Source organism: Rattus norvegicus, chromosome 6 (genome assembly GCF_021556685.1).
Source record: "Rattus norvegicus strain SHRSP/BbbUtx chromosome 6, alternate assembly SHRSP_T2T, whole genome shotgun sequence".
Lineage (NCBI taxonomy): Eukaryota > Metazoa > Chordata > Mammalia > Rodentia > Muridae > Rattus > Rattus norvegicus.
Genome location: NC_141539.1, coordinates 67,297,409 through 67,541,201, shown reverse-complemented (window position 1 = coordinate 67,541,201; position 243,793 = coordinate 67,297,409). Strand labels below are relative to the sequence as shown.

Here is a 243,793-nt window from a genome sequence, read left to right as displayed (position 1 = left end):
TTTAAGAGACAATCTTTAATTTTGTAGCACTCAATGTATTCCTCATAGTGTCTGTGTGAGAGCAGATTGGTTGTATCAGTGGATTATTTATGTTCTCCATATAAGAAATGAATAATAAGTTCACTAGAACATGCTTCTGAGTATATATCACTTTAATTTCAAGCATTAGAATAACCCTATCAAAACATTTCAAATAATTTTATTATGGAATACTGTAGTTTTGTAAAGAAATAACTCTAAAGCATCATTTCCCAATTTATTATGTTTTTGTTAAATGAAAAGTAAGAATTTCATAGATGAGGATAGCCAACACTGGGACTCAGAGGTGCCTTATTATCCAAAGAATTTTTAAAAGTCTTTAATATGCTAATTTACATTGGCCATCTCCACAAAACAGATATAGTTTGAGGCATGTATAAAATATATGACCAAGAAACTCTTACAAGAGGGTCTCTCTGTGGACCAATTAAGAAGAAATTTATGTGTGGTTCTTTAGAAACTCTGGACTAGACATACTTTTAGACCTAATTAAAGAACAAGTTACTGTGGAAAGGCAAACTTCAACTTTACTGTAAAATCATGTCATGAGCAAGTGCTTCAAAATGTTCCCCACAGAGCTGAACTGAGCACTGGAGAAAATTTTCCAGAAGACCAATTTAAAGAGAAGGTGATGACCTTAAAGATGCAAAGTGCATGTAGCATTATTTTATTATTCTTTGTTATAAATATTAGGAGGTTCCAGATTAGAAAAGGATGTTGGTCATAAATACATAATATCCATGATTTAAAACATACAGTGTGTGTGTGTGTGTTTGTGTTAGCAAAAACTCTAAATATCTTCCTTACATTTTTATTCCCAGAGGACTCATTAACTTTTGTGGTTGCTACTTGGAAAATGACATAGAAATATCAAAGCTAGTATTGGAGAAACACCTTTTAACTTACAAAGAAAGAAAATTTATTTAATTATTTATAGTTGTAATTTTCCATCTGGAAGGAAATTGGTGTAACCTAGAATATTTCCCCATCATCATCTAAGAACAGCTCATTTTCTTTCCTTCTGTGTGAACCCACTACCATCGACAAATCCTGTTCCTACCTACAGCCAACCGTTCCAGCTGTGCACTGGATTGTGTCAGTCAGACTCAAAGACCTAGCTCCACCGTTTCCTGCCTTCTTGTCTGTCACCAGTTTTCACTTCCCTTTACCAGTTCACACCAGAAAACAGGTTTGTGGCTGTTAATATTTCTTCCATACCAAGACAAACTTCTTGGGCTTTTTTCCTTCCCTTTATCTGCTGCCTCACTTTTTGTTCAGCTTGATCATGAAACTTTTAGGACTTGTTTTTTAATCTCCAACGCTCCCGTGGAACTTCTGTTGAACTTACTGAGACGGACACACGCTGTGAAATCATCAGAGAACAAGCTGAGCATTTCTCAGATCTCAGTGTCCACCCAGGTCAGCACCCTCTTCTTTGATAGTCTTACCTCACTCTTCAAACATAAAACTTTGTTTTCTCACTGACTCATGTTGATTCCCTCCACCTCACTTCATTCTCTGAATCCTGGTCCTTCCTGCCTCCTTTTCCTTTTAGTTCATTCTGCTCTCCTCTACCTCTCTTCATCTTTTTTTCTTCTCCTCACTTCCCCTTTTAGAGCCTCTGCTCTACTTCTTATTGTTATCACTTTCTTGGTCAGCTTTCTTAATCTCATAGTTTTAATATCATCAGTACATCTGCCAGGTAGAAATTTCCATCTTCTGCAAAGATCTATATGTTCAAAACTCCAGATTCATATATGCAACTGTTAAATACATCGTAACATGTCTAATAGGGAAGTAACATTCTGACGGCAAAGCTATCTTTCCAGTTGTTTATGTTATAACCTTGGACTGATTTATCTCATCCTCTTGCACCTATTCACACGCTATAGCCAATCCTATGGAGTATAAATGTAGAATATTTCCAGAATTTTACAGTTTTTTACCTCCTACTGTACTGACGCCACCACCATGGTCTTCCATACCAATTATTTGGTGAAAATAAATATTCTTAACCCTTTACATTCGATCACACAGCCAGTAACTAGGATTGCCCTTTTAAGAGGTAAATAAAAGCTTGTTTTTCTTCCTGTCCCTTCCGTTTGCCTCCTTGTCAGTCACATTAGAACTAAGTAATTTACAATGATATATGGAATCACCCCACACACTTACCTAATTTTATCTTCCAATCTGACTCCCTTCGTTTATTCTGACTCTGCCATAGAAAGATTCATTTTCTTCCAGAAATATGCTGAGTAGGCTTACTCTCTGGGTGTTTAGCCTTTTCTGTCCCCTCTAATTGGGCCACCCTCCTGTCATATGGCCACTCTTCAAATTCTGCTTTCTTCACGTGGAACATTTCCCCCACTTTGACAGTTTAGTACATATACTCAACCTACCGTGATTATATTTGGTCCCTATAGGCCTCTGCTACCCTTTTCTTTGCCTTGGAACCCTTTCTTCTTCCCACCCTACTTCCCCATTGACTATATCTTAGAGAAAATTGCACATATAACTCAGTCCAGCAACCATTAACAGTTATTACCTCTGTTGGAAGGAATAGAAGCTCATAGGTACCTCCTCAATCAATGATGAAAGCTGGAAGGCCTATTCTTTAGCCTAGTGAATAAGTATTCACGGTTGCAAAGGCAATGCCTTGTGTAGATAACAGTGTTTTATGACATCTATCCCTATCCTCTGGCCCTTATATTCTTACCTTCCTTTCTTCCGTAATGTCCCTGGGAATTTGATGGAGTAGTGCTGCTGATAGTGACACAGATCGTGTTTAAGGATAAGCATTCATCAGTCACAAATTATCACCACTTTAGCCAGGTAAGAGTCGCTACATTAACTACCATCCTCTGAAAGAAGGATTTTCTGTGCCTCAGTTTGGAAGCCACACTAATTCACTGATATATTTAGACAGTAACATGCTCATTTAAGGAAGTAACAGTAATGTATTGTTGTGAGTATAACAGTTCATGCACTCATAGAATGCACTAAAGAAATCTTAAAACATGCAGGGTTTTAAGGTGAATAACCTGTTTCCTACCCAGAAGGCTGGGAATGGGTGGCTAACAGCCTAGGTAACCCCTGTGCTATCTGGAAGCCCAGACGATACCTGGTTCCTCACAAGCTCCCTCAAACAGGACCAAAGGTGGGTAACAGTCTAAATGACTTCTGTATTACCTGTATAGCCAGCTGCTGCCCCCTTTATCCCCAGCCCAAGGCTTCCACAGGTAGGAGCTGGTTAATAGCCTAGATTACCTTTGTGCTATCTGGCCAGGATCTCCCCCACAGATGACCTCTGTGCTTTGTGTATGACTGAGACTACACTAGATCCTCCCCTAGACCCTTAAGGTAACACATGTAGCCTATCTTTAGAACCCATCTTCATGAAAGGAATGACATGCACTTTGAGAAGAATTTTGAGGTAATTTTGCCTCCTTGTGTTCATGGGTTTGTGTTACACCAGGAAGCTTGTGGTAGTTTGAATGTAACTGGCCCACATATGTCCATAAGAAGTGACACTATTAGGTGGTGTGGCCTTCTTGGAGGTGTGGCCTTGTTGGAGGAAGTGGAGGCAGGCTTTCAGGTCTCCTAGTGCTCAAGTTTCATCCAGTGTAGAGTCAAATTCTCTCCTGGCTGCCTTTGGATCAAGATGTAGAACTCTTGGCTCCTCCAGCACCAAGTCTGCTTGCACAATGCCATGCTTCCCACTATGATGATAATGGACTGAACCCCTGAAACAGTAAGTCAACCCCAGTTAAATGTTTGCCTTTATAAGAGTTGCCTCGGCCATTGTGTCTCTTCATAGTGATAGACTCCTAAGATAAATCTTTTTTCCAAATTGTACTGTTCTTAAATATGCCTAAATAAACTACCAGATGTCAAGCTTTAGAAGTTTCAAACAACACTGTCTACTCAGTCATTTTGAACTAGATTTTCTTCTTGCCACACATGGATCATTAATCTGCCAGCCATGATGTTTGCAGAGACCCTGTCTTAGCTAGGTTTTCCTTTGCTGTGAAAAGACACCATGGTAAAGGCAATTCTTATAAAGGCAAACATTTACTTGGGCCTGACTTATAACAAGAGTTCCACATCTTGATCTGAAGGTAAACAGAAGGAGACTCTTGCACTGGGTGAAGCTCAAACACTAGGAGCCCTTAAAAGCCCATTTCCACAGTGACACACTTCCTCCAACAAGACCACACCTATTCCAACAAGGCCACATCTCCTAATAGTGCCACTTCCCATGAACCAAGCATATGCAAATTACCACAGACCCTTGACTCGGGGTTATGCCATAGTCCCACAGTTATAGGTCAAGATTATAGGATCAGATGAATATTCTGTCCCAAGGGACAGGACTTACATTCAATCACAGAGCAGTTGGTTATGCCCCAAATAAATATGCCGTTGAGTATTTGTTATCTATTGTGTAACCATGTAACACACATGCTCTGTTAGAATTGGGCAAAATCATTGATGAGATTTTCCCTCTAGGAGCGTGCCTAGCATCTTCTGCAACCAAGGATGCTTGCCAGGAAGGTATTAATTTCTACTTCAGTGACATCTTGATTTCAAAGAGTATGTTGTAGCTTTAATAAGAGTATTTTACAATCTAGTTCTGATGGGCAAACAAGAGCTTTGTCAACAGTCTATATTCTTTTGGGGGCCTCTGAGAATTCTCTAGACATTACAGTATTTCCTTGCGCCTCCTTACCACACATTTTGCATTCACAATCTCTATATCCATTTCTTTTTTCTTTGTTTATACATGAAACCTTTTTTTATTATTATTTATAAGCTATTGCCATTTTTTTCTTCTTGGGATAGGGACCTGTGTGTATCCTACATGCACCTATCAGTGATTGACCCAGAGATTCTCAATTGCCACTTAGTGAATGAATGCATTAGTAGTCTTATAAATGCATATACCCGGGGGTTGGGGATTTAGCTCAGTGGTAGAGCGCTTGCCTAGGAAGCGCAAGGCCCTGGGTTCGGTCCCCAGCTCCGGAAAAAAAAAAGAATAAATGCATATACCCAATAATTTGGTTTTCTGAAACATGAGAAAATACTCTATTTACATGATAGATTTTGTAACTTTGAATTAGGATGTTGTGTTTCTATAAAATACATTACTTTTCTTCCTACTGAAGACATACTTTGCTTATTTGGTTATCTAAAGTATTTTCTGAATACTTCAAATAACATTTCTTTGATGTAAGGTTTCTGTGCTCATGTCCTCATATATATTAGTATGAGAAAATAATTTTCAGGTTAAATGCAGTTGTCCAAACTATCTAAAACACTTTCTTAGAAATTATGGTCGAAGGAAGATAGTACCAGTTTATATGTTGTATTAGTTAGGCTTCTTTAGAAGAGTAGAACTGAAAAAATTAATATGTATTGTCTTAGTAAGGGTTTCTATTGGTGTGTCTAGAAACCAGAGCCTTGGCAGATTTTATAAGGAAACACTTAATTGGGTCAGATATACAGTCAGATGTTTGGTCTATTATTGTCATGGTAGGAAGCATGGTAGCACTCAGGCAGACATGATACTGGAGAGGTAGCTGAGAGATTGACATCTGGATTGTCAGGTAATGGGAAGAGACAGTGAGCCACTAGACCTGGTTTGAGCTTCTGAATCCTCAAAGCCCAACCCCCAGTGACACATTTTATCCAACAAGGCTACACCTACTCTAATCTAACAATGCCACACCTCCCATAATGCCACTCCCTATGAGACCATGGGGGCCATTTTCATTCAAACCACCACAGCTGTGAAAGGATTGTATTAGATCAGCATATACAGTGTGGGGTGGCTAGTTCAATAATGGCTAGCTACACCCTAAAAGGCTGAGAGCACTAGCTGTTCAGTGCCCAATGCTGGATACTTTCAGCAGTCTCAGGCTGCTGTTGAAGGCCTGGAGGATTCCTAGAGAGCAGCTCATCCACATTATAAGGCCAAAGAAGAAGGTTGGGTTCTATGGTCAATGGAGGATGGAAGCCCTGATAGCCACATGGCAGATGAACTCACAAGAAGGGGGCAAAGCTGGCCTGTTTTCTTCTCAGATTTTCATGTCTGAGTCACTGCTGGCAGGTGATACCCATACTCGGGAGGGTTTTCCCCTTCAGCTAATCCTCTCAGGAAACAACCCCAAAACCTACCCAGAGGTATCTCTCTTAGCTGATTCTAGATCCTATCAAGATTAACCATTACATATGTATCAAAACTGGTGGATTTAAAAAAAAATAAGGTACAGCTCCCAAATGTTAAGAAAATTGAGAACTTGAAACATTTATTAAGGTGTTGACTATTTTATATAGAATAAAGATGTGTGAGTTTATCTTTAAAAAAATCTTTGAAACAATCTACCCCATCACTTCCTTTAAACTGTACAAGCCATGATAAGTGATATTGAAAATTTCTCCAATTTTTAATTTCAAACAAACTAATTTTACCTTTTCTAGTATTTTTAGTATACTTGTTAATTGAGCACATTGTGGATCTAATAAAATACCTGTGAATTCATATTTAGACCATTTACAACATTTCTGATAATCCCACTAAAAGAAGAGATAGCATAAAGACACTGTTTTCAAGGGCTACACTCTGGGCTGTGATTTTATCTGGAGATTCTGAATGAGTTATGAGAGACAAAATGAAACAACCATGAAAATCTTCCTTAGGTCAAGTTGAAGTCTAGTGCTTGCCACCCAATGCTCTCCTTTTATTCACTGCCAGGAGCAGTGAGCAGTTGCCCAGAATTGCATCAGAGAATGGAGAAAAGATCCCAGCTGGAATATACATGTAATCATTTAGTAGGTTGAGGCTAGAAGATCATAAATGAGCAAACTTGGCCACAAAGCAGTTCCTTGTTTTAAAGAAAAATGAACCCCAGGTTTGGAGAGATGGGTAAGTAATTAAGAGAACTGACTGCTTCTTCAGAAGACATAGGTTCAATTCCCAGTACCCACATGGCTGCTCACAACCACCTGTAACTCCAGTCCCAGGGGATGAGATGCTCTTTTCTTTCCTCCACAGGCAGCAGCATACATGTAGTACACAGCCAGAGATGTAGGAAAAATATCCATGCTCATAAAATGAAATAAAAGTTTAAGAAAGGTCACTGACAAGATTATTTAGTGGTAAAGGTTTTTACCTGATGATTTGTGTTTGATTCCTGGGACTTATAAGGTAGAAGGCAAGAAGCCAACTCCTGTGAGTTGTTCTCTAACCTCCACTCATATACTATAGCACTTGTCCCTACACATGTACACACAGGTATATAAACAAATAAAATATAATTAAAACATGTCTTGCCCCCACCCCCATGCCCCACCATCCAGGAGTGAGCTCGGCTTGTAGAGAGACTCTGTGTCCAAAGTTGTAATCTAATACATTTGTGTTGTTTTTAGGCCACTGAGACTGGTCCTTGTTCTGGCTGCTATACAAAATTTTGCAAAAAACAAAAAACAAAAAAACAAAAACAAAACAAAACAAAAAAAAACCCCACACAGAGCCTGGAGCAATATGTCTGTAACTCTCTCTGGTGAAAAACACATGTCAACCTAAATATGTAATTCAAATTCCAAGTGATTTTTGGAAGAAATAAAGACAGCACCAAAGTCTGTAAGGAAAACAGAAATTGAGTTCAGAGCTTAATGGAAAATTTGGGCAGTAGAAGGGGACTCAATAATGACAATGGAGGTATGAAGTAAGGGCCAGACACTTTTGCTGTCATCACATTAGTCCCAGAATTCATGGACATTTCTCAGAGGCAAAGCACATGTATCAATAATGATAAGACTGACTGTGGGACCAGGGAGCTGTGGGACAGGGGGAAGCAGGCCTGTAGCAGGAGTTGGGTCAAGGTGTCCAAACCCAGGAAATCTCATTCTGAGATTGGCAGGAATAGTCTCATTTCCCCTTGCCCTGGCCCAGGGCATGTATCCCTGTGTTCCCACTTTTACTCCACCAGAGGAATCACATAGCCTGATAGCTAGGTTAAACTTCCTCTCCCCTTATAAAGTCATGTGGACTAGCACATTCCTCCTTATTCAAATGAGGCAACTCCAGCACCCTGGACACGGTCAAATATGTACACACGTCCAGGTAGCCCCTACTCACCCACCCCAAAGGTTTAAATAGCCTTTGTTCTCCATCATTAAAATGAGCTGTCTCCCAAGATCATTGCCACCTCAGGTCTCTCAAGCCCCTGGCTGTTCCCACCTTATTCCCCAAGGTGATCAAGGCCAGTCAGTGTCCTACAATGAGGAAGTGGAGGCTGAATGACAACTGATGATCCTGTAACCAGGATGAAGGATCCAAACAAGAATTATTTTCTGCCATGGCTCTGGATTAAATCCATGATACCAGATTTGCTGGAAAAAATGCTCTACCACTGAGCTAAATCCCCGACTAGCCCTAAACGATGATTAATATGGTTTAGACAATCCCCAGAATGTTATGGAATAATTTATAGCCACTAATTTTTCTTCTCAGTTATACAATATCATTTCTGAATTTTGTTCACTTATTCTTTGATGTCATTTTTTTGAAAGAACTATCATATTTTGACAATTGTGTCTATTCATGTGGACTTCTAAAATGAAGGCCATGGCTATTTTCTTTTTAAAGTGTCTAGTCCATATTTAAAAATATTTATTTATTTATTTGTCTGTACTATACATGTATGTTGTATATTACCATGTACGTGCAGGCATACATGCACCTGTTCCTGAACAGAGGCCACAAAAGGGCATCCTGTGTCTTCCTCTATTATTCTCAATTTTTTGAGGCAAGTCTCTCCCTGAACCTGGGCTCTCATTTCTCATCCAAGTGGGAAACCAGCAAGCCTCAAGCTTCTTCCTGTCTTTGCCCACCTCAGAGCAGGGATTATGGATGTTTGCAATACTCCAAACCTGTTGTACGGATGGATGCTTGGATCTGATCTCTGGATCTCAAGATTGCGTAGCAAGTGCATTTAACTGATGGTTCATTTCTCCAGCTCCAGATACTCTGTTTTGATATAATCTTCTCCAGTTATAAATAGTACTTGGATGTTCTTGATGACTGTCACTCTATGATCTTATTTTAAGCTTGCATTTTCTTTGAGTAGTATAAGTTAGCCATGAACACACATGTATCACTTGGCCACTTTTACTACCTCAAAGAGTATCATAGGATCAGACTCTCCTTACGTCTTCTCTGAGGATATCCTGTGGTACCTTAAGAGCACATTTCATCATGGAGGATCACTAATTTATCTTTTAGTGTGGCTCTAACTAGCTTCCCACTCTGTGAGCACTGCTGGTAGTAGTTTGTTGACATCTATTTCCCCATCCCATTCTTAGATATACAATTTCTTTGATGTTTTTCTAATAGATCTTTGAATATTACATTGCTAAAAGCTATTATTTGTCAATTGCACTTGATTTGCAGCAGCTTATGTAGTGTCTACATGTAAGAGAATTACAGAAGCATTCTGGTTTCACTTCACATAGAAGCATGATACTGTTTGTGCTAATAAGACAACATATTAAGGACACTCAATCACATTTTTTGAGAGACAATCTTTTTTTCTCTTCCCCAAGCTACTCTCAATGGTCACAAGACCCAACTCCTAGACATTGAGTTTTATTAACTGCGACTGGGTGATTGAAGTATTTTTTATCTCATAAGAAGTCTTCAGTAATACACCATAGCAGAGGGTGCAACCTCAGAGACTATGATGCCATCTTTATTTCTTGTAAAAATCACTTGCCGTGTATTGGTTGAATTGCACATTTAGCTTAACATTTGTTTTAATCAGAGAGGGTAATAGATATATTGCTCCAGGCTGTTAATGGTTTTTCTTTGCAAAATGACTATATTCTTCATCCACTGCTCTGACTAGGAGAGAAGATAACATCCGCCTTATTCTATCTAGCTGACTGCCTGCGGGACAGAGATTTTTTTCATTTAGTTTTGCTGGTGCATTAGCATTTGTGACACGACAGAAGCTGGAACATTACAAATGCCTGTAATTGTTTGCATTGCTGTAGGGAATATAATGTTGTTAATATCTATTACTGAACTAAATGAATGAATTAAGTAGCCAGAAACAAATATGAGTGTCAAGCATGATTTAGTTGGCATATAGCTTCAGAACAGCTGCCAAATTTAATGTGGGGATGGGAGGAGGCAAACACCAGTGTTTGACACCCTTTCTTCCCCACTAGGTGGAGGTATTTCTTTACTTTAAAGCTGCATACAGCCAGAGTACTGCAGTGTGGTATAAGATAAAATAGATTCTGACTTTACCCTTTCTTTCTCTGTACCGGTCTGTTGTTGGTTTGTGGGTGCTTTTTTTCTTTTAGATTGGGTCATAAAAACTACGGGGTCAAATCAGTACGAGGCAAAGGCAGGGAAAGGTAAAGGATGAGCCAGTTGGAACATGTTGAGGGAGCGATGGAGGCTTTTTAGTTCTTCAGTTTGAGTAGTCACTGCCAAGACTTTGTATTCCTAGTTATACATGGTTGCCTCGGGCTTCTCTTCTTTGGCCATTCCTGATATGCATAAAAATACATATTTAGGGTGTTCTTTTTCTTTTTAAATTCAGATGTGTATTTATAACCTACAGCACCTTGCTGCAGCTTTCGTTTATTAGTCAGACATGATTCCATCAGTCAGGCATGATTACATCAACCATTTTATCCTCACAACAGTTCTGAAGGCAGACAGATTATTTATTAGCTGGTGTGTGGTTAGTTAGCTGAGATGGCGATTTTCTAAAATTTTTAATATTGCAGTTTAATAAATTTGGAGTACATAGTGATGAACATTATTACTAAAGCGTTTTGTTAGAAGCCCTTTTTTTCTGAGTATTCAACAGTGGCTTCTAGTTGCAGAACATCACCACACATCAATAACAATTCTTCTGAGTATTCAAAAATCTGTATTATATGCCACAGCATCTACAGAGTTCTTGATAGGGACAGAGTCTTATTTCAGACCAGTAATTTCTAATAAAATGATACTTAAGTTGGGAAGGGTGGCACATGCCTGTAATCAGAACACTTGGGATGATGAGTTAGAAAGATTTTGAGTTCTAGGTCAGCTTAGCTTGCAACTCTATTGCAATTAGCAGGGGTGGGCTAGGGTGGGGTCAACATACAGAGCAGGAACTAACAGAATCTCCAGGACAGGAGATGAAAATGGAGGTGCCTTTAATCACATACAAGGGGATTGGTATCTTCTGGAACTTAATCTGGTTTAATGACAAGAACAGATTGGAGAGTTCTTTTCTATCAACTCCTAGATTGTGGATTATGGCTTTCAGTTGTTTCAGATTGCTTCAAATCTAATGGCTGGGTCAGTAACCTGGCTCACTGGGTACAAATCGATCACTGTTAACCTAACCATCTGAGTTAGAGACCCAGAACCCATGATGGAAGGAGAGGCCTGATTCCTCAAAGTCATCAGATTGTGGGTATTAGCACATACTTCAATACCTACAGTAAAAGATTACTAAGCCACTCCAATGTCCCACTGACTGTGGAGTAATAGATATGGAGGAAATGAAGCTGAGAGTTTCCCAGTTTTGCTAACTTGTGAACTAAGCTTGTGAACTAAGCTTGGAAAACCTGAGTCACCCTCAGATAAGACCATCAGAACCTTATAGATTAGTTGATCACTGGCTCTTTCTCTCTTTCGGTCATCTTTAAAGTCAATAGCTGTTTGGCCTTCTCTATCTCCAGACTGTGGTCAGTGGTAAGGCATTCCACTGATATATTATTGGATGTATCTTGAGCCAAAGGGCTGGGTTTGATTCCTTCTTTCCCAGGAGGTTTCTGTGCTTCTTATGTAAGTTTGTTGACATGCCACGTTTCCTAGTTTATCTTGCTGTGTTGGCCACACATATGTATTAGCCCTATGTGTATATTACATATATATAACATATTTGTTAGCTCCATGTGTACTATATTTATGCGTTATTACATATCATCAAGAACCTAAAACAAAGGGAAACCCCTTTGTAATGAAGCCAAATGCAACCATCATTTTTCTCAGAAAGAAACAGGCAATAACTGGGAGCCATACAGTAGGTGCCAGGTAGTGCCATTTGTTAAAGGGCTAGACACTGAAGTCTATTCTCCTTACAGTGCTTCCTGCTGCTCCAGGCCACAGGATACCTATTCCAAGTTTCCCTGAGTTTCAGTCTTACCTCAGTCCTGCATTCCACTACCCAACCTTTCCATGATGTGCTTCAGGAAAATGTATAGGTATTAGTAGTTTGGTGTGTGCCTCCCAGAGTGTGAGAATCAGTAGGTCTGCTTCTCAAGGTTGTGTAGAAAGAGAAGGACAGTGTAGGGAGTGTCTTCTTTTCCCAGGGAGAAGGAACAGAGAAAGAACACTATTGGTAGGCACTGTGGAAGGCAGCTGGATGGGGTTGTTTTTAGGGAGATTCCATCAAAGTCAAATGGCCCCATCCTAAGAGTAGACACCCTATGGACAGTGTACTGAGGTATTGAGGAGAAAGCAGAACAGCTCTACAGGAGGACAGCCACAGCATCTAAGGGTTGCCAAGGAGAGTCTTTGTGTCAGCATACCAAAAGGAATGCAGTTTGAGTTCTGTTGAGTACTCCACAAAAGCTCTCTCCATCTGCTCAGTCTAGTAGGAACTAAAGCAAAGAGCCCACTGTACTAGTGCCTCTTTCCCCTCTTATCTTGTTCTACTCCCTGTCAGTGTGGCTGTCCTAGAAAGTAGAACAAAGGAAAGAAAGGGAAGAACTTTGTCTCATTCTTTTCTTTTGAAGGTTTCTGCCTGAGGGAGGAAAGAGGGATAAAATTGTACAAAAACTGAAACTTAGGGTTAAACATGGCCAGACACTTGATTGCCTACAACACTCAGAGAGACCTTTCTTTGATATGATATGAAATTGACTTGAAAGTAGATAGGACCTGCCCATAATTTTTCTATATGTCAGGCGTTAAGAGCAAACTATGAACTAATGAGAGGTAGCTCCCTTCTGCTTCCACCCTTTACTCCATGGGCTCTGATGTGTCTATGAGAATGGTTCTACTCAGAGGACCTACTCAGGTGGCAGTGGTTGTTGGGAAACTCCTGGGGCTGGTCTACGTCTCTGGTCAACAATGCCCTAGGAAAAATTCGGGGAAGTAGTGGATAATTACCATGACAACCATGTGTGTTGAGATGTATTCAGCTTCATCAGACTGCACACGTTCAGCAGTTCTTTGGGTATCAATGATACCTTAATAAAATGGGTTCAAAGAGCAAGCCAGCAAACAAAGCAGCCAATTCTGTGGGTTCTGAATCTTTCCTCCTAGGAGTTAAGAGCCAGAGTCTAGAGCTCTGTCATAGTCTGTGTTTATAATCCTCCTTATCTAGAGGTTGCAAAGAGAATAAACTCAGAGCATAGAAGTGAGTTCTTAAATGTTGCATAGATTGTTTTTTTTTCATTTGTCTAAAAAAAGGACTATAATATTTAGAAAGACAAAGGTATCACAAGCTTACCACAGATATTACCAAAGATATTATCATCTTATCAACTGTACCACAAGTGTGATCTCTAACTGCTCTGTGTCAAATGCCTAGTTTTTCGTCTGGTTAGAATGCAGGAAACTACGGAATAGCTTAAGAAATGCTCATGAGTTCTTTTCCTCTTGTTGCCTAAGTTTATCTTCCCTGGAGTTTCTTCTGGGTACAGTGACACATAGAGGCCATCTCCTGTTTTTGTAGCTTTCTCAGTGGTAGGAATTAGTTTTAAATTTAGCTATTTTTATGAAATTACAAAATTGTTCATAAACCTTCCAGACACAGCCCACATTTAAGCAATTAAAGGTAGCCAAAAAGAATTTTTGCTAGCTAATACTAATCAAATGACGTAGCTTGGACCCAAGTTAAAAGCAAAATATTCCTACCTAACATTAATCATCAATTCTAACTGATCATCTGTAGTATTGTCCTTACCACTTTGCACACATTAACCCCTGACACTTCGGTGAGACACATGTTGACATCTCTGTTTCTACCAATTTTTAGAAATTAAAAATAAAACGCAAAAAGGGTATTTGCCTAAGACTTTTCTTGTCTGAGTCATATGTAGAGGAAAGACGACTGTATCGCCTTTTTTTCTTTATGTAGTCTCCTTCCCCCAACTCTAGAGAACTTAAATAACATTTTTGAAACAGTATTAGTATCTCCTCTTTTGCTCATGTTTTTGAAAAACTTAGAGATTAAAAAAAATCTAGCACTGTAATTAAAATGTGAAAGCAAAAGCTACTTGTAGCGGAAAAACATCCCATTAATGTGATTTCCTTGTGGCGGATTGACAAGTTCAAAGCAGTAATGCAGGTTGCCATGGGCACCAGATTCTATTTGCTCTCCTGGTTCATTTTACTTAGCTACTAAAGGAGGTGGGTATCATCCATCCGGGACTCATAGAGCATTGTTAGAATAGATGTGTAATTTCTGTGGAATACCTTCTTTGTATATACATATCCAGATAATAGCTGCAAATAGTGTAAATGGTTGCTTTAGGGGTAGAGTTTTTGGAATTTCTTAGAAATATGGACGGCAGAAGGGTGCATGGTAGAGTGGATTTTCTCCCTTCTCAAATAGCTCATCCATCACAGGCTGTAAATGAATATTTGTCCAAAAGATAGGGGAATGGATGAATGGGTAACTCATTATAACGTGCCTGATGCCTGCATTAGATTCAGGTTTGTGAAGAGAGGAGCTAGGGTAGAAATTGCAACAAAGAAGTAGCAGGGAATGTCAGGAGGGAGAGGCAAGCTGATGTTCTGGAGTGCTTTATACATACATATATACATACACACATACACACATACACACATACACACATACATACATACATACATACATACATACATACATACATAACATACTAAACACGCGCGCGCGCGCGCGCGTGCGCGCGCGCACACACACACACACACACACACACACACACACACACACACACACACACACTGGTACCAAAGGAAACCTGTCCTTTTGCAGAGCTTGGGATCAGGAGAGAAAGCAAGGGGAAGGTTGTGGAAGAATGGTTCTTTTCCAGAGACCACCACAGAATACATAAGAAACAATCAATTCACAAAACCTCCCCGACAGTGTCCAGTGCCCACCCTCATCTAACTCTGTCCCCTAATTAGATGTCTGGTGCTTGGAGGAGGAAGTGAGATGGTGGGGGCAATTTCCTGTCTCTGGAGAGACAGGAATGGTTCCCTGACCCTGAATCAAAGGGTGAAGTTTTGTTTCATTTGTTTTAAGTTCCCAGGCCAGGCAACTTTCCTTTTGAATTATGTTCTTTCCTTTGCTGACAAATGACGCCTCCTGCCAATGCCTTCAAATCAGGAAGGGCTCCAGTTCCTTGGTGTGAAACAACTGTAGTTCACAATTTAAAATGACGGCTCCAGGATTGCAATAGAAATGGCAATATTTCACACTCACATCCCCTCCCACACTCCCTAATTCAATGTAGTCTAAGCAAATTCTGGTAGTGTCTTTTGTATTTGCCTGGTGCTTAAATAGGCAAAAAGGCAGGATATAGCAAATGTCTTCCAAATCTCCATTTATCACGAACACAAATTATAGCTTCAGGCTTCTTTGCTATAGGCAAATCAGCTGACAAATGTATGCATTGGCAACAAATCTTGTGAGGGACATGGTTTTGTCTGCTGCTACATATACATTTCTACCTGTCCTGGGAAGGAATATAAGTATGAACTGTAATTAATTGCCGTTAATGTTTCCTGACTTCTCATTCCATGCCCCCCAGTAGTCACCTAAGGCAGTCTTTGTTCCTGGAGGACTGATCAGGTGATTTGGCTGCCCTCCCCCCGCCCCCTGTTCAGGGCACCTCTATTTTGGCTTATCACTCTGAGTTTCAGAGTACTTTGTGCGTTGCCTCAATTTACCCATCCACTACCAGTGGCCAATTATCCTTCTTGTGCTTACAAGTAATTGTTTTGATGCTGATTTCTGATGCTCTGATGACCTAATTCATAACAAATCTGAAGAGACAATAGGAACAGAACACAACTCACTGAAAATTCCATTTCAAATTCTCCCATAACAGAGAAAACAAGAATATCATTGAAGCGTCACAGAGTGGGAGTTAGGAAGTAGGGAGTGGGGCTAGGCAAAAGGAGGCCTCAGGGTAACTTCTTTCAAAATCTGTTTTAAATTGCTTATCATTTAAGTTACTTAATGCCTTAGAATTTCCAAATCAGTCAGCATAATTTTCCCAAGGAGCAAAGACCTCAGTCATGGAGCGCCTTTGCTGTGCCCCACCTACTGCCACTGGTCTGTGCTGGTGCAGGTGGGCACTGGTATATATTTATTTCAAACAAACTTCTACTTATTGTTTATCTTACCCTTTAAAAAGTTTTGTTGGTCTAAGCATAAGTTACCAAGTAGTATTTGCCTTAGTAAACTCTCCGGAGGACACAGAAGTGTGAAGAAAAATGTCACCTTTCCAGTGTCCTTTTAAAAAAGATGTGCTAATAACTTGTTGGTTGTTCTTTCAGACTAACAAGTACATATCTCCATATAGATTATGATTTCTTATAAGCATTTAACTGTGCTTTAAAAATATTTTAAACAGTGTGCTCCATCTCTAATCACCACCTTACTATCAATTAGTTAACCTTTCACACACTTCAGTAAAGATAAACACTGCAGAAATGACTTGAAAGCTACATGCTAGAACTACTAAAATCACTCCAATTATTTATTTGGTTCTTAAAATGTATGGTAAAAATAGTTTATTCTTAGTAAAACCTGTAAAGTGTGCTTCAGTATCGGACAAGCTCTCTTGCCTTTGAAGAAAAGGAAGCAAGAACCTAGGAAAGTCCAATATCATTATCCCTGGTGTATTGTACATGACATCAAGGATCTTGAGTTCTATGCAGTATAAAGGAAACCTTATTATTTCTTCCTAGCCATGGCTACTATATTCTATAGTGAACTGTGACATAGGTCCCTGGAGATGTGTTCCATTCAAGGTTGGTTGCTTCTTTGAAACTGAAGAGATTATGTCTGTACTTGGAATTACCTGCTGATCAGTCTTTGTCTCTGCTACAGAAGTTCATCTGTAATTTTTTTTCATCACACATATTTGCTCTTTGGTGGCACAGAGACAAAATGCCACCACATTTTAGCCATCAGAGGCTATAACTATCCTGAGGGGAAAAAAAAAAAAGAGCCAAAAGATAACTGTGAGCAAGTTGGTTTGAATCTCCAACACAAAATATGATATAGAAAAACATGTCATTTTAAAATATACTAATTTATAGAAACAACAAAAAAGATTATATATTTTGTCCACAATATATTGTGAGATATATTTCTAATGTTTAGCCCTAAGTGCCTTCAAGTTCTAGTGGAAGATCCTGTTGGGAAAGATGAACTATTACCAAGTCTCAGATTATATCACACAAATTAATGTTTGTTCTGCTGCATTATCTCTTAGGTGCTTTAAAACATTTGCTTATTTTCTATTTTTTTTTTTTGGTTCTTTTTTTCGGAGCTGGGGACCGAACCCAGGGCCTTGCGCTTCCTAGGTAGGCGCTCTACCACTGAGCTAAATCCCCAGCCCCCTATTTTCTATTTTTAATAGTAAAGCACATTCATCTTGGGATGTTTGAATGAAAAATGAGAGACTGGAAATATGTTTTGGCAGATAACAGCACGTACTACTCTTGCAGTGGGCCCTGGTTTAATTCCCAGCATCCATATGGTGACTCACATTCATCTGTAACTCCAGTTCCAGCAAATCTGATGCCTTCTTCTGGGCTTTGGCAGGCAACAAATATTCATGTTGTACACATAAATACATGAAGACAAACACCTGTACCTATAAAAATAAACAAATCTTGAGAAAAGAAAAAAGTACAAGACAACTAAAATCCTCCTTAACCTTCTTAATAGTGTAGAGCTCCAAGGTTTGGTTGAGGGGAAAGTTTTCATTGTAGATATGAAGGAGAGTATAGCCAGAGGCATTTGGAAGAGTGGAGAGCACAGAGGGAAAGTAGCAAATTGAAACTGAACATTACCAACAGACAGGACTGGGGCATGAAGGGAGAGGGGAAAGAAAGGCCAGAGACAGGGGAAGGACACAGGGTTATATGGGGATGAAAAGCTCAGGGAAGGGATGCCCATGTGCTGAAAAAATTTAAGGTAGGGGCCGATGTGAGAAGACTTGAGAAGAGCCACAGGTAGTATTGTGATAATGAGTGAGCCTGAAAACCAGCAGGTAGTTTGGTATGATAATAGTCACTACAGGCAGCTCATTGTCCAGAGTTTATTTTGGGCTTGACATTAGGAGATAAGTTATTGCCAGTTGATCTGTTTCTTTCTAATGTGAGAAAGTGTACAGATGTTGGCACATATACCCTATATAAAGATCACATTGAGATATCATTTAGCCTTATAATTCTTTCAGTTAATCTGAACTTTCTTCCAAATTATTAAATTGATTTGAAAATACATTTTTAAGGTTGTCTACTAATTTCACTGTATTCCTTAGCAAAACCATTTCCCTGCCACTGGACATTTAGATATCTGTGGTTTCTTTTGCTTGGGTTTTCCAGCTGTGACATAGCTTAGTGTGGAAAGTTTGTTTTTGTATCTCATATTAAAATCCAGGCTGTTATTTGGAAAGCATATTGTGCAGGTGGCCTGTTGTAACCTGCATATTCATCTCCCAAAGTAAACAAACCGACAACACGGTGACCTCAGGCTCTACTGTTTAAAAATATTTGAAAGATTGTCAGAGAAAAAAATGTAAAATGTCCAAAATAAAGGTACTGCTTCTAGAGAAGCTACGTTTTTGTTTTGGCAAGAGGAAAACCATCCTTTTACACTCCCTTTGATGACTAGTTTTATTAAGTGACTTGAGGGCTCCAGCTTGACTTCACCATCACAGAAACCCTGTCCCCAGGGTTGTCCTTCAGTGATCCATTGCATCCACCCTCGACAGCCTAACCCACTGATACACCATTCTTTCACCACTGAGTTCAGATAAGCTCTTTTCCTTCATTACTGTCATCTTGTAATCAGCATGTAAATGCTTGACATCAGCATGTAAAGCATTTGCATGGTACCAGCAGATGTTGGTGGGGTCCATGAATTCTTCTCATCTCAAGCTGCACAAGTAGGGGTGAGATGAATTAGCCACCACGTTTCACAGTGAAACAGAGAATCCACAGCTGTTCTCTGGCAGACCTCTCATCTGAGGAGTCTGAATTGACAGCTTCCATAGTTGGGAGTATATACTGGGAAGCTTTCTAGAGTTCTCTGACCCAAGAAGGTGCTAATTAAAGTGCCACCTAAATGCTTCTAGTGACTCTGAGCTAGTTTTACACATGTTTTAAAGAGCTGACCTTGTACCCCATTGTGAATGCTCTGGGTAGTCAGCAAATAATAATAGATATTAAACTTCTCCTATACTCTACAGAAATGCAAATTGCTACCTTCAGGAGGAAGCATGTAGGCATATGAATTTTATATCAGCAAGGTTTGCCAATGAGTCATACCTGATGTTGTAAAAACTATTCAAGTAGCAAGGCTATTGCTGCAAAAGCAAACAACACGGGGAGTTCCCCTTCTCCTGAATTTTCAGTTCTGGAAGAGTACAAAACATCACCCATCATTCACATGTCTCCTGAAATACAATTATACACATTTCCCCCCAAAATCACCACAGGAAGGAAAATTAAACTCCTCAAAATAAGGATGGCTATTGCAATGCCAGAGAGTAAATTTGTAAGGTGGCAAGTTGTGTTAATATGTGGGCAAGTGCCAGACATTACACAGATGTGTATCATTTTTATCTGTAATTGTGATATTTGGTAACTGTCTAGCTGCCAGTGGATATGACTTAAGTACTGTAAAAATAACAGACACCAAACCTCTCAAGAAAATCAGGGAGTCGATAAGGTAAATCTGATTACCCAAGACACTAAGCAAAAGAAGAAAGAGCACACATGAGCAGATGAGCCTATGGCTGCAATTTATGAAACTAATGCTGTCATTATGATATATACTGCAATGAATATGTTATGATATACACCAGGAAAGGATGTACTGTTGAAATAACAGTCTGTCTGGGAGGAGGGAGAGGAAAAACATGGATGGGGTGAGAAAGAAAGAAGGGGAGAGAGAGAGATAGAGGTAAGGTGGGTAGGGGAGGGAGGAGGGGGGGGAGAGAGGGGGGGGGCGAGGGAGAGGGAGAGGGAGAGAGATGTCGTTTCCGTCTTCGTCCTGCAGAAAGGAGGGACACCACGACTTTCTTCTCAAAGCAGTTTATTCAGGAACCTTTCTTTCTGCATGCAAGCAGCAATCTCTCTTTTCTTCCCTTCCTCTCCCCAGCTCCCGCGCACACTCCCTTATATCCTCCCTCAAACCGCCTCCTCAGTCTAGGCTGCGTAATCTCAGTTCATAGGTCCACGTCACATGGCCTGGTCTTGCATCATGGTGCGCCTGCGCAGCTCTCACAATGGACGTGGCTAGTTTCAGGTGTGTGAGGAAGTCAGGTGCTAGTCATGAGACTTAGCTGCAGTCCCGGGCGCCATCTTGGGACTGCCGCCACACCCGCTCCCCACATCCATTGTGACTGTATAGCTCAGAATGGTTCCCTACAGAGAGAGAGAGAGAGAGAGAGAGAGAGAGAGAGAGAGAGAGAGAGAGAGAGAGAGAGAGAGAGACAGAGACAGAGACAGAGAGACAGAGAGACAGAGAGACAGAGAGACAGCGCAGAAGAGAAGAACAGGCCAGTGCCATGGTCCAGTGAAAGGAATATGGGATTAAAGCAAAAGACCCAGAGAAGCGGCGGCTGTAAATTCAAAAAGCTCTCTGACAGGGAAAGAGGCATCAGTGGGGTTTACAATTTAGCACCTACATACTGAGATAGTTTACAAAGACTTAAGGAAACTTGGAGATTTGATAGAGAAAAAAATTAACAAAACAAGATTCATCTGAGAAATGCAAAGTTACACGCATCTGGGGGAAATTATTTTGAAGATACCCAACTGGGGAAACAAAATGTGTAAAGCTTGGATCTGGAGTGAAAGCAGAGAGCAAATTCTGTCTGGATTGCAAGGTATTACAGCAGCTACAGAGGAAGGCAAGAATTCCCTCTTGGGGTTTCAAATGCAGAGCTGCCTCATTATGAGACACTGACAAAGGAATTCATGCACCTCTTTACAAATAGAATAAGGTCCTTATTACAAATCTGAATAAATGGGTCTCATCTGCACTGGAGAACACATTCTGGGGGAGGTAAATGTGCACATGCAGTGGCACCCGTGACTCTTCTATCATTTCTAATTGTACAAAATGACAAGAACTTGACATTAGCAAACTAATTTTCAGGTCTTGAAGAACCATTTAATGGTAGGATGTACTATGTACCTGACAATGTATAAAGCTCTTTACATATTTAAGTCATTAAATATTTGTAAGAAACTCTCATCTACATGACAGATGAGGAAACTAAATTGTGGATGGCTAAATGTCTTCCCCAAGGCCACACATTGAGTATGTGGTGATTTTGGGATTCAAACCTGTGTAAATGATTTTCTTACTTTGTTCCTCTTCGACACTGCCTTAACCCAGTTCTCTGTAAGTTGGCAGATTAACTTCTATGAATGAGATCGAAGAATTAATGACGTATTCCTAGCCTCTGCTGTTTATGCTAGCATGTCCTGCTTCAGAGAGCTAGTTTCCCTCCAAGGGGAAACTGAGGCCTCTTGGACATGGTATCCAGGTTATTTCTTGTGGCTCCTGTCCCTGAACATTTGTGGTACTTGGGCATTTGAGCATCAGTGGACTTAATAAACAGATGAGACTATGTAGAGCCTACAGAGATCTAATGATCCCCACAGGATTATAGCTGAGAACCAGAAATATAGTTAATTTTAGGAGATTGCTCAAGATAACTAGTCAATAATTTTTGAAAATTATTTCATGCATACATATATGTTATTTATAAAATGTTGGTTTCTCAATGCCATTTGGACATGGCAGAACTATACATCCATGGGTGCCCAGAAGCTATAGTTGCTCATTAAAGGATTCTTCAATATCAAGCCAGTCAATATTCTAGTATGGAGGAAGGAAGGACCTTATGAGCTTAATTGAGGAGTTATTGGCAGTTGATAGTTTCTTTGAAAGGGAGACTCAGTTTTCTTTAATGGTATGGCCTTTGGCAGGCTAACCATGCTCCAGGAGAGGGCCTCATACCCATGAACATATGGGTAGCACAAATTGAAGTCAGTAAGTAATTAAAAGAGTGGAAAGGCTGGAGACATAGTGCAACACTTAAGAGCACTTTTTACTCTTGTAGAGGACCCAGGTTTCCAGCATTCATATGGTGGTTTTCAACCATCTGCAATTCCAATTATATGAGATCTGATGTCTTCTTCTGAATTCCTTGGGCCCTAGACATGCATGTGGTGTACATACATGCACAGCAAAAATTGTGTGTATAAAATAAAAAAATAAAAAAGATTTATTTAATAAAAAAGAGGATTTGAAGTTGAGAGGGAGCTGGAAAGAGAGGGCTTGGATCAGGGTGGGAGTAGAGGAATGAATGTCATTGAATGTGGTTAAACATATTTGCATGTATGAAATGCTCAAAGAACTGTTAAATTAATGGTTTCTCTGGTGACACCTTTGCCTCTTCAGAATCTTACTGATAGGTGTCTCTACAGTTGTGTGTCGGAGTCATTCATAAGCTTAGGTTGATCCTAAGATGTCAGACTGTGCTGCTGTTTGTTTGTGTTTTATCTTTCCTAGCCCGAGATGCTCTCCATTAGAACTACTAATTTTATCACACAGCAAAAACAGACAGCATCTGGAAGCTCCTTGTCCAAGTCCAAGAGCAATGAACCATGAGTCTGTCTCCCAGCACTGGCAGCTTGGAGATTCCCAGGGTCTGACCTGGTGTCATGGTATTATCTCTCATCCCATTACTACCTTCTTATTCTTCTCACTTGCAAAACTATTTTACTGCTAAGTGCCAAATTATGTTTCCCTAAGGTTGAAGTGAAAGCCTCTGTTGGGATTTTTTTTTATTACTACAGAGCAGGAAAAATATCCTGGGATATGGTGGTTTTCTTTATTATGCCTAAGGAACCCAATGTATCAACCATTTCCTGATTCTGCCCATGTCCAATCTTATTTTGAGCATTTCTGAGCTATCATGGAGAAGGGAAAATGAAATCAAGCAAGAAAAGGGGCCAAGATTCCTTTGGCTGCACAGTATGTTTTGTGCCTTCTCGGAAGGGCTTGGGACGAATCCACTGGGAAGCTGATTCAAAGGGCATTGAGCTAACAGATCACCCAGTACTCCTTCACCACAGGGGCTGTGTAAGCATGCTCTTACTCTTTTGTAACTCTACAAAGAGCCAAGTCAAGCACTATACACTGAGAGTTTAAGATGAGAAATAAATTCACCCAGGAGCAGTTTTGGATAAAGCATAAACCAATGGAAGTCATTACTGCGGACTCAACTCTTTACACCCTAACATTTGCCTTAATTTATTCCAGTTATGTGGCAAACATTTCTTGGGGGACATTTGGGATAGGCGTTATGCTAGATTTTGAGGATTATAAATGATTAAGATATGGTTCCTCTGTTAATGAAGTCAGAACCTAATAGGGAAAAAAGAGGAGCACACGGTAATCTTGATATGCATTTCTGGATCTAGGAATCAAGCACTATCCTACCCATGAGGAAGGGAGAATGAATTGTATTTGGCTTTGGAGACATGTGCATTTAAGGCTGGCTTTGAAGGACAAGACAGTTTCTCAGTCTTTCATTAGTTTGGGATCCTGAATATAGCAAACAATTAATAAATGCTACTGTCTAATAATTCAGATAAAAGGAAAATAGGATTTCTCGAAGGCTGAGTCAGTTGTTGCCCCCCAGGTGTCTGGATTGATCAGACATAGTTTTAACATGGCATCATTTGACCCATATGAACATTCAGCATTCCTGAGACCATAATACAGATGATATATAGGAAGAAAACTTGACATATTACAAATGCCAACTTAGTTGTTGAAATTGTCATCTTTCCTATATTTTTTTCCTTATGAGGGTTTTATATTATTAGGCTTAGGGCCTTGACATCACATTTATAATATAGTAATACAACCCAAAGTACGTTCTGATGAATGACTAAAATTTATCACTGTGCCGACACTTAATTTGGGCCCAGTGAGAAGTCAACTTAGAGCTATAAGTTTTAGATTTTATAATGAAATTTTGATTAAACTGGACTTTTCCCCTGGTGCCATTTATTTATAGCACAGTAGTTAGAAAATAAATGGTGGGAACGCCACCACAAATTCTGAATAGTTATCACCAACTCTATATTTAATAGCAATGGTTACATTTCTTGCTGTATTTAATTTCTATTGTCAGGCATCCTAAGGCAAATAATAAATAGTTTAATGTTTGGAAAAAATAGCTACTCCCATTGACTATTCTTGTCTTAATCTAGATAGTGTCTAGATACCTGAATGGAAAAGGAACAAATTCTACCATCCATTGTTCTTTTCAAAAGGACCTGTGTTTGGATGACTTAACAGACTATCAAGTGACTTTGTCAGTTTCTATTTAAACTTAGCACTGGGTGGTAAGCTTTGGTTGTTTAACAGGAGGAAGTAGTGAGTTCTAATTTTCACCACCAGGTGGCAGGAGAGTACTGAAAGTATGAAATAGGCTCTAATGAAAAGGTGCCTGTGAAACATGTATTTATGAGAAGAAAAACATTCTGAAGCAAGAAATAAGAAAATTATAGAAGGAGTCAACTAAAATCTAGTAATCTTTGTGGCTCTGCATCACATTAATTTTAGCTTTTCTATAGTTGGTACATTTCTTGCAAATTTTGCCTTCAAACTAAATATGTAGTTTATAAAGCAGGGAAAAAAAAAGGAGGTGGGGGACAACAACTGTTAACGGAGGGAAATAATCCTGTATTTTATTTTCAAAGATAACATGGAATCTTAAGCATTTGGCGTTGGTTGTGTTTTCTCAGGTTGACTGGCTGGCTGGCAGGAAAGTAATTATTTCCAAGACTGTAAAAAAGTAGAGAAGAGATCCATCCAAATGCTTGTTTATGCTTGGGTATGTGTATAGTAGACTTATTTGAAGAGGTAAATATTTAAACCATTCCTCTAGTTTTGCTTCCTGACCCTTTTATCAGCAGAGAAAAATCAGGCAAATCTACTTTTCATCAAGTCTGACTCAAGATTTTATTTGGGAGACATTTCCTATTACATTCACCAGAGTCACGTACCTCTTCTTTCACAGGCACCAGAATCCTCTGGAGAAGTTGTGCAAACACAGGCAGGTGGGCCCCAGCATTAGACTTTCTGATTCCATAGGTTTGGAGGATGAGCTGAGATACAGACTTCAAGTAAACTCAAAGGTATGCTCAGACTGTGGGTGTGGGTACATCTTTTGAGAACCATTTATGCAGCTTATGTAACAATATTCAAAGGAAGTCTGCAGAGTGTTCCTTATATATTGCATTGGAGTTTGGGCTGGAAAAATATTGTCTGAAGCCTGGGCCTCGGAATGTTTTCTTTTTACAGCTTTGCAGTTGGATTTATTTACTAGAATTAGACACAACTATTGTCTTACAGCTTTGGGTACACTGGTTTTTCTTGTTGGCTCACACGTTTGTGAGCTCACTGTCACAGGTATGTCTTGAGCTGTTGCTCCTGTGATGGACTTTACTTCTCCATTGGGCTGGAGCAGTGTAAAGTATTCAACTCAGGAGCATCCGATTTTTCAACCACCAAAGAGAGACACACAGAGACCTTCGAATACACGTGCTTTTTAGGAAGTAATTCTTCAAAGAAATACCAGTCCTGGTATAAAATTAAGATCAGAGAATGAGTTGTTCTAAAATGAGTCAACCATGTGTATCAGGCATGGTTCTCCAGAGAGACAGAACCAACGGCATTCAGCTGAGATCCATGAAAGTCAATGGAAGTTTCAGCTTCTAAACTAAGAAGTGATGTTTAACGTTGAATATAAGGACAAGAAAAGGCTCACACCTCAGCTTCAGGCTTGTGTTCCCTTTCACACACAAGGACGGGAGATAAGGCTTCGGTTCCATTAAAAATTTCAACTCATTGTATGACAGCTGTATTAGGGAGGACAGCCAGCGTTGCTCAGTCCACTTATTTACATGTTAATTTCATTCCAAATCCATCCCTATAGATGCCTCCAGAATAATGTTTGCTCTAATTGCTGGGCACACACTCCCAACCAAGTTCATGAAACATCATACTATGTACATATCACCATCCGTTATATGGAAATTGACTCACTGTTTACATTATTTTACCATCTGCCTCAATGAGAGAAAGATTAGGCCAACACTGTTATTGGTGTAAATATCTGGCTTCTATTTTGGCCCCAAGTTTAGAGGTTAAACAGTAGCAGCATGAGCTCCTTCAGCCCGTAGGAGTAAGATGAAACTCACATTCATTTAAAATTCACTGAGAAAGACAACCAGGAAACCACACCACAAGGAAAAACAAAGACAGATTCTTGTTAGGATACAGTGTTTTAGATGAGGCTATTAAGGGTATTCATTTTCACATGGGTCCTACTGGTCATATGCGTTCCTTTATAAGCACTCTTCTAGAAATACAGCAAGTGTAAGCCTAAATGTGGAGATCCATTGAGGACAATATAAAATAATGACAACCACTTAAAGATACTGAATATTAAAGCTGGCTATTTACCCGTGTGGCATAATGACTGTAAGACTTTGTACGACATATGGTCTAGTTAGTTAACAAATTAACACAGCAAAGCAATATGGTGGGCCCTGTAGACACTGACACTCGTTCCCTAGTTCAAAGCAACTCACTCATCCAACAGAGGTTCTGAAGCATATGCAGTCTCTAAAATCCAGTTTGTACAATTCCAGTTTCTGGATGATCATTGTCTTTTCTCTACCTATGTGGACTTGCAGAAAACTTCACAGGGTTAGAGGAAGATACTAGATTTTTGTCTAGTGTTCTAACCCCCAGCTAAAGGGCACTAATAACAAGACTTCCTTCATAAAGTTCATGAAGAGAGTGTTTATGAAATGTCTGGAACCCTTCAGATAAAAACAGGATATTACATGTGTCAATAAACTCTTCTCAAGAGAAATTTTAAAAATAGATTCCAAAATGATTTTCAAGTGAGAAAGAGAAAAAAAATCCCACTTGACCTGAATAATTTGTTTGTGGTTACCCACATAGACAGCTGCTTGTAGGTCTTCTAGTTATGTGTCTGGTACTGTGTATAACTAGAGATGTTTAAAGACAAACAGGCAATAGCTGCAGAACACAGGCTATTAAAGGTGTACACCCCACCACCCACAGGCTTATCCTGGCTGGAGGACTTTGTCTCTTTGAGCCCTTCTCCACTGACTCCAGTTGCCCTCTCTCCCAGCTTGCCTTTTTGCTTTCTCATTTGGTGATGCCCTTGCTTTTAGCCAGTGCTCTCTGGGTTCTGGGGAAAGCACAGATCCTCATGTCAAATTGCCTGGGTTCAATTGCTGTCCTACCCCTTCCACTCATGGGTCTGTTTTCTCCTTCCTGGGTCTCTGAATGGGGAAAAAAGAAGAGAAAATACCTCAAAGACTATTTTTAAGGTTCATTAAAGTCAATTCTTGCTAGGTGTTTATGTTCAGCACATGTCAGCTATTGCTAGTAATTAAGTTTCAGCTCAGCATCATGTGGCTGTGACCCTATTCCCTGTCTTGTTCCAGGGTTCCCAAGCTGGTGAAAGCTCTTCCTCTCTTACAGACTCTGACCTTCTCTGTTGGGGAAGGATTCCAAGGTTAGGGAGTCTCTACTTCCTTAGGACTAGCATTGTTACCCTCAGTGACAGACATCAGCAAACTCTCTTTAGCAGGACTGGCAAGAAAACAGATCTTTTGTGTTTGTCCTCCGAGAACACACCTTTGACCATTTCTGAAATAATTTGGTTTCTGAAATCAGCCTTTCTCACTGGGACAGTTGAGGGTAGAGCATCTCACAGCTATGGTCCTCTTGCTTCTTTTTTTTTCTTAGCTCATTTTCCAGTCAAACCATCACTTGCTCAAGTTGGAATTCCTTTTTGCTGGTAACACTCACTCAGCTAAATTGGTTGGCATACTTAGCCTAAGGAAGAAGCTTCATGCATATGAGGTAAGGACTCTATCGCTGAAAGCTATACCCTCGTCTTTCAAAGCTAGATAGTTTTGCTGTCTTGCAGGGTAGAAGTCTGGAAAGTGAAGGCTAGAGACAACAAAGGCCTGAGAATTTATTTCTTGCTCACAGAGAACAGGGAAATAGGGGATTTCCTCCCTTGCAAGGTTTGAAGGACACATTTGAGTACTCTGATGAACTGGGGTTACTGGGCAGGTAATCTAAATCAAACAAATCATACACCGTGAACAGACAACACTTAAAAATGGTTTTCCCCTATGGAATAATGCATAGAAATCAGGTCTATGCTTAGATGAATCAACCTTAGTCTGTCCTTTAAAGATGTAAAGGAGGAGAGTAAATCTCTGGATTTGGAATACCTGTGCCATTTTACTGTAACTAGGGGTTGTTCTTTTGTTCCATGAATGAGCTGGAGACAGGACATTGCTTTCATATGAAATACAACAACATTGTAGATTGTGTTGCCTCTTCCTGCTGCTGAAAAGTCTTTTCATGTTCGAATTTCACAGTGTTTCCAATGCCAGTTTTTTCTCATTCAAAAGAAAAAGGGTCCCCTGTGGAAGTTTATGAAAGCTGACACATTTTCTTGTAAAATGTCCTTCTGAGATGACATGGTTTATTGTTAGGCACACATTTTTTGGACCTTTTAAAATGAGTATCATGAAATTAACGTAAGATGTTTTCAGAAAAATGAGTACTGTTGACTCAGTAGGGCAGAATGCCTTTCTCCTTTGTGGTTGTTACTCTTTCTAATTCCCTGCAAAAGACATTTTCAGATAATTAAAAAAGGTATTTTGGTCTGTGGAGCAAAAATACTTATCAAAAGAGGTTATATAACACATGCATGGCAGCCACTTGTCAAAGTTAAATATACCCATTCCTTTTCCCCCAAAGCCATTAGATCTATTACCACCTAATTGCTTGGAAAATTCATTTTCTTTTTCTCAAATCACAGCCTTAATTGAGGTCTGAAAGCTCACCAAGTGCCTCTTAAATCAGTAAACCCAACTTCTTCTTCTTTTTCCTTAAATTCTTTTATAATTTAACTTTCTGGTGTCTGAGACCTCCCCCAACCCCCTTTAAGACAATTGGGTGGTTGCTACTTATAGGAAAATCACTCTGAGAAATAAGAGAGCTGAGAATCATGTCTACTGTTTCTGATAATCCACCTGAGGTCAAGAGTTCACACTGATGTGAATATATATTAATGTGAACATATTTAATCATGCTGAAACCAAAGGATTTAAAAAAAAAACAACTTGAGTGGTATTTTATTCTAATGTCAGAACGAGAAACACAGATGTTAGTCTTCGTTTTGGCTGTGGAAATCTGCCCTCCATGTGGCCATCTGTGAGGGAGCAGTGTGTTTAAGACATGTAACCTTATTCTTTAAAAACCTGATTTTTTACAAAACAAGACATAATTTGCAACTTTGCTTTGTAGATGTATCAGGGTGCTTTTAAGAGTATATTACACGCAGAATATTAAAGCCAATGCTTGAAATCAGACAACTATATATATGAGAGAAATAAGAAAAAGAGGGAATTTTATTTTTACTTATTTTTATTTATAATGAATATTACTACAACCGCTCAAATTACGTTACTATTTCAAAAGTATGACTTTGGAAAGCTTTCAACTAAGGTGAAAAATGTACTAGTTCTCAAAATGATATTTAGATCTCTCCATTAAAATAACCTCAGAGTTAGTCTTTGGCCTGTCTCTTTATTGATTGAGTGTTACACTGTAGTACACATGTTATCATCCTTCAAGGGTACATTATTCAAACTTGATTCTGTATGGATCATTTTTAGAATATCTTTAATTCTTTCTTTAATAATCTCACACATATGCAATGTGTCTTGATCTTATGTACCCACAATACCTTTGAACCCCTCCATAAGATTTCTTTACACTTTAATATCCTATTTCTTTATTTAACCCATGAACCCAATTGGTGCCTACATACACATGGGTATGGGTCTAGCCAAAAAAACATGGACAACATACTATTAGCCACATCCAAAAGAATGAATTCCCCACCCCAGCAGCCATCAATCTGATTGAATTTTTGTTTTTTAAAGAAATTATATAAGGACAAGGTTTGAAGCAACTCCAAAATACTTCATGGGGCACAAGTCCTCTCTGGGATGGTGTTATATCTCTTTTCTCACCTTAGGACGCTTTAGGTGTAAATTGGGAGAGATGACTGGGTGATAATATGCATAATTCTCAGTTGCAATTTATAAAATTCTTAGAAACAAGGATTTTTATCCCATTATTCAGCTGAGGAACAGAAGCAAATGTTTAAAAGTTTAAGACCCTGTAGTAGATGCTTGAAACTGGTACCACATTCCCATTTCTCCTCACTGGTTTTATTTTCTCCTTCCAAGAAAACATCACTTTGGAGTAGTAAGCAATGCTGTGCTTGTGACATTTCGGTGACATCACTCCAAGTGTGTTGCATGTGCATATGCTTGTTTTAATATTCTGTTAGTGATGATGTAGTTTTGAAAGATGCTGAATGATGAACAAATATTTGTTTATGCATATCAAACTGATAGGAAAGCTGAACCATATTGGGTGCAACTGTTAGTAATAATGTTTTAACTCTCAGTACAATAAAATTCTCCTCAGTCAACAAGACAAGCAAATGCACTAGTAAGAAACAGGCAATGGGGGGAGGGTTGGGAGGGGAACACCCATAAGGAAGGGGAGGGGGGAGGGGGATGTTTGCCCGGATACCGGGAAAGGGAATAACACTCGAAATATATATAAGAAATACTCAAGTTAATAAAAAAAAAGTCCCAAAGGGGCTGGTGAGATGGCTCAGCGGTTAAGAGCACTGACTGCTCTTCCAGAGGTCCTGAGTTCAAATCCCAGCAACCACATCACAGCTCACAACCATCTGTAATGTGAACCGGTGCCCTTTTATGGTGACAATGACAGTGTACTCACATACATAAAATAAATAAATCTCTAAAAAATAAAAATAAATAAATAACCCCCTCCCCAAAAAAAGAAACAGGCCCCATTACTAACATTTAGACCTTACAAATTTAGAGGAATAATAGCAATGGGATGTGAGTATCTGATTCCAGTGCCAGACATTGAGAACAAAGGGCTGCAGAGTACTTGGGTCTTTAATTTTGGCGTATATCTTTGAAAAACAAGAGGTCCCAGAAACATACTGAACTTTGGTTTAGAATGTTATATATCCTGCTCACTAAGTTGGTTTGGGTTTGGAAAATAAGATGAATTGGGACATCATTTATTAGTTACTTATCATCTTGCTGTAACAAAATGTCACCCAAGAGCAACTTAAGGAAGGGTCTGTTTGTTTTGGTAAAGTTTGAGTGTACTTTCCATCCCTGTAGGGATGGCACATTTTCCTGGGATTTTGCTGTGTGTAGCATTCATTATGTGCCTCTCCAGAACCCTTAAGTCTTGGGCAAGTTAGGGTGATTTTTCTTTGATACCAGGATACCTTCTAACATTTTACACATAGATACATGTGTATCCTCACAACAACTCTGTGAGAATGGTGCTATTATTAAGCATATTTTTAAGAAAGGCTTGAATAGAGAGGTTGAAAGACTTTCCCATGGTTCCAAAACTAGAAGGTGAGAGAGTCAAGGTTTGAGATCAGGTTGTATGGTGTAGTGTCAGAGACCTTCTTGGGAGATTGTCTACACGTAGACTATCTCTTCATGTGTCTTGATTTGTAAGAAAGAGAGATAGGAAGATTGTTGGGGGTAAAAGAGTGGCTGGAGTAGCCTTACTCTCATAGTATATACCTGAAGTAAATAGTCAAGTAAACAACCAACTACTAGTTCTGAAGAGGAAGAGAAACTCTGGTCAGAAAGTGAGTACAGCTAATTGTTTATATATGGCTGACTGGTTAATTACCTCAATCTGAAATGGTAAGCATGAGACAACCTGTGGTGGGATTTACCTTTATCTTGATGTGTGAAAAGATTGTCACTGGAGAGAAGCTTACTAGAATATTTAGCATTTATAGTAAAGTTGGAAACAATGACACAATCTACAGAAAAGCAAAAATGACTCTTAGGGAGGATTCCAAGGAATCAGAGGGCAGGGTGGGGTCAACTGTACTGTGATTGTTCCCAGGTCTTGGTAGAGGAGGTCTGAAAGCCCATGTGACCCATGGAAATCTTAGCGATAGCATTGAGGAATATTCCTTGGTGGGAGTTCTCAAGCATACCATGGTAGGTTTCATTTATGTAATAATCACCATGGCAACCCAAAGAAACTAACAGACAAAATCCAACATTTAAAAGAAAAAAATTGTGGTTTGTTTTAGGGTGGGTGGATTTTGCTATGAACTATGTACAAGGACTGGGCAGTTCCATCAGGCTTATTAGGACTGTGGGAGACTCAGAAACTAGCACATGTTGAATCATGCTCTTTCTAGGCATTCCTCTTATTTGGGATGTTGTTTGGAAATGGGTCCTCAACTAAGAATAAAGACCTCAGTCTACCTGTGACATGTGTGAGTCATTAGTAACTCACACTCTTATGCTTTAGGGTGTTGTGGATTCTGATTTGTTCCCATAGTACAAGCCAGTCAGTATGCCAAAGAAGTTACAGACTTTCTGAGTTGTACTCAGGCCAAAGTTAGTTGTTTCAACACAGCACCTAGACATTCCATTGCATATTTGTTCACTTTTGGTTTGTAGCTGGGTTTCAGCTTCAGTAGAAGTAACTCTGCACATCTTTCATTAGGGTTTGCATGCAGTAGCAATGATGCTAGTCTGTAATGTACTGTGGTTGTGTTCTATTTTATGTTGCTTCTGTTTGATGTTTTCAGCTGGACAATCCTGGATGGACATCACGACCCTTCTAGCAAATTTCTGAAAAGCATGTTTATCCTAGATCCTAGATGGTTTGTATGTAGTCCCAGGTGATTCCAATGTATGGTCTGCAGTTTTAGCTTGAGTAATCATTCATTCCCCATGATTAGATATGGTCTGAACTTGCTGGATATTCTCTTAACATAAAGTATAAGTCTAGGATTCAAAGGGCCATTTGGCACCACGACGGTTGTAGAGAGCCACAATAATATTCGCCACCACAAGATGGCGCTGGCTTCCACTGCGCCCCATGTGGAAGGCCGAGATAGTTTCGCCATTACAAGATGGCGCTGGCCTCTGCCGCGCCAGCCGACTTCCTTTCAGGAAGTCAACTGTGTGCGCATGTGCAAGAGTGCCTTCGTGCCAGGTCTTTGCCCACTCTGGGGCGTGCCTAATGAGATCATGGGTAAGCGACCAATCAAATGTGGATGCGCCGCACTAGGGTGTATATAAGCCGCGCCATGCTGGCGCCCTGCCGCCCTCTCTATTATTAATAAATAATAAGCATTTTGGCTACAGAAGGATTCGTGTGTTCCCGCGTATTCTTGCTGGCGAGAGATCGCGCGGGACAGATGGTGAAATCATGGTGTGTCTTATGGAAGAACAGTGAACCATTGTTCTATCAAGTGATATTATTCAAACTACTCCAAACAAGTCTTCTGCATAGTCTAACATCTATTTGGAAGGTTAATTCATGATTGTGGGTGCCAATTAAATTACAATAAAACCTAGCCTATTTTGACTGTCAACCTCATCAAGAGAGTTTTTTTTCTTAAGAGAAAGGGGCTCCCATTGTAGCCATTCTATTGAAATAGTTAATGCTAAGCTGTAAGTGTTGTGCACACAGCTCATTTTGGGAAGTCACCCCTTGTTCCCTATTGTTTCTGTAGCATCACATAAAATTGACCTCAGTTCTCTGACTATTGGATTGGCTATTTCTTGTCATTTCCCTCCACCCTATGCACACACTGGTACAGGCTGTGGGATTTCATTTCTGCATCTCTCCACATCTGTGTTGATGACTGTCCCTCTGTGGTTGGGAACTTTTGATATTGTCTCGGTAGATACTTGGAGCTAGTGTTTGCTGCTGGGGGGAAAGTTTCTACAGTTGCTGCATTGCTTAGCTGAAGTGCTAGCTTGTCCACATTCAGGCTCAGTGGAGACCAAATGAAGGCAAGATCCCCTGCTTTGTGCAGCTTTTGTTGGCTTCCTTGCCCTTTGATACCTATAAACTGATTGAGAACAGCCTTATTGTAGGAAGCAGCCGTTGCTTTACTCTGCCCCCTCCCACCTTCTCTGAAGGCTTAAATAGATCATAAGCAGAAGTTAATTGGAGATAAAAGTTTATAGTTAAGCAAGCAGGTTGTAGCACAATATCCATATAATCTAAAGTAACTGGGGCACTCTCAGGGTCATTGAAATGTACAAAGGTATTCTTCCAATGCATTTTAAAACCTAGACAAATTGTGTGTCATATAAAATGCATTATAAAGGTTCCAATTGAGTCATTGGATTAAATGAGCCTTTCAATACCTTGCAGAGGAAAGAATAAGGTATTTGGTGTGATGGAGTAGTTCATGCCTGGCTACCTACTTACATGGCACAGTGTTCTTCTGGGGAGGCTTTACTTTAGAGAAATAAAAAGAAATAAACCAATGAACTCTGAACTCTGTGTAGATTTAAGTGTCCTTTTTAAAGAACAAGATTTTCAGGGTATTTATTTCTAACAAGGAAGATGATAAAGATCCCACGTCCCTTTGACATATTACTAAGTGCCACCTAACCTAGCGCTCCTGAATACAGTAGCCTCTCCCCATCCAAGCACTGGTCATTCACCCACTAACCAGTATCTGAATTCCCTCTTTTCTACTCAACAGAATGTAATAGAATTACATTCTATTAATGTACAATGAATGCAAGCTGGGGGCTAACCCCTGCCAGTGAGCTATACAGACAACACAGAGGATGCAACATGTGTATGTTTAATATTTTTATCTCAATCTATTTAAAAGAATCTGTCAATGTGAAACCATTTTTATAGTTGCTTACTAACATGAGTTCAAGCTGATCCTTAGATACTAACCTCATTTGTGCAACATCTCACTTTTCCCTCCATTGAGGATACCTCGTGAGAGAATGGTCTGAGCCTACCCTGCATGCCTGCAGTCCATCATCTCACTGGATAACTCTGCCTCTCCCTGATTTTCCATAATATCTTTAGTTCATTTTCCCACCCTAGAGGTAGCATCATCTTTAGGTATATTTGCTAATTCATCTGTATAGCTATGCCATGATTATTTCTCATAGAATTTAAAGTTTCCAAAATTAGATTTGATTTTGCTAACATGATATTCCTAGTTGGTGGTGATGACAAGTTAAAATAAGAGGAAAAAAAATCTCAAAGTGCTTTACATTGAGTGGAGATAATACCTAAATAGAGTTTATATCATATTACCATTTATGAAAGAACTTCTTCAAAATAATACCTATGCATGGATAGAATTAAATTTGTTAAAAATTGCTTAAATCTTGGAACTCTCCAAGTTTTTATTGAGCAACTAGTTTGTGTTTCACATTGATGTAGATCTTCCAGGTTGGGTTTTTTCATTCCGGTATCACTTGTGCAATCCCCATAATTTCTTGCTGGTCCTGGAAATGGGGAGGAGAGAAAACCACCTGGAGAGTTGTGTATGTGGAAGGTTGCTGTGGCAGAGTAGTGGTGGCTGCATAGCTCAGAGTAGCAGAATAAGCCACTTCAGCCAGGACCAAGCAGCTACTGCCAGAGAGGATGATCTTAAGACATCAGATAGCAGAGCATTAAGCAATGCAAAAGAAGGCTGGCCACAAATCCCACCATATGACAAATTTAACAGCAAATACCAGAAAATGCCCAGAAACAGGTGGTCTAGTGGCACATCTTGTCAGATCAAGAGACTCACCTTTCCTTGAACATGGGGCAAGTGTTGTGTGGATAAAACATTGTTAAAATTCAGTTAAAACCCACCACTTTTACTCTCTACTGCTGTGTCAACTGCCTTGAGCAAAAGCATCTGCCTGATAGCCAGTCATCTTAAGTACTCCATGGTTGCCTTGAGACGAGCATGGAGATGATTGAAGCTGCTTGCTCAGGTCCACACAGGACTGGACATTTGTCACCAGCTTTTCTGACATCACATACCTTGCTGCCTCCTAGGATTAACGGCAAGGCTTTGATTGGATGATCCAGCTCACAAGCCTTATTGATTTGGTTAGTCCACAATGAATGGCTATAATTGTCCAAATGGCTATGGTTGATTGAGACGCCCCATTTTGGCTTTATAATAAGGCTTCTCAGTGAAGGCCCACAGACAGACTCTTGTGTTTCCTCTTCTTGTCTTGCAATATCAGTTTGAACAATGACTTCTGGGCTAGTCTTTCCTAGCCTAGGGTGAGTTGCATGAGTTGAGCTGGAAACTGAAAAAGGAGCAGCAGAGGTTAGAGACAGCAGTGAGGCAGGCAAGCACAGTAGAGGTTTCTTGACAGTGAACCAGCACCCACCTTGGGCAGGCAGGGCTTGGCTGTGGTTCACTGATAAAGCTCCCCCTGCTGCTGAGGTGACCTTTTATCTCAGTTACGGTGTTCATTACTCACCAGCTTGGGAGTTTAAGATCACTTAAGTACCCCATCAATGGATCTGGTGGTCTGGAACTACCATTTTGCCTTCCTCTGGATGGAATATCTTGGAACTGTTACTTGATAGGTAGGAGTTTTGGTGGTCTTGGAGATGATTTAAGTGGCTGATGCTTGGCTTCTGATACCCAAGGAGACTGAGGCTGAGATGTGGAAAAGCTGGTAATGGCACAGGGGATCTGGGTCTTAGTCTCTGGTTCCCAGAACAAATCAATGACTAGACGCTAGACAGCCAAGGAAGTAGCTGAACTTATGTGGAGACTTTGGTCTGTGAATTAGCAGTGTCCATAGGCTGGAATCTACTGGAGGCAACAGTGTTGCACAGTACCATGGACTGACCACTAGTCCTATTCATCCAAGCCATTCATTCCTCCAGTGGGTGGGGATACCTGCGCTGATACACTCTGCTCCCAAGAACCCAATTTCTGAACAACCCTCATGGTGTCCTGGCTCCTGAATTATGTCTTGATAGAGGCCAGTACATAAAATCATCATGGACTGGCCACTGACAGTCGAATGAGGAACAGGGCAGGAAGAAAGGAAGATCAGAGAGCTGCTAAGAAGGCAGAGAGCTGCTAGAAGTATGTAAAGATTCTACAGCCATAGCACCCTGAACATGCTAGATCTCATCTGATCTGGGAAACCAAGCAGATTTGTACTTGGATGAGAGAAGGCTGTAACCAGAGAAGAAAACCTGCAAGTTCTTGTTACCAGAAAATTTGCAAAGAGCTTTAGATTTCACGGTCAAGGATTTTAGGGCCTGGGTGATTTCTTAACTGTGGCCACTGCCAAAGGCATAGGATATTGATATTTGAAGACTGAATAGGGTACTGTAACATTTGTAGGCCTAAGGGTCTTGACACCTGAGGTCCACATAAGGAACTGTGACTTTATCTGGTCAAGGACCCTGAAGCTGGCACAAGAGCTGTGACATTAAAGGGTGCCACTTGCACTGCTGCTTCTGCCTTCTGTTCAATGTCAGCTCACTGTCAGACACCAGAAGAGGTGGAAGCTTCTGGAGAGCAGCATTTGAGGAGGTCTAGTCTGCCCATCAGGCAAGCAGAGCAGAAGTGCCCGTAGCCAGCTGACTTGGTCACAGCTATGATTGTCATCCCAGCAAAAGCTTACGTTGAGAATGTAAATCTGAGGCCTCTTTCTCCTGCTTGGGAGGACACAGAAAACACAATTACATCTAGTTGTCCTTTTGGGGAAAAGAAAGGAGAGAAAGCTGGACATTTATTCAAAAAAAGACAGTATTCTCCAGAGAATTAGATTCATTTGTAAGAGAGGAGTGAACTCAGTTCTTATTACCCTCAGCAGGTGGGTGCTAATGAGGAAAATTAGATTGTTACAGGCAAAATAAAGAAGCTAATTTTTTCCTGTACATTTGTGTGATGTGGGAGAAGCCTAGAAAACCTCTCTTACATGTGTGCGTGTAAGAGAGGGGTGAGGGGTGGAGGTCTTACCCGAAAACAAAGAGGAAGTAGTGACAGGAAAGGAAAAAAAAAAAAACTGGAGCAAATGCTTGGGTGGTTCTGGCAAATAGTGACCATGACCTTGATACTAAACTGGCTCCCACTGCATGTGAATATTATTGTCTGTCAGAAATATGAGAATGGGAAAGGGGATCACCAAAACTGTAAGCAAAACATAAGGAACACACAGAAAAAAACCCTTCCAACACTGCTCCGAACATCATGAAAAACTATGCTGAAGAAATATTCTGGGATGTGCCATGAAATGTGCGTAAGTGACAAAAACTTTTAAAGTGCTTGCTGATGAGCTCAGACACAAGAGTCATGAGCACAGAACCAGACTGTTTTCAGTGCTTAGCACACAAAGGGGAGTAGTTAGGGGTGGGCTGGTAGAGGAAGGGGCCAAGCTGGAAGTGGGGCACAGAGGCCCCTATGCTTCAGTGGATGCAGAAACTTACATTTGAATGTAGTTCACTTTATTTTTCAGCTCCTCATTGGCTTCTCCTGATGGTAGCTTCATTTTCTAGACGCAATCCTAGGCATCCTGTGGGAAAGCAATTCCAGAACACCTAAGTTTGGAAACTGTCCTGTGCTATAGGTTGCTTGATGGTTTGTCTGGGAATGACTTCTGTAGGCTCATATGGTCTTTTGAGTTTTTGGTGGCCTATTCTTAGAAGATAGTTCTGATCTCACCTTTTGTTTTCTGAGAAAATTATCATAAAATCAGGAAACATGTATTACTTGCTTGCTCTTGAGTACATTCCAAGATCTACAATTTGCCATGAGGTTCCTGTCAGAACTGAGCTGTCCTTGAATTCCCAAAACTATGAGTTGGAAGAAACTTTCTCTGTGTAACTTTTTCTCTTTTTATGTATCTATAGTGATAAAAACTAGAGAGTAAATCTCATATCAAATGCCACATCACCCAATTCATGAAGAAATATAATATATGTACATTAAAACTAAAAAAATTCTATTGTAAAAAAATTGGGTCATTGATTACTCAACACAGCAGGTTTTGAGCCAGTGATCAATGGAGCACTTAAAAGAAACCTAAAAGTAGTGTTTTGTTTCTCCTGTTTTCAATGTGCCCCAATTCCTTGCCTGAGAGCTATAAATCCTTCGTGCCCCAGTCCTGTCTTGGAAATGCATGTTCTCAGCATTTTCTGACCTATTACATTCTTTTAGACTCACCCAATTCCTCCTATTTTGCAGATCAGGGAAGAATTTGTTATTCTGTTTGTCTTTGACGAACCTTCATAATATATATTTATGGTGATTGGGTTTTCACTGTTCTTTGAGTTCCTTAAGGGTAGAATACTTCATTAATTTATTTTTCTGTCACCTAAGGAAGTATCTAGCACATAGCAACAACTTATATGCTAGATAACTTGATCTCTACAAATAACAATGGTAGAGGAGTGAGAAATGAAATGGGAGGACAAGACCAGAAGTAAGAAGATGTAAGGCAAACCATTGTTGTTGTTAGAATTTGGGTTTGTGATAAGGTAGTAAGAATGGTGACAAAAGATTTATTGACCATCTAAGATCAAAAACTCAGGTGACAGCAGATGCTGGTGAGGGTGGGGAGAAAGAGGAAAACTCCACCATTGTTGGTGTGATTGCAAGCTGATACAACCATTCTGGAAATCAGTCTGGAGGTTCCTCAGAAAACTGGACATAGTACTACCTGAGAACCCAGCTATATCGCTCCTGGGCATATACCCAAAAGATACCCCAACATATAACAAGGACACATGCTCCACTATGTTCACAGCAGCCTTATTTATAATAGCCAGAAGCTGGAAAGAACCCAGATGTCCTTCAACAGAGGAATGGATACAGAAAATGTGGTACATCTATACAATGAAATACTATTCAACTATTAAAAACAATGACTTCATGAAATTCTTAGGCAACTGGATGGAACTCGAAAATATCTTTAGTGAGGTAATCCAATCACAAAAGAACTCACTAATATGTGGATATTAGCTTGGAATACATAAAATAAAATTCATAGACCATATGAAGCTCAAGAGGAAGGAAAACCAAAATGTGGATGCTTCAGTCCTTCTTAGAAGGGGGAACAAAATATTCACGGGAGAAAATATAGGCACAAAGAGTGGAGCAGAGACTGAAGGAAAGGCCATCCAGAGACTGCCCTGCGTGGGGATCCATCCCATATACAGTCACCAAACCCAGTCACTATTGCTGATGCCAAGAAGTGCTTACCTGATATGGAGCCTAATGTGGATGTCTCCTGAGAGGCTCTGCCAGAGCCCTACTGATACAGATGAGGATGCTTGCATCGAACCATCAGACTGAGCTCGGAGACCCCCAAATGGAGGAGTTAAGAGAAAGAACCGAAGGAACTGAAGGGGTTTGCAACCCCATAGGAAGAACAACAATATCAATCAACGAGACCTTACAGAGATCCCAGGGACTAAACTACCAACCAAAGAGTACACATGGGGCTACCCATGACTCCAGCTGCATATGTAGCAGAGGATGTCATTGTCTGGCATCAATAGGAGGAAAAGTCCTCGGTCCTGTGAAGGCTCGTTTTCCCAGTGTAGGGGAATGCCAGGGTGTTGAGGTGAGTGTGGGTGGGTGGGAGCGGGAACATCCTTATAGAAGTAGGGAAAGAGGGGTTGGGAGAGGGATAACTTTTGAAGTGTAAATACATAAAATATCCAATAAAATGTTACAAAAAACCGATTTGCTATTTGTCTTATGCGAGGTACTGGACAAGCAGCGATCCACCCTGTCTTACTCTCACACGCTGTTATTGGGCACATCATGGCAATAAGTGTTTAGTTACACTGTCCTTGCTAAGAGCTTGCTGGTTCCCTATTTGCTCCTTGAAGTTCCGTCTATGGATGTGACCCCCTTGTATAGAGTTGAGCTGATTGAGAAAGATCACTGGTTTCCAAGGCAGTCAATCACAGGTTGATGGTCTGTGATCTATAATGATCGGGCCTCAGATCTGTCCTGATTATTTCTAGAGGCAGTAATTCCATCTGACCCTTCCTCTTGGGCAGCTTAAAGATGAATGAAGTAGTTAGGGATGCAGTGAGCAGTGGAAGGCTGGGAAGAGAAATAGCCATAGGAAAGGTTAAGAAAGAGAGCAATAAAGCTATCAGTTAGCAGGAGTCATTAGAGAGGAGAAGGAACTTGGTGTACAGCATATTGGAACAACTGGAAAACAGGAACTAGAGAGAGAATATGTCATTGTGCTGACAGTCTCTAGGACAAATATAGCGCATGCTTATCTTTGAGTGGGTAAGTCTGAGTTGATGGACATCAGAACTTCATTATCAGGGTCCTGCCAATCTGGATGGGAACTGAGAAGGTTCCCTTTGCTTTCTGCAACTTCTTTCTCATCTGTTTATCTTTATTACAACCTATAAAACACTTTATAAGATTCTGAAATAATCAGAGCATCACCAAGTCTCTTGAACCTGAGTCAGCCAGTATGGTTCTGAGTTTTGCAGGTGAGACAACCGGAGCTCAGAGACAATAGGTTTTTTTCCTCAAGTTCAGAAAACTAGTAAGCAGGGAGTGTAACCAGAGCAGAATTCTAGATTTGCCCAACTCAGAGCTGATTTTTGAAGCTCACTCAACATAAAGCTTCCTCCATCTGGGATGAGAAGAACAGATTCAAGGAACACTGCAGAATTAGCATACATGGCGCTTGGTGACCTAGTAACTGCTTCATTTACATTTCATTGAACAAAAGGTCTCAGTGCTTTCTTTTTCTTTTCTCACTTTTTTTAAAAAAACAAACGTCCATTCGCACTGTAGGAAGGTGGCACAGAATCACAGATCCAAGGGTGGAATGCTGTTGGGTTTGGGTCGTTTTGTTCTTTTTGAAACTTTTCTGAAACACTTGCCTTTGTTGCAGTTCAATGGGGAGTTTTTGTTTTTTTCTTTTTTAAACTTTTGGTCTTCTCTCATGCATTACAGCTCCATCACAGTCCCTCGCTCCACCTCTGCTCTCCCCTAGATCAACTCCTCCTCTGTTTTCTTTATATATAAGAAGGAAACATATCAAGGCTGGATGAAGCAACTCAGTAGAGGAAAAAGGGTTCCAAGCACAGGCAGAAGAGTCAGAGACGCCTCTGTACTCACATTGTTGGAGTCCCACAAGAACACTAAGCTGCACAGCTATAAATACATGCAGAGGATGTAGCTGACCCTATACAAGGTGTGTATTTGTTGCTTCACTCTCTGTGAGCCCCTGTGAAACTTTCTTAGTTGATCCTGTGTGCTGTGTTCTCCTGGGTCCTCAAATCCTCTAGCTCCAATCCTTTCTCTCGTGCTGTGGGATTACCTGGGCCTGCCGAGTGTTTGGCTATGGATCTCTGCATCTCCTCCTATCAATTGCTGGATGCTACCCCTCTGATTATAACTGTGCTAGTCACCAATGTACCAGCATAGCAGAGTATCATTAGGAATCATTTTATTGACTTTTCTTTTTTTAATTGCATTTTTATTTACATTTTGAATGTTATCCCATTTCCCAGTTTCCCCTCCAGAAACCCACTATTCCCCCACACCTTCTACGGGGGTGCTCCCTCACCCACACACCAACTCCTTCCCACCTCCCTGCTCTGACATTCCCCTATACTGGGGCATCAAGCCTTGACACTATCAAGGTCCTCTCTTCAAATTGATGCCTGATAAGGCCACTCTCTGCTACATATGCAAATGAAGTCATAGGTCCATCCCGGTGGTTTAGTATGTGGGACCTCTAGGGGTCTGTTTGGTTGATACTGTGTTCTTCTTATGGGGTTGCAAACTCCTTCAGCTACTTTAGTCTTTTCTCTAACTCCACTCTTGGGGAACCTATTCTCAGTTCAATGATTGCCTGTGAGCATCCACCTCTGTATTTGTTACGGTCTGGCAGAGTCTCTCAGCAGACAGCTATATAAGACTCCCCTCAGCATGCACTTCTCGGCATCTGCAATAGTGTCTGGGTTTGGTGACTGTATATGGAATGGATCCCCATGTGAGGCAGTCTCTGGATGGCATTTCCTTCTCTGCTCCACAATTTGTCTCTGTATTTCCTCTTGTGAGTATGTTCCTTCTTCTAAGAAGTTATTAAGCATCCACACTTTGGTCTTTCTTCTTTTTAAGCTTCATGTGGTTTGTGAATCGTATATTGGGTATTCCGAGCTTTTGGTCTAATATCTGCTTATCAGTGAGTTCTTTTTTGATTGGGTTATCTCACTAAGGATGATATTTTCAAGTTCCATCCAATTGCCTAAAAATTTAATGAAGTCATAGTTTTTAATATCTGAGTAGTATTTCATTGTGTAAATGTACCACATTTTCTGTATCTATTCCTCTGTTGAAGGACATCTGGGTTCTTTCCAGCTTCTGGCTATTATAAATAAGGCTGCTATGAACATAATGGAACATGTGTCCTTGTTATATGTTAGAGCATATTTTGGTATATGCCCAGGAGCGATATAGCTGGGTCCTCAGGTAGTACTATGTCCAGTTTTCTGAGGAACTGCCTGGCTGATTTCCAGAGTGGTTGTACCAGCTTGCAATCCCACCAACAAGCAAGGAGTTTTCCTCTTTTTCCCAACCTCGGCAGCATCTGCTGTCACCTGAGTTTTTGATCTTAGCCATTCTGACTGATGTGAGGTGGAATCTCAGAGTTGTTTTCATTTGCATTTCCCTGATGACTAAGGATGTTGAACATTTCTTTAGGTGCTTCTCAGCCATTCGATACTCCTCAGTTTAGAATTCTTTGTTTAGCTCTGTACCCATTTTTAAAAAAGGGTTATTTGATTCTCTGGAGTCTAACTTCTTGAGTTCTTTGTACATATTGGATATATCCCCTCCTGTTCTCATCGACACCACTCCCAGTCAACCTGTAAAATCTGAAACACGGTATCTCCTGATAGGTGTTATTTTGAAGACAAGCTTTTCTGCTTACAATTAGTCTAGATGTTATGGAATTTTGGGAAAGGACCATAGACTCAATCCCGTTATTATTAAAATATTTATTGACTAGCTTCTAGCAGGGCAAACAATCTATGAGTCAAATTTGAAATTGCTACAAAGGAAGGGAATTGCCTTTAGCCAGGAAAACCACAAAAGAACTTTAATATCTATGCACATAAGCAAAACCAGGTCTAAATATGGGTGAAGCAAACTTCAAAGCTATTCCAGTCTTAGTTGCTCTTGTTTAAGAAATCACCCCCTCCCATCCTGTGACTGAAGCACTTACTCAGTGATTTCTTTTTTCATGAGCAAGAGAGACTGCTGGTGGACTGTGAGGTCTGTAAACATTACTTCTTATATTACTTCAGAAATCTATGACTAAGTGCTAGGAAGATGGATATAAATGCTGTGCTGTAGAACCCAGTTCTTAGGGTTAACATCATGCTGTCAGGATGTTTCTATAGAGGCACAAGAAGTGGGAAGGTACCAAAGTACAAGGTTAAGAAATCAGGTGGGAGACTATGCCGTCTGCTTTTAGTATAAGAAAACAAAGAGTCCCATAAAGAGAATAGCAAGGAGTTACCCACAATACCCTTCCCCCTACTCCAAGCAGCCCAACATAGATAATTTCTCATCCTCATAGAGGGGTAAGAGAATTAAGTCCAGGCTTCAGAATGAAACTGACATGGGGCCTAGTATGGTGAAACCTATTGCCGGGAAAAGTCTGCAAACTCAACCACCAGGCAATACTCTCAGATGGTGCTGCTGGAGCTGCATTGGGCAGTGTTGTCCAAGGCCTCTGCTACGTCTCCTTTGCCTCAGGTGCTAGAACAGAGAAAAGGATTACAGATGCTGGGGAACATGACATAAATGGTATAGTACAGGGCAGCACCTCAGAGCTCAGTGTTAGTCACACCTCTGTGAGAGCCATTAACGCACAGAAGCTGAAGTCTCTGTACTCAATCCAAACTTTGAGTCTCTAGATTGGTCCTTACACCAATCATGGAGACCTGTGTGTCAGTGTAAGGACCTCATTTCACCAGTTCTACCCAATCTTGAGTACCATGTTATTGTGTATGACTCTGTGCTGGGGGTAGGACAGGATATGAAGCACAAGACTACTGTGGAACCTAACTGTAGTGATTACTTGCTTTGTTGCTGTAATGAAATACCAGACAAAAACACCTCAAGGAGGGAAGGGTTTATTTTGGTTCATCTTTCTGGGGCACAGCCCATCATGGTAGGGAAGTCATGGTGGCCAGAACTTGAGGTGCCTTGTCTCATCTCATCTACAATCAAGAAGTAGAGGAAGATGGATATTTGTGCTCAGATCATGTTCTCCTTCTTCCTCTCTCTCTCTCTCTCTCTCTCTCTCTCTCTCTCTCTCTCTCTCTCCCTCTCTCCCTCTCTCCCTCTCTCCCTCTCTCCCTCCCCCTCTCTCTTCTTTCTTTCTTTCTTTCTTTCTTTCTTTTCTTCTTCCTTCCTTCCTTTCTTTTTCTTTTTGTCTTAAAAGATTTTTTTTGTCCAAATCTTTTGTAAAAACATTGGCCACTGTTTAACATACAGAGGCAACAAAATGCACCCTGTTTACATGCATCAACAAGTCAATAAATTATAATACACAAACAAGACGTATTCTGAACAAAGAGTACTACAGCAGCTCATGGTATAGTTCACCATAGCTCTACTGTTGATAGAGAACAGCTGCTATGAGAAACAGGGCAATCCACTTTCAGCCGATGTCAGATTCTCTGTGGTGAAACACGCTGAATACAGGTTGTATGAAGTCGTTAGCTGAAAGGGGGCCACCTTTAGAAATCACACTGTGCAAAGCACCATGATAGGTCAGAGCCAGAACTTGAGAAAACAATACCTTTGGTCAAAGACAGAGAGCCTTTAATTTTGTTTGTCTACTTTTGAAAACTAAGTATCATAATGATTCAAAGCATTTTATAGATTAAATATGATTAAAAACTTGACTGAAAATTAGAATGTCTTCCATGTGAAAGTTACACCTTCTATAAGCTAAGTTTTCTATGAAACAGGCTTAATTCTGTGAACAGACTGTGGTAATAAGGACTAGAAGATTTTCAACAGAAAGAAAAAGGAAAGGAAACCAACAATCAAAAGAGCTTTCTAAACTCCAAGACGAGATTCTGGAGATGGTATTTAATAAGAAGAAAAGTTAAGCACTATACTACAACACTTACCAGAGGCAGAAGAAGCCACCAGTACACCAGGTAAGGAAAACAACATTCACATGTTTACACAGAAAGTAAAATATGCATTCTAGGGTTGGGGATTTAGCTCAGTGATACAGCACTTGCCTAGCAAGCGCAAGGCCCTGGGTTTGGTCCCCAGCTCTGAAAAAAAAAGAAAAAAAATATGCATTCTAGCCTATCGTCCTGAATCCTGTGCTTGCTGTCCACGTGGTATGTGGACAAAGATACAGAAGGTGAATCTTTCTGCGACCTCAAGTCATGTGTTGCTAATTTGATCAAAGGAGAATGTTACTTGTGAGAATTTGATGTTTTGAATGATGCCACTGATAGTGAACTGATCTTACAACCTCAGTAAACCTAATCTAGATATTGTCCTTGACAGGTGTGCCCAGGGGCTTGTCTAAGAGCAAGTCTATATCCTATTAGGTTGAAAATTGTTATTGACCCTCATACTAATAGAATTTGCCCCTCCCCTTTTTGAGACGGAATCTCACTGTGTAGCCCAGGCTGTGCGTGAGCTTTGGATAGGCATAAGTTACCATATCTGGTCCTATCTTTTGATGATGGGCATTCTATCAGGATCAATATATACATTATCCTGCTATTTATTACATCTCCTGATGATTAGTGTGACTGTTTTTATAGACATGGTTATTTGTATGTCTTCTTTTGAGAAGTGTTTAGTTCTTCAGCTCGTTTTATAATTGAATTATTTGTTGTCTTAGTCAATTTTAAAAGTCAATTATATATTCTGGATTTTAATTCCCTGTTGGAGGAATAGTTTGTAACAATGTTCGCCAATTCTGAAGGTTGTCCCTTAAATCTGTTGACATTTCATATGCTGTAAGAAGCTTATTTGATAAAATCTTACTTGGCTGTTTTTTATATTTATTGACAATATAGGGATTTCATCAGAAAAATAATTGCCTAAGCTAATATCTTAATGTTTTCTTGTGATTTCAGGGTTGTAGGTTTTATATATGTTTTGATGTCTTTTCTTTTATTTATATACAGTGAGACACAGGACACATAGGTTTAGCTCGATTCTTCTGCACACACACACACACACACACACACACACACACGTATATATAAACATATATAGAATATATATGTGCAGAAGAATCAAAAGAATATCTATCTATCTATCATCTATCTATCTATCTATCTATCTATCTATCTATCTATCTATCTATCTATCTATCTATCACCTATTTATCTATATTCAATTGAGCTGAACCTCTGAGCTGGCTGGCCTGACTAACTCCCTGTTCAGTAAGAGAATCTGACTCAGTGGGAGGTGCTTTACTTCTAAGCACCACGTGGTGGCTCACAACCACTTGTAATTCTTTTTGTTTTAGATTCCAGAGCTGTGTGGTTCCCTATCTGAGTATTTGCTACAACAACCAATTCTATTATAATACTTTTGTTAATTGCAGAACATTTCAGACTTTTAGTCAAGGAAGTGATTTATGCTCAGATTTGAAATAATTTAGTTTGGATCAATTGTACTATTAAGAAAAGTTGATGGAGCAGTGTGCTTTACTTTTTTTTTTTTTTAACCATAATAACTTACTACCTAGGAATTCTTTATCTTTCTAAAACCTTGTTTTTTGTAACCCGTCATATCTAGAACTTATCTCTATATTCCTCCCTCACTTTGAGTACTAAAATTTATAGTCTTTAGCATGAAGGGTAATGCCTAAAAGTGATCTGTGATGGTTAATCTTGGTAATTGCATAATCATTTTATGCAATCTGGAATCAACTAAGAGACATGCCTCTAGGTGGGTCTATATGGTCATTTCTAGAAAGAATTTCCTAGGGAAAAGACCATTTCTTAGGGTGGGTGGGTAGCACATTCTGGTCCATGTATAAAGAAGTCACAGGGAAAAAGCAACTATGTTTCTTGGCTCCCTTTCCTTCTTGTTGGTCAATGCATCTATCATTGCTGCTGTTGTTGTAATCTTTTGCTGACAAGAGACTCCAGTGGAAACTCTTCTGCTAGCAATATTTAAGGAATCTGCCTGTTCCTTAGTTTCTCCTGTATGCATATGCTGTGGCTAGATTCTGCATCCCCCTACTGTATAAACCATTGTAGTAAATCTACACCTATGAATGTATTATGTGTATTCCTTGATTTTGTTCCCCTAGAAAACACTGCCTAATTTAAGGTCTAATCTCATAGACTGCCCTTTGGGCAGTTACTATAGCTGGGCACTGTGCTATGTGATTTACCACACTTATTTCCTTTCCAGTCATAACACTACCATATTAGAATTTCTGTTTTTAAGATAAAGATCCTGGAGTTTAGAGAGGAGGATAAATGAGCTGCCTATGATGGGTAGTATTAGAGTTTAATCTGAGGTCTCTTTGAGTCCCAATGATATGCTTTGAATTTTTCATTACTCTTTTTTTTAAAGACGAGTTTTAGGTTTTAGAGAAGTTTGTGTTCAAAGCATGAATGAACAGAGAGCAGAGTTGCTATATAACTCCTGCCTGGTGATCAACATCCTCCACCAGAGACTGTATCATTTGTTACAATTGATGAACCTACAATGGCATATCCTTATCACTGAAAGCCCAGAGTTTATATTAGCATTTGTAATGCAACATTGTTATGGCTTAAACGGGAAATATCTCAAGCAGCCTCATGCTGTGGATGCTTATTATCCAGCTGTTAGCTCTGTTTGGGAGAGCTGTGAAGCCTGTATTAGGTAGGGCCTGGTTGACAGAAGTAGGTTAGTAAGGGTGGGCCTTTTAGGTTGTACCCTATTACTGGCACAGCCACTCTACACTTTCTGGTCCATCATTATGCAGTTTCTTCTTGCTTCTGCCACTGTGGGCAGAGGTGGCTTGTAGGGGTCATGGGAGGGTGTGGACTGCAATCCTCTGAAGCCATGAGCCCACTCAACCTGTCCTTCTATAAAGTTCTCTGTCAAATATTTGGTATAACTTTAAGGGACTAGAGTGTGTCAGTTCACTTAAGAATGATGTGCCTCTGAGGACTGACTTCATTACAATTTATACAGTAAGCAAATTGTAGCATTCTGATTTCACAGGGACTTGCATTTTCCATCACTAGAAAACCACATCTAAGGTAAGCCGTTCCATTATTAAACTTCCTTGGCACCCTGGTTGTTAACTAAGAAACTGTGAAGGAATGTGAACATATGGGGATCTTGAGTGTTTTTGAAGGAACTTTCTTATGGGTTGTAACAGAATGTAGAGAATCACACCTGCCATGAGATATATGTGTCTAGTGACTCATGTCATCTAGATTCCAGCTCTCCACATAAGTTCTAAAAAACAATTATTCTGCAACTCGTTTTCTGAACTTTATGCAGATCATCCCCTTATTTTGCTCACATTTATAGCAATATGTAGCATCTGGGTTGTGGGGAGCCAGAATGATCTAAGACTTTCTCAGAAGCCCTTATGAAAGGACAAAGAAAACTTTATTTCTGTGTCATTGTTCAAGAGTGGACTTGGCAAGGCTGGTGTGGCATTAGAGACAGTGTGGGGACCTGACTCTTTTCTTCAGGTTGGTCATTAATCTGAAGGCATCTGAGTCTGAGCTATCTCATGTCTTCTTTGTCAACATTGTATGACTTAGTTCTCTGTAGACCTTTGCTGTCTCAATCCCTTCTCAGATAGTATAATATTATGCTGTACATCTTAATAAACTTGTTTGGTACGAGACAATGTATGTATAAGATGTTCTGACCCCAGCTTTTATCTTCACTAGCTTCTACCTTTATCTTTCTCATCTCCTGTTACCTCCCTTTCAGGATCCTTGTCACTAAAGAATGACCTGCTAGTCCATGTCACTGGGTTATCTGAAGACAAAGCCCAGGCTCTAGTGACATAGCCTTGTGAGAATTAGTGTCACCGTACTATCCAGATAGAATGGTTATACTTGAATGTCAACTTGACAAGACTCAGCATTACCTTGTGGACACACTGCTCTGGGCATTTTCAGAGAGAATTATCTGTGGGGATAAGATCCATCTTCAAAATGAGAGGCATTGACAGAAAGCTATCCAGTGAAAAACCAGCATGAGTGCATCTGCTTTACCTTCTTCAGAGGACATGTCTCTGTCTGTGCTACTGTCACCCTCTAGTGTCATCACACTCTGGGTGCTGCATTTCTCTGTAGACTAAGTTTCAGTGACTCTGCAAGGAATGATGTCCAAGCCTTCAGTGCCTGATAGGGACTATTGAGCCAAACAGCTTTCCAGATGAAGCAGGAGCTGGTTTTCTAGACTATCTAGCCTTGACTGTGCAGGTTTATTTAATAACCCCATAGATATACATGCCCCACATGATTCTGTTCCTCTCAAGAACTGTATTTTCCACACAAGAACAGCTCATTTCTAAGAAGTTTTCCTGGTGACTCCACAGAAGGCTAACCACCTTAGCTTTGTTAATTAACATAAACTTGAGTCTCAAAGGATGAACCTTTTGATTGGGTTTCAATTTTGGTGACTTACTCAGGCTTTAGATTTTATTACACATAAAGAGAGAGGGAGAGAGAGAAAGAGAGAGAAAGAGAGAGAAAGAGAGAGAGAGAGAGAGAGAGAGAGAGAGAGAGAGAGAGAGAGAGAGAGAACAAAACATCCTATGCTTTAACAGGGTTTACACGAGTCAGGGAAGATGACAGTCATCTGACAGATATATGAGACAGTGTGTGTGTGTGTGTGTGTGTGTGTGTGTGTGTGTGTTTCAAGTTTCAAGTTTGTTTTGTACTTAGTATCTGAAATGAAGATATCAGATATGTCAAAGTTACTTAACAGAAAAGAAACGTTAGAGAAAGAAAAATAGCAACTTATCAAAACATAATCCCTTTATTTTCCTCAAAATCCCCTTTGTCCCAACTTCACCTCTGCCCCTGGATTAGGTTGCTCATGACACTGTGACCAAGAGAATTTCACTATGACTTAACTCAATTGTGCATCTTATGTTACCCGGACAATCTCATTCCCTTTAGTCCCCATACCAGTGTCTGCCAAATTAAGTGTCACTTCCTATCGAGTATGGGGAGCGAACTGCTACCTTCAAAGGGACACTCTGAAAAGAACTCATTTTCTCACTCTTCCAGGTGGCAAACAATGGTGGCATTAAATTAACGAGCTCAGTGTCAGAACATAAGCAAAGGAATGAGGGCCCTTCATTAATAACTGGACTTAGTCCTGAGTCCATAGAGGCCTTGCCTCAGGCTCTTCTTTAATTATATGAATAGAAATTCAGAGTTCCTTTTTTAAAAGGACATCAGTAAAAATCAGATTCTTCTTTATCTCTTAGTTAACTTCAGCATGGTACTCTTAAGTGTATTAATGTCCCAATATTGTAAATCACTTCGAAATGTGTCTGTGTATTTATATGGACATTAATATATAGTGGAAAAGTATTCTGTACCCTGGAATTTATTTTCTAGTAAAAGTAGTTTTGATCCTGAGCAATGAAACGGGCAGTTGGAAATCAGTAGAGTATATTTTCTGAGCAGAGAAGTACAGATATCCTTAAACACACCTCCTTTGAAATGGAAAAATAGATATTTCCTTCTGTAGTGTGAAGTAGACTAGTAGTGACAAACGGTCTCTACCAAGTTTTGCCTCTTCTCAAAATGCAGGGTCAAATTAGACAGTAACGATGACGATCATGGAAATCATTATAATCTATTCACTGTTCTTGGCAAAGAAGGGCTCATTAGTAAACAAGGGAGATCCCAGGACTTCAAAGCTTTGCAAGGATAGCTCCCCATATCTGTTCTTAGTGCAGACATTAGTTGAGATAAAACACATTTTATGTAATAACTTCCTGGATTACGGATTTTTTGCAGGTATCTAATTTAAATAAAATAAATTGATTTAAGTAATTGATGCTACTTTGGATACTGTGGTAGTTTGCCTTTTTGTTGCTCTGATAAATACCATGATCAAAAGCAACTTGGGGAGACGTTGACTTATTTGGCACACAGGTTACTCTATATTATTTGGGGAAGCCAAAAATAGGAAATCAAGGCAGGAGCTTGAAACAGAACCTGTGGAAGAATAGACAGGAATATGCTTCGTATTACTGCCTTGTTTCCAGGCTTCCATTCATCTACCTTCCTTAGATAGCCTAGCTCTACCTGCCCAGGATTGGCATTGCCCACAATAAGCTGGATATCCTTATACAAATTAACAATTAAGGTAATACACTACAGATATGCCCATAGGCCAATTCCTCAGTTGAAGTTCTCTCTTTTGAAACTGACACCTAAGATTATCTGTCACAGTCAAAACACTCATCTGCAATTTGTAAAGATTTTTTGCTTGGTTAATATAGCTTCAGGTATTTTTCTTATTTTAGTGGGGATGAAACTTTTTTTTACTATATTTATGTATCAGTGAAAACATGTCAAAAATTGCATTAGAAATAGATTCTTTGGCAGCTAATTATGAGGTACATACCTGTAAATTTGTATCTTCTTAAAGACCCAGCTGTAGAGTGGAATGAGGGACCAGAGAGACAAGGAACACATATATTCTTTCTAGAGTATATTATTGTCATAATATTCTTCTCTTCTGCATTCTTGGAAATGTCCATATTTGGAATTCTTTCTTCATGACCATAAGAAACACAGGAAATGAGATATGGGGTGATTATTGCTAAAATAAACTTCTCTATCTTGGAGAAGAATAGAGAACATACTGACTTCTCTACTGTTACATGCATGTGAGTTTCAGATTGACTATTACCTGTGCAACAGAGTTGTGGTGATTAGAGAAAGAGTGAACAGTCAAAGCTTAGAGTGCAGTACTGTGCTTCATTTGGTAGGCCCAGACCAAACATAAAATAGAAAAGGAATCATGAAAAGAAGATTAGGATCTGGATTGGGGGAGTGTAGAAGAAAGAGTGAGAACATACAGTTCACACAAACCCAGTTGAATGGGAAATCTATTGTGAGACAATAGAGGCTTTTGCTAACCAATCCCATTGAGTTATCCTTGAATTTTTCACTGTTATAATAATAGGATGCTAGACAACCTCATGCATCAATCTACATGCACATACTATCATTTCCATGGAACAAATCCCTAGAAGAATTGCTGAGTTACAGAAAGTATTATCTTTAAGTCTTCTGATGTATTTCATTAAAGCATCACATAGAAAGGAAGTAATCAGGTGGAACCCACCGTCAAGGTATCAAAATAGGCTCTAGAAACAACACCATAAACTCTTGTCAGGTTGTCCTACAGATGGCAGTGACAGGAGGGACTCTACTATCTTCAATTTGTGCAAAAAAGAAAAGAATGAAGCAACATTTTCTAATCATGCTAATTTATAAACACTTCTAATCATCTGTGATGTTTTCTCTGTGAGATTTGGCAGTGAGTTCTAGTTATTTCTCAAATATTGGACTAGGCCCAGGCCTGGTAGCATATGCCAATAATCCTTGTGGTTAGGAGACAGAGGCAGGAGGATCATGAGTTTGAGGCCAGAAGTTTGGATTTTGGAGTGGGAGCTGGACTATGCTGGGCTCGGAGTGAGAAGCGAATGCTGAGCCAGTCTAACTAGATTAAAACATTTTTCTCTGATTTAGTCTGCATGTTCCATCTCGCTTAATGGAGTCTTCAAAGAGTATCTTAATTCCACGATCTGATCTCCTAATCACATGCTTGGCCAAGTCAGGCCCAGGAATATCCAAGAATACTACTTAGAATCTTCTACCCAGATTCAATGGCTTATTACTCTCCTATCTTATCACGTCTATATCCTGACTATCTTTCTATCTTTTAACCATTTTTCAGTTGCAATGCTCTAGGCTACATTGTGCCATTGTTGGTTCTCTCTCTCTCTCTCTCTCTCTCTCTCTCTCTCTCTCTCTCTCTCTCTCTCTCCTAGCTTCAAGCCTTATTCTTCTATAAACTTTCACTCTGATTGTAGAGTAGAATTTTAAAAATATGTGTCAGATTGTGCCATGTTCCTGTTACCACACAATGAAAGGACTAAACTATCTTCTGTTTCACATGATTATGTGATCTATGAAATCTGAGCCATCTTAGTCTAGTTCCAGGACAGCTAGAGCAATACAGTAAGACCCTGTTTCAAAAAACACAATGAATATTTAAATTTCTTGGGTTGAAGTGGTATAAATTATTGCATAACACTTTACTCCATAAAGATACACATCCATTGGGGCCTGTGAGATGGCTGTAAGGTTAAAACTACTTGGGGCTCTTGCAGAGGACCCTAGTTTAGATCTCAGCACTCACATCACATAGCTGGCATTAAAAAACAATTACACAATAGTGACATTGTTTTCATTATATCCCAGCCTAGTTTTTATACCTTGGTTTGTGATTCATTCTCATCGACAGCTCTTCTTTAAACTTCTCACTCATGCTCACCACTGTGTCTCTGACTTAATGCATTTTTAATCCTGTCCTATGATTGAGTTGTCCTTCTCACCATCACCTAATGTGGAAAAGGTATCAAAACTCTCACCTTAGTGTGAGAAATAAAGATGACTTGTTCCTATTTTGAGACAGTATCACTACAGAACACGGGCTGGCCTCAAAGTCTCCACCCTTCTGCTTCAGTCCTGCAAGTGATGATGGGCTTGCTGATTGGTTACCATACCCAACTTTATCTGGTCCTTCTTAAAGCACTTTCAAACAGTCAGAGCTGGGCTAACACCTGAGTACAGCATGAATTTGTCAGAAGGGGGCTCAGTGTCTTGAGTGTCAGGAATGAAGATTGCAGTACCAGAATCACAGCCAATTCTAGTCTTAAGGGTTTATTTCTCTCTGAAAGTTTCGCTTTATTCGATTTTTCTTAGTAAGCTATCTTAGGAATGCTTTAGAGACAGACATTAATAAAGAATCCTTAGTTATTACATTAGTTTATTTTAACTATAAAGTCATTGCTTACATAAGTATTTTTACATTTGTGTGTGTGTGTGTGTGTGTGTGTGTGTGTGTGTGTGTATGAGTGTGCATGAACATACACATCATGTCTAGAGTGTAGAGGTCAGAGATCAGAGTTGATTCTTTTCTTTCTTTTCCTATGTGAATTCTGGGAGTCAAACTCAGGTCATCAGGCTTGGCAAATCACACTGTTGCCTGTGGATTAATCTTACAATAGCTCTGTAACTTTAAAGCTTATTTTATTTGTGTTTGTGTGTATGTTCATATGTCTTTCTGTGTGTGTGTGAAGCCATTAGAAAGCATTGGATCCCCAGGATCTGGAATTGCAGTTGATTATAAGCCACCTGAATGGCTATTGGGAGCTGAAGCACAGTCATTTGCAAGAACAGCAAGCACTCCTAACTGCCGAGCAGTTTCTTTGCTCCAGTACCCATATTTTATGTAATGAAGTGTGATGCTGTGATACATTCATACATAATGAAAGGATCAACTGAGGGTATTTACTTAAAATTTTTTTGAGGCAGGGTCTTGCTATGTAGCTGTACCTGGTCTGGAACTTGCTATATAGGCAAGGATAGTCTCAAACTTTCTTTCTTTTTTTTTAAATTTTTTTTATTTTTTATTATGATGTGGACCTCAGACTCAGTCTCATACTTTCATTGATTCTCCTGCCTTTGTCCGTTTTCCTAACCAAGGGATAAGATTATAGGCATGTACAATGCATAGCTTCCAGAATGTTTATCTTTTAAAAATCATTTCAGATATTATTTACTAAATGGTCGCAATTTTAATCTTTTAAAGCTAAATGAAACTTTTGAAATTAAAACTTTAAACTAATAAAAACTAAATTAGAGAAGACTCACGGATTGTGAAATTGTGATTTCACAATTAATACTGTAAAAACCACTATTATACCATGAGTGAGCTATTTTGATTTCACAGTTAATACTGTGAAAATGACTATTATACCAAGGGTGAACTATTCAATGAAATCCCCATAAATATTCTAATGGTTTTTTTTAGAAATAGGAAAATTATTCTGAGTTTCATTTAGAATAAAACCAAACCCTCCTTTAGCCATGACATACTTGAGCAAAATGAACAATGTTGGAGGTATGGTGACTCCCAATTTCCATCTATACTATAGAGTCATACTAATAAAAACACCACAGTACCAGCACAAAACCAGTCATAGTGCCAGACAAATGGAATGGAATATAGGGACCAAAATAAATCAATATAGTGGCAGTCACCTAATTTTGATAATGACGTATAAAAAACATACATTAAAGAAAAGACATTCCATTCTACATAGCATGGAAGGTCAGATTAGCGTCACTGAGTGAAGAGCAAAAATAATAATCATGTAGTTACACAGCCCAGAAAGTTCACACTGAAGAGATGCTTTTCCTTCATGTAACAGAATGCTATCCATTTTCACTGAACATTAAACAAATATTTGCCATATTTACAATTAACAAGATGCCACAATTTCACTGGTGGAAGGCACAAAATTTCATTGTAATGAAAAGAGGAAAATATTTATATTTAGGCGAGTGCTGATTTTCAAACATGTTGTGAACTCTTTCCAGATCAGTATAATTGTATCTCAGTAAGAGAAGCTTTCACTGACACCCCTTCCTGAGGAATAACAAACATATTGTAAAACACATCCAACTGATGAATGGGTTTTGGCTTTTAGGAGAGTTTTCAATAAGATAAAGAGACCACAGTAGAAAAGATGCCATCTGTTTCAGTGTTGAATTTTAATTTTCTATTATTAACATAACAATTAACAGGTAACTATTATTCCACATAAAACCTGTGCTCATAAATATTTAAAACAAGATAAGTGGGTGGGTAGTTGGGTGACTTGGAGGGGATCTGAGTCAATGCCACCGACATTTGATGGTTTTGTGGCTTGTGAATCTCTGTTAAATTCTGGAATGTCATGGGAATAGAGAACAGCATTAGATTAATTTCTTTTTCACTCCTGTTTCCATGCAATCTCACACATTATACTCTCTGCTATAATATGTGCCATGTTTAATTAAGGTGTGCTGGTATGTTGAAGTATTTTTCAACAACACTGTTGAAATCTCATGAATGAGGTCAGCTCACAGGGTCAAACTAATACATGCTAAATGCTTGTATGTAATTTTTTAGTTTGAGACAGGCTCTGAGGCATTTATTTGACGAACTCCTAAGAATAATTGGTTCTTCAACAACCTTGACAGAATAGGCTTTTTGAGAATAAAATAGGCCCTCTTTCATTCCTATCCTGTAGCTCATTTTAAGTAGCATCTTGTAACAATTCCAATTTTAAAGTTCCTTCTATTCACCTGGTGAAAGTCACTTGTTTCTTCTGCTCCTTTTGGTTGCTGGGTCATTAAATCGCTCCGAGCTGTTCTTGCAGACTGTCACTGTTAATCACACACATTTGTTTTGCCTTATGCTATTAGTATGATGCAATTTGCTAGCTTCTTTGCATGATCCTGTTACTCTGATACACTTAACATCTGCCATAAATCTTGTATTGAGATTTAGTGAATATTGGATATAAATATATTTAGGATGCAAAGTTGTTTGAAACCATAAATGGTTTAGTCACATTGTAGTGCTCTTCAATATTTCTAATTATAATTAAGACATAATTTTATTTCATTATTATTTTGGAGAGCTATACTGTCATAACTCATCTTTCCTTGTAAATGCAGTATTTTCCCTTTAAATACATTCATAAAACTTTCATTTTATCCAGGTGGATGCTGGCCTTCTTATTGCAATCTCTTTCTTAGATCAGATGCATGTTTCAAAGTGTGGGAGGTTTTGTAATATTTCAGAGTCACAGAAAAGCTTAGGCCAGGAACATAACTTAACAGGGGTAACATATGAAGCGAATGGAATTTCATGTTCATGTATTTATTTTTATATTGCTCATCCTGGAGGGTATTTTATCCAAATGGGTCAAATCATTTCGGTCACTGAAGCTAATGTAGGAAGTCTGATTGCTTATGTTAAAGTATTGGCTTAATGGATTAATATGCCTCCTCTGAATAAACAGCTCTCTAGAGATTGCCTCAGCACAGGAGTTCAATAAATTTACCACCCCCCCAAACATTAGGCTTAAATAGAGTTCTACTCTCTTGAGAGTTTAGCCTTGCCAACTTGGAATCTAACTTATGGGCCTGTCAGATGCATTTCCTTTCCAACCCCAACCCCCTTCTCATTCCTAACTGTGGATTTGGGAGGACCTATGCTCAGTTCTGTATCTGTGGCCTTGTGCACAGTCTTAAATTTGTAGTTGGTGACTAGAGTGTAGTATGCTACCCTAAAGGAAAGAGTGCCAGTTAACTTTGGTTGACTTAATTTCTTGAAGGGCAAATGACTTCACCCCTCAGTAAGGGAAGACCCTATCTACATATGTGGGTAAAACAGCCAAATATTCCTGGGACTGCTGGGGAGAGGTGAGTAAGGGGAAAACCCGCACCTGATAACATGGTGTCAGCTGACCTAAGTTTGGTAATGATTAAGTAGAAAATTTTATTTTTATTTAAGAAATGCAATTTACAACCTTCTCCTTGCCTGGGCACAGAGCAATGATTGGTTCAAATCAGGCAGTACAGGGGGCCAACATTCTAAAGATAGCTGGTTTTCAGTTTGCAAAGTGTGAGTTGTGAATACTCATAAAATGAGTGCGATCAGCAAGCACCCCCAGAAATCCTTCCACGGGGCTCGCTTTAAAGTTTTATTCATTACAACTGAGGACAATGTTCAAATAGAGAAAGAAAAACAAAACAAAACAAAAACAAGGGCAGGTTTGAAATCCAGAGGTCTGGGAATGAAAATCGTCCTTTAATATGCTTTGTCTGATACTCAGAAATGATTTGAAAAAGGAAAATGGGGGGATTCCTTAATCAGGGCATGCACCATTTGTTTGCTATCAGCTCCACCTACCTGCTGTGAGGTTGCCAATGTTACCTCCTTCCTTTTGTAGCTATGTATAGGATCCAAGTGACATTGACCATGAAGAACAGGAGCTCTCCACTCTGGTGGAAGTATACAGACTAAGCTAGAGGAACTCTCCCTGGCTGTTGCTCAGAATTCTCACGCTTATTGTTGAGACAGCGTCTCACTATGTCCAGCTGTGGCTGGCTTGGAATTCATGTATACCAGACTGGCTTAGAATTCAGAAACCCATATGACTCTGCCTCTTAGACATGGGATTAAAGGTATACACTATCATACCTGGCTTAAAAATTTCATTCTTGAAGGCAAACTAGCACTTGCTACCAGATCTCAGAAGAAATTAATAGTTGGCCCTTTTTGAAAACATTGGTTTTTACTTCTCAGTGTGAATATAAGATTTCTCAACCTCTGGCCTTGGAAGAGGCAGTACTACCTCTTGTGCAGTGTACAGAGTTAATGGTTGGGAATTAGGATTCGATTTCCACTGCCAATCTCATCCATGGGCAGGACACTTTTACTTGGTTTAATCTTTCTATGCCACATTTTGAATAAGTATACAAAAAATCTTAAAACTTATTTTATGATTTATAATCAAGGAATTTGTGGAAATGATCAGAGATGTGCAGGAAGATATATTTAGAAGAATAACTAGTAACTATCACTCATATTAGGAAAGCAATATGGATGCTTCAAGATGAGCATTTGTTGAGTAAATTCTAGTGTGTTGAGTTAGAATTCACTGAAGTCATGAAAAAAATCTTTATTAGACTATGTATAAATGTAGTGGAAATATTCACAACAAAGTGTTCCATAAAAAGTTTTATTTTTCAATAAAGAGACTTTACTTGGTTCTCAAAAACAGTAAAGCTCACAGTACAAGTTTAGAACCATGCTCCCCCAAATTAATCACAGATTGTTGGAGGTAGGGAAATTTTGATTTTTAAAGATTTGTTTTAAAAACTTTTATTTGTGTGTGTGTGTGTGTGTGTGTGTGTGTGTGTGTGTGTGTGTATGTATGTATGTGATGTGTGTAGGTATCCACAGACCCCTGGTGCTGAAGTTTCAAGTGGTTATAAGCCACTGCATAGGTGCTGAGAAGGAACTCAGGCCCTCTGAAGCAGCAAGTGTTCTTAACTACTGAGTCTAGTCTCCAGGTGTGGTGGAGTTGGTCAGAACTTCTGAGTACCACTCTAAACTTTACCATTTTTTAAGGAGAAAAATACCAAAGATAAGTGATTTAAGAGTCATTACTGTTCTCTGTGACTCCCACTAGGCAAGATCATTTCTTTTCTTTTCTTTTTTTTATAATAGAGTTGTTAACATTTTCATTCATTGTATTTTAAACTTTATTCATATGAAAAGCAAAGTTGTTAGGGCAGGGGAGATGGTTCAGTGGATAAAAGTGATTTCAGCACAAGTGTGAAGGCTATCCCATTACCCACACAAAAGTCTAAGAGTTGTTGCAGCAGCATTTGGGAGGTAGAGCGAGTTAGACTATCCAGAGTTGGTGGCCCCAGGTTCACTAATAGACTTTGACCATAAATATAATGGGGAGAAATCAGGAAGACACCCAGTATCAATTTTTGGGTTTGACATGCACCCGCACCCACGTACCACCTACCCTACATGTATACCACACACAGTATAAAAACCATTTTCAGCAAATGCCAGTCAAAAGATAGGGAGTTGGACTTACTTGTCTTGCAAACTGTAGTTTACCTACTCCAATTCTAGGTGATTGACAAGTAAATTTACTTTTAATTGACTATCTAAAGTCTGGAAGCATCATTCCTTAACTCATTAGATTTGCAGGCTCTTCTGCTCACCTGTGCCAGAAGGCAGGAACATCATTTTACTAGAGGGTCCACTCAGCTACACGGTCCAGTTTTCTAACTTTAAGATAACCATGGTTTGTAGATCTCTTGATATCGCAGGCAGTTTTTCAATTGTGGAGAAGTTAGAAGATTTTCAGTGTCAGAGACAGTGGCCCAGACTAGTCTTTCTACACTGAAGAATAATTAATTTTGCTCTAAAGTGGGTAATTCCCCGCTAACCCTGGAATGGTTAACTGTGTTAATTCTTTTTATTTCAGGAGAAGTTGCTTGAATCTTATGCTTCTGAATGAGAGTGAAGGGGAGGGATGTTTGATCTTAAATAGATCTTCATTGTCTTGAAGCAGTGTTATTTTGGAAACTAGTTGATGCCTGTTGGTGTGGCAAGGGTATTGGAATGTTACAAGTTGCTTGCTCACTTGTATATGTGATGCTATATTGAAATTATCCCACTTAGCACAGACAAAGGGCATACAATTTTATCCTAAAGAGTTATCAGATTAAAATATTTTACTTTTGTTTTTGATGGGGTATTGATAAGGAGAAGAGCTAAATATTCTAATTCTTCCAGTGTTTATAAGGTGGGAGACTTTCATATCTAAAATACAGAACTCCCAAATTCACACTGATTTTAAAATTCTCTAATAGAATCTAAGATACTGGATATGTAAAGAATTTAACATATGCCATTGCTGAGTTGCTGTCTTGGCTTTGGAGTTCTTGCTTACATGGAAATTTGGGGATATGTTGAAGTAAATTACTATGATAAGTATGTATTGGCATGTATTGCTTTGGTGGAGATTATGAAATGAACAGAAGAAAAGCTTATATTTATTAGATGATACAAACAAATCAGTGAGTGAGTTTATACTAGAATCTATAAGGTAAATGCACATGCTAAGCACTGAAGGGGGTGTAAAATACCATGCACCTCAGTGATACTCACAGGCTACCTGGCATGTGTGGTGGGAGATGTGCAAGGGTAACTGAGATAAGTGGCTTGTTTCTGTGTTTTGGACTAGTGCAATTCAGCTTGTCCTTGAGAGACTCTGTAGAATTGAAGAAGTAGGGAGTCCATGCGATATAGGGCCATGTTTATATAAATTCTAGGAACTCATAGGAGTTCCTGCTAAATATCTAGGCAGTATTTTAGGTTTCTGTTTTCTGTGATGCTCCAATAACCTGTATTTACCTTAAATTTCCAATCCCCCTGCCTCAGCCTCTTGGGGGCTGTAATTGTAGGCAACATGTTCTGCTAGGAAGTTTTGCTTTCAAAATTTGTGAATGAAAATAACAGGATCCCAAAAGTTAGTGTACTCCAGAAAACTAGCAAATAGTCGCTACTGTTTTGTGAAGACAGAGTCTTTTGATACAGCTCAGGCTGGCCTGGAATTCACGTGTAGTCTAGGTTTGCTTCCAACTCAGGGTCCTTTGGCCTCAGCCTTTAGAGTGAAGGGGTTACAAGCATTTATGGCCACATTTGTTACCAAGTTAGTTCCCGAGAAAACAGATCAACTCTTCATCCACAGGGTGAATTATTCTGATGACTAGCTGAAAGGGACAGGAAGGAAGATGGCTCAACAGTGTGAGCAGAAAGTGATTCTCAAATTGCTTTAAATTTTCTACCCTAGCCCAACCAGCTCTTTCCTAGCCCGTGAATGAGATGCTTTAATTTTGAAATGGGGGTCCCTCTCTGTTATCCAGATGCCCTGGAACTTAAGAGCTCAAGTCATCCTCATGCTTTTATTCTTTTGGGGAGCTGGGAGAATAGATCCCTGCTGCTGAGTTGTCATTACTTATAATCAGCTGTCTTTTTAATGACCAGGGAAGTTATGTGTCATGTTCGTCCATGTTTACTATTATCGGAATGAATAGCTTTTTAAAATAAAAATAAATGAAATTGAAAACTGCACTCAGGACCATCAGAGTTACGTCAGTTTTACCCTTTCCTCTCTCCTCTGTAATCTCGCTTATATCCCCTCAACTATTTGTTTTAGAGGCAAAGTCTGACTTTGTAGCTCACATAGGGTTTCAAACATGCAGCGGCCTACTGTCTCAGCCTCCCAATTTCTAGGATTAGAGTTGTAAGACACCATGCCTGGCTTATGAGTGACACTGAGAAAATGGTGTGCCAAGGTGTAAATTTCTTGGAAGGGTTGGAGGGAGGTGTGAATGAAAAACGAAGATAAAGTCTCAAGCGCCTTTACTGAGAAAAGGTGTAATAGTGGTAACTAGGGAATAAATGTCGAAAATCTTTATGTGATCTGGTGGCACTAAGAGACCAAATTTTGGGTTCAGACTCCATTTTAGAGAACTTAACTTAAGTTTGAATGCTGGTACCTAGCATTAGTTTCCAAGTTAACCCCCCCCCCCCCCTTCCCGCAGAAAACAAAAACAAAAACAGAAACAAAACCTAATCTAGCTCCAGTTCCTAGGCTAACTCCAACAAGACCTGCATTTCCAGGTTAATCTACCTCAACAAACCATCAGTTTCCAGGTTACCCCCACCCCCAACCCAACAAATCCGCAACACCTCTCAGGTTACAAGCCCGCCTCTGCCTAACAACCACCAATGCAGAGGGAAGCAGAAGTTAAGTTTATGTTCGGCTTCCAGCATCAGTTAATTATGTTAAAGGCCATAATGTCCACCCAAATAGATGTGTACCAGGCTAGATACCCCCTTCTTGCATCTATAAATGCTTGCCTAAATCTAGGCTTAGGACTCTACCTTCCTGCTGTGTGAGGGTTGGCAGGGAGCCCGAGCTCTACCTTGAATAAAGAGACCCCAATGCTATTGCACGGGATTCAGCTCCCTGGTGGTCTTTTGGGGTTCACGAACATTTTCTGGCACAGTAGCTCAATGAAGAACAGGAACAACCACATTAGGTGGTGTTTCTTAGAAATCTGAGGGCACTTCAGGTTTTTGCTGTGATAATACTACACAAAAGCAACCTCAATATCTACTGGCTTTAAATACCAAGTTTTTTTCCCTCTTAATGAGCTTGGAGTTCAGATTAGGCTCATGGTTGGCTGACTTGTATACTCCTCTCTACAGGTTAGAAGAGGTTTGAGTCACATGACTATCTCTCAGGAGAGGCAATCCCCAGGGAAGCTCTTTTCAAAGGTGATGACAGGAGTACAAAACTATGCCAGCATGTTCAAAAGCATCTTCATACTTGATACTCCTCACACAGGAGAGACTCACAGGGGTTAGCCCAATACTGTGGGTCAGAGAAGTATATAGTTCCCCCAAAGTCAGAGGACAAACCACATACATCCTGAAAATAGATTTCAAGGTTATACTTGTGAGGTTATTTTTATTGGTACCTTCATATTATACAAGAAATGTGATATATTGACACACACTCAGTCTGGGATTGGTGCATGTCTGGGTTCCCACTGCTATGTTTATTTAGAACATCACAGGAGGCTTCACTCAGTGACATTTGAACAAAGCACAATGAGAGATGAAGGTAGAATGTCGAAGACCCGGATGGGGATTAAGCAGATGAGTGAATGGCTTTACTTATTTCAAAGCGTCATTCTGGTTGTCTTCTCGAGCTAGATTTCAGATACTGAGAGTAATAACACAGAGATTGGTTAGGAGGATGTTATTATACTCTGAAAAAGAGATGGTGGTGATCTGAATTGAGTGTCATCAATGGAGGCAATGGGAATGGGGTCAGATTCTGGACATATTTAGAAGGTGCACTCAATGGTTGATTGAGTGTAGGAGAGAGAGAGTCAGTGATGTCTTCAAGGGTTCTGAAATAGCTGCAATGATGGCATGATACTTTGCTGATACGAGACAAATTGATGAGGAAGCAGATTTGGGAGTTAAGTTGGCTCAGGCAAAATTAGAGATTTTTTTTTTTACTGGGGATCTAATGAAGTTATAAACTGGGAGCTGGTTTAAAGCAGTTTTCATTCTTTCCATGGTTTCTCTTGGAGTTTGATTCTCTTTGTCACTCACAATGACTAGGCCTTAACACTGGCATGAATCAATTAAATGTAGGTAGAAGCCACAGTGTGCCCTAAACTGAGCCCTTAGCTGGTTTAGTTAAAAATCCAGCGGCTTTAAGAGTTTCTGTGAAGAGAAGAGTCTTCCATTAAAGAGCTGTAAGAATGAGGGATGTGTGGAACAGACCAGAACAGGTACCTGTAGCTCAAGGCAAAGATGCCTGTGCAAACCTTAAGACAAACAAGTAACAGTTACTATTTGTTACTCTTATATTTTTGGTTGTGAGCCTAGCCTTTAACGGCTGAGCCATCTCTCCAGCCCTATTTGTTACTATAAGTCACCAAGCCTGTGAGTTGCTTGCTTGCTTGCCTGTGTTATTAAAGCAGAAGCAAGATTGATACAGTTGGATATTTGAGAGTAGAGTAGTTTATGGAATAAATCAGGGGTGAAATTATAAGCAGGAGCTAAAAGCCTAGATAGATAAATCATCAAGGAAGCAAGAAGAGTGATCCAGAGACAGCCCAGAGCCTCTGTTGTGAGGGCATCTTGAAGGCAAGAAAGGGGAAACTGAATGACTCTCAGCTAGCATGGGAAACCGGACTGTGGTTTATGGCCAAGAGAAAAACCAGAAGGATAGGGGTTCTGGAAACCTGGAAGAAAGTCTTTCAGGGAAATCAACCAAAGGAAAAAAAACCTGTTAGGTGAAGGATTGAGATGTCATTTAGCAACCAGAAGGTAACTGTGACAACAGATATTTTGATTAATTGGTAATTCTGTGCTTAACAGAAGACTAAGTAGAGAGAGCAAGAAGAGAACAAGAAAGATACAACTTATCTGAGGAGAGATGATAGAGCCTTGTGCTCAAGTGAAGGAGGTGGCTCTAGGTGAAGTCATGGGCTCTTGGCCTGTAGAGAGTAGGAGGGGCTTGTGCTTGTATTGAGTGTACAGAGGTGGTGACTGCAGTTTCTAGAACTATGTCTTCAGAGACACAGGTAGCAGAGGCATTTACTGAAACTGAAGATTAGAAGCTTGAATTTTGAGTAAAGAGACTGAAAATGTTTTCAAGTTAGCAAGAAAATTGTGCACAGATGTATATATTCCACTCTTGGCACCACTAAAACTCTGAGATTTTAATATATGTTTGGGTTCATGAATGCCAAGATAGAGGAGGTGTACAGTTTGGCTTAACCATGAGAAAGTTTTGTCGGGATTGTGCCTGAGTACAGAAGTTAAAGCAGTTGACCAACATTATGGAAAAAAGAAATGATGAGATTTAGATTTTAAAGTATATAAGAAGGTGACCTATGAATACGATGTAGGGATTAGCTAATGATACTGGTTGGGAATGGGATAGTAGATATTGCTGGAAGGACAAGACAAGCTATTGGGAGGAGATGCTTGGCATTCTCTGTGTATAGAAACTGCTGGTGAGGGCGTCTGGATTTGGTAGACTTAAAGAATATTGGAATACATGAGCAAGAAAATTATGCAGAGTGTGTTGGAAGGTATGTTCAAGTGGAAAATGAAATCCTGAAGTCTAATGAGAAGAAAGGAATGGGAACATGTGATCCTGGTGTGCAGGTAACTGTGCAGTGGAAGGACACCCTGAAGAAATGAAAGGAAACCATATCCTTTTGGAGATGAAGGTCACATTGAGGTAAGTGGATTTTGCTGGTTCTAGGACACATTGGAAGTGTTTCAGGATTTGAAGTAAAACAGAACTACATACTAAGTAATCTGGTGAAGGCCTGATAGTTTCAATTCTTGGCCCAGGGAGGGGTGCTGTTAATAGGAGTTGTGGCCCTTTTGGAGTAGGTGTGGCCTTTTTGGAAGAAGTATGGGGGTGGGCTTTGACACCCTTCTCCTAACTGCCCCTTAGACAGTCTCTCCGGTCTACAGTTGGATCAAGATACAGAACTCTCAGCTCCTCCAGTACTATGTCTGCCTGCATACTGCCATGCTTCCTGCCATGATGACAATGGACCAAACCTCTAAACCTGTAACAATGTCCTTGAACTGAGAACAAGGTCCCCATTGGAGGAATTAGAGAAAAGATTGAAAGGGCTGAAGGGGCTTGCAACCCCAAAAGAAGAAGAAAGAGAAGAAGAAGAAGAGGAGGAGGGGGAGGAGGAGGAGGAGGGGGAGGAGGAGGGGGAGGGGGAGGAGAAGAAGAAGAAGAAGAGGAAGAAGAAGAAGAAGAAGAAGAAGAAGAAGAAGAAGAAGAAGAAGAAGAAGAAGAAGAAGAAGAAGAAGAAGAAGAAGAAGGAGAAGAAGAAGAAGAAGACGACGACGACAACAACAAAAAGTTGCTTTTGTCATGGTGTCTCCTCTCAGCAATAGAAACTCTAAGTAAGACAGAAGTCATAGATGGGAACGTGGGACAGCTGAGTCTCTTGAGACAATTAGCAAATCTGGAATGAGAAAGAAAGTGGGTCCAAGGGTCAATACAGGGGCAGAGTAAGCACTGGCAGAGTGAATATTGAAGATGGGGTTTTATTTGTAGCACAAAAATTTGGAAACCCTATTTATGTCAATGACACTATGGACATGATTTTGATGCTTGAAATGTCTCAGGCTCAGGCCTTAAGATGCTGCTGAGGTGACACCTTATGTCAGAATCAACTGGAATGAGCAGGTAACTATGCCATCTTGTTTTCAAGGTCTTTAGGTTTGACCATGAGACTTTTGCACCATGACTTTCCTGAATATGTCATGAAAGCCACAGATGAGTAGCCAAGTGAAAACAATCACATCAAGAGCAAGAAATTAAGAAGGAAATGGCAAGAACATGAACATACAACAGCTGCAGAGCCAGCACGTTCTACTTGTTAACATTGTCCCTGTTTTAGTTTGTATTTCATTGAGCAGAACACTGTTCTGGCCTCAAAGAACTTTCAGACAGGATAAAAATGTTCCCAAACTATTTAAGATGAAAAGAATAAATCAGGACTGTGCAACCTGTTTCCCCTGCTCTGGTCGCATTGCAGCAATGACTTTTCTTATAAATGGGTCAGTTTCACAGGGGAAGAAGTGAATCAAATTGTCCATCCTTACACTTAAGAGACTTTGCCTCAAGTTTGCACAGGATTCTGAAGACTAGAACCCTTGGAGCAGATTAATTTACGTACTTTTTAGTGCAAAGATCTTTTTTTCTCAAATTGAAGCCCAGTAATAGCAAGTGAGGTCACTTTGGTGGTTTCAACTAGAAACTTTTGCATGACAATTGGGACAGAAATATAACTTATTTTTATAAACTACATTTTCATAGCAACTCCACTTACCATGGCTAATTTCACGACAGAATTTAACTTTTGCCCATCTTAATTTATGTTGTTTAAGTGTTACATCTGAGTACTTTTCCTTAATTGGCTTTCAGAGAGTGACTGACAGGCATGGCTATGCAGTCAGCTCTGACTCTCTATAGAACATTTCTCTTACCTTCTATAATGATGTTATACATAGGGGCTGTCAGGAAATAGTATCAGCTCTCTTGGGAATTCTAATTCTAGAAAACCTAATCTATGAAAAGCTAATAAAGCATGTGGTTTCTTGGTGCTTGTGCTCGTCTAAGGCGGGAGACCTGAGTAATTGAATCATGAGAGGTTGAGGCTTCACTATGCTACATTTAAAAATGGATGTGCCTTAGTTAATCAATAATGTCCTATATTGTAGACTAGAGACTGTAGATCCCTTCACTGCTTACTTAGATTTTTATATCTTGTACATATAAATTACAGACAAAGCAGATCAGAGAAATCTGCCTGCAAGGATGGGCATACAATGGGATTTGTCATTTCATCTTTCAGGGGGAAGTCATAGTTGACTGTAGTGTACAATGTAGCTTTTATTAAGTAGTAAAAGTAATCGTCCGGTGATGATGACGATGATGATGACGATTGTTAGTTTTTTTGAGACAGGGTTTCTCTGTCTAACAGCCTTGGCTGTCCTGGAACTCGCTTTGTAAACTAGGATGGTCTTGATCTCATAGAAATCCATCTGCCTTTCCCTCCTGAATGCTGGGAATAAAGGCCTGCACCACCAAAGTGGACAATTGCAGGATGATGTGATATAACTTTGATTTACCTGTTCATAATTTATAATGGAGAATTTACACAGTAAAAATTGTTTTTTAATTGGATATTTTTATTTACATTTCAAATGAATTTCCTTTCCTAGTTTCCTGTCTATAAGCCCCCCACCCCATCCTCCTTCCCTTCTTCTATAAGGGTGTTCCCTCTTCCCAACCACTCCCCCTTTCTGCCTCCCTATCCTGACATTCCCCTACACTAGGGGGGGTTCAGCCTTTGCAGGACCACATGCAGTAATTTGCATGTTTTTTCCATTTTGTGTTTTATTGAATAAATAAAGTTTTTTTTAAAAAATCACAAAATCACAACTTTCTAACTTAGTTGTTCGCAGTGTGATATCAGCCAGAAGTGACATCTAGTTGAATGAGAAAGAAGAGACAATGCGTAGGACATTGTATTTAATGTTCTCCAGTTTGACTAAAGTTATGTAGATACTTTTGGTAAATATTAGATTAAACAACATCAGGAATTTAATCATTCATTTGTTTTCTAAATTGTTTCTAAAGTATCATTTCACATTGCCAATAAGACTATCGCCATAAAAAAGCCATATTAAATATTGAAAAGTGGCTTTATTAGTTTTCTCTTGCTGCTGTTACAGTTGTCACAGACTTGGTGGCATAGAACAATGACTTGTAGTTCTGGGTGTAAGAGATCGTCTTGGGTCTCACTGGTTTCAGCAGCTCCAGGGCTGAACCAGCTTTGTGGTTTCTCCATCTTATCAGAGGGCTTATCTCATGGCCTCCTTCCTCCATTTCAAAAGAAGCAACATGTGGCCTAGTCTAAGTAGTTGTTGGTTTCTCTCCTGCTCCCCGTTCTCCTAAGAATCTTCTTGTAGCTTGTGAGAACAATCTTGGATCATCTCCCAAGGGATAAGGTAAGGCTGATTAGCATCACTTCCTAATTCTTCTTGTGATGTCTCCCAACTTATTTAAGAGTTCCATAAGTTAGCACCTGGCTATCTTTTCAGAGCCATGAGAGTTTTGTGGACTGAGGATGGCTTTCAAAAATCCAGGTAAATTCACAGACTACAACCAAAATGTCTCTATAAAATTCTTGTTTCACACCTAGACAATCTAGATTTTGCCTTAATAAATGTTACTAATGTTTTATTCTTTCACAACCATCTTCATGATCTTTCTCATGTTTGTATGCTAATATTTATCTATACACTTTCAAAACTTAGTCTTTTAAAATATAGATGGAATGAGAAAAAAAGGAACAGTTGGTATATGGTAGATATATTTATTATAAATTTGTTAAAAGATATTAAATTATAATACATTAGAATTAAACTCTCATGAGAAATAAGGACATTGGGTGATAACGTTACATCAATTATAAGTTTATTAGTTGTACTAAATACACCTCTCTGATGGGGGATATTGATAATGCATAGCTGTGAATACACATGGGAAGGAGACATAGAGTTTATCTATTCTCTCAACTTTGCTTTAACCTAGAACCATTACAAAAGTAAACTCCTTTGTAATAGTAAATTTTGGAATTTATTCTTTGAGATTTTTATGTGTGTGTAAATGTATATTGAATATATCCACCCTTTGTTTTCCCTTCCCAATTTTTACAGACCTACCCATCATGTCATCTTCCAAATATCATGTCTTTTTATTTTTAACTCACTGAGTCCAATTAGTACTTCTCTTATGCTCATGCGGGTAGGGCCATCCATTCTCTGAGCACAAGCAAGCTTTTAGGAGTTAGATTCCTGGATAAAACTTATATTTTCCCAGCAGTCACAAACTGCCAATAGTTTTTCTGCTAGGGGCAGGGCTTTATGAGCCCATCATATATCCATACTGGGATTTTGACCTGTTTAATCTTGTGATCGTCTTATGAAGTTATAGCTTCCGTGAGTTCATGTGTGCAAGGCACTGTCATGTCTGGAAAGCACTGTTTTCCAGCAGTCCTTCACCGGAGGCTATCAAAATAAATCTAACAAAGAATACCAAGCATAAAGGGTCAAGGCAGAGATTACAAGAACTTTTTCTAGAGTTAGTGGGAAGAGTAAGCACAGGGAAAACGTATCTCAGGAGGGGTTGAGGACCAGAACCAGAGGACAGTGCACACAAGATGGAAAGCTGGCTGGGAAGATAGATGAAAAAGGAGGGCACTAGTTTGGTAAGGAATTGTTAGTGGGACTGAGAATTGAAGGGGTGGATAGTGTGGTGCTCAATGTAGGATCTAGATAGCTAGCAGCTGAATATTGTAGCTGAGAGAAGAATCTCTTTTTTTTTCCCTTTTTTTCTTTATTAACTTGAGTATTTCTTATTTACATTTCGAATGTTATTCCCTTTCCCGGTTTCCAGGCCAGCATCCCTCTAATCCCTCCTCCTCCCCTTCTTTATGGGTGTTCCCCTTCCCATCTTACCGCATTACCGCCCTCCCCCCAACAATCACGTTCACTGGGGGTTCAGTCTTGGCAGGACCAAGGGCTTCCCCTTCCACTGGTGCTCTTACTAGGCTATTCATTGCTACCTATGAGGTTGGAGCCCAGGGTCAGTCCATGTATAGTCTTTGGGTAGTGGCTTAGTCCCTGGAAGCTCTGGTTGGAAGAATCTCTTATCATGCAATTCTTCTGTCTATGGTGGTATACCCAGGGTGGTGACCTTGGACCCACAAAAGACGGTCAGTGCCCATCAGGAGGTCATGCTTCCTTTTGTTTTCTTTAGGAGAAAAGGCAAATGCAGAGTCATGTGTGAAGCTTAAGGTGCTGGACAGACAGTCAAGGAGACTGACAAGACTGGACCTGCTCAAGAGCTAGAAGAACTATAAGTTGAGAGTGGTAGAGGCAGGCAGAACAAAGAAAAAGTGATATCCAGGGATAGGTATTTCCGTAGCAAAGAAGAGCAGCCAGCAGAATTCATGTTCAGTGTAAAATATCCACCTGTTCTCATTTCTAGGCAAAGGAATGGCTGATAAGGTCAAACAGTGCAGCAAGGGCAAGGAAGGTGAATTATACTAATATCTGCAGAGGTTGGCATTATCAGTCTATGATGTGACTTGTAATGTATACAGTATCGTCTGTTTCTCTATGCCTACTATATCTTCCCTGATTTGTAGTCTCACTTTACCCTTTATGAGAATTTTTTTTCTTAGGCACTATCCTGTTAAAAATAGATTTTAGTATAAAGAAATACTGAAAGGGAAGACAAAGGAGGTCTGGATAGAACAGAAGGTGAAGGGAAACAAGTCAGGGGAGACTAGAGCTGAGAAAGTGGTGAACTGGCCAAGCCTGTGGGGCAATGAGTCTTTTCTATAACAAGAGAAAGAAAGGAAAGTTAGGCATAGATATTGCAAAATATTGAGTTCAAAGCAAAAAGAGTCAGCAGTGTATCTGTCTGGAGGTATTTCTCTGTGAGGGGTGATAGAACAGGGTGCCTATAGTGAGTGAACTTTTGTGCAAGTAGGAGAAAATATGCTTATGGTAGTTACAGAACTGAAACAGACTTCACAGGGACAGTGACATTCTGGAGGTAAGCATTTGGAGCTCATTGTTACTGATGCTCCAGTTGGTCTGTGTAGCTGTCTTTGTCTGGGGCAATTTCTCACACCAGAGCACGTGACACACAATGATAATTAGACTGTTTGGACTCTTTTAAGTTGTAAGTTTTTACAGGAACCAGATCTGCACGTTCCAGTGCCTGATCTACACGCCCTTCACATTAATACTTCAATAAATACTGGCAGTCTGGTCACAGTTTGCTAAGGAGCCACTTCCTTCTGGACGAAGAGCATATGTGTTACCAGAGTGTGTATTCTGATAGCCAGTTAGCATGTAGATACAGTAGAACATGCTATCAATTATGAAGTCTTAGTGTTTTGAAATACAGCCTGGTGATAAAGTGAGGGCGTGAAATTGGAGAGGACTCTCTTGGGTTGAATTATCCTGAAAATCCACAAGAGGGAGATATGTTGCCATCAAAATATGAGGTAGAACTAATGAGTTGAGATAGCAGCTTCTGACTTATCTTATCATGATGATTTTGTTTCCCCAGTGGAAAATGTAAAGCTTGGTTTCACAGTCTTCTTTTGAGATGGGGGATTAGATTTGGGGGTGCTCAGTAATTTACTTCTGGAATATCCATGAGGTATTCAGGTTTATAGCTGGCTAACAGCTTGGATGAACATATTCAAACAATTCAATGGTTTTGTTTGGTTAGTTTGGTTAGCTGGTGGCTTTCTCTAGGATGGGTGATAAAATTGGCTTGTTTCTGTTTCCTGCTCCCCTGTCTTGGACATAGCACTACAGTTGGTGCTGATGTGACTTAGGGAAGAATCCTAGCTACAAGTGCCTCTCAAAGTCTCACTGTGTCTCTTGGGCCAGTTAAAGTAGCAGAATAAGCCGTTTGACTTGGAATGGCCCTCATCCACCAAGAGTTTCAAATGAATTGCTGGTAACAGTTCAAAAGTGGACAGGGAGAACCATGCCTAGTGACATGTACTTTAAAATTGCTACTCATTAGCTGGCTTTCTTTTCTCAATGTGGTGAGTGGGGCCAGAAGCTTTTCATTATTTCACTCGAAGTATTTTCATTATGTTTACTACTTCACTAACAAGTTTTGTTTGGTTTTCTTTTGTTTGATTTTGTTTGTTTTCTGTTCCCATGGGCTTTGGGTGATATTATTTAATGGTTGCTTGTCTGTTTTACATTCCTGACAACCTCTCATTCATAAAGCTGTTTCTTCCCTTGATATTTCTATTCTCAATATTCTTCAGCAGAGGTTTGATTCAGTTGTCTGTTATCACCATCTGTATGCTTCAGGGCTATCCTCCTTCATGAAGTGTGTACTCGGGAGGTTTAAGAGCTCTGACCAGAGAGCTTTCATCAAGTTCACAACCCAACCCCAATACTGAGTAGCTTGTGTGAACTTGGTAACATTGCTTAAGTGTCCAGTGCTTTAGTCTCACAAACTGATAAACAAGGAAAGTGATTCTGCATTAGATGCATGTGAAGAAGAGAAGAGTTTGTATGTGTAAAGGGCTTGAAACAGGACCTGCACAAAGTGTAATGCCTAAACTTTCAGGCATTAGTGATTGCTACTATAGCTGGCTTTATGTATCCACGGGCCCCACACTGATTCAGAGAACTACAGATAAAAGTTTTTATTTATTTATTTTTAAATGGTCAGTTCTGACGTGTACATATTTACTTTTCTTCCTGTCTGGATTCTTAGATAGTACAGCCACGATTCACACAGCTTTGACATTGCATTAGAAGCTGTCAGTTATCCAATGTTAACTTAACCTATGTGGGAGCATGTTTATGGGTCACATGGCAATATCCTGTGCCACTTTGCATAAGGGACTTGGACATTTTCAGTTTAGAGTCCCTGGAGGCCCTAGACACTTCTTGTAGATAGGGGAGGGCTGTGGTTATTATTAGTCTCTTCCATCACAGGCATTCTTTGTAGAAGCTCATCTACGCTGAGGGCCTCACCTACCCACTTTTCAGAGTTTCTGAGCTCTAGACACATTTCCTAGGATATTTTAGATATATGAACCCAGGCTTCTCACAGGCAATTCGGCTTTAGTATGTTCAAAACTGAACTTCTGATCTATTACATTTCTTTTCCTGTAAGGTTGCTTTTTTTTTCTTTCCTGCTCCTTCTTGTAGCATGTAGTAGCATTTCTTGTCTAGTAGGCAAAGCCAAGAGAAAGTGAGTTGTCCCTGCCTTCATCTCACCTTCAGTTTATTTGGTTACCAAATTACACCCATGTACTCTGCATACACTTTACTCATACTCAAGATATTTAAGAAGCCAACAGAACCGTGCTTATCCTCTTGCCTCTATTTGTACTGTGTTTTTTTTTCTTCCTAGGCATGACCAGAATATCCTTTAAAAGTGGAAATCTGATCCCATATCTCTTAAGAGCAAAAATATCACACAGCCTTCAAGGTTCTGTGTGGCTTGACACGTGGACCTTTAATGATCTGCCTTGTTATCCTTTTTTACTAGCTTATTGCTTCTCTTTGCCACTCACAGTATGATGGGGCATCCTCAATGTTTATGAAACTGAGGTGGAGTCGTGCATAAATGCCCTGTGTTTAATTCACATCCTGGCACATAGTAGGTACTAAATACAGTTAATATCATATGAATAAAGGCCTGGACCCTGACAAATGGGAGTTCTCTTTGGCACACAGACTGTAAAACTGTCCTCAACGTGTTGATTGGAATCAGCATGTTTCGCAACATAATTAAAATGTGAGAAATGTTTCTAGCACATCAGTAACTTAGAAACTTTAAAATAATGTCTGAGGAAATGCAAGCTCAAACTTACAAATAGCCTTTTACACAAACAACACTCAGAGGTGCATTTTCTCCTTAATGCATGTACATAACTTCCATTAGTGTTTTCTGCCTCAGTGTTTAGCTTTTATTTTTATGTCTGTTATATAAATCTGACTCTTGACACTTTAATGGAAAGACCTTAGTTCGTAATGACATCATATCAAATGTGAAGTGGAGGTGGTTGGATTCCTTAGAAAACTCCCGTCTGAGAATGTTCCTCTGTAATTCTGAAGAAAGATTTTCTCAAAGCTCTGACAATCCGTCTAACATGGAGTCTTCTCTATGCCACAGGTCCTGAAACTTTTTGGTAGTCATTATGCCTTCTGTGGAAGTAGGGCGGCTGAATCTTCAGTAGGGCTGGAGAAATGGCTAAATGGATGAGTGCTTTCTGTGAAAGCAAGAGGACCCAAGTTTGGATTCTCAGCCCTCATGTAGAAGTCTGGCATGGATAGGCATGCCTATTGCCCCAGCTTTGGAGAGCAGAGATAGGCAGTTTCCCAGAGCTAATGGGCTCAGTCAGTCTCAGTCAGTCTCAGGGAAAAAAGAAAAAGAAATTGAGTTTCAGAGTCAGCAGAGAATCAAAAAAGGTTCTAATTTTCTTCTCTGGCTTCTACATGAATATACATGTGTGCATACACCACTTACATACACCTATACTCATACACTACACTACACACACACACACACACACACACACACACACACACACACAGAGACATACAGAACACATATATGGCAAAGGGACTGAGATGCTTTAAGAAGGAACATATGATAGAAATAACTGCGGTTTAGTGTTTGTGTGTGTGTGTGTGTGTGTGTGTGTGTGTGTGTGTGTGGGCGCGCACGCGTGCACATGCACGCAGATGTACACAAATGTACATACACATTTAAGAAAGGATAGAGCTTGGCATAGGGTGTCCTTTTCAATCATTCTCCAGTACAGAGTCTCTCAGTGAGCCTGAGGTCACCTATTGGTCTAGAGTGGCTGACTAGCAAGTCCTAGAGAGGCTGTCTATGTCTCTCCAATGCAAGATTACAAATGTATGACACTGTCTGCTGTTATGTAGGTGCTGGGAATTGGAACTCAGGTTCTCATGCATGTGAAACAAGTATTTTAATAGCACAACCGTCTTCTAGTCCCTCTCCTGGGCTTTCTTATATGGTCCTGGGATCATAACATTTTGGATATAACCATAGATCTTTGATTTTTTTTCCTCACATTTTGTTTTTTTTCATTTTGTTTTCTTTTTTCTTTTTTTCCCCAGATTTTTATGACACAGTTTGAGGCTGACTCTTGCTGTTATAAGTGGAAATCTGAAACCCTGCATTTTCCTAGCTTATCTTTATTCCTCTCCCAGCACATTTGCTTTTAGTACAGCCATGATGAATTAATGCATGCCTTTGACCTTCATGCAGAATTGAGACCCTGAATTTTTAGTCTTGTAATTTATTCACTGGATTATATAGAAACTGAATATTTTAATTCCAGAATGATACTATTTCTCTAGGTGTAAAGTGCAATGGATTTCCCTGGGATCATAGGGTATTCAGTCGAATCTGTTGGGGAGGAGGAAGCTGAATCTCAGGACTGAAATTACCCACTCAAGACAGATTTAGTTTCAGAGGTATATTGGGTCACACAGAAGCTCCATCCAATTTAAAATCCCCATGTTTTTGTTCTTTCTATTTTCTCTCCCTCTTTCTACCTTCTTTCGATTTTATTGGAAAGCTTTTAGAATGTGCGAGACAGAGTCACTTTAAAAACTGAAGATATTCTTTCACAATTTCATGTATATATAATGGACTATGATCATATTCTCATCCGTAATCTTCTCTCATTCCATTCTACATTCCACTTAACCCCTTCTTCTTCCCAACTTCCATGCCTCCTTGTGTTCCCCCCCTCTGTTATTCTCTTTATTTAATTCGATTTCTTCTACAAGTATTCATGGGGGTTATTTACTTGAGCAAGAAAGCTTACCAATAGTTACACCACTAGCAAATATGGCTTTCCTTCCCCACAACCACTAACTGTCTACTGCTCCTCGATGAGTGGTAATGTCTTATGAGCCCTTTATCCTTGATGGAATGTTGGTGGGAACAGTCTTGTTCAGGTTCTGTTGCCACCGATGCCATAAGTTCACAGACACAATAGTCATGTCCAGAATATAGAGTTTTACAGTAATCCTTTCATCCTCTGTCTCTGATATTCTTCTCTTCACCTCTTCTACAATGATGTCTGAATCTCAGAGGGGCTGATATAAATGTTCTGTTTGGGGAAGAGCACTCAGCACTTACTTTTAGTACTTTAGTCTCGATATTAACCATTGCCCCAGCGAACACACACATCTCTAGTTAAGGCTGAAAGCATGGCTAATATACACTTATAAACATAAATATTCAGAAGGCAATTAGGCACCATGTCTATTTAGCAAAACATCAGTCATAGGCTCTTCCTAAGTCTTATGACCTCTCCGGCCATGGATTTTAACCAGTTTGTAGTATCAAGCATGAATCCCTCCTGAAGAGTGGGTCAAAATCCAACCAGAATGTGATGCATAATCCTTGTAATAATCATGCCACTATTGCTTTAGTGTGCACATCTTGACTGACAGCTTGGAGTTATAGCTTGCAGGGTTCATGTCTGGATTCAACAGCTATTGATGACTTTTTTTCTTCTAGTCTTGCACAGTCGAATCTGGTACTATGAAAGCTATCCAGCAGGAAGGATACTTATACAGTTCAGCTCTAGTTTGATTTTTTCAATGTCCTGCAGCCAAAGTATAGGATTTCTTTAGCAACAGGATCTTATCAGGTTTTGGTGGATAACTACAAGCAATGGCAATCTTTTTTTGTTGTTTGAGGGAGCTTCTGGTGTCTCCCTGTGGATTGAAGTCTATTTGCAGGTGAAGGCAGGCACAAGATAAGGCAAGGCCAAAAAAAGGCAGGTTAAGAATTTTAAAGACACGACAGAGAGTACAGATGAGGGGAAGGAAGAAAGATGGAGGAAGAGAAGGATGTCCCACATCCATGTGGCTTTAAATAGCCACAGATAGCTATGAATATATTATAAGGGAGGGATAATTTGTCTTATCTGTGTGGGCAGTCTTTATCAATATCAATTGGCTCTGAGTTTATTGTGTGGACATTTCGTGGGGTGAGAATTTACTGATAGAAATCTGATTGATAAACTAAAATCCTGTGTTACAGGTGTTTGTGACAGTTAACCACGAGATGCACGGTCATTTCATGGGGCATGGCAGCAATCCACCAAGAGAACTTAGCAAGTCAGGTGGAGGCACTTCCAGAGCTCTGGGTCAGAGAGTCTGCCCAGAGGAGAACACCGCACTGGTGCCATGTGGCCTGCAGGTGCTTGGCACACTGTGGGACAGAAGTCCCTTTTTTATTATTTAACGTTACATCTCTCCAAGTGACAGCTCATAAGGGAGCATCCAATACTTCACGCTGGAGTTTTTGATTAATAACATATGGCTTCTGGGGTTATATTATCTTCCTATGCAGAATACGTCCCTTTAAATTCCTTTCCAAAAATATGTTTAAAAGTAGCTTACAAACTAGTAAGCTTCCATACGGCTTTGCCATATAGCCTTTGTTTTGTTGATTTCTGCCCCATAATCCGACCTGATCTCCACATATACCTTTACACTCTTTGAATTCTTTCTTTCTACCTTCATATCACATGCACTCTACTCGCCTCCCTCTCTCTTTTTTTTTTTTTTTGGTTCTTTTTTTTTTTTCGGAGCTGGGGACCGAACCCTGGGCCTTGCGCTTCCTAGGTAAGCGCTCTACCACTGAGCCAAATCCCCAGCCCCTCGCCTCCCTCTCTTAACCCATTCACAAACCCTTTCTAGGCTCCTGGCCTTTCTATAAGTGCTACAAATTAAATACACATGTTGAAAAATCTGAAGCTAGGGTCTACATATCAGCAACAAAATGTGGCACTTGTTTCTCTGAGGCTATACTGACTGACTTCATTTCCTAGTATTGTAAACAGAGCAACCATGAATATGGATTTGCAAGTATTTGTTTGGTAGGATATGAAGTCCTTTAGAAATATACCAGGAGTGGTATAGCTGGATAATGTAATAGTTCTGTTTTTATCTTTCGAGAAATTTCTATACTGATGTCCATGGTGGCTGTGCCAATTGACATCCTACTAACTGAATAAAGGTTCTCCATTCTCCACATCCTTGATAGTATTTGCCATTTGTTTTCTTCATGATAGACACTCTTGTTAGGGTAAGATAGAATTTCAAAATACTTTAAATTTGCACTTACCTGATGTTGAAGACTTGCAAAGATAGTTACAATTTGTATTTCTTCTATTGAAAATTCTCTGTTGACCTCCATAGCCCATTTTCATCGGATTGTTCATTTCTCAATGTGTGTTTCTTTGAATTATTTGTATATTCTAGATAGTAATCTTCAGATGTATATCTGGTCAAGAATTTCTTTGCTCATACCCAGATCCTGCAGGGAGAGAGCTGTCCTCCCAGGAGTGCTGACACGCCTGAGAGCACAGGTGAGACCACCACTTCTGCTCAAATACCTGGCCCAAGAGGAACCAACCTGATGCCTTCAGGATACAGGAAGCAAGGAGCAGTCTGGGACAGGATCCTTCTGGTTTCTGTCTGTGCCCAGAGCTGACCCTGTGCCACAGCTCTCTACCCAAGTCCCACCTGGACAGAACTAGTCTCCCAGGAATGTTGACACACAGGCATATGGGAGGGTCAAGCCACTGTCACAGACAGCAAGGCCAGTTAACACCAGAGATAACCAGATGGTGAGAGGCAAGCACAAGAACCTAAGCTACAGAAACCAAGGCCACTTGGCATCATCAGAACCCAGTTCTTCCACCATAGTAAGTCCTGGATACCTCAATATACAGGAAAAGCAAGATTCTGATTAAAATCCACATCTCATAACGATGTTAGAGGATTTTAAAAAGGACATAAGTAACTCCCTTAAAGAAATACAGGACAATACAGGTAAACAGGCAGACACCCTTAAAGTGGAAGCACAAAAATTCCTTAAAGAATTACAAGAAAACACAACCAAATAGGTGAAGTAATTGAACAAAACCACCCAGGGTCTAAAAGTAGAAATAGAAGCAATAAAGAAATAAAAAAAGGAGACAACCATGGAGATAAAAAACCTAGGAAAGAGATCAGGAGTCATAGATCACAAACAGAATACAAGAGATAAAAGAGAGAATATCAGGGGCAGAAGATACCATAGAAAACATTGACACAACTATCAAAGAATGCAAAATGAAAATACTCCTAACCCAAAACATCCAGGAAATCCAGGACACAATGAGCAGATCAAACCTAAGGATAATAGGTACAGAAGAGAGAGAAGATTTCCAATTTAAAGGGCTAGTAAATAACTTGAACAAAATTATAAAAGAAAACTTCCCTAACCTAAAGAAATAGGTGCTCATAAACATACAAGAAGCCTAGAGAACTCCAGATTAGAGCAGAAAAGAAATTCCTCTTGTCACATAATAATTAAAACACAAAATGCACTAAACAAAGAAAGACCATTAAAAGAAGTAACAAATAAAGTTACAAATAAAGAAAGAATAAAAGTGAAGTAACATATAAAGTTAGACCTATCAGAATTACACCAGACTTCTCAACAGAGACAATGAAGGCTAGGAGATCCTGGGCAGATGTCATACAGACTCTAAGTGAACACAAATGCCAGCCCAGGCTACTACATTCAGCAAACCTCTCCATTACTACAGATGCAAAAACCAAGATATTCCATGACAAAACCAAATTTACACAATATCTTTCTACGAATCCAGCCCTAAAAAGGATAATAGACGGGAAACTCCAACATGAGGAGGGAAATTATACCCTAGAAAAAGAAAGAAAGTAATCGTCTTGCAACAAATCCAAAAGAAGAGAGTCTCACAAACTTCATCCCACCTCTAACAACAAAAATTACAGAAAGCAGCAATCACTATTTCTTAATATCTTTTAACATCAATGGACTCCATTCATCAATAAGAAGGCATAAACTAGCAGACTGCATAGGTAAACAGGACCCAGCAGTTTGCTGCATACAGAAAACACACTTCAGCAACAAAGACAGACACTACCTCAGAGTAAAAGGCTAGAAAACAACTTTCCAAGCAAATGACCCAGGAAACAAACTGGGGTAGACATTCTAATGTCGAATAAAATCGACTTTCCACCAAAAGTTATCTAAAAAGATAAGACAGGACACTTCATACTCATCAAAGGGAAAAACCACTCAGATGAACTCCCAATTCTGAGTATTTATGCTCGAAATGCAACGCTACACACATTCATAAAAGAAACCTTACTAAAGCTCAAAGCACACATTGCACCACACACAGTATTAGTAGGAGACTTCAACACCCCACTCTCAGCAATGGACAGATCATGGAAACAGAAACTAAACAGAGACACAGTGAAACTAACAGAAGTTATGAACCAAATGGATTTAAGAGACATCTATAGAACATTTCATTCTTTTCTTTTCTTTTTTTTTTGTAGCTAACAAAATTTATTGGCTGGAAATAACTGAAGTAGAGGGACAAGCAATACAAGTTACATGTTTTGATTCATTTTATGATTTCTTTATGTATATTTGCAGCTAAAATATCCAGGTTCCCCACTATCAAATCTGATTTTTGTCAATTTGGATGGAATGAATAGTATTTTTATCTCCTGCTAAAATAAAGGTGAAATTGCTCCCCCAATGCAATTTATTTCTTTCCCTTCATTCTAAAGTTAGGACATCCTTAATATAACCAAGTTGATTTTATTCAGCAGGTTTTTTCCCCCACAATCCAATGTATTTCAGTGAATTTGGTACTAGTCTCATTGATATTTATAATTTTTTTCATCTTTATTAACTTGGGTATTTCTTATTTACATTTCAATTGTTATTCCCTTTCCCGGTTTCCAGGCCAACATCCCCCTAGCCCCTTCCCCTCCCCTTCTTTATGGGTGTTCCCCTCCCCATCCTCCCCCAATTACCGCCCTCCCCCCAACAATCATGTACATTGGGGGTTCAGTCTTGGCAGGACCAAGGGCTTCCCCTTCCACTGGTACTCTTACTAAGCTATTCATTGCTACCTATGAGGTCAGAGTCCAGGGTCAGTCCATGTATAGTCATTGGGTAGTGACTTAGTCCCTGGAAGCTCTGGTTGGTTGGCATTGTTGTTCATATGGGGTCTCGAGTCCCTTCAAGCTCTTTCAGTCCTTTCTAAGATTCCTTCAACGGGGGTCCCGTTCTCATTCAGTGGTTTGCTGCTGGCATTCACCTATGTATTTGCTGTATTCTGGCTGTGTCTCTCAGGAGAACATTTCATTCTAACACAAAAGAATATACTTTCTTCTCAACAGTTCATCATACCTTCTAAAAATAGAAGGTTGACCATATAATCTGTCACAAAACAGGCCTCAACAGATAAAGGAAGATAGAAATAATCCCATATATCCTATCAGAACATGGACTAAGGCTGGTCTTCAATAACAACAAAAACAACAGAAAGCCCACATATACATGGAAGTTGCTCTACTCAATGATAACTTGGTCAAGGAAAAAAAAGAAAGACATTAAAAACTTGTTAGTATTTTATGAAAATGAAGGCACAACCTACGCAAACTTATGGGGCACAATGAAAGCAGTGTTAAGAGGAAAACTCATAGCTCTGAGTGCCTCCAAAAAGAAACCGGAGAGAACATGCACTAGCAGCTTGACAGCACCTGAAAGCTCTAGAACAAAAAGAAGCAAATACACCCATGTGGTGTAGACAGTAGGAAATAATCAAACTGAGAGCCAAAATCAACCAAGTAAAACAAGAAGATCTATATAAAGAATGAACAAAACCAGGCATGGGTTCTGTGAGAAAATCAACAAGATAGGTATCCCTTAGCTCAAATACCCAGAGGGCTCATATACAGTATCCAAAGTAACAAATATTAGAAATCAAAATGAGACATAACAACAGAAACCAAGGAAATTAAAAATATCACCAGATCCTACTAAAAAACGCCTATACTCAACAAAACTGGAAAATCTGGATGAAATGGATAATTTTCTAGACAGATACCAGGTACCAAAGTTAAATTAGGATCAAATAAACCATCTAAACTGTCCCATAACTCCTAAAGAAATAGAAACAGTTATTAAAAGGGTCCCAACCAAAACAACTCCAGGTCCAGATGGGTTTAGTGCAGAATTCTATCAGACCTTCAAAGAAGACCTAATATCAATACTGTCCAAGCTATTCTACAAAATAGAAACAGAAGGAACACCACCCAATTCTTTCTATGAAGCCACAGTTACACTTATACCTAAACCACACAAAGACCCAACAAAGAAAGAGAACTTCAGACCAATTTCCCTTATGAATATCAATGCCAAAATACTCAATAAAATTCTCACAAACCAAATCTATGAACACATCAAAATGATCATCCATCTTGATTAAGTAGGTTTCATCCCAGGAATACATGGATGGTTCAATGTATCCATGTAATCCATTATATAAGCAAACTCAAAGAAAAAATCCACATGATCATTTCATTAGATGCTGAGAAAGCATTTGACAAAGTACTGCATTGTTTCATGTTAAAAGTCTTGGAAAGATCAGGAATTCAAAGCCCATAGCTAAACATAGTAAAAGCAATATACAACAAACCAGTAGCCAAAATCAAGCTAAATGGAGAGAAACTTGAGGCAATCCTACTAAAATCAGGAACTAGATAAGGCTGCCCATGCTCTCCCTACCTATTCATTATCATACTGGAAGTCTTCCTCAGAGCAATTAGACAACAAAAGGAGGTCAAATGGATACATTTGGAAAGGAACAAGTCAAAATATCACTATGCAGATGATATGATAGTATATTTTAGTGACCCAAAAATTCCACCAGAGAGCTCCTACAGTTGATAAACAACTTCAGCAAAGTGACTAGATGTAAAATCAACTCAAACAAATCAGTAGCCTTCTCCCATTCAAAGGATAAACAGGCTGATAAAGAAATTAGGGAAGCAACACCCTTTACAATAGTCACAAATAATATAAAATACTTTGGGGTGACTCTAACCAAGCAAGTGAAAGATCTGTATAACAACAACTTCAAGTCTTTGAAGAAAGAAATTGAAGATCTCAGAAGATGGAAAGATCTTCCATGCTCATGGACGGGCAGGATTAATATAGTAAAACTGGCCATTTTGCCAAAAACAATCTACAGATTCAATGCAATCCCCATCAAAATTCCAACTCAATTCTTTACATAGTTAGAAAGAGCAATTTGCAAATTCAAATAACCTCCACTGTGCCCCACAGGGTAGTCAGTGGAGGTTGGGGACCACCTAGGAGAGAATGAAGGACAAGAGACTCCAAGAAGGATGCCAAGACAAGAGTCTGATCAAGGAGACAAATTTTATTTTTTCCCAAGGCTGAATTTATACCAAAGCAGGGGTAACAGAGGGAGTGGGGAATCGGGAAACATTTACACAGGCCAAGGACACTGTGCTTTTGTGGTCAGGTAATTGGCTGACGTCAACAGGATGTTGGTTTTTCAGAAAGGTCACAAGTTTTGTCATATCATTAGGGAACCTGACCACCAGATTTGTATTAGCCTTCTGCAGCTGGCTAGGAATTTTCCATAGTCCTGACCTCTTAATGAACTCAGTCATATTTAACTCTAACTATAATATTAACATCAATAATGGAGGGTTTTAAGGGCATAACTCCCAACAACAACCCAAACCCAAGGCTAGTGAAAACTATTCTCAACAATAAAAGAACTTCTGGGGAAATCATCATCCCCAACCTCAAACTGTATTACAGAGCGATAGTGATAAAAACTGCATGGTATTGGTACAGAGACAGGCAGGTAGCTCAATGGAATAGACTTGAAGAGCCAGCAATGAACCCACACACTTATGGTCACTTGATCGTTGACAAAGGAGCTAAAACCATCCAGTGGAAAAAAGACAGCATTTTCAACAAATGTTACTGGTCCAACTAGAGGTCCACATGTAGAAGAATGCAAATTGATCCTTTCTTATTGCCTTGTACAAAGCTCAAGTCTAAGTGGATCAATGACCTCCACATAAAACCAGATACACTGAAACTAATAGACGAGAAAGTGGGGAAGTGCCTGAAACACATGGACACAGGGGAAAATATCCTGAAGAGAATACCAATGGCATATGCTCTAAGATCAGTAATGGAAAAAGGGACCTCATAAAATTGCAAAACTTTTGTAAGACAAAGGATAGTGACGTTAGGACAAAAGAGCAACCCACAAATTGGGAAAAGATCTTTATTAATCTTTTATCTGATAGAAGCTGATGTCCAATATATACAAAAAACTCAAGACTTTAGTCTCCAGAAAGCCAAATATCCCTATGGACTACAGAGCTAAACAAAGAATCCTCAAGTCAGAGATATAAAATGACCAAGAAGCACCTAAAGAAATGTTCAACATTCTTAGTCATCAGGCAAATGCCAATCAAAACAACCTGAGATACCACCTGACACTAGTCAGAATGGATAAGATCAAAAAGTCAGGTTACAGCAGATGTGGACAAGATGTAGAGAAAGAGGAACACTCCTCCATTGTTGAGATTGCAAACTGGTGCTATCACTCAGGAAATCAGTCTGGAGAGTGCTCAGAAAATTGCATATAGTACTATCTGAGGACCCAGCTATACCACTCCTGGACATATACCAAAAGCTCTAATATACAACAATTTTCATAGCAGCGTTATTTATAATAACCAGAATCTAGAAAGAACCCAGATGTCCTTTTACAGAGGAATGGATACAGAAAATGTGGTACATTTACACAATGGAATTCTACTCAGCTATTAAAAACAATGACTTCATGAAATTCATAGGCAAATGAATTGAACTAGAAAATATCATCCTGAGTGAAGTAACCCAATCACAGAAAAACACAAGTGATATGTACTCACTGAGAGGTGAATATTATCCCCAAAGCTCAGAATACCCAAGGTAAAATTCACAGACCACATGAAGCTCAAGAAGAAGGTAGCTCAAAGTATGGATGCCTCAGTCCTTCTTAGAATGGGGAACAAACATATTAAGAGGAGGAAATATGGAGACAATTGTGGAGCAGAGATGAAGGAAAGGCCATCCAGAGTCTGCCCCACCTGGAGAATCATTCCATATGCTGCCACCAAACCCAGACAATATCGAGGATGCCGCAAATTGCACGCTGACAGGAGCCTGGTTTAGCTGTGTCCTGAGAGGCTCTGTCAGAGCCTGAGAAATACAGAGGCAGGTGCTCAGAGCCAACCATTGAACTGAGAATGGGGTTCCCATTGCAGGAGTTAGAGAAAGGACTGAAGGAGCTGAAGGGCTTAGCAACCCTATAAGAGGAACATCAACCAACCAGACCTCCCCACCCACTCCCCGCAGAGCTCCCAGGGATTTAACCAGCGTTCCAAGAATACATCGGGATTGACCTATGGCTCTAGCCAAATCTGTAGCACAGGATGGCTTTATTGGGCATCAATGGGAGGAGAAGTCCTTTGCCCTGTCCACGCTCGATGTCCCAGTGTAGGGGAATGTCAAGGCAGGGTTGGTGGGAGGGAGTGGGCAGGTGAGGGAGCATCCTTATAGAAGCTAGGGCAGGGCAGATTGGAAAGCAGGTTTCTGGAGGGGAAATTGGAAAGTGGATTAACATTTTAAATGTTAATTTAAAAAATGTTCAATAAAAATGCAAAAAAGATTTTCTTTCCTTTATTTTTTCATTTGGTTGACAGTTACCTTTGTCATACAGAACTTTTTAATTTTATTTGCTAGTAAATGATTTTGTTTTCCCAGCAATCAGTCTTATTGAGAATGTCTTTACTTATGTCTACATGCACATCAAGCACATGTCACAGTGCACATTTTGAAGTCACAGGAAAACTTCCAGGAGTTGGCTCTCTGCTTTTACTTTTTGGGGAACCAAACTTAGCTGCAATGTTTGATGGCAGGTGCCTTTGTTTGAGGGGGCACATTGAAACTTCCTTTTCATGTCTCAGGTTATTCATTTGTGTTTTTTAGGTTACTAATTTGTATCTCCTCTCTCTTTGCGGTTTAGTTAAGGATTTGTTGCCCCTGGTTCCTTTTTCAAAGGACTGATTCTTTGTTTTATTATTTTTTGTTATGCTTGTTTCTATTTTATTAATTCCTGTTCTGATTATTTATTTACGTTTATATTTTGGTTTAACTTGGTTTTTTTCTCCAAACCCAAAGGCACATAATTATTCTTTCAAGGCCTTTTGAATTCGTTAATATATTTTGGCTGCAGGCTTCCCTTTTAGGATTACTTTCATTGCATCTCATAGATTTCATTATGTTGTATCTTCATCTTCACTCAATTTTTCTTTTTTTCTTTTTGCTCATTTAACAGTAATTTTTTAGTTTCTGTGAGTTTGTGAAGCTTCTGTCGTTTCTCATGCTTTTGATTTCTAGCTTTATTCTACTGTGGACAAATAGAACACAAGAACTTACTTCAATATTCCTGTATTTGTTGAGATTTCTTTTGGAACTTAATGTATGCTCTGTTTTTGAGAAAGTTCCATGGGCTGTTGAGAAGAAGGTACATTCTGCACCATTTGAATGGAATATTCATAGATATCTCTTTAATCAAAATTTTCATATTTAAATTCCTATGTTTATCTGTTAATTGTTTTAAAACCATATGAACCATCAATATGTGAGAGTAAGTTATTGAAATCATCACAATTTCTGTGTTGGAGTTAATCTGTGGTTTAATATTGAATAGTACTTATTTTATGAAATTGAGTACACTTGTATTTGGTACATATTTTTTACAATTTCAGGGTCTCCTGATGTATTGTTCCCTTAACCAGTGTGAAGTGACCTTATTTATCTTTTCTGACTGTATTTGGTTTGATGTCTGTTTTGCCTCATTTTAGATTATAGAGATATTTGCTTGCTTTCTAGCTACAGTTGTTTGGAATAACTTTTCCTATCCTTGTATCCTAAGATGGTGTCTATCTTTGAAGGCAATGTCTGTTTCTTAGAGGCAGAAAATTATTGGATTTTATTTTGAATCCAGTCTTCTAGTTGTGCCTTTTGATTTCAGAACTGAAAATCTTAATATTTAGAGGTAGTATTGAATGTGTATAGCAACTCTTGTCATTTTCTAATTTTGTAGTTATTAGTTTTGTGATCTTTATTTGTTTTACCATTATTCTACTCAATTTTTTTTCTTTGTAGCCTCTTAGATGCATTTATTATTCTTTTTTTTTTTTTATTAACTTGAGTATTTCTTATATACATTTCAAGTGTTATTCCCTTTCCCGGTTTCCGGACAAACATCACCCTCCCCCCTCCCCTTCCTTATGGGTGTTCCCCTCCCAAACCTTCCCCCATTGCCACCCTCCCCGCATAGTCTAGTTCACTGGGGGTTCAGTCTTAGCAGGACCCAGGGCTTCCCCTTCCACTGGTGCTCTTACTAGGATATTCATTGCTACCTATGGGGACAGAGTCCAGGGTCAGTCCATGTATAGTCTTTAGGTAGTGGCTTAGTCCCTGGAAGCTCTGGTTGCTTGACATTGTTGTACTTTTGGGGTCTCGAGCACCTTCAAGCTCTTCCAGTTCTTTCTCTGATTCCTTCAACGGGGGACCTATTCTCAGTTCAGTGGTTTGCTGCTGGCATTCGCCTCTGTATTTGCTGTATTCTGGCTGTGTCTCTCAGGAGCGATCTACATCCGGCTCCTGTCGGTCTGCACTTCTTTGCTTCATCCATCTTGTCTAATTGGGTGGCTGTATATGTATGGGCCACCTGTGGGGCAGGCTCTGAATGGGTGTTCCTTCAGTCTCTGTTTTAATCTTTGCCTCTCCCTTCCCTGCCAAGGGTATTCTTTTTCCTCATTTAAAGAAGGAGTGAAGCATTCACATTTTGATCATCCGTCTTGAGTTTCCTTTGTTCTAGGGATCTAGGGTAATTCAAGCATTTGGGCTAATAGCCACTTATCAATGAGTGCATACCATGTATGTCTTTCTGTGAGTGGGTTAGCTCACTCAGGATGATATTTTCCAGTTCCAACCATTTGCCTACGAATTTCATAAACTCGTTGTTTTTGATAGCTGAGTAATATTCCATTGTGTAGATGTACCACATTTTCTGTATCCATTCCTCTGTTGAAGGGCATCTGGGTTCTTTCCAGTTTCTGGCTATTATAAATAAGGCTGCGATGAACATAGTGGAGCACGTGTCTCTTTTATATGTTGAGGCATCTTTTGGGTATATGCCCAAGAGAGGTATGGCTGGATCCTCAGGCAGATCAATGTCCAATTTTCTGAGGAACCTCCAGACTGATTTCCAGAATGGTTTTACCAGTCTGCAATCCCACCAACAATGGAGGAGTGTTCCTCTTTCTCCACATCCTCGCCAGCATCTGCTGTCACCTGAGTTTTTGATCTTAGCCATTCTCACTGGTGTGAGGTGAAATCTCAGGGTTGTTTTGATTTGCATTTCCCTTATGACTAAAGATGTTGAACATTTCTTTAGGTGTTTCTCAACCATTCGGCATTCCTCAGCTGTGAATTCTTTGTTTAGCTCTGAACCCCATTTTTTAATAGGGTTATTTGTCTCCCTGCGGTCTAACTTCTTGAGTTCTTTGTATATTTTGGATATAAGGCCTCTATCTGTTATAGGATTGGTAAAGATCTTTTCCCAATCTGTTGGTTGCCGTTTTGTCCTAACCACAGTGTCCTTTGCCTTACAGAAGCTTTGCAGTTTTATGAGATCCCATTTGTCGATTCTTGATCTTAGAGCATAAGCCATTGGTGTTTTGTTCAGGAAATTTTTTCCAGTGCCCATGTGTTCCAGATGCTTCCCTAGTTTTTCTTCTATTAGTTTGAGTGTGTCTGGTTTGATGTGGAGGTCCTTGATCCACTTGGACTTAAGCTTTGTACAGGGTGATAAGCATGGATCGATCTGCATTCTTCTACATGTTGCCCTCCAGTTGAACCAGCACCATTTGCTGAAAATGCTATCTTTTTTCCATTGGATGGTTTTGGCTCCTTTGTCAAAAATCAAGTGACCATAGGTGTGTGGGTTCATTTCTGGGTCTTCAATTCTATTCCATTGGTCTATCTGTCTGTCTCTGTACCAATACCATGCAGTTTTTATCACTATTGCTCTGTAATACTGCTTGAGTTCAGGGATAGTGATTCCCCCTGAAGTCCTCTTATTGTTGAGGATAGCTTTAGCTATCCTGGGTTTTTTGTTATTCCAGATGAATTTGCAAATTGTTCTGTCTAACTCTTTGAAGAATTGGATTGGTATTTTGATGGGGATTGCATTGAATCTGTAGATTGCTTTTGGTAAAATGGCCATTTTTACTATATTAATCCTGCCAATCCATGAGCATGGGAGATCTTTCCATCTTCTGAGGTCTTCTTCAATTTCTTTCCTCAGTGTCTTGAAGTTCTTATTGTACAGATCTTTTACTTGCTTGGTTAAAGTCACACCGAGGTACTTTATATTATTTGGGTCTATTATGAAGGGTGTCGTTTCCCTAATTTCTTTCTCGGCTTGTTTCTCTTTTGTATAGAGGAAGGCAACTGATTTATTTGAGTTAATTTTATACCCAGCCACTTTGCTGAAGTTGTTTATCAGCTTTAGTAGTTCTCTGGTGGAACTTTTGGGATCACTTAAATATACTATCATGTCGTCTGCAAATAGTGATATTTTGACCTCTTCTTTTCCGATCTGTATCCCCTTGATCTCCTTTTGTTGTCTGATTGCTCTGGCTAGAACTTCAAGAACTATATTGAATAAGTAGGGAGAGAGTGGGCAGCCTTGTCTAGTCCCTGATTTTAGTGGGATTGCTTCAAGTTTCTCTCCATTTAGTTTAATGTTAGCAACTGGTTTGCTGTATATGGCTTTTACTATGTTTAGGTATGGGCCTTGAATACCTATTCTTTCCAGGACTTTTATCATGAAGGGGTGTTGAATTTTGTCAAATGCTTTCTCAGCATCTAATGAAATGATCATGTGGTTCTGTTCTTTCAGTTTGTTTATATGATGGATCACGTTGATGGTTTTCCTTATATTAAACCATCCCTGCATGCCTGGGATGAAGCCTACTTGATCATGGTGGATGATTGTTTTGATGTGCTCTTGAATTCGGTTTGCCAGAATTTTATTGAGTATTTTTGTGTCGATATTCATAAGGGAAATTGGTCTGAAGTTCTCTTTCTTTGTTGGGTCTTTGTGTGGTTTAGGTATAAGAGTAATTGTGGCTTCATAGAAGGAATTCGGTAGGGCTCCATCTGTTTCAATTTTGTGGAATAGTTTGGATAATATTGGTATAAGGTCTTCTATGAAGGTTTGATAGAATTCTGCACTAAACCCGTCTGGACCTGGGCTCTTTTTGGTTGGGAGACCTTTAATGACTGCTTCTATTTCCTTAGGAGTTATGGGGTTGTTTAACTGGTTTATCTGTTCCTGATTTAACTTCGATACCTGGTATCTGTCTAGGAAATTGTCCATTTCCTGAAGATTTTCAAGTTTTGTTGAATATAGGTTTTTATAGTAAGATCTGATGATTTTTTTGAATTTCCTCTGAATCTGTAGTTATGTCTCCCTTTTCATTTTTGATTTTGTTAATTTGGACGCACTCTCTGTGTCCTCTCGTTAGTCTGGCTAAGGGTTTATCTATCTTGTTGATTTTCTCAAAGAACCAACTTTTGGTTCTGTTGATTCTTTCTATGGTCCTTTTTGTTTCTACTTGGTTGATTTCAGCTCTGAGTTTGATTATTTCCTGCCTTCTACTCCTCCTGGGTGTATTTGCTTCTTTTTGTTCTAGAGCTTTTAGGTGTGCTGTCAAGCTGCTGTCATATGCTCTTTCCTGTTTCTTTCTGCAGGCACTCAGCGCTATGAGTTTTCCTCTTAGCACAGCTTTCATTGTGTCCCATAAGTTTGGGTATGTTGTACCTTCATTTTCATTAAATTCTAAAAAGTCTTTAATTTCTTTCTTTATTTCTTCCTTGACCAGGTTATCATTGAGTAGAGCATTGTTCAATTTCCACCTATATGTGGGCATTCTTCCCTTATTGTTATTGAAGACCAGTTTTAGGCCGTGGTGGTCCGATAGCACGCATGGGATTATTTCTATCTTTCTGTACCTGTTGAGGCCCGTTTTTTGACCAATTATATGGTCAATTTTGGAGAAAGTACCATGAGGAGCTGAGAAGAAGGTATATCCTTTTGCTTTAGGATAGAATGTTCTATAAATATCCGTTAAGTCCATTTGGCTCATGACTTCTCTTAGTCTGTCTACATCTCTGTTTAATTTCTGTTTCCATGATCTGTCCATTGATGAGAGTGGGGTGTTGAAATCTCCCACTATTATTGTGTGAGGTGCAATGTGTGTTTTGAGCTTTAGTAAGGTTTCTTTTACATATGTAGGTGCCCTTGTATTTGGGGCATAGATATTTAGGATTGAGAGTTCATCTTGGTGGATTTTTCCTTTGATGAATATGAAGTGTCCTTCCTTATCTTTTTTGATGACTTTTAGTTGAAAATTGATTTTATTTGATATTAGAATGGCTACTCCAGCTTGCTTCTTCTGACCATTTGCTTGGAAAATTGTTTTCCAGCCTTTCACTCTGAGGTAATGTCTGTCTTTGTCTCTGAGGTGTGTTTCCTGTAGGCAGCAGAATGCAGGGTCCTCGTTGCGTATCCAGTTTGTTAATCTATGTCTTTTTATTGGGGAGTTGAGGCCATTGATATTGAGAGATATTAAGGAATATTGATTATTGCTTCCCGTTATATTCATATTTGGAAGTGAGGTTATGTTTGTGTGCTTTCATTCTCTTTGTTTTGTTGCCAAGATGATTAGTTTCTTGCTTCTAGGGTATAGCTTGCCTCCTTATGTTGGGCTTTACCCTTTATTATCCTTTGTAGTGCTGGACTTGTAGAAAGATATTGTGTAAATTTGGTTTTGTCATGGAATATCTTGGTTTCTCCATCTATGTTAATTGAGAGTTTTGCAGGATACAGTAACCTGGGCTGGCATTTGTGTTCTCTTAGGGTCTGTATGACATCTGTCCAGGATCTTCTGGCATTCATAGTTTCTGGCGAAAAGTCTGGTGTGATTCTGATAGGTCTGCCTTTATATGTTACTTGACCTTTTTCCCTTACTGCTTTTAATATTCTTTTTTTATTTTGTGCGTTTGGTGTTTTGACAATTATGTGACGGGAGGTGTTTCTTTTCTGGTCCAATCTATTTGGAGTTCTGTAGGCTTCTTGTATGCCTATGAGTATCTCTTTTTTTAGGTTAGGGAAGTTTTCTTCTATGATTTTGTTGAAGATATTTACTGGTCCTTTGAGCTGGGAGTCTTCACTCTCTTCTATACCTATTATCCTTAGGTTTGATCTTCTCATTGAGTCCTGGATTTCCTGTATGTTTTGGACCAGTAGCTTTTTCCGCTTTACATTATCTTTGACAGTTGAGTCAATGATTTCTATGGAATCTTCTGCTCCCGAGATTCTCTCTTCCATCTCTTGAATTCTGTTGGTGAAGCTTGTATCTACAGCTCCTTGTCTTTTCTTTTGATTTTCTATGTCCAGGGTTGTTTCCATGTGTTCTTTCTTGATTGCTTCTATTTCCATTTTTAATTCCTTCAACTGTTTGATTGTGTTTTCCTGGAATTCTTTCAGGGATTTTTGCGATTCCTCTCTGTAGGCTTCTACTTGTTCTCTAAGGGAGTTCTTTATGTCTTTCTTGAAGTCCTCCAGCATCATGATCAAATATGATTTTGAAACTAGGTCTTGCTTTTCTGGTGTGTTTGGATATTCCGTGTTTGCTTTGGTGGGAGAATTGGGCTCCGATGATGCCATGTAGTCTTGGTTTCTGTTGCTTGGGTTCCTGTGCTTGCCTCTCGCAATCAGATTATCTCTAGTGTTACTTTGTTCTGCTATTTCTGACAGTGGCTAGACTGTCCTATAACCTGTGTGTCAGGAGTGCTGTAGACCTGTTTTCCTGTTTTCTTTCAGCCAGTTATGGGGAGAGAGTGTTCTGCTTTCGGGCGTGTAGTTTTTCCTCTCTACAGGTCTTCAGCTGTTCCTGTGGGCCTGTGTCTTGAGTTCACCAGGCAGGTTTCTTGCAGGGGAAAAATTGGTCCTACCTGTGGTTCCAAGGCTCAAGTTTGCTCGTGGGGTACTGCCTAAGTCCTCTCCGCTGTGGCAGCAACCGGGAAAATCTGTGCCGCTCCTTCCGGGAGCCTCCGTGCACCAGGGTTTCAGATGACGTTTGGTGTTTTCCTCTGGCGCCTGGATGTGCACAGAGTGCAGTCTCTTCTGGTTTCCCAGGCGTGTCCGCCTCTCTGAAGGTTCAGCTCTCCCTCCCACGGGATTTGGGTGCAGAGAACTGTTTATCCGGTCTGTTTCCTTCAGGTTCCGGCAGTGTCTCAGGCGCAGGGGTCCTGCCGCTCCCGGGCCCTCCCCTACGGGAACCCAGAGGCCTTATACAGTTTCCTCTTGTGCCAGGGATGTGGGCAGGGGTGGGCAGTGTTGGTGGTCTCCCCCGCTCTGCAGCCTCAGGAGTGCCCACCTGATCAGGCGGTGAGGTCTCTCTCCCACGGGGTTTGGGAGCAGAGAGCTGCTGCGGTCCGGGATCCGCCCTATTATTCTTTTTAGTATATTGAATTTTTTCAGTATCCTCTGCATTGGCTTAATAGGCTTATACACATTTAGTGTGATCTTATCAAGAAATGTTTTTATTTTTTCATCAGTTATGATAAATTTTTTTGCTGGCTTTAGTGGTCTGGTTTAGCAGTTGTTATCCTTCAGAACTTGACTTACATTCTTCCTTGTTGTTCTAGCCTGTAAAGCTTCTGTTGAGACCAGCAGTTATTCTGATGGGCCTCAATTAATTAAAGACTTGTGTCTAGATTATGGCTCTCAATACTCTTGTTTTTTGTTCTTTATAGTCAGCGTTTAAATAAATATACTGTTGTGAATTTCTTTTCTGGTCCTACCTATTAAGTACTCTTTTCCCCCCATCTTAAATGAGCCCCTCTTTTCCATAGATTGGGGAAAATTTCTGTTATGACTATATTTAAAATAATTTTCATATCTTTTTATGAAGTTCTCTCTGTGTAATTCATGTCTTTTCAATGTATCTTAAAGACATTGCATATTCTGTTTACATATTTAAAATATTTTACGATATTTGTACGATATTTGTATGTGTGTGTGTGTGTGTGTGTAAGAAAAGAGGACAACTTGTGGCATTTGGGTCTTTCCTTATGCTATGTGGGTTTGGGGCTTGAACCTAGGCTGTTCAGCCTGGCTGTTAGTGCTTATATCCAGTGGGCTAGCTTGTAGGCTCTAATTTTTCTTTCCTTTCTTCCCCACTTCTTTTTTTCATTTTCTTACTTTTGTTCTTTGTTTCTTCTTTAAAATTTTCATTGCCCTTGACTGAATGCGCTTATTCATCTACTTTTCTTTCTTTTCTTTTCTTTTTTTTTTTTTTTTTGCTTCAAGTTCATGATCCATTTGATCCATTCCTTTGTCCTTTGGGGGGAGGTTTGCACTGAGCTTTTTATTTGATCTTTTGGATTTTTTATTTCCAGGATCACTTGAAGGTTTTCTTCAGTATTTCTACCTCTTTATTTAATTTTCTTTTCCTGTTTCGCAATGTTTTTATTTAGCTGTTTTTGTTCCTCTGGCATTCATTCTGGGATTTGTTTTTATCCTGTTTTATCCCCTTGAAACTAGTTATCATCATTGGATTCTTGGTCTAGAATTTTATCTGAGTCATTGTCATTGAGTTCCACTTCCTTTGGGATTTGGAAAGGACAGACTAATTGGCTCATACTGTTTGTGTTTTGCATTGGAATTTGAAAATCAGAAATGAATTGATTTTTGAAAAACAGATTCTCACTATTATAACTCTGGCTGACTTAGAACTTGCTTTGTAGACTAGGCTGACTTCAAACTCATAAAGATCTGAGTACTCCTGTTTCCTGGGTGCTGGGATTAAAGGCATGTGCCACCATGTCCAGCTGAATGAAAAACAATCAAACAAAAATTTATGTAGTTTTTCTTTTAGTTGGAAGTGTTTTCTGTCTTTGGGAGGGCTAGGTACAGTAGGGTTGCAGTGTCTTTTTCTCAGTAAGACTGATGTTTAAGGTCAAGGCTCTAGCTCTAGTTATACTCTGCATCAACACTCACTATCCAGAGTTAGACTCATTGTGAAAATAGAGTAATAATGGACTACATACCCCTAAGGGGGACATTGACTGTACTGTGTGTACTAACATTATTGCATACAAAAATAGTTAAAAAAGAAAAAGGGAAAGAAGAAACAGTAAGAATTTGATTAGTAGCCATATAGTAAATTAGAGGAGAGCACCACAGACAGGAGGAGGAACAGTGCAGGCAGACAGGTAAGGAAATGAAAGAGTTTGGGCTAACAGCAGACTGGAGAGCAATTGGTAAAGACAAGGTCTGTGTTTCAGGAGGCTAGGGCACACAGACTATGAAAAACAGGCCACAGTGTTCTATGGGAGATGAAAACACAAAGAAAAGAACAGAAATAGGGTAGGGACCAAGAGAAAAAGGAGGAACAATATAGGGCAAGAAAAGATAGTTGCTAAAAAGACCTCTGGCACTAAGCACAGATAGAGGTCAGTTCTTGATTCCCATTATATGGATCCCTGGGGACTGAACTCAGATCATAGGTTTAGTGGCAAGGTTTAATGCTATTTTTAATGAAACAAAATATCCTTAGACACATTAACAACATTCATCAGTTTTTGGTAACCATTTAAATTAACTAATATATTTTTTTAAACCAATATAGACATTGGAGGTGTAAACTGTGGTCAAACCTGCTAGCTCAGTGAGGTAACTTTATTTTTTAAATGATATACAAAATATCCATTTACAAGCCTGATCCTACAACTGAACTGCCAGCTCTTTAGAAATCTTTCCCTCTGTGTCATTCCAGCTAGTCTACCTTTTCCTTGATCTCTCCAAACCCAAGAAGGCTCCTTAGCTCTCTTTCCTAGAATACTGTTTTACCTGTGTCCTGCCACTCTATTGTTCCTGTAAGCCAAAAGAGAAAATCCCTATCCTTACCTAGAGCTCCTTCCATAAAGGATCTTCTAAGCAGAGAGAGAGAGAAAGGGAGAGAGAGAGAGAGAGAGAGAGAGAGAGAGAGAGAGACAGAGAGAGACAGAGAGAGAGACAGAGAGAGAGAGACAGAGAGAGAGACAGAGAGAGAGACAGAGAGACAGAGAGAGAGACAGAGACAGACAGAGACAGACAGAGAGAGAGAAAGAGAGAGAGAGAGAAAGAGAGAGAGAGAGGGAGGGAGGGAGGGAGGGAGAGAGAGAGAGAGAGAGAGAGAGAGAGAGAGAGAGATCTCTAAACTATTTCATCTTTAGTGGGGTGGTTTAAGGCCACCCAGGGGACTTTGGCTTGGGTCATAGAGCACAGAACACAAGACCTCTCCTAACAACTTGCCTTACAATAGGCAGGATCTTTCCACTCTTCTTATCTGTGGAGGGAGTCACCCATATCCTCTGACTCTCACAACCTTTCAGCCTTTTCTTCTGCATAGATGCTTAAGCCCTGAGCGAGAAGACATTTTACTTAGGGCTGATGGGTTTAAAGTCTCCCAGTGGGGGACTATCATGGGGGCGTATCGGGGTGATAGTTTTGTGCCTCATTGAACTTTGTGGAGAGGAGAACACTTTGTGGAGAATGTGAACTTTGTCCAGTTTTTGGTATCTATGACAATTCCGTATCCTGTGAGAAGCTTCTCTGATGTGGGTTGAGTGAGGTGCTGATATTCAGGTATAGCAGAAAGCCAGTAGGAGTCATTTTACTGCTATGTTCCTTGAACAGAACAATACTATTAGGTTTATCTATAGGCTCCTGGTCAATTTAGATTATAAACCATTCATACATCTTATTTCTAAAGCACCTACTCCAGTAATTCACCCTCACTTCTCTTTAATTATGGGGATTAAACAATTCTTTATATACATGCACTCATTCTAAGGGTATTATCCAATGCGTATATTTTCCTAGTCCATGGTTTGTCTTTTCACTTTATTGAAAGTGTGTTTTCATGCACAATATGTAGATTTGGATTAAATTCAATAATCAGTTTTCTCCTCTTAACTCATTTTTTTCGGTATTAGTTTAAACGACTTGCCCAGCCTAAAGTCATAACAACTTTGTCTTAGAAGTGGTAGTTTCAGCTGACATATTTAGGATTAGAGTCCACTTTTTTTTAATTAACTTGAGTATTTCTTATATACATTTCGAGTGTTATTCCCTTTCCCGGTTTCCGGGCAAACATCCCCCTCCCCCCTCCCCTTCTTTATGGGTGTTCCCCTCCCCATCCTTCCCCCATTGTCGCCCTCCCCCTAACAATCTATTTCACTGGGGGTTCAGTCTTAGCAGGACCAAGGGCTTCCCCTTCCACTGGTCCTCTTACTAGGATATTCACTGCTACCTATGAGGTCAGAGTCCAGGGTCAGTCCATGTATAGTCTTTAGGTAGTGGTTTAGTCCCTGGAAGCTCTGGTTACTTGGCATTGTTGTACATATGGGGTCTTGAGCCCCTTCAAGCTCTTCCAGTTCTTTCTCTGATTCCTTCAACGGGGGTCCTATTCTCAGTTCAGTGGTTTGCTGCTGGCATTCGCCTCTGTGTTTGCTGTATTCTGGCTGTGTCTCTCAGGAGCGATCTACATCCGGCTCCTGTCAGCCTGCACTTCTTTGCTTCATCCATCTTGTCTAATTGGATGGCTGTATATGTATGGGCCACATGTGGGGCAGGCTCTGAATGGGTGTTCCTTCTGTGTCTGTTTTAATCTTTGCCTCTCTATTCCCTGCCAAGGGTATTCTTGTTCCCCTTTTAAAGAAGGAGTGAAACATTCACATTTTGATCATCCGTCTTGAGTTTCATGTGTTCTAGGCATCTAGGGTAATTCAAGCATTTGGGCTAATAGCCACTTATCAATGAGTGCATACCATGTGAGTTTTTCTGTGATTGGGTTACCTCACTCAGGATGATATTTTCCAGTTCCAACCATTTGCCTACGAATTTCATAAAGTCGTTGGTTTTTTTTTTTTTTTTTTATAACCACACATGCAATTTATTTAATTCTGGAGGTATTATTCAATTCTGGAAGTCTCTTAAGATGATGTGATCTGTTGAAAAAGCTTTCCCACTTCTCAGAATGAACTACAACCTAATTCTCCTATGCAGACTCTGCCTACACTTCATGTACAGAGAGTGGCCACCCACCTTTCTAGTTCAACTTCTTTTTTTTTTTTTTTTTATTAACTTGAGTATTTCTTATATACATTTCAAGTGTTATTCCCTTTCCCGGTTTCCGGACAAACATCACCCTCCCCCCTCCCCTTCCTTATGGGTGTTCCCCTCCCAAACCTTCCCCCATTGCCACCCTCCCCGCATAGTCTAGTTCACTGGGGGTTCAGTCTTAGCAGGACCCAGGGCTTCCCCTTCCACTGGTGCTCTTACTAGGATATTCATTGCTACCTATGGGGACAGAGTCCAGGGTCAGTCCATGTATAGTCTTTAGGTAGTGGCTTAGTCCCTGGAAGCTCTGGTTGCTTGACATTGTTGTACTTTTGGGGTCTCGAGCACCTTCAAGCTCTTCCAGTTCTTTCTCTGATTCCTTCAACGGGGGACCTATTCTCAGTTCAGTGGTTTGCTGCTGGCATTCGCCTCTGTATTTGCTGTATTCTGGCTGTGTCTCTCAGGAGCGATCTACATCCGGCTCCTGTCGGTCTGCACTTCTTTGCTTCATCCATCTTGTCTAATTGGGTGGCTGTATATGTATGGGCCACCTGTGGGGCAGGCTCTGAATGGGTGTTCCTTCAGTCTCTGTTTTAATCTTTGCCTCTCCCTTCCCTGCCAAGGGTATTCTTTTTCCTCATTTAAAGAAGGAGTGAAGCATTCACATTTTGATCATCCGTCTTGAGTTTCCTTTGTTCTAGGGATCTAGGGTAATTCAAGCATTTGGGCTAATAGCCAAAGTCGTTGTTTTTGATAGCTGAGTAATATCCCATTGTGTAGATGTACCACATTTTCTGTATCCAATCCTCTGTTGAAGGGCATCTGGGTTCTTTCCAGCTTCTGGCTATTATAAATAAGGCTGCAATGAACATAGTGGAGCACGTGTCTTTTTTATATGTTGGGGCATCTTTTGGGTATATGCCCAAGAGAGGTATAGCTGGATCCTCAGGCAGTTCAATGTCCAATTTTCTGAGGAACCTCCAGACTGATTTCCAGAATGGTTGTACCAGTCTGCAATCCCACCAACAATGGAGGAGTGTTCCTCTTTCTCCGCATCCTCGCCAGCATCTGCTGTCACCTGAGTTTTTGATCTTAGTCATTCTCACTGGTGTGAGGTGAAATCTCAGGGTTGTTTTGATTTGCATTTCCCTTATGACTAAAGATGTTGAACATTTCTTTAGGTGTTTCTCAGCCATTCGGAATTCCTCAGCTGTGAATTCTTTGTTTAGCTCTGAACCCCATTTTTTAATAGGGTTATTTGTCTCCCTGCGGTCTAACTTCTTGAGTTCTTTGTATATTTTGGATATAAGGCCTCTATCTGTTGTAGGATTGGTAAAGATCTTTTCCCAATCTGTTGGTTGCCGTTTTGTCTTCACCACAGTGTCCTTTGCCTTACAGAAGCTTTGCAGTTTTATGAGATCCCATTTGTCGATTTTTGATCTTAGAGCATAAGCCATTGGTGTTTTGTACAGGAAATTTTTTCCAGTGCCCATGTGTTCCAGATGCTGCCCTAGTTTTTTTTCTTCTATTAGTTTGAGTGTATCTGGTTTGATGTGGAGGTCCTTGATCCATTTGAACTTAAGCTTTGTACAGGGTGATAAGCATGGATTGATCTGCATTCTTCTACATGTTGCCCTCCAGTTGAACCAGCACCATTTGCTGAAAATGCTATCTTTTTTCCATTGGATGGTTTTGGCTCCTTTGTCAAAAATCAAGTGCCCATAGGTGTGTGGGTTCATTTCTGGGTCTTCAATTCTGTTCCATTGGTCTATCTGTCTGTCTCTGTACCAATACCATGCAGTTTTTATCACTATTGCTCTGTAATACTGCTTGAGTTCAGGGATAGTGATTCCCCCTGAAGTCCTTTTATTGTTGAGGATAGTTTTAGCTATCCTGGGTTTTTTGTTATTCCAGATGAATTTGCAAATTGTTCTGTCTAACTCTTTGAAGAATTGGATTGGTATATTGATGGGGATTGCATTGAATCTGTAGATCGCTTTTGGTTGAATGGACGTTTTCACTATATTAATCCTGCAAATCCATGAGCATGGGAGATCTTTACATCCTCTGAGGTCTTCTTCAATTTCTTTCTTCAGAGTCTTGAAGTTCTTATTGTACAGATCTTTTACTTGCTTGGTTAAAGTCACACCGATGTACTTTATATTATTTGGATCTATTATGAAGGGGGAAGGGGAACAAAGAAAACCCCCAACCCCACTAAACGGTAGAACAGTAACTCGAGTTCAGTTTCAAAAAAGAGAGTGGCAATTGAAAGAGGTGATGATGGTGGCGATAATCCTGTGAATGGGTTTTTGATTTCTCTCCTTCCGGGGGCTGGGTGGAGGGCGCTCATTAGGATTTGTAGTTAGAGGTTAACCATGTGAGCCCCTCATAGAGTCCGTCCCCGGAGGTGGCACAGGAGGGCTGCACATACCAGTTCCTGTCCCGAATCTGGGTCAGGCCCAGTTTCTCCTGGATCTCATGGGGTTTCATGGCATCAGGCAGGTCCTGCTTGTTGGGGAAGATGAGGATTATGGCGTCCCTCATCTCCAGGTCATTGATAATGCGGTGCAGCTCCTGGCGGGCCTCATCGATGCGGTCGCGGTCAGCGCAGTCTACCACGAAGATCAGACCCTGGGTCCTGGTGTAGTAATGCCGCCAGAGCGGCCGGATCTTGTCCTGGCCGCCCACTTCACACACGTTGAACTTGACGTTTTTGTAAGTCACCGTCTCCACGTTGAAACCCACCGTGGGAATGGTGGTCACAGACTGGCCCAGCTTCAACTTGTACAGGATCGTTGTCTTGCAGGCTGCGTCCAGGCCCAGCATGAGGATCCGCATTTCCTTGTTCCCGAAGATCTTGGATAGCACCTTCCCCATCGCGTCGGAAGAGCCTGGGCCGGGGGCATTCAGGTGTCCGGGGTCCCCTCAGCCTACAATGCCGCGCCGCTGCGAGGACGCCCTGCGGCCCGGCTTGCGCGAAGCTGCCTGCTAGGGGCAGGGGCCCGGCCTGCGCTCACTCGGGCATCCTAATTTCTTTCTCGGCTTGTTTCTCTTTTTTGTAGAGGAAGGCTACTGATTTATTTGAGTTAATTTTATACCCAGCCACTTTGCTGAAGTTGTTTATCAGCTTTAGTAGTTCTCTGGTGGAACTTTTGGGATCACTTAAATATACTATCATATCATCTGCAAATAGTGATATTTTGACTTCTTCTTTTCCGATCTGTATCTCCTTGACCTCCTTTTGTTGTCTGATTGCTCTGGCTAGCACTTCAAGAACTATATTGAATAAGTAGGGAGAGAGTGGGCAGCCTTGTCTAGTCCCTGATTTTAGTGGGATTGCTTCAAGTTTCTCTCCATTTAGTTTAATGTTAGCAACTGGTTTGCTGTATATGGCTTTTACTATGTATAGGTATGGGCCTTGAATTCCTATTCTTTCCAGGACTTTTATCATGAAGGGGTGTTGAATTTTGTCAAATGCTTTCTCAGCATCTAATGAAATGATCATGTCATTTTGTTCTTTCAGTTTGTTTATATAATGGATCATGTTGATGGTTTTCCGTATATTAAACCATCCCTGCATGCCTGGGATGAAGCCTACTTGATCATGGTGGATGATTGTTTTGATGTGCTCTTGGATTCGGTTTGCCAGAATTTTATTGAGTATTTTTGCGTCGATATTCATAAGGGAAATTGGTCTGAAGTTCTCTTTCTTTGTTGTGTCTTTGTGTGGTTTAGGTATAAGAGTAATTGTGGCTTCATAGAAGGAATTCGGTAGTGCTCCATCTGTTTCAATTTTGTGGAATAGTTTGGATAATATTGGTATGAGGTCTTCCATGAAGGTCCGATAGAATTCTGCATTAAACCCGTATGGGCCTGGGCTCTTTTTGGTTGGGAGACCTTTAATGACTGCTTCTATTTCCTTAGGAGTTATGGGGTTGTTTAACTGGTTTATCTGTTCCTGATTTAACTTCGGTACCTGGTATCTGTCTAGGAAATTGTCCATTTCCTACAGATTTTCAAGTTTTGTTGAATATAGGCTTTTATAGTAAGATCTGATGTTTTTTTGAATTTCCTCTGAATCTATAGTTATGTCTCCCTTTTCATTTCTGATTTTTTTAATTTGGTCACACTCTCTGTGTCCTCTCGTTAGTCTGGCTAAGGGTTTATCTATCTTGTTGATTTTCTCAAAGAACCAACTTTTGGTTCCGTTGATTCTTTCTATGGTCCTTTTTGTTTCTGCTTGGTTGATTTCAGCTCTGAGTTTGATTATTTCCTGCCTTCAACTCCTCCTGGGTGTATTTGCTTCTTTTTGTTCTAGAGCTTTTAGGTGTGCTGTCAAGCTGCTGACATATGCTCTCTCCTGTTTCTTTCAGCAGGCACTCAGCTCTATGAGTTTTCCTCTTAGCACAGCTTTCATTGTGTCCCATAAGTTTGGGTATGTTGTACCTTCATTTTCATTAAATTCTAAAAAGTCTTTAATTTCTTTCTTTATTTCTTCCTTGACCAGGTTATCATTGAGTAGAGCATTGTTCAATTTCCACGTACATGTGGGCATTCTTCCCTTATTTGTATTGAAGACCAGTTTTAGGCCGTGGTGGTCTGATAGCACGCATGGGATTATTTCTATCTTTCTGTACCTGTTGAGGCCCGTTTTTTGACCAATTATATGGTCAATTTTGGAGAAAGTACCATGAGGAGCTGAGAAGAAGGTATATCCTTTTGCTTTAGGATAGAATGTTCTATAAATATCTGTTAAGTCCATTTGGCTCATGACTTCTCTTAATTTGTCTACATCTCTGTTTAATTTCTGTTTCCATGATCTGTCCATTGATGAGAGTGGGGTGTTGAAATCTCCTACTCTTATTGTGTGAGGTGCAATGTGTGTTTTGAGCTTTAGTAAGGTTTCTTTTACGTATGTAGGTACCCTTGTATTTGGGGCATAGATATTTAGGATTCATAGTTCATCTTGGTGGATTTTTCCTTTGATAAATATGAAGTGTCCTTCCTTATCTTTTTTGATGACTTTTAGTTGAAGTCATCAAAAAATGACTTTATTTGATATTAGAATGGCTACTCCAGCTTGCTTCTTCCGACCATTTGCTTGGAAAGTTGATTTCCAGCCTTTCACTCTGAGGAAGTGTCTGTCTTTGTCTCTGAGGTGTGTTTCCTGTAGGCAGCAGAATGCAGGGTCCTCGTTGTGTATCCAGTTTGTTAATCTATATCTTTTTATTGGGGAGTTGAGGCCATTGATGTTGAGAGATATTAAGGAATAGTGATTATTGCTTCCTGTTATATTCATATTTGGATATGAGGTTATGTTTGTGTGCTTTTCTTCTCTTTGTTTTGCTGCCAAGACGATTAGTTTCTTGCTTCTTCTAGGGTATAGCTTGCCTCCTTATGTTGGGCTTTACCATTTATTATCCTTTGTAGTGCTGGATTTGTAGAAAGATATTGTGTAACTGTGGTTTTGTCATGGAATATCTTGGTTTCTCCATCTATGTTAATTGAGAGTTTTGCAGGATACAGTAACCTGGGCTGGCATTTGTGTTCTCTTAGGGTCTGTATGACATCTGTCCAGGATCTTCTGGCCTTCTCAGTTTCTGGCGAGAAGTCTGGTGTGATTCTGATAGGTCTGCCTTTATTTGTTACTTGACATTTTTCCCTTACTGCTTTTAATATTCTTTCTTTATTTTGTGTGTTTGGTGTTTTGACTATTATGTGACAGAAGGTGTTTCTTTTCTGGTCCAATCTATTTGGCGTTCTGTAGGCTTCTTGTATGCCTATGGGTATCTCCTTTTTTAGGTTAGGGAAGCTTTCTTCTATGATTTTGTTGAAGATATTTACTGGTCCTTTGAGCTGGAAGTCTTCACTCTCTTCTATACCTACTATCCTTAGGTTTGATCTTCTCATTGAGTCCTGAATTTCCTGTATGTGTTGGACCAGTAGCTTTTTCTGCTTTACATTATCTTTGACAGTTGAATCAATGATTTCTATGGAATCTTCTGCTCCTGAGATTCTCTCTTCCACCTCTTGTATTCTGTTGGTGAAGCTTGTATCTACAGCTCCTTGTCTCTTCTTTTGGTTTTCTATATCCAGGGTTGTTTCCATGTGTTCTTTCTTGATTGCTTCTATTTCCATTTTTAATTCCTTCAACTGTTTGATTGTGTTTTCCTGGAATTCTTTCAGGGATTTTTGCGATTCCTCTCTGTAGGCTTCTACTTGTTTATTAATGTTTTCCTGTGTTTCTCTAAGGGAGTTTTTCACGTCTTTCTTGAAGTCCTCCAGCATCATGATCAAATATGATTTTGAAACTAGATCTTGCTTTTCTGGTGTGTTTGGATATTCCGTGTTTGCTTTGGTGGGAGAATTGGGCTCCAATGATGCCATGTAGTCTTGGTTTCTGTTGCTTGGGTTCCTGCGCTTGCCTCTTGCCATCAGATTATCTCTAGTGTTACTTTGTTCTGCTATTTCTGACAGTGGCTAGACTGTCCTATAAGCCTGTGTGTCAGGAGTGCTGTAGACCTGTTTTCCTCTTTTTCTTTCAGCCAGTTATGGGGAGAGAGTGTTCTGCTTTCGGGCATGTAGTTTTTCCTCTCTACAGGTCTTCAGCTGTTCCTGTGGGCCTGTGTCTTGAGTTCACCAGGCAGGTCACTTGCAGCAGAAAAGTTGGTCGTACCTGTGGTCCCAAGGCTCAAGTTTGCTCGTGGGGTGTTGCATATGAGCTCTCCGTGGCTGCAGCAACCAGGAAGATCTGCGCTGCCCTTTCTGGGAGCTTCCGTGCACCAGGGTTCCAGATGGCATTTGGTGTTTTCCTCTGGCGTCAGAGATGTGTGCAGAGTGCAGTCTCTTCTGGTTTCCCAGGCGTGCCTGCCTCTCTGAAGTTTTAGCTCTCTCTCCCACAGGATTTGGGTGCAGAGAACTGTTCATCCAGTAGGTCTCTTCAGGTTCTAGCGGTGTCTCAGATGCAGTGGTCCTGCTGCTCCTGGCCCCTCCTCTACGGGAACCTAGAGGCCATATACAGTTTCCTCTTGGGCCAGGGATGTGGGCAGGGGTGGGGAATGTTGGTGGTCTTTTCTGCTCTGCAGCCTCAGGATGCCCACCTGACCAGGCGGTGAGGTCTCTCTCCCATGGGGTTTGGGAGCAGAGGGCTGCTGCGGGCTGGGATCCGTGGGTTTGGGACTCCCGGTAAACACCGGCAGTGCCCGATCCTAGAGAAATTTTGCCTCTGTGTGTCCTGAGTTCACCTGGCAGGTCTCTTGCAGCAGAAAAGTTGGTCTTACCTGTGGTCCCAAGGCTCAAGTTTGCTCGTGGGGTGCTGCCTACAAGCTCTCTGCGGCGGCAACAACCAGCTACAGTCCACTTTTAACTGACTTTTTCTGAGACAGTTCTGTGGTGTCTTAACCCATCATGGTTTTGAAGATTATTAATTTTGGTCATGGGGGTATCAGAGGTGATAGTCTTGTGCCTCAATGAACTTTGTGGAGAGGAGAATGGTCGGAAGTCATAGAATGCATTTCCCAGTTAGAATAAGTTAACAAGTAGGAAAATGTGAAATGTCTAAAAAATGCCTTCCATCAGTAAAACACCCACTTCAAAATATTAAGAATATTCATATTATAAACAAGTAATAATGAGTGTTAGTCTCACTCTTCTATGTGTATAAAGTAGTAGATATATGAACAGAATATTTCATCGTTCCTTGCAGTCTTTATCATTTACATAGTCTTATCGTTCCTTGCAGTTTTAGAGACTTCAAGGGAGTAACGCAAATCCATAGAGACCTAAGTTTTCTTCAAAGATTTTAGGGCATGACTCAGCAAGGAACACTTTTATGATTTTTTCATAAACGGAAGGCAACATAGATGTCTCTCAGTAGGACTAACACTGCTTTCTGTAAGAGTTAATTGCATACACCGATATAAGATTTTATTTTTTCTTCTTTGTAGTAGCAGCATCTTGGGAGCTGAGTGGTATACACACAGAAGCTAATTAGCTGAGGAATTATGTAATATGTGGCATTAGTGTGTTTCTATCCTGAAGAAGCAGGCACCATAGTCACTGTCAAAACTACAACACCAAAAACAAAACAAAACAAAACAAAACAAAACACCCCTGTAATCTGTTCTAGTTCCCTTGTTCCCTTTCCCCCTGTGACTTCTTCCTGGGCAGTCTTGGGGTTTTCTTGGGGTAGACCATCATGATGCTTTATATATGATTGGCCCAGGGAGTGACTCTATTAGAAGGTGTGGCCTTTTGGAATAGGTGTGTCACTGTGGGTATGGGATTAAGACCCTCACCCTAGCTGCCTGGGAGCCAGTATTCTTCCAGCAGCCTTCAGAAGAAGATGTAGAATTCTCAGGTCCTCCTGTACCATGCATGCCTGGATGCTGCCATGCTTCTGCCTTGATGGTAATAGAGTGAACCCCTGAACCTGTAAGGCAGCTCTAATTAAATGTTATCATTTATCAGACTTGCATTGGTCATGGTGTCTTTTTACAGCAGTAAACCCTAACTAAGACAGAAGTTGGTACCAGGGACTGGGGTATTGCTGTGGCCTGACCATGCTTTTGTTTGGAAGAATGTGGATTTTGGAACTTTGGATTTGGAAAGCAACGGAATGCTTTAAATGGGGCTTAATAGATTATCCTAGGAGGAATAAGGAAGACTTTGTTTCTGAGGGTGATTTGAATTGTAGAAGCCTGGTTCTAGAGGTTTCAAAGAAGAAGAATGTTAGTATGTGGCCTAGAGACTGTTTTTGTAATATTTTGATTGACGAATGTGGCTACTTTTTGCCCTTATTTGAAGAGTCTGCCTGAGGCCAAGGTGAAGAGATTAATTGCATTGACAAAGGAAGTCTTGGAAATACCCAGCATAAATTTTGCTCTCTGTTTAAGTCTCATGAAGAACATTTTGAACAATCATAGCAAGCTTAGAAAGGAAAACTATAAAATATATATTTTAAATATTAAAGTGGCACCAGCAAGTAGAATGGAGCTGACTATGTTATAGGAGATAGCAGATTAAGGGAGTAGGACTTTGGGGCAAGATCTTACCCAGACAAGTTTAGATCTATGCATGGTGGCGCACACCTTTTAGCCTGGGAGATAAACTCAGACAGATTTTTGATTTCAAGGTCAGCCCGAGACAGAGCAAGTTCTAGGTGAAGAAAAGCTAAAGTTGAGGTATGGAGGTGCACACCTTTAATTCCAGCATTGATAAAGTTGAACAAGAAGGGGGCATATTCCAGCCCTAGCAAGCAGCAGAACCCAGTAGTTTTGGCCATTTGGTTCTGCCTTTAGAGTCAAGAATAGAAGGGACTAGTGGGACAATTGATGCTGGTTAGCTGGAGCTAAGAAATTGGCAGTGATTAAGAAAAGACCAGCTCATTGAGGTGAAATCTTCTAGGAAGTGTTTTCTGAGAACACAAAGAAGCTATGTTTCAGAGATAGCCAAGGTTATACTTTGTGCTACAGATGTACATGGTAATGTGTATGAATCACCCAGATGGGGGTTGGGGATTTAGCTCAGCTGTAGAGCACTTGCCTAGCAAGCGCAAGACCCTGGGTTCAGTCCCCAGCTCCGAAAAAAAGAAAAAAAAAGAATCACCCAGATGTTACTGGTTTTGAAGGCATGAAGACATCATGAACAATAGCTGAGGCTTAGCAAGTGTGAGAGGCCATAGAAGGCCACTGCTGAAAGTGCAGCCCCAGTTGCATTTGATGGCCCAGGATTGAAGGGGTCATCTAAAAGATTTGAGGCTTGGCACCATGAAGAGAGCCTATGAGAGGCTATTGATGAAGCCTAGTTGTAGCAGAAGACCCCAGTGTATTGGAGATACCAGTACCATGGGATGACCACCAAGAACAGTAGTAGCAGTGAAGTGGTTCAATCTGAGCTTAGAGTGCTGCAGAGCTGAAGAAGTGATGTCAGCCCTTTGGAAGGAGCCCAGAAGATCATGTGTGGATCTCAGATATTGAAACAAGAAGCTGTAACATTGAAGTTGCCGTGGAGACCCCAGGATGTTCATGGCTGTGGGCTATCTGCTGAGAAAAGTTGCTAACAGGGAGTACAATTAGTCCAGGAGAAGGAAGTTTGTTGCAGTCAACAAAGATGAAAATGGAGTTGGAGATCCAAAGACTGCTTTGATGTCAGACATGGAGATGCAGAATTTAGTTTGTCCAACTGGTTTCTTGTCTTGCTTTTGGGATTACAGTTAAGTGATTAGATGAATCTTAGAAGATACCTTGATCTTTCGACTTTTAACATTGTTGAGACTACTATAGACTATGGGGACTTTGGAAGTTGGACTAAATGTATCTTGCATTATGGTATGTTTAGGTATGGTCCCCATAGATTCATGTGTTTGAACAAGCCTATGAAGGCAGGGGAGTGGAATGTTATGGTTTATCTGTGCTTGGCCCAGGGAATGGCACTATTAGGAGGTGTGGCCTTGTTGGAATAGGTGTGTCACTGTGGGTATGGGATTAAGACCCTCACTTTAACTGCCTGGGAGCCAGTATTCTTCTAGCAGCCACCAGAAGATGTAGAACTCTCAGGGCCTCCTGTACCATGCATGCTTGGATGCTGCCATGCTCCTGCCTTGATGATAATGGAGTGAACCTCTGAACCTGCAAGATAGCCCCAATTAAATGTTGTCCTTTATAAGACTTGCATTGATCATGGTGTTTTTTCACAGCAGTAAACCCTAACTAAGGCAACCATGCTATGGCTCTGGAACCGATTTGCTGTTTTTCTGAAGTCATGCTGACAAACTTTCATTACTATGTTGCTGCCCAGAGCACCCATGGGCCTTGAAACCTAGAGGGTGGGAGGGACTTGTGAAGAAGAGAGAGGGGGAGAGGAAAAAGGGAGGCAGGATCAGGTATGGGTGGAGATGTGTGATGTGCAGAGGGTCAGGAAATTGAACAGAGGTGTGTTTCAATGGGGTATGAAGAACTAGGGGTAGCCACCAGAAAGTCCCAGATGCCAGGAAAGCAAGAGGCTCCCAGGACCCAATGGGGGATGACATTAGCTGAAATATTCAACAAAGGGGGAGGGAGAACCTATACAGAATGTCTTGCTCCCTTCAGAAAGCAAGGCCAGTACTTCCTGCTACTTAGGTACTCTGCTCTATTGTTAATGCCTCCTATCTCTGAGGAAGGCACTGTCACTCCCAAGTATGGGAACTCCAGGTAAGAAGTGGGTCTGACTCATGTTTCTTTCAGAACCTGAAATAGGATTCTACACTCAGCTCCTCTTGTTCTTTAGTCTGGGTTCTTGTAAATCGTGACAGTTTGATTTGAAGAAAGTGTGGGTGTCAAAGAATTAGTATGATTCATAGTTGAGCTGTCAATCAGTGAGATTAAGCAGAAAATCATAACTGAGGTATGCAGTGAAATTAGATATTGAAATTATGGCTTATGAGATCAAGCCTGCAGTATAGAGTGGTCCAGTGGGAATAGTGTAGAAGACTTCGAGGGCTAGAGTACAGGTTACTTTTGTTTTCCTTATGGTAGCAGAACATGTGTTGATGTTCAAATCTAGGTGTATTCAAAGAAAGCATCTTATGTGGTTTGATTGTTTGGCACCCACCTAAGCTAGATCCCACCCCACCCCACCCTCATTTTATTAAGGGACACTCTGAATCTTCCTGAGAAGCCTGCTGTACTCCCATGTGGGCACCTGTGGAGGCCAGAAGTCAATGTTAGATATCTTTGTCACTCTTCTACCTTATCTTTTGAGACTAGGTTTGACTTATCACACTATTTTGTCCAGCTATCAAGCCCTAGGGAACTAACAGTCTCTCCCACTGTTGCAGCATCAAGGTTTCAGACATACAATGCCATACCCATCCCTTAGATGGGACCTAGGAATCTGGGTTCAGACCCTCATGCTTGTGCAGCCATTACCTTACCCATCGAGTTATCATCACCACAGCCCTGACTTTAAAAGTTGTATCATATTGTACTATATGCGGGAATATGCATATAGGTGCATAGATATATTTACTACATACACACATAGTGATTTCTTTCTTACTTATGGAAAGACGTAGGTGTTTCCTTATCTTGGCTATTATAAATATTGTTACAAAGAACATTTGTTGTGTTAGCAGTTTCCTTGGAGTTGAAACATTCTCTCCAGAAAGGAGAAGGTAGCTCTTGAGACTTTAGAGCTGTAAACAAAAGGTTGCACATCTGGATCCTTGGAAGTTTTTGGGCTACCTCTTTCCAGCTTCACAGAAGCTGTAAACAATTGCTGGGGGAGGAGACTCTGACAAGCCAAACTTCTGGTAACGAATTTTCTAGGCTTGTCCAGCTGACTCTATTCTCCTGAAAGTCATGCCGACAGCTCCAGGGTTGAAGAGTCTGAAGAGTCTGTGAGTTCTCATCCTTCTGGGGTTGGTGGAATTTTCTGTCAAACAATTGCTTTTGAGTCATTTCTGTTCCAGTAAGTAACCTCTTTCTCATATTTCTGTTAATAATTAACATAAATGATTCATCAAGTTGGGATTTGGTTTGACATGAGTTTCCTTTCTGGGCAAGCAGATATATGTGTGTTGTGGCTGTCACACAGCATCACGGGGGTAGATTTGTCTCTTTGACTTACTATTTCCTTCAGTATCTGCCCATAAATGGGATTGCTTCTTTCCTTCTAGCTGTCCTCAGAAGGGCTGGTAATTAGATCTTCAAGAGTAAAGCTGGTACTTTGTTTCTAGGTATGTTAATGTTGTGGACCTTAACATGCTTGTTTATGAGAGAATACAGCCTGAAACTTACAGGGCAGAACTGCTTAAGGTGATGCTAAGAGTTGGTGCCTTAAAAGAAAACTCTACATGTGCTTGAACCCCATGCTCCAGAGGTGACCATTTTACAAAACAGTAAGTAATGAACACCTGAAGACTCAAAGAAACATTTTACTTAAAGGAATAGGCTTGCCTTACCTATTTATGCCATACCATAAGGGAGTACATACAGAAACAATTTTCTATGCTCACATGGAATATTTATGGATTTTTCTCAACTTTGCCATGTATAAAGAGTGTGGATTCTGGTTGGATTCATTTCTAGGCAAAGCTTTTATTTGCTCAAGGCAGTGCTTTCTTCAATTTTCACACCCCAAAGTATCACCCAGAAGTAACAGCTGCACACATAGCCATCACAGCACCAGGCCTTTTCATTTGTGCTTCTCAACACCCAAGCTAGGTGTGATTATCTGTGTTTTGCGGATGTAGGCATGGACAGAACAACGGACTTCTTACAAGTGCTGCTGGAGCCTCACACATTAAGACTTGCTTTTTGAATAATAGTTGTTTCATCTTACTTCAAATCAAAGTCCCAGCAGGTTTTTAACTTCACCAATTTTCTCAGTGAGAAGAGAGCTAAACAATGAGGTGTCTGTAAAATGAGCAAGAACTGCAGGCCTACAGCTCTAGTTTTTCAAAAGCAGAAACTGATTTCTGTTCTCTTCATCCTCACTTAAAATGTTGGGAAAGTCTATAAACAATGTTGAGTGGGCAAGAAATTAGCTAATAAATGGAAATATGCTGTTTTGGCTTTCAGAGCAAGTTTATTCTTAGTACCCCCTTTTTCCTTATAACCTTACTTACTGGCTTATGAGGTATTTATCTAAATTCTTCAGATATGACTATATCGGAGCAAAATTGAAACTAGAATAGAGTATTGATTAGTAACTTGGTTATCTAGCAGTGATTTTATTTATTCAAATGAAAAACTTACGAGATTGTAGAATGACAACCCAGGACGCAAAGCCTAGTTGTAACTTATTAAGAAACAGCCTTAACATATAGATTTAGGCATGGGGAGTAAAGGAAGGAAGGAGGGAGAGAAAGAGATGAGGTGGGGGAGGTAGACATTGGTGAGTCTAAAAAAAGGACAGCATTCATTTAACACAAATGTGTGGATTTCTAAAGAGAGAGGGCTCCAAGATTATTTTTATTATGCAGAAAATATCCAGTCATGTTCTGAACTTTTTAAGTATTTGATAGAAATTTAGATGTCTGTTTTCTCTAAAGTAATAATGACTTTTTAAAGGTCTGTGCATAGCCCAGGCTAGCCTTGAACCTGAAACCCTCCTGATACTGCCCTTCTAAGGACCTGTATCATAGTTATGTACTACCATACTTAGCATGAAAGCATTAAAATAAATATACTAATCACCTAGGGGCAGTAGACTTGAATTATATAATATGATTTTTCATAAATACACAACTAAAATAAGAATATATAAAATAAAAATAAGAAATGATATCTTAGACACTAGAATTATTTAAAAAGTGTTGAGGAATGCTGGAAATCATCTGAGACCATCAGTGCTTCTTTATTTATATGTTTATGAGAAAGATAGATGTTGATAACTTTCTAGGAACAAACCCACACTACTATACACAGCACCTGAATGTATTCTGAAGACCAGAGGTAGCAATTGTTGAAAATGGAAAAGGCTGTGTGTGTCAAGGTTTAACACAACATACAGTTGGTTTGAGAAAACACTAGAAGGCTGTTGCCATTTGTTGATGACATGCTTTGTGTACTTGAAGTGTTGGACTTTGGAACATTAGAAAGGTTCTGTCAGAGGTCCTCAATAGAGTATGTAGAAAGCATAATGGTCAATGTCTATGATAACTGCTGCATGGACATCAGAGAAAACAGAGCAGCAAAGTAGCCCAGAGGAGAGTCCATCAGTGAGCTCATGGCTCAAGCACTCCTCAAACAAACTTGTAACCCAAGCAGCAACTGAGTGGAGGACTTGGAATTTGGAACCTGGATTTACGAACACAACTTCTCTGAACCAAGGTTTAGGTGAATCACACCAGCCTCTTAGAAATGGTTACTGATATAGCTATGCTTAGATACAAAGTGATTTTTAAAAGCTCAGTGTCACTTATGAGCTCACCAGTTCTAAATAAACATAAATGTGTATGATATCTTAATACATTTTCATATCTTAGTATAAACTAAGACTTTAATTCCACTGACTTACGTTTAAATCCCACAATTAGGAAGCACAGTCTCTTCCCCTTTTTAACTCAACAGCAACCCTCAAAGAAGCTGTCTCGGCAGGCTACCACGACATTTTGTCCCTATTTCAAATGTTCAAAATCAAAGTATTGATTTCATCTTCTTGAAGTGATATCTGGTTGAAATGGAAGCATGATTAATCTCATGAAGTAGCATAAATACTGTGGCTTCAAGGATAGTTCAGAGCTTTGGGATGGAATTACAGTGAGAAGAGAGTCTAAGAGATAAGTCACTGGAAGAGAAGACAGGTTTCACCCCATCTAACATACTCCCTGTGAGTAAGCAAAGGCAAGTAAATAAGCTCTTGAAGACATATGCTATATAAGGGTATATAATGAAATGTATGTGCACATTCCTGTTGGGGGCCTTCTTAGCTTCAGGGACTTCATCTCATATATAGTTTTCATTTTGTGCTTAACTAAATTCTAAGAAACAACTGAATTCCCGGAAATGGCTTCTAGCCCCAGGTGGCCCGTATGAACTAGACCATAATATCTCTATGCTTTGTTGATTAGCACCCAGTTGGGTTTGAAACCCAGAAGCTGCTAATTGGCTCTAATTGGCTGGTCCTGCTCTGGTCCAAATTATCAAGAAAAGCCATCTGAGGTACTTGACAGGTAATAACTCACTTGAGGTGCCAGGTGTGAAAACAGTTTAAACATACAACATATGCGTGGACCCAGTTGGTTGCCTCTACTCTTTCCCACACCCCACCTAGTGTGTGTGTGTGTGTGTGTGTGTGTGTGTGTGTGTGTGTGTGTGTGTGTGTGTGTGTGTGTATTTCTTTAAAAGGTTGGTCTGTTCTGCTGTTCTGCACTCCCATGCCCCTTCCCCATTAAGAGTTTGGATTCCCACCCTGGTCATCTTCCTATTATATTAGTTTTTGAATAAAGAAAATTTTGTTGCCTTGAACTTGATTTTCACGGCGGATTATTCTCAAATCCTTAGACCCTAGCATACTATACAAATAATACAAATTAATAGTGCTTGACTTGTGGCCAGGGGTTTGATAAAGGAAGAGGGAGGCTAAAAAGGTGAATATGTAATACATCACAATTGTATCCTTATCAGGTCCATATAAATTGTCCTTTTATTAATTGTGAATATGCACTTTGCTTCAACTCTCTGCCTTCTTATTTCCAATTCTGTTCATTAGGTAGCAAAATTAAGGTTTTTCTCCAGATCTCTAGAAATTAGAAAAATAAAATCTATATGCAATGATTTGAGACATTATATCTCCCAGAACTAAATTTGGAAGAATAAATCAATGGCATTTAATACGGCCAGGGGAAGAAAGTACCAATGGAATCAGCCGGTGGCATAAAAACAAAGATGGAGGAGAAGGAGAAAGAGCATCTTGTGTGTGGGGGGGTCATTTTCACACGACTTAAGTATCTCTATCTTGTCTCTGGATTTAATACCCACTCCGCCTTCCATATTTACTGCCACTGTCACTGAAATCACAGTTGTTCATGTTCTGCTTGCTGCTTCAGCCTTTTGATTGTTATTTGACTTCCCATATAGCTTTGCCACAGTGTCGATAAAACATTTAATATACCAGGCTGTTATATATGTACTTGTAATGGTATGCTTTGGCATCCTCGATGCAGAATATTGTGAGGTCAGCTATTGAAGCAGATTTATGATATTAGCTATCTGACAATTGATATTCTCCCTGTATGCTGTGGAGGTCAGGCTCTGAACTGTAGGAATCCCACTAAGTGTCTGTGTTTCATCAGGTATCTGTTATATACTTTTCAACTCTGTATTAGAACACCCGACAGAAACAATTTAAAATCAGGGAAGATTTATTCAGGTTCACAGCTTGAGAGCCTTAGTCTATGATGACCATCTTTGCTGTTGGTGGGTTCATGCTGGGGTAGATTATTGAGGTAGGGAGGGCATAGAAGAGCAAAGTCAATCATTTCCAACATCTCCCATAATAGCCCCATAACTGTGGACCAAGTTCAAACACATGAGCAGGTAGGGTACATTTCATGCTCAAACCATAGCAGAGCCATCATTGCAAGCTCAAACTGAGATTTTATCAATAGTATTTCCATCTCAGTTCATCTCTTAGCATTTTGTTTTTACTCATTCTTTTCCTTCCTTCCTTCTTTGCTTTTTCTTCTTTTCGGTGTTTTGGTGGTGATGGTGGTGGTGGTGGTGGTGGTGTTGTGTGTGTTTGTGTGTGTGTGTGTGTGTGTGTGTGTGTGTGTGACAGAGAGAGAGAGAGAGAGAGAGAGAGAGAGAGAGAGAGAGAGAGAGAGAGAGAGAGAGAGGGAGAGGCATTTGTATGTATGTGTGTGCTTGTGGAGGTCAGAGGTTGACATCAAGTGTTTTCTCTAGTATTCTCCATCTTGTTTTATGTGACGAGGTCTTCCCCTTTAATTCAACCAGCTCCACCCACATTCTTTGGCACTCAAATTATTTTCATATGTCTCCACAGTTTGTGTCTCTTCAATTAAATAGAAGGGCACAGAGACAGATCTTTTTTCCATTTTATACTTTATTTATTTATTTATTTTTTCCATTTTTAAAAATTGGGCATTTCTTATACATTTCATATGTTATTCTCTTTCCCGATATTCTGTCCATCAGCCCCCTAACCCTTCCCCCTCCCCTTCTATAAGGGTGTTCCCCTGCCCATCCACTACCCCCCTTATCTCCCCCACCATGAATCTCCTACACTGGGGGTCCAACCTTGGCAGGACCAAGGGCTTCACAGAGACAGATCTTAAAATTACATTTTATGTATAGTTTAAAGTATTTCTTCTGATATTCAGAAATACTTTTATAAATGATAAACAGTACTCTTTTCTTTACTCACAAGGCACTATCCTCCCAGATTGCTTAAATATACAGCATTATCAGAATACAAATCATACATTTTATAATTTGACAGTCTGCTACTGTCCTGTATACAAGAGAATACATATCATTTTGTGTCTGTGTATATATCAGTGTGTGTATATAAAAAACTTACATCACATACAGGCAATTGTTAACATACTGTGGTTACACACACATGCACACACAAGCACACACACACACATTTTACAAGCATAGAACAGCAATTGCAGTCAATAGAAACTTTACATTAAAATGTGAATTTTTATTTTTCATAGGCAAGTGTTATTGTGAGGCACACACTCTTAGAATGCTAGGGAATATAAAGGAGCCACTGTTAAGAGTCAGTCATGGATCAAGAGGGAAACTTCTCAGCCTCTGCAGTGTGCTGTGTTACTGAACTTAATGTGGTGTTTTGAGGTATACGGATTGACAATGTTACACATTGTCAGTGTAGTGTGTTCATCTTGGAATGGCTTTATTGGAATATATTTCCATTATAAGTTCAAGAACACTGGTAATTTGAATTCTTCTGAAATTTCAAAGCAGCATATGCAACATTAGTGGGAAATTTAATTTAATTATCTCATGTTATTTGACAGCCAGCTTTCATGATCCAGTTTTGTTCATTTTGTTCAGTCAGAAATTTATGTTCTTACTAAAATTTGTGCAAAACACGAACATGAACCATTTAACTCCTAGGATGGCTTGTAGAAAATCTTGGCAGGTGATTTAGTGCTATGTTGACAAACCCTCACATCTCCACATTGAAAACTAAGATTACAATAACCATAAGGGGACAAAAGAAGACTGTCACCTTAGTAAAAATAATTTCCCTGTCTGTCAGCTGAGCTCAGATGAATAAATCAGAACCCAGTTATCCTATGTCTTTAAGAGCACAAAAGGAAAAGTTTAATGGACATTTGTTGAACTATTTTTTTTGCTTTTACAACTTCCTTTTGTATATGGAATTCATCTTTTAGTATTATGGCTCCAGGCAACTTTCAAAATCTTAAGGAATACCGGAGGAGCTGACTGAATCAGAGAAGCTCAGCTTTGTCCTCTCCACTTTGTTTACCCCTCTGTCATGACTCATGGTGGATCACAGTTGTTGGAAAGACTAGGCATTTAACTATTTATAGTTTTCATGATAAAACTGAAAGCCTTGTTCACTGAGATGGGAATAAGAATAAAATGACCAATTGAGACTTCTGAACATTAGACAGGGAGATCATGTATTTCACTTGTAGGGTTCTGTCAGGGAAGGTGGTGCTGATTGTATTTATAATTTTATTGTGAGCCACCTAGTTGGGGTAAAACCATATTAATGCTTGCTTTAAAGAAACACCATTTCAGAATGGAAAGGCTACAGATGCTGACTGCCCAGCTGCACCTGTGCTGATGTGCTTTCACCTTAGATAATCATTTCTGCTCTCTACTTGCCAAAGAATAGTCAAGCCTAGGCTCACTTCAGAAAGGGACTCCATTTTATCCTGAGAGGAAGAGAATCTATGCGAAATGTTTTTAACTTAAAGGTTGTGAATGTTTCACTAGCTTTCTGGCAGTACCCAGTGTGTCTGAATTTTCTTTATAATAAAGCCTGCCATGTCTTTCTAGGACTCAGAATATACATTTCCTTAAATCCATGGCTATACTGGCTTCTTTGATGCAGTCCAAGAGAAGGCATCTGAAGGGGCATTTCATCCATTATTTGTGTACCATGTGCAACAGCATTTAAAATTTTTGAAAATAATCTGACAAGTAGAATTTTAACGAGGAGTATTAAAACAGCAAAAACACAGCCTCAGAAATTCTGGAAACGAATGGGAATGACTTGTTAAACACATTCTTTAATAATTTACATTTGATATTTCAGATCTGGAGCAGCTGCTAAGAAAGGTATTGGAATCAAGACAATACGTTGCTTAGGATTTCATGTGACTAAATGGATCTAGAAAGTCATGGTATAATTGCAGTCATTTCTGTTGATTTGTCAATGAGAGGCTAGGTGCCAGACATGGGTACAAACCTCACTGAGACTCTCTTTAAATGTTGAGATCAGTTTGATTGACATGTAACTGTGTTTTTAATTATATTGTTGGTCAGGAGTATTTTTTTTATGAGAACCTGAACCTTCTTTCAGCTGTGCCAAGCACAGGTAGACTTTTCCTAGGACAGGAGTCAGAGACTACTAAGCTTCACTAGTGTGATTCGTAATTCTGTATCATCTTTGAGTTTTAGTGACAAGATCTTGTATTCAACCATCCTGGGAACTTGGATTACTTCAAATGTCTGTATCTTTCTTTATTCTGGTCCCGTAGACTTCAGGATGAGGAAATTAAATGGCCATCTGTCATCTTAGCAGGGATTAAAGATCAGATTTTTTTTGGATTATGGCTGAGGTCTTATCCCAAACAATAATGTTATCAAAAAATTTTACTGAGTGACAAGGAAGATTGAACCAGAGTACTCCTTATACTGGAGGGAGGGGGAGATACTGTGTTTGGGATTGCTTGCACTGAGCAAGGAGTAACTATTGACAGTCAAATGAATATCATTAGAGCATGGGTTTGCTAACTCTGAAGCTCAAGACAGAGGGCTTCATGAAATTCATAGGCAAATGGATAGAACTAGAAAATATCCTGAGTGAGGTAATGCAATCATAAAAATACACACATGGCATTCACTCACTGATAAGCAGATATTAGCCTAAAAGCTTGGATTACTCAGGATACAATCCACAGACCACATGAAACTCAAGAAGAAGGACAACCAAAGTGTGGATGCTTCAGTCCTTCTTAAAAGGGGTAACAAAAATATTTATAGGAGGAGCAGAGACTGAAGGAATGGCCATTCAGAACCTGCCCCACCTGGGGATCCAGCCCATATACATGCAGCCACCAGACCCAGACAATATTGCTGATACCAAGAAGTACATGCTGACAGGAGCCTGATGTAGCTGTCTCCTGAGAGGCTCTGCCAGAGCATGACAAATACAGAAGTGAATGCTCACAGCCAACCACTGAATTGAGAATGGGGTCCTCATTGGAGGAGTTAGAGACATGATTGAAGGAGTTGAAGGGGTTTGTAACCCCGTAAGAACAATAATATCAACCAACCAGAGCTTCCAGGGACTAAACCACCATCCAAAGAGTACACATGGACAGACCTATGGCTCCAGTTGCATATGTAGCAGAGGATGGCCTTGTTGGGCACCAAAGGGAGGAGAAGTCCTTGGTCCTGCCAAGGCTGCACCCTCCAGTGTAGGAGAATGTCAGGTGGGGAGGCAGGAAGGGGTGGGCAGTTGGGTGGGGGAAAACCCTCATACCAGAAAGGGGAGGAAGGATGGGATAGAGGGTTTATGGATGGGAAAAGGGGAAAGGGATAACATTTGAAATGTAAATAAGAAAAGTATTCAATTAAAAAAAAAGAAATCAAATGAGAGAAAAAAAGAAAGACAGAGGGCAGGGATATAGAACAAGCTTTGGTTGTCATTAGCACATAAGTGAGAATTTAGACCTTTAGTTCAAATAAGAATGCTACATTTAGAGAAGAGAACAGAAGAAATTGAGTAAATAAACAATTTAAAGAACCAACAGAGGGACAAAGGCGTGTGTGTGTCCTGGATAGAGCAGGTGTGGGATTCTATTTTATAGCCTTAGTGCAAAAAACAAGCCATGATTTTTATTTTCTTAAGGTAAAAAGTTTGTACCATGTTCTAATGTGTTTACATACTCCTAGCAGTGCTCACACGTGTGAGTGTGTAAAGAGACCCTTACTTTCCTCTTACCTTCCCTGGGAAGTGGAGGGTAACCTTTCTTGCTTCCCCAGTGAAGAAGCACTTGGATGTAGATCGCTCCTGAGAGACACAGCCAGAATACAGCAAATATAGAGGCGAATGCCAGCAGCAAACCACTGAACTGAGAATAGGTCCCCTATTGAAGGAATCAGAGAAAGAACCGGAAGAGCTTGAAGGGGCTCGAGACCCCAAAAGTACAACAATGCCAAGCAACCAGAGCTTCCAGGGACTAAGCCACTACCTAAAGACTATACATGGACTGACCCTGGACTCTGACCCCATAGGTAGCAATGAATATCCTAGTAAGAGCACCAGTGGAAGGGGAAGCCCTGGGTCCTGCTAAGACTGAACCCCCAGTGAACTAGTCTATGGGGGGAGGGCGGCAATGGGGGGAGGGTTGGGAGGGGAACACCCATAAGGAAGGGGAGGGGGGAGGGGGATGTTTGCCCGGAAACCGGGAAAGGGAATAACACTCGAAATGTATATAAGAAATACTCAAGTTAATAAAAAATTATAAGCCCGTGGAAAAAAAAAAAAAAGGAAAAAAAAAAAAAAAAAAAAAAGAACCAACAGAGGAGAGAAAAATATGTGAAAGTTGGAGTACTTTGACTGGAGGTAAAGCTAGGAGATAATAATAATGAGGAAACACAATTTTGTTTATTTATCTGATCTACCTGTCATCTATCTATGTATCTATCTGTGTATCTATTTATGTATCTATGTATCTATGTAGCTATCTTCATCATCATCATCATCATCATCATCATCAATCTATCCATTCATTCACCCCATCTATCTGTATTTTTGTGCATATATATATGTGTGTGTATATATATATATACATATATATATGTATATATATGGAGATCAGAGGACAAATTCTGAGAGGTGGATCTTTCTATTGCTAGGTCCTTTGTATTGAACTCAGACCATCAGCCTTCGTACCATACATCTTTACTTGCTGAGTGTGTTTTCACTACTTTCAGATGGGACAGAAAAAAACTAATAAAAGTTGAGGAGAGATAATTGATAGATTTCATATAGTGGTTGTGATCAGTAGTAGCAGTTTTGGAAGAACTGAGACAGTTATGAAGTAGATTATAAAACACAGATTTCCATAGTTGAGAGATAAAGAGAAACTGGGAGCATTAAGAACACCATGTAGCCATACTAGAATGTTCTCCAGAGGCGTCTAGACAAGGAAAGAAGCAATCTTAGGGTTTAGGCCAAGGAAGACACTGATATTTGGAGAAGTTTCTTAGCTGAAAGTGTGGAAAATCCAAGAGGACTAAATGATTTACAGGCTCAGAAAAAGATGGTGTGGAGGAGAGTTGACAATAATAGTGAGCTCCTGGTATGTTACAGTTAACTGTGTTAACTATAAGATATCATTATGAAATAGTCATTATATATGAAGTTTATTATCTGATTAATTTTAATTTGTTTATTATGTTATGGATACATTTGCCAAGTTTTTCTGTTGCAGATCTTTATTACAGATAATGACATTTTCTTTTTTCTCTTTTTTCTTGTCTGTAATGGTATTCAGAGATGACAGAGACAACTAAAGTCTTCACAAAGCCAAAAAACTAATTTTATGCCTCTTTTAACCATTTTTTCCTGCTTAACATTTTAGAGAAATTCAAAACTTCATGTCCCTGACTGATGTTTTATGCATATTTTTCTCCTTGGCTTTCCAATTTACCCCGGGGGAAGGGATACTAATTAGAGAAAAAATTCTAACATTTTCCTGAGCAAAATGATTTACCAAACACACCTATCTCTCCCAATACTGATGCAAGTGGATTACTCAACGGGAAAATTAAAGACAGGAAGTTCTAATGATCAGGAACTTTCTGTTCTTTCAGAAGTTGTAACTGCTTCCTTATGGTGTTTCAACCATCCTCAACTTGCTTTTTAGATGTCAGTGGAGGTAAGGCATACCATGTCAGCAGAGATAGGGACATGGAGAGACATAGCATTGGGCAATTATGCATAATGAATTACGGCTATAGTCATGTGCCATCTGCCGCAAAATAATTTACAATCTTAACACAAATTTCTGATATGGTTCCTTGGGTTTCTTGAGACATGTAGTCAGATATAGCAGTTAATTATTTTTTGGAGTGTTTGTCATTAGAAGCCTTACTCAGCTGTGCATGTTGTAATCAAAGCTCCAAGGAGCACTGTAGACTTGTAGCAGCCAATATTTTCCTCTTTCTGCTTGAACAGCATTACCTGGCATCCCAATAAGATCTAAAGTGCTTCACATCTTCTTCTCTTGCTGCTTCTCCCTTGAAATATTGATGACAAATAATATATGCATTGTCACCACTGGGAGACTTCCAGAGTGTTTGCTTTTCTCTTTTCTTCTCTTTCTTCTCTCTCTCTCTCTCTCTCTCTCTCTCTCTCTCTCTCTCTCTCTCTTTCTCTCTTTCTCTTTTTAGCATATAGGCTACTTAAAATTAAATTTTTAAATTGGAGAAAGAACCTAAAGAAATAGCACAGAGAGAACAACAATGGCTGAGATAAAAATAATCAATAATAAAACCACAAAATGTTCTGTAATGGTCTGATGAGGAGGTGGGATTAAAACAGGTTCCTGAACTAATCAAATAGGTTGGGATCAGACACTGAAGTATAAATCCATGTCTAGCATGTTACTAGTCCTGGGACATGGTACATATGATACAGATCTTGAAGGCCTGGTTTGTTCATCTGCCTGTAGGTTGTCACAAACTTGACATGAATCACGAAGTGATGAGCATGAGGTGTGCAATGGAAAATGGGTCTGATAAATAAAGTAAAGGCTGATAGACACAATGAGGGAGCCAGGCACGGATGACAGGAAAGCCAGGGACATTTTAAGTGGGGACTGCTTATCCCTGCAACATTAGTTAAATGTCTTTAGCTCACTTTAATAGGAAGTGTACCTGTTGGGGTGAACTCAAGGAGAAAGGACAATGGCTCTGTGGAGATCTTAAAGATCTCTCTCTCTCTCTCTCTCTCTCTCTCTCTCTCTCTCTCTCAAACATCTACCCATCATCTATCATCTGTCCATCAGTTACCTATTTCTCATATGTATATATCTATACATACATATATACATATATGTATATGTATATATATAAAGACTGTCTAATAAGTTCCGTTGCAATCTTATTTGTCAATGAATTTGCTGAAAAACATATTCAAAGTAATATCAGTGTATTTTATAACTTAGTTCAAAGGTGAGGAGTTATGGTATGAAGACTAGAAGAAGAGAGCTAGTTTAAGACAAGTCTGACCCTTGTGAATGGTTTGAAATGCATTTGGAGTATCTTAAAACCCTCTCAAAAATCGTATATAGAAACTTGTAGTCTTTAAAGATGAAGTGCAGCCTACCCGAGTAAATATGCACATGTTTCAAAGCATTCATCCTCCTCCGAAGCTCAGCAGCGCCAGGTTAAAGGAGTCCGACTGTAAGTATCTGTGAAAGCAGAAATAACATAGTCAGCAAGAAGTACAACCTGTGGATTGTACTGTGCAATGTAGCAGAGAAAATGGTTGTTGTCAAAATTCAGTTCTTTCTGTTACAGTATAGTGCTCGAGTTCTCTTCTATCTATGTGTGCCGGTGGTAAGGGGGCTTGCCAATAGCATGTAAGCAGAGATGGCATGTGCCACTTGCAGAAGGAAAATGTTAAGAAGGAAAACATTACTTCTTTATTCCTTACTGTGCCACCTTTAGGCTAGATGAACATTGCTGATCTGACTTTGGAAAGCATGTGTTGAAAATAGAAAGGGGTACACTGAGTGAAGATCTGACTGTAGAGGAGAGCTGGCCGAGCAGCAGAGACATCCATCTTTTGTTTGTATGCACAATAAACAAGTTCATTACATGTTAAGTTCTAGGGTTGCAGGATTTTTTGTTTTTAGAGAATCAAGTGTGATTTAAATGACTACTGTAGTTTTTTTCTTTTTTTTAAATTCTTGGTAGAGGACTTAGCCCTGACCACTGCCCAAGAGTAAGTGTCAGCTGTGCCTGTGCCCTTCTGCTCTAGGTCATAAGATACGTGACCCTTGTGGTCCACACACTTCTTAGATGATGGTGTGTTTGGAGGCAAAGTTTTGATAAAGCCAGGTTTGAGGAGTAACGTCAGATCTAAGTCAATTACTGATTTCTCTTGGATCTCCTTTCTAGGGTAGGCCTGGTCTTTAGCTGATTTTGCCTCATTCTAGCTCAGAACTTTCAACAGTAGCCTTAGGTCTGAATGGTTAGAGGAGTCCATTCTTCCTTCTATTGCAGTAACATCCTTTTAAAAGAGAAAGTCATTCTGATCCCCATTTCCTAGATGTACTTGGGACTGTTGAAAGCAAAAGACTCAATACCACTATGGGAGAGACTATCATTTATTTCCAAATCTCTAATCAGTCACTTTTACTTCCATGCACACAGCTATATTCATTTCCTACTTTTGCTTACAGTTCAGTACACCCCTGAGACCGAATTGACTGTGACAAGAAATGATGTGATGGCTATGAGGAAGACAGTCCTACTGATAGGGTCACCTTTCCAGCTGGAAATGAAATCCCATTGAATTTGATACACATTTAGGGGTCTGGTTGTATAGAACCAAGCACCTCTTTTATCTGTCAGCAACTGTTTAAACATTTGACTCTACACTAGCTAAATGAAAGATCCTTGAACATGTACAAATAAATATATGTGTGATGGATATGTAGTATCTATAAAACCTTCACACACACACACACACACACACACACACACACACACACATTATACCTACGTCTGTAAAAATAATACTCGATATTTTAACTGCCATGTTTGGAATATAATAATAATAGCAATGGGAAAGTCCTAGAGCAAAGTGGATTGATGGGCAAGATGTTTGATAGCCAAAGAATTTATTTACCTTACAGAGGACCAAATTAGTCAATGGTAAGTAGAAAGAGGGTTTTGAATAGGAAACAACTTAAGTTCAGGTTGCATTTTTTTAAAATGAAGGTGGGTAAAGTAATCTTATAATATTTTTTCCATAACACAAGTTTATTTGGCATTGGGTGAAATGGTTCTCACAGCACCTTAAGAAAGGATCAATGGCAACTGTACCAAAAGTGAACCCAAACTAAAACCTTTAATGTAATGAATATGTGAAAACAGGAATTGAGACAATTTACAGTATCAAATTCCACTTCAAGGCAGGTAGAGGGCATCTGGCCTCTGAGAAGAGTGGCAAGGCAGGCCTGGGAAAGGGGCCTCCTAGGAGCCTGTCCCTCTGGGGCCTTATGGGATGGGCAAGGAAGTACAAAACTCAGCAAATCCTGAATTTGGGATTATTTGCCAGTAAGGTGGCAGACCCTGGTGCTTGGAACTGGAATAGCAATAGTCTGAACAGCCCCAAACATAGGCCTTCCATGCACCCTGAAGGTATGAGGGTGGGGATCTCCGCAATTTTGACAGGCCCACCTCTGCAGCACTAGTCCACTTTAGATCACCCTCTCCACCTGGGCCTCCTATTCTCAACCCCAACAGCCATTTGATCCCCACTTAAGTTCTAGCCTGTACATATAGTCTTCTGAGGCTAGAACTTAAGTGGGGATTCTGTGTGGTCTTTAGGGCTCTTTTGGGTGGCCTGGCACCAATACAATTCGCAACTGTTGCTCTGAAGTATGGCTGCCCAGTGCCCAGTACTTAGTACTTGTTGGAGGCATGATGAACTTCCTGCTGTTCTTAGCAATGGATGTAGCGGGCAAGAGCCCTTTGGCAAAGGGACGTCCGTAGCAACTGGTCTGTGGGTTCAGACATGGGACAGACTATCCATGAGCAATCATACACTCCCATCAGCCCTGGGGATCTGGTCTGAAGATGCTCCATATGGGAAGGGGAAGCGTAGGTTTCCAAGCGGTGTTAAGGCTGTGCCTAGAGCTGTGTGGGTCTGAACAAGCATAGCAAAACCAGAGGTCAGGCACCTACACTCCTGTTCTCGCCTGGACAGGAGTAGCTCCGCAGCCCCACCAACCACAGCCTAGAAAAAGCTTAGACACAGAGGTGGAAGAGTGGCCCCAGGGCAAATGACTCATGTTGGGTATCAGCCCTGTCCTGAGCTCCTGTGAACCATTATCACCTGCAAACATTTGGCCACGTGAGGACACACACAGATACAGAGAGACCCAGACATCCAACATAGAAAAGACACGAATGTGCTAAAAATTGTACAGAACCTTGTTTCATCTCCAAACCTTAGAAGTGCTAAAGACCTGTGTTGGGAGACAAGACCACTGCATGAAGCTGGAGATGCCAACAGGGTCCTTTGGGTAAAATCCCCAGGTACCCTGCTGCTGTGGAGGGACTGGGAGGCATGCATGTTGCTGGCAGACGCTGGGCTCCAGCAGTGTTGTTCATGGGGTAAGGTGGACTCAGATGACTCAACACAGGATGCCCACTTGATCCACTTTCTTCCCAAACAACACTTTATGGCACAGATAAGGTGAATGGGCATGGCTAGGTACAGCGGTCATTCACCAGCAAGCAGAGCACAGGGAACCAGAGTGTGGCAGAGAAAAGCCAGCATGTCCCCACAGGAGTCTAGCATCTACTCCCGGGGAGCCATGCAGAGAGGGGTACACCATGGAAGAGTGGTAGGAACATGGAGCCTCCTGCCGCAGTGCTGGCCTCAGAGTAGAGCTACAAGTGGTGTGGCAAGTTCAACTTCCTCCCAGGGATCGGCACCTTGAAATTCGCAGTTGGTAATCCTGTAATATTAAGGAAGGCTCTGGAGTAGCCACGAAACGCAGAAAGGCCATCACATCACAGTCTGGACTTCACGAGCTCTCAAGTTGATTTGAATGGAACACAATCTCATTAACTTAGAAAAATATAACAAGTTTTTTTTTATTTCTTGTTTCTTACTCTGTGTACTTGACAAATATCACTGAATTCTGTTTCCACTTTACTTTTTGATTTATACTAAACTAATGAGACTGGACTTATGGGAATCTGATGATTCTTTATCTTCTTTTCTAAGGGACCTGTATTTGAAAACATTCAAGTTCCCAGGAGTTTGACTAAATTACTATATAAGAACAGTGTCAACATTTTTATAATTAGTTTTGAAGAAGAATCTTCCACCTGATTTTAATGATGGAAATATTGTTACTACTGTTATGAGTCTAAGTAGAAATAAATTCCTATGTGATGACTATTATCTACAGCAATTATTCATAGTACATTTTGTTACAGTACTCTTTTTTTAAATTTTTTTTTGTATTTATCTAATGTATATGTATACTGTAACTGTCTTCAGACACACCAGAAGAGGACACCAGATCCCATTACAGATGGTTGTGAGCCACCATGTGGTTGCTGGGAATTGAACTCAGGACCTCTGGAAGAGCAGTCGGTGCTCTTAACCACTGAGCCATCTCTCCAGCCCCTACAGTACTCTTTTTAAAATAAAGATGTATGTATGTATGTATGTATGTATGTATGTTTGTTTGTTTGTTTGTATGTGAGTATACTGTTGCTCTTTTCAGACACACCAGAGGAGGGTACTGGATCCCATTATAGATGGTTGTGAACCTCCATGTGGTTGATGGGAATTGAACTCAGAAACTCTGGAAGAGCAGTCAAGACTCTTAACTGCTGAGCCAATCTCTCTAGTCCTGATTATGGTACTCTTTAAGGCCTATGTTAAAACCTATTTATTTGTTAATTTGTATTTTTAAACCTTATTCTGAAAAAAAAGTTGACCAATTTTATCAGTAAGTAAAACAGGCAGAATACTCGTACTGAGTAACAGAATAATAATAAATAAGAAGGCACTAGAACTGAGACATGACACAGAATAACTCTAGGAACTAAGAACATCCCAGTGCCATCACTGTCTTAGGCTTGAAGGAGGAAAGTGGGAAAGATTTTAGAACTTGGAGACAGAGAACATTTGGAGGTAGTAAGCTGAAAGGAGCTATGGTCAGTGGTTGAGGGAAATTGCTAGTTTGTACAAACTTGCTTGAAGCAAATTGCTCAGTGTTACTCTTCTTTTTTCCTTCTTTCTGTAGAAAATTTTCAGAGACCAAACAGAGAGTGATGGGGTCCTTTTTTATAATCTATACATGTCAGCTTAAGGAGCTGGAGGTTGTAAAGAGAAAGATAGACCTGATTCCATAGGGTTCCAGGACCCTGAGACACTGCCTTTAGATTGCTGTTATGAAATTCAAGAATATTTGTGAGAATTAGAGTAATTAATTTACTAATAATTTAATCTTCTTTCTCATAAGTAAGTCTACTATCCTCACCAATAACATTTCCAGTGTGCACATCTTAAACAGAGGGAGTGTTTATGTTGGCTCATGGTTTCTGCAGGTTTATAGTTGCTCGACTTCATGACCTTTGGCAGAACGTCATAGTGGTGGTAGTACGTGGCATAGGAGCTGCCCAACCACTTCATAGTATAACAAAGCAGAAGGAGGGGAGGGGCCAGGAATTGGCTATACCTTTCAAAAGTGTAGGTCCAGTGGACATATCTTCCACCTAGATCCAACCTCCCAAGATGCCTCCTCCAGCTGGCAATGAAAGTTCCAACATCCGACCTGTAGAAACACTGGGTAATCACACAGGAGTATTATTACTCATAAAAGTACAGGCACTCAAGTTCTTCCGTTTTAAAATAAGAATTAACCATAAAGGACATTTGAGTTAAGGCTAGTAAGTGCTAAATAAAATTATAAATTCGGTTCCTGAGTACTTCTGTAGCTAGTAGCTTTTGCTTAGGCAGTGGGCAGCAGAGGGAGAGGGCATTTCAGTCATTACAGTAAATGGTGCTAGATGGTGCTACACTACTTACCTATTCATTGCCCGATTTCTTTAATCAAAAATGAAAGCAAAATGACTTTAGATGTTATTCATTTTATTCCCGAAATCTTAGACTTCAAACTATTATTTATATAATTATTTTCTGTGTGTGGGATACATACATACATACAGGCATACACACATACATACATACACACATACATACATGTATAAATCACTGAACCGAATTTCTTTTTTCTTGTTTCTTCTTTGAGCACTACTAACAAACTGCAACCAGCACCCACCTCACCTATCAGGACTCTAGCACTTATACCCTCCGAAAAGTTCCCAGAATTCCAAACATCACACAATTGAAGAAACCACCTGCAGCTGATAAACTGTGCCTCGGCTAGAGCATGAGACAATTCATAGTCAGCTGATGTGAAGCAGCCCCATATATTCCCACATCTGGGATAAATAAATTATATATATATGTGTGTGTGTGTGTGTGTGTGTGTGTATATTTGTGTGTACATATATATACACACATATGTGTAATGTGTATCACAACATACAAATATGTATACATACATGTGTGTGTATGTGTATGCATATGTGGATATATGTAAATATGCATGGAGATGTATGTGTAGGATAACCTTGGTTAGCATCCTCAGGAACACTGCCTATCTCCCTTGAGACAGAATGTCTCATTGTTCTGGATCTTAATAATTAGTCTTGTCTGGCTAGCCAGTAAGTTCCTGGGATCCTCCTTTCTCCACTTCTCAGAGCTAGGATTACAAGTGTATACTAACCAGCACACAGGGATTTTTATTTGGGTTTTGAGAATTGGACTCAGGTGTTCTTGCTTGTAAAGCAAGCACTTTATCAGTGGAGCCATCCCCAGTCTATCCAAAGTATTACATTAATAGCATAAATTACAATATTTTGAATGTCTCTTTTAGCTTTTTGTTGCAGTGAAAAACTCATGAGGTTAATAGTTTGAGGGAAGAAAGGTTAATTTTTGCTCTCAGTTTCCAAGGTTTTACTCTATGGTCAGTTGGCTCTGAAAGGAAAAAGTTTAAAATTGGCCCCTAGACAAAAGTTGAAGCCAAAAGTGGGCCCTGGAACTGCCTATTCCAGAAACTAGCTGATCACAGAAAGAGTAATTGCACAAGCTGGTTCAGCCACTTTGTTCCAGAAACTGCTAACCATAATAGCAGCTGACCATAATAGCAGCTGACCATAGTAGCAGGAACTGGTTAACCATAAAGTTAGATTAAAATCTTAAAGAACAATCATGAGAAACAGGAGGTTCTTTCTTTTGATTCGGTATGGCTTTTCCTTTAAATATCCTTTCTTCCAACCGCTCGAGGTCGAACTCCTCTACCCCTGCATGGGATATGAGTTGACCCAAGTGCACTGGTTTCTGTCGTCCCTATCAATAAACCTCTTGTTGATTGCATCAAGATCGGTCTCTCATGAGTTCTTGGAGGGTTGTGTCATTCCGAGACTTGAGTGAGGGTCTCCCCGCTCCAGGGTTCTTTCAGCTTCATTTTTTTATGCCTTTAGCAAGTAGAGAGAGGTATGTTGGGGGAAATGGCCTGAAGAAAAGATATCTCTTTCAAAACCATATCTCCAGTGACATTTTCTCCTCTGAGGTCGCACCTTCCCTTAACTCTGTCCGTTAGTTCACTGAGTGAGCATCTTAAAATCCATTTTAGTAATCCTACCACCTGGAAACAAAAACTCAACATGTGAGATTTGGGAAAGTTGATACTTCAAATCCAAACTATAAACATTAGGACTTTCTGTTTGTTTATTTTTTAGGGTATATATATATATATATATATATATATATATATATATAGTAGCCAACTCAAACAAAAATAGAGTATGTTGAGTGGATGTTAATACCTTGATTTTTGCTATGAGGAGGAAAACTGAACTTGAGGCCAACCATGGTTAAACTTTGTCTCAAAAATAAAAAAAAAGTCTTAATTTTAGCCCAGTGAAGACCATTTTGGACTTATAACACTGTGAATTAAATTATGTGCTTTGAGCTGCTAAGTAGTTGTAGTTTATTAGTTCATGAAGAGGAAACACAGTATTTCAATAGGTTATGTTCCTCCAAAATGGAGTCTGGTACAGCAAAATTCTCATTAGGGAGAACTGGAGTTTAATTTCTCTTTTTGAAGGAGAATAATAAAAGGTTTAGAAAAACTGACACAGAATTTCAAAAACGTCCCTCTAACCATTTCCCAAAGGGAGCTAGCTCAAACTTGTAATCACTCTTATGCTGTGCTCCATCCATGGTGCTCTGTTCTGGGGTGGCTCAGAGTTTTTCCCCATTGCTGAAAACAAGCAACTTCAGACTAAGGATACAGTTTGCTCACGATTCTAGGTTATAACTGATCACTGCAGGGTAGTTGAAGTCACAGGGACTTGAAACTGCTACTCGTGTTACATGCATTGTCAAAACCAGATATCCACCATTAATACTCTTGTGCAATAGTGCTCAGTTTCTCTCTCCTTTCCACTTAGTCCAGAGCTCAGCCCATGAATTTGTGCTGACCATGTTTGGGTGCTTGTTCCTATCTCAATTAACCCAAGTAAATAAATATCTCACAGGCGTGCACACAGCCCAACCTAATCTCCATAGTTCCCCATGGAGACTCCTTGCCAGCTGATTTGACATCGTGTCAGGTAGGCAACCAAAGAGGAAGCATCACAAGAGAATGATCCTATTTCTCATGCTCTGTTCTTGCGATCAGTTCCATCCTGACAATATTCACATTATGGCTTCACAGCAAGGGTAAGGGCCAACACTAAACATAAGGGTGTAAATTGCTGAGAAAGAACTGGAAAGATACTAAATGAAAAAAAAATCGACTCCTCAGATTACAAGCGAGAGAGTTTTCACTTCTTGCCTTTATGATTTCTTCTGTACTACCTCTTTTGATTTCCTTTGCTCAGTGGGAAGGGGGTGGTTTGTTCAGGGATATACTTTTGCCCCATTTAGAACTCTGGTTTTATTAGTTCTTACCACAAACCACAGTGGTAAAAGATGCTGGTCCAAGGAGTTACCTGGGGTTTGTTTATTTTCCCTGTTCTCCCAGTGGTATGAGAATGCCTGAATAGCCAAGCAAGAGTTGTAGCTTCCATTTACACTAGTTTATTGTTAGGTTGCCCATGGGAGAAACTCCTTTGTTATGTGAGAATTCTCTCTCTTGAGTGGCAAAAGCTCTTGAACAACCACGGTTTGTGGTGCTGTGAGACAAAATACTTTGTGCCAGGTTATTTTGTGTATGGGGGGGGTAGTAACTAAACTTGATGTTTGGAAGGCAAAAGAATCTTTTAAACAGTGGAGTGAAATGCTCAGTTGTACAGTTAGAAATAGCATTTGATCTAATTTACAACCTAGTTTATATTAATATTTGTTTAATTAGGTGGTTAAAAAATCCACCAAAAACTTCATGGGAGATTGACATTTACTCTTTCTGTCCACCATGCTGTCACTAATCTAGAATCACAAGCTGAAGTTATTTCTTCAATTTTTTTTTTCAAAATCACACCAACAGTGATAGTTATGATTTACCAGGGCAGAATACTTTTTTTTCAACTCCAGGACAGTTTGGATGGGACAGGCATGTTTCATTTCTGTTCCTTTCCATGCAGCAGGGATTGATATTTTACTCACTCTTGCATGGTGGGTGCAGAAGGGATCACTTTGTAGATTACCTGCCCTGAAGAGTTCTGAGATGATCCTCACATTCTTGTCTATATAAACAGGTGCCAAAATGGAAGTTCAAGACTCGTGTCTTCTGTATCAAACTTTAGGTTAAAAGTCAGCCTGGGGACTCATTTGTTCTCAACTTTCTGGTTGCTTCCTTCTAAGGTACTTTTCCTTTTTCTGCAATCCCTGGTTACTTCCTTCTAATGTACTTTTGTAATATCTTAATGATGAATTGAAAATTTCCTCAGCTAGAGTCTGTATAGCTCAGTGTTTGAGATCTTGCCTGTTAGGCCTGGGATTCCATGGCCAGCAATGAAAAAAAAAAAAAACCAAAAAACAAACCACAAACCACAAATGTCAAAATGATATGACACGATATGACATCTTATTTTATTCAAAAAGCTTGTTCTGGGTGTCTGTTCTGTCATGGCACCAAATGTGAAGTTTGTCTACCATATTTCAAAGGTAAAGAGGCTCAGAGGTAGGACTTCTTGAAGATCATGTGACCCTTTGAAGCAACCATGTGTGCTATGTAGATACTAATTTTTACGATAAGGCAGAATCAGTCTTCTGATAAATCTTGTCAGATTTGCTTTTTCTATGGTACTTAAAAAGAATCAGGGGTTGGGGATTTAGCTCAGTGGTAGAGCGCTTGCCTAGGAAGCATAAGGCCCTGGGTTTGGTCCCCAGCTCCGGAAAAAAAAAAAGAATCAATGACTTTATAAAAGATGATTTGACCATAAGAAAGAGAGCCTGTTAAAATATGCAAAGCCAAAAGGAAAATGTGATTTATGGAGCCTAAAGGCAAGAGATGCAGTGTGACCCACTGTTAAAGGAAAATCATCAAAATTGAAGACAGTCACTTTCTTTGCTTCTCCTCCTTCAGGGCCTCCATCCTTGCCATAGTTTGTATTCATTTCATTCTTTCACTCTTATGTAAACTGACTTTCTCTCTTTATGTCAACCCACTTTATTTATGTCCACTTTGTCTGTTTGCATAAGGTGAAAGACGATCTCTCTGAACCCCTTTAAAACATCACGGTGGCCAACAGAACCTGATTGGTGACTTCTAGTCCCGATTCCAATACAATTAGTGCAAAACAACATGGCTGTCTTCACTTGGCCCTTTTCTTCCTGCTACCTTTGGCCAATCCTGCTGTATCAGGATTGGATTTAATTAAAATGACTGACTTTATGAGGATGGGTCTGTGAATGTTTAAAAAGAAAAGAGGTGAAATGATTAATTTTTTTATGCACATCCATTTCTAAAATCACAAGATATATATTTACACACACACACACACACACACACACACACACACACACACACACTCCCTTCTCAGCTATAAATTACTATGGAACTTTGGAATATACCAATATTTGTTTTTGACAAGCTTTTGGTTCTTGGATCTAACCATGTATCCTTGGCTGGTCTAGAAGTCGTTATGTAGACTAGAATGGCTTCATACTTGTAGAGACATAACAGTCTTTGCCCCTGAGTACTGAGATTAAAGGGATATGTCACCATGCCTTGCTAGCAATACTTTTAAAGTAGAGTAGTGCCATCCTTTTTTGTTAAACAAAATGTTTAAAAAGTATTTTGTCTTGATATTAATCATGTATTATGTTTAGAAAGTACCATTTTTTGAGTTCAACAGGGAGGAGTCTATAAACACAGTTTAATGCTTTGTTCTAGCCAGTAGTGCCAAATATAGATGAAGCAAACAACAAAGTTTATAAATTGACTCATCATAGATGATAGCTGACAAAGGGAAGCTAGCCAATAGGCAGATTTAATGGATTGAACAATCTGCCATGAATAGGGCAAAGCTTCTTTGAACCTAGTTGAACTGTGAGCCTGTTTCATGTTTTACCTAATGTGTCATCATTTTTTTCTTTGACTTATCTCATTTCCTACAATTATCCTATTTTTAATTCAGCTTCTTTTGAATACTAGGCAGAGAAAGAAGTTTAGTTCCAGTGTGTGTGTGTGTGTGTGTGTGTGTGTGTGTGTGTGTGTGTCAGACAAGAGGGTAGAAGAAAGAGTGGGAGGGAGGGGAACGAATTAAGAAAAATATTCTCTGGGGAATAGAAAAGAAACTCAAGGGCAGTTGTGTACCTAGATATGCTCTGTGAAGGGTGAAGAGGATTAGGAATGGATGCTTCTTTTTCTACCTATAGGAGAGCGTCAGGAATATGGCAGGAAAATGAAAGAAATGGAGCAATGTTTAAGTTTTGTCCAACAGATGCTCCATCTACCCTGACATTCAACTCAACCTTCTAGTGCTCTTTGGTTTTACATTTGTCAGGAAAAACTGACTGTGGATTCTGAGTCCTCTTTAATCACATTGTGAAACCTTTAAGATATATACCAGTCTCAATTCTAATTGAACTCTAGATAGTGCTCACCTTTGTAACTTTTGGCTATGTCAAGCCATGTGCACTGACTTTACTAAAATAAACCCAATTTAAGATAAATCCATCCTGGCACATAGCTCTGAGTTGTAGTCCTTCCAACTCTACCCAGAAATCTTTTCAGGAGATAAAAAAACTTACCTTTTCAGAGTTCCCAACGTTTTACAAAGAAATCTGATAGAGATATATTATGCTTCTTAGTAGTCAGGGACTGCATTATTCAGCAGCATAGATGGCATTTGTAACTAATATGCAGACTTCTCACTGTGTATTCCATTATATTGCTTGTTGTATGAACAGACAAGTGCTTGCTCTGTTATTTTTAAAAAGAGCAAAATGATGTGATATACTATAATAGACCTTTTATGTAGTTTTTAGGGTATAATCAGGTAATTAAAATAAAGATAATTGCTACTAAATTGACTTGTAATTTAGGCTTGGAGGTCTTGGAGCTCCTGGGTCATAAAATGATAGTCAAGGTTGAATCCACATAATGTATTCTAACTGCTGGTTTGTCCCTGAGAAATCTGCCCAGAGCTCACTGACACTCAAGAGATCAGAAATTATGAACTGCAGCCTTCCTGGGCATATAATTTATTTCCTTTCATATGGCATTTACCTTGAATGGTGATAAATATATTAAAGTATCATAAATAACACGTTTTATTAGTCTGCTTTATTTTAGAAAATTGAAACTGAAAACGTAGGGAAGAAATGATACAGAAATGGAATAAATTGGATCATGAAGTAACATATTCTAGTAAAGTAAGTTTTACGTGTGATAAGGATATCTCCATATTTACTCAGATAATAAAACTAAAGAAACTTCTAATTGCTAGGTTAGAGCATCTGAAATGAACATCTAAAGTACAATTATAATGTGCTATTCTCCTTTGTGTTGTTGAGCCTAAGAAAAAGTCTGCCTTTATTCTCTTCACAGGGAAGTGTAACTGACAATAGTCAAAGCTGTGTTAATTGGATAGTCTAGTTGCATTTGGCTCTGAACCATTCACTATCATCTTTGTGGACAGTCCTAGTGTAACTATTTTGGAGTATTATGGAATTCCATTTCCAACTTCTCTTTATTTAATAAGATATGACATGACAATGTTGCTTTAAAAATATTTAGGACACGTGAATGGCAAGAATGTCACACAAAGTATATCTAAAATTCCATTTTCCATAGGAGCAAAAAGGATAAAGTGCAAGAGACAAAGGCTTACATTTCAGTTTTGAATTGGATGTATCTTGAAACATGAGGCAATATATTCTTGGTTGACATAGGCAATGTGTAAGATAAAATACCTTTTACAGAATCCATCTTGGAAAGTATAAGCCAATGACAGGCAATCAGTTGTTTCTCAAGATGAGATAAGAACACAGTTAAAAGCTTTAATGTTGATGAGAAGTGGTCTTGCTGAGGCTTTAGGAGATGGAACAGCATCGTTGTAGGAAAAGAGGTCTAAGTTTTCAAGAAAATTTTAAGGTCAATACAATGTCAATAATATGCATTATTAGGGAATATTAACTGGCCAGAGGAACAGACCTAAGGTTCATTTTCTTGGGCCCATATTTGCCATGTTAAGGGATGCTTAGCTCTATGCATAGTCACCACTCTGCTGTTTTATGCTTTTATTTGTATATAAGCCATTTGACTTTGTTTCTGGTTTGTATCCAGCTTTGACACCTTCCTGACCGTGAGGATTACAGCTATATATTCCTGTGTACAGCTTCACTTGGATATCCTACATAAGCCTGACACTGTATTTTATAATTTTCGTTCTGTTCTTCTTGCACTGCTCAAGAAGCACAATATAGCTCACTTCTTTTTTTTTGTATTTTAAAAAAATTTTTTTTATTTATTTAATACTTAATAATAATTCTTTGGTTTCCGGGCAAACATCCCCCTCCCCCCTCCCCTTCCTTATGGGTGTTCCCCTCCCAACCCTCCCCCCATTGCCGCCCTCCCCCCACCAGTCTAGTTCACTGGGGGTTCAGTCTTAGCAGGACCCAGGGCTTCCCCTTCCACTGGTGCTCTTACTAGGATATTCATTGCTACCTATGGGGTCAGAGTCCAGGGTCAGTCCATGTATAGTCTTTAGGTAGTGGCTTAGTCCCTGGAAGCTCTGGTTGCTTGGCATTGTTGTACATATGGGGTCTCGAGCCCCTTCAAGCTCTTCCAGTTCTTTCTCTGATTCCTTCAACGGGGGTCCTATTCTCAGTTCAGTGGTTTGCTGCTGGCATTCGCCTCTGTATTTGCTGTATTCTGGCTGTGTCTCTCAGGAGCGATCTACATCCGGCTCCTGTCAGCCTGCACTTCTTTGCTTCATCCATCTTGTCTAATTGGGTGGCTGTATATGTATGGGCCACATGTGGGGCAGGCTCTGAATGGGTGTTCCTTCAGTCTCTGTTTTAATCTTTGCCTCTCTCTTCCCTGCCAAGGGTATTCTTGTTCCCCTTTTAGAGAAGGAGTGATAGCTCACTTCTTGTATTGCAGATATCATTGATGATGTTATTGTACTGAAGTCATGATTGATGACATCATCATTCATCTTTGTGCTGAAGTCAGAAAACCTGGAGTTATATGTGCAGAGCTTAGACCTCCCTCTTCCTCGTTGGGCTCTTGTGCAATATTGAAAGAAACAACCTTCTCTTGGGTTGTATCCTTCTTGGTGAGCTTAGATCATTGGGTTTTGATTTTACCTTTTCTCCCTCAGTGGGGTCATTGCTCAGAGCATGACACACATGGCTTTATAGGATGACTTTCATTCCAGATCATTCTACTTATTTGTACTGATCAAGTTTCAACTCACAAATATCATAAGCTCCTTTTCCTTCCACCTTAAATAGTTTGGAAAGAGGCATATAATTTTCTATGTGTACTTTATAATATGGCAAAAACCATTATTCTCAGGGCCTCCTGTGATCCATCACATTATCGCCATCTTACCTGGTTCTTTCTCATCTCTACTGCCCATGCCACATTTCACACTTCTGTCGTATCTCACCTTAATTATTGCTGTAGCACCCCAGTTTAATTTTAGCTTATAATGTGTGCATAATCAATGCAGGAATGATATTAATAGAAATTTGTACATTTATACATTTCATTTTCCTGCTACTTATCTCCCAAAGCCTTCTTTCCCTTAGGAAGAGACTCAAAATGTAGAATGTGTCAGGCATGGCTCCTGGAGTTTGTCTCAACACATGTAGTTAGCCTGAACTTTTATCATTCTATAGTGTGGGCAGAACTAATAGCGTGTCTCCCAGGAGTCCGCTGAAGTGCTTTCTCAGTGTGGGCTTACTTTCCTCTTGCCTTGCCTTGCCTACCTAACCCTTTCTCAGTTTACTGCAAGGTCTTTGAAAAAGTTAGAAAAATCTCTATTTCTAATTTCATTTCTGTAGCATCATAGGATTTCAACTGTTTGAATTGAAATTAAGTTGACATTTTGGGTGATGTCAAACCTTCATGTTAAGTATTTGCTTTTGATTCAACTGGTAGATTTTTGACATCTGACTCAAAGTCCTTTAATCTTCATTTATCTTTTTTCTATCTTTTAAACCCAGAGTCTGTGATATCTTGGAGTAAGTAGTGTTAATTTTCCCTATGATGGACAAAAAATGCAATAAACCTCAGGGACTTGCCTGGCATGATATAAACTCAGCTACTGAACAGTGTTGTTCCAGGAAATCTTGGGAAAGTTTTCATTTAATCAGTATCCTGAATCTTCCCTTTATTTCCCTTCCATCTTGGCCCCTCCCTCCCTCCCTTTTACTTCCTTCTTTCTTTCTTTCTTTCTTCCTTTCTTTCTTTTCTTTCTTTCTTTCTTTCTTTCTTTCTTTCTTTCTTTCTTTCTTTCTTCCTTCCTTCCTTCCTCCTTCCTTCCTTCCTTCCTTCCTTCCTTCCTTCTTTCCTACCTTTCTTCCTTCCTTTCTTTTTCTTTCTTTCTTTGCGCCAGCCAGGTTCCTGGGTTATTAATACCATGAAGCTGTTATGCTAGGCCCAGTAAGAGTCCCGTGAGCCATTGTGACAGAAGTTTTTTTTGTAACAAAGCTTTCCCTCCTTCCTTGCTGATTTTGCATATATTCTTTTTCAGTTCACAATTTATTACTGGCTCTCAGAAGAGGAGAAATCTCATTAAATTCATTCAATTAGTGTGTGAATACCTGTTATTGAACTTACGGTATGAACTATCTCAAGTGTGTCTCAATTTTAAAAGAGGAAATGTATTACTTTGAAGGAATGAAGCAAGGAAGAGGTCTTGCTCTGAGTGGGTGCATCCTCATGTTTTTCTAATCAGACGAAATAATGCACATGATTATTCCTTTTCCTACAAGCCGGCCTGGATTGAATGTCTAAATCTTCAACTGGTTTCTTTCATAAAAGAAAATAATAAGCTTTATAAATATTATGTAGTAGAAAAATCAGGAGTACATAAGAAATGTTTCAAAACCAACTTGCTGATTCTTAACTATGGATGTTGCCATGAGCATCGGATCCCATCCTGTTCTTGAATATTTGAGTTCACAGAAATAAGCAGAGGTCTGACATTTCTTTCTTCCTCAGCAACTGTCCCAGTCTGAGAAAAATCTTTGTTAGCAATGTAGGTTTTTCACTTTTCTGCAGTCCAAGTGCATACTATGGTGCTAAGGGATGTTTGGAAACGTTAATACATCTTTCACAGTGACAAATATTTGTTAAAAATATCTTTTTTTTCCAGGACAGTTGCAATGAATAAGATGATTCCTATCATCACATAGTTTACTAGAGGTCTGGAAGAAATGCAGGATGTGATCAATGCTACATAGGAGACACAAATAGCCCTACAATCAGAGGGGAAGATTAATTCTATATGACAAAGACAGAAAGGACATTACAAAGAGTTGGCATCTGATGAATTGCTATAATCTCACAACATAGAATTGGGCAAGGGCACTGCACACAACAAAGAAAGACTGTGGGCCAGACTCAAAGGCAGGAAAGAAGAGCAAGGATCAGGGTGTAGTTTGGAGAGTAAGTGTAAGTCAGGTACAAGAGGAATCCAAAGTCAATGTTGCTTTAGCTTTTGAACAAAAGACACTCTGAGCACACAGAAACTCCTTTGCTCCTCTTAGAAAAGAGGTTCAAGGTGCTCCCCTTTACTATGTAACATACTTACAATTCAGTTGCTTTCATTGTTAATGGTTTGCTTTTGTGTGTGAATATGTGTGGGAGCGTTCACTCTGTACCTTGCATACAGGTGTGAGTACCTGTGGAGGCCAGAGGTTGATATCAGAAAGTCTTCCTGTATGTCTCTTCATCTTATCTTTTTGAGATAGGATTTTTCATTGACCCTGGAGCTCATTGATTCTGCTTTGCTAGTTGGGCAGTGATTCAAGAGGCCTGTAGGTATCCATTCTCCTGGCAGGAGGGTTACATGCATATGCCATCATGCACAAATTTTATGACAGTATCAAACATCTGAGCATAGGTCCTTGTGTTTACACAGTATACCATTTACAAACAGAGCCAGCTACAAATCCCCTCAATTGGCTTTATTTTAAAGAATATTAAAAAAACTTTTATTATCAACTACTAAATTAAATTTAGCAAATTGCCTTTATTTAAACATTAAAGTATTTTGTCCTTTAACATCTCATATATGTTGACGTTTAAATTTCCTATAATTTCTAGTAATACTTGGAAGAACATGGTGAGGTTCATGATAGTCTGTGAGGCTTATTGTCACTTACAGTCATTTTCAGTGGCCAAAGCAGGACAAGTCAGGTCAACAAGTATGTACCTCCCACAGGGAGGAGTGTGAACAAGACTGAACTTTTTTTGCAGGAAATAATCCAATATACCTAAAACATAATCAAAGTATGTATGGGTAAATTTCAGATATATATGTATTTATGTTATATATGTAGTATATGATAACATATACACATATGTTATATTTAACATATACATATATGATATGTTCATCTATAATGTGTATATATATACATATATATATATATATATATGAATGGGATAGAGAATGTTAGATTAGAGGGAGGGCTTTCTTTTACGTATGGAGTAAGGAAAAAGATGACTCTGTACTTGACATTCAAATGATAAACAAGAGAAATCTGTGAAGAAGAGGGAAGACATTTTAGACAATGATATAAGTAAATGAAAAGGAATTGTGACATGAACATACTTGCTCAAAGACTATTAATTTGAATATTAGTAATGGTGATTCACCCTTAGAACGAAGACAGGTATTACATGGGGTGTGCAGGCTATCTCAGGAGTCCAGATTTTGATAAAAATTATTATACTTTCATGTCATGGAATTGCATAGATTAAAACAATCTCTTGAGGCTGCATGGATTGTGGAATGTGTGCATAATCTTGGGCAAGGTTAGCCGAGGTGACTAGGGAGTATTTTGGAGAAGTCCAGGAAGGTGGGTATTTGAAAGAGTAATAGCAATGAAGTAGGGGATAAATGTCATATGGGATATATCTTAGAAATCCAGTTGAGTAGAATTATTATCATCTGATTATGAGAGATATTGTTTTTTAATAGCCTAAACAAATGCAAGTAATTTTGGTAGAAGTAAATGCATTCTGTCTTTGGAATCAAAAGACCTTCCTTTCTCCAGGTTGTGCTTGGTAGAACACTGTTGGCCCAGCACAACCATTCTAAGCCTCATTTGCATAATTCTAATAACATACATAAATGAATCAATAAGTAAATGGATGCAGAATAACATCCAAGCCAGAATTTCTCAGAGAGTTGTGTGGTAGCTTAAGTCTGAGTAAGGCTTAGATTTCTTTGTTTAATATGACAATTTGTTGGTATTCTCTATAAATGTTTCAGAGGCAATTTCACAATTTGTGCTTTTGGGAAGATTATGCAAGGTAGTAACACTGGCTTATAAATTCGCCCAAACTTTTAAATAAAATATACCTATTTGTGTCTCCTAATCTACAGGTGAGCATGGCCCCTGGGGAAGGCAGTGGCTGCTGAAGTCAGTAGTTTTTCCAATAATGGATTTATGATGTATATTCTTTGTAGTCACCCTCTTATGGGTTGACCTGTCCCCTGCAGACGAGGATAAGAGATGGCAGACTGCAAGGCTTATCAGTTAGTGTAGTGATTTGGCCTGTAATGGAGTGATTAAGCCATTGTTTTGGTGAAAACACTTTAGCATCAAATTGAGCTGTCAGGGACTTGCAGGTAAATGTAGCAATTTTTCAGACATGGTTCTGGCATTTTCTGATAATATCAATGTTTTATATCTAATTATTGCTACTGTTATTTGATTGGTGCTTCTGAGAATTTCAGCTTGTTCATAAGTCCCAGCTTAGAGAGAGAGGTGACACCTTCTCAGATGACTGAATTTGTCTTTCTCTGTTTATATGCCCTCTCCTGACTTGGGTTCTATAGTTTTATTATCAGCATCTTTTAATTTTTTATGATGAGAGGTGCAGGCAATATCTACTGGGTAAACTTTCTATTTGAGGTGGGTTCTCACTACCTAACTGACCTTGAACTCACTATGCAGCCCAACCTGGCCTCTTCTAACTTTTGTTCCTCTTCTCTCAGCATCCTGAGACGTATGCAGTAGATTCAGCTTCTAAACAAACCTAAAAGCCACTTCTATTAGGCCCTTTTTTAAATAAAGATCCAGATAATTATAGTTATGTATATCTGTTTGCAGCTTCAGAACTGAAAACTTAAATGAGTCATCATAGCATAAATAATTATACTCTAAGTACCCATATGTCAAACAATTTCCAGAAACAGGATGAAAAATGGGTGGAAAAATCAGTTTCTTCAGTTTCTTTAACATTCATAGGAGGTGAATGTTAAAGAAATCACCATGAAGGTAGCCCTAAACACTAACAAAAAGGAAGCCCCACTATTCCTGAATGGAAAACAATATAACTGAAGCCTTATGAGACTAGCGCTTTGAAGAAGGGACAGAATTCCTGTTTGTCCTAGTTGCAGTGGAACATGACCTGGAGGTAGCATAGGCCAAAGTATGAACAGAGCAGAGTCACTCCTCTCTCCTCCCCAACCTCCAGTTTCCTTTGGTGGTGCCCATCAGTGGTGCCCATTGGCCAAGCTCTACTTAAGCCAGACTGCCTTGGGGCTTAGCTGAGAGGATCCTCAAACTAGACTTCCATAACAATGCCTACAGAAGGACTGAGATTAAATTCACACTAATAAACAAACAGCAGCTATCCATGGTATGTATCTCAGTCTTTTGTTCTGTATGTGGAGTATGCTCCTGATAACCTGAAAATGTTTTAAATGTTGTGTAAAGAGCAACTGACATCATCTTGTGCATAATGTTAAAAGGTCAGTAGTTTTTAAATTCTCTAAACATTCACTGAATCATGAAAATATTCAGAGCATGTGGCTTTAGTGCTACACTGAGTTTTCCCATCGAATACACTGAATTCCATGAGGTACTTCTACAGGATGCTTTCAGTGAGTCTCAAATTTTGGACCCACCATCTAATAAACAAATGGCTGAAACTATTCAGTCTGATTCTGGACTTCTCTTGTGATGTGAGTGAGTATTTAACTGTGATGACCATTAAATCACAGAAAACTTACAGAAAATAGATGTAGGAAAGGCAAATGCATAGCTAAAATTTTACATGACAGTAAGAGCTACATTTAAAAAAAAATTAAGTTGTCACTTTGAGATTAACCATAACATCGAATTCAAAACAGGAAGGTTAGCTGCAAATTGGCCTAAACACAGATGTCTGTTGCATAAACAGTCTGCTATAGGTTTGTGATGTGAATTAAATGCAAACATTTGGGATCATAAAAAATGAAGCATGAGCATTACTGGAATTCAAATACTGATTTTGTGTGCTTTTCTTTGAATACAGGCTCGCAAATAAGCAAGCATCTGTGGGCAGTCACAGATAACATTAGTGAGGTCGTTGGTGGTTCTCAATGAGGTCAGCATTCTAAAGTCACAGACTAGCCTTCAACTTTGTTGTCCAAAGGGCAAGGGTTATTTTCTCCTTTTAATGGTTACTTCTCTCCTTTTTATTTCTCCCTTTATATGCAACTTTCTAAATCTCAGAAGGAATCTCATGATTTTATTCTGAGAGATGTTGTTTGTTTGACTTATATTTGGGGATGAGAAGTTCACATGAACTGCTTAAACACTGTGGAAAAGGTTTTGCCGATGCTGAGAACTCAGAGTGAATGGAAGGACCCAGTGAGTTAGAAGTTAACTTTCTGTTCAAAGATATGCTGGGAGCTAGCAGACAGAGGCAGGACTAGGACTTGCATTTTATGCTCACCACAACAGGGATGACATTGAAAGTTGAAGAATGACATAGTCAGTCTCCCAGATCATGAAGATTATTCTGGCTGTTTACTAGAGAATGGATTTTGAGAGCAACAAAAGGGAGGCAAAGAAAACTAGTTGAGGGAGATTCATTGTCAAGGTGAGAGAAGGTAATAGCTTGGGTAATGGTTTGGAACAATGTTCATAACTACAGGGAGGAGACAGAAAGATTGTGGTGTGGATTCTATGCATTAGGTTCTAGGTGTTAGGTTCTCTCTTTGACATCATAGCCTACTTCTAAGATGGCCCTTTGCCAATGGCTGTGCCTTATCCAAGGTGATAGCTCTGGATTGACCACTTTTAGCAAAGACAGAGTAGGTATGCTAGAACTCTTGTCTTAGTGAGACAAATCAGAAGAACCTGAGCTTCCTGTGGGATCAGGTCAGATATCTTTTGCAAGCACTTTGCTATTTCACTTCCGCCACTCCCATGGTGTCTTCCTGTTCAATTAGAGAGACTGCAGTGAGTGTATCCTAATTAATCACTTGGATACAAATCTTTTCCTCAAAGCCTGTTTCTAATCTGAACCAAGGACAACACAGTATTGTTAGGTATGGGATTTGTAAACAATCGAGAAAGGGTTGGCTATGGTGATGGGTGGCAATCAGGATAAATACAAAGGAAAAATTTTGTACAAGCTTCACCAACAGAATACAAGAGATGGAAGAGAGAATCTCAGGAGCAGAAGATTCCATAGAAATCATTGACTCAACTGTCAAAGATAATGTAAAGCGGAAAAAGCTACTGGTCCAAAACATACAGGAAATCCAGGACTCAATGAGAAGATCAAACCTAAGGATAATAGGTATAGAAGAGAGTGAAGACTCCCAGCTCAAAGGACCAGTAAATATCTTCAACAAAATCATAGAAGAAAACTTCCCTAACCTAAAAAAAGAGATACCCATAGACATACAAGAAGCCTACAGAACTCCAAATAGATTGGACCAGAAAAGAAACACCTCCCGTCACATAATTGTCAAAACACCAAACGCACAAAATAAAGAAAGAATATTAAAAGCAGTAAGGGAAAAAGGTCAAGTAACATATAAAGGGAGACCTATCAGAATCACACCAGACTTCTCGCCAGAAACTATGAAGGCCAGAAGATCCTGGACTGATGTTATACAGACCCTAAGAGAACACAAATGCCAGCCCAGATTACTGTATCCAGCAAAACTCTCAATTAACATTGATGGAGAAACCAAGATATTCCATGACAAAACCAAATTTACACAATATCTTTCTACAAATCCAGCACTACAAAGGATAATAAATGGGAAAGCCCAACATAAGGAGGCAAGCTATACCCTAGAAGAAGCAAGAAACTAATCGTCTTGGCAACAAAACAAAGAGAATGAAAGCACACAAACATAACCTCACATCCAAATATGAATATAACGGGAAGCAATAATCACTATTCCTTAATATCTCTCAATATCAATGGCCTCAACTCCCCAATAAAAAGACATAGATTAACAAACTGGATACGCAACGAGGACCCTGCATTCTGCTGCCTACAGGAAACACACCTCAGAGACAAAGACAGACACTACCTCAGAGTGAAAGGCTGGAAAACAACTTTCCAAGCAAATGGTCAGAAGAAGCAAGCTGGAGTAGCCATTCTAATATCAAATAAAATCAATTTCCAACTAAAAGTCATCAAAAAAGATAAGGAAGGACACTTCATATTCATCAAAGGAAAAATCAACCAAGATGAACTCTCAATCCTAAATATCTATGCCCCAAATACAAGGGCACCTACATACGTAAAAGAAACCTTACTAAAGCTCAAAACACACATTGCACCTCACACAATAATAGTGGGAGATTTCAACACCCCACTCTCATCAATGGACAGATCATGGAAACAGAAATTAAACAGTGATGTAGACAGACTAAGAGAAGTCATGAGCCAAATGGACTTAACGGATATTTATAGAACATTCTATCCTAAAGCAAAAGGATATACCTTCTTCTCAGCTCCTCATGGTACTTTCTCCAAAATTGACCATATAATTGGTCAAAAAATGGGCCTCAACAGGTACAGAAAGATAGAAATAATCCCATGCGTGCTATCGGACCACCACGGCCTAAAACTGGTCTTCAATAACAATAAGGGAAGAATGCCCACATATACGTGGAAATTGAACAATGCTCTACTCAATGATAACCTGGTCAAGGAAGAAATAAAGAAAGAAATTAAAAACTTTTTAGAATTTAATGAAAATGAAGATACAACATACTCAAACTTATGGGACACAATGAAAGCTGTGCTAAGAGGAAAACTCATAGCGCTGAGTGCCTGCAGAAAGAAACAGGAAAGAGCATATGTCAGCAGCTTGACAGCACACCTAAAAGCTCTAGAACAAAAAGAAGCAAATACACCCAGGAGGAGTAGAAGGCAGGAAATAATCAAACTCAGAGCTGAAATCAACCAAGTAGAAACAAAAAGGACCATAGAAAGAATCAACAGAACCAAAAGTTGGTTCTTTGAGAAAATCAACAAGATAGATAAACCCTTAGCCAGACTAATGAGAGGACACAGAGAGTGTGTCCAAATTAACAAAATCAGAAATGAAAAGGGAGACATAACTACAGATTCAGAGGAAATTCAAAAAATCATCAGATCTTACTATAAAAACCTATATTCAACAAAATTTGAAAATCTTCAGGAAATGGACAATTTCCTAGACAGATACCAGGTATCGAAGTTAAATCAGGAACAGATAAACCAGTTAAACAATCCCATAACTCCTAAGGAAATAGAAGCAGTCATTAAAGGTCTCCCAACCAAAAAGAGCCCAGGTCCAGACGGGTTTAGTGCAGAATTCTATCAAACCTTCATAGAAGACCTCATACCAATATTATCCAAACTATTCCACAAAATTGAAACAGATGGAGCCCTACCGAATTCCTTCTACGAAGCCACAATTACTCTTATACCTAAACCACACAAAGACCCAACAAAGAAAGAGAACTTCAGACCAATTTCCCTTATGAATATCGACGCAAAAATACTCAATAAAATTCTGGCAAACCGAATTCAAGAGCACATCAAAACAATCATCCACCATGATCAAGTAGGCTTCATCCCAGGCATGCAGGGATGGTTTAATATACGGAAAACCATCAACGTGATCCATCATATAAACAAACTGAAAGAACAGAACCACATGATCATTTCATTAGATGCTGAGAAAGCATTTGACAAAATTCAACACCCCTTCATGATAAAAGTCCTGGAAAGAATAGGAATTCAAGGCCCATACCTAAACATAGTAAAAGCCATATACAGCAAACCAGTTGCTAACATTAAACTAAATGGAGAGAAACTTGAAGCAATCCCACTACAATCAGGGACTAAACAAGGCTGCCCACTCTCTCCCTACTTATTCAATATAGTTCTTGAAGTTCTAGCCAGAGCAATCAGACAACAAAAGGAGATCAAAGGGATACAGATCGGAAAAGAAGAGGTCAAAATATCACTATTTGCAGATGACATGATAGTATATTTAAGTGATCCCAAAAGTTCCACCAGAGAACTACTAAAGCTGATAAACAACTTCAGCAAAGTGGCTGGGTATAAAATTAACTCAAATAAATCAGTTGCCTTCCTCTATACAAAAGAGAAACAAGCCGAGAAAGAAATTAGGGAAACGACACCCTTCATAATAGACCCAAATAATATAAAGTACCTCGGTGTGACTTTAACCAAGCAAGTAAAAGATCTGTACAATAAGAACTTCAAGACACTGAGGAAAGAAATTGAAGAAGACCTCAGAAGATGGAAAGATCTCCCATGCTCATGGATTGGCAGGATTAATATGGTAAAAATGGCCATTTTACCAAAAGCAATCTACAGATTCAATGCAATCCCCATCAAAATACCAATCCAATTCTTCAAAGAGTTAGACAGAACAATTTGCAAATTCATCTGGAATAACAAAAAACCCAGGATAGCTAAAGCTATCCTCAACAATAAAAGGACTTCAGGGGGAATCACTATCCCTGAACTCAAGCAGTATTACAGAGCAATAGTGATAAAAACTGCATGGTATTGGTACAGAGACAGACAGATAGACCAATGGAATAGAATTGAAGACCCAGAAATGAACCCACACACCTATGGTCACTTGATTTTTGACAAAGGAGCCAAAACCATCCAATGGAAAAAAGATAGCATTTTCAGCAAATGGTGCTGGTTCAACTGGAGGGCAACATGTAGAAGAATGCAGATCGATCCATCCTTATCACCCTGTACAAAGCTTAAGTCCAAGTGGATCAAGGACCTCCACATCAAACCAGATACACTCAAACTAATAGAAGAAAAACTAGGGAAGCATCTGGAACACATGGGCACTGGAAAAAATTTCCTGAACAAAACACCAATGGCTTATGCTCTAAGATCAAGAATCGACAAATGGGATCTCATAAAACTGCAAAGCTTCTGTAAGGCAAAGGACACTGTGGTTAGGACAAAACGGCAACCAACAGATTGGGAAAAGATCTTTACCAATCTTACAACAGATAGAGGCCTTATATCCAAAATATACAAAGAACTCAAGAAGTTAGACCGCAGGGAAACAAATAACCCTATTAAAAAATGGGGTTCAGAGCTAAACAAAGAATTCACAGCTGAGGAATGCCGAATGGCTGAGAAACACCTAAAGAAATGTTCAACATCTTTAGTCATAAGGGAAATGCAAATCAAAACAACCCTGAGATTTCACCTCACACCAGTGCGATTGGCTAAGATCAAAAACTCAGGTGACAGCAGATGCTGGCGAGGATGTGGAGAAAGAGGAACACTCCTCCATTGTTGGTGGGATTGCAGACTGGTAAAACCATTCTGGAAATCAGTGTGGAGGTTCCTCAGAAAATTGGACATTGAACTGCCTGAGGATCCAGCTATACCTCTCTTGGGCATATACCCAAAAGATGCCTCAACATATAAAAGAGACACATGCTCCACTATGTTCATCGCAGCCTTATTTATAATAGCCAGAAAATGGAAAGAACCCAGATGCCCTTCAACAGAGGAATGGATACAGAAAATGTGGTACATCTACACAATGGAATATTACTCAGCTATCAAAAACAACGAGTTTATGAAATTCGTAGGCAAATGGTTGGAACTGGAAAATATCATCCTGAGTGAGCTAACCCAATCACAGAAAGACATACATGGTATGCACTCATTGATAAGTGGCTATTAGCCCAAATGCTTGAATTACCCTAGATCCCTAGAATAAACGAAACTCAAGACGGATGATCAAAATGTGAATGCTTCACTCCTTCTTTAAATGAGGAAAAAGAATACCCTTGGCAGGGAAGGGAGAGGCAAAGATTAAAACAGAGACTGAAGGAACACCCATTCAGAGCCTGCCCCACATGTGGCCCATACATATACAGCCACCCAATTAGACAAGATGGATGAAGCAAAGAAGTGCAGACCAACAGGAGCCGGATGTAGATCGCTCCTGAGAGACACAGCCAGAATACAGCAAATATAGAGGCGAATGCCAGCAGCAAACCACTGAACTGAGAATAGGTCCCCTATTGAAGGAATCAGAGAAAGAACTGGAAGAGCTTGAAGGGGCTCGAGACCCCAAAAGTACAACAATGCCAAGCAACCAGAGCTTCCAGGGACTAAGCCACTACCTAAAGACTATACATGGACTGACCCTGGACTCTGACCCCATAGGTAGCAATGAATATCCTAGTAAGAGCACCAGTGGAAGGGGAAGCCCTGGGTCCTGCTAAGACTGAACCCCCAGTGAACTAGTCTATGGGGGGAGGGCGGCAATGGGGGGAGGGTTGGGAGGGGAACACCCATAAGGAAGCGGAGGGGGGAGGGGGATGTTTGCCCGGAAACCGGGAAAGGGAATAACACTCGAAATGTATATAAGAAATACTCAAGTTAAAAAAAAAAAAGAATATAAAAAAAAAGAATATAAAAAAAAAAGGAAAAATTTTGTGTGTTTCTCATGTCTCTGAATTCTACTACTGAGAGATTGATTATGCCTTTACAAAGCTTGGAAAAATTGATGGTATCTAGCAAAACTTTAAGTTTGTTTTATTTCAGAAGACATTATAATATGCCTGCTCCATCAGGTGATATCAAGCATGTAGTTAAATCCTTCTTTAGGTACCCATTACTGGTCCCTTATCCAGGTCATCATCCTGTACTTAGAGTTCCACAAAAAACTCTTGATACATCTTCCTGATTCTAGTAAACAATTAGGGTAATATGATAAAGCTTGAAATGTTTTCATATTTTCCGTTATCCTGAGTATAAAATCAAGGCCCCTTGATTTGGCTGTTAGGACCCTGTCCATATGATGAGCCAAATCTCTTGTCCCTTGTATATATGTCACTGGAACTATTCTAAATATGTAAACATCCTACTTTGTCTGATCACAGAGCCTTTACATATGGTTTTTCCTCTGCCCAGGACCATGGTTTTCATTTGCCTACACTCCATGGTAAGGACTCTTTCTGCTAATCTCTCGGGGTATCATTTATCCTGGTCTTCTCAGTGAGGACTCTCTATTGGAAGATCACTCTTGCTGTATCGGTAAAGACCACTATACTTTTATTTTCATAATTTTTATTATATTCATGTTTTATAGGGTTCTTGAGAATATATTTCTATATTCAAGGAAAGGAAAGTCTGGTATAAAAATCATGTAAGATTCTGTTTTATTTTCCCATAGAGTCCTGTTCTTCCTCTGGTCTCCTTTTATCATCAAATCAAAAGGCACTTAAAAGTACTGACAACCCTCCATCTGAGACCCTACAGAGCACATTTTCATTAAAGTCGGCTCTTGGTCAGATAAAACTTAACAGATTTGTCTTTTTATAACTCACTACTCTATCTCCTCACAGGTATTGTTAGTGGGGATTCTGGTAGCAATACCAAATTTTCCTTCTTGCCACCTAAGGCTCCCTGGGAAGAGAAGGGTGTCTAGCATCTGACTGCTTTAAGCTCGTTTGCTGAACTTCGCTGTGCATGATGATATTCTGGCTTAAGTTTCCCAAAGCTGTGTCTACTTGTGTTTATAGACACAACTTCCCTTCTATTTAAGGGACTCTTGTCTCTTACATTACATCAGTTTATTATTACTATTTTTAATCCTGAGACTTTTCTCTTCAATTGTTCTTTCTCAAAGATCTATTTCTGCTGTCATGAGAGCTACCAGAATATAGGTAGACTTTTTATTTTATTTTTTTAATTGGTTATTTTATTTATTTACATTTCAAATGACATCTTCCTTTCCAGTTTTTCCTCCACAAGCCCTCTATCCCCTCTTCCGTCACCCTGTCGTGCTCCTCCTCCTGCCCACCCAGTTCTGCCTCAGTAGCATAGCGTTCCCCTATCCTGGGTTCCTTCAAAGCACCAAGGCACTCCTTTCCCAGTGAAGCCAGATAAGAGAGTCCTCTGCTACAAATCCAGCTGGAGCCATGGGTATCCCCGGTGTACTCATTGGTTGATGGTTTAGTCCCTGGGAACATTGGGGGTTTGGATTGGTTGATATTGTTGTTCTTCCTATTAAGTTGCACACCCCTTTAGCTTCTACAGTCCTTGCCCTAACTTCCCCATGGGGGTCCCTGTGCTCAGTCCAATGTTTGGCTGTGTACATCCACATCTGTATTGGTCCAGCTCTGGCAGAGCCTCTCAGGGGACAGCCATACCAGACTCCTGCCAGTAAGCACTTCTTGGCATCAGCAAGAAATCTGTCTGGGTTTGGTGTTTGCAGATGGGATGGATCCCTAGGTGGGGCAGTCTGTGGATGGCCTTTCCTTCAGTTTCTGTTCTACTCTTTGTCCCTGCATTTCCTTTTGGCAGGAGGAATTCTGGATTAATATTTCTGAAGTGGGTAGGTAGCCCCATCTCTCAACTGGGGGCCGTGACTATCCACTAGATATGGTCTCTACAGGTTCTATCTATCTCCCCTTTGTTGGGTATTTTGGCTAAAGTTTTCCCTTTTGGATCCTGGGAACCTCTTAGGACCCTGGCATCTGAGACTTTCTAGTGGCTATCCCCAGTTCGCCCTCCCCCACTGCTATACCTACTTTCAAATTCCTGATCTACTGTACTTCTCCCCCATCTCCTCCTATATCTGAACTGGCCCTTTTTTTTCCTCCTCCTCTCCTCTTCCATCCAGGTCCCTCTATCCTTCTACTTCCCAGAGATTATTTTCTTCCTCCCTACTGGGTAGTACTGTAGCATCCACACTTTGGTGTGATCTTCTTTGTTCTTGAGTTTCATATGGTTTGTGAGTTGTATCTTGGGTAATCTGAGCTTCTTTTTGGCTAATATCCACTTATCAGTGAGTACATACCATGTGTTTTGTGACTGGGTTACCTCACTTAGAATGATATTTTCAAGTTCTATTCATTTTCCTGAGAATTTCATGAAATCATTGTTTTTAATAGTTGAGTAGTATTTCATTGTATAAATGTACCACATTTTCTGTATCCATTCCTCTTTTGAGGAACATCTGGGTTGTTTCCAGCTTCTGGATACTATAAATAAGGCTGCTATGAACATAGTGGAGCATGTGTCCTTGTTATATGTTGGAGTATCTTAAAGGCAGCCTTTTAAGAGCTGTCGTTGTGGGACTACACCTGAACATGGATTTCTCAGTCTCTAGAGTTCCTCTGAGCGCACATAGTGTGAATAATAGGTTGCCATTCACAGCCTTAGCTTTCAACTCTGAATATGTTGTGAGCTATTTGCTGCAGTATTGAAGCACACTCCTTTCCAGTGTCAGAATTTATTAAAAGCATGGTATTAAGAATTTATGCCTAGCTTCTGCCCCTTCACACCAATCTCTGATAAGTATATGCTTTGTAGGCCCTAGCCCAGATTAGCAATCATGTGCACTCCATGATGACTTATAACTTATATCCAATAAGAACTAAATTTGACAGTTGATGTTCTGAGAGATTTCCATAGGAATCTGGATTTCCTTACATGATAAGTAGACAATCAGCTATGAGACCTTAAATTCCATTTAGTGATTACGTGGACACAAAGAGATCATCCTACTGGGTGGGATCTATATATGAAAGTGTTGCTAAGGGGGTCTGGGATTTACCTATGATTCCTAAACCCTGTGCTCACTCAGTGCTTCTTCCTTCTTGGGAGCAGGGGCAGAAAAATCATAGATTTTTATGGTTAGCCTGTCAAATTCACTGTTTTTTTTTTTTCCAGAAACACTATGGCCAATGGCAACCCAGTTACCTTTCTATTTGGAAGTGAGAAGCTGAGACAGAAGTTGTATCTGTTAATTACTTTGTATTCCTAATGCCTAACTGGGTATCTGGCCCCAGAAGTCACTCACTTGAATATTCATGCTTCCAATAGAGATGTCTGACCTTCAGATTTCAATCAGATGGCTCTGTATTTGGACTTCTGTTGGGCATGCATTGATGTTGGGCAGTTTTTCTTTTTGCTTCTTTGAAGTGCTGTCATTTCTAACCAGCTCTGTCTAGGACATGGAGAAGGTTATCAAATATGGATCAGTGAGGCTATGACTCTTCTAGTCTGGCACCTGAAGAAGTCAGAGGAGGGTAACAGATCTAGAACTGGAGTTATGGATGGTTGTGAGTTACATGTAGCTGCTGGGAACTGAACTTATATCCTTTTCAACAAATGTTTTTAACTGCTAAGCCATCTCTCCAGCAAGTCAGTTTTTAAAAATACATTTAATGTAAATTTCCAGCATGGTTTCTTTTAGGTTATAGACTGGAGCCTATGGGGAAAACTCTTCCCTGTCTGACCTACACATCATGCTCTTTTGTCAATGCATATCTTCTGTGAAGATTATACTCCTCTTGAAGGCATGCACATGACCCGCTGGATAGAAAGTCGACCCCCACCCCACCTTCATCCGAGGGCTCATGGGTTGAAGGGCTAATCTCCAGTTGGTGGACCCAATCACTGAGAGTTGATTGGATCACCAAAGTTCCACCTTAATGTTTTAAATGATTGTGGATCTATAAATCAATGGCACAATTGAAAGGTGTTGGACAACTAGCAGAGATCTATTGGAGGAAGGAGTTTTCAGATGGTGTATTTTGTTCTTTGCCCCTTCTGTTATTCTGCTTTCTCACCACTGTAACATAAGCAGCTTCCATATGTTCCTTCTACACTGATACCCTGCCCTGCCTTGGCTCAAACCAATGGATATAGACAAATCTCCACCCAAAGCCTTGGAAATCATGAACTAGCGTAATTTTTCCTTCTTTTGATTATTTCTGTCAGGTATTTTGTCCTAGTGACAGAACGCTGCTTAACTTACTAGCAATGTAAAAATAGAGTTTGCAGTAAGAACAAAGACCTTAAATGGAGAGACTGTTTCTGGAAAGCTAGTTGAATGACGTTGGAAGGTCTCTTTACCATTCTTGGCCTAGTTGTCACATCATGAAAAGGAAAGAACAAATTCTTATCGCTAAGATTTGATCTGAATCTAGAAAACCAACAGCTGCCTCAAGGGAAATCATCTCAGATCACTTGTAGAGCTTTTCCTACCCTCTCAATGCCTTTGTTATTAATCATCAGCATCAGTAAGGCAATAAGAGACAGAGGATACTAATTTTGAAGAGGGCATTTAAATCTGTATTCCTAAATTGTCTCTTCTTTTTTTGCCTAAGGAAATGACAGAATGCTGACTGTCTTTATTCTTTGAATATTGGATTATTGAATTAACCATTATTTTTCAACTATCATTGTAGCCCTCTAAAATTCTGGGTACTTTGAAACTTTGAATTCTGCTATGCTGACAACCATATTTGAAAAATTATTAGCATTTGTCATCTGGACTAAGTGTCAGATGTCTTTATTTTTTTATTTTAAAGATGTCTTATTTTATGTGTATTAATATTTCACCCACATGCATGCCTTACATTATGTGCATGTCTGCTGGCCACAGAGGTCATAGGGATTAGATTTCCTGGAACTCGATTTATGGATGATTCTGAGGCACCATGTGGGTGCTAGGAACTGAATTTGTATCCTTTGCAACAGTAACAAATGCTCTTACCCAATGAGCCATCTCTCTAGCAAGTCAGATTTAAACCATGAATACTTACTTTTAATGTAAAATTCCAGTGTGGATTTTTGTTGCGAGGTTGTCATATATTTCTAACTGTTGTACTTATTTTATTTGATGCTAACTTAAATGTTGGTTTAACTTTCCCTTCATAAATCTCTAGTGGATAATTCAATAAAGCTGTCTCTCCACTCTTGATTTAGTACAATTCTAAATAAACTTCACAATTAGTGGAAAGTAAAATCCTGTTTTAAATATCATTAGTTGGCTACTATTTTGGGGGAAAAATCTGATACTTATTTATAATTTCTTTTCTACTAATGAGATGCTTTTTGCTTCTAAGGGTATTTCTTCTGACTTCAAAAAAATGTGCATAGTAGACCAGACGCATGTGGCAAAATCCACTGCTATCACCCCAGGTATGTTATCACCCCAGGTTCCCACCTGCCAGTCTTTATATAGAGATAGTGGGATGAATGGAGAGACTTCCAGAATGGCATGTGAATTCTGCAGTTCTATGCACCCGGGATAAATTTAGAATAAATAAGAACAAAGCAAAGCCTCCAGCGCATACAGATGCATCACACCTGCTTTTCTGAAGGCACTTCCTTGTATGTATGCATTCACTGTGGAGTGTTGATGGCTCATTGTTTCTCAGTGGTTGCTCAATGCTTGCTTTTGAAATTGTTTCCTTTGTATTTTGAGCATCTCCTTTAGTACATCAAAGATTTTAAAGCATTTCCTTTTTCCTGTTTTCTTTTTAATCATTATATTGGTATAAAATTGTGCTTAGATAGTATTCAAGCCAGAAGCAGTTTTGCTACTTTGTGAGTAGGCATAATAAAAGCACAAGTAGTCAGTGATTTTTGGGGTGTATATTGAAGATTCAGATACCGTATTACAGCTCAAGCAGTTGCATCAGTTTGGAGGAATATGGGAGCTATGGTGGAAAGAGGCCAAGTGCCCTTCCAGATGCCAATAGTAAGATGTGAATAAAACAGAATTAGCAACGGGATGAGTTTTTACCATGTGCACCAGGAGTGAACAATGAGCCCATGAAGATTCCTTGCTCTCAGGTATGTGGTACTTTGAGTGCTGGAAGATGCATGCCGCTTCAGGGGCTTCATTAGCATCACAGTCTTGAGGGCCTGTCATAATGCCAAATGCAGCTGAGTGTTGCTGTGGGCCTCTCAGCACCTGCCATACATGGATCACTGATCAGAGCCAAGCTTTCATTGCTTCTGAATGCCTACCTATCCGTTCAGCTTGAGAAGGGAAGCGAAGTACACAGAAGCAAAGGCAGTAAATAGTGTTTGCTGGAAGTGCTGGATCAAAAGTCCTGTCTTTTCCTTTGTCCTCACAGTACATGAATGACAAGGCATTCTTACTGTAGGGTTCCCTGAATCCCCACTCCAGCACTGAGCTAGCTGCATGTGCTCATGGGGATTAAAGGTGCTGATTCTCCCGAGCCTGCCCTGCCAGTCTCCACTGTCACCATAACAGCAATCACTGCCAATTTTAATGATGGTTCTTGACACCCATCCCAAGGGGACTCGGGTTCTGGATACTGAAATAGGACTTTGGATTTTTATTCAAATCTCAAGAAAAATAAACAATCTCATTGCGACTCCAGATGTGGATGGGCAATGAGTGAATTATTCAGTTTTTGACAAGCATCCACAAGACTTTTGTCTACATGTGATCTTATTTTTTTTTTAAAGAAAGTGTTCTGGGCATATAGGTTTCTACATTATCAATGTGCTTATGGAAGAAGGATGTTCCCAAGTATGTTGCTTTTCTGTTTTGGCACACATGATGGCACATACTTGAAATATATTTTCAGGAGTGGTGTTTTATTATGCAGAGCTCCTAATGTTCCCCTTTTACAGACAGCTTACATTTTCATCTTATCTGGACTGAATCCTTTTGCAGCTCGGAGTCAATGGCAAAGAAGTTCAGGGTTTGCATGTACAAACTGTTTCCTTATGATATGATTCTAAATCACTAAGTTGACTGATATGTTCTTAGCACCAGCTAATCTTCTGGGTGGGAGGTGTTTGCCCTGGCCATACTTCTTTTTTGCTTGCCTTTCTTTAATTATCCTTCTATTTAGGGAAGGAACTGGACTGTTCAAGTGGCCAAAGCCAGAGAAATTATCTCTATGCAGCACAAATTTCCTGTCAGCGCTGATAATCCAGTTGCTTGGAAATAGTGACAGTTAAAACTGAGCACAGAAACCACTTTGCGAGCAAAGAATCAACCCTGGGAAGGAGAAGCAGTTCTAGCTGTGAAAGTGTTGGCACCCTTGCAGGTCTCACTGATATAGGGTAGGTATGAAAATATCCATGTATGTATACAGGGGTGGAGGTGCTATCTTCTAGGAAAAGGGGAGTTACTGCTTTCTTATCTGCCAACTTCTAAAGGATCTATCACAATAGAATTATAATAACTATAATACACAAAAGCTTCCTATGAAGATAATAGTAAGATATTCATTAGTAATTTGAAGCAGACACCAAAGGCCACATTGAAGAAATGTAAAGCCTGAATAGATTATCTTAAAGATATTGTATCTTGTAGCATTTTTATCCTGATATGAGTCACACAGTGACCCACATTATTTGTTGTGGCTGTGGATTTTTTCTGATGGCTCCTGCCTAAATATCAGAGAGTGCCAGGTCGGGTCCAGGGTTGAAAGTGAGAATGATGAGGGATGAGGGGGTATATCCATTTTTTCCCTTGCTACAGGATATAAAATTTGAGCTCTTGAAGGAAAGGGTTGCATAAGAAGCAGAGAGAACCATTTGAAGAGATTTGAAGATGGTTTGGTTATAGAAAAGATTTTGTGGGAGACAGATATTGGACACAGTGTACTTTTTGCATAGGTGGGACATTTTGGGCCAGGAAACTACCTGGGGAACACTACTGAACCAAAAACAGCTCACCTGGTGTGCTCTGTCAACCATGAGTTTTCTACACTGGCTATTAAAAGTGTGGACTATTGCTTGTTGTTGTTCTTCTTCAACTGGATACTAAGTGACCTGGCCTCCTGGGATTCTCAGCTCTGCTGTCTTTCCATAGGTAGATCACAGAGCTCTTTGTGGGTTCCCTTTCTTATAGCCTAGATACTCTTTCTGAGCATTCTTTGTTTCCTTTCCCTTAAAGAGTACAGTCTTATGTGACCTCATGTTCAATGTTGATTAATACATTTTTTTCACTGGTCTAGGCATGGGAATTCATTTGGGGTCTTTCTCCATCTTAGTCAGACGGAGAAGGCCTTAGGTACTCTTTGCTATCTTGTTGGTTTTTCTTATCCAGCTTAGTGGGAAAATTGTAAAGGTTCTGAGACTTTGCCTTGCATCTAACACAGGAAGTAAGTTTGCCATAGTTTAGCGTGCAGGGAGAAGACATCAGAGTCTTACCAACTTGAACTTGCTGCTCTCAAAATTTCCTCTTGTTGTCTTGACTTGTATAGTGCTGTGTGCAGTGGTAGATGTGGGTGGTGTGCCCACAGTGGACCCTTGCAACAACTGAGGGATCTGGAGCCCTAGGCTTATAAAAGAGGCTGCCAGCTAATTTGTCAAACTTTGTCATGTAAGGACATATTGTAAAGGGAGTTTGGTTGTTATATAAACCTTCTGCTTCCCCAGAGGGACACTCTATTTTTATCTTTTCAGGACTATTTGACATGCAATCATTCTTGGAAAGGTAGTCAGGACAAAAGTTGTCACAATGCTATGGAGACTGTCACCAGGACACTACCCAGATAAGTGACCTTGCTGAGGGCTTTCTGTAGGATGGTTATGTCAACTATGTTTTAAAAATCAGATATTATGAGATATAAGTACTTGTGCAGGATAACTTAAATGTAAATAAACATCTATGTCAATTCAACAATGAACATTTAATATATCCATGATTATTTAGCATTCACAGGATTAAGAGAAATAGGATTTTATATAGATTTCACTAGAAAGCACTTAAGGTTTTTACCTGGTCAAAGCAAATTAAGAAACAAGGCTGAGTGCTTTTGTTTTCTTCCTTCCTTCCTTTCTTCCTTCCTTCCTCCCTTCCTCCCTTCCTCCCTCCCTCCCTCCCTTCCTTCCTTCCTTCCTTCCTTCCTTCCTTCCTTCCTTCCTTTTTTAAGGAATTATTCAGGATCTCAACATGGCCACTTGTTTGCTGTGTGGATTCAAATGTAATGCATTGATGCTGAACATTTAAAAGATGTGATGGTATAATTGAGTACATCAAAGATGATTCCCATCTTTGTCTCACCATTAACTTGAACATTTACTAAACTGGAAAGGAAACACTGAAGGAGAAAAGCCTGAGTAGACTGACTTCACACTGGAGATATTTTTGGGCTTTGGTGAGCCTTCATCTGTGATGTGAAAGAAGAGAGTTTAACATATAACATGATTAGATTCAAGTATAGAAATAGAGTTGATTTATTGACTTCATTGTTTGCAAAGCACTATGGGAAGACAGAACCGTTGGATAATAGTATCTTGAGAATGTCATATGCAAGTTTACAGAAGCCTTTGAAAGGCTTAAAAACTTAAAAAACATTGAATTCTCTAAAGAGTAGGAGAGGCCTACTTGTCTTTTTTTTTAAATCCACTTTTAAGACACATTTAATAGAAATAGATCATTCTTGCTACACGTTTAACTGACAGCAGAAAAGGAAGGGTCTAACATCTATAAATGACTTGGAGTGTAAGCTTGTATGTATTTACCATGTCGTGGTTGTGACTGCCTTAGGGAAATATGTAATTCAGTATCAACTTGGGACTCTTACTTGGTTAAGGGAATACAATGGTTTGTTTAATATAGTTAATGATTTTGTAAAATTTATGGGTGTGTTTTTTCCTTTTTCTTTTTTCTTTTTAAATGGGGGTGAGGGGGTGAGACTCTAGGTTTTTTTATCAGATTTACAAGGATCAATTAAGGTTAAGAACAGTGCTTCAGTGTCTAGAGTAGTAAAAAAGAACCCAGAGACATGTGGGTATATTTATTTAGACTTCGACAGTCATTTTGAGTGAAAATGTCCATCCAAATATTATTTAGTGGACCAGTGAGGAGACTTAGTAGGTAAAGATGCTTGCTAGCAAACCCAAGAACCTGAGTTCGATCCCCAGTTTTCATGATATAAGGACCATGTACCCAAGGATATATATGACAATTGACTTCTGCATCTTGTCCTCTGGGTCTGTGAACACGCTGTGGCTTAAGTGCTTCCCCTAAAACAAACAAAACAAACAAACTAACAAACAAACAAACATTAAGTGTTAGTATTTGAGTTGGTAGATGGAGTATAGGACAAAGGTAAAAATGGAGTTGAAAGAGAAAGCATTAAGAGATTAAGAGAACTGTATTAATTTGAGAGACAAAAAAATCTGTTGTACATTTTCAGAGCAAAGCAATTTTCTGATGACTAATACATAGGACAGTCTGGAATTTCCTCTTTTGAAGTAGCCAACTAGGGCCAAGGAATGCATTTGTAACTGCTGAAAAGTTCTTTAGAAAACCTCGAGAGCCTGGCTGAGGGGCATATATGACAGGAATGCTCTTGCCATGTAGTTACACATTAGCACCTTGCTGGCCACACTGAACAAAATTTCAAGGGAAGAATGCATGGCAATATCATTTTCCCCCCTGTTCAATGCTCTCTGATTGTCAACATATTCTGAATTAAACTTAATTTTATGCCTATTTCACAGTGAAGATCCCTTTATTAAATTCAGTTAGCTTCGAAGTGTTGAGTCATTATTTCCCACATTGTATTTTAAATAAAAACCTGGATTTAATAACATGTTTTTATTATTGACCATTACACAAAACAACTTCATATTAATTAGAAAAGTGTCAAAATAATTAGAGACTATATAATGATTAAGTGACCTATAAAAAAATCCTTTATTGAATATTTAGGAACCATATATTGACCTAGTTGTACTAAGAATCCAATCCTAGATTATCATTTTTTCAGTTTTAAAATATCATTGCTAAAACCAAAATAAAGACATTGTGAGACTGTATAGAACTCTGTTTTAGCTAGTACTTCTCTGACTTATGCATTAGCATTTTTTTCTAATGTTGTACCTTAGAAAATAGGAAGAATTCTTATTTATTTATTTATTTAAGAGTTTCATAGATATGTACAATGTATTTTGATTATCTATATTCCAGCATGCACTCTTCCTTTTTAACATTTCATATATAACCCATTGAGTCCAATTGATGCTACCTATATGGACATAGGTATGGGGCCATCCTGGAACATGGGCAACTTACCAGGGGACACATCCCTTTAGGGGTTCATATGCTATCCCCTCACAATGCTTGAATGGTGACTAGTTTGATCTTGTGCAGATCATGTGCAGATAGCCAAATCTTGTAGCCAAATCTTGTCTGAGTTCATGTGTACAATGTCCCTCTGGTGTGTAGAAGACACTTCACTGCATCAGACCTCTTCAACATCTTTCACATTCTTCTACACTCTTTCTGCCCCTTTTTCTGCCCCATTTCATTAATGGAATGAACTGATTTGTCTGTTGAATATAGTTACATTCAGGCTGTCACTCCAATACTTTTTCTATGTGGATACCTTGGAAAATAGTAGTCCAAGTTACCTCAAGTTTTATGATGCCTTGCTGCCCTCTATATTGTAGGCCTAATGTTATTGTGAATGGTGTCAAGATTATCCATGTACTATTTGAATGCTAGTTTCTGTGCCCCCATGTCTGGCTGCAATTCTTGTTCTGAGACTCTCCTGTCTCAATGACTGAGCAGGGGAGAGAATAGGGATGGACTTCCTCTCAGCCAGGGGCAGACGAGGGAGAGGGAGAGGAAGTGGGAATTCAGCCATGAGGAGATGGTTCAGGAGACATTGGAAGAAAAGATCTGGAACAGAGAGAGCCATACAATGCAAGGCAGCCAGATTAGTTTAAAGGCTTAAAATAGATTAATTCTGCTCAGTTGTTGTGCCTTAAAGCGGTTAAATAAATGAAACAGTCCTGTCTCAATTATTGGATACTAGCCAGGTTAATAGAAAACTTCAACATGTATAACTTTGAAAAACACTATATGGCTTAAGTATTGAGTTGATTAGGGTGATGAGGGAATGAAGAAATGACAGACACACAGACACATGTACAGAATAACTACAAATAGGTGGGGCATGTGCTGAGATGGAAAGGTACTGCATCAGCAACTGCAGAGACCATAAACAAACAGCATATTTATTTATTTGTTCTTACTGCTATGAACAAATACCTGACAAGAAGCTACCTGAAGGAGGAAGTGGCTTATGGGTGAAGAGCTATAGCCTATTAGGTAGGGAAGGGAATGTGGGAGGCATTGCAGCAGGCTGCTCACATTACATCCACAGACATCTGGGAGCACTGCTCACTTAACTCACTTTTCCTTTATTCATTCAGATCCCTCTCCCCAACCGTGAAAGGATACCATCCATGTGCAGCCTACCATATGTATTAATGTAATCTAGAAACTCACCCACAGACAGACCCAGAAGTTTGTTATCATGGTGACTTTCAATCCCATGAAACTGACAATCAAGATGAACTTTCAGGTTATTGTTATCGCATGGAATCTCCAAACCAAGATAAAAAAGAAGAAATACACATCTATAGAAAACTCGAAATTGTAAGAAGAGTGGCTAAAAATGAAAAGTAATATATTGTTGTTTTATTCTTTATTATAACAATTTCACAGTAAATTTAGAAATGAGGGTGTGTAGCTCAGGTGTTATTAGAAGTGGTATTTGATCTGGGTCCTTTAGATGATCAGTCTCATTTTTTTTTTCTGTGGTACTACTTAAATTACTATAAGATTTATTTGGAACAAATAAGGCAGAATGTCAATTAATAAAAAAAACATGAGTACATTCTCTGTGGAGTTATGCATATAATTTTGAATTGCATATTTTAATGCTCACAGTGATGAACTATAGACTGATTTATGAGCATCTCGACCGTGCAGATGAATCAGCAGCTTTGCAATATCGGATCGTAACAAATTTTATTGCCATTTTTAATCTAAAATCCTCAGTTTTAGGAAAGTTTTAAAAAAGTCATCCATGACTATCCTTGATGAAACGGGGATAAGACTTGCAAAAAAATTTGAGGAAACAGTTAAAAATGGCTCAGTCTCATTGCTCCAAATGGTCTTAACTTGCTATCAGAGGTTTCTTCTGAATGTTTTCCCATTAGCTGTCATCAAAAAATAGGGAGGAGAAATATGGTTTCTATAAATTATGTTGCAGAGCAATTGCAGTAGAAAAATGGCAGCCATTATTTTATCAAATTACTTTTTATCTATAGGACAGCTCTCCTTGCTGCCACTGTGTTGTAAATTAGGTGTAATGTTTGAAAGGGGAGTTGTTACTTCGCTTCTAATCTCTTCTTTTATTACTGACAAAATAACTTTGTCTCTTAAGTAAAACCTCATAACATTGTACTGATTCTTCCTAGTCCTGGCTCCGGCCCTTGTTTGGTGCTGATACATCCACTAGATAAGTATGATCAGGCTAAAGGAAGGCTTTAACTTCGTTAGTCTGTGGAGCAATGGCAGTTAATTAAGCACCGGGTGTCTATGTCTCTTGATAGGCTAACTTTTAACTGAATTTACTCCAATGAATGAGAACTATAAACTCCAACTTAATAGTTCTTCACAAATACTATTTGTTTGTAAATAGAGGTGTCAGTTTAGAGGGAAAAAGAAAATCCTAATATTTGTTCAGAGCCTATGATGTATTAGGTGCTTTATCTGCATCAGCATCCACAATTCTTATAGACACTCCTTACAGATATCCTGTAGCTGTCTTAGTACATTCTCATTTCAGATGACCATATTTTTCCAAGACAAGATAATATAGCTACAAAGAAGCAGATTCAAGGCTTCTCATGTGCTAAAGCTATGATTTTGCAGAACCTGTCTTAATCACTTTGCCTTGCTATAACAAAGCATTGCAGACTGAAAGGCTTAAGCAGCTGGAATTTGTTTCTCAGAATCCTTTGGGTTTCAGGGTGCTAATGAAGTTGGGCTTTACTGAGGTCAATTTTCTGGGTTTCAGATTGTTGTCTTCTTGTGGTATCATTACATGGTGGAACAAAGCAAGGGAAATCTCTGAAGTCTTTGCTCATTTCCATTCATAAGGACTCTGAATCTTTCCCATTCATAAGGACTCACCCCCATGACCTAATACCTACCAAAACCTATCCTCTAATGCTACCAAATTGAGAAATAGGAGTTGAATCTGTGAATGAAAATAGAACACACAAATTCTCTCATTGTTCCATCCAATATCATCTTCACACATTTTGCATAACAGGAACTACAGGAAAGATGAGGATAATTTCATCTTCCACTTTAGCGAATATTGAGCACATCTTTATGCAGTTTTGTGATAAGGTGAATGGTGGAATATGGAAATAGTTTTGGGTACTTTGTTCTTTTGTTGGCACAGAAAACCTTCTATGGGTAGATTAAACAACACAGTGTCAACACATGTGGTCCTCTAAAAGATAAAATCTTTGATTTTAATATTTCTGTCTGACTTGCTTTGATTCTCTGATGGTGAAGGACTGCTTATTTGTTTACTACTATTGTAACTTTGGATACAAGGGGAAAATGCTTCAGAAAATATATGTGCACTGAAAGCAATGCTATAATCAGAGGCCGTGGAAACACTTTCCTTTCTGCTTCTCATCCGTTCTATTCTTTATCTATGACATATTCTGATAGGGAATTGGTCTTTTTCCAGACCTTGGAAAAGTGTGTTTTTCTCAAGTTTCTGAGTATCATTATCCATCTCAGTGTTCCAACACCTGTCTAGTGTAAGGGCAGTTGTTTCACATCCTTGGAATCCAGTCATGATCTATAGACCCAGACAATGCCTTGAGACCATCAAGCCAGTCTACCTCCCCTCAGGGTTTGACTTTACATTTAAAAAACTTGGGTGTATAACTATGCTGGGAATGAGACTCAGTTTCCAGTTTGACATTCTCTCACATTGCTAGATAGATATCCGCATTTTATTAGGCTTATAAAGTTTGGTTTTCTGGCTGACAAAATGATGTTCTTTTTATTTTATTATGTCTTAATCTTTGTATGCACATATGTCATAAATTCTTATTACTGTAAGATTGTACTCATATGTGTGCACATGCATGTATAGGCCCAAGTTTGTTGTCAGCAGCTTTTCTTGATCATTCTCTCTTTTGAGGCAGACTCGCTCATTAAATAAGAATTTCACTGACTTGAATAGGCTGGGTGGCCAATGAGTCTCGTGGAACTGCTTTTCTGTGCTCTCTAGTGCTGATATTGTAGGCCAGTGCCACCATCCCTGGCTTTTTAGTGTAGATTTTGGGGGATTCAAACCAAATTGTGCTAGTAGCCATTTCACCACAGATAATTTTCTGTACATTTTATTTCTTTATTTTGAGACAGGATCTTACTATATATTCCAGGCTGTCCACAAATTTTCAGTCCTTCTCTTTACTCTTGAATATTGTGCTACATGTATGTGTCATAATGCTTGGCACAAAATTCTGCCTGAACAATGTACTTTTTCCATCATGTACAACTCTGATGGGGTTATCATCATCATAATTCTTGAAGTGTTGTTACTCTATACATCAGTGTGATTGAATTCTCTTTTACACCTGAAATTTCTTCAGTTTAGCCTTTGTAGGTAAATGTGTTCTTTTGTGTCACATCTATAATGACTTTTAATCCAGTGTACAGGAGGATATATCACCAAAGCACATCCTGTCAATTTATATTCCTGTAAAATGTAACTGTAGGAAACTTATCCATGTGTCACCATCAAAGAATCTAGTATTGGGAACCAGATGTAAACACTAAAGTTTCATAGCATCTTGAATTATTTGTTTGAATTTTTCAAATACAGAATTCAGTCAACACATAGACATACTTTACAGCCATCTTTCATGTCCTATAGTCTTTTGGTTAATTATCTCCGTTAAAATACTTTGAAATTCTCTTCCTGACCAACTCAAGATTTTATGCTCTTAGCTTCACAAAGATTTTTAATCCAGTCTGAAAATTAGTTGTGCTTGAAAATATGGAAGAAATAGAGAAACAAGAACTTCTACTGTAGGAGTTATGAAAATCACATGGGACTAGGAGAGTTTGATTAGGAGTCAGATTATAACTGAAGATACGAAGTGAGATTCACAGAGAAGAGAGAACTGGGCTGTATCTTCAGGGGTGGCTTTGTTAGTACAGAAGAAATATGAGATTAATGGCCCATTATAAACCAGGGTGTAAAGCTTGATAGTATGGATTTTTGAATTCTTTCTGAAGAATAAGACCAGATAGTTCAAGCAACAAAGTATGAAGTAGGTGGGGTGTTAGGAAGGATGTTGCTTCCTCTTAAAGAGATTAAAATTTAGTCACGTGTTATAAGAGAATTTATACGAGGAATAAAAAGTTAGAGCTAGCTATAGCAGTGAGTTTTTGGCTACACCTCCTTGTGCTCCCAGCAGATCGCATGCACATACCTGCCCAGGAGCTATCTGGATTTGCTAATGGAAAACACACACACACACACACACACACACACACACACACACACACACACACACACACACAAGTTAATTTTAAAGTACCTTGGGCAACTCAAAGGATGGACATTCCTAAACATTTCCCTGCTACCCCAGGCACAATCAGGGCAGTGGTCAGTGGCCACTAAGCAGAAGTCTCACATGGTTGGGTTGCTTTATCTCCTTCCCACCCTTCTACCCCAAGTCATGGTGATTCTCTGTTCCTTTCTGGATCCTACCTGTGCAATTCTCAGTGTCCTACCCTGTGCCTAGTTATTGATGTTGGCATCTTTATTGATAAGTCAAAAAAATAATTGGGTACAAGGACCTTCAGCATCTGGACATGTAAATTCCCAATTGAATCATAGCTTTAGAACCAACTTGGATTTCTGGAAGATTAGTGAAGGAATTATATGAAACGCAACACACATAGCCCCTTTATCCGTCTAGCTTGTTATGAGCTATCACATTGGTATGGAGAGGACTTTGCTAGACATGCTAGCTGGAACTTCATAGAGGGTTCTGGACTGCATGCAGCTATGCAGGGGAATAAAATGTTTGGCAAGAGATGCCTCCAAGAAAAGGACAGTATTTTCTGCTATTCCATAGGGTGTTGGCAGTAAGGGAGCCTAAAACTCAGGTAAAAAAAAGGGGGGGATTTCATGAAGGCTATTGAGTTACATAGGGTTTCTATTGCTGTGAAGAGATATCATGACTGTGGCAACTCTTTTTTTTTTTTTTTTTTCCGGAGCTGGGGACCGAACCCAGGGCCTTGCGCTTCCTAGGTAAGCGCTCTACCACTGAGCTAAATCCCCAGCCCCAACTGTGGCAACTCTTTTAATTTTATTTACTTATTTATTTTTATTTATTTACTTCACATTCCACTCATGCCTGCTCCCAGTTACCCCCTCCCACAACCTTCCCTCTATCCTCTTCCCCTTCTATTCTGAGTGGGTAGGGGCTCCCATGAGTACCCCCTGTCCTTGGCACATCCTATCCCACCGAGGCCAGAAAAGGCAGACCAGCTACATGAACATATCCCTCGGATATACAACAGCTTTGGTCATGGCAATTCTTACAAAGAAAAATGCTTAATTGGGGCTGGCTTATAGTTCATAGATTTAGTTCATTATTGTGGGAAGCATGGTGACATGCAGGCAGGCAATGTGCTGTAAAGGTAGCTGAGAGTTCAGAATCTAGATCAGCAGACAGCAGGAAGAGAGAGACACTACATCTTGCTTGAGCATTTGAAACCCTAAAGCCCACCCCTAGTTACATGTGTCCTCCAACAAGGCCACACCTACTTCAACAAGCACACATATCCTGATACCCAGGATGCCTTGAACTCTCAAGTATGATCCTGCCCCAGCCTCCCAAGCTACTGGGATTATAGGTGTGTAACACCATACCCTGCCAAAGACACCTATCCTAACTCCATTCCTTAAGCATTCAATTATGAGCCTACAGAAGCCATTCTTATTCAAACCACCATATTCCACTCCCTACCCTCCATAATCTTATAGCCATATCATAATGCAGAAATGCATTCAGTCTAACTTCAAAAGTCCCCGTGCATAATCTAACATAGTCTCCAGACTGTCTTAAAAGAACAAAGTTAAAATTGTTTTTGAGACTCATGGCGGTATTTTAACTGTAATGCCCTATAAAATCAAAGTAAAAAAACAGATCACATCCCAAAATTCCAAAAGGGATGAGAGGGAGTACAGTGAGGAAATACTGAACCAAAGCAAGACCAAAATTATCAGTGCAAACTTCAACCTCTTCATCTTCATGCTTGATGTCAAGGTGCTATTCAGCATTCAAATCTTTTCAACTTTATTGACTGTAATACATTTTTTCTCTTAAGCTGATTCTACTCCCATTGAGCAGATTTCCTTGGCAGGTATCTCATGAATTTGGCATCTATGACATCTTGGGGTTTCTAAGGCAATACAGGCTTCACCTTCACAGCACCACACAGTGACGTCTCTGGGACAACCCATGACATATATCTGACCTTGGCATCTTTCCTTAGTCATGAAGGGGATTCCATAATCTTTTTTTATATCCTGACTCCAAAGACAGAACCACATGGTCAAGTTCTGTTGCTTGCTGGGGCTAGAACATGGCTGTGCTGGGGCTAGAAATGTTCAAACACATTTTCACCAGTCTTCCGTTTACAATGGTTTCCTTCACTGTCTCAGCTTGTCTGTTCTGGAACTTACCCTGCAGAACAAACTGGTCTTAAACTCAGAGATCTACCTGCCTCTGCCTTCTGAATACTGGAATGAAAGGCATCTGCCACCATGCCCAACCCTAAACTTTTTTAAAATTCATTTTCACAAGTTAGAAGCTTAACTGGGTGGAGTTTTGCTCAGAAGTTACCACCCTTTATTCTATTTAAAACAAGACTTTTCTTTAAAAATTGTTTATCTCCTTGAGCAATGGACTTAGCTCCATTATGCTTCCTGGTGCCCCCTTTCTCTTCAAACTGTATATTTTATATTTTACTTTGCACCTTTTCATTATAGATCTACATAAGCCTAGCCAGAAATAATTGTGTGATACAGTCAATATGAGGCCATTTTGAAATTTCTTCTACCAATGCCAAAACTCTTAAATTTATCCTCAATTAGAATTTTCGACAAGGATAAAAAGAAACCACATTCTTCTCTAAAATATCACAAAAATGAACTCTAGGCTACTTACTAATATTCTTCTCCCCTGAAACCACTTGAACAAGGCTGTGGGTTGCTGTCTATTGTGCAGGTGAGTGCAGGCACAAGAAAAGGGTGGGGCCTGTGATCCGGCACTAGAAAAAGAAGGCAGGCTGAGAGTTTTAGAGATGGGACAGGGAGAGACAGAAAGGACAGAAAGACAGAGAAGATGGAGGGAGAATGAACCTGATCCACATGGCATTAAATAGCCACAGGTAGCTATGAATAACATAAAAGGGATAGAATAATAGAGGACAATTTGTTCAATCTAAGTGGTCAGCTTGTATCAGTATTAATTGGTTCTGAGTCCATTGTGTGGTCACTTTGTAGGTTGAAAATTTATTGATGTAAATATGATTGATAAATTACAAGCCTCTAGAGTTTTGATGTTACTGGGTTACAGGGATTTGTGACAGTTAACTGTAGGGGCAGATGATTGGGAATGTGAGCAGGTTTTGCAGCAAGCAAACCACGAGTTGGGTGGCTACCACATGGGGACCATGGGGGTAGGGAGATTGCTTTACTAGAGCATAGCCAGAAATATCATGGATTATTTTTTAATATTACACACAACACCAGGCCATCATAATCTATATTGTTCTCAGTACCACTGTCTTGCCTGCTCCTACTAGTAGGGCCCATTAAGACCCACTAAAAGTGTTCAACTGCTTTCCTAATCCGAAGTCCCAAAATCTACATTCTGCCAAAAAGAAACATAGGTCATGCATGTCACAAAAATACCCAACTCCTGGTACCCACTTCTGTCTTAGGGCATTTATTTCTGTGAAGAGATTCCATGATTACGGAAACTCTTATAAAGGGAAACCCTTTTTGAGGGGCTGGCTTACAGTTCAGAGGTTTAGTCTATTATTGTCATGGTGGGAAACATGTTGGCCTGCAGACATTGTGCTGGAGAGTTAGATGACATACTTCTTCCAATAAGGCCACACACATTCCACAAGACCACACTTTCTAAAAGCACTCACTAAGCATTCAAGTATATGAGTCTATGGGTGCCCTTTTTTTTCAAGCCACCACTACTATACAGGTAGATTATTTTAAGGAAAACAAAATTGTAAAGTGGAAATGTTGAAGATGTTTCTGAGATTTAGTGCCATCTTAGATCATATATTAATTTACCTTTCCCCAATTTTCCCCCATTTTCATTTGTTCTAATGAAGTTGTATAGAATTTTCATTTGGCCTACAAAGTGGAGAAAGAGGAAATATCTAGCAGTAAATGAGCAAGACAAATTTTAGAAATGGGGTACAGAACAATACAAAGAATTTTCAACCGAGGAATACTGACTGTCTGAGAAGCACCTAAAGAAATGTTCAATATCCTTAATCATCAGGGAAATACAAATCAAAATGACCCTGAGATTCTACCTCACACCAGTCAGAATGTCTAAGATCAAAAACTCAGGTGACAACAGATACTGGCAAGGATGTGGAGAAAGAGGAACACTCCTCCATTGTTAGTGGGATTGCAGACTGGTACAACCACTCTGGAAATCAGTCTGGCGGTTCCTCATAAAATTGGACATTGTACTACCTGAGGACCCAGCTATACCACTCCTGGGCAAATACCCAAAAGATGCCCCAACATATAGCAAGGACACATGCTCCACTATGTTCATGTAGCCTTATTTATAACAGCCAGAAGATGGAAAGAACCAAGATGTTCTTAAATAGAGGAATGGATACAGAAAATGTGGTACATTTACACAATGGAGTACTTACTCAGCTATAAAAACAATGACTTCATTAAATTCATAGATAAATGTATGGAACTAGATAATACCAAACTCTGTGAAGTAACCTGGCCACAAAAGCCATGGTATGCACTCACTGATAAGTAGATATTAGCCCAAAAACTCAGAATTCCCAAGATACAATTCACAGGCCACATGAAACTCAAGAAGAAGAAAGATGAAAGTGTGGATGGTTCAGCCCTTAGAATGGGGAACAAAATACTCAAGGGAGGAAACATGGAGGAAAGTTTGGAGCAGAGGCTGAAGGAAAGGCCATCCAGTGACTGCCCCAACTGGGATCCGTCCCATATACAGACATCAAACCCAGACACTATTGTGGATGCCAAGAAGTGCATGCTGACAAGAGCCTGATACAGTTGTCTCCTGAGAGGCTCTGCCAGAGCTCGACAAATACAGTTGTGTATGCTCACAACCAACCATTAGACTGACCATGGGGTCCCCAGTAGAAGAGTTAGTGAAAGGACTGAATGAGCTGAAAAGTTTTGCAACACATAAGAAGAAAACAAGAGCAACCAACTAGACCTCTCAGAGCTCCCAGGGACTAAATCACTAACCAAAGAGTACACATGAAGGAACCCATGACTCCAGCTGCATATGTAGCAGAGGATGGCCTTGTCGAGTATCAATGGCAGGAAAAGCTCTTGTTCCTGTGAAGGCTTGATGCCCCAGTGTAGGGAAATGCCAGGGCAGGGAGGTGGAATTGCGTGTGTGGGTGTGGGAGCGCCCTCATAAAAGCAGGAGGGAGGATGGGATAGGGGATTTCCAGAGGGGAAACAGGGAAAGGGAATAGCATTTGAAATGTCAATAAATAAAATATCCAATAAAAAGGACTGAATGCTATGTAGAAAACCATGATCATTTATTCATCATATGAGAATTTCATTATCTTCATGTATTATACTTACATTGGTATAAGTGCTAGATATAGAGAGAACAGCACGAGGCAAAACCTCCTTTTCTTATACCGTTTTGCTTACATTTATTAGAGGAAAGAAGCCATATATAAGGAAGAATGGTCTGATGCAAGGTTGGGTGTACTAATGATTAGAAAAGTAAAAGGCAGAAAAGGGGGAAGGATATGTTTGATAGAGTGGGGTGGGGGGAACAAAGGCTTCCTAGGGTAGTGACGGTCAACTAGAATTCTGCTTGATCTAATGAATCAATTCCTACAAATATGTGGGAAAACTTTATTATAGATGGGGGAATTTGTAGGTGAAATTTTATTCAATGATGAGCAGGGGAGGCCAGTGGATGTGAAACTAGGAGGAGCTGCATTCAATCCCAAAACTTTTCAGACAGGGAAGAGAATTTTGCTCTAAATGTGACTTCAAGCTCTAAGAAGGTTCAAAGCAGAGTTGTGAGGTACTGTGGACTCAGGATTTAAGAGAGCACATGACTTCGTTCTTCTTGCCAGCCTATGTAACATAGAGGGTGAATTTAGCTTGTGTGGTCAGGGAAGATAAATCAAGTAGATTAGAATTGCATATCACAGCAGGGAGCTGAAGGACAAAAGCTCCTTATGTGCAGACTCTGGGAAGCCGATGTGTTGTGTGTAGAAGCATTAATAAGTGGTCAGGTCTGAAGGTGATGTAAGCATGGCCTGATGGTAGAGCTGAAGTCCAGCATACAAGTGCAGGGCTGTAACCTAGGGGGTTGAAAATGTAGAGCTGTCAGGGTTTTACCCTGAAGGCAAAGAACATGTTTGAAAGACTTTAAGTAAAGAGGTATTAGAAAAGCTCTACATATTAAATGAATAAGGCTGGAGAACAGGAGATACACTAGGATGATATAATTGTATAAGCAGAGACCTGGCTACTTAGTGTAAGTCAGATTTTAAATACCTCCCGGATTATTTTGTATTACCTTGGAGCAGTGACTCCAATTTTATCTTTATTAGAACCATCTTGAAAATTCACTGATTTATTTTAGCTTTTTACCCTTTAGGACACATAGAAGAAATTCACTTCTGCTTTTATATAATAATATGTTTTTAGAATTGTCAAAAAAGATGTCTCTTAGGAGTCTTCTCTTCATCTTGAGTCTTTCTCAACTGATGTGAGTTGACTGACATGGCTGTGTCCTACTCACCTTTCAGCTAAATTTGAGGTTGACTAAGTCAATGTCTTTTTCACTACATTTTACCCTATTTTTACTAGCATAATGATGGGATCACTTATTATTTTTTCTTTCTGCAAATATGTTTTAAACTTCATCTTATTTCCCCAGAAACTTTTTAGTAGGCTTCTAACATTTTCATGTTTATAGTCAACTAAACCCTAATTTTGTTTTCAGATACCTCACTGCTAAGTTTCTTTATATGTTTACAAATTTATATGATTAAGTTTAGTCTGTTGTCCTATTTACTTGGTTTATGATTTTGGCACCAAATATATTTATTCTCTCATCCAGGTTCATGATGTCTAAAATCATGTGTACGCCATAAATGTTAGTGGTTAGTGTACTTTCATTTGTTCTCATCATGTAGAAGCTCCACACTATTTCTCCACTGATCTGTTTCTTGACAAAGAACCCCACTAGAATGGACTGTACTAGAACCTTTTAGCCTTTCTGCCACCTCCATATTATCCTCCGTGCAGAGAAGTATATACACTATGTGGCACATGCTTTATGTTCTGTGTAATTAGATACATGTACTTCTGATATTGCTTTTACTTGTTAAAATGCATTCTCCTTTAATAAGTTCTTTAATATTAGACTTTTAAAAATAGAAGTTTATTGTACATGTTTAAATTACCTTCATATGTTAGTCATGTTTTCCATTTTCCTCAAATCTAGGAACTGAATTCATTCATTCAATAATTTTTTGGAGTATCTGTTCCATGTTAACAAATGATCTCAACGTGGTCATATGTAAATAACAAGGACTTCCGTCTTTATGGAGTGTATATTCTAGTGGCTGGGAGAGATTATAAGTAGACAAATGCTGGGTGTCAGTGAATAAGGAATGCAAAGGAGAAAAGTGTAAGGGAAGGAGAACATGGGACTCTGAGTGCTTACTGTTTACAAGGGTGGTGAGGGCAGGATGCTCCTGCAAGATGATGTATATATGGAACCAAGATGGATTCAAGCTACATGGACGTCAGGGCTAAGAGGTTTCTGAACAGAAGTGACAACATGTGCAAAATACCCGAGCTTGAGGTATATTTAAGGATTTTTATCTGAATCTGAGCAAAGAATGCAAACAGGAAAACACAAGGAGATGATTACAGATCATGGAAGGGAGAGAAGACATAGTTTTCTGAGGCCGATTCTTTCAGTCTTGAGCTTTGTTCAGGAGGGTGATTGAAAACATGTGTCTGGTCCCTAGAGTTTATAATTTGGCAATTGTGGGGAGAGGCCTGAGAGTTTTCATATCCAACAAACATTCAAATGATTTTGCTACTGTCATTGTGGGGCACTGAATCTGAGGTAAAGTAGGACTTCTATTAACTAGTATGAGAGAGGGTGGAGAAATGATCTAATGTTATAAAAATATGATTGTATACACTGTAGCAAAAAAAATAGGGGGGACCAGGAGAAAGCCAAATGTTTTAGTGCTATTAAAATGATCCAATAAGACAAAATCTGGTTTTGTCTAGGGGAGAGGCAATAGAATTGGAGAAAAAGTAGCTAAGTTCTGAGGAAATTGTAAGGAAAACTTACTCCATTTAAAAGAAAATATCCAGATAAATGTTAGTAAGCAATGGTGAGAAGAATTTCTTTGCTACACTATCTTACCTGACTGGTCCATGTAAATTCTCTGCTACATGACTCAAGCCAAAGCACTGATATAAATAGGACCTGTGAGAGTCACTGAATTCCAGCAATCAGTTTCAAGAGTGTTCTCTTAAATACTGGGCCTGTTCTTTGGACTTTTACTTTGTTTCACCTTTGTTATTTTGACTTATTTTATCTATTGTATTCACTTTTGTCAACCTCAAATTTCATTAGGTCACTTATTTTATAGTAGAAGACCACTACAAAAGGGTCTGGTTGTCCTTTGTGTCTTTTATAGGATTCCTAGGCATGTCATTATGATTATAGATGTTTGCTAGACAAGATTTGTAAGAGCTGCTTTATATTTACAGAAGAGTTAAGAGCCCCTCCTTTCCTAAGTTTAGATTACTGCCTATGAATCATAATGCCTTTGCTCATGGGTGCTCGTTTCTGTAGGCCACAGCGACCTCAGGGTATCTACACTAGCTACAGTCCCAAAGGTGAAGTCAGCTTCTCTTGTGCCATATCCATCCTTACTTTGAAGCTATTGTTCAAAGCTATAGTTATCTCTAAATGGCCATGTAAGATGGTCATTGCACTTCTTAGCTCAGCCAAGTGAACCCTTTAGTGTGTGTTCATATCATGGATTGTTGAAGTTGACCGAACATCATAAATTGTCTTGTCTGTTCTTTTATCTTATGGAAGTGGAAAAGGAGACTGGGAGTGGCTAAGATGAAAACCTTTTTTTTTCTTATTTAGTTTTACCATTATCAGCAAAAGGAAGTATGCATTAAAAAATCTATTATCTGGGGTTGAAGAGCAGACACTAATAAGACATCTTTGCAAAATGCCATAGCAATCAGTCTGGGGTGAAAGCTATGGTGCTAAGGTGCTAAAATGTGTTGGGAAATTACCATTATAACACCTGTCCAGGGGAGATACCTAAGAGATGTGCATCAATCTCCCTCTGTACAAAGTAGTACTTTGTTTCTTCCTTGAGATCAAATATATTTTTTGAGCTCTTCCAAATTAATTTTAAAGGGCTGTTTTATTAATAACAGCTAATACAACTCTGGCGGATAAAAGCAAGATTAATGTTCTGAAATGAAAAAGGAAAAATAATAAGGGATATTACCTCGAGCTCATACCATGTCTTAAGGCATTTCATATCTGTCCTCCATTTAGCCATCAGCCCAGCACTGATTTCATTTTCTCAGCTATGTCTAAGCTGTGAGAGATGGCTGCCTAAAAGGCAATCTGGGGAATGTTCCTAGAATAAGGTGAAAATTGACTCGGAGAAAGAAAACAACAGAAATTCCCCGCAGAGGGGCGAAGGGAGTGGAGCTTCCTCTGAAGACTCTTTGAATATAGAACTGAAACTTATCCACAGGCCAGATTTGCTTTCTGATAATTATATTCGAGAATGAAAGTAGGACTTGAATGCTATCTCTATTCCCATCCCCATGAATCCAAGGCTGGATTCCTTGTTTTTCATGTCTTAAAAGTCATTTCTTCAGGAAGATTTGCTGTGCCTGGGAATTGGGAGCAGAGTCTGTGAAAGGCTTATGTGCTACAGAGTTGACTGTGACTCCACTGGCAGGTGATGGAACCAAAGAGGTGGAGCTTATTGGGTGATGAGGCCATTGAGGTGCCCTTCAAAATGGCATTGAAACTGTGTCCCCTATTCTCTGTTTACTTTCTGTCTGTTACAAGGGCTTCCTTTGCCCTTTGCTTTTTCTCCCTATTCCTGAGACCAAAAGCTATGAGGCAGTTGACTCTGCTCTAAAACAGATAATACTGTGAGCCCAAATAAAACTTTCTTTGTCAAAACTTATGTTTCTCAAATATTTGTTATACCAGTGGAAAACCTTTAATTCCTCTTTCTGTCTTGAACAATACCTTCTATCTTTCCCTCTGCATCCTTGTTCTTTCAGTGTGGCCCTCTTGTCATGAGCTATGTAGGGTCTCTGCAAGCTCATTTTATTTCTAGATGAAGAAAAAGGCTTAGAGAGTGAGAGAGGAAAGGAATGCTAAGGAACTCTTCATCAACTCTTTGACTTGAAATTATAAGCAGTCTTACTTGTTCCCCGACATTTTTTCATGAGAGGTATTGCCTGTAAGAAACATATTACTGTGTGAAACACTTTGAAAAATGAAGAAACTATAACTCTGTGTTCTTCAAAACTATTAAAGGCTTAAAGGCATGTGCAGGTGTGTGGATAGATAATTCTAGGCCTTAAATAATATTAGACAGTAGATGTTCTGCAGGGCTGTTGCTCTTAGTATAGCCCTAGTGATACTCCATTGGTCGTTATTCCACAAACATACAACACATACTTTCTTTTGTGCCACCAAACTGCAGTTCTGAGAGATTTGCCTCTGGATCCTTTTGCTCAATTTCTTCTGGGTAATGATAGCATTGGTAGCTCTAATTATAATATTTCACTACGCTCTTGCAAAATTTAGATGTTTACATTCATGACTGCATCCCTAGACTGTAGTCTTAATGAGAACTGGCACATTATCTTGTCCACCCGACAGAGTGAATATTGTGACAAATGCTTGCTGAATGAAAGAGGTAGTTGATTAATTTTACTTTCTATTTTCTAGTAGGGGCCTGAAGGAAGCACAGAGGCCATATATTGTCTAAGCTTACACATCAATAATCAAAGACAGAAACCAAATAAGAAAAGCCATATACAGCAAACCAGTAGCTAATATTAAACTAAATGGAGAGAAACTTGAAGCAATCCCACTAAAGTCAGGGACTAGACAAGACTTCCCACTCTCTCCCTACTTATTCAATATAGTTCTCAAAGTCCTAGCAAGAGCAATCTGACAACAAAAGGAGATCAAAGGGAAACAGATTGGAAAGGAAGAAGTAAAAATATCACTATTTGCAGATGATATGATTGTATATTTAAGTGATCCCAAAGGTTTCACAAGAGAACTACTAAACCTGATAAATACCTTCAGCAAAGTGGCTGGGTATAAAATTAACTCAAACAAATCAGTAGCCTTCCTGTACACAAAAGAGAAACAAGCTGAGAAAGAAATAAGGGAAATGACATCCTTCATAATAGTCCCAAATAATATAAAATACCTCAGTATGACTTTAACCAAGCAAGTGAAAAATCTGTATAATAAGAACTCAAGTCTCTGAAGAAAGAAATCAAAGAAGAACTCAGAAGATGGAAAGATCTCCCATGCTCATGGATTGGCAGAATTAATATATTAAAATGGCCATTTTACCAAAAGCAATCTACAGATTCAATGCAATCCCCAACAAAATTCCAACCCAATTCTTCACAGAGTTAGACAGAACAATTTGCAAATTCATCTGGAATAACAAAAAACTCAGGATAGCTGAAACTATCCTCAACAATAAAAAGACTTCAGGGGGAATCACTATCCCTGAACTCAAGCAGTATTACAGAGCAATAGTGAGAAAAACTGTATGGTATTGTTACAGAGACAGACAGATAGACCAGTGGAATAGAATTGAAGACCCAGAAATGAACCCACACACCTATGGTCACTTGATTTTTGACAAAAGAGCCAAAACCATCCAATGGAAAAAAGATAGCATTTTCAGCAAATGATGCTGGTTCAAGTGGAGGTTAGCATGTAGAAGAATGCAGATCAATCCATGCTTATCACCCTGTACAAAGCTTAAGTCCAGGTGGATCAAGGACCTCCACATCAGACCAGATACACTCAAACTAACAGAAGAAAAAGTGGGGAAGCATCTTGAACACATGGGCACTGGAGAAATTTTCCTGAACAAAACACCAATGGCTTATGCTCTAAGATCAAGAATCGACAAATGGGATCTCATAAAACTGCAAAGCTTCTGTAAGGCAAAGGACACTGTTGTTAGGACAAAACGGCAACCAACAGATTTGGAAAAGATCTTTACCAACCCTACAACTGATAGAGGGCTTATATCCAAAATGTACAAAGAACTCACAAAGTTAGACCGCAGGGAGACAAATAACCCTACTAAAAAATGGGGCTCAGAGCTAAACAAAGAATTCAAAGCTGAGGAATGCTGAATGGCTGAGAAACACCTAAAGAAATGTTCAACATCATTAGTGATAAGGGAAATGCAAATCAAAACAATCCTGAAATTCCACCTCACACCAGTGAGAATGACTAAAATAAAAAACTCAGGTGACAGCAGATGCTGACAAGGATATGGAGAAAGAGGAATACTCCTCCATTGTTGGTGGGATTGCAGACTGGTACAACCATTCTGGAAATCAGTCTGGAGGTTCCTCAGAAAATTGGATATTGAACTACCTGAGGATCCAGCTATACCTCTCTTGGGCATATACCCAAAAGTTGCCCCAACATATAACAAAGACACATGCTCCACTATGTTCTTCGCAGCCTTATTTATAATAGCCAGAAGCTGGAAAGAACCTAGATGCCCTTCAACAAAGGAATGGATACAGAAAATGGGGTATATCTACACAATGGAATACTACTCAGCTATCAAAAACAATGACTTTATGAAATTCATAGGCAAATGGATGGAACTGGAAAATATCATCCTGAGCGAGGTAACCCAATCACAGAAATACCTACATGGTATGCACTCATTGTTAAGTGGATATTAGCCCAAATGCTTGAATTACCCTAGATGCACAGAACACATGAAACTCATGAAGGATGATCAAAATTCAGATGCTTCAGTCCTTTAAAAGGGGGACAAGAATATCCTTGGGAGGGAATAGGGAGTCAAAGTTTAGTACAGAGGCAGAAGGAACACCCATTCAGAGCCTGCCCCACATGTGGCCCATGCATATACAGCCACCAAACTAGATAAGATGGATGAAGCAAATAAGGGCAGGCAGACAGGAACTGGATGTAGATTTCTCCTGAGAGACACAGCCAGAATATGGCAAATACATAGGCGAATGCCAGCAGCAAACACTGAACTGAGAACGGACCCCTGTTGAAGGAATCAGAGAAAGGACCGAAAGAGCTTGAAGGGGCTCAAGACCTCATATGAACAACAATGCTAAGCAACCAGAAGTTCCAGGGACTAAGCCACTACCCAAAGACTATACATGGACTGACCCTGGACTCTGACCTCATAGGTATTAATGAATAGCCTAGTAAGAACACCAGTGGAAGGAAAAGCCCTTGGTCCTGCCAAGGCTGAACCCCCAGTGAACGTGATTATTAGGGGGAGGGCGATAATGGGGGAAGGATGGGGAGGGGAACACCCATATAGAAGGGGAGAGGGAGGGGCAAGGGGGATGTTGGCCGGTAAACCTGGAAAGGGAATAACAATTGAAATGTAAATAAGAAAAACCCAAGTTAATAAAAATGGAGGAAAATAAAAAGAAAAAAATAATTTTATTCAGTATTTTTCGTTGATACTCATAAGGGAGTTTGGTCTGACCTTCTCTTTCTTTGTTGGGTCTTTGTGTTTTTGGCATAAGAGTAATTGTGGCTTCATAGAAGGAATTTGGTAGTGCTTTGCCTATTTCAATTTTATGGAATAGTTTGGACAATATTGGTATGAGGTCTTCTATGAAGGTCTGATCGAATTCTGCACTGAACCCATCTGCACCTGGGCTCTTTTTGGTTGGGAGACTTTTAATGATTGCATCTATTTCTTTAGGAGTTACAGGGTTGTTTAGATGATTTATTTGTTCCTGATTTAACTTTGGCACCTGGTATCTATCTAGAAAATTGTTCATTTCCTCCAGATTTTCCAGTTTAGTTGAATATAAGCTTTTGTAGTAGGATCTGATAATTTTTTAATTTCTTCAGACTCTGTAGTTATGTCTCCCTTTTCATTTCTGGTTTTCCTAATTTGGATACACTCTCTGTGACCTCTGGTTAGTCTGTCTCAGGGTGTATCTATCTTGTTGATTTTCTCAAAGAACCAGCTCCCGGTTTTGTTGATTCTTTGTATAGTCCTTTTCATTTCTATTTGATTGATTTCAGCCCCGAGTTTGATTATTTCCTGCCTTCTACTCCTCCTGGGTGTATTTATTTCTTTTTGTTCTAGAGCTTTTAGGTGTGCTGTCAAGCTGCTGACATATGCTCTTTCCTGTTTCTTTTTGCAGGCACTCAGCGCTATGAGTTTTCCTCTTAGCACAGCTTTCATTGTGCCCCATAAGTTTGGGAATGTTATACCTTCATTTTCATTAAATTCTAAGAAGTCTTTAATTTCTTTTTTTATTTCTTCCTTGACCAAGTTCTCACTGAGTAGAGCATTGTTCAACTTCCATGTGTATGTGGACTTTCTGTCATTATTGTTGTTTTTGAAGACCCGTCTTAGTACGTGGTGATCTGATAGGATTCATAAGACTATTTCTATCTTCCTGTATCTGTTGAGGCCTATTTTGTGACCGATTATATGGTCAATTTTGGAGAAAGTAACATAAGGTGGTGAGAAGAAGGTATATCCTTTTGTTTTAGGATGAAATGTTCTATAAATATGTTAAATCCATTTGGTTCATGACTTCTCTTAGTCTGTCTATGTCTCTGTTTAATTTCTGTTTCCATGATCTGTCCAGTGATGAGAGTGGGGTGTTGAAATCTCCTACTATTATCGTGCGAGGTGCAATGTGTGCTTTGAGCTTTAGTAAGGTTTCTTTTATGAATGTTGATGTCCTTGTATTTGGAGCATAGATATTTAGGATTGAGAGTTCATCTTAGTGGATTTTTTCTTTGATGAATATGAAGTGTCCTTCCTTATCTTTTTTAATGACTTTTGGTTGGAAGTCAATTTTATTTGATATTAGAATGGCATCCCCAGATTGTTTCTTTGGGCCATTTGCTTGGAAAGTTTATTTTCCAGCCATTTACTCTGAGGTAGTGTCTGTCTTTGTCTCTGAGGTGTTTTTCCTGCATGCAATAAAATGCTGGGTCCTCTTTATGTATCTATTCTGTTAGTGTATTTTTTTATTGGGGAATTTTGTTCGTTGATGTTGAGAGATATTAAGGAATAGTGATTGTCGCTTCCTGTTATTTTCGTCCTTAGAGGTGGAATTATGTTTGTTTGGTTTCCTTGCAAGGAAATTATATTCTTGCTTTCTGTATGGTGTAGTTTCTCACCTTGTGTTGGAGTTTTCCATCTATTATTCTTTGTAGGGCTGGATTTGTAGAAAGATATTGCGTAAATTTGGTTTTGTCATGGAATATCTTGGTTTCTCCATCTATGTTAATTTAAAAGTTTTGCTGGATACAGTAACTTGGGCTGGCATTTGTGTTCTCTTAGGGTCTTTATGACATCTTTCCAGGATCTTTTGGCTTTCATAGTCTCTGTTGAGAAGTCTGGTGTAAGTTTTATAGGTCTACCTTTGTATGTCACTTGACCTTTTTCCCTTACTGCTTTTAATATTCTAATAACATTTGGTGTTTTAACTATTATGTGACAGGAGGAACTTCTCTTCTGGTCCAATCTATTTTGAGTTCTGTAGGCTTCTTGTATGTTTATGGGCATCTCTTTCTTTAGGTTAGTGAAGTTTTCTTCTATAATTTTGTTGAATATATTTACTGGTCCTTTAATTTGGGAGTCTTCACTTTCTTCTATACCTATTATCTTTAGTTTTGATCTTCTCATTGTGTCCTGGATTTCCTGTATGTTTTGGTCTAGGAGCTTTTTGCATTTTTCACTATCTTTGACAGTTGTGTTGATATTTTCTATGGTATTCTCTACCGCTGAGATTCTCTCTTCTATCTCTTGTATTCTATTGGTGATGCTTGTATCTACGGCTCCTTGTCTCTTCCTTTGGCTTTCTATATCCAGGGTTGTCTCCCTTTGTTCTTTCTTTATTATTTCTATTTCCATTTTCAATTCCTTCACCTGTTTCATTGTATTTTCCTGTAATTCTTTCATGGATTTTTATGTTTCCTATCTAAGAGTTTCTACTTGTTTATTTGTCTTTTCCTGCATTTCTCTAAGGGAGTTCTTTATGGCTTTCTTAAAGTCCTCCATCATTATCAAAAAGTGTGATTTTAAATCTAGATCTTGCTTTTCTGGTGTGTTTGGATATCCAGTATTTTCTTTGGTGGGATAACTGGGCTCTGATGATGCCAAGTAGTCACAGTTTTTGTTGCTTAGGTTCCTGTGCTTGCCTCTAGCCATTGGGTTGTCTCTGTTGTTTGCTTGTTTTGCTGTTTCTGAGAGTGACTTGACTCTGCTATAGGTCTCTGTGTTAGCACTCCTGTAGAACTGTTTTCCTGTTTTCTTTCAGCCTTTCCTGAGAACAGGTGCTCTGATTTCAGATATGTTGGCACTTCTGGAGACTGTCTTCCAGCTCTGGGCATGGACAGGAAATAAAGGTTCCTGCCCCTGATTGCTCATGTCGGTTCTTGCACCCAATTGGCACAGTTGGCAGTACGTGATTCTCTCTTTAGTCTGGACTGTGGGCAGAGTGTCTTTTCCTCTGACTTCTCAGGGGTATCCACACTCCTGCAGGTCCAGCTCTCTCCCCCATGAGATTTGGGTGCAGGGAGCTGTCTGGCCAGTTCAGTTCGGTCCTGGGCGCAAACCATAATTGAGGGTACTGGAGGCTCTCTGTTCCTATCTCTCTGTGTTCAGAGGCACTGTGCAGTTTCCCCTTGGATCAGGGATGTGGACCAGGGTGTGCAGAGGTGGCAGTCTGTCCTGCGGTCTCAGGATGTCTGCACTCCTGGTTGGTCTGATCTCTTCCCCACGGGATTTGGGTGCAGCTTTCCTAGGTTTTCTATCTCCAGATTTGTCTCCCTTTGTGATTTCTTTATTGTTTCTATTTCCATTTTTAGATCCTGGATGGTTTTGTTCAGTTTCTTCACCTGCTTGGTTCTGTTTTCCTGTAATTCTTTATGGGATTTTGTGTTTCCCCTTTAAGGGCTTCTACTTGTTTACTTGTGTTATCTTATATTTCTTTAAGGGGGGTTGTTTATGTCCCTTATAAGTCTTCTATCATCATTATAGAAGTGATTTTAAACCCGTATCTTACTTTTCCAATGCATTGGGATATCCAGTATTTGCTTTTGTTGGAGAACTGGTTTCTGATGATGCTAAGTAGTCTTGCTTTCTGTTGCTTAGGTTCCTGTGTTTGCCTCTTGCCATCAGGTTATGTATGGTTTTAGCTTGTCTTGCTGTTTCTGACAGTGGCTTTCCCTCCTGTAAGCCCATGTGCCAGCACTCCTGTGTACCTGTTTTCTTTCAGCTAAGTCTGGATATAGAGATCTGTGGGACCGGGTCATCTACAGGTACAGGCAAAAACCAGAAGTGTCCTGTCTCAGACTGCTCCTGATTTTGTTTGTCCTAAGGCCTCCAGGTGGGTTGCTTGGAGCAGAAAAGATCGTTTTACCTCTGCTCTCAGGTGTGTCGTAGCTCCTCATGACTGGTTTTCATATTTGGGCATTGGCAGAAACCAGAAGCATCTTGCCCCTGACTGCTCCTAGGTTCCTTTGCCCAGAGGACACAGAGGACACTAGACGGGTTTCTCTTGGGCCAGGAATGTGAGTAGAACTGGTGGTCTCCTTTGTGCTCTCAGGAAATTCTGCACTTCTGAGAGTCCTGCTCTCTCCCCATATGATCTGGGTACAGAGAGCTATGTGCAGGTAGAAACTGGTAGGATCATGTCCCTTACTGCTCCTAGATCCTGTGTCCAGATGGCTCCAGGCAGATTCCTTTTGGGCCAGGAATATGAATATAAATATAAATGGTGGTCTTCCCTGTATTCTCAGGATTGTCTGCACTTCGAGACCCCAGCTCTCTCCCCTTGGGATCTGGATACAGAGAACTGTGGTTGTACTCCATTTTTAATAGGATTATTTGATTCTCTGATTTCTTGAGTTCTTTGTATGTATTAGCTATTAGCCTTTTATTGGATGTAAATTCTTATCTTAGTTACTTTCTATTGGATGACAAACACCATGAGCTAGCCAACTTATAGTAGAGTTTATTGGGAGTCTTAGAGTTTAGGAGGGTGAATCCATAACCATCAGGACGGGAATCATGGCAGCAGAGAGGAAGGAATGCTTCTGGAGCAGTGACTGAGAACTTATATATTTATACATACGTGTGTGTGTGTGTGTGTGTGTGTGTGTGTGTGAGAGAGAGAGAGAGAGAGAGAGAGAGAGTGCTAAGTAGGAATGGCATGTGCTTTTTAAATGTCAAAGCCCACCAATAGTGACACAATTGTTCCAACATGCCATATTCCTAATTCACCCCAAACAATTTCACCAGTTGGGGATCAAGGATTCAAACATAAGACCTTATTAATGTAATTCTTATTCAAACATTACAATACTAATTATCAGGATATGAGCAAGTCATACTAATGGGCGTGACTGAGATATACCAAATAAGTAGACAACACATGGTAGAGATAAGCCTTGAGACCACTCTGTTTGTGATGCTGTGGCTGGCAGTTTGTATGGAGTTCTTTATTTAGAAATTTGAGACTTATAGCTGATAAGAATTGTAATATAGTTTTGAAAGTAGAATAGGAAGAGGAGTTAAATGGACGGTGATCAGATAGATCAAGGGACCATGAAACTGCCTATTAATATTAGTGCCATGGCAAATGTTGAAATAATTTGGGTGATCAAGATGATAGCAACTGCAGTTGAGTATATAGTCATTTTGAAATGATATCAGAAGGTGGTGGAAATCAGTAGAATCTCCTATTAAGTAAATCAGAGGAGGAAGAGTGAAGTAATTTGAACATTTTCCTTGGAAGCCAAGAAAATGTACAACATGTCATCTCCTTTACCTGATGTGGGCAGGTTATGAGCACATGAGCAGCTTCTATTCAGAAGCATTTTAAGAGTATCTCCACCCTAAGGGAAGAGTCTTGTTTTTCTTTAAACATGAAGATGTGTGAAACATAATGCAAAGACATCAAGGTCTAAGTAGAGCATTGGTGGTAGAACTGAGTGTTCCAGAACTGCCAAATGTTAAGGTCAGTTAGGAGATAACAAGAGCAGTGAAGGAACACCTGGGCTGTGGAAATAGGGGAGTAGAAGGATGTGCTCTGTGGAATTTGACGGGGAATACAGAAGTTTTTAGGGTTATTCAGAACTCAAGAGTAAGGGTGGTTAACATATTGCATAAGTAAGGAGCAAGTAGAGGCTAAGCACTGACAATAGAAAGATTACATGACTTTCTAGGAAGCATTTAGAAAATTTCATGAAATGATCAGACCAGAAAAAAAAACATACATACAAAGCAAATATGGATGTAACAGTTTATATTTGGGTAAAAAAGGTTCACAAAAAGATGTGATAGGGCCACATGAGGGTTGAGTCACCATGACAGTGAAGTAGAAGAGCTTCTAAAATCCTTTGATGCACCTGCTGCTCATGGCCTTCTGGAATGCTTTGGACATTGTGGATGCCCAGGTTTGTGCTTTCAATGTCCCAAAGCAGCTTATGAAGACAAGATCTCTTCTTTCTTCTTCCTATTAAGTTGTATTTTAATCTTATAAACCTACTTCCTTTAGATACTACATTTTATTACACATGGCACTAAACAGACATGTGAATAACATATATCAAAAACTGACACAGAATTGGTCTCATTTGTAATGTTAAAGAAACAGGTATAGTTTGTTTGGAAATTCATGGGATGCGTTTTATTGGAAAAAGTACTGATGCTGTGGATGACAAATGTTAAGAAAATACTCTTATCTCTAAATAATATTAACCAATAAACTTCTAGTGACATGCAATTATTCTATTTGTGTAATTGGAGAACATGCACTAGGTATATTGTGATTTTAAATAAACTTATTAAACTTTTGGTAGAAATAAAAATCACATTTGTCATCCTCTAAACATTAGCTTTGTTCAATGTTGAGAAACATTCATTATTATTATTTAACTCACACAGCTATATTTGTCAAGATAAGATATTTATTTAAGTAGAAATTTGAAGTAAAAACTTAGGGATTCTTTGGAGAATCAGTTGTGTTTGATGGTGTTTTACTGGGGCAAACACATGAAGGAATATTTTTCTGAAGTGGACAGAGGTAAGTGGACTAAGGCAGACTTGTGAAGGAATGTCTTGCTGAAATAGACACAGGAGAGAGAATGCTCTGTTAAAGCAAACATGTGAAAGAACACGTGATCAAGGATTCTTTGCTAACAACACAATGTATTGGTCCATCTTACATTGTGTAGTTGAGCTCCATTTGTCAGGGCTTCTCAAACTTAGATCGATTGGATACACATGCTGAGGCAAGACAGGTAGAAGACATGTGATGTTTGAAGGATCTAAAAAGGATTCCACTGTTGGGAGCAATGCCCTTAAAGCCCTCCATTGTTGATGTTAGAATTAAGTATAACTGGGTTTATGGAAAATCCCCAGCCAGCTGCAGAAGACTAATACAAATCTGGTGGTCAAGATAGATAATAATAATAAATAAAGTTCTCCTGCTGACTAATAATATGACAAACCCGTGACCTTTCTAACATCCTGTCAACATCAGCCGATTCCCTGACCACACGAATATTGTGTCCTTGGTCTGCTTAAATGTTTCACACTTCCCCCCTCTCTCTGTTACCCATGTTATGGTATAAATTCCGCCTTGGGAAAAAATAAAATTGTCGCCTTGATCAGATTCTTGTCTTGGCGTCCTTCTTCGCGTCTCTTGTCCCCCATTCTCTTCCAGGTACCCCTCAGACACCGTCGCTTACATTCCACAAAGTGGCAGAGACAGAACTTTGCTTGCTGGTATAGCTAGCTGTGCAAAGCTGGTGGGTTTTGTGTCTTTGCTGAATTTTGTTTCTCTGAGAGAGGCACAGCCTACAACTTCTTGTAATGTTTCCGCTAGTCCCTCCTGCTGTATCAAGCCTAGGCTGAGGCCTGGCTCTCTGTGCTAGGTTGTGCCACCCCTGCTGATTCCTGTTTGCTATCCCGAAGTGTTTGTGAGTGGATGGAGCTGCTGCTGCTAGCCTGTGAACTGATTTCCAGACAACACAGATTGGAGCTGCTCCAAAGAACCTTTCTAAACAGGTCCCCTTCTCCCAAGCCCCACTCCTTCTTCTCTACTAACTCTGGTCAGTGTTGAGCTACAAGAGAGTGTGAATTGATTAAGAATCATCATTAAAAATAAGGTTTGAAAAAGTTAAAGTTACAGAAAACCATTCATTTTTCTATAATATTGATTTCCAGTTTCTGTGAATTAATAGCTATTGACTTTTAAACATAGAAATATAACTTTCATAGTATTTTTTATACCAAATAATTATCTTTAGCTTTGCTCTTCAGACTAATTAATTTCCTTTAGTGTAGTAGATACTCTTGAACCACAGAGTACCTTATTTTATTCTGTGTATGTATTTTATAATCTTTGCTAAAGCATTGGGGCCAAGTTTCAGACTTCTGCTTACTTTGGATCTGTCTCAGGAGCTACCTTGAAGAACTACCTAATTCTGATCAAGAATTCTGTTTCTCTCTAAAAAATGTCCTCCTATTCCTGATTTTGGGTGACATGGTGATGATTACCTTTGTTCTTCCTTAGATGTGTTGAAATTGCTTCAAAGCTTTGAAGTTCAGAGATTTAAGGCAGAGACGAAATGTGAATATGTACATGCTGTTTTCATATGGAAATGATATTCCGAGTCAGAAATATACTGCTCTGTTGGCCTACACTGTGTCTTATAGAATAAATTAAAGACACTTATAAGACAAGCTTGTCAGTTTTTTCTTATTAACCATGCCAAGATATATTATTAAGTAACTAGATTCTAAAACATCTTGGATTTTAAAGGATGACTGAAAATTTTATACATAAAAATCTGAGGGTTTTACTTGTTTATTCCCACATATATAGTTTGTTTATTTCAGTGTTTAGGTTCTAAAGTTCCTTTTTTTTTGTTTTCGGAAACAAGCTTTGGGATTAATCAAGCTGTAAATTTGAGAGAGAGAGAGAGAGAGAGAGAGAGAGAGAGAGAGAGAGAGAGAGAGAGAGTTGATATATGCATCTCATTCTATCTGGATTGAATGAGTTCTATCTTGGTTGAACACTCTCCATTTTTCAAATATTTTCTCTATTCAGTCTAATGAGGGCTTCTCTTCTTTATTTGATTGTCTTTGCCCTTCTTCATTGTCTCCTGTCTGTCATACACGAGGTATATTTGTGTTATCTATAGATATTCACACACCACATGTATGTTTAAATGCCTATGTATTATATAAAGGAACATATGTGTGTTCTATATGTATATGTTATGTATTCAAATATGAGACTGTACATATATAACATAACTAGGTGGGATGTTTAGTTTTTTGTCTTCTCATGATTGTCTGTCCCTTCTGTGAATACTTTTATATATTTGTACAATATTTTCTTCCTTAGTGATTGAAGTAAATGCTAAAACAGTTTTAAACAGTTTTTTAAAGGATGGGAATGGTGACATTTTATTATAGTTCTGACTTGCACATTTTAGGTTATTCTGCTTTTGATATGAAATAAGACAGAAAACTTACTCAATAATATTTGTCTTCACAAAGGTCTACTGTTTGTGTTATCTGATATTGGAATGGCGAAGGATTGACATAGTTTGCTTATTATAAGTGTTATTTCCCTTTGTGTGAAACCTTTGGGTTTTTTGGACAAGGTTTATGGAATTTGTGATGGTTTGTATATGTTCAGTCCAGGGAGGTGTGGCTTGTTGGAGTAGGCGTGTCATTGTGGGTGTGGGCCTTAAGACCTTCATCCTAGCTGCCTATAAGTGAATATTCTGCTAGTAGGCTTCAGATGAAAATGTAGAAATCTCAGCTTCTCCTCTACTCTGCTTGCTTGGATGCCTTGATGATGATGGACTGAGCCTCTGGACCTGTAAGCCAGCCCCAATTAAATATTGTCCTAATAAGAGTTGCCTTGGTCATGGTGTCTGTTCACAGCAGTAAAACCCTAACTAAAAGAGAAGTGAAGATGAAAAAGGTGGGTAGAACATAGGTAGCCCCTGTAGGTGCATTCAGTTTGACTGTGTCATATATAGCATGTATGTGTCATATATAGCATCTATATATGACTGTGTCGTATATAGATGACAGAAAGCAGTGGCTTGGCTTCTCAGAGATTTGTGGGTTAGGATACTGGCCTCAGCACAAGGCTATTTTGCTCAGACATGTGGTGAAATTAACTAGGAGACACTTCAGGAAAGAAGCTAAACAATTGATGTTCAGAAAGAAAACTATGGGAACCAACATTAAATACATCTTCTTAAAAGATATTTCTAGAGACTGTAGGATTAGAGTAGCTCAAGAAAGAGGCCTTGAATCTGGAACATCAGAGGTAAAGGAGTTTGTCTCAAGGGACCTCAAGTAGAACACCAAATCAAATAAAAAAAAAACCCAGAGAGAAATAACAAGAACAAAAATCCCAGGATAGTCTCTTCCTGAAGTAAAGTTCAGTTTATGTACGGATCACCATGAGCCTTTTGTATGACTGTCAGCTTAGCTTGATCTATATGCCAGGGATGCCCTGGCTTTGACCCAGGCTTTCACTAACACAGGGCTTATGGCCAAAGCTCCTATTCAAGGTAGAGGATTTGAGGGAGTAAAAGCAAAAAGAAAAAGGGATGGAGGAGTACAAGAATAACCCTGAGATAATGTAAGGCACCAAATATAAAGCACTAAAGGTAGGCTTCAAAAAACAACATGAAAGCATGCTCACAAACATGCCTTTTCATCCATAACTACTTGTTAGTGGTGATCCAGCACTCACCAGTAGTTTAAAGAGAAAAACCAAGATGATGAAAATGACCAAGAGTCATAAAGGGAGACATAGGTAGTTCAGGGGACTGAAGTACAATAAATATGTATTTTACTAATAACTTCAAACTTACCTGAGTGTTACTCTTATAAAATGACAGTAGAATGTCTGGCAGGCAGTGAAAGTGTTACTCAATGAAATATACATGAATATATTGAATAGTTATGGGTAAGCTCATGTGGAAGGAAATGACATCACTAAGGTCAATAGAATGTGCTAAAAACAAAATGAGAATTAGTGCATAGGAGAACAACAATGAGCTCTAACACACTAATTGGTGAGTATTTGAAAATAGACAGAGACAATGGGAGGGAAGAATTTATCAAATCCTGAGGAACATTTCACTGAGCTACATAATGGTTAATAACAGTTAAAAAAAAAGTACAAGGAAGCCTGGCTGGGAAAACATACAATTGGACAGTAATTCATTTTTTATTTTCTTTTTTTTAATTTTATTTTTTTATATTAGATATATTTATTTACATTTTAAATGCTATTCCCTTTCCTGGTTTCCTGTCCATAAAGACCCCACCCCCACTCCCCCATACGGTGTCCCCCCCCATCCGCCCCCCTTACCACTCCCCCCCTACGACATTTCCCTGTACTGGGGGTCCGATCTTGGCAGGACCAAGGGTTTCCCCTTCCACTGGTGTCCCAAAGACTATTCTCTGCTACATATGCAGTTGGAGCCCAGGGTCAGTCCATGTGTACTATTTGGGTAGTGGTTTAGTCCCTAGAAGCTCTGGTTGGTCGGCATTGTTGTTCTTATTGGGTTGCAAGCTCCTTCAACTCTTTCAGTCCTTCCTCTAATTCTCCCTAAGAGGGTCCTATTCTCAGTTCAGTGGTTTGCTGCTAGCATTGACCTCTATATTGGACATGCTCTGGATGTGTCTCTCAGGAGAGATCTATATCCAGTTCCTATTAGCAAGTGTTTTTTAGCTTCATCCATCTTATCTAGTTTTGGTGGCTGTATATATATGGGCCACATGTGGGGCCAGCTCAGAATGGCTGTTCCTTCAGTCTCTGCTCTAAACTTTGCCTCCATATCCCCTCCTATGGATATTTTTGTTCCCCCTTTTAAGAAGGAATGGGAGCATCCACATTTTGGTCATCCTTCTTCTTGAGCTTCTTGTGGTCTGTAGATTACATCTTGGATAATTCGAGCTTTTGGGCTAATATCCACTTATCAATGAGTGCATACCAAGTGTGTTTTTCTGTGATTGGGTTACCTCACACAGGATGATATTTTCTAGTTTGTTCCATTTGCCTATGAATTTCATGAAGTCATTGTTTTTGATAGCTGAGTAGTCTCCATTGTATAGATGTACCACATTTTCTGTATCCATTCCTCTGTTGAAGGGCATCTGGGTTCTTTCCAGTTTCTGGCTATTATAAATAAGGCTACTATGAACATAGTGGAGCACGTGTCTTTGTTGTATGTTGGAGCATTTTTTGGGTATATGACCATGAGTGGTATAGCTGGGTCCTCAGGTAGTGGAATGACAATTGGACACTAACTTCTAATTGACACCAAGAGATGGTAAATTTTCCAAAGTGGAAAAATAGCACTATGCTGCCACAGTATTTAATTATTCCGATAGGATATGCTCAAGGATTGTTGCTTGTTAAGGCAAATTTATTTTGAAACTAACCAAAATATTCAGCATTATCATGAGATGACTCATTATTTGCCATGTAAGCACTCCAAATCTACATTGCCCCTGTGAAGAAGTTACCATGTGAAGTGCTTTCCTACATTTGGTGTATAGTGGAGTTTCCTCGGATGGTTACTCCTTCATAGACTTTACTATAGGTATGCCTTGCTACTAGACAGAAAATCCTAGTGTTTGTTAATATCTGTAAACTCATCAGGAGAGAAGAATTAAGAATATCCTGATCTTACATATACAGCCACCAAACTAGATAAGGTGGATGAAGCAAAGAAGTGCAGGCCGACAGGAACCAGATGTAGATCTCTCCTGAGAGACACAGCTAAAATACAGCAAATACATAGGCGAATGCCATCATTAACCCACTAAACTGAGAACGGGACCCCCGTTGAAGGAATCTTAGAAAGGACTGAAAGAGCTCGAAGGGGCTTGAGACCCCATATGAACAACAATGCCAACCAACCAGAGCTTCCAGGGACTAAGCCACTACCCAAAGACTATACATGGACTGACCCTGGGCTTGAACCTCATAGGTAGCAATGAATAGCCTAGTAAGAGCACCAGTGGAAGGGGAAGCCCTTGGTCCTGCTAAGACTGAACCCCCAGTGAACATGATTGTTGGGGGGAGGGCGGTAGTGGGGGGAGGATGGGGAGGGGAACACCCATAGAGAAGAGGAGGGGGAGAGGTTAGGGGGATGTTGGCCTGGAAACCGGGAAAGGGAATAACAATCGAAATGTAAATAAGAAATACTCGAGTTAATAAAGATGAAAAAAAAAAGAATATCCTGATCTTTATAATTTGCCCTTTAAGAATGCTGCCCCATTTTATTCTTTGCAGTGAATAGCCTCTCTGAATAGCCTGAGTGGTCCTGGCAATAGATAAAGAGAGAGAAGTCTGAGCCTTTACTCTATGTACTTCAAATAGTCAGGACGTACATAGAGTGTTTTGGCTAAGATAAAATAATCTCATTTATCTTCACTAAGTTTATATAAAATATCTAAAGATGTAGAGTCATTTGAGACTGTATTTTTAAGTTAATTTTTATACATGGCTGAATTTTGCCTATGACTATTTAGTTTTGATGACATAATATGGTACTGTAATTGGTTAAACTTAGAGAATTGCACACAAAGATTTTAGCTTCCTTTGGATGGTTATAACATGGGCATCATAGAGTATATCTTTCTCTGTGTTATCAGCCTTTCTGAGGGACATCTGCGTCCTTAGATGACCTTTATGGCACAATACATCACCTTTCACTACCACTTTCCCCATATACAAGTGCTTCATTTCATATTTGTTACTTTCCTTCATTACAAATATTTTAGTGGCCCTGTAAATACTAGATTAGGCTAGGTGTTGCAAGATGTATAAACAAAAATTCAAATTAGACCCAATTCATGCTCAATATGGTTTTTATGGAGTTATCTTAGTAAAGGGCAGATTTTTTTAACAATTAAAATGTCATAAGATGTTGTTAAGCAATTAATGGTGAGATGTGTTGTTTATTAGTATTTTATTGTTTTGTTTTTCTCACAGTGGTTATATTCCAAGTGATCTTCTCTATGATCAATAGGGAGCAGGTTTTGAAAATTCCATTAGAGTTACATCTGTTATTTGTGAATGTGACTTACCTTTCGGTCCTAACTACTCAGATTGATTCTTTTCTTTTCTTTCTAACAGCAGGTCCTCCTCTTACATTTCACTTCTCTATTCTTTGGATCTTTGTCTAAACAATCTCTAAGCTGTTTAAGACAGGGTTCTTGTTTTCACTGTGTTGTTTGGTGAAATGCCATATGCACACATGACATTTTGTAGATAATAAAAGCAGCAGTGATTATAGGCTTTTGGTAATATTGTGTTGACATCCCTGCTGGTAACAATACACAGAGATATCACTTGACATTCCGTTAAGTTAACAGAAACCATTGTAGTGATTTTTACTGCTATTAAGAGCGAGAAGAATATTGATTTTAATCAGAAGAAACAGGGAGAGATTGCTTTGACATGTGTTTTTCACTTGGTCATTGAGAATATCATGAAGTAATGAAAAGAGTAAATAATAATTTGTGTTGGGTTCTTTCAAGAGACCTGTAAGGTTTGAAAATAGTGTCCCAAGGATCAGAATTTAGGTTTTGAAATGAGAAATTTAATCAGCTACCTTAGAGAAATCTCTTGCATGACTAGTAGAAGTTTCTCACTAGAATATTAACAATGGTGATTTTCATAAAATGGATTGAGGTAGAAGAAAATGGCTTTATTTATTCATTTCCCAAGTATATTGATTTACTCATTCAACAAATATGCAATGAACACTTATAGTATAGTTGATATTGTCCTAGATCCTGGGGTACAACACAGAACAAGGCAAGCAAAGTCCTCCTGAGGAAGTTCAGAGAGCTGAATTCTGGACTGTTTGGCAAATCGCAGGTTGGAAGCTCAGCAGTGAAGAGTAAGAAGATGTAAGATGACTGAGGTACAAAAACCACCAAAAGGAGTAGTATTTTAAAGGCCAAGTGATATAACTCTTCTAGAAGGAGGAAGGGATATGCAAAGTCATAAGCCCTTGGTGGTCTTATGAAAAAAGATGGGATCCGGAAATGGGGCTTATTGTCGAGCATATTGCGACTCGTTCAGAGAGCATATTGTAAGGCCTGTCTGTTGTGTAGTAAGAAGGGAATAATGTTAAAAATACACAGCAAATTTTGATCATATCTTTTAAGGTTTTTTTTTTTTTATAAACAGGAAGATGGCACTATTGGAACAATGGTACTGTTGGAATGGTACCATTGAGCAAATAGTTAGGTAACATACATAGCAAGTATCCCGGGTCAGTCTCTTGAAGGGAACATAAAGGGACACACAGTATCAAAAGTACACAGTCACTTTATCTAGAAGATGTTACTTGATGGAGAGGACTTGGATGTGTGAGCCCCTGGACTGGATGCCTAACCACAGCACTGCAGTCTAGTTCACTGGGGGTTCAGTCTTAGCAGGACCCAGGGCTTCTTTTAGAACAGGTTAAGTTTCTCGGTGAACTGTGAACATCAAGTGCAAAGGAGTGAGAAAGAGGCTTGGGAGTAGTTGAAAGGGTCTGTGATTAACAATTCTGTTTTCTAAGAGAAAGTAAATTTCATCAAGCATGTGCCCTTAATAAAGAAGCTTCTTCTCTTTTCCTGAGGATTCAGTTATTTGGGTTTCTAATGGACAGGCCGGGTTAAGTCCAATTAGCTTTTGATTTAATGTCAATTTCTACAGCCCATCTTAATGGAAAAAAATCTCATTTTTAAAGTATTTTGTGATTTTGTGTTTTATAGAAATATGAAAAATGTACATGTGATTGTGAAAAATGTGTAGAAATAACTACTTATCAAACATATAAGTGTGCCTAAATTCACTAATATGGATATAGCTCAAAGCAGGGAGAAACATAACATTTGAAATTATATCTTTATTGCATTCTGAGGACATGGGATGATTGCACATCCTGACCTAACTGTGATGTGGAACCAATTATTCATATCAGCTCATATGTTTATATCTTGGCTTCAAACAATTGGATTACATTATAAAAAATAAATTAAGTGGGCTGTATATACAATCTCTTGAATGGACCAGGAATTTAGCTACTCTAGCAAAATTCATGCACTTAAGAGTGTCTTATTGTGTATGATTCGTGAAAAGTAAGGATAATGTTACATTTTAAAATAAATAAATGTCCATTTCAAGATAAATAAAGATAATAAGTGGATTCTCTAGCCATTGGTAGATTGAGCTTTAACACAGAGATCAAGTTAAGGTTGCACTAATTGACTTCTGTAGGATTGTTCAATTATAAAAGTTTATGATAACTAAAAGTAGTTTTAGTTGGTAACCCATCCATATATGTTAACATATGGAAAGCTATATACTGTGTTTCCAAGCAATTTCTAGCTGTTTTCTCTAAGACAACCTTGCCTTATTTGCTTTAAATTACCTCTTCCTTTCTATGCATTTGAAGACACTGTGCAGGGTCATAGGAATCGACATAGTCATGTGTTTGGCTTAGTAATGTTGACAAGAGTATCCACCTATTCTGATGTTTACTTAAGACTAAAAGGTGTAGCATATTAGCAAATGAATAGAAAATAAAGTGTGGTAGGTTTCCTATGGTGCTGAGGAAGTGAAAGTTTGGAGACAAGTTTCCTATGACCTACTTCATTGATGGACTTATCTATTCATAGAATTAGGGTCCTCATTGTTCCAATTACCAATCAGTGGCTCCATGCTGGACATTGCCTTTGGGGCTGAGGATTCCACACATGAACTTCTGAAGGATGTTTCAGATTCAAATCAAGAAACCTCTGTACTTTCTCTTCATTTACTTTCCATCCATGCTGACTATTATGGGATTATTTTTGTCTATGGGTAGATTTTGAATGGCTGAATTTTAAAAATATAGTCCATTCTATAAAAACAAATCGGTGGAAGAATGGATTTAATAAGTGGTCATGTTAATTCTTCATACATGTTATACAAAGTCCCAGTGGAAAAGAGTTTAAAGAATGTAGTGTCGAACTTATTTTTCTACAATTTCTTTTCCTTCAGTCATCCCAATGCCCCAAAGAAGACTAGACGTGACTGAATATCTATGTCTGTTTTAGGATTAGAGAACAAGCAAATAAATTGGTTCCACCTCTTAGGCTTCTTGACTCTTCCAAGTCTCTCATGTCCAAGAAGGATTCTTTCCTATACACTTTTGTATTATTGAGTTCTTTTGGAAGATCTTTGGGTGTAGAACTAGCCTCTTTCTTTCTTTTTGTGTCCTTACAGTTTTTGTATTTGTATGAAAATCTTTGGTGAAAAAAAACCTAAAGGAAGAACAGAGAAAAATAAAAGCATAGGGGAATGAAATGACAAAAAAAGGGAAAAAAAGTCAAAAGCCACTTTATATTCTCTGCTTCTATGACATTCAACTAAAACACTGTTTTTTTGACTGTGTGCAAATGGCTTTGTATTTCTTAGTAAGTCCCTTGGGTAGAAACCATTTCACTGCTTGCCTTGGTATTGTACCAAGGACAGTGTGAGCATCCCATAAGGAGTTATCCCATATTTTCATTTTTGAATTTAAAGGGTTTTTTTTGGAATGTGAATTATGCGCATTTGAAGGAGAATGCCTTCTTTCAAGTCATATACATTCTAGTCTTAAGTATTGACTAGAAAAAGATTCAGGGTTCAATTATTTCCATGTCAGCATAAGGGCAATGGCGGCTATTGCTTTCTTTTCTAAGGTTCCCATTTTTTCTTAACATTAAAAAAATACTTCTTTTCTGTGTGGCTGCTTAATGCATTTATAGATGCAAGACCTTTATCTTACTACTTATAGACTTCTAACATTTAACCCGCATGAATCTGATATTTGAGATGAAATAGGAGGTATGACATGGATACTTGAAAAGTTAAGGCTGCAGCATTCTTCAAAGACCTGGTTTCAAGTTCTTCTGATCTCTTTTGAGACATTAGACCTTTTGGTCCAATACAGTGTTTTGCTGTAAAAAAAATAAAACCAATTAGGCTGTTTGTTACTGCTCATTAAATGAAAGGCCATTTTTTGTCATGAAATATTAATATGGATGATAAAAGAAATAACTTACTTTTGAATAATAAACTAAATAATTTAAGTCATATTTTGAAAGAAGTCCATATGTTAGTTTAGTAAATGAATTTTGGTGTTCTTAGTTAAAATTGATCAATTCTGTTAAGATAATGACTATTTGAATACAGAAGCAGATTATACTTCCTTTGGTATTGATTCAATTCTTCATAATTTCCACCAAAAGTGGTACATCAAACACAATGTTGTTCTTGTGCTGTCATAGGGAAAAAATCAGTAAACATTGTTTTTTCAAGGTGATTAACCTCTCTTTTTTTTTTTTATTAACTTGTGTATTTCTTATATACATTTCAAGTGTTATTCCCTTTCCCGGTTTCCGGGCAAACATCCCCCTCCCACCTCCCCTTCCTTATGAGTGTTCCCCACCCAACCCTCCCCCCATTGCCGCCCTCCCCCCATAGTCTAGTTCACTGGGGGTTCAGTCTTAGCAGGACCCAGGGCTTCCCCTTCCACTGGTGCTCTTACTAGGATATTCATTGCTACCTATGGGGTCAGAGTCCAGGGTCAGTCCATGTATAGTATTTAGGTAGTGGCTTAGTCCCTGGAAGCTCTGGTTGCTTGGCATTGTTGTACTTTTGGGGTCTCGAGCCCCTTCAAGCTCTTCCAGTTCTTTCTCTGATTCCTTCAACGGGGGACCTATTCTCAGTTCAGTGGTTTGCTGCTGGCATTTGCCTCTGTATTTGCTGTATTCTGGCTGTGTCTCTCAGGAGCGATCTACATCCTGCTCCTGTTGGTCTGCACTTCTTTGCTTCATCCATCTTGTCTAATTGGGTGGCTGTATATGTATGGGCCACATGTGGGGCAGGCTCTGAATGGGTGTTCGTTCAGTCTCTGTTTTAATCTTTGCCTCTCCCTTCCCTGCCAAGGGTATTCTTTTTCCTCATTTAAAGAAGGAGTGAAGCATTCACATTTTGATCATCCGTCTTGAGTTTCGTTTGTTCTAGGGATCTAGGGTAATTCAAGCATTTGGGCTAATAGCCACTTATCAATGAGTGCATACCATGTATGTCTTTCTGTGATTGGGTTAGCTCACTCAGGATGATATTTTCCAGTTCCAACCATTTGCCTACGAATTTCATAAACTCGTTGTTTTTGATAGCTGAGTAATATTCCATTGTGTAGATGTACCACATTTTCTGTATCCATTCCTCTGTTGAAGGGCATCTGGGTTCTTTCCAGCTTCTGGCTATTATAAATAAGGCTGCGATGAACATAGTGGAGCACGTGTCTCTTTTATATGTTGAGGCATCTTTTGGGTATATGCCCAAGAGAGGTATAGCTGGATCCTCAGGCAGTTCAATGTCCAATTTTCTGAGGAACCTCCAGACTGATTTCCAGAATGGTTTTACCAGTCTGCAATCCCACCAACAATGGAGGAGTGTTCCTCTTTCTCCACATCCTCGCCAGCATCTGCTGTCACCTGAGTTTTTGATCTTAGCCATTCTCACTGGTGTGAGGTGAAATCTCAGGGTTGTTTTGATTTGCATTTCCCTTATGACTAAAGATGTTGAACATTTCTTTAGGTGTTTCTCAGCCATTCGGCATTCCTCAGCTGTGAATTCTTTGTTTAGCTCTGAACCCCATTTTTTAATAGGGTTATTTGTTTCCCTGCGGTCTAACTTCTTGAGTTCTTTGTATATTTTGGATATAAGGCCTCTATCTGTTGTAGGATTGGTAAAGATCTTTTCCCAATCTGTTGGTTGCCGTTTTGTCCTAACCACAGTGTCCTTTGCCTTACAGAAGCTTTGCAGTTTTATGAGATCCCATTTGTCGATTCTTGATCTTAGAGCATAAGCCATTGGTGTTTTGTTCAGGAAATTTTTTCCAGTGCCCATGTGTTCCAGATGCTTCCCTAGTTTTTCTTCTATTAGTTTGAGTGTGTCTGGTTTGATGTGGAGGTCCTTGATCCACTTGGACTTAAGCTTTGTACAGGGTGATAAGCATGGATCGATCTGCATTCTTCTACATGTTGCCCTCCAGTTGAACCAGCACCATTTGCTGAAAATGCTATCTTTTTTCCATTGAATGGTTTTGGCTCCTTTGTCAAAAATCAAGTGACCGTAGGTGTGTGGGTTCATTTCTGGGTCTTCAATTCTATTCCATTGGTCTATCTGTCTGTCTCTGTACCAATACCATGCAGTTTTTATCACTATTGCTCTGTAATACTGCTTGAGTTCAGGGATAGTGATTCCCCCTGAAGTCCTTTTATTGTTGAGGATAGCTTTAGCTATCCTGGGTTTTTTGTTATTCCAGATGAATTTGCAAATTGTTCTGTCTAACTCTTTGAAGAATTGGATTGGTATTTTGATGGGGATTGCATTGAATCTGTAGATTGCTTTTGGTAAAATGGCCATTTTTACTATATTAATCCTGCCAATCCATGAGCATGGGAGATCTTTCCATCTTCTGAGGTCTTCTTCAATTTCTTTCCTCAGTGTCTTGAAGTTCTTATTGTACAGATCTTTTACTTGCTTGGTTAAAGTCACACCGAGGTACTTTATAATATTTGGGTCTATTATGAAGGGTGTCGTTTCCCTAATTTCTCTCTCGGCTTGTTTCTCTTTTGTATAGAGGAAGGCAACTGATTTATTTGAGTTAATTTTATACCCAGCCACTTTGCTGAAGTTGTTTATCAGCTTTAGTAGTTCACTGGTGGAACTTTTGGGATCACTTAAATATACTATCATGTCATCTGCAAATAGTGATATTTTGACCTCTTCTTTTCCGATCTGTGTCCCCTTGATCTCCTTTTGTTGTCTGATTGCTCTGGCTAGAACTTCAAGAACTATATTGAATAAGTAGCGACAGAGTGGGCAGCCTTGTCTAGTCCCTGATTTTAGTGGGATTGCTTCAAGTTTCTCTCCATTTAGTTTAATGTTAGCAACTGGTTTGCTGTATATGGCTTTTACTATGTTTAGGTATGGGCCTTGAATTCCTATTCTTTCCAGGACTTTTATCATGAAGGGGTGTTGAATTTTGTCAAATGCTTTCTCAGCATCTAATGAAATAATCATGTGGTTCTGTTCTTTCAGTTTGTTTATATAATGGATCACGTTGATGGTTTTCCGTATATTAAACCATCCCTGCATGCCTGGGATGAAGCCTACTTGGTCATGGTGGATGATTGTTTTGATGTGCTCTTGGATTCGGTTTGCCAGAATTTTATTGAGTATTTTTGCGTCGATATTCATAAGGGAAATTGGTCTGAAGTTCTCTTTCTTTGTTGTGTCTTTGTGTGGTTTAGGTATAAGAGTAATTGTGGCTTCGTAGAAGGAATTCGGTAGGGCTCCATCTGTTTCAATTTTGTGGAATAGTTTGGATAATATTGGTATGAGGTCTTCTATGAAGGTTTGATAGAATTCTGCACTAAACCTGTCTGGACCTGGGCTCTTTTTGGTTGGGAGACCTTTAATGACTGCTTCTATTTCCTTAGGAGTTATGGGGTTGTTTAACTGGTTTATCTGTTCCTGATTTAACTTCGATACCTGGTATCTGTCTACGAAATTGTCCATTTCCTGAAGATTTTCAAGTTTTGTTGAATATAGGTTTTTATAGTAAGATCTGATGATCTTTTGAATTTCCTCTGAATCTGTAGTTATGTCTCCCTTTTCATTTCTGATTTTGTTAATTTGGACACACTCTCTGTGTCCTCTGGTTAGTCCGGCTAAGGATTCATCTATCTCGTTGATTTTCTCAAAGAACCAACTTTTGGTTCTGTTGATTCTTTCTATGGTCCTTTTTGTTTCTACTTGGTTGATTTCAGCTCTGAGTTTGATTGTTTTCTCCCTTCTACTCCTCCTAGGTGTATTTGCTTCTTTTTGTTCTAGAGCTTTTAGGTGTGCTGTCAAGCTGCTGAGATATGCTCTCTCCTGTTTCTTTCTGCAGGCACTCAGCGCTATGAGTTTTCCTCTTAGCACAGCTTTCATTGTGTCCCATAAGTTTGGGTATGTTGTACCTTCATTTTCATTAAATTCTAAAAAGTCTTTAATTTCTTTCTTTATTTCTTCCTTGTTGTAGAGCATTGTTCAATTTCCACGTATATGTGGGCATTCTTCCCTTATTGTTATTGAAGACCACCTTTAGGCCGTGGTGGTCTGATAGGACGCATGGGATTATTTCTATCATTCTCTACCTGTTGAGGCCCGTTTTTTGACCAATTATATGGTCAATTTTGGAGAAAGTACCATGAGGAGCTGAGAAGAAGGTATATCCTTTTGCTTTAGGATAGAATGTTCTATAAATATCTGTTAAGTCCATTTGCCTCATGACTTCTCTTAGTCTGTCTACGTCTGTTTAATTTCTGTTTCCATGATCTGTCCATTGATGAGAGTGGGGTGTTGAAATCTCCTACTATTATTGTGGTGAGGTGCCATATGTGTTTTGAGCTTTATTAAGGTTTCTTTTATGTATGTAGGTGCTCTTGTATTTGGGGCATAGATATTTAGGATTGAGAGTTCATCTTGGTGGATTTTTCCTTTGATGAATATGAAGTGTCCTTCCTTATCTTTTTTGATGACTTTTAGTTGGAAATTGATTTTATTTGATATTATAATGGCTACTCCAGCTTGCTTCTTCTGACCATTTGCTTGGAAAGTTGTTTTCCAGCCTTTCACTCTGAGGTAGTGTCTGTCTTTGTGTCTGAGGTGTGTTTCCTGTAGGCAGCAGAATGCAGGGTCCTCGTTGCGTATCCAGTTTGTTAATCTATGTCTTTTTATTGGGGAGTTGAGGCCATTGATATTGAGAGATATTAAGGAATAGTGATTATTGCTTCCCGTTATATTCATATTTGGATGTGAGGTTATGTTTGTGTGCTTTCATTCTCTTTGTTTTGTTGCCAAGACGATTAGTTTCTTGCTTCTTCTAGGGTATAGCTTGCCTCCTTATGTTGGGCTTTACCATTTATTATCCTTTGTAGTGCTGGATTTGTAGAAAGATATTGTGTAAATTTGGTTTTGTCATGGAATATCTTGGTTTCTCCATCAATGTTAATTGAGAGTCTTGCTGGATACAGTAACCTGGGCTGGCATTTGTGTTCTCTTAGGGTCTGTATGACATCTGTCCAGGATCTTCTGGCCTTCATAGTTTCTGGCGAGAAGTCTGGTGTGATTCTGATAGGTCTCCCTTTATATGTTACTTGACCTTTTTCCCTTACTGCTTTTAATATTCTTTCTTTATTTTGTGCGTTTGGTGTTTTGACTATTATGTGACGGGAGGTGTTTCTTTTCTGGTCCAATCTATTTGGAGTTCTGTAGGCTTCTTGTATGTCTATGGGTATCTCTTTTTTTAGGTTAGGGAAGTTTTCTTCTATGATTTTGTTGAAGATATTTACTGGTCCTTTGAGCTGGGAGTCTTCACTCTCTTCTATACCTATTATCCTTAGGTTTGGTCTTCTCATTGAGTCCTGCATTTCCTGTATGTTTTGGACCAGTAGCTTTTTCTGCTTTACATTATCTTTGACAGTTGAGTCAATGATTTCTATGGAATCTTCTGCTCCTGAGATTCTCTCTTCCATCTCTTGTATTCTGTTGGTGAAGCTTGTATCTACAGCTCCTTGTCTCTTCTTTTGGTTTTCTATATCCAGGGTTGTTTCCATGTGTTCTTTCTTGATTGCTTCTATTTCCATTTTTAATTCCTTCAACTGTTTGATTGTGTTTTCCTGGAATTCTTTCAGGGATTTTTGTGTCTCCTCTCTATGGGCTTCTACTTGTTTATTTATGTTTTCCTGGATTTCTTTCAGGGATATTTGTGTCTCCTCTCTATGGGCTTCTACTTGTTTATTTATGTTTTCCTGGAATTCTTTCAGGGATTTTTGCTATTCTTTCAGGCATTTTTGCGATTCCTCTCTGTAGGCTTCTACTTGTTCTCTAAGGGAGTTCTTCACGTCTTTCTTGAAGCCCTCCAGCATCATGATCAAAAATGATTTTGAAACTAGATCTTGCTTTTCTGGTGTGTTTGGATATTCCATGTTTGTTTTGATGGGAGAATTGTGCTCCGATGGTGCCATGTAGTCTTGGTTTCTGTTGCTTGGGTTCCTGCGCTTGCCTCTCGCCATCAGATTATCTCTAGTGTTACTTTGTTCTGCTATTTCTGACAGTGGCTAGACTGTCCTATAAGCCTGTGTGTCAGGAGTGCTGTAGACCTGTTTTCCTCTCTTTCAGTCAGTTATGGGGACAGAGTGTTTTGCTTTAAGGCGTGTAGTTTTTCCTCTCTACAGGTCTTCAGCTGTTCCTGTGGGCCTGTGTCTTGAGTTCACCAGGCAGCTTTCTTGCAGCAGAAAAGTTGGTCTTACCTGTGGTCCCGGGGCTCAAGTTCGCTCGTGGGGTGCTGCCCACGGGCTCTCTGCATTGGCAGTAACCAGGAAGCCCTGTGCCGCCGTTTCCGGGAGCTTCAGTGCACCAGGGTTCCAGATGGTCTTTGGCTTTTTCCTCTGGCGTCCGAGTTGTGTGTGCAGAGAGCAGTCTCTTCTGGTTTCCCAGGCTTGTCTGCTTCTCTGAAGGGTCAGCTCTCCCTCCCACGGGATTTGGGTGCAGAGAACTGTTTATCCGGTCTGTTTCCCTCAGGTTCCGGCGGTGTCTCAGGCAGGGGTCCTGCCGCTCCTGGGCCCTCCCCCACGGGAGCCCAGAGGCTTTATACAGTTTCCTCTTGGGCCAGGGATGTGGGCAGGGGTGAGCAGTGTTGGTGGTCTCTCCCGCTCTGCAGCCTCAGGAGTGCCCACCTGACCAGGCGGTTGGGTCTCTCTCTCACAGGGTCTGGGGTGATTAACCTCTCTTGAACAGCCCACCAATTTTAATTGTATGTTTCCTCAAGAAAATTGTAGAATAAAATTGGATAAAGTGAAAGACAGAATCTTTGATAAACAATATGTGGTAGAACATTTGGTATCTTGGGGAAGCAGATTACCAAAGGGTTTCAGCTAGTAATCTAAATTCTATCGAGTTAAATAAAATGCATATGTAGTTTTTCGGAGGATAAACAAGTTTTGCTCCTTTTGTAAAATCCTCAGCTGCATACTCCTTTCCTCTATTAAATAATTAGTGTACTGCTATGATGGCCTTCCAGGTATCACTGCCTTCCTCTCTACAGTCTGGGAACCAACTTTATGAGGCTTTTATGAGGGAAAAGATCAGTTATATAAGGGAATATTTGGCCACAGATAGGATCTGCACTCAGTTAAGTTAGTTCTGGAAGCAGATAAAGTTGTGTCTATAATATGACTGTTGTAAAGCTGCAACAATCTTTCTGGAAAAGAATATTGTTTGAGGTTGATGAAGGCTCTAGGCTAGTAGCCATACCTAGCCAAGGAAAGGGGAGGTAATCACCAAAGGTGTCAACAGCCCTTCGGGACTGAAAGCTCTCTGAGTTAGAAGGTAAGGGTATGACCAATTAGAAATACTGTGTGGTCCAGGGCCATATGCATGGAGACTTACACTTGAAAAGCAGTGTGCCTCATATCAAGATGGAGTTTCCTGCACTGAGAAGTGAGGGACACCTATGATATGAAGATCTCAAAATGTAAACAGTAGTCCACTTGGTTGGAGGAGACTAAGGAGGAGGAATACAAAGACACAGTTTAGGAGGCTGTGTATATCAATGACTACTAGTCTAGGGTACTATGAGCTCTTTAAAGTATACTTCATTATGTAGTTATAAATTATTAATGTGAATTAAGAACTTCAAATGCATTAACCAAGCAATGTTATAAAGTAAAAAAGTATTAGGTTAAAGGTACAGGTGATTGGCAACTATGTCCTCATATCTCCAACCCCAAATTCTTTCTCTAAAATCAGGCTGACAATGTCTACTCTATCATGTATTTTATTATTAAATAATAATATTCTTTGTAAGAATATTAAACCTTGCAGTTCCTGGTATACATCAGGACCTCAAGAAATTGTCACTACTTGTAACAATCTCTTGGCACTTGTTAACTTTCTAGTAACCCTGAGTTCATAGTAGCAAGAATTATACATGTAATTATGTGTCCAGTTCTGGCAATAAATTTGTGTCAGTAATAAAAATATCTCCTCTTTTTTTGTGGTGAGAATAGACTTTTCTGAAAAACCCTTCAGAAACTGAGCTTTGACCAGACCTTGTAACAAAGATAACAATATGCTTTGAGACCATTTAAAACTACGTACTCAAGTCAGTTTCCCTACTGTATATTCAGCCTGTTTAAATTTAACTATCCTTTATGAAAGCAGTGTAACCAACCTTATGATAGCTTAGACTTTCCATGTAATTACCTTTTATAACCTAAGCTAAATATGTAACCTTTTATGTACTCTTCCATACTCCAGACACCCAGAATAGTGTGTGTGTGTGTGTGTGTGTGTGTGTGTGTGTGTGTGTGTGTTGACAGTTCTGGTTGGTTGCTTTAAAAACACAGAAATAGGGCTGCTCCAGATTGTCCACAACAACTGGTTACGATTTGCCTCGTGCTTTAGCAGGGATGTGATTTTGCCAGCTGTAGATAGTTTCTACAATTGTGTGACATTTAGAATTATGGGGGCTTTTCAAAGTGAATGTAAATGCTAGGGCTCTGAGAGGCATTTGGGGTTGTATATTAGTTGGTTGTTGGTTGCTGCTGGCCCCTGTTTCTTGTTTGTTAAGGAGTGTGCAAAGAGGAAATAACAAGAAGAAATTAGATATTCTGATGGTGAAGATCAAACTTTCTCAAAGGAATTCGATACCTTTAATCAGTCTAATGATAACATTGCCCTTTTCAGACCTACTACTTTTGTCTCTAACCTTTTGTCTCTTATCTAGTATCAGGGTGTTAAAAGAGTGGAAGAAAAGTAGTGAAGAAGGGTGGAATAAAAAAGAACCCACAAGGTAGAAAAGACACCCCCTCCCCTCCCCCCTCTCTTCGACCACTCCTCTGCCTCTCTCTGCAGCATTTTTTTATTGAGGTTTTAAAATTTATATTTCAAATGTTATCTTTTTGTTCTGGTTTTCCCTCCATAAACCCCCTATCCCCTTCCCCTCCCCCTTCTTCTATGAGGGTGTTCCCCAACCCATCCACCCACCCCTTCCCGGGTACCTGCCCTGATATTCCCTTACACTGTGTGCAGGGTGGGGAGAGTCCAGCCTTGGCAGGACCAATGGCTTCTCCTCCTGTTGTTGCCCACAAAGCCACCCTCTGCTATATATGCAGCCCGAGCCATGGGTCTGTCCATGTGTACTCTTCGGATGATGGTTTAGTTCCTGGGAGCTCTGGTTGGTATCGTTGTTCTTATGGGGTTGCAAACCTCTTCAGCTCCTTTAATCCTTTCTCTAACTCCTCCAGTGGGGACCCTGTTCTCAATTCAATGTTTGACTGCTAGCATTCCCCTCTGTATTTATCATGCTCTGGCAGAACCTCTCAGGAGTCAGCTATATCAGGCTCCTGTCAGTATGCACTTCATGGCATCAGCAATAGTATCTGTGTTTGGTGGCTGTATGTATATAGGCTGGATCCCCAGGTGGGGCAGTCTCCGGATGGCCTTTCCTTCAGCCTCTGTTCCAAACTTTGTCTTGGTATTTCCTCTCTATTAATATTTTTGTTCCACCTTCTAAGAAGGACTGAAGCATCCACATTTTGGTCGTCCTTCTTGAGCTTCATGTGGACTGTGAATTGTATCTTGGATAATTCGAGCTCTTTGGCTAATATCCACTTATCAGTGAGTGCATGCCATGTGTGTTCTTTTGTGATTCGGTTACCTCACTCAGGATAATATTTTCTAGTTCCATCCATTTGTTTAAGTATTTAATGTAGTCACAGTTTTTAACAGCGGAGTAGTACTTCATTGTGTAAATGCACTACATTTTCTGTATCCATTCTTCTGTTGAAGGGCATCTAGGTTCTTTCCGGCTTCTGGCTATTATAAATAAGGCTGCTATGACCCTAGTGGAGCATGTGTCTTTTTTGTTTGTTGGAGCATCTTTGGGTATGTGCCCATGAGTGGTATACCTGGGTCCTCAGGTAGCACAATGCCAAATTTTCTGAGGAACCTCCAGACTAATTTCCAGAGTGGTTGTTCCAGCTTGTAATCCCAACAATGGAGGAGTGTTCCTCTTTCTCCACATCCTTGCCAGCATTTGCTGTCATCTGAGTTTTTTTTTAATCTTAGCCATTCTGACTGGTGTGAGGTGGAATCTCTGGGTTGTTTTAATTTGCATTTCCCTGATGACTAAGGATGTTGAACATTTCTTTAGAAAATCTTCCTTGATTGCTGCCGCAGACCTATGGACGGAGGGAAATTGGGCCTTCTCTGTGTGTGGATACAAGTTTCCTAGGGCTTGCTGTACCACCTTCCCAGGCAAGGAAAGGATGTTTCTTGGTATGAGAGAAGGGTATTAGGGAAGCTGGTAGGATTTCAGCCTTGTATCTAAGAATTACTGGTCTTTTCACACATACCTCTGTTCTCTGGAGGTGCACTCTCCTTCCTGCCTTTTCTGACATTTGTGTGCTCTAAATTGTGAATGCTTCTCATTTGTTCCAAATGGTCACTTTGGTTTTTAATGTCCTACTATTGGAACTTCTCCAGGTCTGCCAAAGTTGAATCAGCTTCTGTGTCCTGCTCCCTTTGGGGGCTGTCACTGCCTGAGATTCATTTCATTTGTTGGCCCAGTGACTTTGACTTTTTTCCTAACTCATAAAACGTTATGATTTTGTAAGTGTTTTCATGTCATTTTCTTCTCTTTTTGCAGGAATGATGGCTTTGAAGTGATACTATTTTGCACCTTTCTCCATCTTTGGTGAAAGTCACTTCAACACCTGAGACTTTTTGGAAGTTACATAAGAAGTAAATGATTCAAGCTTTCATAGCTGGGAAGTCGTGTTGAGCTTCCAAACTTAACTTCCCTCAATTCTCCCTCATTGAATTATTGAGCTCTTTGTAGACCTGGAATGATGCTGGTAAATTACATTTATACAGGAGTTTTCCAGTTAGGAACACTTTAGCTTTACACTTAATAGCTAATTGAATCTCCAAAGGTTATAATTTATATGTTATTAAGGTCCCCAGTTTACAGGTGAGAAAATCATGATTTAATAGCTAGAGCTGGTAAAGTAATAAAAATAAAATTCAAACCTACTTCCTAGCACTTAGAGCTTTTGATAATTCCACACCCATGCAGCAATTTAAAGTAGACAAAGCCATGTACAGTACTTAAGTGTTACATTTATTCCCTAAAAGGTAAAGAGGAGTTAAGAAGAAGTTTAGTTCCTCAGTTGGAAAGCTAATTAGTGAAAAGTGACATTTAAAACAAACTATATTAGTTCTAGACATTTATATCTATTTATACAGTTACAATTATTTTCTTAGACTAATATGAAAAAGATAACTTTATACGATTATTTTATCAAACAATTTTTGCAATAAGCAAATAATGTCAAGATGCTAAGAAGTAACATTTGTCTATCAGTGGGATATCACTTAGAGCACAAATCACTATTTTATTAATATCATCACTTACACATACCATTTTAACAATCCATAAACAGTGGTGTATTATCAAGATGCAAGAACATTATGTGAAAGCCAACATCAATTTGAACTTGAATACATTAGACCCATAGGATTTAAAGTTGGTACAAGTGGATGGTTCATTTATACCAAACATATGTGATGGCCCATGCTTTTTTAGTGTACGCTTTATGTGAACTGCACTTTATTCCTAATTTTTGTCCAAGGTCAGGTAAAGAAATGTGGAAAATTATTGTGTTGAGTTTTAAGATGGGAAATGTCTTCTCCTAACATGGTAACATTTTGATAGATTTTAGTTCAAAATCCTAGAAGTAGTTAGGTTATGGAAGAGTTTAAGTAAATAACAAACCTATCTTTTTTGAAATGTGTTCTGAAGTATCTAAATTCATAGTAGCGATGCCCCTTGCAGCGTTAGTACATTGCTTTTAGATGAAAGCTGACATCAATTCACAAAAAAATGATGACTTTGCAAGGGTGGGATTGTGGCCAGAAGAGTATGATTAGGAATAGGCCAGAAAAGATACAGAAGCCACAATACTTTCTCAAGGAGAAGGTGCTCCTACATGACATTGATCATCTGAGAGAAATGAAGGCACTAATATTAAAGGAACTGTTTTAGTCTCTAGAGCATAAAGAATGCACTCATAAACATATGTAGCATGCAGTCCCATGAACACCAAACCAGGGAATGCATATCATTTACAAAATAGCCACCATGGCCACAGCACTACTCTAGAAACCATGAAATGTAAAATAAGAATATATTATACATATATATATACATATATATATATATATATATATATATATATATATATATATATGGTCTTTATATGTTTGGAGATATATTGATATTGAGTGGTGGCAGAGCAAAGACAGATAATAGCAAAAATACATATTGATTAAAGAAACAGAGAGTCCCACCATATGATACAGACAAATGACATTTTTCATTCCTAGAATGAAATCATTGATATCAATAGGGAGTAAGATATATATAATGGCTTCTGGTGATCGTGAAGATAGGAGATTGAGGACATGACGGGCATGTGGCCTCTATTGTTCTTATCTCTCTTTTCCCAGTCTTCAAATATTGGCACTGCTTTAGTCTATAACCTCTAACTATTTCTTTTGCATAATTTCCCCAGAGATGCATACTCTTTCAAATATTCAGTTATGAAAAATGTGTTGACAATGTTTTCTCTCTAGCCACTTTCTTCCTGAATTGCCTGCAGGCTAGTATATTTAACCTCTTATCATGCTTGATCACTTGAACATCTTACTACCAAGAATAAGACATACCAGTCTGAGTTTATACATTTGTTTTTATAAAAGCTCCTTCTATAATTTTTCTACCCTATGTTATTACCTGGGTGACACACATGTTATTCTTTGTACTCTAATTGCTGTGTTTGGAAAAGAAGGATAAAATATCTTCAGGCATATGATAGTTAGCTTTTTGTCAACTTGACACAGCTGGTGTCATTCAAGAAGAGGGAACCTTAGTTGAGAAAAACCCCCCTCATTTTAGCTTCTAGGTAAACCTGTAGGCCATTTACTTAATGGATGATTGATATAGAAGCACCAAGCACATTGCGTTGTGCCACCCGCGGGCAGGTGGTCCTGTATGGTATAATAAAGCAAACTGAGAAAGATGTGGGGAGCAAGTCAGTCAACCACTTTCCTTTCTGGCCCCTGTTTCAATTTCTGCCTCAGGTTTCTGATTAAGTTCTTGCCCAAATTCCCTTTCATGATAAGCTGTGATTGGGACATAGGAGTTGAAATGAATATTTTCTTCACCAAGCTGCCATTGATTGTGGTGTTTTATTACAACAATAAAATGCTAAGTATGTATGGATTTACCTGGAAGCACAAGCAAGTCAGTTCATATAACCCCTCCCCCAACTGATGTTGTCAAACATAATCAGGTTTATTCCAATACTTGGTCACAGAGCTATCAAATACATACCTCTCTATGACCTGCTTTCAGTGTTATCCATCTATCTATAACAACTTTAGTCCAGATGCTTATTAACTTTTGGCAGCATTGAGACTATAAATTGAGACTCTTCTTATCTCCAATTTCACTTCTTCTCTGACTCCCATATCTTACTGTTGTGATAATTTGGGACTGCCCGAGGAAACACTTCAGGCAATCATAATGTCATGCTCATAAGAAGACTCGATCTCCTTGACTAGCATTTCTATCCTCTTCTTTGGCTACTTGTTCTATTGCTTTTCTGTGTCTCTTGATGCCCAGGCACATCTGATACTCAACATTCTCTACATTTTTTTGTAGATGCAGTTCCTCCCAACACAGAGACTGTTTTCCACACTATTCTTCAGCCCTGTGGTATTTCCCAACCTACTCTAAATCAGGTAATAGTTTTGGAATTCAGAGGAGGGGATAGAAAGATGAATTAGTCATTAAGAGCTTGTGTTGCTCTTGAACAGAAGCAGAGTCAGATTTCTAGTTCCTAGAATGAGTAGTTGAAACCCATTCATAACTCAGACTGGCATACACAAACATCTGAATTTACTTGCCCAAACATATATACAAGAACACATGCATATATAAGATTTAAAATAATAAACATCAATCTTTAAAAAAGAACAGTGTCAGTAGAAAATAACACAGTTAGAAATTTGAGTAGAGTTTAGTATTGAGCTTACTTATAAAGATGTATATCAAATTAAGGGAATCACAAATAGATTAGGATGCTGACATGAGCAGACACTGAGCATCATTATTAGCTCTTTTGCTGGGGAGAGAGTAGTGCCTGTGATTTCTCCTTACAAGAGACATGGCCTACTATATGACTTGTAGTTTCCCCTTAAGAAGGATCTGGGGGTAAATCTTTCTCCCTGTGTCTGTGCCCAATATGGAAATAGAATTTACAGCGGCTAAAGCTGCATAACATCTGCTTCTTGGGGACACTAAGCACTCCAGGGAGGTTGAGAAGGGAGCTTCTTAAGGACAACTGAAGGCCATTCACCCCAGATGCTTCTGTTGAACTCCAGAACATACCTTTGTTATAATGCTCCCATGCAGTGCTGGTCATAGCTACTTTGTTATAAGTCAGGAAGCCCTTGACCACAGGGGCTGGCATTAAATGGTCTTAGTATTTTGCCAGAAAAACAATATTCTAGCTACTTGAATGAATGAATGGTAATGTCACAGTGAGGATGGGATACGATAAGCATGAGGTTAATTATCTATGTTACTTCCAAGAACTCCAGGTTTGAGTTTCACATCTTTGTCTTTCTATTTCATGTCCCGTTTTCTTCTGTGTGATGTATAAATGAGTACGAGTGTGTGCATGTGCTGTCTTCTTCCTAATTTTTAAAAAACGATGGTGGGTCAGACAAATACCAGACAATTCACAAGCTGTAGATAAATACAAGAAAACAATTTCACTGAGAAAATGATCTCCATGTAGTCATTTATTCATTGGTTTTAACCCCACGATGCTATTAGTTATGCAGTGAAAATAGTGTTTTAATGACTCTTCAGAAAATGTTCACCACAGGAAGAAATGCTGTGTGACTGGAGTAGACTGAGACGGTATTTGTCTTTCTGTACATTTTGTGGCTCTTAATGTCAACACACCTATGTGCTTCAAGAAAGACACTGCAGTGGGACAGATACAAGAAGCTGTATATAATTCTTATGCAAATTAAGACATCAGAACACATTCAGTTTTCCAAACACCAGAACTGTCACCATTCACCCTTTCTATTAAACAGTCTGACTGTGGCTGCAATTAAAGATAACTTAAAAATAGGAAAAGTTATTAGTACACTTCTGCATGTTGTTTTAATTTTGATGAAGTTCTTTCATGAAGGAAGTGTTAGTAAATAGTTATGGTATTTATGAACAAGTTAAATTCTCTTGTGACAAGAAAAGCAAGTCTCTAAAAATTTAGAGACAATGTATTTTTTATCATAAATTAAGAAACTGATTTTTTATAGAGTTGGATGCAGTGTTGGAGCCTAGATCTAGATTTTTACTCCTGAAATTCTTTGTCACATTGTGTTCTGTCTCAATAGCATGTTCTCATGTTAAAAGGTATCATCCAAAACTAGTTAGAATTGGTTAGATGGCTCCACAGGTGAAACAACTTACTCTCAAGCTTGATGACCTAAATTCAACTCCAGGAGCCTTCACTGCAGGAGAGGACAGACACTTGCAAAACTGTCTTCTGACCTCCACACATGCCCAATGGCACCCAAGGACCCCTGCCCAGTTGATAGGTAAAATAGATGATTGGATTGATAGATAGTTGATAGATGGATAGATGGATGGATGGATAGATGATAGATAGATAGATAGATAGATAGATAGATAGATAGATAGATAGATAAAGTAGAGCTATTTATGTGGGGTTATGATTTCTGAAGACAGCGAGGAATCTTGCTACATCATACAATACATTGTTTATAAAGAGTTTGAATACAGATGTCTATATTCATTGACAAACTGTGATATAAGAAAAATTTCTGTTAAGGAAATATTATGAGTTCATGGTTGTGAGATAAGAATAATCATTATTTTCCTTCATCATAGGACAGCAGAAGTGGCCCTACTTTAGTCTGGAGAAAGCTGTTAATTTCTATTGTCATAAGAAGAAAGGATTATTGTTATCTAAAATACTTCTTACAATAGTAAATTGGTACAGGAATTCTACTTCTACTGACATGTTTTCCTATTAGTCTGATGGAAATATGATCCTAATTTGGAAGACGGGAATACCAGGAGGTAATTAAGAATGAATGTTGAGACTTGCAGTAAATACCTAGAAACTTATCCTACATTTCTCCATAATTGTATTAATTATGGTACATCTAGGACATATTTTTGTTTCCCTGTTAATATTTTATTATAAATATTAAAATATAATAATGTCTTCCTTCCCTTTCCTTCTTCCAAACCCTCCACTATAGCCTTCCCCACCCTCTTTTAAATTCATGATTTCTTTTTTAACTAATTGTTATGGCATGCCTGTATGTATATACATATATGTTTCTAAATATAACCTGTTCAGACATTTAATGCTATTTGCAAATATTTGCAGGGCTATCCTTTTGGTACTGAACAACCAACTGGTGTGCTGTTCTCTAGGGAAGACCATCTCTCCCAGTTTTCCTTCTTGCCTATAGTTCTTTGTATAGGGTTGAGGCTTCATGAACTTTTCTTTGTCCATTGGTGTCATCCTTGTTCATCTCTCATTTGTTCATCAGTCGTGTTGATGAGCATTCATAGGTGTTGCTTCTGATTTTACCAGGAGACACAATCTCACACCAAATCCCTCTGGCTCTTCTAGTCTTTAGGAAGGAAATTAAAAGTTATTGAGTATTCCTTCTTGCCTTGAGTCACTAACTACACCTAAATTCTAATTGTTAGGAGAAGTGAGTCTCTGATGTTATTTGGAATGCATTTTCTGATGGAAGTGTTATGACTTGTATGTGAAAAGATACACAGAAAACTCCATTCCAACTCAATATGAGATACATATTCAAAATAAAGGTAAAACAAGGTCTGTGGTTTTAGTTTATTTGGTAGAGTGTCTTGTTAGCAGGTCCCAATGTAGCACAAAATTGAATGTGAATTACGTGTCTGCGATTCCAACACTCTGGAGAACAGGGAGGAGAATCAGATCAAGATTATTCTCAGGCATTATAGCAGGCTTATGGCCAACCTGAACTACACAAAATCCTGGCTCAAGCAAGCAAACAAATGAAACAGTTGTACTCTATTTTGTGAATAGAGCATTTTAAAGGGGAAGCCTGGAACTGTTAGAGATAAAATTGGGTTACTTCTCCATTCTAAGGTATTTTGTGAAATAATTGGGAACAGAGAGGGGCTTGGCTTTAACAAGGATTGGAAAGCCTTCAGAGCCAGCATTTGATGTCTATAATGGGAAAAAGTTGACTACATGCCATAAATCATGCCAGTTTATTGGGAGTGGGTGGGATAAATCCTGAACTATGTGAAGAGGGAATTAACAAGAGAGTGCTTTATTCTGAAAGCACTTTATAAGATATACAGCAAGTGAAACAGCTTTAAATAAAAGATCTGGCAAGAAGAGCAGGAGGGAGGGCTTTAGGCAGGTGCCATGCTCTGGAACTAGGTAACTACCATCTGCCAAACCCCTTGATTTGGGAACGTGGGTTACTTGACATTGCAAAAACAGTGACTTGTGTATCTGAAGGGACCATACAAGATGACAGCCTGGGAAGAATCATCTATGTGTTTAAAAGAATTTAGCACTGGCTCATAGCACAAGTGAATTGAAGGTATTCGGAAGATACTGAGAGATTGAAATAAACAAAAGGAAAACCCATATGCAGAACTCAAGCCCTGTTAGTCGTGATTACTGTCTCCACACTCATCCACTTCACTACTTCTTTGAGATCCTTGGACGTTTCTTCTTCACTAGCCCCTTATCAGCTTGTCAATATATAAAAGCTGCAGCACTTTCTGATTCCCAGGCCCATACTTCTCAATATTCTCTGTAGCCAAATTATAAAGATGCATATATGTTCACTACTTCAGACTCCTTCAACCTCCCCAGGACTCACATATTCTTTACTGCCAAAGCTCCATGTCTTGAAAGTTCTTGATAGCCCCACATTGCCATGTCCCAGCTGCTAATCTTCTGAAGTCCTGGGTGGTATTTACCATTGCCAAGCAGTATATGGCTTCGGTCACTGCACTCCGACTTTTTTGGCCCATTGTTTTTCAATCTTCATCAAAATTTCTTTGTTTTCGGAGGACTTTAGAAGTTGATATTAATCATACTGGTATGTAATGGCTAGTACTATTCCATGTCCATTGCTGTGCAGGCAACCATGTTGATTTCCACTGAACTCTATCCTCAGACAGACTTAGGACTAAGCATTCAATATCATCTTCATTTCTTGGTCTTGGGCTGTCTAAGAGGTCACATACCTAGCTCTTGTTCTTTCTTAGCTATTCTCCTATTCTGCACTTCCATACTTTAGTGAGATTCCTTTGCAGGTGTACCTGGTGGAAACTGAGCCAGCTATGACTTTCATTTCTCACCCCTTCACAAATCTGTAAACCATATTGGTACATATAAGTTTATAGATATATTTACTTTAAGGTGGTAGATAGTTCAAGGGGTCTAAGAAGTAAGGAAGAGAGAGGGAAGGAAGACAGGAGGGAGAGGGACAGAGAGATTTTAAAATTCCCATGTGACCCTAGAGTCTCAATAACATCATTACATTTGTGGTGTAGCTTCCTTTCTATTTCCAAGGATAAGTCATTTATCTGTCTTTTGTTTGGTTGGTGCCTGACAGAATGTGCTTCTTTGGGGTCCATCCAGCTTCTCTAGTCATTATTCTCTCTCAAAATGAAGTCAAAGCTGCTTGTTAAAATGAGTCTCCTGGGGCAAGATACAGCCTGAAAAAACACTGTGATTATATAATATGGAGTGACTCAGAGTAGGGCATTGCCTCATCTCAACAGGTTATGTGATTTTTTTTTGATTGCTTAATTTGATGTTAATGATATCAGAAAGGCTATATGGTCTAGATTAACATTTACTGTCAAAATTTGAATTTGATAACCATATAATAAATATTTAGTGAAAATCCAGAATATTCCAGACTTTTTGAAGTCATGTAGAAGATGCAAGACTGATTTAGGATAAGGAACTTGTGGATGTAGTATAATTATCTGCCATCCAATGCTTCCTAGTAATTCACATATCCTTTTTACCTTGATGCTTTTTACCATGAGAGACAGGATGTGGAAGTAGAAACATAAATCTGACTGTCATTGTTTCTGCTTCTCAAGATTGTTTTATAGAGCAGAACAAAGTGAAAAGCTTCTCCAGGGTCCATTCAAAAGAGAAAATGTGGGGTGTGGGGGCATCAGGCTACAGCATTTACTGCCCCAGTGGTCATCAAAGTTGACTTGACTGATCTGGCTTGCTAGGTAGGTGTTTCTATCCTTTCTCATGTATGTTCTCCCCAAAGCTGCCTTCTTGGTTAAGAATGTACCTATCACAGCTGGATTCCTCTGCTAAAAACTCTAAATAGGTTCCGAGAAGGACTGTGTGCATGTATGACTGATCATGTTTACCAGGATGATAAACTCCATACTGAGAAGACAAAGATTCATGGATATGATCCATAAAATAAAGGATAACCACGCTAAAATTCACAGCTCAGAGAAACTAAGTATCAAGGATGGACCAAGGGACATGCGTGAGTCTTACTGTGAAGGAGAAATACAATAGATATTGCATGTGGATATCTGGGAGGGGTTGTGGTAGGGATGGGAACAGGAAGGATCAGGCAAGGATCTCATGGAAGGAGAGAACACTGGAAATGGGGGCCATCTCTGGGATGAGCTAGAAACCTAGTGCAATGGAAACTCCCAGGGATGTATTGGGGTGATCCTTGCTAAGATTTCTAGCAATGGGGGATATGGAGCTGAACAGGCCATCTCCTATAACTAAGAAAGACTTCCAGTGGAGACATTGGAATACCAACCAAGCCACACAAACTTTGACTTCCAATCTATCTTGGCTATAAGATGTGCTGGGGTAAAGGTGGTGCAGAAATTGTGAGTGGCCAACAGTGACTGCTCTAGCTTGAGGACCATGCCATGAGAGGGATGCAACCCTCACACTGCCTGCAGAGCCAGAGCCCAGAGACTAGATAGCCCAGAGACATAAGATAGAACCAAACATGACTGTCAAAAAAAATTAATGAAATTATTCCTATGGTATTCTGCTATCCTAATAGATTGACACCTAGACCAGTTATCAGAGAGTATTTGCACAGCAACTGATTGAGACAGATGCAGAGATCCAAAGCCAAATATGTGCACCTTGGAGAATCCTGCAGAAGAATGGAAAAAATTGTAGGAGCCAGAGAGTTCAAGAACACCACAAGGAAACCTACGAAAGTCAATTAACCTGGGTTCATAAGGGGATCATAGTGACTGAAGTGACAAGAAAACATGCATAGAATTGACCTAGGGTCTCTGCACATATATTATTATAGTTGTATAGCTTGGTCTTCATGCGGCACTCCTAACAGTGGGAGAAGGGGATGTCTCTGACTCTGTTTTCTGCTTTTGGGAACCTTTCCTTTTACTGGATCCAGTCTTAATATGAAGAAGGTGCCTAATCTTACTGCAAATGTATATGCCATGAGTAGTTGATGTCCATGAGAGGCCTGGCCTTTTCTAAAGAGATATACAGAGGAGGAGTGAATGGAGGGGTTGGGGGTTATGGGTTGGGAGGAGAGGAAAGGGGGGAAACTCTAGGGATATAAAATATATATATATTAATTTTAAAAAGAGGAATTTTCTAAGGCAAGAAAAAGAAAATAGAAAGAAAAATAAAAAGTATCTATGGCATATGGTGGTTTGTTCCTTATCCCTTGCTTCTTAAAGGAGGAGGTAGAATCTAAAAAAATAAGACCATTGGGCATTTCTTCCGTTTTGTTCAATATCCTCTGAGATTGATTTGACATTCAAAAGCTACCTCAGGTCGCCAGCTCAGCTTTTGTTCTTATACCTAGAGAGTCTAGCCTACATGGCAGCTACAGAAAATTAGCTGTACAGAATTATCCTACAGAAAATTCAGTCTATTTTGAACATAATTAATCTCCTTTCTTTTACCTTGCATTTGTTGCTTTGCTCCTCTGGCACTTACAAAGTTGGTGATGCTATCATTACTAAGCTTTATTCTTTGCTAGATGTGTGGGATGCATTTTATGTTTTCCCAGGTCTCTGCATTCTCTTACTCATAGGTCACTGAGCCTTATTCAACATATTGTCTTAGATGTTTATAAAGTTGAGTTAAAATTTCCCATTCCATTCTGTAGGCCCACAAAATTTCTCCTTCTCTTGGAAATTGCAACTGGTTTGGTTATCATAACTTCCTTACACTGTTATTGTATAAGGCTACCCCCTCCTGCCTTCCTGCTATGTGTACATACAGGTAATAAATAAAAGCAAAGTCGTCTTTCTGACAGTCTTTCAGTGGTCCAGTCAGCCTTGTGCTCACTTTTCTGAGTTTGTTTTGTTTGAAGGAATGGCCACATCTTCAGACTCTCTCAGCAAGATCAGTCAGCATGATTCTGAGTAGAACACAGTGGGAATCTGAGGAATTTTTCTTCTTTTCTATGTCCTAAAAGAATAAAAGCCATTGGCACGTGCCTAGCAGGATTGCTATATGGCTTAAAAGTTCTCCACATGCTGGGCATAGCTGTCTTACTGTGGACTTCGTGTACCTTCTTAACCCCTGGAGATTGTAGTTCTAGGGGAAACCCTATCTCGGCAGATTAGATTGCTAGGGACAATTGGATAGGGAAACTTAGAGAATTCTTACCACTGTTGGCTTTATATTTCCATTTTCTTTCTCTTAAAGTGCTTATGTTTCCTTGGAAAGACCCAAAAATACTAGAAGTGATGCTATGATGCTAAAAAATGATCAATTTCCTTGTGAGATACTCAAGAAGGACATGGCTCTTCTTCCCCAATATGAGGTAAAAATAGGTGGGTTTTACTTAATCTTCACAGAATGGAATTCTGTATTCTAGAAACTTTTCTGTAACTTTAGCAGGTCTCAGGGAATCCCTGCCTTATCCTTTAGAGAAGGCAATATTTCTAAAAATTCCAATTAAATATTATACTTTCCTCTATAAAAGCCTTCAAAAGTGTCTAAGTATGTCTATAGTATGAAATTTATATTGAAAGACTCGCTTTCCACATAATGAACTGTAACTTTTTTCCACACTTGTCTTTACCTACTCCCCATGCTTTTCCCTGAGCCTCTCCTGTCCCCAGCATCCTACAGTTTTCCATCATTGGCCTCTGTACCCACCATCTCTAGGTCAGTGCCAATGTCACCTGTTTAGGGAAGGCTTTCTTCACTGATAATATTTTCCTCCCTTTCTATCTAGTTCTTTATCCCTTTTTTCATAAAATTTACATATCCCTTGCCTTGGCCGAAGAACTGTTCTAAATCCTCATTATTTATCAGACTAAGAACAAGATTATAATTTCTGACATATTTGGAGTTTGTATTCCTTTGTGCTTAATAGTGTGTTTGAGATTTAGTATTATACACTAAGAATTTTGAGTGACTTTGTTGACTAAGAATTAAGAGTGAGGAATATGGGGTTGGAAAATCAGTGGTTAAGAATGATAATATTTCGCAAGGCCCTGGGTTCGGTCCCCAGCTCCGAAAAAAAGAACCAAAAAAAAAAAAAGAATGATAATATTTAAGAAGATCTGAGATCAGTACCCAGCATCCACATGGTGTCTTAAAATCAACAGCTGCAGGGCCACTATGGCCTCTTTTGAACAAGCCTATATGCAGATACACACATATACATAATCACAATCAGAGCAAAAACACACAAAATAAAAAAATCCCAGTTCCAAGTATAAAACCATGTAATCATTGTTTTAGATGAAATCTCACATTTTCTTAAATCATCCCCCATAGACGAAATAGAATTTATAGTGTCATACTCAGTAGATGACTTGTTTAACATTAAAGTTAGACTAAACAGCTAATATAAATTATGCATATATGTTTATAGGCTTCTTAGTAGCTTCCTAGAAAGTACCCTAAACGTATCTCACTAAATGTTTCAGACTGTTACTAGATGAGCTTTTTAGAGAAGAGGAGGGAGTTGAAAATACTGTAGCTACCGCTTTTTATTTCACCTGGGATGGGATTGGATTAAGACTAAATTTTTATGGATCACATGGTAGAGCATAGAAAAAAATACAAAGTTTGACTTATTTTCTCATCCTGACTGAAATGGGGGAGATTCTAAAGACTTTCTGTCTAGGGTCATTGAAAAAGGTAACCCAGAAACACAAAGATTGGAAGACCGTGCTCTTCTATGCTCAGATAGCCATTCTGTTCTCATTCTGTTAGCTCTGAATTAGTAAATATGAGTAGGTTTTCTTAATAGCATAAAGAATTTTCAGGTCCACCAAAAATGCCAGACTTCTCTGATCTTGGAGTGTGTTAAAATGGGGGTCTCTCCCTGAGCAAGGGAGCCCGGTGGTGATGAGCTGTATCAGCCACAGGATGTCACTGAATTTTCAAACAAATGGCTTTAAAGAACATTGGCTTAAAGGCTATCATGAAACTGAAGTTTTCTGTGTTCTTCTCCATGGCATCTATGGAGTAAGTAATGGAGCTATCATTCATTGGAACACATTTTCTCCATTTAGGTTTTGGAAATTATTTTGCCTTATCCAACCATTGCATTGGGAACTGGCTACAATTCATGAATGGTGCTTTTCATAATGCATTGCTGATCCTGACTTCACTTACAAAGATATGGAAACTATTCAGAAGAACAAAACAATATATATTTAATAGCCTTTCCATTATAGAAAGCTAATAAAAATTCCACCATGAATAGATTTTACTTAGGAAATTACATTTCCATTTCTCTTGGGAAAAATAGGTACTTTATTTTTATGTTCCTCTGTAAATGACTGCAAAATCTTACATCTTCTGCGCCTTCTTGTTGTGCAGCAATTTCATCAACTTTTAGAAAAAGTGCTACTAGATTATTGTCATCAATTATAAACTTTCTTCTATGAACTCCTGACATTATGTTAGTTACATTTGATCAAGGGGCTGAACGTGCATCTGTTTTTGCACAAGAAAAGTAAGATTAAACGTAAGAAAAGGTAATCAGTGAAGCACAGCAATCTCATCCTTGCATATTTTATAATCTCTGATCACAGCAGGGATAATAGTTATCTAGCTGCATATTTAAATAATAAGCTTTAAAAATCTCAAACCAAACAGTGCCATTATGAACTGATGCATGTTCCTCGTTTATGCTTTTTTCTTTTTTTTGCAAAGATTGTTAATAAGTTGAACTTCTTATAAAAGACTGATCTTTAGCATTGGAAACCTCATTTTCTGCTCCAATATTTTTACTTTTCTGTCTATTTAACTGCAAACATAGAACTTTGCTGATTTAAACCTGAATAGAGATCTCCCTTCAATGCCTTCATCCTATTTAATTTATTTTATTTCTATACTATTCCTGCAATAGAGGAATTTCTTCTAGGATAGCCAATTTTTCCCTATTAAACCTTTACATATGTAAATGGATATTGTTAAAGTTAGTATTCTAAACTTGTCCACAAATGCTAGTAAAGTTGTTTAGCTCTCTGCTGGATTAAATACTAATCTAGGCCTATCCTGGAATAGTGTACCCCTCTGGAGCTGTTTCTGTGGGGATGAAATGACTGGTAACTTCCTCCCTACAGTGACTCCTTGAGGAAGTCATGGATGTAGCTCCTTGTGGTGTGATGAGTATATAAGGATAATTTCATCTCTATCAGAGTACAGGTGAGTGACAGATAGTTTCTAAATGAACAATAAGGATCAAAAGTGTTCTTCTGAGCAGATGATATTATACACTTGCCACCTCAGTCTCACTGGGCAGTTTGTCACCTTTTTCTTGTATGTGTTAGTAAGAGAGGAGCTGGATAGACAGTTATGTTATAAAAGGAATTTAAAAATATATGTTGGTGTTTCTTTGCTACTATTATGAGGTCTATAATTCTGTTTATGAAAAATTATGCCATGATTTTAGTAAGAAAATATCTTAGTGTGGTACATGTAGTGTCATAAATTTAAGCATCTCCCAGGGCAGTTGGATTTGGTGATGGTTAGATTATGTTCTCTTGCTCTTCTATGTTGGTTGCCTGCATTGCTTGAAGAGAGAAGGCTGGGATAAGGAGCACAATATACTTTATTTCATAATAATATGAAAAGAAAGACCCTCAGAAGGGGAAAAGGGCCGTTCCTGTGTAAGGGAGTTTATTGTGCCTAAAAATGCAAACGTTGTCCTGGAAAAAACCATAAGTCATGGTACCTACCACATGAAAACCAAATTCATTGCCTCTTGAGTGCATGCTTTTGTCCACTGTGATTGCCAGGCATTTCTTGGTTATGTAAAGGAGTGTCACGTGATCATATTTCCCCACCATCATGGCACCTCTATTGCAGTTATATGTGATAGTTCTGAACATCTCTTGCTGTCGCAGGGCTGTTTATGTTTGATACTGTACTTCTGCTCAAGAATAGAAATGTCAAGACACTGATTTTTATCTCATTTAGACACATGTGCATTTTAGATACAACTTGAGGAAGTTAAACATACAAAGGTTATGTGAACTTAAAAATATTAATTGATGAAAGAAGAGAATTCCACCTAGTTAATCAAAGCAAAGGTGCTTTTATAGATGTTTATTTATGACAGGTTCCAAAGGAAATTTCACACAGAACAGAAGACCACATTTGGGAGTTGTCTATCCCAATCATTTCTTCCCACCCAAAGCAATTCTACCGCATCCGTTTAACCAGTTTGCATTGGTGTAGGTAGGGTGTGACTGGGATGCTGAGATCTACCTCCTGGAATCTGAGCCCTTCCACCACACACTTGCTCATACATGCAGTTGACTTGAGCTCAGTGTCTCTTTCTTCATGTGACACTAGAGATACTAGTATCACCTACCGTCAGGTTATAATGTGACATTTGAATAGACGGATACATACATTTAAAAAGTTCCAAGTGTGCAAATGTGCTAACTGTTGTTATTGCTACTAGTAGTTATTGCAGTATATTTCTGCCTAGTCATTCTTTTTGGGAAAAAAAATAATTTTCTTCAGCTAAGGAAATTTGAACCCTACCAATTTTTACTATTATTATATGAAATTTCTCTTTAACTACACTAAGCATTATGCCTGGTAAAATTGGAATGGGTCCTGCAGATCAGAGCAATGAAGAGCTGGGTCAGTGCTCAGTGAACCCTGATAAATTGTTCTTTGATGAGTTGTCATTTTCTATTCTTAATAGAGGCATTAAGAATTTATAACAGTGTTCTAGTTACATTATCATTTGGATGGTGTGTTTATGGTAATTTCTACTGCCAATCCTAATTACCAGAAGTTAAATTCATTAAAAAATAATATTTTTCCAGTCTCTTGTCTGATTCACCTTGCTTCCTAGAATATATCAATTTCCTTGTGGTACACTTGCCACAATTATGAAATAATTTATTCACCAAGTGGAGTATATTAGAGGTACCCTGCTTTATTCACCAGGCTGCTTCCAGGCACTTCTGGATGCATTGTGGGTGTCCACAAATTTCCCATAGAACCTTAAGGGTGACCTCATCTAATAGATCAACCTACTTTCATATTCTCAGTGACAGCAGCTTCTCAATCTGTTTTTCTTTTGCTTTTATCTTTTTGAAGAGGGGATTCTAGCCTGGAAATTGCATGTGCAATAGTTAGGGAGACTATCTTAGAGACAAAGTAAAGTTATAAACTCTTATTCATTTTAGTATGATTGGCAAATGGATAGTATTAACAAATGTCATTAACAGCATTGCGGAGGGTCAATGAAACTTTTTAGATACCCCAATACTAAAACACACTACCATTATGCAACTTTTCCTCACAGCAATTGTTTCCCATACAAAGTGCCATCAATGGCAGTGAGATAGTTAGGTGGGCTAAAGCACTAGACTTTATTAAAGAACATTTGTTTCTGTGGTCAGACACCCTAGGCATGAAGCCAGGGTTTGTTTCTACAAGAGACATGTGAGATGCAGAAAACTTCTTTAAGCCACTCTTTCTTTACAGTGGAAGAGAAAAGATTGTACACTGTTCTGGCTTATTCTGAAAACATTCACGTTCCAATGCTATAAACCACACACTTTCTATTCTTGGATGACCTGGCAAGAGGCCTTTATCTTATAGGAGTTTTATGATGAGGAAAATTCCTTTTTTATCTCCATTCAAGAAAATAGTGGATCTGCTATTCTTTTGGGTGAGAAAGCTTATAAAAGGACTTTATGGTTTCTATTGTGAAAACTAAGTCTCTATGGGATTTGAAAGCTGGTAGTTTCTCTACATTAAAAGAACCCATTAAAGACTGAATGGGGAGTAGGAAGGGGACTGTAGAAAAACAAACAGTAAGGTAGAGGGTTACATGGTATCACAGTTTCAGAGAAGTCCAGGGGAAAATTGATTCACATTGCAGAGAAAAGGTGAAATGACTCCCACGACTTGTTAACTACAGAAGGATTACACTGATTTTAAAACTTTGAAAGCTGGTGCCCAAAAGCATGATGACATCTCAGTGGCTATCAACCTGTGCTTCCCATTCACCTCCATAAAAAACATCTTGGACTCAAAATCCGTTGTGCCTCCTTAGCTGCTACCATGCCGAGGGTTGGCAGTGAGCATCTGTAACTATTGATTGTGTTCTTCATTATTGGCCTACAGATTTCAAGTAGATTTTAGATGTAAGGAAAGGGAAATCATTAAACGCCATTCCTGCATCTGCTTTTCTCTTTTGATCAAGTTCTAAGTCTTTTTCTTAGGCTGTGCTAGGAAGATAGGACTCTCTGCAATCCTGGAGATGCAGGTTAGTCACAAATCCATTTCCTAAAATGGAAGTTGAGTGTAGATCCCAATCCCCTTTTAGTCTGAGGGAACATTTTGGGGATATCTTTCTCCTTTCAAATTTATTTTGTTCAAAGGGCTGAGCTTATAAAAACTGTCAGGATGGCAACAAAGAGCTGCAGTAAACAACGTGAATCCTGTCCTCTGCTTCAATAGTAATGAAGACAAAGACATTTTATGGTGAGCCATAAATTATACTCTTACAGGATTGTGTTCCACTTATAACATCACATACACTTTACTTGTAGGCTGAGAACCAGCCAATGAGAACTTAGCCAAGCATTCCATCTTCTGAATGTCCATCTGCCTTGTGATCAGTGGTAGCCTGGCTGGTGAGTCTTTCTGCTCTGTTCCACCCAACCAGAGAAGCCTTGGCCACCTGCCTTGCTTCCAGGCTTTGAGCATTCATGGTTCCAGCTTTTTTCTGCTGTGAGGAAATCTGCTTAGATTCTCCTCTGGGGACCGTCAGCTTCTCCCATGCTCATTGTGTTCTTTGTTCCTTGAACTCCAGGATTCTCAGGACTGGCAAAAAGAAAATACCTTACATTTTGGACAAGAGAATGGCAATTTTTCTCTCAATTACAATAGCAGAACTATTTTTCTTTCTTCCCCGATGTCTGGCATCTCTTATCAACCCACGTTCCAAAATTCCCCGACATAAAACTCAACTCACAAAGCATTTTTATGAAGCATACAGTGCCTCTAACAGAGTGGGATATTTTTCTGAAATAAAATAATTGTATTCACAAAACTTTGATTTTTTTCTGAACTAATTGTATTCAAGGGAAAAATTGTTAGTTTTGAATAGAGGAGAATAAAGCAAGAGAGTGATTTTGGATGTTTTCAAATGCTTGATAAATCAATAGCTGGTACTCTTTTTGTTTCTTATGTTGGGGCTGTGGTGAGGAAATAGAGTCCAGGCTATAATGGGCAACTGCACTGTAGGATCAAGTTCCATGAAAAGACACAGATCATCTGTCAAACAGTTCTCAGAATCACTACAACTGGGAGTCTGATGGGCACCTGCAGTTCCTGACACAGTGAGCAGAAAAGGTTTAAATGTTTCTATCTCTTACAGCTGTGAACATGCATCATGTGGGAAGACCTGCTTTTAGCTATGATTCTAGTCATGGCATTTGTGTTTTCCATAAACATAACATAACATTTTCATAAACAGAGCAAATGTTTAAGACATTCAATGTTTATCTGTCATTCTTATCAGAAGGCAGCCAGAGCATTGGACTCACAACAAGACCATCAGGCTATTCTGCAGAGGAGAGTCATCGGATATTCTAAAGAATACTTTTAAAGGCACAGAACTAAATATGAACTCTAAGTGATTACTGGGTATCCATACCTGCTGGTATGCTTCCTAACCCTGGAAATCTTCATTTGCTATTTATTGCCATTAGCATAAAAATGACTAAGGTCTCTGAGGAGCCACATGCTATAATTTTGACCTGGTCTATTATTTCAGGTTCAGTACAAAATACGTTCCCTATTTCTCAACCCAGGCTTGTAAAATCCCATGCATTAGCCGCGTGAGACAATTGGTGCTTGGATATACAGAACAAAGAGTAACATACCCATACATAAATCCATATGGTAGAATATTAATAAAATATATTCAAATCTGAAACCTTATGTTAGTATTCAGACATGAATTTGCACTGCTTAATTCTACTAATGAGGAATTAAAGTAATTCATGGTGATATTAATTAGAACAGAGTTGTACCATGGTTGATCTAGACTGACTTAAAGAGGTTACAGGAGCTCTGAGAGAGGCAGTGATATATATTTCTATTATGAGGAACAGAGTTGAGTATGTTTGTCAAAATTCATCAAGGAATTTCTTTTTTTTTCTTTTTTTTTATTAACTTGAGTATTTCTTATATACATTTCGAGTGTTATTCCCTTTCCCGGTTTCCGGGCAAACATCCCCCTCCTCCCTCCCCTTCCTGATGGGTGTTCCCCTCCCTATCAAGGAATTTCTTACATTGAAACTATAATCTCTTTTCCCCATCTTTATTAAATTGAGTATTTCTTATTTACATTTCAAATATTATTCCCTTTCCGGTTGCCAGGCCAAGATCCCCCTACTCCTCCTCTTCCCCTTCTATATGGGTGTTCCCCTCCCCATACTCCCCCCATTACGGCCCTCCCCCCAAGAATCCCATTCACTGGGGATTCAGCCTTGGCAGGACCAAGGGCTTCCCCTTCCACTGGTGCCCTTACAAGGCTATTCATTGCTACCTATGCAGTTGGAGCCCAGGGTCAGTCCATGTATAGTCTTTGGGTAGTGGCTTAGTCCTTGGAAGCCCTGGTTTGTTGGCATTGTTGTTTGTATGGGGTCTAAAGCCCCTTCAGCTCTTTCAGTCCTTTCTAAGATTCCTTCAACAGGGGTCCCCTTCTTAGTACAGTGGTTTGCTGCTGGCATTTGCCTATATATTTGCCATATTCTGGCTGTGTCTCTCAGGAGAGATCTACATTCAGTTCTTGTCAGCCTGCACTTCTTTGTTTTATCCATCTTATCTAGTTTGGTGGCTGTATATTTACGGGCTGTATATATATATATATGTGTATATATATATATGTGGGCAAACTCCGAATGGGCATTGCTTCAGCCTCTATTCTAAACTTTGCCTCCCTATCCCCTCCTAAGTATATTCTTGTTCCCCTTTTAAAGAAGGAATGAAGCATTCACATTTTGGTCATCCTTCTTGAGTTTCATGTGTTCTGTTCACTTAGGGTAATTCGAGCATTTGGGCTAATATCCACTTATCAATGAGTGCATACCATGTGTGTTTTTCTGTGATTGGGTTACCTCACTCAGGATGATATTTTTCAGTTCCATCCATTTGCCTATGAATTTCATAAAGTCACTCTTTTTAATAGGTGAGTAGTTTTCCATTGTGTAGATGTACCACATTTTCTTTATCCATTCCTCTGTTGAAGGACATCTGGGTTCTTTCCAGCATCCAGCCATTATAAATAAGGCTGCAGCGAATACAGTGGAGCATGTGTCTTTGTTGTATGTTGGAGCATCTTTTGGGTATATGCCCAAGAGAGGTATAGCTGGGTCCTCAGGCAGTTCAATGTCCAATTTTCTGAGGAACCCCCAGACTGATTTCTAGAATGGTTGTACCAGTCTGCAATCCCATCAAAAATGGAAGAGTGTTCCACTTTCTACACATCCTCGACTGCATCCTCTGTCACCAGAGTTTCTGGTCTTAGGCATTCTGACTGGTGTGAGCTGGAATCTCAGGGTTGTTTTGCTTTGCATTTATTTCCCTTATGACTAAAGGTGTTGAACATTTCTTTAGGTGCTTCTCAGCCATTCGGCATTCCTCAGCTGTGAACTCTTTGTTTAGCTCTGAACCCCATTTTTAATAGGGGTATTTGTCTCTCTGCAGTCTAACTTCATGAGTTCTTTGTATATTTTGGATATAAGCCCTCTATCAGATGTAGGATTGGTAAAGATCTTTTCCCAATCTGTTGGTTGCTATTTTGTCCTAACAACAGTGTGCTTTGCCTTACAGAAGCTTTGCAGTTTTATGAGATCCCATTTGTCGATTCTTGATCTTCGACCACAAGCCATTGACATTTTGTTCAGGAAATTTTCTCCAGTGCCCATGTGTTCGAGATGCTTCCCCAGATGTGGAGGTCCTTGATCCACTTGGACTTAAGCATTGTACAGGGTGATAAGAATGGATCGATCTGCATTCTTCTACATGCTGACCTCCAGTTGAAACCAGCACCATTTGCTGAAACTGCTATCTTTTTCCCATTGGATGGTTTTGGCTCCTTTGTCAAAAATCAAGTGACCATAGGTGTGTGGGTTCATTTCTGGGTCTTCAATTCTACTCCACTGGTCTATCTGTTTATCTCTGTACCAATACCATACAGTTTTTTTTTTTGTGACAATTGCTCTGTAATACTGCTTGAGTTCAGGGATAGTGATTCCCCTGGAAGTCCTTTTATTGCTGAGGATAGTTTTAGCTATCCTGGATTTTTTGTTATTCTAGATGAATTTGCAAATTGTTCTGTCTAACTCTATGAAGAATTGAATTGGAATGTTGATGGGGATTGCATTGAATCTGTAGATTGTTTTTGATAAAATGGCCATTTTTACTATATTAATGCTGCCAATCCATGAGCATGGAAATCTTTCCATATTGTGAGATCTTCTTCAATTTCTTTCTTGAAGTTCTTATCATACAGATCTTTCACTTGCTTGGCTAAAGTCACACTGAGGTATTTTATATTATTTGGGACTGTTATGAAGGGTGTTGTTTCCTTAATTTCTTTCTCAGCTAGTTTTTCTTTTGTGTAGAAGAAGGCTACCGATGTATTTGAGTTAATTTTATACCCAGCCACTTTGTTGAAGGTGTTTATCAGGTTTAGTAGTTTTCTGGTGCAACTTTTGAGATCGCTTAAATATACTATCATATCATCTTCAAATAGTGATATTTTGACTTTTTCCTTTCCAATCTGTATCCCTTTGATCTCTTTTTGTTGTCTGATTGCTCTGGCTAGGACTTTGAGAGCTATATTGAATAAGTAGGTGGAGAGTGGACAGCCTTGTCTAGGCCCTCATTTTAGTGGGATTGCTTCAAGTTTCTCTCCATTTAGTTTAATGTTAGCTACTGTTTTGCTGTATATGGCTGTTACTGTGTTTAGGTATGGGCCTTGAATTCCTGTTCTTTCCAGGACTTTTACCATGAAGGGGTGTTGAATTTTGTCAAATGCTTTCTCAGCATCTAATGAAATGATCATGTGGTTTTTATCTTTCAGTTTGTTTATATAGTGGAATCCGTTGATAGTTTTCCGTATATTAGACCATCAATGTATATTAAACCCATGCATACCTGGGATGAAGCCTACTTGATCATGATGGATGATTAATTTGATGTGTTCTTGGATTTGGTTTTCAAGAATTTCGTCGAGTATTTTTGTGTTGATATTCATAAGTTATATTGGTCTGAAGTTCTCTTTCTTTGTTGGGCCTTTGTATGGTTTAGGTATAAGAGTAATTGTGGTTTCATAGAAGGAATTCAGTAGTGCTCCATTTCTTTCAATTTTGAGGAATAGTTTGGATAGTATTGGTATGAGTTCTTCTATGAAGTTCTCATAGAATTCTGCACTGAACCCATCTGGACCTGGGCTCTTTTTGGTTGGGAGACTTTTAATGACTGCTTCTATTTCCTTAGGAGTTATGGGGTTGTTTAAGAGGTTTATCTGTGTCTGATTTAACTTTGGTACCTGGTATCTGTCTAGGAGATAGTCCATTTCATCCAGACTTTCAAGTTTTGTTGAATATAGGCTTTTGTATTAGGATCTAATGATTTTTGGAATTTCCTCTGATTCTGTAGTTATGTCTCCCTTTTGATTTCTGATTTTGTTAATTTGCACACACTCTGTGTCCTCTGGTTAGTCTGGCTAAGGGTTCATCTATCTTGTTGATTTTCTCAAAGAACCAGCTTTTGGTTCTGTTGACTCTCTGTATAGCCCTTTGTGTTTCTACTTGTTTGATTTTAGCTCTGAGTTTTATTATTTCCTGCCTTCTACTCCTCCTGGGTATATTTGCTTCTTTTTGCTCTAGAGATTTTAGGTGTGCTGTCAAGCTGCTGATATATGCTCTCTCCTGTTTCTTTCTGCAGGCACTCAGAGCTATGAGTTTTCTTCTTAGCACAGCTTTCATTGTGTTCCATAAGGTTGGGTATGTTGTACCTTCATTTTCATTAAATTCTAAGAAGTCTTTAATTTCTTTTTTTATTTCTTTCTTGACCAGGTTATCATTGAATAGAGCATTGTTCAACTTCCATGTATATGTGGGTGTTCTTTCCTTATTTTTTTGAAGACCAGCTTTAGCCTGTGGTGGTCTGATAGGATGAATGGGATTATTTCTATTTTTCTGTATCTGTTGAGGCCTGTTTTGTGCCTGATTATGTGGTCAATTTTGGAGAAAGTACCATGAGGTGGTGACAAGAAGGTATATCTTTTTGTCTTAGGATAGAATGATCTATAAATATCTGTTAAATCCATTTGGTTCAAAACTTCTGTTAGTCTGTCTATGTCTCTGTTTAATTTATTTTTCCATGATCTGTCCATTAATGAGAGTGGGGTGTTGAAATCTCCTCCTATTACTGTTTGAGATGTAATGTGTGCTTTGAGTTTTAGTAAGATTTCTTTTATATATGTAGATGCCCTTGTATTTGGAGTATAGATATTTAGGATTGAGAGTTCATCTTGGTGGATTTTTCCTTTCATGAATATGAAGTGACCTTCCTTATCTTTTTTGATGACGTTTGGTTGGAAATCAACTTTATTTGATATTAGAATGGCTACTCCACCTTGCTTCTTTAGATCATTTGCTTGGAAATTTGTTTTCCAGCTTTTCCTCTGAGGTAGTGTCTGTCTTTGTTTCTGAATTGGGTTTCCTGTACGCAGCAAAATGCTGAGTCCTCATTACATATCCTGTTTGTTAATCTGTTTCTTTTAATTAGGGAATTGAGTCCATTGATGCTGAGAAATATTAAGGAATAGTGATTATTGCTTCCTGTCATCTTTGTATTTTGAGGTGAGATTATGTTTGTGTGCTTGTCTTCTCTTTGTTTTGTTGCAAAACGATTAGTTTCTTGCTTTTTCTAGGGTGTAGTTTGCCTCCTTGTGTTGGGCTTTACCACTTATTATCCTTTGTAGGGCTGGATTTGTATAAAGTTATTGTATAAATTTGGTTTTCTCATGGAATATCTTGGTTTCTCCATCTATGTTAGTTAAGAGTTTTGCTGGATACAGTAACCTGGGCTGGCATTTGTGTTCTCTTAGGGTTTGTATGACATCTGTCCAGGATTTTCTGGCTCTCATAGTCTCTACTGAGAAGTCTGGTGTAATTCTGATAGGTCTGTCTCTGTAAGTTACTTGACCTTTTTCCCTTACTGCCTTTAATATTCTTTCTTTGTCTTGTTCATTTGGTGTTTTGACTATTATGTGACACGAGTTTTTTTTTTTTTTTTTTCTGGTCCAATCTATTTTGAGTTCTGTAGGCTTCTTGTATGTTTATGGGGATCTCTTTCTTTAGGTTAGGGAAGTTTTCTTTTATGATTTTGTTGAAGATATCTACTGGTTTTTTGAGTTGGGAGTCTTCACTGTCTTCTATACCTATTATCCTTAGGTTTGATCTTCTCATTGTGTCCTGGGTTTCCTGTATGTTTTGGGCCAGTAGCTTTTTCCATTTTCCATTATCTTTGACAGTTGTGTCAATGATTTCTATGGAATCTTTTGCTCCTGAGATTCTCTCTTCTATATCTTGTATCCTGTTGTTGTTGCTTGCATCTATGGCTCCTTGTCTCTTCTTTTGCCTTTCTATATCCAGGGTTTTTCTCCCTTTGTGCTTTCTTTATCATTTATATTTCCATTTTTCAATTCCTTCACCTGTTTGATTATGTTTTCCTGTAATTCTTTCAGGGACTTTTGTGTTTCCTCTCTAAGGGCTTCTCCTTGTTTACTTGTGTTTTCCTGCATTTCTGTAAGGGAATTCTTTGTCTTTCTTAACGTTCCTCATCATCATGATCAAATGTGATTTTAAATCTAGATCTTGCTTTTCTGGTGTGTTTGCATATTCAGTGTTTGCTTTGGTGGGAGAATTGGGCTCTGATGATGCCATGTAGTCTTGTTTTCTGTGCTTCTTCTCATCATCAGGTTGTCTCTGGTATTACCTTGTTTTGCCATTTCTGACAGTGGCTTGACTATCCTATAGGCCTATGTATTAGGAGTGCTGTAGACCTCTTTTCTTTCAGCCAGTTATAGGAATAGAATGTTCTGCTTTCAGGCATGTAGTCGTTCTTGTCCACAAGCTTTCAGTTGTTCCTGTGGTCTGTGTCCTGAGTCCACCAGGCAGGTCACTTGGAGCAGAAAAGTTGGTCTTACCTCTGGTCTTGGGCCTGAAGTCGCTCCTCAGAGCTGGGTTTCAGTTTTCTATGAGGGCAGCAACCACAAGGGTCTGCCCCTACTTCTTTGGGTCCCTGTGCGCAGGGGGCTCAGATGGTGCTAAGTGTTTTCCTCTACAATCAGAAATATGGGCAAAGAGTAATAGTCTCCTCTGGTTTCCCAGTCATGTCTGCCCCTCTGAAAGTCTAGCTTTCCCTCCCACAGGATTTGGGTGCAAGGAGCTGTTTGACCGGTTCGTTCAGATTCTGGTGCAGTCTGGATAGCCTAATCTCTTCTTTATAGATCAGAGTACACTACTTCAGGAGTCTATCCTTGTGCTAATGCCTGCTGCTGAGACTTCTCACCAGGTATAAATGACTTATTTACTCATTTATAGCCTAAGGACTACATTTTCATTATTCTTGTTTCTATGAGATGGTTAGTCAAGTTGCAAAGGAACACTGTGGGGAATATCCTCATTGTCTTTTCTAAAGCTCAGAAGTGGTGATGAAGATGATAAGGTAAAGTCTGCTGTCAGTTTCATGGTCCTTCTTTATAAAGAACAAAAATAAGAATAATATTTATTCTCTTTTCTACAAAAATTCCAGTGTTTCTCATAACTAGTACAATTTAACGATTAGTACTATCATTAAATTGTAGAGTTTTAGCTGACTTTTTAATTCATATATCAAATAAGTAGCAGGAACACACATTTCCCCGATGTTAATGCCTAACACTAATGATTGAGGACATATGGCATGAACGGAAGGGTAAACAAGGCATAGAAGTAAAACAATATCTTTGTATTAGTTACTTTGCTTATTGCTATAAAATACCTGATAAGGAGCAATCCACCAGAAAAAAAAAAGTTTATTGTTTATAGCTTTAAAAAAGCAGCCCATTGTGATTGGGAGAGCATGGTTGTAGAAGAATGAGTTATCCACAGTCAGGTATAGAAAGGGATGGATACTAATGTGCAGCCTGCTTTATCCCTTCTCTTCAGTATGGTGCCTAAGCCCATGGAATTGTGTCACCCATATTTAAGGCAAGCCTTTCCTCCTCAGTCAAACCTTTCTGAATACACCCAGAGAGTTACGTTTCCATGGTGATTCTGAATCCAAGCAAGCTGATGACGGGTAAAAAATTAACCATTGTAATGTGTGTTTTAGACAAGAGAAAAATCAGGACAATGAATTACTGTAATATATGTGAGGAAGGCAGAAAGTAGGGGCCATATAAGCTGTCATCTATGCCTTCAAGACAGAAAAAAGGCAGCTCTTTCAAAGATGACAGCTCTCCCCAGTGACTCCATAGTTAGTCTGTGAGTTCTGATTAGTGAACAAGAAGAGGGTTTGGAGCTGCCACAGGGAAGGTGATAAAGAGAGTAGCAGAAATCTGGAAAGAGACTAGTGGGATATGTGAACCAATAGGCTGGCACCTTAAAATTATGTCTTCCAGTGCATCTGTCATTATTCATAGGACATTCAGAGTGTGGTGCATTTGCATAAGAAGCACAACTGGCAATGAACCTTGTTGAAACACTATTCTGTTAGAAGGCTCCATGCCTTTATCTGTCAGCCTAGCTTCTAATCCTAGCTTCTAATGGTACTTCTAATAAGATTGTAAAAGATTCATTTATGTGCCTCTGTGTTGTATGAAAGATTTTTCCAATGGAAATGCCAACAGAAACACACACACACACACACACACAGAGAGAGAGAGAGAGAGAGAGAGAGAGAGAGAGAGAGACAGACAGACAGACAGACAGACAGAGACAGAGACAGAGAGACAGAGACAGAGATAGAACCAGAGACAGAGAGACAGAGACAGAGATAGAGAGACAGAGAGAGACTTATTCACTCCAGAAAGGAAACTCACCACAGACCAAGGTAATGAGCTTACCAAAGTCCAGCTTAGTTAACCAATGACTTTTTACTGGGAGAACTTATAGGTATCAAAGTGCAGAGAAAGGGGTTGCTATAGGAACAGGGGTAACTCAAATGCAGTTGCATTATCAAAAAGCCTGCCCATCATGGCTGACCTTTCTCAAAAGCTGCATTTTTGGAGTTCTTGCTTGGCTTAGAGGTAGACTCTACATGTCTGAGACATATCCTTGCAGTACTTTTGCTCGTTAGAGTTTCCACTCCCAGTAATTGCTTACTGCTTCTATAACTCTGGTGAGAGGACCTATGCGTTGTGCAAGTTTTAGCTTTCTTAGACATGTCAATCTATTTTATCCCCCGGGGTCTCATGAACCTTTTTCCATGCAAGGAATGTTTCAGTTTGGAGGAAACTGTCATACAACAGCCCATTCATCTAGATTTACAAACAACATCATTAAGTAAGATTGAGTATCTGAGCCAATATTTATGAATTATAAATGTTAATCATATTAAATATACTTTATGTCAATATGTGAAGTAATCGAATGTGATACGCTGTATGAGTGGGAACTGAGGATTTGGATGCCAAGGGAATGTTCTATTCTGGATCTGTTGTGAGCTTTCTTTCTTCCTTCCTTTCTTTCTTTCTTTCTTTCTTTCTTTCTTTCTTTCTTTCTTTTTTTAAATTTTGTGGATAATCTTCCATGTTTTCTATTATCTTTCTTTATAATATATTTGAATATATGCTGATTGACTTATTCTTGGTTATTTTATTTGTATAAGTATAATTGAATAAAAATTCACTAAGCATAGGTTTTGATATTAGCCATATAACTTCTTAGTTTGAGGTATTGTGTGCTCACATAAGGATTCTCTTAAGAGAAACAGTTAAGTGGTAATAGCTACTTAATAGTCAGTTCTAGTGAATAATGTATTCCTTACAAAACCCCATGAGGCCTCCCTCATTTTATTGTTGACAATGTCCAACACTATGCCATGTGCCAACAAATTGAATTAATTTAGGGATTCAATAAATGGACTTTCATTATAGCTTATATATTCTTCATAGTAAATTATTGATGTAATTAATATACATACCTGCTCTCTAGACTCATTTACCAGTATACAGTTATAGAGTCTATTAGTGTGGCTCTGGAAGTGTTAGAGTGATCATGTTTAAAAGCCTTGCTAAATAACCGGGAATGATGCTTTTGATTGCAGATGTTGAATGTAAAGCAAGAATTCAGAAAATATGCAGAGACCTATGTTCCACGAAGAATAAGGAAGTGATAGGAAGGCTGGGCTAATGAAGTGAGTTTGTAACCTGGCTTTGAGAAAAAAATAGATTTGAACTGATGTCATGATACTAAGCAACTTAGGTGAGTGAGAGTCTGGGCAAAGTTTAGAGCGAAAAATGACCAAGATGTGGATTATCTACCATAATTTGTTGCACTTTTTCCTTACCAGATGCAGCAATATCTATTATTATGTCACTGTCTTTTGTTTTTGGGGTAATTTTAACTTCTTTTAGGAATGTTATCCCAACTTTATCTTTATTGTAACCAGATATGAGAAGATTCCAAGCAAGGGGGATTGTCTAAAAACACTAGGGTTGTGTAAAGCAGTCAGAGGTGGACTGTGTTAGTTGGTAAACAAAACCAAAACACTTTGCACAAATTACAAAATGGCGAAACAAAAATCTCCATCAAGATACACTGCTAGTTTATATATATCTGTTGAGTGTTATGCCATCTAGTTTATTAGATTGTTTCAAATGTAGACTTCCTATAAGCTATTATCTTTAGTCATTCATTTGTTCTTCTACTGGAGATGCAAAGGCCTCAAAAAGCATGAAAATTACAAGGACCAGAGAGACTATTGAATTCAACCCTGTGTTTTTGCAAATGACAAAATTGAAGTACAAAGAAAAGAAATGATTGTCCCATGGTCATGCCACAGGAAAGTAAGAGAAATGCTGGAGTTATGAAATAAGTGCTTGTTTTCTAAAGACTCACCTGAGTGGTCTCAATGACAATATTTGTAAGTTAGTACTTTAGGAAACTGGTATGAAACACACCATACATTATACACAAGCATTAAGGTGCATTATAAGTCATATGAAAGCATTATGAAATAAAATAAAATATAAGCAAGATTGAAGTTTTGCTTTATAACACATTAGGGAAATTGGAATTAGAGACAAGGACAGAGTGTTAAAAATAAAATAAATTTATATAGTGGCAGATCAAAGTAGATTCTTCATCAGGGAGTGATGTGATTAGTATGTGTTCTAGAAGATTAGTCTGCCTGTTATACAGATATTGGCAACGAGCTACATAAAAATCAAGAAAAGTGATAACAGAGGCTTCTGAGATAATCCAGGCTTGAAGCAAAAGTGCATCACACAGGGATGGTGGAGACAGTGTTGGCTCTGGCTTACCCTTGATCAGAAACTAGATAAGGGAATAATGTAAGAAGATAAAAATAATTTTACTCAGCATTGTTCCTCACAAAGGTGATTTGAATCTTTGAAAAGTTTAAAAGGTACAGCTACCCAGTTTTCAACCTTTGTGACTGTGATTTTGTCCTGAGTGAATCCTGTAAAATGATGTTTATATAATAATAAATGAGAGAGTAATGGGAGTGCATAGGAAAGGAATGAGTTTTTAAAGCAGACTTAGGGATCCCAAAGTTTATAAAAGAAATTTTATTCCTTTTTCTTCATAAGGTTTTGAGTAAGTTAAACAAATAAAGGTCATAGGTGTTAACAAGATAAATTGTGGATACAATGAAGGTTAGAGCCACATGCATAGCTTCCTGATAGATTTGTCTGTCCATTTAGAAATGAGTTAATATTACAAACACATCCTTTGAATGTCTTTTAATGTGTATTTCATACTTTCCTCTCCTTTTTCATTATTGTCCTTAAATCCTTTCCTATCACCTGAATTGATATAAGAGTGGAGGGTTTAGTAATGATGGGGACCTTTTTCATATAACTGCACCCACATATTATTTATTTTAAGATATACATATCAGACTTCAGTTTGCATACAGAGTCCTCTGTGAGGAAGGATGGTAAAGGAGGTTAATGGTGCTCTAATGTCTAGGAAACTACCCACAAACTCATGCCTCCATATTGTATTAATTTGAACCACTGATATCTATATTCTACTATCTACTCAATATCACCATTTGTATAACAAATTGGAACCTCCATTATTTACAAGTTGTGTGTGTGTGTGTGTGTGTGTGTGTGTGTGTGTGTGTGTTCAGAAAAAAGTGTGCCATGGTGGTTATTTGGAGACCAAACCACCTCTTGGTTGACAGTCCTCATTGTTCCCTTATTCAAAACACAATTTCTAGTTTTCTTTCATGTATCTCTGTTTACACAAGAGCCTTCAGAGCATTCTAGTTTCTTTTTTTTTTCTGTGTAAAATATGCTGACAAAAGTAAGACAGTGTTGGAGTGGGTTTTTTTATGTTTATGGTTTTAAGTTTTGGTGTTGTCATTTTAGGGAAGTCAAGACAGCAGCTCAAACAGCTAGCTTATATACTGGGGCCTGTAAGATGACCCATAAGGGAAGAGCATTTGTTACACAAAGCAGAAGAGCAGCCCCAGACCTCACTGTGGAAAGGGAGAGCTAACCAAGATGTTCATGTACACTGTCTTGATCCATTACTGGAGATGACCATGGGGACAACTCAACAACACAAAAACACAAACGTGCACTATTGACTCAGCTACTATGAGCGAAAATTATGCTGGAGACTATATTCAGGAAAAAAAGAGGAGAAGATGATACTTTACTAAAAACTGGAATCCAAAGTAAGGACTTAATGGGAATTTGAGAACTAAAAATTAATCATTTTTCGAATAGCAATCATTTTTGAAGTACCCTTTTGGTTGTTCTTTGTTTTTCTTGGTAAATCGAAGAGTTTTCAAGTTTTTTTAGTAATCTCAAAGAATATACCTTTGATGGCATGATGTTCTCTAGAGAAACAGTTTTAATTACTGTTTTGTTTCTAGCAGACAGTGATAAAACATCCACTAAGCTACTCAGGACTCAGTTTTTACTTATGAAAAATAAAATTTGTATATTGAATATTTTATTTCCTGGGTATTGGATGGTAATGAGCACTATGTGTTGAATGGCCATAGACTGAAGAGGATTGAGGCTTAGAAATGATGTCCAAGTTTGAGTTGCAAACAAGAGGGTGTCATCTGCTAGGGCATGTAAATTGAAAGGTAAAGGATGCAGCAGGAGGGAGAGCATGAACGGGATAGGAGAATTGATCCCTTAGTCTGTGCATTTTAAATAGGAATTATCAGTCTTCAAACCTGATGGCTAGACAAACTGGTAATGAGAAGTAAAATAGAATAGGGAGTTGGCAGTCATTTGACATGAAGATACAGTCACATGACATTAGAGTTTTTTCATATAACATTGTACCTATATTAAACAATAAGATACCATGGCATACTTACCATTTTTAATAAATTGGGTAAATCTAATATTTTTAGTACAATAAAATAGAGTTTTTAGTAATTCACATTATCAAATGGTCAAAGTATATTACATATGTATTATGGAGTGCAGAGGAAGCCCTGGCTGACTGTGTGTTGTTGAAATGGGAAAGGTCGTTCAAGGAACCAGTACCTCAGACCTAGCCTTCTCCTGGTCCACATGCAGATTGACCTTGTTTCTAGAAAATGTCAGCTGAAGCTTTCTTCTCTAGGATGTTTATAGCCTGACATTGCTACCTTATAGAGACTCTCTACCTAGGTTATCTAAACTTGCTTCCTTGTTTATCTGTATACAATAAACATACTCCTCTGTTCATATGCATAAAATATATGTGATGCTCCAGTACATTTCCATCAGAGTGTATGGCCCACCCAATTCCAGATTTTCTTTATGTCTGTACATATGTAAGTATGTATGTATGTATGTATGTATGTATGTATGTATGTATATCATTTCTTCATGTTCCATTGCCCCAGGTCATTCCTTTTGGGACAGCTTGGTCAATTATGTAGGTCTCAGAAATGTATGAGATTTGGGAAGAATAAATCAATTTTAAAAATATGTCACACCAAATCAGTAACCTTTCTCTACTCAATGGAAAAAGAGGCTGAGAAAGAAATTAGGGAAACAACACACTTCACAATACTCATGAATAATATAAAATACCTTGGTGTGACTTTAACCACACAAGTGAAAAATCTATATGACAAGAACTTCAAGTCTCTGAAGAAAGAAATTGAAGAAGATGGAAAGATCTCCCATGCTCATGGATTGGCAGGATTAATATAGTAAAAAATGGCCATCTTGCCAAAAGCAATCTACAGATTCAATGCAATCCCCATCAAAATCCCAACTCAATTCTTCATAAAGTTAGAAATAACAATTTGCAAATTCATTTGAAATAACAAAAAAACAGGATAGCGAAAATTATTCTCAACAACAAAAGAACTTTTGGGGGAATCACCATCCCTCACTTCAAGCTGTATTACAGAGCAATATTGATAAAAACTACATGGTATTGTACAGAGACAGGTAAGTAGGTCAATAGAATAGAATTGAAGACCCAGAAATGAACCCACACACCTATGGTCACTTTTATCTTTGACAAAGGAGCTGAAACCATCCAACAGAAAAAAGATAGCATTTTCAACAAGTGGTGCTGGTTCAATTGGAGGTCAGCATGTAGAAGAATGCAAATCGATCCACCCATCTTAAAGTTTTTAACCCAGAAATGTTCTTGTGCAAAAGAAGAACAGAGACAAAAAATGGAACAGTGAATGAAGGAAAGCCCAACCAGGGACTGCCCCACCTGGGGATCTATCATGTCTGCAGATACCGAATCCAATATTTTTGCTGTGGTCAAGAACCACTTGCTCACAGGAAACTAGTATAGAGTTTTCTAAGGAAGTCTGGCCAACAACTGACCAATGCAGATGTAGATGCTTGGAGCTAACCATCAGACTAAACTCAGGGAACCTAGTTGGGGAGCTGACAGAAGGACTGGGGGGAGTGGAGGGAGATTGCACTCACTGATAATTGGATATTAGCCCAAAAGCTTGGAATTGCTAATATGCAATTCACAGACCACATGAAACTCAAGAAGATGGAAGTGTGGG

The 243,793-nt window shown here is 39.2% G+C and overlaps 2 protein-coding genes across 2 annotated transcripts; one reads left to right on the top strand and one right to left on the bottom strand.

The window, feature by feature from the left end:
• The first annotated feature begins 274 nt into the window (after positions 1-274).
• On the top strand, positions 275-221,868 carry LOC134479372 (uncharacterized). The gene is made up of 6 exons (XM_087554992.1): positions 275-281; positions 1,192-1,228; positions 25,402-25,519; positions 28,173-28,289; positions 213,628-213,707; positions 221,741-221,868. Exons 1-5 carry the CDS (start codon positions 275-277, stop codon positions 213,700-213,702), a joined length of 354 nt encoding a protein of 117 aa, XP_087411118.1. The 3' UTR covers positions 213,703-213,707; positions 221,741-221,868.
• LOC148005221 (ADP-ribosylation factor 6-like) lies at positions 102,141-102,857 on the bottom strand. Its single transcript, XM_087555155.1, has one exon. It carries the CDS (start codon positions 102,822-102,824, stop codon positions 102,297-102,299), a length of 528 nt encoding a protein of 175 aa, XP_087411281.1. The 5' UTR covers positions 102,825-102,857; the 3' UTR covers positions 102,141-102,296.
• Positions 221,869-243,793: the final 21,925 nt, after the last annotated feature.

What these genes read in the sequence shown, in the direction of transcription:
- LOC148005221 (XM_087555155.1), bottom strand. Translation starts at nt 102,824, where the DNA reads ATGGGGAAGGTGCTATCCAAGATCTTCGGGAACAAGGAAATGCGGATC.
- LOC134479372 (XM_087554992.1), top strand. An exon ending in GACTTCAAGTAAACTCAAAG is followed by an intron (nt 25,520 to 28,172) that starts GTATGCTCAGAC and finishes TTTTTTTCTTAG; the next exon opens with CTCATTTTCCAGTCAAACCA. An exon ending in AGAAGCTTCATGCATATGAG is followed by an intron (nt 28,290 to 213,627) that starts GTAAGGACTCTA and finishes ATTTTTTTGTAG; the next exon opens with ATGCAGTTCCTCCCAACACA.